Source organism: Equus quagga, chromosome 7 (genome assembly GCF_021613505.1).
Source record: "Equus quagga isolate Etosha38 chromosome 7, UCLA_HA_Equagga_1.0, whole genome shotgun sequence".
In the NCBI taxonomy this organism is placed as follows: Eukaryota; Metazoa; Chordata; class Mammalia; order Perissodactyla; family Equidae; genus Equus; species Equus quagga.
Genome location: NC_060273.1, coordinates 120,331,978 through 120,555,150, shown reverse-complemented (window position 1 = coordinate 120,555,150; position 223,173 = coordinate 120,331,978). Strand labels below are relative to the sequence as shown.

The 223,173-nt window shown below is 39.0% G+C and overlaps 1 protein-coding gene across 10 annotated transcripts; it reads right to left on the bottom strand.

The window, feature by feature from the left end:
• Window positions 1–52,538: 52,538 nt before the first annotated feature.
• Window positions 52,539–219,125, bottom strand: MEF2C (myocyte enhancer factor 2C). 10 transcript variants are annotated; one of them, XM_046666978.1, is made up of 11 exons: window positions 218,956–219,125; window positions 203,090–203,176; window positions 145,925–146,120; window positions 128,317–128,520; window positions 94,495–94,638; window positions 85,490–85,676; window positions 83,350–83,397; window positions 66,889–67,061; window positions 64,341–64,470; window positions 63,618–63,753; window positions 52,539–57,252 (listed from the first exon to the last, which is right to left on the bottom strand). In XM_046666978.1, the coding sequence occupies exons 3-11, from the start codon at window positions 145,976–145,978 to the stop codon at window positions 56,931–56,933; spliced, it is 1,398 nt and encodes a 465-aa protein (XP_046522934.1). In that variant the 5' UTR covers window positions 145,979–146,120; window positions 203,090–203,176; window positions 218,956–219,125; the 3' UTR covers window positions 52,539–56,930. The 10 variants fall into 10 exon arrangements, with proteins under 10 accessions (XP_046522934.1, XP_046522935.1, XP_046522936.1 ...); XM_046666979.1 differs by having other exon boundaries at window positions 145,925–146,117; XM_046666980.1 differs by lacking the exons at window positions 203,090–203,176; window positions 218,956–219,125 and adding exons at window positions 147,925–148,200; window positions 149,233–149,359.
• Between the last annotated feature and the right edge of the window lie 4,048 nt (window positions 219,126–223,173).

The window sequence follows — 223,173 nt, the reverse complement described above, 5'->3', positions numbered from 1 at the left end:
GGCAGCTCGGGCAGCCCGTCTCCCGGGAAACACCAATCACACGCCAGCTTTCAGGAAAGGGCCACGAGCAGCCGCAGCTGCAGGAGGACTCTGGCTGTTGGCGGTCACCGGGAGGCGTTGTACTGCCCCGGCGGCGGGCCGGCCACCTTCGCGGCCGCCACTGCCTAGCCCAGCCACTTCGGCAGCCAGTCACAGAGTCAGCTGTCTCATCTGTGCGCCGCCCACGCCAAGTAGTTTGCAATGCGGTTGCTAAGCCTGGCTATTTTTAGATCTCAAGAATACGTGGTGCTGGAGCTCAGCTAAAACCCAGTCAAACCACCGAACACAGTGATGTGTTTCTCTTTGAACAGATACGTCTCAGAACTCCATATTTCCCTGAAGAAACTCGGTTATCTTCACTTTTTAAAGTCCTACCCCATGCGGTGTAGCAGTGGGCTGCAAAGCGGAAAGCCACACGCTCCCACCTCAAAGATGGTCATCACCTCTCTAAAGAAGAGCCCTAACTCTCGCGGCCCTGATTGAGGGCAGGCAGATATTCCTTAGCAGCAGTCATAACTATATACTTTTCATTTCCGTTCACCATCTTTAGAATTAATTCCACAATAAAGTCGAACAATTCCCAGAAGGGAATTCTCTAAGAAAGCAGATGAGAATGGAGTTTTCTGCTGATTTCTGTACGTAGTAGGGTAACTTGTGCTAAGAACCCCACGAACACAAAAACAGGATAACAAAGCCATCCATTAAAATCTGGAGACACTGAAGAACTACTTTACATGCCCCGTCGCTGTAGGACCTGTTTAACTGTCTCAAAGTACTAGTGCTAAAAACAATTGACCCAGTATTACAGATGTCTTTTTACTCGGTAACTTCTGAAAGACACCTCGTCTCGCGTTGCCCACCTCACCACCTCCACCCCAGCACCTATGCAAATGCAACATCATATTATGGTGTGTTTTACTAACTCTAATAGAGAAAAGCTTAGTCATACAAAGACAGAGTGGGAAAAGGGTATCAATATTCGTAAACCACAGGGCATTTGCAGAGGTACAGATCCGTAAAAAAACAGATATAGGGATAGTTATACACCCTTTCAAACATCTTCTAGCCACAATGGAAAATAAAACCTTTACTTTCATCTCTCCATTTGTAAAAAGTCAAAATTCTTAAAATGTGAAACTGCCTTGAACTATTTATATGGAGTCTATGAGTAGGAAGAATGTTTATGAACTTGAAATGTACTTATCCTTATCTCTCATTATTTAAGTGGTTTCATAATTTTCATTAAAGATTACACAAATCAGATTAGAATTTCATATTTTTCTAAGTAAGAATCATTTTAATTTTAAAAATAAATACAGAGCACTACTGGTAGAAATGTAGTGTTTAAGAAGGCTTACAGCCACTTTGGGAAAATAGTTCATTTTGAATGTAAATAATGCATTTATCTCGTTTCTATGCACATTAATGGTAACTTCACTAGGGGGCTAATAGTGGTGAATATATCTGTTCACATCCTGCAAGAATATTGCAGAAATATTCCTATATATCCTGTTTACCTCTATCCAATTTCCATTTTTGTTGTTGCTTTGGATTTTCCTGTATGACTGTGTTTTTATGTTATATTCTGTATAATTCTATTATTGAGTGACTTTTCATTGTTAATTTTCTGGTATAAAGTAGGACACGAAAAATAAGTTAGTTATATCTTTATATTTACTTTTACAGGTGTCATTTTATTGGCCTATTTCTAAGTATTTCATGAAAAGATTTTAGATGTCAAAACCTGCAGTTAATGTTTCTGTTTAGAAATACACAAAATAATACCTTTGACGTTGGCAACTCAGATGTATTATTCAGCAAAACAGCAATTACTCATTGTTTTGCACTTACATGTTAAGAACTATTCAACACTTGGTGACACAATAACAAAATTGCGAAGTCAATTATATTTAAAATAGACATCCTAATAAAACATACACAACCAACTCCTTTTACTCTTTTTGAACTGTTTTGTTTCCTTTTTCTGACTGTTTACAGTCAAATAGATTATGTGAACGTTAAACCTAAGTATAATAACTGATTCACACACATCATGAGAAAAGAAAAGTTAGAAAATGGGAAAGGGGTGTAATATACAGGGAGGTGTATTCCTGAAGGCACCAGAACCCACCTAGGGAGGAGCCAAACCTTGTATATTTTTGGAAATGTACACTATGATGTTCTTTTGCAATGTCAATCATAGGGGCAAACTTTGAAAGAGCAGTGTCTGGCAAAATTTAAAGCAAAATTTAAGCTAGATGCACACTAATAATTCTAAGAAGAACTAAAGCAATAAAATTCAACTAGAGTCTCTTTATATTTAAGAAGAGAGAGTTTCAGGTGGGACTAGTGGTTTGCTTTATTCTATTTTAATTGCACAAGAAGCATTTTTGTAACTTGAACTTCCCAGTAATGAATTCTACTTCTCAACCCAGCCTGCAGCCTGAATTGAAGTTCCCATCAGAAAATTAAAATGTTTGTCTGGATAAAATAACTTCTAAATGAACTCTCTATTTCTTTTCGTTTCTTTTGGTATTTTCTGCAGTGTAGCCCCTCGCAATGATATTAGTTCTAGTGTGGGAAAATATTATAATTGAGATCTGGTAAGTTATTTGCAGACTTCAAGTTTTTCTTTACACTGTGCTGACATTTAGTACAGCCCTGGTGAGGAAAACAATACTACCATTCAGAGCTCTAGACGTAGATTTCAATCGACTTAAGCGGGCACAATGAAACTTGGTCATTCACTGGTTACCCATATTGTGTTCTCAAATTTTCTCTCAGCAAAAGTATAATGACTCAGTATTGTATGGTTGCATAGACAAGGGCTCGGAACAAGAGACACTAGTTTTGTCTGACGGTGTGAGAAAGTCGTGAAGGGATCTTTTCTTCCAGATGGTGTTAAATTCAGCTGCCTTTTTAACATTGGCCTTGCACAGCAATCTGCTGCTCCCCTTTCACAAAGACTGCGCTTGGTTCCCACTAGTTAACATGCATACTCACGCAACCTGCAACTTCACTCCAACTGTTTTACAATGCAGTGGTATGCTAAATAAACTTGATCCGGTTTCTGCCAATGTTAAAACTAGCTTTCAAAGAACTACTTAACTGATATTTACTCTTCTTTTGACTTAAATGTACATGCCTTTGGAATATTTCAGATTTCAAAGAAATATCACCTTATTATAAGGTCACTGTAGAGATGTCCTCAGACACCCTTCAGACCCATGCTTGGATACAGTACCTCTCTTCAACACACACAAATAAAACAAAATGTCATAAGTTTGATGTGTAATAGAAAAAAGAAAAATTGGAACATGTTGCAGCAAGAGCAGTGGAACAGCAAAAAATAAAATGAAAATAATAACATTGAAATGTATTTTTATTGATCGATAAGTCATGTAACATTAGTATGATACAAAGCAAGTTTGATATGACAATGGCAAACACGTAATTATAATATTGTTTATTTTCCTTAGATGTTATATTTAACACATTTACATAAAAGACCAAGATGTAGGCAAAAGCTTCAGTAATTTGACTCCATTGAGTGCTTTCAGTAAACAATAGGTTTCCCCAGCAAACATCTTATTGCCTTAATTGAACCTCCTTGAGAAAGAAAACCACACACTTTGTAATGTAAATGTTAATTGTAGTAGACAATGGTTCTAGGTAAATAGCACCCCTGGACATGAAGTAAATGAAAGGAATACAGGCACTTAACAATGAAAGGTTGTTTGCACAAACAGTGCTTCAAATGTAAATAAACAAGAGTCTTCTCAACGGTCACTACAGTAGTTAAAACTTTGGCACGTGTTCAGCGGCCAAATTGAGAATTTACGTTCATAAAGTCTCTCAGTTTCTAACTGAAATTAACAGTGGTTTTTCAGGCTTCTCCAGTCTGAACTCTTATAAGGAGTTGCAGCTACAAAGGAAATGTAATGCTTTTGAAGAAAAGTTGTGTATTTGGGATTTGGGATTGTCAGTAATCTAGGTCACGTGGAAGATAACAGGCCATTTTGGGCATTTTCTTATTACAGTGTTTGTGTTTGTGTTTATTTTTAAATGCCTATACAAATGTTTGCTTGGTGACACGTGGAAAAATGAAAGGACTTTCATGAAAAGATTACCATGGGGACCTCCCAAAGTTTCTGCTAAGCATAGTCATTTTAGATTAAATAAAAATGGCTGTTTAGAACACATCTAGCTGGGACTATACTAAAACAACCTTTCATCACACTGTTATTGTGGTCACCTTTCTATAGGTTGATGATTTTATAGTTTTACTTCCAGTGTATGTCTACTAGCAGAATTAGGCCAACTTCCTGGATATATCATGTTCAGAGGTAAAGAGCCTGATGAAGTGATAATAATGTCTATTACAGAAGAGATAAGTATTTTAAATAGAACCCCCTTCCCCAAAACAAAAGCCAAAAGGTGGAAGGCCAAAAGTGCAGACTGGCAATTTGACATGAGGGGCAGGCAGTCATGGGACTTGCTTGGAACTGCTTTCTACTAGCTTTCCTTAAATATTGAAAATCTCAAGCAAAGAAGAAAGCCAAACTTAATTATGGCCAGATTAAACAGCGGTTATAAAATTAACAGAATCAGACAGTATGCAGCAGCTACAGACCAGTTGGTGCTGCCATTTGGGAGGCTGCAGATGGCTGTGGGTGGGAAATGCCTCTACTTTCTTAAGCGATGGAGATGAGTATGGTGTGTGCACTTGATGTTTTTTTCATACCCCCACCCCCCAACAGGGCTGTCTGTCATAGGCTGCCGGGCCCGCTTTACCACTTGCCCCCGAGCGTGGGAATCGGAGCGTCCTGCCGTTCACATCTCCTGCATTCCGTTTAGCGGAATCAATTAGGCAAGACAGACCCTCAGATTCCCCACCCCCTTTCCATTTTTGTCAGGTCTATATACGTCCTAATTATTTCAGTTTGGGATGCCAGAGCTGTTTCCTGGATAGACCTGATCATCCTTAAACAAAAAGAGAGGAGGCGCACACGTGGGTTGTGGCGTAAATGTCACTTTCATTTCCAATGCTAGGCGCAGAGTAAGACAGAACATTTTTTTAACACTTTGACAAGAGGGGAGGCGATCTCGTCTCCATCATGTCTTTCTGCTTCAGTAGCTTCCTCAAGGAAACCCTCTTGGAACAGAGAAGCATCTGTCCTTGTATTTTGAATAGAAGAATAAAAATCAGCCTTTGCTTTTTTTTTTTTCTTTTTTTGCATTTTCCCTTCTAGCTCTATGTCCTCAGTAGATACAAATGATTAACCTTCCAGTATAAATTTTCTGAAAGTCTAATTTCATATAATTTGACATACAACCCAAATACATGTAGTTTCCAAGCATCATCTTTCAAATTTTTCAGGGGAGGGGCCTCAGAAGGGAAGAGCCTAAGTCCACATATTACCAAATCGTTTTTAAACTAGGTACCAGACATCTCTACAACAGCTGTCTAAGAAAAAAACCAACCTCATATACAAACTTTTGCCTTAAAGCAAGACAAACTGCGCAAGCCTCTTTCCTCATTAGCACCATACAATTCTCCTTTGCAGCTGTAACAACCCCTCTCCAAGTACCTGGCACCTTTATATTTTGGCATATGCGTCACTTAATTTCCTCTAACCCCACCTTTAATCAAAAGGCAAAAAAACAAAAACAAAGTTAGATTCAATAAGTATTCCTGACCTTTCTGGTTTTTACTGTCTCTCGGTTGTAGTCTCTCATTCTCACACGCTCCCCGGCGATCTTGAAGGAGTTTTTACTTTCGGTTATCTAGCTTTATGAAGACCAATACACTCATACAGCTAGATAACCAAAGATAACAACTCGCTTCCCTCACGCGCCTCTGTCTTCCTTTGATCAGACTCCAGGTCCCGATCTTTCCGACAGCACAGAAGGGTAGTCCTCCAGGATACTCGCCGCGCATAAGATTCCTCCTTGTATGTAAATATGACCTGGTTTCTGTCTGTGTGTGCGGCTAAACATCCAAACGAGATCTGTTGCTTTCAAAGTTTATTCCGAACTTTTTTTTTTCCTTTCAGCAAGTAATCTCCGGCAGCGTTAGCCAACAATTCATCTATTAATATCAGAAAATAAAACCAGCTATTAAGGTGCAGCAAGCGGTTACGAGTGAGCAGCAGCATCCGTCCCTTCACAGGCCTCTATTTGCATTGTAAATTGCTTCATTCTCACGCAAGACTCTTTAGCCTCCCTCTATAGAGACGTATAAAGCCAACGGCAATTTCCAGCGCAGGTTAAGGAGGAAGGAAAAAAACCATCCCATTCTATAGAAGAAGTGACAGCTGATTCAAGGATCTGCTCCCGATCCTTTTGGGTTAGGCACCATGAGCTTTTTACCAAGCGGTGGCAGCTTGATTGCACATATCTTGTGTGTGTGTGTTTTAGGGGGAAGATCCTCGATTTCACAGGGCTTCTAGGCTGGGGAGGAGAAGATGCCGTCTTGCTGGCGTGCTGCTGCCCCCGGTCTGAAAGAAGGAGAAAAAGGCCATCATTGGAGGGGCTTTCACGGCCAAAATGTGGACCAGCCCGGCAAGGTCAAAGGTTCGAGACCGCGGGAGACCAAGGTAATGATGATGTCATGAGAAATCTCAAGTACATGGTTATTGATATGCATCAGTGATCAGCCAACTGCCCCATGCCTGCTGCCCGAGCAGTGGCAGCGGCGGCAGCAGCAGCGGCAGCATCGCAACAAGCCCTATTTTCTCAATCAACATCTCTTCCGCTAGCATTCCCGACTGCTCCTGGAAAAGCAACCCGCGGCCTTTTACCTCCTCGGTGCTAGTGTAGATCGCTCTAATATCCAAAGACTGGAAGAAATCTCTCTCTAAGGACAGATAAAAGCATTTCAGATCTGGGAACGTCTTTGCCTGCATTTCTCTTCTGGCAGATTGCATGGGCAGACAGATGAAGGCACTTTGCTATTGCTTAAAGCAGGGCCTTGCTTTCTGGGGCTGGGAATCAGATCTGTATTACGCAGTGAGTCGATGTGTGATTACATTGACAATTTGCTCTGGTGGTGTGTTTTTAATGGCTTCACAGCTCAGGCATGTTTGGTATCTATGTACCATGGCGATAGGGTCACATATTTGGTTCTGTAAGTACAAAGTGAAGGCTCTAAGCAAGCCGAGTTCATCCTGGTTTTTAAAAAATGACTCTCTGTGTAGGGTGTGTGCCTTAAAATGTAGCACAGGTAAATACTGCAGCAATAGTTTCTAATGGTGACCACAACTCTGCTGTAATAAAAATGCCAAGCCTTTGTGTATAGTTTCAAACATCAATTTTCATATAGAAAGACAAAATGTACTAGTCTTCCTTAGGAAATTATGAAAAGAATATTGTTACCTCGTCAAAAAGACAGATAAAACACCTGGATATTAAGAGCATAACTCTACCTCCCACTCTCCCCTCCCCCACCCTCACCTCCACCTTTCTCTCTAGAGCGGAATATTGTTTTATTAATTAGCCTCATTCCTTTTCTTAGGACTTTTCAAAGTGTGAATATGATCACTTAAAAGAGGTTTTTTTCTTTCCTCACCTTCATAATGGGTAATCTATGTCTAATGCATCTATAATATGTATAGTTCTAATGCTCAAATGCTCCTCAACAGAACCTCTAAGGACAGTCCACATAAGATGCATATTCACCATGGGTGAACTTTATGGACTGTTTTCCAAAATTATGAGTTATGTTTGGTGGTGTTACCATTCTTTAAAATATATGCTACAAGCGAATGTCATAAATCTTCATATTCATTTCACACATCACTAGTTTATCACAATACTCTCATTTCTATAGGTTAACTATTCTCCCCAATGACTAAAACACTTTCAGAAATAATGCACACTCTTTCATTAATTCGGTAATTTATTTATTTAGGACGTGAGTGTGACTATGCTTACCAAATTACATACAGAGCATACATATGTAAATCCTATAGAAAAGACTGATGAGTAAAGGAAACTAGAATTGCTAAGAAAAGCTCCCAATCAAGAGTTCAAACAGTATTACACCAATTAAAGACATGATTTAGCAACACAGATGCCAACATTTCCCAAGGTTTTTTATAAATTTACTTTTTTGGTGAGCACTCTAGTCCTGATTATTTAGAAAAGACAAAGCTATGGAAATCACTCATCTATTTTTCCTATCAAATTTTGGTACAAGAAGTACAATTAGAAATGGTGGCATTGGGTTATACATAAAATGTACATGCAAACTACAAACTAGTTCAGAGAAACCCTCCCATAGGGTTACTGTTCCTTCCTGAACTACGAGGTCACAACATAAACTACTGGATAAGAATTGAACACATCACTGTGGCACAGGCCACTTTTGACATTAGGTAAAATCCTAACGAGCTTTGCTGCCTTGGAAGATTGAGAGTATTTTGGCCTTGCTTTCCAAGACCTAGAAGCAGAATCATTAGTGATCTGGCATGTACTAAATAAAACAAGCATATGATCAGATTAATTTAATTCCTTAAGTTAAAACCCCAAGAAATGCCAGATATTTTTAAAATATCTTTTTTGCTTTATATATGTCTGGATGGGGGGTGGTGGAAGAAGAGAGACGTGATACATGTACGTCTGTGTGTGTTCATCACCTCCATACTTGTGTGAATTTGCAAATTAATGTGGTTATATTTCCACATTTAACAATTAAATGCACTTTTAGAATACAAGTAACTATCATGAAAGCCAAGACATTGAACATATGAGATGCTTCTACAATTAGAAGCTACAGAAAATACTGTCTTAAAATAGCATCTTCTAAGGCAATGCCACATAGTCATATCAACTGACTCCAAGACTGGCCCCCATTCCTGTCACATATACCCTCATTCATTATGAGAGTCCCAAAAAGTGAAAATAGCCAACACAATGATTATGGGCAGTCTGTTCATTAGCCATATAGCCAATTAAATATTTTATCACTCCATCATCTTTCAAGGTATGGAGAAATAAAAGATACACAGCAAGGCTTAACACTGAGCACCTGATTGTTTTGACTATTGCCAAGGTTCATATGGTGGATTATCATGTACATTTCAAGGACTATATTATTATGTAGGCTGTCAGACAAGTTAAAGAATTGTGCTGCTCTAAAGATTCCTACCAATGTCTGCCACACATTGTTATGAGCAACTATTAACACCTACCTGTTTTTATTTCAGATATCTTTGCTTTTCAAAAAGCTATTTAGCTGAGCCACAGAATACCTCTTTTGAAATCTGCATATTGAAGGATATACTGAATTCAAATGGCTTGCCTGCTCATTCTCTAATAAATGCCCATTAATGGCCAGCAGATTAGGACGTGATTGTCATGCTTGTTTTCTAATCTTTTTATAGGTTTCCAGATGGCTGACACATGCATTGAAACATCCTGGTTTTCTTGGGAATAAACAATCTCTGCTTAAATTAAAAGTGAAAAGTTATTATTTTCCACATATTTGGATTAGAATTATGCACTCCATAAATGCAAATACATCAGGTTTGCCACTAATATTTAGAACACCTCTCTGAATCCTATGCAGACTACTGCAGAGTATATAAAGAACTGGCCTATCACCGAAATCTCTTTTTAATATTGAATTCGTATGATTCTCATGCATGCAAACCACAGTGCACTAATACAGCCAAGGCTACCATTTTCTCCCTGAAAGCTATTTAATTTACAGTGATTTGTATAGTTCAGGCAAGGTACTTGACTGGCTTACTTTCTAATAAAAGTGTCCTATTATTTCTTCTGTATCCTGAATTTCATTTTTATAGGCAGTTGCAGGTTATGTTTGCATTATTCTTGATATATAATATACAAAAGTTACCTACGGGAAAAAACCCTGCATATATGGGAACTTAGATTTTTCTGGACTCGTATCTATTGCATGAACTGGGAGATATGTAATACACTGCAGGCCTGCCACCCAGTAAATAATATTCTATTTTGATATTGTACATCACTTTGATTTTATCAAATGTAAATTTTGAAATTACCTTTGGCTGGTTGAACTGTCTATTCATTTTATGCTTCTTTGTAGTCTCATCTGAAAAACAGTGAAGAAAACAAATGTCACAGTTTAAATATATATATATATATATATATATATATATATATAAAATCATGTCTACATTTGGCTTCATTTAAAGTATTGCAATTAAAATGCCAAGAGATTCCGGAAAACCCCAGTACAATGTATCCTGGGCTTTAGCACCCACAGGGTTAAACATGCTAATTTGCATTTAAATGGAGACATGCATGATAATAGGAATGCAAAATATGCAGAATCTGGAGGGGTTTGGGAAATTAATATTTTTCTTTCTTCTTTGCTTTTCTTTTTGGCTTGGAAGGAAGAGGGACTCTTAAGAAACATTAGGGATTTGAACATTGTAACCTGCCATACAAAAGAGGAGGGAGAGTACTTCCATGTAAGAATTTTAAGACTGGAACAAAGTCGTATTTTCTAAATGTTTAAGAAACTGAATTTCCAGGCCTTTCAAACAATGGGAATCCCTGGATAAATATCTAATCCATTAGAAAGATGCAAATAGTTTACTGTAAGGCCACAGCACGGTGAGATGTGCATTCATATCTATGGCTCCTGATTGGTTATTTCCTCCAGTAAATCAATGAATAATGTAAAACCTGATTGCTGTAAAGTGGTGGATTTTTTTTATTCCCCTCCTCCCATCCCCCCACGACTCAATATTCAAGAAGTCCTGCACTCCCGAAAATTGGTTGCTTTTCTTTCATGATTTTTTTAATGCTTATTGTTATTTTGGAGTGGCAGGGTGGGGCTATCAGTTTTGCAAAATGAAAGTACTGCACTGGTTCAATTATGCTGACCATGGGAGCTCGTTTCCCCAGACAGTGCTCTAATTACTGGTGTCAAGGTGGGGAAAGAGGGTGGTGGGCAAAGGTGGGCCTGAGGAGAGGGAGGAAACTGGATCCGACCCCGCCGTTCTGGGCCTAAGGCAGCTACAGCTCCAAAAGACCCCCCCCCCCCCCTCCCCCGGCCGTGGCCGTGACTTGACAGGGCCTCCGGTCTAACTTCTGATCAATTCCACTGCGGCCCTGACCTCTCACGACAGTCCCCCATTCAAGCATCTGGGGTACATTTGCAAGAGAAAATCACACAGACACTAACGCAAATACGTTGCCTGGGTTCCCACCGCCCGGGTTCCCTCAGACAATTCCAGGCCAAGGAAGGAAGGTCTTGCCTCCCTCTGCCGGGTCTGGGCTCCAAGCAAACCGCAGAGACCGGGCTCTGCTCGCATACCAGAAGCGTCTGAAACGGAAACGCTCCAAGTCCCAATAACTAGCTGCTATGGTTGCATCTTGATCACAGTTTGAACTTGGGATAACCCTGTAAAGAGGCCTCTCGCTTTCCAGAATCCAAAAGGCAAAGAGAGAAAGGAAGTGGAAATCCACCAGGTCTACTTAGTTACTGTACGTAAGTTTCTACTGGAATCCAATCAGCCCCTCACTTCACTGACAGGTAATTGCAACTTCGAGGTGGTTAAAAGAATTATTCGAAATGCGAATCCTGAATCCAGGAACGCAAAAAACAATTGTATCTGGCTCTAGATTTACGAGAGCAAAGTCCTACCGCCACCAGCATAAAATCACATACAGAATTCCCCTTTCCAACGCGAAATTTTCTCCTGAGTTGTCTGGCCTCTCTCTGCAATTGGGGGTCAGGCAGCCGGATAATTAACAGTCTTGGTTCAGACAACTCAAGAGATCAACAGGTTTGGCATCCGAGACTCACAGTCAATTAGCTGAAGCAAAGCCCCGGCCTGGCGCTCGGAGCGGCCCGCTGCGGGGCTCTGCGGGCACCGGCAGGCTGGCGAGGCGAGGAGCGCGGCGCGGGCCGCGGCGGGCACTGCTGGCCCGCGCCGCCGGCCGCGCTGCCGCCTGCGGGCCGCCACGGTACTCACTTGCTCTCCTCCCTGCGCCAGGCACTGCTGCCCCTCAAATCCAGCTGGGCAGGAATCGAAGCGCCGGCCAGAAGACAAGATCCAGAGTCACAGGGCGGCCGCAGGACATACACAGGCTCCTTTCGGCGTCTCAAAAAAAGAAAATTGTTTTTTCAGATCATTCCTCTCCTTAGCACATTTAAAACTGCCGCTCAATTCCACACGGTGATTCTTGCTTGATTGCGTCTAAAATAGTTTAAACGGATCTTCCCCTCTGGGAAGAGAGAGAAGGGCGCAAAAGACGAAGGAGGAAAAAAAAAAGCCAACTTTTCCCCCCCACGCCAGGCACTTGCTCCGTGAGCCTCGGAGTGGAGAGTGAAGTGGTGTGTGCGAGGCTCGGCAAGTTTTTGGGGGGGCTGTCCAAGGTCTAGTCCAGCCCCCTCTGCCGAGGAGGACGTGCTCTGAAACTCAACCAATTTCCCCACTGCTTTTGTTACTGATGAACTGAAGCCCTATTGTTCATCCATTGCCACGGTCTTTTTCAGTCCCCACACTACGTTCTGCGTTGCCAGAGATAATGAATTTGCACCCAAACCTCTCATAGGCCCCTCCTGACAGACGGAACAAATTAGAAATGTCTCGTCTGAAGGAGGGCAATGGCTACATTTTCCTATTGTAGGATGCAAAGCACACATTTCTTTGGAAACTTCTTTTGCCTTTTCTACCTTTTATTTTCTTCTCCCTCTTTTTCTTTTTTCCTCCAGTTTTTTTCCCCTCTTGATTTCTTTAGACTTTTTTTTAAGAATAGCCCTGTCTTGTTTTTCCAATGCACCATTTTATGTAACTTGTGGATCTTTTCTACCTTCCTTCCTTCTTTCCTCTCCTTTCTTTTTTAAGGACTCCCTTTGCAATTTTATTTACAAACTTGGAGAACGACCTTTTGACTTGCAGACTTTTTTTTTTAAAGAAAGGTCTTTTGGTTCAAGTCCCCCTTCCTCACTCCTCCCCCTCTTTTTGTTGTGGTCGTTAAATATGTTTGGCTAAAGACAAGAAATACATTATAAGGATTTTTATTCTTTAAACTCCAGAGCTATTCAAAAGGTACCCAGGATGCGCCATAGGGGTTATCTATTTGAGGGGGAAGAAAAAGCGTGTGTGTGTGTGTGTGTGTGTGTGTGTGTGTGTTTTCCAGGGATGGAGGCAGAGAGATGTGGGAGGGTGTGGGTGGGAGTGTGCAGGGAGAGAAGGGTGGGGGCCTTGAGGGGAAGGTGGGCTTCCTGGAGCACGAGCGGGGAAGCTGTCAGGGGTGTAGGCACGAGAAGGAAGGTGCAAGAATGCGTCTGGCCGAGGGTGTCTTGCACCCCCGGGCCTGTTCGCGCGCCTGGCCCGGGCGAAGCCTGGGCGCGGGTGGCTGCGCGCGCGGGCGCTGGTTCCGAGCCTGCGCGCGTGCGACCGGGGCGGGAGGGGGCCTGTAAAAATGCAGATGAGCGGCCCGTATGTAAATACGGCCCGGGGGGAGCGCGGAGGCGGTAATGAGAGCGGCGGGCGCGCGGCCCCGCCAGCGGTCCCCAGCTTTCCCGCCAAGTGCAGCCGGAGGACAGACAGCCATGCGTGTCCTTGGCGGGAGGGCCCCGCCCGCCGCGCGCGCCCGCCCCCCGCGCACACGCACACTCTCTCTGGCAGGCGTGGGGCCCTGTGGCCACGAGCATGTCAGGAAAACAAAGCTAGGGCTGCGAGGTGGAACGAAGAAACGGCGGCCTTGGCGGCCAAGGGCAGGACTGGGAAGCCGAGACCGCGGCCTCCGGCGCTCCGTGCTGGCCAGCCCGCGGCTCTGCCCTCCGCCCCCCGCTCCGCACGGCCCCGGCCCACAGGGGGCCGAAGACCATTTCTTGGCCGCCTAGAAGAGGGTGGCGAGCAGAGGCGGGGGCGGCTGTGCACCGGGAGGTGCTGGCGGCCCCCGCCCGGTGCGCGGGCACGCACACGCCGGCGCGCCCGGCCCGAGGGGCGGTCTGGAGGCCTCCCTGCCGCCCGGCCGAGAGCCACGGCCACCGCGCCCGGACTGCGGAGCTCCGGGGGGAGAATACACCAGGCCGAATCCGGCGAGGCGCGTCCCGGGCTGCGGCCCCGCAACGCCTCGCACCCCAAGGCCCCCTCCGCAGACAATGTAATCGGAGGGCCTGGCTGTGCAGAGCCCTCGCCGCCCCCTCCCCCCCTGCCATTCAAATGCGTGAGACTCGAACTCCAGCCCAGGAGCTCTGGCCTAGATGGCCCCGCAGATAAGTCCCAGAGTGGCCGTGGGGAGCCACTGATCTCTCTCTCCTCTCGCTCACAGCGCCTGCCTCGGTGTTCACCCGCCCAAGCACCTCCCCAACACACACACACACACACAGGACACTCCCATCACATTACAACGCACGCTAATGGAACGGCTGTAATGAAGCCGACGCGCATAACAAGTGCACAGGTAAACAGGTACCGAAACGAAAAGCCCCCACCAGTCGACTGGGCGATTTACCTCTCCCTACTGGAAACACGTGTAGCTTATCGTGTTTTAGGAGTGATTTGCTGTTGTCTGAGGTCTCCCCCTCCTCTTCTTGTGGAGAGAAGCCAAAAAAAAAAAAAAAAAAAAATCATGTTCCATTGTCAGAGTCTTCTTTCTGATAAGCTACCCGAGCATTGGTCTAAAACGTTTGGGGATTTGCTTTGGTTTATCTGTTGGTTTTGGTTTGTTGTTTTGGGGTGTGTTGTTTTTCTGAGGACAGCAAGAGAACGTGTATTTGGTGGGGCTGGAGGCGCAGGACGAGAGCCTGCGCGCGCGGCCGCAAGGCTGGTGAGGCTGGCAGCCGGGCAGTGGAGAGAGAAGGCGGTGGCTCGTCCTCCCCCGGGGTCGCCACGGGCCCCCGCGGCCCCCTCGGCCTGGGCTCGGCCACCGCGCTGCCGCCGCCACACTGGCGGGCTCCGCCGGCTGCCGCTCCGTGTTTTCCCCCATCCCGGCTTCACGTTCAAGGTTTAGCTGCGAGGTCACGTCCATTGACGTCAGCTCCCTGTCTCCCTCTACGTCCGGCTACATTTACATACATCAAGGAAATTAGGGCATTAAAAAAATATGCAAATCCTGCGCGAAGAGGAGCCGGTGCATTCCTGGCGCGATCGCCTTTTATTGAAGCTTTTAATTAAAGGGGCCAGTTGGCGAGCCCCTGAAACAACCGCCAAAACCCCCAAAAGAGAAAAATAAACGCTGTAGCCTTCGGGAACGGTTGTTTCGGCTCCTGTTCTGTGGGCGGCTGAGGACCGCCGGCTGCCCGGCTCGGAGAAGAACAGGTTAGAGGAGGCAGCTCCAGCCCATGCATAATCAGGGCTCCGCGGCGCCTCCATTCTTTCCTCCTCCTCCTCCTCCTCCTCTCCTCCTCCACCTCTCCTCCTCCTCCTCCTGCTCCCGCTCCTGTTGGTTCCAGCGTGTGTTATTTTTAATACTGATGCATATGTAAAGATATATTTGCATTTTTTAATTCGCGAAAAGTTCAGGTTGTATCGTTTTGTTGATCCTCCACCCCCCTTTTTCTGCTATCTTATTATGTCTATCTGTCTCTCCTGTCCCTTTCTGTCTGTCTTTATTTTTTGGCGAGTGTCTGCTGCTGTCTCTTACTAGATAATATGCACAGTTGCCTCCCTGCTTCTGTTTATTTAAGGCTCCAAATATGCACATCTGTCATGTATGTAATGCCAGCTGTATAACCTCTTGGTTTGGTCATAAAAGAAAAGACACATTTTTTTTTTTCTTTCCTGATATACCCCCTTGATCGGCTGTAATGCCCATTGCTCAAGGCTCAAAGTTTGTCTAATTAACTTCATATTAGCAAAAACACAGTTCGGGCCAGTGCATTTGAGATAATATAGGTATAAAGGGAAGTGACTTGAAAGATTTCTAAAGAATTTCTTTGCTGATTAACAGAGAGCTGCGGCATTCACTGCCTTACTGCTCTCTAGCATTTCTTCTTGCAAAAAAAAAAAAAAATCTATTTTAAAATCTGTAGACACAGGAACGGACAGCCTTCTGCAAGGAAGACATTTTCAACCATGTTGTACCTTATCTGCTGCATTCAAAATTTATTGTTTCATTTTTATCTTAATATGGCTGGAAAAAAAGGCACATTATCTTGACCGAAAAACACCCTTAATTCCTGACTTTGAAATAAAAACAAATAAACAAAACAGTTGACTATATTAATCCAGTTGATTTGCCCTAAAATACACAGGCCTTGAGTTAGATTTCAAGCAATGTAATCTTGTTTATAAGGTCGGATTTTCCTTCTTGGCAATATATCTGTTCAGCACAATGGCTTTTGAAAAATATATATGTGCAAAGTCCACTTTTTAAATTCCCCCAAAGCTATCATTTTAAAAAGACCGAATCCATAATTGCATAGCCACAAAGAACCGCAAATATGCACACATGCAGCTTAATCAGTTAAACAAGTCCAAGTACATGCACATGTAATTAGTTTTCTTATGAATGACTTACCTGCAAAGAAAGACTCAGCCCTCCCCAATGGCTTTCATGTATAAATATTCACAGGTATTTTCCCCCATTTTAAACCTAGAGCTGTATGCCATCTTTCATGCTGGACTATCCAGCATCCATTTTTGGCACCCTTAATTCTTATGGCATTTCCAGCCTTACCTCTGGCTGTAGTTTTTCCAAGCCTACACTAAAGTGCTCATATGATATGTCACCCAATAAAAAGTGGTCAGATGGCTACACGTAAAACATTAAAAAACGGAAACACACTCATCCTTTAGGTTTGCCCTTACCTTGCCATATATAGCAAGATTACGTTTCCTAAAGTACATTTTCAGCACATTTTATGACTAGTTGCAGGATTCCACAACTGGTTGCAGAATTGCCGGTTTCTGGGGGGCACCTGGCTGAGTGAAACAATTCGGCAGGTTAAATGTCTCTCCGAGTTTGGCTGCAATTCAATCGTGCGTGGCGGTTTGTTCCTGCCTGGACTCTCGCACATACCTGCCCGCCTTTATACAGGCATCAGGACAAACACATCGGCCACATTGCAGGGCATACAGTGGCGGTGCATATATTTAGATGGTAGTAGCAAGGAATGTGTGCATGTAGGGATGTCTGTGCATGCATGTGTGTACAGACGCATGTGTGCGTGTGCGCGCGCGCGCTGTGTGACAAGAGACACAGAGAGGTACACCTCTTATCTCTGATCTCTCTGTAATCTCCTTTTCTGTTTCTAATCTCCCTTATTGGCGCATGGTAGTAACCTGAAGCATCTGAACCGGCACCGTCACTGCCGTGTGCGCACTGTGGCTTACCCCGGGGGCCGATGGCTCGGTGGCTCGCTGGTTCGGTGGGTGTTGTGGCGGAGGGTTGGTAGCGCCGCTGCCGCTGCCGCGGCGGGTCCGGGTGCTCTGTCCCAGCCCGGCAGCCGAGCGCGCGGTGCCGGAGCCCCCTCCCACCCCGCCCTCACCCCCATCCTCCCCTCCCCTCTGCGCCTCCCCCCCGCCCCCCCCACCGCCCCACATTACCATATGGAGGCCAAGTCCCTGCGAATCACAGCAGCAGCGGGCGGCATTTGAATAAGCCCTGCAACCCAGCGCAGACCCCAACTCCTCCGCAGGCAGCGTGCCCTGCACCAAGGGCCACCACTCCCGCCGGTAACCTGGCAGCGGCCGACACCTCCCCAAAGTGCCCTAGGCGCGCGGAAGAGAGGGTGCTGGGCCTCCCACTTGCTACTTTTATATTAACTTGACTGATAGGATCAGACAATAAATGGGGGGGGGACAGAGAGAGAGATAGACACACAGAGACGGGATGGGGGGCGGGGAGAGAAGAGGAGAAGAGGGGAAGAAGAGAAGGGTAAGGAAAGAGGAGAGGCGCTGTGGCGGGGGATTGTAGGGGAAGGAAAAGGCAGCCTGAGGAAGGGGGAGAAAGCGGGGGAAGGAGCCCGAAGGGGTGAGTGAAAGAGAAGAGTAAAATGGGGAGGGAGTGGGATAACGATGGGAGGGGGGGAGATACCCAAATATCTGAATTTGGACTTTCCAAGTTAAAAATACTACCTCACTGAACTTCACAACCTCCAGTTAGACACGTGTTTCTCCCCCCTCCCACGTCACCGAATGATTAATTTGCTGTCTCAATCAGAAATAATAATTTAGAATTGTATAGCAGATACAGGATTTAACGGAAAGGAGCCAATTTTGTGAAACATACCAAAAGGCGTGACATTTAAAGATGATGTTGGCCACCTCACGTTAAACAATTAAAGCTTGCCTTGAAGACTCAGGCACTTGCCCAGCCTTGTCCTCCGAGACAGGGAGACCGAGGCCCAGAGTCAACAACAAGATGTGTTCCGAAATATTTTGGACTTTTCTTTCTTCCTCTTTGATATTTGATTCTTACGTTTTTCTTCTTTAGAATTGATTACGTTTACCAAAAAATACAGGTAAAGTGTGGGTCTTTTTGTTTTTACTGCAAAATATCCCCACATTTTTACTGAAGATATAATTTTAAACGTTAGTTTAACTACATAGCCGGTTCCATTTTGCATACTAACTCTTTCAATAACTCGAGGTTCTGAATTTAGCGTTTTCAATGCAGTCTCAAAATCGGAGCAGTACGAAACAATCAGAATCAGAATGAAATCTCCAGTCACCTATACGATGTACCCATTGTAAATGTCTCTCTCGGTATTCACAAGCCAAACCACCTCCTTTTGAGACACACAAAAAGAACGCTTCTGATTAATAATCTCTTACGCGGCACACTGAGGCCGAAGGCAGGGAGCCGCAGGACGCCAGAGAAGGGCGCAGAATTCTCAGTGCCTAGAATTTCAATACCGATTCCAAAGATGTGCTAACTGCTAGGTTTCCGAAGGGGAATAAAGCTTGGCAAGCAATGCTTTCGGGGAAGACAACCACATCCAAACCCTGGCTCCTTCGTGGGCCGCGGGAGGGGGGCGGTCGCCGTTATCCGGCCTTTCCGCGTGCAGACGTGTGTACACGATGGTATGTAGCTCACGTATGTGGCTAGGCCCAGGTTGCTTTCTTTTCTTTTTCTTCTTCTTCTTTTTATTTATTTTTTTGAGGCAAGAAATTGAAACCGACCCACTCTTTCTGTTGGCTAGCTCCCAGGAAGTTGGGATTTCAACCTCTTGTTTGTTTTTAAAGCTAGTGTGGTTGAATGCCCCGGCTCGGGATTTTCCTGGGATGCTCGCAGTGCCCAGTCGCTGCCCACAGCACAGGAAAACAAGAGAAAGGAGGGCGAGTGGGTGGCTTCCAGCCGCTTCCGTCGGGGCCCCGCGCTTCGCCCCAACACACCCTTCTTGTTTTCCTCTCCCCGAAGGCGCTCCCTTAGGCCGGCCAGTGTCGCTGCGGTCGTGGCCAGGTGAGCTAGGGGACGGTCCTGGGGGGCAGCGGCCCTCTCCCCGGAGCTCTGGTGTGCTGGGAACCCGCCGGGCGTGGAAGGCTGAGTGGTGCGGGGGGCCAGCGCGGGGCTCCTGGCTCCGGCCAGCAGGGGAACAGCGACACCTACTGGCCGCGCAGGCACTGCGTCGGGGCCGTCGGGGCGGCCCTGGGCTGGGGGTGCCCAGCTGCGTGGACTTGGGAGACCCTAGGACTCTGCGCCCGGGGCTCGGCCTGCCCCTCCGGGCCTCCCCTGCCCGGGGGTAGGCAAAGCCTCCGCCTCTAGAGATCCCCTAGGGGGACGGCAGGACGCGACTGAACGCTCTCGCGGGCACACTCGCCCTACAGCCTGAGGCTCTTTCTTCTGGGGAACCAGAGGGACCCGCAGATGCAGTTGGCCACCGTCTCCTGGTTTTATGAAAGACCCAGGCGGAGGTTGGAGCCCTGACCTCTTTGGGTTCATGACCCAGGCCTCTTCTCCACCACCCCCATTTCAGCGCTGACTAAAGATGATATCTTTACAAATTAGGAACCGAGGAGAGTTCATTATCCTCCCTTAAGAGGGGAAATGTGCGAGTCAAGGACACAGCCTCACACGCAGCGGCTGACGCCAGGCACGCGGGCCGGCCGAGCCCTGCGGCTCGCCAGCCTCAGGCACCTTGAGCGCGCCCTCGCCGCCGCCCGGATCCAGATTTGGCAGCTCTCCTTTGAGAGTTATGATCTTCTTAATTACACCGGAAGTAAAGGCAAATTTGGGGCGGTGGTGGTATTTTTGAGACCTAAGGGTATATATGGATCCTGCTAATAAATGCTTCGATTGTTGGCTTCGGTTAGGAAAGATGAGAGAGGGTGCCAAGGGATGGCGAGGCCCTAGGAAAACCTAGAAAGGATGAGGATGGAAAGAATAGAATCCAATTCGTGGATTCTAGATTTACTTTCTCGTATCAATCTTTTATGTTCAAGCAAATGGACATTTCATATGAAAAGGAGATGTAGGTGGTCCCAGCAGTGGACGGAGGAAGGAGGGGTTCGAAGCCGCCTCTTGCCCCCACATGCCTCCGCTTCCTGTATTAGGTTCTGAGGTTCACCTGGGCCTAAGAAACGTGACTGAGTATGATTTGGGTGTTAACTTGCTTCGATATTAAAATATATCCCTTCTCCTAGAAAGATTGGGCTATCTGAACTAATTTGAATCCCTAAGATTTTTCCCTTTAAAATATTACTAAAAATCCCAGGATTGAAAAAAACCTTTCCACTGAAAATTCGAGTTCATCTTGAAAATTATTGTCCTTTGGATCTAGAGTCTAAAGTGTTTTGAGGAAAAGGGGAGGAGGGAGTCTTGTTAGGGCTAAATTTTTGTCTGCATTTTCTACAATTGCAAAAGTTTTGCTAATTCTGTTTGTTTAAATAAAATTGGAATCTCTTAGTGCCCCTAAAGTCAAGAGTTTTAGATCCAGTCTCTTCCTCTTTTCTTATTAAAAATATCTCTAAAATGCTCAAGAAGCCTGCTCCTCAACTCAGTTTTGCAAGTGTTTTTTCTTTTTTTCTTTTCCTGCAAGTGTATCTGAATGTGTTCTGATATTATATGAATTCACATCCCAGGGCAGGCTCATAGCAGTTTGTATGATGTATGAATAAACCTGTATTACTAATAATGAACAAAATAGAGCTATATCCTAGTGGCATTTCTCTCAATGAATCCTGCACCCCATTGCATATCAAAGCCAACTTTTTTCTTGTAAAATGGAAATTTTCATAGGAAAAGAAAATGACTACAGAAAAATTAAATGACACTGGTCACACCACAAGCACCCATCAACCAAATCCAGTTCAGAGCTATCTTGGGGTATTGAAAGCACCTTGAAAAATGCAGAGGTTGAATTTTTTTCCTTTCTTGGGTAGCATTACGTTTCTAGAATGTAGCTTTAATTTTAACTAGAAAATCTTAGCTCTAATGGGTTCTCACTGTTTCTTTATATTCTTTGGCTTTATTGAGTCTAAAAATTGTTGATTTAGCATTAAAGAAAATAGTAAAATAGAATTTAAATGTCAAAAATGGTGGAATTTCTCTGTATACTTAATCACCCCCCACCAAGCATAAGTATATTAAACCCTAATTAAAGGAATGTTTCTTGATTTAGGACAGAAAATTAGGCCAGTGAAATCGTTTCTGATTCCACAAGAAATGTGAATGTATGCATATTATTATATTATTTGTAATATTATATATATATCTTCACAGTTGTTATAGTGATGTGTGTGTGAAGTAAGGAAGGAGACAAGGTTTCTCATTCTGTTTAGGTCCTCCTTAATATATTTCTCTTTTAATTCTTCTTATTTAGCAAGAAAATTAAGGAATGAAGACAGGCTAAACCGTCATTAGACTGTGTCTGTGTTCCTTTGTCACACCTGCCCTGCCTCTGGGCTCGCCTGGGAGGGGGTGTGTGTGTGTCTGTGTGTGTATGTACTTCCTTTCCTGCTTGTTGAGGAGCATGAAGGAAGGGAGGGATGCAAGGATGGGAATATTGATCAGAAAGGCACATCACTGCATGCAAAAACGAGACGGCTACATCCAAAATCCCGTAAATCCCAGCTAGAGGGTTATCTGGGGAGGGGTAGCTGGCAGGCCGATTGCATAAATGGCTTGGGGAGAGGGGAGAGGCTCCCTGCGTCTGGAGCGGCCTCCCTTTCAGCTGCGGTGAAATCCGCAGGGGCTCCATGACGTTTGGCTTCTGGGAGTAGAGCTCCAAGGACACCTGTGTGCATCTGGTTGGAGACAGGGATGTGTGTGTGTGAGTGTGTGTGCGTGTGTGCATGTGTGTAGGGAGGAGTAGGCGCTTCATCAAAATTCATTTGAAAAAATATCGATCCTAAAATTCTGCCATGTCATCAGTTGGAGTCAGGCACCAAGGTCACTAACATATCCCAGGTTCACTCACAGACCACAGCAACATTATTGCTTTTGATGGTACGAATATGGCTCCTTTCATGTCTTCGGCTCTTTATGGTACTTCCTTAGAGCGGGGCGAGGCTCTAGCCTCTCCCTCCTCCCTTCTCGATCCCCACAAACAAAACCATTCTACCACTTGAGCCATCTGCCGCAGGTGTAATGGATGGCAGGGGGCCGACCTAACCACACTTCAGTCTCTTCTAGGTCGTCACCGCTCTGCACCAAACAAATGAGTCCTGTTTCGCCACTAGGGTGCCGAGGTGGATGGTGGATGCTGGCCCCCGCCCCTGGCAGCGTTCGGCGCTTAGAAACCAGAGCCAGCTGACAACACACGAAACACACAGGCACAGAGAAAACGCCGAGCCAACGCGCGCTCCCTCTGCCCCCTCCCGCTGCTCGCTGTACACATGGAGGACACGTACACAGCCTTTACACATTTAAAAGCCCTCGCGACTCTCTCGGAATTCTTGGTTACTTATGACGGCCTTCCCTACTGCACATAGCCCCTGGTGTGTGTGTGTGTGTGTGTGCGCGCGCGCGCGGGCGAATGTGCGTGTGTGTTTAAAATGCTTATTGGTAGGTCATCAGCAGCTGATCAGATATAGTAATCCAATAATCTTTTTGAATTCATACAATTTTTCGTTAAAGGTAATTTTCTTTTTTTAAAGAAAAACTGTCAATTTCCTGCTCAAGTCTCGGGTTCCCAGTTTCGGTTCCAGGGAACCGCAGAGCTCCGCAGACCCCGCCTTGACAAACTTTCCCTTTCCAAGGTTTGAGCGAGGCGCAAACTGTCACTTCATGACAGAACAGGGGCTTATTTGCACGCAGGTGTGTAAAAGAAGGGAGCTGTGAGAACGCGCAGCATAGGGAGGGAAATTGGGTAGCTGGGAGCCTCCCGTGGTGGCTTGGAACGCTGGCAAGACGCACAGAGTGCTCCAGGGCAAGAGCTCGGGGTCCAACCTCCCAGGCGCTCAGCATCCTCTTGGCCCCGGCCCTCTGGCTCGAGCCCTGCCCGCCGCCCCCGACCTCCGCCCGCCGCTCGCACACCACCTCCATTTTCATCAACACTTGAGCAGCCCCAGGTAACGGTGCCCATCCTTCCGGCCTGGGCTATGGGCGGAGGCTGGACCTGCCGGGAATCGAACTCCGCTCGCCCCAGAGTACTTACCTCGAGCGAGGCCCTGGCAAATGGTGGCCCAGAAGCGTCAAGTTTCCTCTCCCAGCCGTTGTGCCAGATTTCCCTTCCTGCCTGCCGCTCCCCTCGGCAGGCTCGCCTCTCTCTCTCCCTTTCTCTCTCTCTCTCTGTGTCACACACGAGGATTACTTGTGACTTTTAGAGGCAAAAGCTTGCTTATTCAGAGGAGAGAGGGAGGGGAGAGGGAGAGGGCAGGGAGGCGGGAGGGAGGAGAGAGGGGGGAGAGAGAAGTAGAAGGGGGATGGAGGATGAAGAGGAGGTGGAGAATCAGAGGTAGTGAAGGCGTAGGTAGAGGAGGAGGAGGAGGAAGAGGAGGAGGCATGGGAGGGGTAGGGTGGAGTAACCGAAGATGGGCTGGGATGGGACGGCGAGGAATAAATTGCTCCCCACCCAGCTGCAGTGCGACGCCCCCAGCGTCCCAGGGGAGCCGGTGCGTCAGATCGCGGCTGGCCAAGGCGGGGCTGTACAAAAGCGCCGCGGGACCCCCTTCGCGGGCTTCCACCCGGGCAGCCCGAGCGCCGGAGGCCGCTCCACGCTCGAGCTCGGACCGCGGAGGGCTCTTCTCCGCCCGGACAGGGGTGGCTGTCTAGGGGTTCCAAGCTCCACGGAACTTTGCTTTCATTCCCGGGCGCCTGGCCATCCTCGCCTGCGTCTCACACAAGAGCTGGAAGCCCGCGCAGCCCTCGCGCGTCCTCGCCCTGGCCGCCGGCGCCCACCTTAGCCGTAGCCCCCGGCGCGGGCGCCGCTCACTCGCGGCTCATCCACAGCCCGGGCTCAGCCTCAGCCCCGCATCTCTGTTCACATTTGGGGCACCCCCTCAGCTTGTTTTTACAGAGGCGTGTGTGTGTGTGTGTGCGCGTGTGTGTGTGTGCAGCGCGCACGCTCCAGGCTAGAAAGAAGGTGAAATCCTGGCACGAAAAAGTAGCTTCGGTCTCCTGCAGCTTGGAGCCCACGACCAAGTTCGATCATATCTAGTATTCGAGATTACAGTTCGAAGCAAGGATCAAGGCGGGAGCTCACCGGATGATTTCAACTGAATTTCTATACAGCAAGGATTGTTTATTATTATTATTATTATTATTAACTACAAAAATAGGCTAAAAAAAAATAAAGTGTAGTTGCAGAGAAAGACGCGGAGCATTTTTAGCAGTGGTCAGGAACCAAAAGTGGTTGAAATGGTTTTCTGGGACAGGAGCATCCACGAGGGATAAAGGTGGAAGCCTCAGACTGGTAGAAAACCGAATCATTACGTGACGGGATTAAAAATAGGAGCATGCTTTTCAACATAGACGACCCATTAGTTCTCTGTTAAATGCATTAAGCCAGCTCCATGGAATGATTACATGGCAGCTTTTAATGGACAAACACGGGGATACCACAGAGGGTGCGCACAAGTGTTTATAGATAACTCTCTGTGTACACACACACATTTATAAGGAGAAAAAGTTTGAACACCAACGCTCTGAACTCAAATACCCTGTGTATTTTCTCAAACAGCCATCCCTTAAATGTGGTAATTTTTCCTCCGCATTTCCTTGCTGACCTGTAGATGCGACATTATAGTTATACGTTATACAGCAGGCTACCAGGATCGACAAAATAATTCTGCTTACATTTCTCGTGGATGGCACGTCACAAAATGCCAGAGGGGGAGGGGAAAGCTTGAGGGGCGGGAAGAAGAAGGCTTTTATTAACAATTATATTCTCCCATAGCAGTTTAATTTAAATAATAGCAGTGATGTCACGGTAACCATCCTCCTTCTCCCACTCCATTGAAATCACTGCATGGTTTGGTGAACAATGCATTTGTATATTTAGTCAAGGGATTATTATTGCTATAGAGTTATAGATCTGTCCTGTGGCATAAAAAATCTCTGAACATTAAATTGTTGAACATTTGGCATGTTTTAGAACCCGTTTACTTGCCAAATCTTGTTCCAGAATAAGGATGATAAAATGTTGCTAGTTTGTGCCCACCCTAGTTTTGGAGGAAAATGAAACAAACGAAGTTGTTCTTTGAAAATTATGTTCGTTGTAGGGCAAATAAATATATTTCCCTTTAAGAAAACGAGCCAGTGCTCAGTCTATTAAATGAGGACCATGTTTTACTAATCCGAAGTGAAGTTTTAAAAATTCTTTTGGAAAGCAGTGACAGGAGAGGAAGTAGGAATCACGTGGAATCCAACCCAGCCTGCCCCGTGGGCCGCTGTATCAGGAGCACACACTCCGGGCACTTGGGCACCCCAGTCCTCGCACATCCCCGCGGTGTGAGGCTCGGTTTCTGAGGCTGACAGTACAGTCTCCGTGGATAGCCACACATTTTGAAATGGGTATTTGTATAAGGGCAACGTTCAGGCTATCGCCCAAAGGCATGGTGGAGAGGGCACTCATTTTTTCATTATTTAACAATTGCTTAATAAATTAAACTGCTCTGCTTATTTTTTAGAGAATTTGCCTCTTTCTTTGAAATTATCAGCCAGTGTTTGCTTCTAATGAGCCCTCAGGATTGGCTTCTCCAGAGAGGGGGTAGGGAGCTCAACACGGTACAGCTTTGAGGACAGAACAGTTAATGTAAAAGACAGTAATTGATTATCTGATAGGTAGAGGAGGACAAAAGAAACTTTGGATTATATTTAAATAGGGCTTTGCAGTTTGCAAAACTTTTCTTCTTTGTATTTCAAACAGTCAGCTTTATAAACTACATTCCTTTTTTTCCCCTGTTAAATCATCTACAACCTCAGAGATTTTGTCTTCCTTACTAGCAAAATGCCCCCAAAGCTTGAATTAGACACCGAGTAGCACTGATACCCCAGTGATGTTCGGTCTGCCCCTTTCTAAGGTTTGGGAACCTTTTTGAGGACTCAAGGAAAACCCCCACACGGACACTGGTTCCGTGGTGACCACACTGAGGAGTCTGCTCTAAGTTTATCAGTCTTTTAGGCACGACATGATTAGACAGGAAAGGTAACTTGAAAACACAACCTGACTCTGGGCAAAATCATTTTGTCCTTTTGGCATGAAAACGTAGTTAGATCTCCAAGTTCCACCGGGAACAGACGGCTGCATGTCAGGGCTGGTCCCTACCCAGCTCACTACAGGATCTTCAGCTGGCAGAGGAGATCCAGCAAATGGGATTCAGGAAGAAACTTATGTGTGTTTCAAAAAAGGGGGGTAGGGGTGCTGCTTCCTGACTCTTTTTGCTGAGAGCTCTTGTGGTAACCACCAGTGGCTTCCACAGCACTACGGAAAGCAATAATTCACTACTAAATAGTTTTGGCCATGACATATTTAATGGGGCTAGTTTAAACTTTGCTTAAAAAATTCCCCCTGCGTATCTTTTATAAGATTTTAAAAAATCTCATCTATAGGTAGTCATTGCTGGGGTTGTGCTACAATTAACACAGAGGTACTGGGGCACTTTGGGGTCACATAACTATCAGTGTCATGGGTCTGCTAGCTTTACCTGGCATCTTTACCTCTGTAAATGGAGCTACTCCAGAGAGAGAGAGAGACACGTTTTCATTTGTGTAGTTGTAACTCAAGTCTTTATAAGTGTGAGTTTGCCGCTGAATTCATCAGTCCAAATTAAGAAGGTAGTATCTCCGCCCAACTCTCCTGTAAATAACTACTTGGACACCCAGCCCTTGGCCACTGTCTTCACAGTTACTGTCATAACTCTCCCAGCCTTTGCTTTTACCCTTCACGTCACCTTTAATGATCTGAATTAGTCCTTTCGGGACGAAATGCAGAGATTCACATTTAGCCTCCGAGTCGTCGCTTAAACATTATCCCCTATTTTATTATTCAAATTTAAGCCCACTCCCCAAAATAGAGCTGTCGGCTTTTTAAGGCTCAAACCCTTCCTTAGATCTCTAAAGGTTCAAACCAGCCCTTGGCGTCGAATTCCAAGAAGGCAACTATTTGGTGTCCACAAGTAAACTGAAGGTTTGGAGAGACAGATGCCACTACTCCTACATTTTCTTTCGTTTCTGCCTAACAAAATGGAGGCTGACAGTATTTGAAATCCCCTTCTATTGTTTACCAAAATTGATGAAATGTTTAAAAAATTCTAATTGGGCAAGAGTCCCGTGGTCTCGCATCTTAGAAAGGGTCCCGAACTGGCTCTCGGGTTGAGGGTTAGAGACCTGCGCCCGCCGAGGCGGCTCTCAGGTAAAGCTGCCAAGATGAAGGCGGGGCTCCCTGTCTCCGGAGAAGGTACTTTACCTCGAATCTCCTGATGTTGCGTCCTAACTCACACTCAGCCACACTCGCAGGGAGATCGGTAGGTTAATAAAAGGCAAATAGTCATGGAGTGGAAGCCCACAGTTTCTACCAGAGGGACTTTGGCCAGAAAACAGAGGGTGAGCAAGGGCAACCCCCTCCGCGCCCCTCGCCACTGGACTTCAGGCCACCTGCGGCTGCGGCGGCGATCTCAGGTGAGCGGCTTGGGGAGGGGACGCTGGAGGCTCGTCCCAGGGCCCCAGGCCTGCCTCGGGCCCCTCTCCAGGAGCACTTTGACTGGGCCGCCATTCAGCTTGGTTTTTTCCTGCAAAAAACACCTGCAGCGGCGGATCAAGTACACCTGACACCAGATGTAGTCAACAGAGAAAGGAAAAGGAAAGAAAAGAGAAAACCCCACCCTCTTTAATTCCGTTTGGTAAGAGCCGGGGCTGCCAAATCCATTACATAACGCCAGCTCCAGCCGACACCTGTGCGGTGCGGGAGCGAGATCGGGTTCCGGCGGCGGCTCGGGCCTGGGACCCGGCTCCGCAGCGCCGGCCGAAGGCCAAGGGCAAGAGGAACGAATTTCGGGCTGGAGGGCGGCGCCTCGGTCTGGGGGAAGGTGGGGGCTAAATCCTCGAGGGGAGACTTCCAGGGTGCCTGCCCAGTAGCCCGAGACGGGAAAAACCAAAGCCGCGCTTTAGAGGTTCCAAAGCCCTCTCTGGGGACACCCGACGTCCCTCCCTGCTCCGGGCTGGGATGGGCTCCCTGGGGCACCCCCTCCGGCCTCCTAAGGGCGGGCTACTCACCTGCTGCGGGGCCTCCGGGAGCGCTCACTCCCCGCCAGCGCCCGCACCCTGGGTGCTACTGATGCCGACCGTGGAGGGACCCACGGCGTGGCCTGATAGGATGCCCCTTGCCCCTGAAGGCGGACAGTGGCTTCAATAATCGGTCATCGTTAAGGCAACCCACGAGAAGTCCCATCCCGCAAGGAGAGGGCGTCAGCTATCTTTTGCTTAACAACTGAGCAGTTTGGGCAAACAGTGGTTAACGCACTGCATCCCGCTCTCCCAAGGACTTGAACGTCCAGATCTTTGGGGTCTGCAGCGATGACTCCGTGAAAAAAAGGTCAGTCTTCGAACTGCTAAGACATCCACAGTCTCCCTCCCCAAAGCTCCTGCTCCCCGGCTAAGGCGAAAGACCTCGGACCGTGTAAACTCCTCTGTCAGAACCCGTATTCATGTTTCTAAGACTTTTCTCTAAAAGAATTACAATCTCCTCAGGTGACCCTTTCACCTCCCAGGACACCTGTCAAATGAACTTGTCATGGCGGTTCACAAATATGAACTTGGACAGCGCTACTGGAGGAAACCTGGACTTCGTCTCATGCAGTTCACAGGGATTGATTTGAGGCCCTGCAGACATGACTCAGTCTCCCCAGTCCATAGTGGAAAATGCTCTTGGGGCTTTGGTTCGGAAAAAAAAAAAAGCTAGACCTCAAGCTCCGTGTGGATCTTTAAAACACAAAACAAAACCACGCACACTCAGTAAAAGTCAGGGACCCTCCCTGGACCTTTGCAGGCATCCCCTTCCTCGTGTGTTAAAAATCACCAAGGACGATTTCCTGGCGTCCTTCTCCACCACCCCCACCCCCTTGCCCAGACCGCATCACTAGGCATGAGAAACGCAGTCGTTTCTTTTCTTTCCTCTACCAATTTCAAAGATGTCTGGGCATTTTTTTTTTGGGCTCCGCACCCTAAACAAATATTCTTTTACGTTTACATGTGCGCCTAGGACGGTGTGGACCTGGGCCCCGCTCCCCCAAAGCTACCGAGTTGGAGAAATCCGCCCCGAAGACCAGTGTGCTAGAGGGGCCAGAAGGCGCTGCCCGGCCTCCGAAGGCTGGAGCGCAGAGCCGGGCCCCGCGGAACCTGCGCTCGCGGAGAACGTGATCTTCACAGCGATTGAGCCAGCCCCACCGAACAAAAGTTAAAGCGTGACGGCACTATACCTTGCCCCGGGTTACTCAGGCGCCTGTCTCCCATTTTGGACATGCTGGAAGTGTTGGGTTTGGGGAGGTTTGCTTTGGCTGGGTTTGGGTTGCCTATATAAGCCCTGCTGGAGTACTGTACCGAGGAACGCGCCTTGATGGACTCGGGTGTTAATTAACGCGCGGCTAATTTGAGCTCCAGGAGCGGGAGGCGGCCGGCCGCGCGGCAAGCCGCGAGGGGCCAGTGACCTCTAGTGGACACAACGGGATATGCAGCTCGGGCGAGTCGGCAGGCAAGGCTCGGTAGCCGAGAAAAGTTCTGGTTGCGCGGATGCCTGCGTCTCCTCTGCATCTGGTGACAGGGAGGGACACCAGTCCCTAATTTAGCGGGAAAAAAGCCCTCAGCAAGAGATGTCGAGCAAGGGCCTTAGCTCTTCTGATGTATTTGAAACCTAAACCCAAGGCGTTTATTTTAAAAAACACAAATCATTATTTACCGTTCTTTTCGGCGAGGGAGGGAGAGCGAATGGAAAGCATTTGAGAAGTGAGCTTCAAGAACTTTGGTTTCTGAATCTGGAAGAAGGCAGGGTTTTCAAAGCTCAGGGGTCGCCAGCCAGTCAAGGAAAGAGTCGGAATGTGCTCCTATTAACTAAGTTCAGCAGAACTGCTATGACCTATCTTTGCTTTAAAGAATAAAAAATAAAGACGACGCTTAGTTGCCTCGAGAGGAAAGCAACAGAACAAATGATGTGTTGAATGGCTCAGATGCCTCTGAGTTCACACTCCTCAGGCAAACGAGGACAACACCACAAAAATGCTAGTAACAATAAGACAAAAGAGCCTTTTCACATAATAAAAATAAAGAAAATTTAAAAATCCAGAAGGATAAAATGACCTATACCCCCCAGCACCTCACCCCCATTTATTTCATCAGTTAGCTAAAGTAGCGCAGAAGTTGTTTTGGCAAAGATCGTCCAGGCACTTGGTGCGTCAAAAGTAAAACATGGACCGTGGTAATTCAGACCGAATGCCCCTTTTTGGAATAAACAGAATTCTGCGTTTTATCTTTCCCCATCCCACACACCGCAGCAGAACGCAGAAGCTGGCGAAAAATCCCACGACGCGGGGCCTCGGAGCTCAGGGTCCGCAGTCTGGCAGGGGCTGAGCCAACCCAGCCGAACGCGGTGCCTGCCTGGGCCCTGCCTCCCGGGTCCCGCCCTCAGGGCATCTGAGGATTTCTTAGTCTCCTTTCCTCGCACGCACTCTTCCCCGAGGGCCGAGGGCCGTATTACGAGCCGCTAACAGCGGGAACTCGGAGGGGATCTCCTCCCCAGGGGTAGCCTCCAGCCGGTCGTGGGCCCTCCTCCCGCTGTGCCACGCTGTTCAGCCGGTACACGAATCTGTCCTTAAGGGCTAGGGGGTAGATATGGGGAACCCGAGGCATTTCCTCTCCCCAAACCCTGAGTTCAACCGCTTGGGGCTGGTTTCACGCCGCTAGGGACTGAGGATACGCGCCTGGAGCGCAGTAGTCGGGTTGCGCCGGCATATACCGCAGGAAGCGCGGCTGGGGCCCCAGGTCACGGGACAGCAGCGTCAGGGAGGGACAGCAGGGTCCGAGGGACAGTCACCCCTGGTGGGCAATATAAAGTTTGGGCCGCGGGGGAAGGACGAGCAGAACTGGGCACTGGGAGAGGGAGGAGGGCAGTGTTATTTCTCCAAACTTTCCCTCTCCCCTTTGCGCCTTCGGAAATGTCCTGGAAGTAAGTCGCAGAGGCCAGGAGGCTGCGGGAGGACAAGGCCTAGCCCCGCAAGGCTGCAGCCGGTTTCCGAGTGGACTCGGCATGGGGGGGCTCAGCTCCGCCGAGAGAGGGAGCTCCCATCTCCTCCTTTCTCGGTCAGAGACGTTGAGGATCCCCTGTGAATTGGTCCCTGTGAATGGGACGGTCCAGAGTCGGAAGTCAGTCACCGGGTGCCAGTGGCTACCCTCAGACAAGAGACTGTTAGATTGCAGTGCGGGGGTGAAAAACTGTATCCCAGCAGGGCGAGGAATGCGCGATGAAAATGAACCCATGGGGACGGAAGATTCCAAAGAGCTGTGTTTCACTGCAGACCAAAGAGGAAAGATTGAGAGCTGCTTAAGCGAAATACGAGCATTTTAACTCCCAATAGAAAATACATATAACAAAAATACAATAATAGATTTTAGTAGATAAAAGCGAATTGTAATCATTTAAGAAATGATCTCTTCAGTAAAGTAACCAGACAACAAAACAGTTTTCAACTTTAAAACGCCGAGACTCAACCCACACAGCAACAATACGTTGGATGGTAGGCAGTTTCCTCGACGTCCCCTCCACCGCGCCACAGGAGTTCCCTATAACTGTGGAGTGACTAAAACCCCATCAATTTCGGAATCAAATCAGAAAAAAACTTGTAGCGCCCCAAGCAAAGACTGACTCGCGCTCCTGCCGCCCTTGCTTAACCTCGGTGTCCCCAGGAAGTGGCGCGAATCACTCCTGGCACCACTTGGGGCGCACAGAGCGGAGTCACCGCCTGTTGGCCAGGCGACCGCACGACAGGGGCCAGAGGTGGGGAGCTATAACTAATTTTGAGCAGTCTCCAAACCTGCCTGGCTTGGGCCCTCGTAAAACTGGGGACTCACCTTTGGCCACGTAGCAGCCCTTTTCGTCCTGCCATCAGAGGCGAAGTGAGCGCTCTCCTCCACGTAAGCCGGGGCTTAGCAAGGGCATACCTGAGCCCACCCAGGCCTCCAGGGATCCAGTCTCAGGCCCCAGCGTGCCAGTTTCATCTTTGTTGGTGGCGCTCACAGCAGCCTTCCTCAGCCAACTTCTAAGCGGTCGCCTATGAGGAACAGCCCCACGCTTGTCCTGGAGAGTCAAAATCGCGAGCTTTGGGCGCTCGGCGGGGCCCTGGCATCCCAGGCCGCTATCCCAGGCCCTGGCCTGACTCTGTCAGGGTAGAGGTAACCGGGCTTATTTCCCAGGTTTACAATATCCAGGAGCTCGGCACTGCTATTAAAAGGGTCACCCTCTTCTCAAATGGTTCATGTTCAGGATCTTCTCCCAAAAAGATTTAGAAAAGATTGGGCTAGAATAGCTGGCCAACTTGAAGCTGGCCCTTAGAACCTCTAAGAACCTGGCCCGCGAGTGGCCACCATCTTCCTCTTCACCCCACTACCCCCCATCCCAGCCGCTGGTGGGGATGGAACGACTCAAAGGAGGGGCAGTCCTCTCCTCCCCAACTCCCGGGCGTCCGCCGGGACTCGGAGGACAATCTCCCCCGAACAGTTTATTTGAGAAATTTGCGCGCGCGCGCACACACACACACACACACACACACGTCTAGAGTCCGGGATAATGGGTCACGTGCGGCCTTGGAGACGTGTCGCAGGCTCAGGGCGCCCAAGGCCTGGGGAGCCCCGGGGCCAAGGAGCGCGTAGGTGACCCGGACCCCGAGCCGGCAGCTGCGCGCGAGCTCTGCGCAAGGATGGTGCTGGATCTTTCTCCCGGATCCCGGCTATTACATTTCTTTCTTGGATAGGGTTATGGAGCGATTTAGAAAATAAATTTGGAGTATTTAAGCTATATTTACAAAATGTAGAACCTGAAAAGTCTCATGCTCTTTTTTCTCTTGTCTTTTTCCTATTTTCCTTTTTCCCAAATTGTAAAATTTTCGCGCCTGCGTGGAGGGGAGGGAGGAGGGCCCGGTGGGAGACTGAGGCGTGGGACCCGTGGTCTGAAAGTGAATTTTTCACTACCTGTTTTACCGTCAATCTCTCATTCCATCTCAAATGACGACGACGATGATATTCTGAGCAGTAATAGAATATTTTGCTGCTCCTCCGGGCAGTTTGGGGAAATCTTGGGAATCAAATCGCAGGAACTTAGATTCCTGAAACTTTTGAATGAGGGAGGACGATGGTGCGTGCCTCGCTCGGCACCCTCGGAACCCCCGTGAGCCGCCTCAGAAACTTCCTGAGAGCATTTCACCCCCATCCCGGCACTGCCACCCGCCACTGACCCTCCAATTTCGTCCTGTGCCATTTCCTCTCCGGGCTTTTTTCAGCCCGTCTCTGGAGTTGCCGGAGCTGCAGAATACCCGGAATGGAACTCACAGTGCTTTCAAAGACGCTTCTAGGACGCCCCGGGGGGAGGCTGAATTTTGGGCTGCGCCTTCCTGTAGACGCGGACCTTGGAGCTTGGGCGGGGCGCTGAGGACTCAGTGCTCCTCGGGACTAGGGCGCCTGGATGGAGAGAAGGGTGGGGCGGGTCTCCAGCAAAGGCGAGGCCTCGCAGAGCGCCGTTCCACCGCCGCCAGGAGTGTGGGCGAGTGCTTGTCTCCTCCTGGCCTCAGTTTCCCCATCTGCTTTAGACGAACTTTAAGGAGGCTTATTCTTTTAAAAGAGATTCTCCCACCCCAGATATCTCTTGTACCCTCCCTCCTTTCCCCCAAAACGCCGTAAGTCTTTTTTTTTTTAGGGTTAATCTAAAAAAACCACAAAACTATGCATAAGACAGAATTTACCCGCCCGTGTATTTTTGTTGATGGAAAAACTTTTTTAACTTAAGTTTTATTTCTGTTGATTTTAAAAAATATATAGATCTGGGATGTATTTGGCTTATGAGCTAGGTCGTGTAGTTACCATTTATTTAATAATTTTAAAGCACTAGGAAATGAGCTAAATGCTTTATTTATTTTTCTCGCACGAAGTCTCACAATAACCATGTGAGACAGTTTTTTTTCTTTCTCTCTCCCTCCTTTCCTCCTTTCCTTCCAATCTGAAAACTGTGGTGCAGAGACATTAAATGCCTTTCACAAACGTACGAGGGTGTAAGTGGCAGAGGCGGAGTCTGAACACATCTACTGGACCCCTAATTGGAAGCTCTTAGCAGAGGGCAGCAGGGTTTTTAGGTGGGGCCATATTCCTCCAGGATCCTCCAACCTGTGGTTCTTGGTTTCCCATTAAAAGGGAAAGCTGTGGTTAAGAAGCAGGCGTAGAAGCTGTGGGTAGCTAAGATGAGCTGACTTCCAGGACGGGAAGCTTGAAACAGGCTTGCATTTCCACTCCATTCAGTGCTCTTCACAGGCGCAGAGTCAAATCCTGTGTGATGTTAATTCTGGAGCTTTCTATCTCTTCTTGGTCATTCCCTTAGGCCTCTGCCAGAAACTCGAACTCTCCTTGGTGGTTTATTTTTAAAATCTGAGGTTAGAATTGTGGAAGACGTAATGGAATGACGTAAAGAGGGAAATCAAGTACCAGGAATAGAGACTATAAAGGAGTTAGTCCCTCGAAGGCTGTTGTTAATAATACCAACAGAGAGAAAATTAAGTAACAGTTTAGTGAAATGTCTTGGTTTTTTAATGTTATTAGTTCTGATACGGAGAATCTTTGTATTTGAAGATTTTTTGTATTTAATGTATCTTTGTATTTTATGTATCTCATTTAAACAAAATGAGATAAAATCATAAAGAGATTCACCCTCTATACATTATGACGTGATAATAAAGTAAATTTTAAAATTTTTAAATAAATGTGTCAAAATATGCCTGCAAAGTGTTCATCTGGGGAGATTATGTACTTATTTGAATAAAGTCACTTCCTACAATATATTTGGATTTTTTTCTTCTCCTCTGCTTCCTCCTTTTTCTTCTCCTTCTTTTTCCTCTCTGCTTCCTCCCTTCCTTTTTGTCCTTGGAATCTATTTCTGAGACACACAAGAAAATGAGCCTCAATAATTTATTTTTTTCTTACAATGGATTTTTGAAAAAGAAGAGAAATATGAATATCATCTTCTAATATTCCACTCTGAATACCATTTCCGACTGTTGCAGATATTCAGAACTATACATGCAATCCCAAAGAAAGTCTTCTGTGGTAGCTATTTTCAAGATGTTGCTTTACAGTTACAGTAGATTTACTATGAGGTTAACATTAAATTAAAACAGATGATACCATAATATTAAAAATTAAAATTTAAAGCTACCAATGGGATGTATTTAGCAGCGCAAACACTTTCAAAATTAAGGAAAGCACAAAGTCTTGTAAGACACAATCAACAGTGGACACAGTTACAGCACACACACAAGGACAACGCAATTTCTCATAGCACCAGGAAAAATGCTCATTTGGTTTATAGTCTCACATATTTTATTGCAGCAAGGAAACATTTATACTTTCATATAAGAATTCTCTAGAACCACTGTTTAGGATGGCTGAAATTTTGAGGGTAAAATAACTTTGTCTGCATGTTTTGAGATTTTCCTGCTTTTCTTCTTCATCAAACAGACTTAGCTCTCTTTTCTTCTAGTCTTTTAGGGTCCTGCTCTTTGCCTTTTAAGGCAATGATTAGATCACGTGATAACATGAATCCATGCTAATGTATTGATGATTATAAATGTGTTAATGTCCAAATCCTAGGCCACGGTCCCTTCGAGCTTCCCAGTTCAGATATAATTTCTAATGAACATGTTTGGAAGGAACACTCTTGTTTTCATTGTCTGACTTCAAGTGATGGGCGCATAGTTATACTACAGAGGCTCTCCTTTCTAAGGCTGGCCTGCCTTCATGCTTAAACTCATCAGTGCAATTATGGAGAGATCTCATTAGAGAAAGAACTGAAACATACATCTTAGAACATGAAACTGCTGAGTGAAAAAATGGCAAAGACAGAATTAGAATTTAGACAGTTTGGAAGACCAGTTTCTAACTCTTAGATATTAATTTTAAAAGAGCATCCAATGCCAATTTAAATTGTTGGGCTTGTGTCAGAAAGTAGACTACCCTATCCTGTATTAAAGCCACATTCACCTTTCTGTTTCCAGAACACTTTCCTCATAGCCTTTACAATTGCTGTTCCCTGTGCCAGGAAAACTTTCCCCAGAAATTAACATGGCTTCCTCCTTCTCACTGCATTCTCAGGAAGCATTCCCCGGTAATATCTACTACCCCATCAGTCTTTCTCTGCCACATTCATACTTTTTTTTTTTTTTTAAAGATTTTATTTTTTCCTTTTTCTCCCCAAAGCCCCCAGGTACATAGTTGTATATTCTTCGTTGTGGGTCCTTCTAGTTGTGGCATGTGGGACGCTGCCTCAGCGTGGTTTGATGAGCAGTGTCATGTCCGCGCCCAGGATTCGAACCAACGAAACACTGGGCCGCCTGCAGCGGAGCGCGCGAACTTAACCGCTCGGCCACGGGGCCAGCCCCCACATTCATACTTTTAAAATATATCTATAACATCCCGAAAGGGTGATGTTTCCATATTTGTTTACACTTTTTTTGGGAGTCTTTCCCTTTACTAGAATATCAACTCCAAGAGGTCAGAGACTTTACCACATGCCTTTGCCTTACTCATCACATGACAAGTACTCTGTAAATATTGAATAAATGAGTAAATATGTTTCTCTGTAATGTGGATCATCTTTTGAAAGTCTCTATCATTAGCCATCCTTCACTATAATATCCACAAAAAAGTGCCTGTTCTGGTTTGCTTTTCAAACAACACAATAAAGTTCCTCACCAGAAACTAAAATGGTGTGGGGGAGGGCAGAACCTGGTTTAGAAATTAACACAGAGGAGTAGCTAGCTAGAAAGAATACTTACTGTACGGGCTGTGTCTCTAGAGGTCAATTTCCTGATGGCGAGCGATCATGTTGCATATAGATTATACAAAATATCAAGAATATATTAGCTGTTGAATACTTGCATTCATTTATTCTTTAATTCAGCAAACATCCATAGGATGGCTTACTCTGTAGTTGGTGCTGTGCATACAAAGACCATTGACGTGGTTCCTTCCCTGACAGGGTAGAACGGTGTGGTGATAGCCTGCCACCCTTTTAGGCAAAACTACAAAGTCAGAAAAACCTAACTGCAGTGCATCCAGTTCTTTCTCCATTTGCTTTAATTTCGTCCCTTCTTTAGGGCCTTTTGGATCTGACTCCCCTCGTTCCTCCATCATTTGTAGAAGGGTATCTGATAAAATTTCATACTAAAGTGTAAAAGATTTACACTGGCTATATCCTAGAGACATTTACAGTGTATCCAATTAGGAAGTAAAGGAAGAGCTCTCCAATTATGGATTTTCCAAACCAGAAAGGAGAAAGTGGAATTATTTTTAAAGCCAGTGTCCTTGAAATTGATCTACCTAGGAAACTGCTTACTTTGCTTGTTAGCAAACTTTGAGAATCTAACACTGAACAACAGAATTTTTCTGTGAGATCTAATGAGTAAGACTCCACGGATATTTCTAACCCTAGGTAAAAGTTTCCTCGATGCTTTTCACATTTGGAGGGAGAATACTCTCATTGTGCTCCTTTCTTCCTTTTCTTCCTCCCTTCCCCCTTTCTTTCCTCCCTCTTCCTTTTCTTCTCACCATCTTCTTCCTGATCCTTCTCCTCTTTCTTCTTCATTCTAGCTCTCTCTTTCCTGGAAATCCAGAAGATACAGGAAATGTTGTAAAAATAGTTGCTTCTGCTAAAATCAACACCCCCTACCACAAAACAGACACATAAACAAAGGGAAATATTATCTGAATGTTTCTGCAACTTACCTGTAGCAAAGATGTATTATGGAGAATTAATAGTTGATTTTTACTAAGGTAATTTGTGCTCATTTAATTAAAAATGTCATACAGACCCTTCATTACGGACAATAAGAGGTGTGGAAACTTACCACTCAAATATATTTAAAACCGTAACTTTGAACCTTGTCTTAGTCATTTTGGGTTGCTATAACAATATACCATAGGCTGGGTGACTTATGAACAACATAAGTCTAAGATCAAGGCAGATTCAGTGTCTGGTGAGGCCCACTTCCTGGTCATTGACTACAGTCTTTTCACTATAACCTCACAAGGCAGAAGGGGTGAGGAAGCTCTCTGGGGTCTCTTTTATAAGAGCATTGATTTCATTCATGAGAGTTCTACCCTCACCATCTAATCACCTCCTGAAGACCCCACCTCCAAATTCCATCACATCAAAGATTAGGTTTCAACATACGAATTTTGGGTGGACAGAAATACTCAGTCTGTGGTGGGTCTGTTCCCCTCTTCTTTACATAATAACTCTTTTCCTTTGAGGGTGATATCATGATATGTCTCTTTTGGGAAGATTAGTGACAGTAACTTCTCTGTTCCATTAACACCTTTATCGGCCTTAAAATAGTATCTATAACAGCACTCCTGATGCATTCTATTTTTCAAAACACGAGTTTGGAGAGAAACAGAATGAAACATCTCTCTGAGCACTGTGGTCAATATTCAGACAATTTCTCCCTCTAATCTGCCAAGCAGACCATTCCTTTATGTTTTCTTTCAAAGTCCTACATGTTGTAAACACTAATTGTTTTAAATGTCTGGAAACTTGGGGGTTATAAGAGATTTGTTTTATTCAGACTTTGAAAATGAACAAGATGAACAAACTGGGATGGGAGGGAGGTTGGAGAAGAAGAGAGAGAAAGAGAGCTGGAGACGTTCAGGCCAGCGCGACTAGGCAGTCAGGCAATAGCTCGTGAGCTGTAGGTAATTCTGGGCGTCTGTTCAGTTACAGTTCTCTCCATTTGGCCTGACTAGGAAACTAGTTACTAACAACAGCAGGGTCTGTCCTCAGCCTAGGGACTTGAATTATTCATTAGTCAAACGTAAATTACCATTTAGAGGCAGGTGACACACATGTTTTCTCGAACAATTATTATCACTAATCATCATTTTCCACAGTAATCTGTATGCTCTCATTATTAGCCCTTGATTTCTATGTAAATCCTTTTCATAAAACTGCCACAAGATGGAAGTTGTTTTATTGGCTCTCTTTACCTCTTGATATGTTTCTTGGCATTTTTGCACTCCTCATCTGGCACTTGATGGTTGGGTTTTCAGATTAGGCTGACTGTTGACATGCCCAGATAAAACATTCTTTCATTGAGCATATTGCATTTGTAGGGCAGGCCACCTTCTTTCACCTTCTGCCATATTGTACCCATATTTTTTTTTATATCAATTGTCCAAACATTGACTCTCACATTTCCCCCTTTTTGATTTTCTTCGTGCACCATATTTGACACTTTAACTACTTTTACTAGTTGTCCATGCCTTGTCACAAAGACCGAAGCTGACACAGGCTTTGCCTAAACAGTTGCCTTGAATAAGCACATTTGCCATACGGATTTCCCCTTCAAATACTGTAGAACATCTTGGATATTTTTCTGTTTCTCTTTTATTACAGTTATATGGGTTCCAGGACTCAACTACTTGAAAAGAGCTATCATCCTTTGTAACATTTATTTCATGTCTCCTAGATTCAATTTTTAAATGAACTTCAGAAAGAGTTCTTGAAATTAGCTTGTTCATGGCAGCATGGGTGCCTGTCTAGCTCATGAGGGAATGATGGAGATTTGATCACAATTCCATTGGCTTGTAAGGCTCCATCCGCATCTAATATAATACCTAAAATTCTTACCTTTAGAATGAGCCTCGTTACACTGGTGAGGGAAGGGGCGGGTACCCTAGAAAGGGTCAGAGTCTACTTCCCAGCATTTACAGGTTAAAGTCATAGACTCAGACCAACTCATTCAAGTCCTGGTTTCCTGATTTACTGACTGACTATGTGTCAGGTTACTTAACCTCTCTGTGCCTCAATTTTTTCACCTGTGATAAAGGTTTAATGATTGTGCCTACCTCACAAGGTTGTTGTGAGGATTCAGTGAGTTAATACACATAAAGCACTTAGTGTCTGGCATACAGTAAGCACTTGAATAGTTTCAGCTGTGATTATTGTTATAATAATAATTATTATAGTGGCGTGAATTTGTTTCTTGGAACAATAGAGGGTAGCGTCTTGGTGACACGGACACAGGTAGATAGGTTTTTATCCCCAGAAGTTGGGTAAGAATGGTTTGAAGAACAGGCGTTTCCTGTAGAGAGCAGGCCTAGATAGGGACCTCTAAGAGAAATGCTGGGTGGCCCCAACAACATGACGTCATCACTGCCAAAGGCGTTGTGCCTGGCCCTTCCCAAGTGTTCAGGGCAAGTATTCTGACTAAGCTTTCCCATGAAGCATTGCCTATTAAAGACCTGGAGGAGAGGGAGGTTTAGTGACTTTTACCTAAAGACATTTTGTGGGCTTAACAGAGCTATACTTTTCATTAATCCTTTCTGGAACCAATGCTATGATTACACATTCTGTACGGACATCTCCAATTGTTTCCTACGTTAAAAAAATACTGTTTCAGTTTTGAGTTTTACCTTAGGGCTGGTTACACCAGGCTCTTGCCTGCCACATTTTTAATGCATGAAGCCTGTGTTCCATCTCGTCATTTTGGTCAGAAGACGTAACCGCAGTGCTACTACACGGTTTTGATGGTGTCTTTACATAAAACACAATTTTCTTAAACGAGGAACAGAAGCAGCTGCAAGATTAGTGACACCAAGACTGTAAAGTGAGGGTTTTAACTTCATGACCTTTCCAAACGGTTATCTGTGTCATCATACACATGCGTGTGCACACACACACAGACTTCAGAAATATAGGCAGAGGAAAACACAGGATAACATTCTACAGTGTTATGGAGCTTCCAGAAACACAAAGCCTAGGGACTCAATATTACATCAATGTAGAGTAGTGTCACAATATCCAGCCGGCCCCTCCTCCTTTTGACATTTCTAAAGAAGAAAAGGGGCTCCTGCTGTTCACCCTGGTGCTGAATGAGAGGAACACACTTATGTGTGCCCAAAGGGATTCACGTTGTAAGCTGGGTTAAAATAACTTCTCTGCTTCCACTTGGCAAATTAATTTTTTCCATGTAAAATAAACACAATGGAAAAACATGTCATTCCAGGAGTGCAGCATTTCACAGACCCTTAAATCATCACCATCGTAATCTAAAATTCAATTCTAGCTTGCTGAGTTGAAAAGAGCTGGAAATCACCAGTTAGAAGAGGTATGTAAATACAAAATCTAAACCTAAGAAACAACAATACAGCCATTGATATACAGCAGGTAAGTTTTCCTTAATCTGATTCCTTTGTTTTTGGAAAAATGTTATTCATTTAATTGGAGAAAAAGAAAACTTGTATTTTGCACACTGAGAAGTCTTGATTTTTATAGTTATCATATTTTTTCTTGCATAAATATATGGTATATATTTTATCTTCACCTAGAGATCCACTTTGATGATATTGCTTATGATATAATCAATGTGTCACTACTATTGCCACCATACAAACCACTTGGTTCGATTGGCAGAGGAAAGGAGAAAACCAGCCAAGATGTTTGCTTGGATTCCTGTCCGGTAGGGACTGGTTGGCTTGGCTGTCTGCCACAGCAACAGACGATATTTCTAACTCTTCATGACATTCTCGTTTCAAAATGCCTTGACAATGGGGGCTATACTTTAGAGAAATTATTTTATTTTCCAAAGCACCTAAAATACTGGTGTTCTGCACCCAGGATTTAATAACTGTTTGCTTAGCGAAGGCAAAAACAAAGAGAACATCACAGCCATCTCTCAGTCATGTCCTTTGATCATAAATGACTGACAAGACCATCCTCTTGCTCAGTCCTCATCTTCCTCAATAAAGGAATAATGCATGGACAAAGTCTAAATGAATTGACATACTCAGTTACCTGAGAACTTGGTAAAAGTTATGTAAAACTTTTCGTTATGTTGGCCCTATTTCCTGTATATATATATATATATATATACTTTGTAATGGAAGAAGAAGAAATTCATCAGTCCACTATTGAAAAACTCCTTAAAATTCACCATTGGAGAATACTGATGTATAGGAAAAAGTCCAAATGAACATACGATGATATGTAATTGCTTCTTCCTCTTATTTTTATTTAACCTTCACATTTATGTGTAGTAACAGTGCACAAAATTATAGGTTATCTAGATAGTTTCTGGTCTTTCAACTTAAGAAAATTGAAGATCCTAACCTGCTTTGACTAAATGTTTTTTAGCTGACTCAAAGATCTCTGGCTTCTTTCTGCTTATAAGTATGAGTTCTTGCTGATATAGCTGACTTACATTACTAAATTAGCTAGAATTCTCTTAGACAAGTCCCCTGAGGGGTCTGAGTACAATAAGATGCAACATACAGGAGACTGGATTTGTAAGTAGAATACACTCCTGATAGCTAAATGATTTGGGTTATGTGTAAAGCGTTAGTGAGGAGAAACATGTTTCTATGGAATTATTCACTATTATGAGTGGAGGGACCATCTCTCACAAAACTATGTAACCCTTAAATACCTGTGTATAATTAAGTTTATTTGGAAATTCTGCATAAATTAACTAGGAATGAGACATTATTAACCACTCAAATAGTGGATATGAGAAATGATCCTAACAATATATCTATACAATTGCAGGACTACAAATAAAACGCAAAAATGTGATAGTATTTCTCCTTGAAATATTCAACTTAACTTTACTTTATTTCTAAGCATATAAAAATAAACACTATTGGGCCAGCCTGGTGGCACAGCGGTTAAGTTCACACCTTCTGCTTCGGTGGCCCAGGGTTTGCCAGTTTGGATCCCAGATTCGCACCTACACACCACATGTCAAGCTATGCTGTGGCAGGCGTCCCACATATAAAGTAGAGGAAGATGGGCATGGATGTAGCTCAGGGCCAGTCTTCCTCAGTAAAGAAGAGGAGGATTGGCGGCAGATGTTAGCTCATGGCTAATCTTCTTCAAAAAAATGAATAAATAAACACTATTGTATTAGAAATCATTTGTTTTGAGCATAAATGAAAATATTATGTTAGTGTACTCTTGAGTCTAAGTTCTTACATAAGGAGCTTATTGAGCCAGAAAATATTATCATATTTTTTAAATTATTTTTTATTTTTGAGTATAAAATATTTCAAATGTACAGAAAAATGCAAGCAAAATGACAGAAATCTTTAAAACCACCATCCACATCTGAAAGGTCATCTTTTTTGCTTCATTTCTCTTTTCTAAGAAATAAGAAGTTTTAAATTAGCTATTCCTCCATTTTCTAATCCCTTTTCCTCTCCTTTCTTTCCAGAGGTAACCACTCTCTAGAAGTGGCGTCTACTTCTCCTGTGCGTTTTGAAAATCTTTTACTACATATTTATATATCAGGAAATTTGCTTCTTCTTCAAAAATTATGTTTTTAAGATTTTTCCAAGTTGATACATGCAAACTAACTGTACATCAGCAGAGGAAATGAAAAATTGTTGTTTATTCTTAATAGTGTTAGGAATTAAAATGAATAAACTAGATTTGAACATATCAACATATTAAGCTATTTTTAACCAATTTAAAGAACTTAAAAGTTATGGACCCAGCGGTTAAGTTTGCACGCTCCACTTTGGCAGCCCAGGGTTCGCCGGTCGGGATCCCAGTGCTGACTTACACACTCCTTGTCAATCCATGATATGGTAGGTGTCCCACATGTAAAGTAGAAGTAGATGGGCACGGATGTTAGCTCAGGGCCAGTGTTTCTCAGCAGAAAGAGGAGGATTGGCGGCAGATGTTAGCTCAGGGCTAATCTTCCTAAAAAAAAAAGTTATGGACTAATTTATATTACTCATATCATTTGTTCCCTAATACAATAAGTATTTGTTGAGAGTTGATTCTATGCCAGGTACCATTCTAGTAGCTTAGGCTACCACAGTGAACAAGACAGATGAAGGCCCATTTTGGCTAGCTTGCTACCTGGAGCATGGACCAGTTAGGCCAGTACGTGCCAGTTAGGCCAGATTATGGTTCCTGTTAGAGGAAGAAAGAAGTCTGATACCCAGTAATGGTCAGGGTGGAATCCTAAATTTTCAAGATAGGTTTATATAGCCTCTCACCTTTTTCTGATCATTACCCAAGAGTCAGCCAAAAGGAGATGAAACCTTTCTGTGGGCAGCTACATTCAGTGACCAGACTGTCTTACTAATGTGCAAGGAGGTCAAGGGGTGGAGTCAGAAATCTTTTTATGTTGATTTTTCAAAAGGCTCTACAATACCAAATGCCTGTGAATGGTTGGGTGCATGGAATATCCATTACATACCTCGACCTTTGGCCCATTGTTGAGTGACCTTTGAGACAAAAGGCATGGATTTCAGACTGTGGATAGTCTAGAAAGCTGAAAACATGACATAGTTTGATTTCAAGGGCCACAACAGTGTGCCCAAAGTGAGATGGTTAGCCTGGAACAGCAATATCACAAATTGAAAAAGTGTCGTTAGTGGTAAGGCATCAATGGCAGTCTCAAGAGTGGGTCAAAGGGCTAATATAGTCAATTTCTCAGGAACAGTCAATGACAATGCCTGTTGAAGGGTAATGGTTTCCTTTCTTGAAAGACACATGGGCCAACTTTTGGCAGCAGTCACAGTATGGCACACAGTGGTGGCATTTGCACCAGAAACGTATCATCCTTTAATTTGTACCTGGTCCATGATGGTGGATGTGTTGCCATGTGTGATATGATAATGGATCCAGGTGACAATGGCGACTATCTGGAGAGTGCAGGCTTGATCAGCAGCTTGATTCCAGTCAGTCTCATTAGAAAATGGATCCTCAGAAAGGCATCTATCCGAGTGACCCAGATTATCTGATTTATAGCCACAATTTGTTCGCACGGTCTGCTGCCCCCAAAAGGGCTATCTTTATTCTGCCAGTCTGCAGTCTTCCAAGTGCCAGACCAGATGCCTAGGCCATTGACTATAGACCAAGAATCAGGAAAAATATAACATGCCTGGTCCTTAGAAGCATTGTCTAAGGCCAGGATGATGGTTTTCAGTTCAGTTCATTGTAGTGACAGGTCCTTACCACAGTCTTCCAGAGCTGTCATTGAGGCTGGACAGAGCTGCCTCTCAGTGGATACTATCAGCTTTTAGCTCAGTCAAATCATCAGTGAGCTAGGCCCAAATATTTCGGGAAACCTCTGCGAAGAGAGCCTCACTGAGCTATTGGTTTTCCTTCATGTAGAGGTGTAGGGGAGAAGGAGGTCCCCAAAGGGGTAGCTGCCACTTTTCCATGTAACGTCAAAATGCTGCTGGGGCCAGTCTGACTGCACTTTTGAATATACCGTTTCCATTTGACTAGTGGGACCTGTTTGGCATTCCTACCTTGTTAGTCATCAAGCTAGAGTTGACTCACCCTAAAATGGGGGATGGCAGGCTGGAGAGTCACAAAGCTTCCACGAGTCAGGTATTTAGTTTCAACAAGAGCTTAGTAGCAGATTAATAGCTTCCTCTTTTCAAAAGGGATGTATTTACTGACTGTCAGGCAGGTGATGGTGTTGTCCTGGGAAATGACCTCTCTGAGTACCTGGCAGCTGTGAAGTCTTTAAGTAAACTTGTGAGTTCTTTTCTCTTACTAGGATTTTTATTGTTCTTGACCACCCTAATGGGATGGTAAACGCAGCCATCACTGTGTGGGACCTGTCTATCATTTATGGGAAGGGCAGGCATGTAACACATTGATTCCATTATATCAGCAGATGTGGAAGCCACAACAACAGTACATAGTATCAGCCTAAAGACCCTGCCCGTAAAGTCGCTTTAGCTGATCTTCTCTGTTATGAACCTTGCTCAAACTCTGTCAGTTGAATTCAGATGCAATTTTTCCCTATGGGAACACAGACCAAGTCGTCTAACACATGTATGTCAGAGGGTACAGTGACAGTCACCAGGTCAAGGGTCAAGCTATTCCCTGGCTGAGAGTGCAGCATGGCAGGGGAGGCTAGCAAATTGGCACTGGTGGGGATAGGGGAGGAAATGCAATTGTTTTTGTTCCCTACTCTGATTCTAGGATTGATAGGGTTGATGTCTTAGCACCAGTGCTGCTTCTTTCTCTGTGTATTTTCAGAATCTGCAAAGTGCCTACATCCAGGGGCTCCTTTCTTTCTACCCCTGTGTATGCCACTGCATTTTGTCCTGCAATCTTCCAGCCTCCCGGCATCTGGTGCCTCATTCCTGTGGCTGGCCAAGCCTGGCTGTGGCAGAGGTCAGGTTCACCAGCATGGCTGGCTCTGCACAATCTGGCAAAGCTTTGCATTCATTTTGCTTTTGAGAGACTTGCCTGCTCATGGCTCAACCAAACAAGCTTCTAATGTTTTCTCTTCACCCAAAGGTCTATATCTATTAGCAAAGTCCCCTTTTTTTTGACATCATTTATTTCAGCTGTAAGGATTCCCTGACTCAGTAGCCAGCACCACATTGTCTTTCATCTGGGGTCACTGAGCTTGCTGCCCTCTTGTCGTGATAATGTCCCTTTCTCCAGCCATTGAAGGAGAGTGAGCAAACAAGGAAAACACCATTTTTGTAGCTTGTTTCACTCTTACCGTTCAGTGCTTAGCCTCACTGGCCTCACTAACAGGTACAACAGTGGGTAATCCTTACCCTCTCTCCCATCTACCACTAGGGCAAGAACATTAACTACTGGTTTCCAGGGAGACTTTTCATATCATTGAATGCAAACTGTGGGGCGCTTGTCCTTTTTCTTTTAAAAGCTCATGTGTTTGCCACCATCCTATTCCCCTTGCCAAAATTTACAAGCTAATAAGTTAGCTTGTTACTATTTCATGGATGCTGGCAGAAGACCTGAGATTCTTGGGTCAGAAACAAAGGATTTTATTACTCATGGCCCAGCAAGCAGCAGGAGCATCAACATATTTGTGTTGATTACCCTTGTCCACAGTCTGATGGGAGTGGTGTGCTGGGAGTAGGGTGATATGACCCAGATGGATGGTTTGTGGGTTTGTGTTGTAGCTGACGAACACTGAGCTTGGGGAGTCCACCACTTTTATAGCAAGTAGGAAGAAGCCCACTCTGTCTCAGAGGGAGATATTACCTCATCTCTGAGTTGCTTGTTGCAAACACAACCCTGAGAAATGATTTGGGTAAAGAGTAGTCTGGTCTTACATTCCTGGCAAACCCAACAAGATGTGCATAATTGTGAGAGGTCCATGGAGGACTGTCTCCCAACAATAATTACTCATAATTATTTCATTTTCCAATATTTCTGAAAACATTTCTTAATCCAAAATAAATTACATCATATTCCTAAGGACTTAAGATATCACCTCTTACATAATAAAAATAGCATAAGCCCATGACTGGAGACTTTTTAATCTCTGTGGTGGCTCATACCAAGATGACTCTTGGTGGGTTCGTGTTTCTGCGGGCCCCTTGCTTGCTCACCTTTTTTACACATGTGCATCTTTACATTCTCTTCTTCAGTGTGAAGAAACATTGGGAGGTAATACAAGAATCACTCTCTGATGTTACCCAGGAAAACTAGAGCAGGAAGCTGGTGATCTTATAATTTAGGTCCAAACACCTTCTTTGCAGAATGAGGTTTTCTGATGCTCTTTCTGCCTGCCCTCCAAGACTGGCCGCCTGGGTGTGCATGGCCTTGTGGTGCTGCAGACCAAGGAGGGGAGCGAATAGTTTGCTCTCATAGTGCTTGTGTGCTGAGACAGATATCCACGTAGACAAAATCAAGGCCTGTTTTCTGCTGTTTCATCTATCTGATTCATGTTCATGAACTAGATATATATTGTTTATATGTGTGTAGATATGTGTGTGTAAATGCTGAATGTTAATCAGAGTTATATACTTATATACATTGTATTTGGTTAAATGCATGACAACAAATAGTCCCTAAAACTTTATGATAAATATTTTATGTTTTAATGTTTTGGGATCCTTCTTTCCTAATAATTAAGAGAGGAATGCAATGTCCCTCCACTGGTAGCTTGAGTACTGAAGCAGATAGGCTGGCACTTAATTTCACTAAGTGCACCTCAACATGCACCTGGGCCTTTCATTTTCATTCGTGTTGTCCTTTATTTAACCCTCAAGGGATGGGTAGATGGATGATCAATTTTATCAGAGAGTGGTTTAATATTACTGGTTGCATTGACTATTGCTTTTGGTTCTGCACATGTTGTAGTTCATACAGTTTCCCTGGGGGGAAAACAAATGAACTCTCTTTGTGGACAGTCTAGACACAGAAGATAAACATTCTAGTTTTCTTATTCTCTTTTCTCTTTATTATATTAAGCCTGTAAGAATATAGAATAAGAGCCTTCACAGCAAAAATGTCAAGTCATTTAATATTCCAGAATACATAATGCCTTCATCCTCAAAGTAGTCAATTTATTTGATGTGCATTGTTAAATTACATCATCAGTCTCAATGTAATCATATTAATTTACCTCTCCTACTTCAGAATTTGTAATTATTTGATCAGTATTGAACTGGAGTTTACCTCCTTTTATCTATGAATATTGTGAATATTTGTCAACATATATTGTGCGGGAGTATTTAACAGAGAAGTATTTAGCAGAATAAATAATTTTGAGCAGCTTGTCTTGATTGGAATCAAGGCTCGATGGAAGTATGAGGATCATCTGTATTGAAGTAGGTCCTTCTACGTCTCAACAGGCTGCCCATGGAGTCACAGGACTAGTATTCATTCTTATTAATATTCTGAATACGAGATTACTCTTCACATAAGTATTTTTTAAAGCAAAATTTACACAGAACTGAAATGTACAGTTAGATAATTTTGGCAAAGTATCCCAGTCAAGGTGCAGAACATTTCTCTCACCCCAGAAAATCCCTTTGTCAACTCTTCCAGTCAACACCAACTCCTGACAGCCAACCACTGTTCTGTTTCTGGCACCATAGATGGGTTTCACCTCTTCTTGGATTGCAAGAACAGTATGGAAGTCCACACTGTATAAATGAAATTACATAGTATATTCTTCTTTTGTGCTTCTTTCACTCAATGTAACCTTTGCATACATTTTAATGAGTGATGTTTTGATAATTATTATCACAATTAGAATCAACATTGGTTATATTCTAGTTTATCTAATAACTAGTCCCATATAATTTTCTAAATGCAGAAGTTCAATGCATCCTGTCTCATATTTCTTTTTTTATAAGAACAGCTTTTATTTATTTATTTTTATTTATTTTTTTTGAGGAAGATCAGCTCTGAGCTAACATCCGTGCCCATCTTCCTCTACTTTATATGTGGGACGCCTGCCACAGCATGGCTTGATGAGCCATGCCATGTCCGCACCTGGGATCCGAACCGGTGGACCCCAGGCCGCCAAAGTGGAATGTACGCACTTAGCTGCTGCACCACCGGGCCAGCCCCATCATATTTCTTGATTTTATATGTCACAGTAACATTCTCTTCTGTTCTCAGATTTTACAAAATGTATTGTTAGAGGCAGGAGGAAAACTGGGCTTTATCAAGGTAGGTGAACTCTCAAGTGCTGTTGTATATGTTCTCATTGTGTTGTCAGTATCTTTAAAGAGGGTTCTGGAGAGAATGCATTGTTTAGAAGAAGCCTTTTTTTTTTTTTATGGTGAGGAAGATTGGCCCTGAGCTAACATCTGTCCCAATATTCCCTATTTTGTATGTAGGATGCTGCCACAGCATGGCTTGACAAGCAGTGTGTAGGTGTGTGCCTGAGATGTGAACCCATGAACCTGGGGCTGCTGGAGCAAAGCATACGAACTTAACCACTATGCCACTGGGCCAGCCCCCAAATAAACCTTTTTTGTGAGTTCTTCATTAATTGAACTCGAAGGGAAAACACCATCACCAAGAGTTTAGGGGGGAAAGTGGTGGCAAGTATTATCTTTTATAGTCAGTAGAACACAGAAGTAAAGAATATGTTTTTTTGATTTGACCAAATAATTTCTTTAACATGTTTTAATGGTAGGATTTTGTGGTAGAATTCCTTGTCTATCACTTCTACTATTAACCTAACCATTTGCTGAATTTTGACAATTCCATCTCTTCTAAATCTTGCGTTTAATTGCTTAAACCCCAGACTTCTTAGCTTGCAATTATATAATCAGATCATCCCAACCAACTCTTCAGGTGTGGTCTCTTACTGCTCCCCTACTGTGGGTTTGAAGCCTCAGGGGCTGCCCTGGGTGAAATCTGAAATAGACCTCCACACACGGAGGGCAAGGGGAGACTGAAGAAAGAGGCAGATCCCTCCAGATTGGGAGGTGGCAGGTTTAATAAGCCAGGGAACTTACACACGAGGCTTGCTTTGGGCGGCTGAAGGACAAGTAGATCTCTGCACCCATCTGCCAGAATCTTAGAAGTTTACACAGAGGTCTTAACTGAGTTCAGTCACATAATGTATGGATGGTCTCAACAACACTGCTCTCTCTCAAGGCCACATCCTTGAAAATGGCTCCAACTGTGGGAATGGTGGGCAGAACGTACATTCCAAGGAGCGGGGTGGTGGGGAGGAGCCTCCCATTGTCTGGGGCCAGCTCAAGGGTCAACATCAAAGGTCATGTCCTCTCGATGACCTTCTCCAACACCTATACATGGCTATACTTTATCTAAACAGGATGGTCCACCATTCCTGCAAATCTCTCTCACTTTCCCATCTCTGTTCTTTGTACCTACTATTTCCTCCTGTGGAATGCCCTCATCCAGGACTGGAGTCATAATTTGTGGGGCTCAGTGCAAAATGAAGATGTCCTTTTTCAAAAAGCAGGGAAAAGTGCTGTTAAAGGTACTAAAATTAAAGCTTTCCACTTTTTTCTCTGTATTTCCTCTGCTCACATGCATGCTCCTATTGTCCTATTGGACTTCCCTTACGAAACACAAGCTCAGAGATAACATTGAGAATATCGAGACGGTGACAGCAGAGCACAAAACTCAATGCAGGGCCGTGTGTGACTGCAGAGTTTGAACGCCCACAAATCAGCCCTGTCCTCATCTGTCTGGGCTTTTCTTCACCCGACCCATCCTCCAAAGACAAGTCAAAGGCTGCCTCTGCTGGGCAGATGATGAAATGTGCATGCTCAGGGCCTCTGCTCTGCCCTGCCCCAAAGGCGGCCAGAGTGGTTCCCTCCTGGCCCTTCACGGAAGTCTCTGAGAACACTTCCTATTTCCTATTAGTCTTTTAATCTCCTATTAGCTTATGAGGTTCTTAAGAGCAAGGGCCACAACATTTTCATTCATTCTAGAATCCATCACATAAGTTACACGTAATGATTGCTTAATAAATGTTTACTGAAAAAGAATAAAGAGAACAAAGAAAAAAGCACCGCTATTTTGAAGCCACATGTAACCCTTCTCCAAGCTGCATTCCTTTCTTCATTAGAGCAGGATTCACCGTGAATGCAAAAGTCCAAGTTCTCCAGGTGGTTGGCCAGAGCTTTCCTGTTTTCCTTTTCAGATCCTAAATTAGTATTTACCTTGATCTTTCTAAGGATATTCCCTTTAGAAATTATAATGGTGGTAATGAATATATTTTATAGTTTCTAAAATTGTATGAATTCACTATTTTCTCAAATATTTAGATATTAAGGCCATGCTTTCAATCTTTTTTGGTTAAGGAAACTATTTTGATGAAGAAAACAGAAATAAATCTGCAAATGTGCTTTCTACACATATTAGTTCAAAAAATAATTTAACATTGCATGATAGTGCCTTCACAAAGACTTTTGGAAAATTCTGTGTATTTAAGCAAGTTATAAAGAATAAAGAAGCTGAACCACCTGACAAGAACCTTGAACTTCCCACATTGGCTGAATACACATATCACCCCAAGAACAGTGATCCTCACCCCAAAACACAAATGCCCCTCTTTGAGAATTTTGAGTTGAAAACTGAGGAAGCTCACTTGTGTTTGTGGGAGAAGCTGCTTTTACAAAACATGATAACGTGGAATAAATTTAAACAGCAAAACATTAATTAAAAAAAATGCACCACAGACACTGCATCACTAAGAAAGCCAGTAACTTTACTGAATTGTCTGCAAAATACAAATTATACCTTATTTCCAGCAGGAGAAACTTCTGAAAATTTCCCACTTTTATTCACTACAGACAGCTGAATTAAGTCCCTTGAGATACACAGATGTGGTTTAACTTAGTTATAACATCTTGTCATCTAGTGGCGACAAAGTCCAGCTTATGCCGCTGTGAGCCTCTATTTGAATATTTGTTGCGAATGCTTGTATGCCCTCATTTACAAGCTATTTTAATTACTGTCATTTCATGGAAACAAGTCCCCAGAAAAAGAAAAAGAAGAAAAATGATACAGCGAACCATCTGAAGCAATCCAAGTCCTACGCCTGCAGTGACCCAGGTCGACTTTGCTCGGAGAGAACACTGGTCCTGCCTTCAAACCACAACAGAATCCATCGCTTAGCTGACCTCTCTGAATTAAACTGAGGTATGAATCAATTTGAGGTATGAATAGGGAAGGCAAAATGCAATACCCGATTATGAAAATAAACCAAAATGGACAAATTTAATGGAGAAGATATGTGGCTTGCATTGCTCCACATCTTTGGTTAAAACATATTAAGAAAAGCCTTTAATTACATCTGTAGTCTGAAGCATTCTAACAGACACCAGTATTCCATCAATCTTCAAAAGATCTGTAGTGGCAGGAAATTAACGCCATATAAGTGACGACATCACAGCAGATGGCACAAACGGGAACAGACAAAGTATGCCACGCTTAGGCAACAGCCTTTATTGAGGGTTCAAGTGGCTGCTGCTTCTTTAAAAAAAAAATTCTTTTTTAAAGAAAGAAATATAAAGCATTTACTCTCTGGCAAAACAAACAAAAGGATCAAGGAGGCAAAAAATGCTATCTCTCTAAGTTAAAAGATGGGCATTTAAGAAAAACAAATACATCAAAGTGTGAGAGGGCAGACATTCTTTTAAGAAGTGTATTGGAATTTTTTTTTAATTTCCACTTTAGTTAACCTTAAAATGATCTGAGGATGACAGGTATTTTCATATTCATCATTATAAAACGCTAAATTCCACCTTTGGGAAAAAATAAGCCATTTTACTAAAAAACACAATTTTAAAAAAGATTGAAATGAACAGCCTTCCACGCACCAATGCATACGATATGCAGGTTGTGCAGCTTGCGTATATTGCATCAGTGTTACCAGTATTTAAGCTTAATATTACCAAAAATCTTTTAAAATAGGACTAGCTATAACAATACGTGTAGCTGTGTAAAATGCCATTTATGGTTCTTTTACTTGCAATGAAGAATGTTGCCTAAAATGTTACTCTAGGGTGAGTTACATAAAATGCTATTCCCTCAGGGCTCTGCCCTAAACTCCGGAATACAAAGGATTTACGGTGATAAAAACCCAAAACCATACTAGCTTTGTAAATACAATAAATGGTAAATTACAGATAAGGTCTAAGGGTAAAGATGGACAGCGATAGTTTACAGAAAGTGACTCATCACAATCAAAATTGTGCTTCTTCTCGTTAAATCATCTCTAAAAAATTCTCAGATTATCCCTTCGCTATCTTGCCACCACTTGATATGAATTCGGTAGTGGGAACAAGAGATGACTGGCATCCATTTTCAAGTGATTTTGTTCTTTTCATGTTCTTATAAAACTATTGTCAGAACTGCTATAAATAGCCAAGGCTTCTGCTGGTACTTTAGCTTACTTCATCTTCAGCATTAGAAATTCACTTTTTCTTTGTTGCTGAGGCAAATTGCAGGTAAAAAATTAATATGGCTATTTTTTCATATTTTCACATAATGACCCTTTCCCACCCACTAGTAAGTTTCTACTGATATTGATAAAGTGTTTTGAAATGACAAAGGACATTTGTGACATGTTTGCATATTTTACACATCTCAAGTTAAAAGGATGGGTTGTAAGGATGGGATCAAGTCTATGGTGAGAAAAATGATTTTCTTAGTTTCCCCCCACGTGTGCAAATGTGTGTGTGCGTGTGTGTATTTTCAGGGATGGTTTTCTGTTTTTCCTCTGCATAAATGTTTTCCTTTCATGTTCCATGGACACCTTGAGAAGTGGGATATATGAAATGGCTGATAGATTTTTGTTTGTTTGCTTTTAGTATATAAAACGTTAGTACAAGGCAGGCTAGCATCCTATATGGATACAACCAAAGGTGCATTGTGGTCTAATTGTGAATTTCAGATCAAGTTAAGAAAAATAAAGCCTAGTTAAGTAAGGTATCTTGGCTTTTGCCACCCAGCGGCAGCCTTTTACAATGAGAAACACAAAGCAACTATGCATAAAAGAAAAAAATAGATAAGAAATGCCCTACACATGGTATTGCAGTGTCGATCTTAACTATGTCTTCTTTGCTGTGTATGTCAATGCATATGGTTGGAGATGAATCGACAGATCTTCACATTCCAAGAGAAGGAAAATCATTCCTAGACTGAAATCTCTTTTAAACAATATATATCAACTTTTTTTTTTATGGCACTCACTTTTTTAAAGGGTCTGAAAATTAATCCCTTACAGACAAATATTAGACAAGAGTCATCATTATTTCTTGAAAAATTAAAAAAAAAAGGGACATAGAGAGGTTCTTTAATGGGATTTCTTGAAATGGCTATTAAATCTCTTTATTGAAGAAAAAAATAGATGACATACATGCTTTAGGCAGAAGTGACATTTGGGGGTCCTGACACACCAGGATTGTTCAACAGTCCTATGTTGCTGACAAGATTGTTGAGGGTCAGTTAAAATAATGAGCAACGGATGACAAAGCAACTATCCCTTTACTGCTTCCTTCTCGTCTAGCACCCCATCTTTCACATTTTTCTTCTGTGGGAATTTATAACTTATGCATCGAGTAAACTCCATATCACTTGTTTCTAGGGCCATATTTGCAGGACATGTGCCCCAATACAGCTTCTCTATTCTGGGCATAGCTCTAAAAAGCATATCAAATTCTAGGCTGAAAATCAACCAGATAATTGAGGATACGGGCAAGTCAGGGGATGCACTTACTGAATTCCAAGATGCATGGTGAAATGGTGAGATCAGAAAGGGGCCCTGCACTTGATAAGAATGCAAAAACAAAAACAAAAAGGAGCGTGAAAGAAACTAATCAGTATATACAATGGATGTCAGTTGACCCAATAGATTACGAATGTATTAAAAACAATTTAGGGTGTCGCAATGTGATATGTTCTAATCCCACAGGTTATCCTTTTGAGAGCTGACCTTGAACTTATAAAATGTATGCAGAGTAAAAGAAAACAGAAAGAAAATAGTTACTCAAATGTGCAACTGCACAAATATACCCCCCTCCCACTATTAAGATAACAAAACTTCTGCTATTACCATAATATTATATATATTAGAAAGCTATACACAAGCATGTTAATTTCACAGATTTTTTAAAAGATTCTTAATATTTTATATAATTAGAAATACACATTTCAAAAACAAAACTTCTACAAAGAGAAAACAGTTATCTTGGTTAGCAAAGCACGGAGTTCTTCATGGCTTAGGGTAGTGCTTTCTATACAAAAAGTCCTTTTTGGTTTTTTACAGGACTGTTTAAAATATTAGCGAAGCTTATCAAGGGGGAAAAAAACACATTTTGGCTTAAGTAAACTACAAAAAGCCACAAATGCTTTGCAAACTCTGTCTTACCTTTTATATGAAAATAAGCAAAATGTAATGTACATATTTTTATATTTTTATTTAATAAGAGATGCAGACCCAGATTTATTTATTTATTTAATTAAATACGTTAGCCCTCAAACTCCACATTTTTAAAAATAGGTATGGTCCTCTTTTAATGGTTGTTGATCCTTTTTAATGAGTGCCATACGCCAATGATATGCCTGCAGGTTTGTGAGCGTTCTCAGGATGTTGGTGACCTGGTGTGTTCCTAACATTTACCAATGGCCACCCTTTGCCGGGTCTGTCCAAAACATCTATACATTTTTCTATATGTTGCATAACAGCTGCTCTCTCTTTCAGTAAAGATCTGCCGCTTTTGGCAAATGTTTCCTTTTGTCTATTTACATGTAAATAACGTTGAACCTGCAACATGACACTATCTATTGTAACATACATTTTGCAAAGGAGCACAACAGTGAAAAGAAGTTAGCCTTAAAATCTATTTTGTACAAGTGTTCTGTTGTACAACTCAAGTGCTAAGCTTATCTCAGCATTTCTGTTTATCTTTATACTGTATCACTGAGGCAATTTAAAAGTACTTTTACAAAACAGAGTACCTGACTTTTTTTTTTCCACACACAGCACATATAATGCATATCGACCCCCCTTCCCCATTAAGGTATAGCACACACACACACTGCAAGAAAAAAAAACTATTAAGTAATAATCTGATCATGTTGCCCATCCTTCAGAGAGTCGCATGCGCTTGACTGAGGGGCTTTCCCTTTCGTCCGGCGAAGGTCTGGTGAGTCCAATGGGGGAGTGGAATTCGTTCCGGTGATCCTCTCGGTCGCTCCCGTCGTACGAACTGCTACAGCTGCTCAAGCTGTCAACAGGAGATCTCCCCGCCTCGTGGCGCGTGTGTTGTGGGTATCTCGAAGGGGTGGTGGTACGGTCTCTAGGAGGAGAAACAGGTTCTGACTTGATGTTGAGGCTTTGAGTAGAAGGCAGGGAGAGATTTGAACTCTGAGATAAATGAGTGCTAGTGCAAGCTCTGTAGGAGGAAAGGAAACCCAGTTACAGATGGAGGAGGCCTGGAGCCCCCAGGAACTCACAATTACATAAAACATCAGCTTAAAGACTCGCATAGACACCAGAGCATGCCCAGAGCGGGGAGAGCGTGCTGGGAAGCACCTTGGGGCATCACCCTCTCAGAGCCATTTAGGATGCCTTTCTTGGTTTGCTGGTAGCAATTACAGTATTTAACTGGTCCAGGCCTCATGAATAATACCTCTAGCCTCTAACAAGCTCCCTAAACGGATAGGTTACCGATTCAGAAAGGTTTAACAAGACATGCTGGAGAAAGCGTTTTCTGTGTCCATGGAATTTCTCCCTAGACTAGTTTCGAAATATAATCCAAGACTAAAGATACAGTGTTTAGCTTTTGAATTAGACTTCTTTGATTTACTAATGCCTGTGTTTGAAAACTATTGTAAAAAGTTTATTATGGATATAAATTTTTCCCTCAATTTAACAAACACATACACGTTAAATTGCATAGTCTTCAGAGAAAGTAAAGAGAGTTCGAATTTCAAATGAATAGGATCCATAAAGTGCTACATATAATCATATCTGATGAAAAGCTGGGGAGAGGGGAAAGAAAGGGAAGGAGGAGGGAGGTTGAAAATTATGTGCAGAAATTAAAAGTCTCGGCTTAAAAACACTTAGACTTCCTACTCCACTAAAACTGTTGAATGATTAGACTTTCTCTATCCTTTCAAGTTACACGAGATGAAAATACTGTCTATTTTCCACAATTATCTCACCTTTACTATTGCTAGTCTCTCCCTGCTGTGGCCCTCCGGATACCCTCTCCTCTTGTTTACAACTGCCATTAGTTGTTGAATCTGGATTTGCCTAAGGAAAGGTTGTTGCCAAGAAGGATCTAGTGTGATTTTACTGTGTATATAACCGCTAATCCTCATTTATTCCAGGAGAGCATAACTTGCCCTTCTTCTGAAATGTGGGAGAATTTAGATACTTGAAATTCTGGAGGGAAAAGCTTTAAGCTCTTCAGTGTAGATAAACAATCACAATGACTTTGATCAGGATAAACCATAGTAACATTGCTGATATCAATTTTAAGATGTTTGTGCCGTTCTTACATTCTGATTGCACTGACATGCATGGCTAGAGTCAGCATTACTTGCCCATATGGGTCAAGAAAGTACAGAAATCTCTTTAACTGAGGAAGAGTCACAGTAAAGAATGATCCATACAGACACACCCATTTTAAACAAAGGAGAGCAAGTCCACCTTCTCGCGTATGTGATTATGTTAGTTTCGAATGGGGAGAATTGGACGGCATTAAAAATGTCCTTATCAGCAGCGAGAAAATGGGTATATGTTTCAGAGGAAAAGGTGGAGTAACTTGGGGCTGACGTTTTGGGAGATGCAATTCAGGCTCGAGATGTATAGAGATATAAAATTAGTCAGAAATGAGCTTATCTTTGAGTGATGTTTTATGCAAAAGCACCACCTACTGGCAAAGAATTACTTTCCTTCTCTTATTAATAGATGAGCTAACGTCGAGAATAACATAGAGGAGAATTATGTCTTTCCCGGATAAGCCTTTCTTTCTCTGGCTTTTACGATCTTATAGAATGGAAGCAGTCTTAGCACTTATATTAAGATACTACATTGAGTGTATAGAATTTTCAGTCACTAGCTTAGACCTGTAGTTATTTATTTGTAGTTTTTATTTTACAGTCTACACTAGTAAACTAATTTTCTAAGACTTCTAATTAAATAATCTTTAAATCAAGAAGATGTTAAAATGGGGAGGGGACACCTGTATTTAAAAAAGATCCATAATGGTGGACTATTTTATCTTGGTTCAGAGTTACTTAATGATTCATTCTGATGTCCACGGAAGTCATCTTTTGATTTCTGGAAGGAAGAATTTTCCTGGCTCTGGATAAGAAAGACTGTTTCACTAAGATTTAATTAAATGCTTCTACTAATGAATCACACAATTGTTTACTAACCAATGTCAATTAGGAGTCTGAACATAAAGTGGCATATCAATAAATACTTTTGCCTGCCCTTAGACATTTACACTGTCTTCACAGGCAGGGTGACATGGAAAATTTGAAAAAATATTTGGTGAGTTGGAGCAGAATAAGCAGTTACTTTGGATAAGTTTAGCAAAAAGTAACAAAATCAACATTCTGTTTCTTTATTACAGCTTTGGAAGGGGCATTATCTCCTTGTTTGCGTATCTCCCAATGTCAACTGGCTGGTACAGGTCTTACTCCATCTCTTCCCCACAAAAGCTAAAACACCTACTGGTTATCCCTTCCTTTAAACAAACAGGCTGGTTGCTAAGTTTATCTTTTGGTGGCATTTCATTTGACACTGAAAGCATATATGAAGCATTTTGAGTAGTTCTGGGAACACTAAATCCACAGTAAGGAAATGTAAGTAATATTTTAGATTCAGCTTCATTATACTGTGGTATAGGATTCAAAGTAGAATGAAATTTAGTTGGCTAGTCTCTGTTATCAAAGAAATATTTTCTTGAAAAGAAAAAGGAGCACTAAAAGTCTCTTAGCTGTATATAAGCTAGATTCAGATGTAAGCATGTCGGTCTACTCGTTCTTGAGAACGAAATCTTTGTAGACACAGAGAATTGTGAAATACTTCATATGTGTGGGTGATAAAGAGGTGGGTGGGGAGACAGAAGCCAGATATGCGAGTTGCCCACAGCAAATCCTGCTGCAGGTTTTAATCTACCACAGATGTCTTCCAACTGGGAAACACCTACCCTGCTGTATAATTGTTCAGAAATGAAATGTGACTGGGTAGTTTTATTCACATTTCTTCCTGCCTCCGCCTGGAAATTAGACTATCGAACTATATTTAACCTAACCTTTTAGAAGTCATCTTTACTTAAAGTTATCTCTCTCAGTATGTACTGAACACCCACATCAACAAAAATGATGTACATAAATGCTTCCAGAAAACAGCTTGCCCTTTTTTGTGGTGGTAGGAGTAAAACATCAAAAAATTTGAGGGTCAATTCCTCAAATATTAGTATTCAAATGACTTTCACTAACTTTTGATGGCAAGTTCCTTCTGCCGGTCATCTCTGCTCCCTACATCAAATCAGTTTATGCTGTTTATCTAACTTGATTAGATAAGATCAGATACTAGATAGTGTTAAGAGGACAGCTTTGAAGACTTAAAGGTATTTCCATGAATAAAATACAAAGAGCTCTTTTATATGTTTTTAATTTTGAGAAAGAATTGTAGTGACCCTCTTGGGTTGCTGGAAATACAGTAGTCCCCCTTATCCCCCGTTTCGCTTTCCATGGTTTTAGTTACACGTGGTCAAAATCTGTCCAAAAATATTAAATGGAAAATTCCAGAAATACACAATTCATAAGTTTTAAATTGCATGCCATCTGAGTAGCATGATGAAATCTTGCACCATCTGGCTTTGTCTTGCCCCAGACGTGGATCATCCCTTTGTCCAGTGTTTCCACGCTGTATATGCTACTCGCTCTACTGGCCATTAGTCACCTAGTAGCCATCTCCGCAATCAGATCAACTGCTGTGGTATCACAGTGCTTGTGTTCAAGGAACCCTTATTTTATTTAATAATGGCCCAAAAGCTCAGGAGTAGTGATGCTGGCAATTCAGAGGTGCCAAAGAGAAGTTATTGTTGTTAGTTTCTTACTGTGCCTAATTGATAAATTACACTTTATTATAGGTATGTATGTATAGGAAAAAACATAGTATATATGGGGTTTGGTACCATCCTCAGTTTCAGGCATCCACTGGGGGTGGTGGAACATATCCCCCACGGATAAGGGGGACTACTATATCTACTTTGGTGGAACTGAAATATATTTTACTCTGCTGTTTTTCTTTTACGTGGGCCCTGAGCTAACATCTGTTGTCAATCTTCCTCTTTTTTTTTCTCCCCAAAGCCCCAGTACATAGTTGTATATCCTAGTTGTAGGTCATTCTAATTCCTTTATGTGGGATGCCCCCACAGCATGGCTTGATGAGCGGTTTGTAGGTCCATGCACAGCATCAGAACCAGCAAACCCTGGGCCAGCGAAGCAGAGGACAGAAACTTAACCACTTGGCCATGGGGCCAGGCCCTACTCTGCTTTGAACACTGCATTTCTCCAAAAGAATGTGAATCCACCACACAAGTATATGAGGCTACTTTGACTTGGAAAAATATTGATTTTAAAAATTGATTTACACTATAAGGAATTTAGGCAGCTGGTACTACTTATTTTACATAAATATTACAACTTGGGATTTTTAAAAAACGGTTTAAGATTTAATTGTGCGAACATGAGCCAATCCATTTGAGGCAACCTTTGAAAACTACTGTGTTTGTGTGAGAGAGAGAGGGAGAGAAAGAAAGAGAGAGAGGAAAGAAGGAAGGAAGGAAGGAAAGGAGGAAAGAAGGAAGGCAGGCCACAATTAGAATGACTGGAAGGGGTATCTATTTGAGGGATAAGGGAAGTGATTAAGTGCAATAAAAACTCATAGACTAAATTCAGAGTCAAATCATGCACCATGACAATCGGTGTTGAAAGAAACCGGAACTAAACAAAATGCTTCATCCCTGGCTGTTGTAATTAAGTTCCTCTCTAGTCCAGGGCTGTCACTCCTTTCTCTTTTACTGAAGCCTCTATAAAGGATGATGGAGAAATAGATTCTTCCCGTGACATAGAAGAGAATTTTAAAATAGTAATATACTTAAAATATGTAAATAAATATGTATTTTCTATGCAAAAATGCAAATTGTCAGCTGTTACTGAAAACAAAAGAAAAAAGAAAGCCACATTCAGAGAAAATAATATGGCTTTTGACATTGATAATTTCTAAGGAAATCTAGTCTTTTAATGGATGAATATTGTGAAAAATGTGACGTGAACAGCTACCTTTCTTTTTGACAAGAAGCATGTACAGTGGAGTCCCTGCTGAGCCACAGAAGTACAACGCCGCATGTGTGTATTTTAAGATTGCCTGGATGGTGTGATGTACTTAGTGATAATTAACCTGAAAAAGTTATTGCAATGAATGTCTACTTGGAGAGTTAACATTTCTGAGGAAATTTAAGTGTTATCCTAAAGAAAGAAACACTGTTGCTGATCAATATTTAATGTATTTTCGAAGTTCACCTCTCAAGAAAGCAGAGCAAGAGTGTCCAGTGAATTTATTCTATTATTTACATGAGAGGTTAGATTTTCAACAATAGTGATTAGTGAGTAGAATGTGCATAGCAATCGGTGAATGGGTGAAGACTCCATAATCAGAGCACTAATCTATGTGAAATTAAGTCCACGTGAAAGCTCACGGGGTGGGGGAGGGGTAACAGAGATGAAGTTGTGATAGCAATCAGTGATGTTTATTCTAATCAGTGTTTTATTCTCATTATCTCCTTAGAAATATGAATGCAGAACTAGTTAACCACTCTAACCAAATGGCTCAGCAGAAAAGCAAAAGTAGGGTAGGCATATAGAATGTTTCTAAAATATAAAAACCTATTATCTTTAAATATCTTATATCCTTCTAGTACTTTCTTTAGAAGATTAATTGCAGTTTTTGAGTTATTAGTTAAGCTTAAAGTCAGGTCTTCAGTTCATGTTTTAAACTTAAAAAAATTACTTGTTTTACAAGCAGTGCGAGCTGTGAATTCAGGCCTTGTAAAGTTTGAACATTTCCATTGATAAATGACACAAGTCATTTCTATGATAAAGACATATTTCAAAACTACCACAAGGGGGCAGAAATACACATCTTCTGACTTCAGAAAACAACAAAAATTACTTTTATACCCAAACTTAGGTAATTAGTATATGTATGTACATACACATATATATTTATATTCATACAATATCTATAAATATACAACTATACCATGAATACATTATAAATATATGAAATCCGTATATCAGTGGGATAGTTGATCCCATGAGTATTAGGGTAACACTAGCATGAACTATGTGGTTTATGCTGAGTGAGAAGGATTCCCAAATATCTCAAAAACTTAAGGAACATCAAACTATAAATGCCATCTTACGTCTCACATGAGCTATTTGACAATTTAACTAAATAAAAATTTATCACTGATAGAAGAGGAAACAAATGTTGCTTAAAACGATAGAGAAATCATTTATTTCATTATCCCAGAGCTCCCTCCTCTTAAAGAAAAAGGAAAGTAATATTTAAGCTACTTGAAAAGTATTGATCTGAGAATTACTTTCAGATTTTGATAAAGTAGAATTTTACATCCTCTAACGGGACGTTAGAGTGCATATTTAGAGACTGCCATTTGTCATTTAAAAATGCATTCTGAAAGCGTATTCTAAAAGAAGTAGTATTGCTTACCCCAGCTGACTGAGGGCGGACGGCGGCATGTTATGTAGGTGTTGCTGTTGCCAGCCAGTTACTGACCCAAGATGGAGCGCGCTGGCCGTGTTGAACCCAGACAGAGAAGACAGGTCTGCACTACTCAGAGAGTACTCTAGATCAAAGAATAAAGCAATAAGGGTAATTTGGAAATTATCAAATGGTGAATAGAATAAACATTTTCAGTTTTTAAATATTCTATCAGTATTATTTAATGATTGTTATAAACCTTTTTTATTTTGGTGGGGAGAGGGAGATAAAACATTAGGATCAATCTTTATTTAAAAGAGAGATACCATATACCAAAAATTCCATGAAAACTTCAAAGTAGTATAGCCTAAAATTCTAGTTTATTGGAACTTCAATCTGGTATTACAGTATATACATACTTGATGATCTAGAAATGTTTTTTAAACAATCCAAAGAAAGTGAGCTATTACATGAAAGAAATAACAGCTCATTTTCCTGCAAATTGCTCTTCTATACTGAATTCAGGTTGGGTTAATAAAATTTTCAGTCACTTAAGAAAGAAAAATGTGGATATTCATTTTGTCCTGGTAACAAATAGGTAACAGTATAGTGCTCTGGACACTACAGGTACTAAATAAAGATTTCTAACAGATGAAAAAGTAATATCTTTTTCATTTTGCTTTTTAATAAAAAGTATTTAATGTACTATTTGAACATGGCAAAGCTACTCACCGGTACCATATGTTGTTGAAATGGCTGATGGATAGCCTCCCATCCCTTGTCCTGGTAAAGTAGGAGTTGCTACGGAAACCACTGGGGTAGCCAATGACTGAGCAGACTGGGAGTTGTTTATCCTTTGATTCTTTTAAAGTAAATAAAAAGACATTACTGATGGAATTTTTTAAAAAGTTAAAAATATTAGATTTCAGTATTAGTTTTGCACATAAAGAGATAACTTGGTACAAATCTCATGAAATTAATCATTTAACATGTGTCTCTATGAACTCTGCCAACCCTATCATTTACAATCCTTCAAGAGACCAGTTGTTGCCATAGTAACCCATTACATCAGTATCTCCTAGGCAACTGAACTAGTAACAAGTACCATAGCTTTATTATGGGTAAAAACAGACTATGTTGAAAACTGATGAAATATGTATACTGTACTTCCATTGTTTCAGTTTTTATTCAAATGCAAATTTTTTTAAAAATTAAAATCAACCATGGTGCTTTTAATGCTCAGTTCTATATATACAGCAAGCACATCAGGTAGTGTTTCATGCTATATTCTGACCAGTAGGTGGTGCTCTGACCACTTTTTTCAGATTCTTCTAAACTTCCCTCCAACTAGATGGCAAAGCAGCTAACGTGCATATGTAACTCCTTACAGCAAGGACATTAAAGATTCACAGAAATTTGAGGAACATGAGAATTAAATTCTTAGAAAAATAAGTATCTTCATGCTTTTAAATAACTTAGGAAAATTTTTTGCTTGTTAGAATTTTACTATAAAGTCCTAAAATAAATGGAAAACATGGCCTTCACTTAGTGAGGTGGAGACAGAAAAATAACATGACATTCTTTTCACCTGTGAGCGATACTTGAAATTAACGGTACTTAAATATAATCGATGTTGACACACTATGGCAACTTCCAAATTCCTTCCGTTTTCCTAGAGCTACCACTCCTCCTAAAAGTCACTTGGGAGGCCCGGTTGCACGTGCCACTTAAGGGATGCAGTCTCACCACTTACCAAAAGCAGGTCGACATCCTCAGACTGAGAGCATGGGGAAGGAGTTTTATTAATTAGTGTTTGTAAATATTTATAATTGGGCAAAATCTTCTCAACCAAAGGAAAAGCATCTTCTGACAGACACAACAGTTTAAACAGTTTTAAAATTCAGCCTCTCAAGATAACTCCTTACAAAGACATTCTTTGTTTCCCTTAATGAGCTGTTTGTCTCAAATGTGAAGACAATCTATCCAGTTTTCAGCACAGGTCAGTGTCTCAACGTTCATTATTTCACCACCACATTTTGAAGAAAAAAAAAAAAAAAGATTGTGCTTGGAAACCCCGTTGCCGGAGGAGGGAGGAAGCTGCACCTGGCTGCCAGGGAGAGACCTCACCGACCAGCATCCCTGGGAAAGCACCAGTCTCAGGGACTTGGAATAAATCTGCTGAGAGAGACAGCCTGCCATGCACGGCCCACGCTGCTTGGCTGTGGCCCTGTGGGAGCTTTTATTTATTAGGCCCAGTCTTTTCCAAAGGGAACGTTGCATATTATGTGATTTTTTTTCTGGTTGATATTCAAAATTAATCTGTACTGTGCCATAATAAACTAATCAGCTTGCAGGACAGTTTTACCCTGCAGCTTGCCACAGAGCACAGAAAGAAAAAAAAAAGTGTTTGCAGAATGATCTAAATTTGTCTCCTGAATCTTGGTTTTAAACCTTCTCGCTCTTAAGCGAAGCTAATTTGGAGAGCATCGATGTAAGTCTCTTTGTTGTTGAATATGGTCCCACAATATTATCTTCATCTTAGCTCTGCAGACCCAGGAGAAAGAAAAACGATAGAGTCTGGGGATATTATTTATATTTATATTCATATTTACTTGTTTATTTTTCTTACAAGTGCCACAACTTCGTTTTTTGATGTAAAATACAATCTTGTGCTAGAAATGCCTAGGACTTTAAAACTATCTGCTTTTGAGCTATTTGCATGAAGCACATATATGGAAAGACGAATTGAGGCAGTGCACAGGGGACGTGATGCATTGAACTTTGTCACTGCAATATACCTAAGAAAAGAATTGCCAACGAACAGGAGAAAGTTCATTTAGAAATTATGGAAAAGATTTTTCACTGCCCAGCGCCTTGAGGACATAAATGGTTCAAAATTGTAAAAATCTGCTCTGAAATATCTCATTCTGTGAGTTTGATTCCACTATTGGTCAAACCCTATGCCCCATAAGCAGAGTAACAGATAACGATTTTTTTCTAATTATAAATTGGAGGCCTTAAAAGGAAATGTTTTCTTTGCCCTGGAACCCCAGTCCTAAAGTGAAGTTTCCTGGATGTTGGTACTTCTTTTACATGGAAAAGGGAAATGCAAACCAGTGACCAGAAATAATAGCTAAATTCAAACAGGGCTCCAGCAATAGCACTGACGTGTTAGTTTTCAGGGAGCACTTAGGTAATTCATAAAGTTAGACAAAGACAGAAACAGCAAAACATATACAGAACATTATCAACATTTATTTAAAATGGAGTTTTGCATTACCACTGACGGCATCGTATTCTTGCTGCCTGGTGGAATAAGAACTCGGAGATCTGGTTTACGGTTATTCATCCCTAAATTCATGGGGGGAGGAGATTTTGCTTGCATATTCTTGTTCAAGTTACCAGGTGAGACCAGCAGACCTGGTGAGTTTCGGGGATTGCCATACCCGTTCCCTGTTAACACAAAACAAGGAGAACACTCAGGAGGATATCTAGACTCAAATATGTTTCTAGAGAATACACTCCACGAGATTAAAAATAAAAGCTTAGGAGGGTAAGACACACAATAACACAGAGGGACAGTCCAGGGGCTGACTGACTGAACCTCCACGTGAAGAGCAACCCAATCAGTTAGTTACTTAATATTCCTCTGAAGGAAGATTAAAAACTTTTAATGAGAAGAGAGCTAATAGATATCAACTTGCTCAGAAGTCAGCATATACTTTTTTTTCTATTAAAAAAACTCGGGAAGAAAGTCAGACAGTCGTTCAGGGTCTAAGCAAAGTACAGAATCGGTCCTGCACTTTCATTGACTAGCTCGGCAGAGGCCTGGCTGGCGTGACTCATCTTTCAGTTCAGTGGTTTGGGTTTTATTCTGTGTCTGTATGTCCTTCAATGAAGAAAGGGCAGACCAGCAAGACTGTAACATCTAGGACAGGCTGGAAGAGTAGCCTCTTGCACGTTTTGCTGTTCAGTTCCCTTTTCTTTGAGTCATTTCTCCCTAAGGTTTTCTTCCGTCCACTTTGCCCTCCTCGCTAAGTTCAGGGTACGAACCCGAAGCCTTGTTTTCCTGCTCTTGCACAACTTCAAAGAAGCAGGACTCCTTTTCAGGAGCTGAAATGAAGGGATGATGGCTCCACTGAAATGCTGACTCACCAGGGCCTAGGAGTAGCCATCTAATGAGAATACTGGAAGGGTTTTCTTAGGTTTCTGGTGTTTAGCCCCTACTAACAGAAAAATGGACATCTGAAGGTCTCCATTTCTCATAAATACTGCTCCGTGACGGGAAGAGCTACAGAGGGAGTTGATGCAACCTGAGCTGACACAGAAAGTCATCTGCTGGCTTCCTCTGCTGCCTCTGATCAGAGAAAGAGAGAAACCAACTAGCTGATTCAACAATCCTTGCTGGAAAACTAGACAGTTGTTTTCTGAAGCTCTCTAAAGGAGACAGTCAAACCTCGTTGTTACTGTCATTATCGCAGAACACAACTATCTATTACCCCAGGACGAATGATACTGTGTGCCACCCGGTGGGGATGCAAAGACAAGGCCCCAGTCCTCAAAGGCCCTGCGATCCCTCAGTGCAACCCAAGACACACATGTGTAAAACGTACAGACCAAGACAAGGCAGCTGAGGGCGAGATGCCCTCAGTGTAACCCAGATTAAGTGTCAATGAGTTCCCAGGAGGGAAGAGATTATCCAGTAAAGATTCACGGAAGAGGAAGGAATTGATGTGGGTCTTGAAAAAAAGAGAAGAGATCGTAAGATCTCTGAGCTTGCGATGGGGCGTTGGGAAAGGGCCGACGTGGCAATTTACAGAGCACAGTCAGGGACACTTTGAGGAGCCGGGTTAGAAGGGAATCCATGAGGAGTGTCGGAGACCCTAGAGGGACATGGAGCTGGGGCCCTGGAGACCTTGAATTCCAGGCTAAAATGTCTTGGGTTTAAATGGTGGAAAAGCAACTTAAGAAGGTTGCGCAGCAGAGGTATAACACAGGCCTCTAAGTGGACAGAGAGATCTGCTGGCATGGGGACATTCTGCAATTAGGAGGGCCCGGCAGTGTGATCCAGCCTGGAGACTCCTGTGTTGGCCTGAGCTAAAGCTGACGAGGAATCGGGAAGGCAAAGCGTAGGTATATTTCGGGAGAAATTTATGGGAACATCTTTTGAATTAGAATATATTAGAGGCACGCTGTGTAGAGCACATTTGTTCTTCATATCCCATTCATTTACCTGTTGCATTTTATGCATGAATAAACAGACTGAATATATAACAAATAACTACAAAATTAAATCTGTCAACTGGATTGTGCATAAAATTCTCCACATTACTGGAGGGAAAAAACCAAAATAAAACAAATGAAACACCCCCAAAACATGTGTAAAGTACCCAGTAGTTGCTTAAGAAATGTTGGTTGAATCTGAATATATATAACTCTTCTACAATAAAACTTTAAAAAAATTAGCTAATTTTCTAAAGCCAGCTAAACATGTCAAAAGCCAAAATTTTCTTTTACAATTAGCTGGGACAGTTTTCTGTGATGAAAGCTATCACACGAAACAAATATATTTACCTTTTATCCCCAGGAGAAATAACACACAAAGCATATGTTCACTTAGAAAAATGCCTGATGAAATGGAATGCTCAAAGGAGTCTTACCAACTCATTACGGTGACTATATTAGGGCTTTCGTTTTAATTAATAGAGTCTATTGGATAAAAAGGGAATGAGAAAACCAACACAAAATTTGCACCATATACTTTCCTGTCAGCCGAAGTTCAGACTGACACACTGAATACATATGTCATTTATCTATTAAGCCTGTGTGAGATCTGGTTTAAATAAACAATCAAATGGAAAATTAGCTGTGTAATTTCAAAAGAAGGGGAAAAAAAAGTCAGTTAAGCAGTGCAATGAAGCTTGAATAGATCAGAAGAAACTAAAACCCCGGCTCGGTAGATGCAGATACTGGTTTGCATGGAGGAGTTATTTTGCTAAAAGGAAGTAAAACCGCTTCGTAAAATGTGTTGTCCTGTGATAATGGTGAGCCCTGGGCCCGTGTACGAAAATGGAAATGCTTCACAGAGGCGCTGAGAAGTTTTTTTTTTTTTTTTAAAAAACATTTTCTACAGTAAACTCTCTGAGAAATTCTAACAAAGCCTACGTCTTTTTGCCCACATTTTAAACAATGATTTGGGACAGCAGTAGGAAAAAAAAAAAGTAAACATACATTATAGTTTTTCATCCAATAAATGCCTCAAAACTAAAACTAAAAAACCTGACTTGAAAAGCATTCTATTTTCCTCTTGGAATATTTCCTGTTATTTGGAAATTATGCCATTTTAGAAGATTCAGTCACATATTTTAAGCTGTTTACATATTGAATGTAAAATATTTTGAACCATGATGACACTTCTTAAAATCATATTTTTAGAGCCTAAAGTTATTTTTAAGAACAAATAAATTCTGCCTTTTACCGGTGAATTTCTGCTGTTTTTAGCACATTGTGCCAGCTAGCATTTTGGAGCCGTATAATAACCATTTCTGTTTCCAGCCACCAAGTTGTTATTCTTTTGGCATAATATAGATTCAGGAATGCAAGACTGTGGATCCTAAACCAGTGATATAGAAACCTATCATTTGAAAATCAATGATGAATACATGCGTGTGGTTTACTGCTAAGAAGAGCCTGCACTTAAACCGGCTCGGAAACCACGGCCTCCTCCTCACTCAGAACCCCATGGCCTCGCGTTGGGGCTGATGTCCTGCCTTAAGATAAATTCCCCAAAGAGGACGGCCCCGTTCAAAGCCAGGGCCTGGGGAGGTGGGAAACACCACCTCTGAACGACCTTCTAAGACACAGATTCAATCTTTCTTCATGCTATGTTTTAAAATTACCCTCTGCCTGGACAATTACCAATTTAGATGTGACTGTATGCAGATGTCACATTCCCTTGACCACTTAAAAGCAAAAAAATTATAAAGCACGAGTGAGTGGATTTCCTGATTATAGATTATAAGAAAATGCAGAACAGACCAACTTTAAAGTCAGTTGGTTTTATAGTTTCATTCGATTAAAAATATTGTTTCACATAAAACAATTTAAGCATTCATGATATGATTTGGATAAAGGATAAGAGAATCTACTTCGGCTGGCTACAAGTTTCTAAACACTCATATTAAAACTAGTGTAAATAGAACTTGAAATGTGGTGTTATGAGAAAAAAAAATTTTTTTCTCTTCAGTTCACTTGAAAACACTTGCTGCTTTTTTTTATTGACTCCTATTTTAAGAAGTTGTAAATTCAAAGAACATATTCCTGGCTTAAGACGGTGTGAGGAGGACATTGCCTTGTCTCACAGAGCTCAACTGAGCATGTAGCGCTCTCTGAGCCCAAAGTTCTGAAACTTTCTCTTATTTGGGTGTTTAGACATTATGAGCCTTTTCACTTTTTTTCCCCCAGTACTTTCAATTATAAATCAAGCATATAAAACTAATAAGCACAAAACAGAAACCAGTCCTATGGATGAAGGCTAAGTTTTTCATTGGCACGATCTTTTTTTTAAGTCTCCCAAATTGTCATCTTGTCATCTCCTTCCAATTCTGCATCCATTCAGATACCAAATCTTGCTAATTTTTCCTCAGAAATGCCTCTCTCTGTCCCCATTGTCACCATCCTGGCTGAGGCCTCCATCACCATTTGACAGGTCTTTCAATGGCCCCCCATCTGGATCCCTGGTCTCTAGCTGAAGGCTTCTTCACCAGGCCTTAAGATGGGCTTCAAGAAGGTTGTGAGCTCCTTAAGGCTGTATGCAAACTTTTCTGCATAGGTATGACAGTAAGTGTAATTCACAGTCCCAAGATTTTCTCTAAAAATCTTTCTAAAGTGCTGCTCCCATCAAGTTCCTTTTTCAGATCATACTTAATTAACACTGTTGGGTCGGTGTCCTGCTTGGCTCTCAGAACTGCGCATAGTTTGCCCCACTCTATCTATCCAACCTAACTTCCAATGGCCACAGGCAAGCTCACCGTCCTCTGAATATGCCTGAGTCTTTGCTCCAGCAGCTCAATAACTAGCAGTGTTAGCTCGCCTGTTGAATTCAAATTCACTTTTAAGGATCAGCGAATGCCCCAACTCTTTCATGATGCCTTTCAAATAACTTCAGCCGGCCTTGCACTGACACTCGTCTAAACTCCTGCTCCAATTAGAGGCAGTGGTAACTACCCAGAATACTAGTTAAGTGTTTCAGATGCCCACAAAACAGATATGCAGACTATGCTGGAAAAATCAGGGATTATTCAGGAATGACACTAAAAGTTAAGTTACTGAGGGAATGTGAGATGAGGACTGAAGATGGAAGGTGTAACTTGCTAATTTCAAACACTGACAGTCTCTCCTCCTTACACTACTTGAGGAATGTTTATATTTTAGGTAAAAATTAGATAGTGATAACCAAGTATATACCACTGAGACAAACTGCTTATCAGCCATATAATATGAAAGTCAGGAAATCGCGCAAGTGCCCCCTACTAAATTTGCTTAGAGACGGTTAATTGAAGCTCCTTTTTCACCTGTTGCACCTGTTCCATAGCACACTACCTTAGCTGACTGCGGGTGGTAGAATCAAATAAAGTAGAAATTTTCCCTAGTGAAAAAGAAAATTCTGAGACACTGGATCTTTTCTTCTACACTGGCAAGTTACTGCCATCGGTTGTCTCTGTATTAGGATGAACCTCAACAATAATTTACTCATACGGAACTTTCCACCGAAAGATGGGCTGCACGATATTCTAAGGAAGGGAATGGCGGAAGGGTGGCAATTTAAGAGTGAATAGGATTTTATTAGATGGTTCAGAGAAAGACTTCCCAGAGAGAGGGAATGCGTGACAGAGAGATCTCGGAGTCACAAGTGTCCTGGGGCAGGACAAGCATTCCTACGAAGATGAAATACTCAGTGTTTTAGGGTATGAGGTTTTCAGAAGCTGGAAAAGAAGGCTTGGCTTACATAAGCCTCTCAGAGCATGTTAACTTTACACTGCAGACTTGACACGAAACTTTATGTTCTTGAAAATAAGCACCCAAAGTCAGTTTGTGAGAGGTAAGTGATGTCGTTAACTCTGCATGTTAGGAAAATAACAACCGTGGCAGTGGAAAGGATAGATTAAAGGGGGTTAGGCTGCCACTGGAGAACTAGTTAGGACACCCCTGCCATAGAACACATGAGGAATGGGGTCTGAATGAGGCAGTGGAGTTGGGAAGATTTACAAGGCAGATGGGAGTCGAGGACAGGGAGGATGAAGTCGATCAGTCCAGGTTCTAGTCATGACTCCGTTAGAGTTCCTTCGATCATACTGAGGCTTCTCAAAGCTAAGTAATGATTTCATTAGCATGAGAGAAGCATAAAAGTAATCTGAATCAGAGACTCCCACAAACTCGCCTGAGGCAGCCATCACCACGATGACTGGGCAATAACATTAACAATAGCAAACACTTTATATAGCATTGTTTACCAATAAATTAACAACATTAGCATGCCCATTAAGAACCCAGAACAGTACCAGGCACCTAGTAAGTGCTGTATAAGTGTTTGCTTTATACATGGGTATAAAACATCTTCAATCTTCACAACCCTGGAGGTATTAATAGCATTTTGTGTTACATACTGAAGAACAGAGAGGTCTGGTCATTTGCTCAATGTCAAACACCTATCAAACGGTGAAGCCATGATTTGAACCCAGCAGTGTGTCGACAGTCCATGCGCTGAAGTACAACACTGAGCTGATCCTTGAGAACTGGTTACACTCTGAGATTGTGAAAACCCTTCTGTGTCAAATCTCATTCTAAAACTACGGGAATATGAAGAAAAATAGAGGAAACAAATGAAGTGTGAAACCAAGGACATGAGACTCAAAGGTCCCCCTAAGCCAGAGGTGGTGTGAAAGCTTGAGGGACACATTACATGGTCAATGTGGCTGTCATAAAGAGCAGTTCTGGTTCAGAAGATGCTGAACTTATACAAAGAGCACAGAATGGTGATGTTCCAAACCATATTTCTGGTCTTCCTCTGGATAAATAAATATTTACAAATAGGAAATATTGGGTTTAGCTGCACTAAATGCCAGAGCAGCTGTTTAACTTTCAGTGTGCTATTTCGAGTGGCTGATTAAATATACTTTTAAAGGTAGATTTTGTAATATTTTAGTCAATAATCTTCTCCCCTGTAATAGAGGGTAAAGATGTTTACCGACCTACTGTCAATTTAAGAGACCAGCTTCCCTCAGAACCATTTAACACCATAGTGAAATGCCCAGTATTTTATAGTATCTGCTCTTAGTTGTTACCTGGAAAATAATTTCTAATACATAGGTGTATAAAATTTACTTTGTTTAGTAATTTCTTGACGGTATCTTATTTTTAGCAATCTGGAGCAAACTGCCACAGGAAAACATTAAGTTGAACAGATAGCTGAATCTCTCATGTAGTAGTTTTCTGCTTTTACTTCAGCAAAATGTTTTACCAACTTAGGTGTTTTTTTCCTTTCATTAGAACAATTTTGAAAACATTTACAGTACAGTCCTGCATAGCTTAACGATGGGGATATGCTCCGAGAAATGTGTTAGGAGATTTCATCATTGTGCGAACATCACAGAGTGTACTTACACAAACCTAGATGGTATAGCCTAGTACCCACCTGGGCTACACGGTACTAATCTTATGGGACCACTGTCATATATGCGGTCTGTTGTTGACCAAAACATTGTTACACGGCGCATGACTGTGTACTGTCTTGTTAAACTAGAGATGTTACAGACATAATAATGCTCACTACTATCAATTAATTTTACATTTGATTTTTAAAGGTTTTAAGATAAGTTAGTTTCCATTATCAGGACATTGTTTTGTCTCAAATAAACATGTCTTCTCACAGAAAATTACTTTAAATTGTACACAGTAGAATCGCTCATACAACCCACTACTCTACTGGAAGTAACACACTTAAAATAGTTTTCAGTGGAAAAGTACTATGACCTTCAAGCCTTCAGTCCTATGCTCACTTCGCCCTGAATGCCTAAAACCCTGTTAAAAGCGCCAGGAACTATAAGTTATTCAGCTGTTGTGAATCACAATCAGGTTTTTTTTGAGGGAAAAGAAGATCTTTTTCATGGGATGGCTGTAAGGGAAAAGGCAACCACAAAACATCTGGAGGTCAGAAATCTGGGAATGATGAAAATTTCAATATGCCGACTGTAGAATGAGGGCAAATCAGATTTCTGATTCTTATCCTGGTAAAGACTCCTGATTACAGATTCTTAAACATAAAATCAAGTCTCCACTCTATCTGGGGGTTTCTTAGGGGAATAATATAATAATGCATAATGTTAGACTATGAAGAAACTCCTGTGAAACCTCAGTGTCTTTTGTGGTGTATTCTTAGAAAAATACCCTAAGAATACACCAAAGCCAAGACTATTCTTGGCTGTACCAGTTAGAGGGCAGCAGACATTCTAAAAAGAGACTTGTCTCCTCTGCTTGACTATGTCATAGATTTCATATCTACCCCGCTTACCACTGATGTTCCTTGGATGTGATTTGCTTCATATCTTTTGTGAATTAGTCTATCTGTCAACTAGATGCCGAACTTTAAACATTCAGCACATACGATAAACTCTGGTTTGTGAGGCAGAAGGAAAGAATTGTTACTTATTGCAATGTTGTTTTTTCAAAGATGGAGAGTCCATGTCAGAAAGTAGGTTCGTGTTGGCAAGCCACTCTCTCATTTGTCTTAACAGTCACGTGGATCAGGCATTATCATCCCAATTTTTGACAGACGAGGAAACTGAGTTCAGGGAGCTTCCGTGACTTGTCAGGAAGCGGGAGAGCTTTGATTTGATTCCAAAACACAGGCTGCTTCCACTATATTATTACAAAAGCCAGATGTTTCAGATTTAGAATGCATCCTTGTATTGCTCCCTCACTCTGAATAAAGGCTCCATTTGCAAATAAGGAAGAAATTGACAATCTGATATTTCCAGTGCAAAAAGGCACTCAAAATATCAGTCTGCTTTGAGTACTGATTTACTGAAGGGATAGTTTTGAATTGCACCATAAAAATGATATTGAACCTTGCTATCTTCAAAAAATCCCACTTAACAATGAATGATAGATTTATGACTCACTTAATTGTTCACTTCTTGTGATTTTGGGGGCTGTCTCTTTGCTAAAAATGAGGGGGTGTCTTCATTATTGACACAATCGCTCATTCTTTCAGTCATTTTTATAAACAAAAATATTGAGACAGTAGAAATTAGAGAGAACGTGACAGAAGAGAAAGAATAATTACTTGTGGTTTTAACATTTACACAACTGCTGCAAACACATCAAAAGATCATAATGTTCAAAGGGAAATGTGTTGCACTGCACCGTACTGTGCTTCCATTCTGCCTCGGATTTATTAATATTTCCTTTTTTACTCCCACCCTTGAGGGCAGGGGCTGTGGCGACATCTCTGTGAAGCCTGCCAGGGCACCAGTAACTCCCTGCACGTTTAATAAATATTACTGGAATTTCATTAAACTAAGCTTTATCTTTTGCTTAGGAAATCAAGGATATAGATAATTCTAATACTAACAATAGCTCACATTTATTAGCAAGCATTTACTCTGGGGCAGAAACTGTGCTAGGTGCCTGGCATTGATCATCTCACTTAATTTTCACAACAATCTTGCAAAATGGGAACCCACAGACTTTCCAAGGGCAACAAGATCTTCCCTAAAATAATGTGTCTATCATCTATTTTCCTTCGTTATTCCATTACTCTGAATATCTGCTTCTAGAATATTTTCCCAAGTTACTGCTTGAGCAAAAGTTTTGCTCCACGATTTTCCAGTTTTCTCTAAGTTGCTTAATATTAAACTAAAGGTTCCTTTTGAATGATTGTTATGTAAATGAACATTATCATGTCTGAATACGTACATTGGCCATAGATTTAGATTTGCTATTATTACTATATTATAACATATATTCATATCTCAGGGCTTTTTTCTCCTCACACTATAAATACAGCATCATCAGTTCTTTCTCGTAACTGGAGGCTGTAAGTGGAGTCTAAGGTCAAGAAATTGTCAAAGAAGGGCATAGTGTTTAGTAAAACAATTAACAAGTAAATATTAAATTCAGTTAAAGCAACTGAAATGGAGCAATAATAATAAACCAAACGAATACTTAGCACCCTATGGACACATCTGTAGATTATAAATTGAAATTGTTTATCCAAGTTTTTGGTATAATATTGTTTACTTCAGTTTAAAGTAAACTAGAGGAATACATTTGATTTGATCTTTCCAATATGAGACTGCATCATGACTATATATTATACTCTTTGAATGGAAATTCAAATGAAACATAGTATGTAAGACTAACTGTAAAATTTAAGTGACTGGCAAAGGTTTGTCTAAAAACAGTAAATTATACTCTTGGCTGACAGCCTTGAAGTCCCAAAAAGTCCCTGGTAGGTAAAAAATTGATTTCCAAAAGAGGGGTTTTTTAACCACATCCCTCCTTCGGCATCTGCTGTCTACTGATGCACAATTTCATATCAGTGATGATTTTGAAAAGAGCTTTTCTTTCCATTATCTCCAAATAAAATCTTAGAGTGATGCCAAAAACAGGGAAGAGAGAAATCAACAGTGTATAAGGAAAAAAGACAGCTAAGAGAAAAAAGACAAATGTTGAGTAAAACTAATATTTTAGGAGGAAATATTAACTACTTGAATTAATATTAAAAATGACCAAAGTTTTATCATCAGTCATAGTCCTAGGTTAAATCAATGGGATACGAGTGAAGAGAGCAATTTTCACATTGCTTTACTGAACATAATAGAAGGATAGCGGATAAAAAGCATACAACTTGTGAAGTCAGAAATCATGATATACGAAGCGCTCTAAAATTTGCTAAAACACTCTCTAAGAAGTTATAATCCAAAATTCTGTTTTTCCCTCTGGAAATCAAACTCCTTAAGAAGTAAGTCAGACCAAAGAGGTTGACAGCAGATTTTATGATATCCTGACTTAGCCTGTAACATTAGTCTTTTTGACCTGCCTATCACTTCAACATCGCCTCTAGAGAATGGTGTCAAGGTGGTGCTTTGTCTCTGATTTTCCAGGTCTTGTCTATGGAAGGTGGACACTGATTTTCTTGGCAGTGGCTCCATATCACGTGCTGTAGATCATCTAACCAGAGGACTAAGTATTTTTTTCCTATAGTCTAGATAACCTTGGTTTGAGTTAAAAATGTCATTGCTTCTTAATTTCATAGATAATAATAAAGCAAGCCTGTTGGCTCTTTATTTATGTTTCGGGTGAACTCTCAAGATAAAACTGCAAATGAATTCAGAATATGTTTTTGCTTTTAAAGATTTTATTTTTCCTTTTTCTCCCCAAAGCCTCCTGGTACATAGCTGTGTATTTTTTAGTTGTGGGTCCTTCCAGTTGTGGCATGTGGGACGCTGCCTCAGCATGGCCTGATGAGTGGTGCTGTGTCCGCGCCCAGGATCCAAACCAGTGAAACCCTGGGCCGCCGAAGTGGAGCACGAGAACTTAACCACTCAGCCATGGAGCCGGGCCCGAATTCAGAATTTTTATTCAGAAGAATTCAAGCTAACAGAATAATACTCTCAAATCAAGAATCCAACTATTAACTTAGATATTTTTTCACATGCTACTTAATAATATTTTAAGAAGTAATACAAAATTATACTTTTATACTAACAAAGACACTATTCTTATTTGAGAGCAACTAAATGGTACCCCTCTCCCTTCCTTGAATATTGCAACCTGAATTTGTGTTTTGTTAGGCAGTGAAAATGTGAACTTGTTAAAGCCTATTGTTTTAGACTGAAGTTTTAACCACTTCACTGAAATTTTAAATCATTGAGTAAGAATTGCAGAGAAGTCTTTTTCCCTGATATGAAAGTCAGCCAAGAAATTTTGGATAAGTATTCTGAAAAACAAATACTGGCAAAACAATGGTACTGGTACAGAATAATTAAACATTGTATGACCTTTTCCTCTCTTTGCTTACTTCTCTTCTATGAGAAATTTCGCTTTTCTAAAGATAAACGAATTTCAAAAAATGTCATATAAGTAAAGTTTTATGATTATATGATAACGCCTTGTATGTAAATGGACTCTAAACCTATTCGTGTCTTATCCCCAATGTGAGCACTAAGTTCAAAGGTTCTAAGTCACGGCCTGAGGTCTTGCTGGCTGGAGTCTTTTCAGTCTGGCAGCCTGATCTCCTTATTCGCCGCTCAGTGATTTAGACACGGCCGTACCCGTACACTGCCACCATCAAGTCTCCATGTATTTAGCTGATATAAATGAAGCATTCCAGAAGTGACAATGCTTGACAACCAAATGCATAAAGTAGTAAACAATTAACAATCAAAATAAGGAAACAGCTGTTAGTTTCTTTTTATATAAAATTATATCTAATTTACAATAAATGCCAATTAAAATTATTAACCAATATACATAAATCTCCTTTGCCTTATTGTCAAATAGCTATGTGGATTGTAAAATTCTCTTAAATTTTCAGAGTCCTAAAGGCTTTTCTTCTCTCTCTCTCTTTTGTTTTTTTTTTGGTCTCAATCATGAACCAGTAAACCCTTGAACATACTGATACCTTCAACTCAATAAAAAACCACCACGTTATCAAAGTGAAAATAAAGGGTACTAATAGGATAGTGAATAACTCAACACAAGGCTTGCTGTGCTAATGGTTATTTCTATTAAATCTAATGATTACGAAACGATCTCACAATCATCAATAACCACTAAGATTAGCATGTTAAAGCTTTATTGTACAGAGATATGACAAAACGTAATTTAAAAGCAGTGACTTTTCGTTTTGGTTGTTGAGAGGAAAGGATGAATAACTGTCAACCGAAACCTAGCAATGTCACTGTTACTAATGTATTATAATGATTTGCTGTATATTTCCCTTCTACCAAGACTACAGCCTTATCCTGTTACTTCTTTACTATTCACTTGCCTTCATTTTTGAAATTACTTCAACTTAAGTGGTAAGAGGTTCGTTGTTTTAAGAGGTGATTTGTGATGGTCTAAGATACTAACCCACATTTCATTTTACTGCTATATATCAGCTCTTTAGGTTTTCCATTAAGTATGTTAGAGAAGTTAGTAAAACTTTTCTTTATTGGCCAATGGTGCTCAGCCATTTAGTCAAATAATTAATTTGTTATTCATTGTATATAGTAGCAGAAGAATATATTATTTTTGTGAATTACAGATCAAGGGCATATCTTTTTGTATTTAAAATTACATTATTTCTTTTAATGGAATTAAATATTACATTTAAAAAATTAAATATTTTTTCTGTTTTTGACATCAACACTATTAAAAATTTATGTCTACAAGATCAACTTTTCCCTTATTCAGCTAACAAACATTTACTGCGTATCTGCCCTGTGCTCTCTCTCATGCCTTGAGCTGGAAATAGAAACTGAGTAAGACACAGTTTGCCTCCAGAGGGCTGAGTGTCCAGGAGAGGGATATGTACCCAGACTTTGCAATTACAATGCAATGAGATAAGTAACGTAGGCACAGGTTGCCATGGGAGAACAGAGAAGAGGTGCAGAATTCCTTCCGGAAAAGTCAGGAAAAGATTTCCTGAATGGTTGAGCTGAATTCTGAGAGATGACAAGGAGTGCTCAGTAGCATGAAGCAGGAGAGGGAAAGGAGGGCTGGGAATGCATACATGAAGGAAGCAGCCTCCACGATGTCTGGAGAGTGGCAGCACAATGTGGTGGTTAAGAACATGGACTCTGAAGACAGACTGCCTGGGTTCCACCCTGGGCAATTACTTAACCTCTCTGTGCCTCAGGTTCCCCATCTAGGGAAGGGCATAATATGAATACCTACTTTAAAGGATGGTGGCAAGAATAATTGAGTCACTTTTTGTAAAGCACACAGTAAGAGCAATTCAAATGTCTGCCATTGTTAGAGTTGGAGTGCAGGGTTCTTGATGGCAGTCGCTGAAGGGAAGAAAGTTTACAACTGGAGAGTAGGGATGAACCAGAGATAAGAGGCTCAAGGTTAATTCTGAAAGAGTTGGGAAGCCACTGCTGGATTTTAGGCATGTGAGTGATGACCTACAATTATTTTAGGCTTTGCGAAAGACTAATCAGTCAAGAGGAGACTGGAATGGGATGCAATGTGAAGCAGGGAGATGAATTAGGGTGCTCTGGAAACAGTCCTGGGGTGCTGCTACAAGCCTGAACCAGGACAGTGGGAAAGGAGTGGAGAGAAAAGGGTAGGTTTAGGAATCACCTTGGAGGCAGAGTTGGTAAGACTTGACTCACTGGATGATGAGATGAGGGAGAGGAATAGCTCAGGGACTGGATGGGAAAGATGCTTCTTCCCTCATGAGACTATCCCTTTTTTACAAGTTGAGATGATTTGATTTTGAAAAAAACTACAAAGACTGAAAAGTATTTAACTTAATTGCAGAATCTTTACACTTAGCCTTAGAGTTTCTAACTTTTCTGAGACCTTGAATTTCAATGACAATATTCAAAATTTAGAAGATATCTTTTGGCCATTTTGCTTTAGTTTTCTTTTCTGAAAATGTAGAGACGTTCTGGCTGGCCTTGTTTCCCCCTGGTGTAATGTGATTCTCTGACATCAGCACAGATATATTCAGCTTTGACATATGATCCTGGCCGGCATGAGAAAGAAGGGGAAGACGTCTGAGCCTGTGAGCAGGACATGACAGCTAAGCTCAAGACTAAGTGGCATCTGCAACAGGTGCTCTGTGGAACCAGAGTTAGAAAGGGCTTCTTCCTCTATTTTTAACAAGTGGAGAAGTAACTCTTTCACAACTATACAGAAACTGAAAATTAGACGCTCATGGCTACAAGACACAACCATCAACATATGTTTATTGTCATCAGGGTAGAGTAATTGAATGTCTTTTTGCTTCCTTCTATTTTTGAAGTAGAAGATTCTCATGCCTATGGCAGAGGTCCTGAAGTAGGGGGATGAATTTGCTAAGCTTGTAAGATTTTTTTAGTTCAATGACGCTATAGTCTATATGCGGTTAACTTTTACGTTGACAAGATCGAGTGTCTTCTCTGTCCCTGGAGGGCCATTAAACTTAGTGGACTGTCAGGGAATTGACAATGACAGCATAATTGAACAACCAAACATTTCTTCTTTTCAATACAGAATTCTAAAGCATTCTTGCTATTAAGCGGTAACAAGAGGCCACTTCCATCAAAGCTGAGTAACCCATCCCCTTCCTCCCAATACGTTCTTTACTACTTCTAATAACTATCATCATGACTATTGGCTGTTTCCATCAGAGCAAGCAAACTGGTGCATCAAGATAGTGGAGAAAAGATAACATCTAAAGCATTTTTCCTATTTTATCTTTTTCTTGGTCTTTGTGACAATCCAATTCTTAGTCCCCACCCTTCTCTCTAACCATAGTGTTTGGCAGAGACTTGAGTCCAAGAAACACTGGTCTGGCTTTGATTTGCTTTTGTAATTTGGAGGCTACAACCACAAAGTATTTTTCAAGGGAAAAAACTGAGCACTTCATTTCAATGTCCAGCAAAAGAGTATATTGAGTTTACTCATTAATTTGACTCTACCTAATTGTGAAAAGATAGATAAAATGGGAAGCTAGCGCCATTGATTCTCTTTGTAAATTCACTGTGTAGTTCTAATACTTTTTCTTCATTACTCACTGAATTAGTGAAGAGCCAGCATCGGAAGTGAGAAACATTACCCCTAACTGGATGTATCTATAAAAATGTTTTTATATGTCGATTTTTAAAATCTTCTTTCTTATAATTAGTAGGCTATTATATTTGACCTTGGAAAAATATTTTAATTAGGCTGTCCATAGATATTTCTATAAACTTGAATTTTTTTGACATTTCAAACATAACCTTGTGTCATTCATGCCTACTTCCTACTATTTTAAATGTATGGCATGTTCCAGCTGCAGGAATTACCATGGTTACTTATTATGCCAATAGTGAACTGCAGTTAGCATTAAAAAGTATTGTGCTGTCTTACCTCTGCATTGAAAATGACACCAATATCTCAATAATCACAATAATATGAATTAATATAGAATCCTGGAGAAGTGTGACTATAAGACAACTGGACAGGGGAAGTAAGTTCTTAAGATCTGAAATATATTTAAGGGGCTTTTTTGGGTTACACTATATTTATATTCTTGAAGAGCTCATCTTAATGCCAAATGTGGTTTTATTTTATTAACAATATTGTTGAATGGTTATAATCTCACTCTCTCCTTTTCTTTATGCATTCTCCTTTAGAAATGTACAGGAGTTGGGTACTTCTTTGGGTAGAAAGTGATACACACTTAATGTGAAACGATTAACAGAGAACTCAGTGGCTAGGTTTGCTAAAGGTACTTTTGTGTCCAGAGATGGTGTCCAGGATTAAATTGATTTGATGAGAGCTCTCAATTGGGATTACGTCGACTACCTGAAGTTTTCTTAAGGAAACTTCTAGTTAATAAATAGTCTTCTTCTAAGTTACTATCCAGTCACTCCTGCTTCATGAAAGTGCTTTAGACAGATCTCTCAACTTTACTTTGCTCAAAAGACTCACTTCCTGCAAATCACCCAGTAAAGGAACCCTGAACAAAGCCACGTACTACAGAACAGAAGTCTGTACTCACCTGCACTGGTGCCTGCACCGGATGTGAGGTCTCCACCCATCAGACCACCTATGGATTAGAGAGAAGGATCAAAAGGCGAAAGGCTCACAAACAACACGCTTCTTCCTTAGCAACCTCAGTATTTTGTCCTCTTCCCAAAGTCCTAAATTTGTAAAGTATTGTCTAAGTCGGATGGCTGACATTTGTTTTATTGTGACATGCTGTGCTCAAACATTAAAAATACATTCACTCACTGACATTTGGCAGAATCTTTTTTTCCTAAGAAAGATCACATTTTAAAAATCCAGTCTTTGAATAGTTTCTGAATTTTTATTATTTCCAAGTCTAGTTTTTCCCAAGAGGATATTTTATAGAAAGTAAAAAAAAAGAATAAGGTTTACCATATGCTCAAACAACCACACATTTGATGTTTAATTCTTTGTAAATTTATTTTATGCAATTAATTTCGTGCAATCTTAATTGTCCAGAACTTTGGTCATTTCATGAATCTACTCACAGTAATGACCTTATTTACTACCCAGATTTTACTTACTGACACAATAAAACGTGTTTCATCGGCCACAAATTTAGAAACACATACTTATTTATTGCTAACTTAAGAAAGTACGTTAAAATTTGGCAATGTCTATCTATGAGAGCTGGGATGTTTCAATAAGCAATTGAAGATAATTACTTTCATATTTTAAAGAATGAAATTTAGTCAAAAGGATAAAATATCAGCTAGATTATTTTCTACTTGCTTGAAAATTGTACTCTATAGTTATTAGTTGGTTCTGGCTTTGGAATTAGAAGAAAACGTTCATTACATTTTAAGAAAATTTTTATTATTTCCAATCAAGTAACATTTTGAAAATAGAGTATGATATTTTTTAAAAAATAAATGAGCATGAGCTTATCAAATAGGAAATTCAACTGCACTTGAGAATGATCTGAAAGGAATACATATGGTTACTGAAAATTCCTCTGAAAAATTTCAACCATATTCGAAAGTAGAGAGGATGGCATAATGAAATCCTTTATACACATCTCTAAGATTCAAGATTTGTCAAGATTTTGTTATGTGTCTGATTTTGATTGTATTTTCTATATGAAGTTTCTGTAATAAAAAAGTAATACATGTGTAGTTCTAATTATGAGTCTGATATTTAAGTATTCTGAAGGAAAAACTATTCTGTGAATAAACTACTTTTAAAATAGTTATGTGTGTCTAAGACATATTAAAAATTTCCTATGGAGTGCTTTTAAAAAAATAAAATGTAAATATGTAATGGTTTGCTGCCTATGACTTAGAAATACAGTGATTTTGGGTGCTTGTTTCATTTAGTTATATTCAGTACATGTTTACTTAGGTACGACTGTGAGCCTGGCAAGTCAAGAAGACATTCTTCCCTTGAAGGTTCTTTAAATCCAGTGGGGAAACAAGACACATATTCAATACAGTACATCATATTGTGTTCTGCTTGATCTGAGTGCTAAGAAGGGTTGGTCTTTTCTTGAGCAATAACTTCTTTTCTCTGGGACACTGTGAATTGTACAACTGTAAGGATCTCCTAGAAGTGTAGAGAGCCGGTATATATATATATCCTTATGATGTGCTCTTTGAGTTTTGTTTTTATTTTATACTTCTTATAAATTATGCTATCCTATTACATTTCCTTTCTGTATTAAGTCCTTGGTGGTATAAGTAAGTTACTGTTTACATTAATAAAAACTGGTCAAAATAATAAACAAATGGGATAAATGCTATGAGAGAACACAGAGGACGGTTTCAGAGAAGAGGTGGTATCTGGCTAGGAGGAAAAGGGAAAATGGCATTTGAGGCAGAAGAGCAGAAACAAATGCAAGGAGACAGGGTATTTGATATTCTGTTTGAGAAAGTATGTGGTTAAAATATAGCCACATGAGGAGAGTGGTGACAGGCTGAACAGATAAATTGCAGATTATGAAAGATTTCGAAAGATATGCTAACGGGGTTAGGCTTTCTCATGCGTAAGACCTAGCAGAGGGTGGGTATTAAGCAACGAAGGAAAGTAACAGATGGAAAACTGGGAAACTCAACATCTTGGAGATAAAAGAGCCTTCTTGCCACGAGTGGCTCCTCCCCACGATCTGTGAACACTGCGTCCTTGTAGGGACATACCTGTGTTACCTGCACTTGGAGGTCGATGTGTTACACCAGGAGACATACTATTCCTCTGCAGAGAAGGGTGGGCCAGTGGCAAAAGGTTGGGGTTTCCCAGTGAACTGACGGGGTTGCTGTATACCAAACTGTTGTGGCTGGACACTGGGATGGAGACTGGCATCTCAAAGTTGGGAGGTGGGACAGCCTGTAGGAGCCGGAAAGAAAAAAAAACATGGGTAAAAGAAAAGAACAGAAACAGGAGCCCTCAGGTAGAGACAGCCTTTACTTTTCCAAGAAAAAGTTCAAATTCTACAGGGTTCCGTGTCTAGAAGACCATTAAGAAGAGCTCTCAAGATGTTCAGATCATAAATTGATTTCTTTAATGTGCTTAGAACTCTTTCTTTCCAACTATTAGAAAACGTTTCACTTTTGTTTAAAACAAAGCCCCATTTCATTTGACTCCATTGTCTTTGAATTCCATTCTATTAAGTAATAATTGTTCATTTGTGATATCTGAATCCGGTGCCAGAAATGACTTTGAGATCAAAGGTACATGATTGTGATGACTTCACACAGAAAAAGGAGGATTAAAATGCAAACCAGAGTCTTTGGTTTAATTGCTTATTGAAGCATATTTACGCAGAAGTTTAATGATATAAAATCATCTCCAGGCATGTGAACAGCATATATACTTTAATTATTATTTTTGAAAGTCTGTCTTTTGAAAGTAACTCTAAAGATAACAGACATTTTAAGATAGAGAATTCGACAGAGCAGGTATCATTCAATAATCCACATTTTTAAATGATAGTTCAGAATATATGTTACGCTTCATATTTTGCGATACCCTGACACTGACAAATGCAAGACCTACATATCTCAAATGAGAGAGCTGGTAAATATTTAGTGAACTGAAGCTCTGTCTAATTAAAATAATTCAGGTCCCAATTATTGATTTTTATTTGTATTTTACTGTATTTGTGTTTTATTGGTATTACTTTGGCAATTTAAGCCAAAGCATGCTTATTTTTCTGTTTGCACTAACTAGATCATCATAGTTGTAACTCCCTCCCTCATTTTTTTTCACTTTTAACATTATAAATGACAATACTATTTGAATATATTGCCAGAAGACTCATGGTATCAGAGCATACAGCATTCTTAATAGAAAATGGATATGTGTGTGTATGTGTGTATCTAATATACACATATTAGAGACAGGGTTTATATAGAACATTCTCTCAGGGATTCTCAAATAAGCCACTGTGCAAATTTAAATGCATATATGCATGTGGCTCAAAGTTTTCTTTTTTCCATTTTTTTTCTGTAATCCTAACATCAACTTCCTTTTACCGGTTGACTGGCTGGCCTGCATCACACCCCGTGCTCTGCAGTAGCTTGACATTTATCCCAGTGATGATTACAGGACTCTTCTGTATTTATGCTCATCCTCCCTTATTCTTTATTTTTCCTGTTTTTATTTTCTTCCATGATCTGGACACATCAATATTGACAAGAGCAAATGTTTCATAACACTTTCTATTCACATGTCTTCGATTCCTCACTGTTTTACAGGGAAATCAAAATGTTCAAGCGCTATATTAACACAGTCATTCTTCATTAGGCTTTATCTCTTGTCAGTGGGGTGACAAAGAATAATTTTGGATAAACACTATGATATAATGGAATATGTTTGATAAGACATCAGAGAATGAATATATCTCACAATTTCCAGAGACTTTTTAAACAACAAAAAATATTAGTGTATACTGTAAAATGAATGTCTATAAAGTCAATAAAATATTGCATTCCTTTATGAAAAGGCCAAGTAAGAATTACTCTAGCACACTCAAGAAAAAGTAAAGGAACTAGGCTAGCTCTTCTCCATTGGGCCCTCTGGATCTACTCTCCCCGTCTTCACTGCTCTGGGCCCCCGACGGCATCCACCAGGCTCCCCTTGCCCTCTGGCTTCAGCTGGGCCTGTGCAGGCGCTGGCAGAAGTACAGACTGTAGGAGAGAGGTTAGGGTATTTTTCTACTGCAGCATTGTCCTTGCTGGGCCATAGGTTGGCAGAGGCTGCATTCCCCTAGTGAAGGCCAAGCTTCATTCTGGGTCCTGTCTCCCACAGACAGAGATCTTGCTGGGCTCTGGTAAATCCTCCCTCTTGTTCTTTCAGGCCTAGAGGTGCTAACAGCTTCTAGGTTGCAATTCCTAATGTACTGCACTACTCCTTCAGGTCTCCCTGAACTCCACAAATCTGTAAACAGTCCTTTTACCAAACTCTCTTCAATTACCCCTTTGAGTTTGCCGTCTGTTTCCCCCTGGATCCATAATAGTAACTCTATAAATCTAGGATAGTGCTACTCCACAGCGGTGGACTAGCTCCTTAGGGAGCATTGTGGAAATCTGTGGGAGTGTTTTTGGGTGTCACAATGATTGGAATTTTCTGGGTGGGTAGGCAGGTATGCTGTATATCCTATTACGTGTAGGACAGTTCTATACAACAAAGAATGGTCTCTTGCCCCACCCAACTTTCAAACGCCCCACTGGACATTCATGTGTGTGAAAAACTCTGTTTATAATGATATGAGTCAGAACTAACTTTGTTCTGCAAACACCAGGTAAGTTTTATACACTGAAACATAGATTTTATTATATACTGAAATTTCCAGAAATGTAATTACTGTGTACATTAAGGGGATATTCTACTTTGTTTTGTATGGAACTTTATTAAGAACTGTTCACCATCTTGGGAAATCATGCCACCATTGGCAATTCTGCTTTTGTGACTTGGGCTGTAAACGTAGCACACTGTTTCCTCTCAATTCACTCCATTAAAAAGTTTTCCTTCACCACTTCACTAAAAATGCTCTTGTTATAGTCATTAACAACCTTTGAGTTGCTAAGTCCAACCGTAACTTCTAGGGCCTCAATTTGGACACAGCTGATCACTCCTTCTTGATAAACTTCCTTTCTTTCCAGGACTCCCAACTTTTTCTCCTACCTCGAAAGCTGCTCCTTCTCAGCCTTTGTCGCTGGTTCTTCCACTTCTCCTTGCTCCCTGAATGTAAGTATACCACTGTCCTTTTCCCTCAGCTCAGATCTCTCCTTCCAGCCTTGTATATCCAAGTACACCCTCAATATTTCTACTTGAAGGTCTAACAGACATCCCCCAACTAACTCCAATCTAGCTCCGCTCACACCTTTCCCATCTCCAGCTGAGGACAGCTCACTGCTTTCAACCACACAGAATAAAATCCTTGGAGCCACCACTGAATCCTCTCTTCTCCCACACCCCATGTCCAATCTGCTAGGAAATCCTGTTGGCTTAACTTCCAAATATATCTAGTCTCCAGCCACCTGTCACCTTCTAATGGCTACCACCCTGATGCTAGCACCATTAGCTCTTGCCTTGATCACTGAAGTCACCTCCTAACAGATTCACCTGTTTCTATCGTTGGGCTCCTTTTTATTTTCAACCTACCAATCAGACTGATCCTTTAAAAGCATAAGTCAGGTAATGGCACTGCTCTACTCCAAACCGTGTGACAGCTCCCACCTTACTTGGAGTAAAGTCCAACTTCTTCCCATGGTCCACAAGGCCCTATAAATTCTAGCTTTTATCATGCTCCATTATCTGATTTCCTATCACTCTCTTCCTCCCTCCCTCATTCTTGTCTCATTTCCATGGCTAATTCCATTGCCTTTTTAAGTTTCTTCTCAAAATCTGGCCTTCTCAAGGAAACCCATCCTGATCACCCTGTTTAATCCTGTATCTTGCCCTGCCCCCACCCATCTCCTGACCTCTTTCCCTTGCTCTCCTTTCCCTTCTGTTATAAAATCAATTATGATGTTGACCAAACAATGTCCCCTTTCATCAAGATGCTAAAGCTTTTTTGCTATAAAGTAATGCAGAGCCTAGCCAACTTTTTATTATATGAATTGAATATTTCTCTTCAAAGGAGAATTTTTAGGAAGGCATCGTACTAACATAAAAATACAAGCTTCCAATTTACTGTGTGTTATTTACTCAGCAGGCACTGTACTATATAATTTGCATACATGAGATGATTTAACCCTTTCAACATCCCTTCGCTGTAGATATAATTCTTCCCCACTTCAATTGGATGAGATTATGTAAGTGGCCCAAGGTCACCTAACTAGTAAGTGAGGAAGCCTGTTGCTTTTGCTACCAAATCACCATGCAACAGTGTACATTTTTGGATAAAAACAAAAACTTGCAGTCAAAAATCATACTGTGAAGTGAGCATGGGCTGCAAGTTAGTAGCTGATTATTTGTGAACCACAAAAATAATGAACTGAATGGGTTCTCATGGAATGGGGGTGAGCATTCACAATGGAGTGTGCTCTATGCTGCCAGGGTGTGACTGAGGGCTTGGGGAAAAAATAAACCATAAAGACGCCCCTCTTCCGTATTTACTCAGATTTGGTATTTTAAAGCTATCTTTTGGTTAAAAATATTTTAATTTGTATTCATTACTACTACTTATAAATGTTTATTACTGGGTACTTAAGGATCTGCTATAAAACTACTTCTCTCCTGAATATTCTATAGAATATTGATTATGTCTCAGTAGAGAGCAAAGCCTATTTTCCCCTCTGGATAATTCTATGTACATCCAAAATAAAGAGGATTATTAATTATTTAATAAATTCCGAACCACTCTAATACACAATTCAGACAAAGTCTCTCTACTCCTCCCTTCCTCTGACTATCTATCATCCCCAAGAATTATTCAGTTTCCAGCATTCTGGACTGTAAACAATTTGATGATGATTATTATAAAACTCTCTTGTAATTGGCTAAACAGCAGTAAGATATAATCCTGATATCAGAGCATACTTCAAAAATTCACCATTCATAAAATATGTTTCCATCCTTTGCATTCTATCTTTTGCTTTGTTTCCTTATCCGTATCAGGAATAGGCTAAATAATTTTGAAATCAAATTAGAAGCTTAAAAATGACCATACTGAGAAGATATCTCAGAGAAGCAGAAAGAACATCAGCCTTTATATCAGAAATCTCAGCTGCAGTCCAGGTTGTGTAATAAACTGCCATTTAACTGGGCAAGTCACTTAATCTCCCTCGATCTTATCTCAGGAATGAAGTAGTTGCCATTATAAAGAGACCAACCAGTTCTAAGCATTTTAGGAAATGCAAAGGCTATAATAATGTATAAATGTTTAAAAGAAATTGGCATTATTCTTTTCCTTCTTGAGTTTTCAAAATTAGAGAACTTAAAACATCTACATTTTTAAAAATTTTTGCCTAAAAAATGGAAGCCAAAAAGTAGTTAAAAACTCCAAACTTACAAAGATTTCAGGGGCAGGCTCCAAATTCTAGAACACTCAAGACAGGAAGGAAGAGGGAATTTGGGGTGGTTAAATAAAATACTGTAGGCAGCACTGGCTATATAATTTGCAGGGCCCAGGGCAAAATGAAAATGTGGGGCCCCTAGTCAAAAAGTTATTAAGAATTTCAAGATGGCGACAGCAAGCATTTAACCAAGCGTGGCCCTATAAGAGCAGGACCCTGTGTAACTCCACAGGTCTCACGCCCACGATGCTGGCCTTGGCTTTCAGAGATATAGGTGTGATAGCTAAAGAGATTTTAGTTTCTATCCCTAAATTGATCATGGTTACTAAAGTGAGTCATCGTGGTCAGAAAGGTATCTGAACTCTTATCCAAAACCACCATTTTCTCAAAATTACCACAAGAAGTCCAATAAAAAGTCAAACAAAATATTTTTAATAACATACTTTTAGTTAATAGGCTTTCTTTTATATAATGTGAATGACTGAACTGAATCCAGTTTTGGGGCCACTAAGGCACCCTTAACTTTTGATCAACTATTCCCAGGCTGCTGAGCACTAGTAGAGAAAAAAAAAATCACACAACGCTGATGACTGGTGACTACTAATTGCTAATATTTCCTCAAGGCTGCTGGACAACTCTGGCCTTTACTTGCTCATTCCATCCCTTTCCTCAATTCCTCATAACATCTGCAGCTTCATCCTTCTCAGTTCTCTTTCAAGCACCTGCTTCCCCACCTCGCTATCTATAGGAGCTAAAACCAATATAAAAAAGAGAGGTCATTAGGTGGTCATCCACTCAACTTTACTCTACCCACCTACCACCTTAACTACCCCCGGGTCCATCTGCGACTCCGTCGTGTTCAGATCCCGCCCTTGAGAAGCTTTGCCATTTTATCGCTGGTGGACCTACAGATTCAATTTTTTCCTTCCTTCAAGCATTCCTCCTCTGCATATAAATAATCTCAAGTGCTTTTCCTTTTAACTCCTTCCTTGATACTAGATATAATATTATTTCTCTCTTCAGTCTGTTCTTTGAAGAAAATACATACTCTCTCTTTCCACTTCCTCCCTTCCTGTTCATTCTCAGCCAATCTTGCACCCGCCCCCTCCTTTCTTCAGCCCATTTCCTAATTCCTGGTTCCTCAAATGGAGCTGTTTTTTCTTGCTGTGAAACGAAGCATGAACCATGGCAAACCCCGCATGAGGAAATGCTGGTCAACAAGATTCCAAATCATCCATGAACTATTTCATGTAATTGAGGAATATGGGCATAAATTATATTGTACCAACAGGTGATTGCAATACTAAATTTTCTATTTTAGAAGGGAAACTCTTCAAACTGGGTCTTTGAAATAGAAAAACAGTCTTATAATGTTTTTAAAGAGGTGGAGACACTGCTACATACAAAGGGCAGAGTGTCCTTGCACTGCTGGAAATGTTTTAGCAGCTGTGGAAACTTTCAGCAAAATTTACTTCCAGCAACTGAAAGCGATGTGCGAAAACTGGGCTTTTCATCGTGGAGACTGAAGCACTTACTAAAGAAATGAAGATGTGGAGGCACAGCTAGGAGCTGTGTGGCTCCTTCTCACGGCTCTGCCTGGAAACTCTAATGTGGTTTGTCATCCCCTGCCACACACCACTGCCCCTCTTAAGAAATCATGTATCTTGATTTTGAACTCTTTGCATGACAGGATGAAATACTGTGAGGGAATCCAGGTATGTATCACACCTCTTTCCCCCAAAGCATGAGAAAAATGACCCAATGTGCAAATATGGGCATTCTCCCAGAACTTCAGGGGCTAAAGCTCACACACTTTTAGCCGCTGACCTGGAGAGCGATTGGTAGTGTTACATTGCCCTTTTCCTAACTGTGTGGGGGCTTCCTCCCACCTGAGACACCTAACAATTTAAAATCTTCCATTCACAAATCTTTGTACCCAGCAGCTCTAAATCAGTGTATTACGATAGCAAGAGAAACTCAGGCTATAAGAACTAAAAATTGGCCCAAAGGAGCTGTCTGTTTCCTTCTTCTGGGCAAGATAAAGTCCCAATAGCTATTTTATCATTTAAGAATTCTGGGTATAACAAGGATGCATTGCTGCCTCTGATAGGAAATAAGTCACTTGATTAAGTGCCTGCTGTGGGTGTGCTGTATGCAGTGCTCGGTTTCATGAAACCTTTAAGAACTTACAGCATTTAGCTTTCCTTCATGATACAGTGTATTAATAATTCTAATTCAACAAAAGCTCTACTGTTGACATTATTTCATTTAACAAAAGAAGCGGACATGTACTTATGAGGATAGAAGGTTTAATATGCATACATTTTATAAATAAGTTTTAAAGTGTTCCATTGAATTTAATACAGGTTGACTGTGCACCGACTATGCGTAAAGCGTGAATTTATTTTGTGAGCGTAGCTGTGGATCTGGCCTAGAGCTTTTGTCCCCAGATATCTACACTTGTAATTGCTGAAGAAGCATATTTTCTCTACAGAGTCTCTCTCAGTCCTCAGGTTTAGGCTGTTTTGCTAAGTTCCAAAAAATGTACTTTTTGAGAAAGTAATTAATTACCTATTGAAGAGCGTGGATACAATGAGGGTTCAGATACTAACATTAGTTATTCAGAAAGTGTGTGAGCCTTGAGTTGCATCACTTTATGTCACAAAATTAACATCACTTGATTGATGACAAGATATAGTCAAAGGTATATACTTTCCCCCTTTCTATATGGGCAAAACCAAAAATAATACATGCAGAGTTATTTCTCTTAAATATCTGGCAGGGCACATGATTGATTGTTAGAAATGTTCTGACTTGGTTAAGACAAAATTGAGCCAAATGTTAAAGCGTGGAAAATGTTGGTGTAGGCAAAGCGAGCATTCTGAGAAGCTCCACAATCAGCCGGCACACAAACATGCCGAGATCTGACCCTCAGGTCTCATGCAGTCTGTTTCCCTGCAGCCAGCGGTAGCTTTAACCCTTCAGTGCTGTGGTGGCATCTCATGTTGAGGGAGAGGAGTGGAACTCTTATTCAGAAATTAGCTTTTACTTGGTGGATGACCATCAGTTTACATGACAGAACTGCACTTCCACTCAGGTATCTGGTCTCAGGACAAATCTATATATATTTTATAGTAAATCCTCAAACTCCTTCAGAAGGAAATTCTAAGGTTTCACTAGTGCGTTGTGGTTTGTGTGGACTGTGTGTTTAAGAGACTGCGTAACTGCTGGGTGTGTCGCATAGATCCTTCTCTTCCTCCTGTGAGTTTTCCACCTCTGAATGAACTTCTGGACGGCAATTCTTTTAGATTACGTAATGTCAGCATCCCTCAGGGTTTGCTTTCTAAATGAAGTGCCCGTGGGATGAGATGGCTCGTTTCTTGGGTTGACTTTCCAATGCGTCTTGGATAAAGCCATCACTGAAAGGGTTAAGGTATGTTACTGCAGCAGCTATCAGCAGACCAGTCATCTACCTTTGGTACTTACAGGAATTTTATGACTCTTGATCATATTATCAAATTCTTCATTAATTTTTTTGTATTTTTCTTCAGTGCGTGGGGTGAGTGCATAAGAGGAGTCAGGATCGGGGCTTTCACAGCCTTTGTTTTCTTTCTTGTTCAAGGCCTGCCAGGTTCAGAGAAATATCAAGAGTAAAAAAAATGAAGGGTGTTCCGAGTACTTACACACAATCTTTGCCTGCTGATCATTAGATCAATATCTTCGTTAATTTTCCTGTACTTGTCCTCAGACTCAGGGCTGTGACCTACTGAATCGTCTGCATCAGGATCTGGGCTGTCACAGCCATTAAGGCCCTTCTTTCTCAACGTCTGAAATACATAATGTGGAAAGTTCAAACCTAGACAAAAGCTGTATGAAACAATCATGGGCGTTCTAGAAGTTCAAGCTGTCCAGTATTTCAGGTTGTTATTACATATGCTTCGTACACTACAGTAAAGAAACCATGGAGAGAAACCGTGAATCATTTCAATAGTGCACTCATTACTAGTTAATAATAAATAAAAGGGAAATATTCCTTTTGCAACTAAATTCAGTCAATGAACAAAGATGGTATGAGGGCTGAAGTTTCATGGTATGGAATTCATACATGCTTCATGTATCTAGTGAGAGACAATTACAGAAGAATTCAAGTAAGGTAGCAAATTGCAACATTATCTTCCCACAGAAAAATCAGAAGTCAGGACATTACACAATGCTTTCAGAATCTGTGATCGTGACAAAAGCAGAAATGTGGGAAACAGATCCCGAGTTTGAGTCGAACACTCATTGTGTCCTCCCACCCCTTGGGCTGTGCCCTTAACAGCCAAAGGCAGTAGAGAACCCAGCCCACATGTTCACAAAACGCCCGTTCAGAAGGTTTAGATGCTGTGATTATAAGGAGAATCACCTTTGTTTAGTCTGGGTGGAGTTCTCTACATGGGAAAATCTGTATTGAAATTGATAATACTGAGAGGTTATCTGCCTAAACACAGGCTGAAAGAAAAGTCCACACCGCTGCATCTACGGCTTCATTATCGTGAGCCGAGTAAGGAAGCCCGAGAACTCTGAAAATGGGTAACCAAGTCAATAACTATCAAACCGGCGAAAGTTCCTCCTGGTTCCGGCTGAGCAGGATCGCCCTGAGACTGTCTCCTGACACATGAAAGTGAGAAGTCAGTGCCTTATCTCCAACCTCCTGTCTCCTGAACAGAGGTCTGCTCTAGTCTCAGCTGTCACCGAAGGAGAAATACTAATGTAACACTCCAACAGAAAGAGTATGAGTCAGGAGGCCTGGGTTTTACTTTCTTTTTTTAACTGATGGTTGTCAACCTTAATTGGACATGATCCGATTTACAGAGATAATGCTATGTTTTTAGAGATCATAAAACCGATTAATCACACAGCGTGCCATGTTAATTATTAATAGACTAGCAACATTTCTGAATTTTCCTGGTATGACCAAAATCGTTTATAAAGAGCTGTGTACCTGTGTCTCTCATTAATGTAAAGTTCAGCAGAGCTCATCTTTATTAAAGACAGAATCACATACAAATAAAACAAAAGCTGCGACAACAAGCTAAGGAATTCAAAGCTGAGATAACGCTCCATCTTTAATTCATGCAATTGGGAAAATAAATAAAACAACATGAGTTAAAAAGGGGGTGTCAGTCTCAAAAATTTAAACTCCTTGGCTCTTATCAACGTGTAACAAATGTAACATTATTTAAAATTAGTTTCTGAGGCACTGAAGATTTTCACTTAAAATCAAACGAAGAGAGCTACCATTTCTAATACATCTATGATACACTGCGGCTCTGTAAATATTTATTAATGTTATAGTGGTATAATATAACAAATAAACATATGGTTATAGCTTATTATGTGGTAAAACGTCTGAATATTAAAATGAATATTTTGACACAAGATGATAAAATATACATTTACAATCTTGGGGAATTTATAATTGGTGGGGCCACCTGTCCTCCTCTCCGGCATAAGTCTTCCTGGAGGGTTCCTATAGTATATAAAGGACGTCACAATACTTCAGCATAATAATTTTATTTGCTAACTTAATTCCTTATGTTTTAAACTCTTTTGTTAGCATTATCTCAACCACAAGAGGCTTCTTCCGGGTGATAACTATTTGTTGTACTATGAAGTGTTTCTGCTTTGATCTCTATATATCCTTGAGCTTTTAAGAATAATTTCTGGGGGTCTTGCATCATACTCCACATATGGTTCAGAAAAATTTAACTTATGTGGAGAAAAATATGTAAGAGCAAGAAAATACTATACTTTTACAAATTTATCTGCCTATATTTCTATAAGGTATGTTAAGAATATCCTTTTTTAATTTTTAAAAAAGTTTTATTTGTGTAGTGTTTACATTTTTTAGATTATTGAGGTAAAAAATTCTTATGTAAACCTTTAAAGTCTTATCTCATATAACATGAATTTATAGTCTTTATCTAGACAGATTTTTCAATGTGCATGCGAATCTTTTATCCAATAAATCTTAATGTAAAAATTATAGTTGTTTTGATGTGCAGATTTTTGACAACAGAACGCAAGGGTTAGGAGAGGCCTATCAACTGTCATTACAATCCATCTGGCACGTACATGTGTGCTAAATATTCTTATGAAGCTTTTGGGGGTAGATATTGTGTTTGGTTTATAAAAATTCAAACATCAATTACACTTTATTGAAAGACCTCCATAAATATTAACTCATTATCTCTCACAAGTCTTCCACGAAGATATTAGGGAAACCTCATGCCAGTTCTCCAACTAGCACGGCCAAACATGATGGCCAAGCCTCTGCTTCCTTTTGGGGGCAATGTGGAGCCCCTTTCCCCTGCCCAGGCTTTCCCATGCTCCGGACGTGAGGGATGCAGGACACATCTCTCCCACTCAGATGCAACCACAGCAGGAGATTGAACATTGAAATAAATTAGTAGAAATTAAACAAAACTAGGCTGTGGGAAAATTTTAAGTATAAAAATGTGGCTAAAATATTGACACTTCTTAAACATCAAATTTTAGACAGAGTAGGATGCTTATTAGTCAATAAAACACTTAGTAGTTTATATATTAAAAAATCAACTAGATCAACAGCTTGCTTTGTACCTGAAGAATTATAAGGACTATTAGGCAAACAAAGCAGATGGCAGGAAGCCACAAAGGAAACATCAGTGATGGGGACAAGGGAAAAACAGTGGCTCATTTTCTACCAATAAATTCTTCTTATATCTGACTATGTTATCTTACAGTGAATATCACCAGTACTTTAATGAAATATTTCTACCACTTAAAGCTACACGATAGTCTTACTTCAAGTTAAACTGTGTTATTTAAAAAAGGAGCATTTTGAGATACACAAACACAAAATCCAATAGCAAATTAATATTGAGTTCCAAATTCCCATAATCACATAACCAGAACACTAAAAAAATTGTTCAAAAAATATTATCCTCAGCTGAGAGCCTGTAGGACACATTGCTGCCAAGAACAAATGATTACAGTGAAATTATAAAGCTCTGAAAATGGAAGTGATAGCACAAACTTGAATACCATAGTGTGAATGTGGAACGAGAAGAGCAGTCTTATCTTTATTATAACAATCTACAGCCGTTCAATGATGACAAAGGAAATTACTGTTAGATTCAGCCAAGTCTGTCTTTATCACAGTAATAAATAGTTGGTATAAACTAAGGGGATTACTGAATGGATAAATAGGCATTATTCCTTCAGGCCTTTTTCTAGTAAAATAGAAATCTCTGCTGCTGACCTTGGAAAGCTTCTCTGATCTTTTACAAATGTAATTGGCCAGGTAGTGCAGGCACTTAAATCATTATTCTTTTACAGGGGCTAGAAGTCCTGCATGTATCTGTACATTGTAAGTGTCTCTCAGCTGACTGTGTTTTGAAAAGATTTATTCTGTATGTCAAGATAAGGCAAGAGATATAGCAAACCCACCAGCTTCTCTTGCTACGTATCTAAAGAACTCTTCCGTCCAAGAACTCTGTAAATCTTGAGTGAGTCTGTACACTGGAGTCAGGTTTCCATCTGAGATTGACACTTTTAGGGGAGATCAATTGACTGCAGAGGCTTCTGGGATGTTTGCACAAGGCAGCGACTGTCATGCAGTGAGCTGAGAAAAGCCGTTTCTTAGAGAAGTAATTAGATTGACAGAAGGTGACATACTCCAAACAATAAATGGGAAAAGGAGTCCAGACAGGTGATCCAAAAACCACGTGGACTCTCCTCCCAGACATGTGGACATATGGACCCTGCATTCCTACATTTGTTCTTCGGGAACACTTGAACCACATATAAACTGACGCTGATAGGTGACAGGTGCTTCAACAATTCTAATGAAATCGATGTGGGGAACAGATTCTACTTCATTACTGAAAGGAATATAAATGAAAAAGAATACCACATGGAGCTCTCATTTCTTGTCTTAGGCATTATGTTGTCAACTAGAAAACCCATTCTGTATACAGTGGTAAAACTGGTTTCTCCTTCTTAATTATTTCTCGCTAGTAAAAAAAGAAATAACTAAATTATTGGTCTTTTTCAATTATGTGAAACTACATATTTTATATTACTTCTATTTAAGTAAAATTCAGCCTCTTTCAGGGGGCCAGCATCACAGATTAAAAACTTGCAACCATTCAATTTCTTTCCATGTCTGCAATCTTAGTCCTTAAAAATGTCTAATTTCAGCATCTTTCTTTTTCTGGGGCTACCCATTGTACAGCAGAAATTTCCAATCCTTTCGTGAGAAACCCCAAAATATTCATTAATTTTTCTTAAAAGCCAAGTAATCACCCTTTCTTGCATGGCACCATGACCCTCACTTCAGAGGGCTGATGTGTTGAGAACACACGCAGGAATTATTTCTGTTAGTTGCGTGAATGTCATGTTCACACAAAAGCCAAGGAAAAAAAGACAACTTAGAAAAGGAAGTTCTTTTCCTCTGACATTACATCATTTTTGTGCTTGTCTTTCACAGCTTTACAAAGATAAGCATCTGCTCTTAACAAGCTGAATAATCTTTAGAAAGCAGAAAATCCACATAGGAATAGGAGGCGCAGTTGAAATGGATACCACCTTTAAATGAAGTTTCTATGAGTATTTTTCTAAGCATCCTCCCATAGTGGTGTGCCTATACTGATGACGCTGCTGCTTCCAGTGCCTTCCGTCTCCGGGGAGTGGCTGTCCTAAGGACTATACCCTATGACTTATTTCATTTAAAACATATTCAGCAATTACTGAAAACCTACTATGCACCAGTACTGTTTTGTGCTCTTGTTTTTTAGAGAAGCAGGTGCCACAAATTTAAACTAAAAACCTCCGAGCTGACCTATATACAACACCGTATTTTTTTTTGTGATTTCTAGCACAGATTACTTTAGGCTGGGGGAAGATCAGCTGCCAAGAAATTTCTCCATAGGTTTTAATAATCAAAACTAGGCATTGTCTGTACTCGCTCTCTTTATTCCATAGTTCTTCTTTGTTCTTAATATAGAAATGAAAAGACACATTAAAATACTGTGAATTTAGTACAATTAATAGGTAGACTTTAATTAGACAAGCAAATCATATCTAGTACAAAAGCATGAAAAAATTAAATTTCACCAAAAATTATTCATTCGTGGTGAAAATTTTAGTAAAAAATTGAAAATACAAACCTTAACAATGCTACATGTCTCTAGGTTATTGAAGCTCATTCTAACCAGATATTAACTCCTGCTGGGGAAAGGCTGGGAAGAGCTGGAGAGTTTCATTGGTTTTGTTTTTATTCATTTCTTCAAAAGATGATCTTAATATTGGACTTACAATTTTTTTCACTGAATAATTTTTCATCTTCAAGCAATGGAAACAAAAGATACTAATTAAAGATCTGAAGACTTTTAAAGTATGGAACATAAAGAAACATCCACCCTCTGCCTCCTATGGCCATGAATTATTTCATATGAACGTTCAGATGGTGACAGCACTGCTGGGACTCTAATTCTGGACAAGACCACCAGGGATCATCCGGCCCTTCCTCATGCCTTCCAGAAGGGGAGGAATAATAGTGCATAAGCAACTGGCTTTTCACACCTTGTGTCCTTGCTCAAGTTGGGCTTCTGGAATGAGCCCACCAGTACCTGTTGCCCGGATGTGGACAGTCCCCTTTCAAGGTTGAGCTGACACATACGTCATCTCCTCTCTGTAGATTTTTCTGACCCCAGGGCTGAATTAATTTCTCCCTTATTCATGTACTCAGTTACAGCATACATTTTTCTGTTAGAGCCTTTATCGCACTTTCTTGATTATTTGTCTCCTTTGCTAGATCATGAGTTAATTAACAAAGCACTTTCTTTTCTTCTCTTTTGGAGTTTCAACACAGAGCAGGGCCTGAAACACTGCAGGTGCTTAGTAAATGCTTGCTGAACGAACAGAACACACATTTCCACTTCAGTGCTAATGTATGCAGAAGTTTCTCAGCTGTATGGAGGTTTCCGGCTGGTTGGAGGCAGAGATGGTAGTGGGATTTAGACCTCTCGATATACATTTACTAAGTGCTACTATGCATCAGGGGTTGTCTGTGGTCCTCTGGATGCAAAGATGCTTTTTCTGAATATATGATTAAGATAATTTGTTTACATGTTTTTCTTCCCACGAGTGAGCTCCTGGAGGTTAGGGACTGTTTACTAGTCGTCTTCTATCACCACGACTTAGCAAAGGGCCTGGCACACGGTAGAAGCTTAATAAATGCTTGTAGCATTAGTGATAGACTGAATGGATGGATGAACACAACAGGAAAGAACGTTCACATGCTAGAGGAGAAAGAGTAGTCTCCATGTAGTATTTTTGAAATTGTAACTTCTTTTTTCACCGTTTCACACTATGTTAAAACTCAGTTATTATTTTACTCTAAGTAACTGTTATAAGATGACCATGTTTTGAAATGTACATTTTTTAAGTTAGAAAGCAATGCAGCACAGGCATAATTTGGACGATGTATGAAACTGATTATAACTCAAGAGATTTATATCATTGAAAACTTAAAAATTGGGGTAATGGTCTAAATATGGAATGTGAGAAAAACTGAGGATTCACGAGCCAGCCCTGATTGCCTAGTGGTTAAAGTTTGGCATTCTCACTGCTTCGGTGGCCCAGGTTCGCTTCCCGGTCTTGGAACCACACCACTCCTCTGTCAGTTGCCATGTGGTGGCAGCAGCTCACATGGAAGAACCAGAAGGACTTACAAACTAGGATATACACCCATGCACTGGAGCTTTGGGGAGGGAAAAAATGGAGCATTCCTGAAATCTTTAAGGGAAAAAAACCATAAGTATATAATCTCTGTGATGAAATGAGTAGCATGAAAGGGCATGGAATCCAGCATGGAAGGGGAAAAAAGGGAGTGGTATTTTAGGCTGAATGTATAAGGTTAGGAAAGGAAAAACAGAAACTTTTTAGGAACGAGCATGGGGAAACTTTTGTGAATGTGAGTCAGATACTATAAATCTGAAATAAGCATGTTTTAAAATTCTTGGGCAAAGTTCATCTTTTTTCCCAATTCTTGGATGCTGGTCTACTGCTCCACTATTCTCCTGGGCTTTGCCATTGGTCTTATTCTGGGCCGACCTTAGCCTGGAGGATTCATGGAAAATCAGGGTGATTTTAGGGCCAATCAGATGATTCAGGCCTCCCCAGGATAGGTCAGTGGTTTCGTGTTTTTATGAAGGATTCTTCCACCACACCTCTTCTGGAACCTGGACAAGGCACGCATCATGAGGCTGGCCTAGAATGGGACCGACACAGGGAAATTTGGCACACTTAGCCATGAAACACTCCCTGACATTCTGAATCCAGGAGAGATCTGAAGTGAAATATTAAACAGTGGACATTTTAATGTATAATGGTTGAAATGCATGTTAATATATGCAGTTAATCCTAATAATCTCTATTAAGCAAGCTAAGAAAATAAAGGCTGGGATACAAAATAAAAAGCTGAAATACAAAGGATCAAATTGTAAGTAGACTTGAAAAAGGGACAATGTCAGTGATTTCTTAAATAAGGAAGGAAAAGCTAAGCCAGAACTATAAACGAAACAAAGGTTGAGAAAGAGAGGAGAGGAGTAAATTAACAAAGATCAGGAAGCAGGATTTTTGAAAGTATAAAATATGAAAGCAACTTCATCTACTAACCCTTTTAGACTCTGGCATTTTACTTGCAAATAGGTTACAGGGACAAAAAAGCAGAATCTTGGGGACACTGATTCTTTAAAAATAACACATTGAAGGATCTTTTAGAAACCATTAATGACTTATTTTTACAAAAGAAGATGTATATGTTATCTTGGGTAATCCGAGTAAGGTCAAATCATTATTTTTGTTTCCACGTAGGCTCTTTTCTAGTTGTTAATGCCTTTTTATTGAAGTTGGGTCAATGCCTGATTAGTCATTTGAAGTGGGAGTAGTTTGCACTGCCTGGATTTATCCGTCAGCTCGGGACTACAGTTCTGTCACCATGCTTCCTCATTTCTATAGGATTCCCATGACCTCTTCTACCACAGCATTTAGTTTCTCATTTTTTTGATTCCAACCTACCCCTCTATCCATTCCCTCCCATCTTTTCTTTCCCTAGCAAACATCACAACCCAGTTGTTCAAGCTGGAAACCCAGAAAACACCCTTGACTCCATCATCTCTTGACTCAACTGTCACTGTTTTTTTTATTTGGTCTCCCATCCTTAGTCTGTTTGTCCTCTGGCCCTCACGTTCCAGTCAATCATCCTTCCTACTTTTGGCAGGGTCTCATTAAAATGCAAATCTAACTGTATCACTGTTTTCCTTATAAACCATGGCGGTTCCCGACAGCCACACTTGTTAGTTTGCCCAGGAAGCCCTCCACCTGCCCCTCCAGCCTTGTTTCCTCCCTTCTCCCCCAGTGTTCTGGGTTCTGTCAAGGTGGAACTTCTTACTATTTCTCAGGTCAGGTAGGTCCCTTGATAATACTGTTTCAATATATGTCATTCATTCCTGTCTGGAATATCCTACTTTACTCCTCCTCTCTACCACACAAACCTTAGTCATCCTAGGATATCTATTACCTGATGCCAATGGCACTTGCTCCATGAAGCTTCTTCCTCTCTCTCCAAGGCACTTAGGGACTCCCTTCTCTGTACCCCTACAGTCTTTGGCTTTTTCTGTGTTTTTTAAAAATTCTATGTGGTCTATTATATTCTAATTTATATTTTAACATGTCTGCTTCATCATTAGATAGGGAGTTCTATGAGGATTGTGTATCTCTGTCCCTAACGGAGGGTCTGACAAATATATGTGGGCTCACTATAGGCTCACAGTAATGGTTGTTCACTGGATAAATGAATAAGCAAACAAACTTGACAGTCATACTTTCTAACAGTCACAGACTAATTGAAATGAGTTGGATAGTTTCCTAAGATGACAGCGTTATTTGTTTTAATAAGATTATTAAGTCAAAATGCAAGGAGCACAACTTCTGGTTAAAGAAATCTCTATGCTCACTTCCTGACTGTGGCACAGGATATCCCTGTGGGGGGAGAGGGAACAGAGGAGGTGACACAGACTATTGTAAATGGGGCGCAGAGATCTGCTCAGCTCCTGGGCCTTTTGCGGCTACTGGTGCTCTAAGCTACCACCAGGTGAACAACATACTGAGAGCCGAGAGTACTACAGGAGGTGCTTTCTCTCATTCTCTTCTCTATTCCTAGGTTTTCCCTCTGAACAAGGGCATTACCTTTGATGTAATATGCAGAATCTCTGTGAGTTGGGATCTATAGTTTATCACTAGCTTATCTGGAAAGCAGAGGATATACAGAGCATATGAAAAGGCAACACAGATGAAAAGATGTGAGGCGGGCCACTGACTGACTTCCGTCATGACAATTTTGATCATACCTGAGGATGGTACTTGAGATACCCAAATCCTCACTTCTGAGATAGCCAGGGACTCCCAGAGGAAGGTTAAGTTGTTTCCCCTCCTCACACCTCTCTCCCACCCTGGGCCTCCTCAGGCTGAAGAGAGGTCAAGAGCTCCAGTGGGCTGGACCCTGGCCCACTCTCTCCTGGGCTGGCCCTTGGCCTGACGGGGAAACCCTCTCTTGGCTGTTCACCCTTAATACTGTAGTTTCCATGTGTTACATCACAGGACCAACATATATCACTAACAGATTTCAGTCTGGGACATCACTGAAAATACTTCACCAAGTTCTTGTCTGTTCCTCAATGTATTAAGTGACAAAGAGAGAGCTTTTCGAGGACCAGTTCTGGATCGTGAACATAGACTTTATTTATGGTATCTTCAACATCTTCCCCCAAAATACCTGACATTCAAACCTTTTTTCTGATTGATTTATCTCTCTTTTCAACAGACCAGCGTGCTCTCCAAGTCATTATAAGCTATTCTATATTGAAACTTTTTAATAGAAAAGTTTTGGTTTTGGTTATTCCATAGTGATTTGACAGCAATGATGGGAGAGGGCCTCCTATACTCTCCAGCTGGTGTACCCCGTGAGGATGCCCTGTAAAGACAGCCTAGATACTAATCCTGAACCTGTGGTAAATCATCCGAAAGACAGGTATTGACAACTGTGTTCGCACATGCTGCTCAATACCCATATTGCTCTGACACATTAAAAGCATGCTGAGGTACCAGGACTGCAGAGCATTGCTGGGACTGCGTGAGAACAATATACAAGTTACAGCTTCCATGGCTGTCGGGGAGGGAGGGGTCTCACTGTGTTAGAACCAACCTCCGTGAGAGCAGAAACTTTTGTCTTTTTCACCTCTGTATCTATAGCAATTTGAGTGTGCCCAGCACACGGATGACATTCAATAAATGTTGTTGTTGTTAACAAAAGAAGAATGGAAACTGGGGCTGCAGCGACAGACATTCTTATTAAAAATGGAATCACCATGGGAGCTGAAAACACACAGGGAGCAGTCGCTGGATTTGTACTCAGACTATGTGCTGCTTTCATCCCTAACCAACCACTTTTCCTCACCCGACCATCTCCCATCCTCATACATTAATTTAAATTATAAAAGGAAAGCATCATGCAGACTAGAGAGTTAATGGAATTAATGTGTCTCTCTTTCGTACTTCCCCAGAACTTTGTAATTAACATTTATTTCATAATGTCGTTCTCTGTATTGTTGTTTTTATCTCATTTTATAGATTATAAGATCCTTGTAGACAGGAAGTGTCTCTTGAGAGCCTTCTATCTTTGGCAACAAGTGCAGTACCTGGCAGTAGAAACGCTGTAACAAATTGGTTAACTCTTCTGGACAGGTGTGCTGTGGGAGAACACAGCTAAGGAGAGCCTGATGACATATCCTAAGGAGGCTCAGAAAGATTCAGCAAAAGTGACTGGGGATCCAAGCTTTCCCCTTCCTCTAATGCTGAGCCTTCTCTCTCTCCCTTCAGCACCAGGAATGTTTGCTAGGTCTGTCAAAGGCCAGCAGCCTTGGTCTCCAGCCTTACTCTGATTACTTGTCTCCTTTGATGTAATATCCTCCTGGGACTTGATTCATGCAGTATTAACATTTTCATTTTCTTGGCTGATATAGTGGAAAACTTTCTGCATAACAGAGAGTGCTCAAAATGTTAAGGGTGGGATGGTCACTGGTCAGGGCTGAGCCAGTTCAGCCAGTAAATGGAAGAACCCATGGGGCTCCGTCAGACCTGGTGTACGGACAGGAAACCAGCATGTGCTCCCAAGTGAACAAGAGGCCAGCAAGTTTGGCCGGAAGTCAAGATCTGGGCAAGAAGGCTCCTTCTAGGGTCAAAGGGTTGTCCTGGAAGAAGAGGTGGTTGTACTGGGTGTTAGGTTTATAGGGTATTGTCCATTGATCAGGGAACAAACCCCCACCCACACTCATACAGGCATTAAGAAAGTCCCTCAGCCCAAATCTCCAAAACGCACAGCAGTACACTTATGATGCCCCTGCCTTTCTCTTCTGCAAATAAGTTTATATTGGTTTATACCCCTTAATCTCTCCCACCACTTTAACAACTACTCATGGGGAGGGACAGAGTCTAATCTATTTATCCTACATAGTTGTTACGTCATGACCACAAACCTAATACGTGGATTGGTAATAAGTGGTGGATTTCACGGTCAACTGCCTTGGGTAGGTGTCCAGCCAAGAAAGTTCGTTAGAACTGTACTTGTTAATATCAAGGCGCTTCAGATAAATAAAATGTGCTTCAAAATAAAAGTGCTTCAGAATCCTCAGGAAGTTGCTCAGTCTCAGCCCTCCTTTGGGGGCAGTTTGCTGTTTTTATAAGGCACAATGATGTCCTTCTTGTCACTGTCTTTATTTAAACTAGGCTGACCTGCAGTCCCATTCCAGCCACCCACTCCGCAGGGCCTCTGTGCCTGCCTCAGGCTCCACGCGGACTGAGCTCCCTGAGGGCAGGAGCCATGCCTTCTAGCTGGTAACCCCAGGACTAAGCGGAGCACCTGGCCCTTAGAATTTCATCAATGAATGTGAATTCTGAGTGCATTAATCAAAAGGCCTCTCTTTGCTTTCCTAACAATCTTATTATTTCCAGCTGGTACCAGGAAAAATAAGCAAACTACGTATCTGTAGGGCAGACATCAGAAGTGCCAGGAGCGTTTCAGAGTTAGGACCCTTCACTCAACTTTCCACAGGGACTTGTCCTCTAGTTTCCTGTCTCATTTGTTATTGGGGCCGCTGTCTCCTGGACTCACAGTGTAGTTCCTGCTACTTCAAAGTATTGATATGAAGGGTCCTTTCTCATTAGTGTAGGCAATTATGAGTTGAGTGTAATGATTAGAAATAAATAGTACACAAGCCATCTGCAAAACAGATTCTGAAACTACCTAATATACACTCCGTTATGGCAAACTGAGATCCTTCCTTCTAGATTAAATACTTACAAATAAAATGTAGTTCATGAGAAATGTTTTGGAAAGCCTAGTATTATTAATGTCAAGTGCTGATCAAGGCCTACGTACGCTGTTACCTTACTGTTTTATGTGCAGGTTTAATTTTTCTAAATTTGTTTCCCAATTAAATTAACTATTAAAATAAAATTCAATTCAATTTATTTTCCTTATGTTATGAATGCCATCCATATATGAATCCATGGTCCAGAATCTTAGACCAACTTGTAGTTCACAAAATCACATTTCCCACGACTTAATGTATTACACAGGTAAGTAACATTCTCAGGTTTTGCACTCAGTCACCTTGAATCATGTATGATGCTACAAACGCTGGAGAGAGCATTGAGAAAGGAAAAACAAAGGTACAGAGAGTCAATATTTAAGAAAAGGAATGACAAGAATGGGAGAGAGAGGATAAACAGATGATAGATAGAAAATAGATGTTGGGAGGGAGGGAGGGAGGAAGGGAGGGAGCCTGAGCAAGAGAGAGAAGTTGAGAGGGTTGTGAAAGAGAGAGGGAAAAAATAATCAAGTGAGCACATCCAGTGATCCCTCAGTATGTGAGCTGGCCTCTCCTCGTGTCCGGGCTGAGCACTTTATGATCTAACATAAAGCTTTATCACGGGCCATCAGCACTTTTGCTCAGCCTGATACCCACCCCTGGCAGCGGCTCGGCACCTGTTGTCCAACTCAGCGAGGCCCCGTGGCGGCTGCCAGCCCCACAGACTGCTCTGTCCTCTGGCCCCAGATGGCCTTCTCTGGCAAGTCTCTGTGGCCTTGGGCTCCTGGCCCCCACGGCGTTAGCTGCCTGCTTCTGTAGTCATGACGGCTTTAATAATTTCAGGCAATATCACTGGAAATGTACTGCAACCTGATTTTTAAGCTTGGTATTTCAATTTCTATAACTTATGAATTCTCAGTGATTTTGTTAGTTCAGTGGTGAACTTAGATTTTTCATTTGCACAATAATTTCTTCCATATTATCCATTAGGTAATTATAAAAACAACATTTCCTGTTCTCTGGCATGAAAAGGAAATTAAACCAGTCTTCCCGCACTCTCAAAATATTAATTTTCCCCTTAATTGAACCTGTTCCTCAGTAATAACACCTAGTATTTATCAAGCAGTTACTATGGGCCAGGGGCTGAGCCGGCGGCTTCGCATGGGTCTTTTTTGAATCTTCACAACCACTCTTCCAGTATGACTGGCGTTCTACAGATGAAGAAAAAGAAGTGCCAAGTGGTTCGAGAACTTGCTGAAGCCCACCCAATTAGTGAGCGGCAGAACCAATTTAACGAACTCGTGGACAAGTTGCAGCGTTCACGCTTTTAGCTCTTCGGCTATTCTGCCTCTGCACGTTTGTACAATTATAAAGATCACTTAAATTACTGCTGTTTTCTTCGAATACTTACTCTCAGCTGAAATCGGTGAAACGTTTGACAAATATTTTTTTATAAGGGATATATTGTAATAGAATTCATTTTCTGATGAATAATCTTATCTAAAATGTTTTCCCTACTGTTTTATTGTAATATCCACTGAAGAGATGGGGAGCCCCCTTCAATAATATTCAGGTTGCAGCTACCCAGTTAAAATGAAGGGTAGGTCTTTGAAAACCTAAGGCAAAGAAAAGGTTGCTTAACTTTTTTGCCTCCTGCATTTTTAAAACTAGGAAGGAGGTCCTTTGCAATAACACCGAGGCTGTACCCGTCTGGGTAAAATGAAGTGTAGGGTTGTTGCCATCATTAAAATAAACCCAGCAAGAACTTTAAGTCTCTGTTACTAAAAAAAAAGTTTGCTTTATATTTTTCAGTGCCTATATTCTTCAGATTCACAAGCTAACTGCTCAGCTCTTCACCTCAATTTGCTTGAGCAGAAAAAGGATGCCAAGGCTGATGGCTGTGAGATGACATTTTCGTGGGCATTGAGAGGTAGGTTAGGGCAAAGAGAAAAAAACGTATGCTTTTATGGAGAAACTATTGTTTCTCTCTGAGCAAAGCTATGGGATCCTGGAGAGATCTTGTATGTATTATAAAAATTCTTTTTTTAAAACATAGGGACACAGCTCTTTGATTTCTTTTGTTTTCAAAATGGTATGGATAACACTGAGTTACTTTATAGGCCAACTGGGAGGAAAAGTAAAAGAAATGACTGTAGAAGTGCCCATTTTTTTTCAACAGTTACGAGGAAGACATAGCAAAATGTGATTCTTAAGTGAAAATTTCCCAAAGTCCCAAGGAAAAGGAGAAAACTGCAGGGAGAGCTTCAAGAACCGCAAGACTTGGGTTTTTGCATTTTGTCAGAAAATCCGCTCTGTTAGTCAAAGTTTGGGGAAGGTCTGGCACGGCCCTAACTCTGCAGAGCAGTGCCACCCACAGTCACCGACTCGGCTTCCGCAGTGGCTGAACTGGCCTGTTTTCTCTGGAGGTCTCCCCAGCCAGGCCAACACATGAGTCTCTCAGATGGGAAACTGGATTTTTTGAAAACTGAAATTAAACAAAGTTGTCTAACATTGAAAAGAAGTTTACAATTATGATACTTGGCTTTTTACACGGGTTTAAAGTCAATTTTCTGCTGCATAAATAATATTAACCACATATTAACCACCTAATAGTTTAAAAATGCCTCAGCCAGCCATCACCATCATTCTGAATAGAATCCCACTTCTTTTTAAAGACCACGGTTAAAAGATGAGGAGAAAGAGTTCCATTAAAAGAGGAAGCAAAACATGGTTCAAAGTCTGTTTCCATGAGGTAATACACGCTATTGACTAATGGTCAGAAGACTCCAATCTACACGGAGATGAAGTCTGAAGTTAAAGCAGGTGGCTGGGAGAAGTCAGCAACCTCCCCCGACCCCCACTTTATTGCATTCCTTTATTGCTGAAGCCAAAGGGCCAGGGAGAAATCAATGAAAGTTGTTTGACCAACTTGTACACAGTGAGGTGGAAGTTATATATCTAAGTTCATCTGCTGGAAACTGTCAGGCTCATGTTAACTGCATGTGTATGCGTATGAATCTGTGTGTATGTATATGCGTGTGTGCACACGCAGCATGAAGCTAAAAATTTCGGAAGGATCTTCAGAATTATTTCTGGGTAGATGTATTTCTGCATAGCTATTTTTATCCTCTTTCCTCCAGAAGGAAATATTTCAATTTCACAATTTAGACCCCAGAAAAGTTAGGTTGCTTTATTGGAGTATGTCTGCAAACTGAATGGTGTTATCTAACGGAAAACAAATTTCTTCCCCTAATCATAATATTACAAATAATTTGCTATCAGAGAATTTATTACATTTTTCTCTAATATAAAAACCTCTCATACTTGTAGGAACTCAGTTGTGGAAAGCACTAAAATGTTTCCCTATTTCTTCCAATGTTGATCAGCAAGTGCTCTAATTGCAGTAGCCAGACATCAGGTGCAGAGTTCAGAACCATACATTTTTGCACCTTGTATCAGTCAGAGAAGGGCTCTGATGGTCGTCTTTCCTCAAATCACAGTTCATCTTGCTAAATCTTCAGACGGCAAAATAGATGTGGCTCAAAACAGTGTCAAACAAACATCAGTGGTTCAGACAAGATCTCGTTCCGCCAGTAGCGATATACGTTGCGGGTATGTGCCTGGAATATTTAAAACACCTGTTCACTTGGAACTAAGCCAAATGTGTAATAACCTTAGAGAGTGCTTGGCTCATTTCCAAGAGCATGTATCGTTACCGCCATCAAAATAGAGAGGGAGCTGGGTCAAAGATACACGCTACAAGCAATGTAAGATAGATATATTTTATTGCTAACAATATCATCACACTAAACACTGTTCGCTGGCTAGTATTTTAATGAAATCAATTAGTTCTTGTGTGTCAGAAAAGAAACTGGCAATGTAGGGACACTCTTGTCTTAGCTTTGCTAATTACATTTAGGGCCTCAAAAATCTCACTAAACCTCCCCCTCTTCCCTCCCTCTTCCTAACCCCCCCTTTTCATCAACTAACTGGGCTCTTCCCTGGATACACAGTAGTTCAAAGGGAACACCAGGGGATAAATGATATTGCAACTTTGTCTACCAGAATTCACCGACAGAACTTGGGCAAGCCCCTTTATCCCACAGGGTTCTACCTATTTTTTTTTCAATTCTGTTTTGACTTTACTTAATAGAGTTATTTTGTGACTCCTAGTTTTTACCTTTCTCTATCTTTTCCCTAGTTTTAAAAATCTGTATAGTGAAAGTCATATCTCTCAAACATTTCGTAACTTTACTACACAAGAAATAGTTATACATGTATTACATATAACAATTTACAAAATGTGACATTTTGTCTGAATGTAACCACAAAATATACTGAAGATTTCAATGTCCAAGGTGTATGGATATGTGTGTGTATGAAAGAGTAAAAAGTTAAAAGTTGTGCCCAAAGTTACACATGCAGGAAAGGAAATAATACGTCTATGAGTCTCATGTGCCCAACATGTGCTAAAGGCTATATATGTACATTACATAAATAAATTCTTACAAAATACAAAAAGTGAGATTTATTATTCCTATTTTACTGTTTAGCAAGCTGAAATTTGGTGGAAATTTAGAAACCTGTCCAAGAACATGGAATTTATGAAAGTGGTAGGACCCAGGTTTGTCTGACTTTAAAATTTGCATCTGCCCCTTTCCTCTGTCATGCTGTCTTACGATGAAAAGGCTGGCTGTTAGATTATTGACATGAAAGTGTGACGGTAGAGTTTTTATATTTGGCAGTATTGTATCCAGAATCCTGACTTATGTGTTCACTGCCAGTGCACACACTTCATTAGGAACTTCTAAATTTTTAGATTTTGATTTCTTCTCCAATTTAATCTAGAGAAGCTTACATAGTTTAAACACATCTCCTGAGGCCTCTATAATGTGCTCCTATAATGCACTATATATGACAAATAGTCCTCAGTCAGAAAAATGCATGTGCATATTATCGGTGCAAACTGAAATTAGATGCATATTTCAAAAACAAGTTGTTTTATATTACACTCATAGATGTTTATAAGATGTGGAAATGGCTTAAATATATAAGTATAATGAAAGATTTTAGGCTTTTTAGCATACACACATACACAGAGGTTACTTACACAAATTAAAATATTTTGGCACTTCCACTTTTTACAACTAAATTGCTTCTGTCTAGAGAGAGTTACATTTTTCAGTAGAATCTTCCTGAAGAATTGGTTGTCATTAAGCTATCTTACTTCTTGACACACACAGTGTCTTTCTCATACCTACTGTACCACATCTAATTCCACACCAAATGAGTGCTTGATTTACCTGCATCCTCTTCCCCATTTACTTTTCCATCTTTCTTACAGCTCCTTCGGTAGGTGAACATTCTATTCATAGCAAGCTAATATTTTTCATGCCGTTGCTCATTTCTTCTTGTGGATCCTTGCATAATTGGTCTCTTGAAAGGTTTGCCCACATCCTCTTCATCAATTCATAACCATCTTTTTGAACTTGACTTGTTTGAACCAAAAAGTGACTACCTATCATGGCGACCCTTCCTGGCTCTTCAAATATTCTACTTCCTAGTAGTTATTACTTGATTACAAGGTATCACCATCATCTTCATCACCATAAGTCTCACTACGTGCCAGACTCTGTTCCAAGCATTTTATAAATGTTCAATCATTTAATTCTCATAATAACTATGTACTAGGTATTATTATCAACCCCCATTTACAAATGAGGAAACTAAGACACAGAGAACCTAAGTAAGTTGCCTGGGAACATACAACTAGTAAGCAGTGGAGATGGGGTAAGAGCTCAGACAGTCTACCTCCAGAAGTGATGCTCCCAACACTATGCTAAGCTGCCTCCCCCAAATAGCTCAGTGCCGTTATGTTGCTTTGTCCAGTTGATTCACAGGTGTATTTTCTACCTTAACTTGACTGCAAGTTTTGTGAAGTTAAAACGTCTTCCAAACTTACATCTCTCCTAGCATCACTATGAAGCTACGTACGTCCTAGGAATCTAATAACCGTTGCTTGAATAAAAATATCTACAGAGAAAAGTGAAGTAAATTTCTAAAATATACATACTAGAAGATCACTTTTAAAGTTGAAGGTAAAAACGGAATTCAGATCTTGCATGCTTTAATTAATAATTCAGAAAATGAATCTGTCATTGGTTATCACTAATGAAATGGCCATATTAATTTCTTTGCTATCATATTTAATAGTTTTTAACTGTCATTATAAGCATTGATGCATAGAATAAACATATCTTCTCTTGTTTAAACCAAGCTGTTTGGGTTATTTTGGCTTCTGTTACAGATAAATAATACTGTAGACATTTCAAATCCCCAGTGACTAGGGGGAAGTCAAATCAATATTGGCTACATAATACATAAAGCATGGATGCAAATTTTATAGCAAAGAAATTAATTATTAATTTATATCTGTTTACTGTAACAAAAATTTGTTGTCAGCTTTTCTTGAAGTTTAACAATGCTTGAGTCAAGAGCAATAAAGCATATATGAAAATATCACTGTTTAATGTAAAAATGCTACTAAAACAATTATATTATTTAATGTTATACTATTTACTATATGGAGTAATTCGTGCACTATTCTCTTTAAATGATAGTCTAACAGTTACTATAGCTCATACCACTATATAGCTAGCAATATTAAAATACTTTAGCAATTAACAAAAGCAAATATTTTCCATATTACAAAGGTTTTGCTGAAGAGTCAGAAATGAATATAATATCAAAGGTAATTATTTCCAAAATTGAACTTATCCTACATAGTACAAATGACTCAACAATGAAAATTTTGTTCAAAAAGCGTGCATATAAAAGGCTTTGTCCCTGGTATGTCGCTCTAAGTGGCTCTCTATCTAGGTTGAAAACGGCTATGCAGGGTTGTATGTCCTATTTTTCCATGCCTGCAGTAAAGATACAATATGGGAATTCAGCTTGGTAATTACTAATACACCACACAGACACAATTACACCCTGTATGCTGCATGAAGGAATCACTTGTGGTCTGCATCCATTATAAAGAGCAGTAGGGGGCCACCACGCAAGACGGCAGAATGCTTTACAAGACGGAAGGAGACCAGAAAAGTCGATGTACACAGATGCAAGGACCTTGATTCTTCCAGCAATGATTTAAGTCTCTTTCCATCAATTATCGTCCTTTGTCTCAAGAGTCTTATCACCAGCAGCATTACAGGAACTGAACACAACAATGCGCAGACCCGTATAACCCCATGAACTGTGCTGACATTTCCACACCCTGTTGCTATGTTTGACCTGGTTATTCAGATTACTTAGGCAAAACAAAACGGAAAAAAAAAAGGCATTACCATTGCAAAACTGGCCCATGTATTTTTTTTTTACGGCCTACTCAGAATTCCATTTCTCTAAACTGAAAGCCATCCGCCTCTCAAAGTGCTTTCTTTCAAAGTAGTTTCGACTCCATTAAAAAAATTAAAAATGAAAATCTGCCAGGGTGAAAATCATAATTGTAAGACAGAGATTAAATATTGGTGTATCAAGGGGATTTATACTTAACAAGGGGATTTTCTATCTAAGGGAGCTAAAACTAAAATAAGTCAGCTGCTCTCTTCAACTACGATGAGTCACAGGAATAACTTTCTGTGAATCCTTTAAAGTTCCGAGTTTTATTGCAAGTGGTGAGCAGTTTTTATCGTAACAGTTTCCTCTTAATTATTACATGATGTACATTACGCTACAATACTTTCATTTAAGATGCTCTTTTAAAATACATCTTACAATTATGAATTTTTAAGACCCTAGGAAAGTTAGTTATGGCAATTTGTCAGGTTCTGTGAAACAAAGGCTTGTCTTTCAGAAAATGTTTACAACCTATGAGGAAAAAAAATGTGTCCTGGGGCTAAAATGTTTATTGGCACCTAGAAGTCTGAAAAGAGAGTCAGGCCTGTGGTTTTTTGAGGGCACTTTATCATTGCCCGCATTCTCAAAGGTTTCTCTGAATGAATAGAACGGGATTACTCAGCCTTCTATTCCACGCCTATTCCTCTCCATTTTCCTTGGCACGATGAGAGCCAGGCTATTTTTAGTTAGGCAGTTTTCTATTTTTAGACAACTACCAGTTAGAAGACATTTGTTAGGAAAAAATTTAAACACACACACACACACACAAAGGGAGGAGGGAAAGGAGCTTCCTTCACATATTGTAAAGCAGCCTTCAACCTGTAACTCCAGGCATTTCAGCTGCTTTCAATCTTGGAAAAATAAAGAAAAATTCAGAGTTCAGGGTTTTAAAAATAAACCTACCCTCTGGCAAACAGACCAAAATACAACAAGCTGTTACTATGTGAAACAGTGACTACAAAAACAAAGAACATTCTCCAATGATTAAACTGCAAGAAAAGTTGTTGAATGATTAGGTTATAAGAATGTTACCCAGGCATGTAACAATTTTCCACCCTCTCAGCCAGATGTATCATGTTGTAGAATTTAGAGGGGCGGGGGAGAAAACCTCATCTGTAGGTTAAAACAAGGATGAGGGATGTAACTTTAACATCTTTAACCTTCCCATTCTCAGAACAAGAGAATCTTTTATGGAACTTAAAGGCAATTATATTCACTGCATTTTTCTAACATTTGTATTCTATAGAATTTCTCTAAAAATTAAAAACACATATTTACAGAGAAAGCATACATTAAAAAATCCAGTGTCAATGGGAAACCAAAATAAAGGCTGCTGCATATATATGTACATACTACACATAAGTGTGTGTATCTATGTGCATGCATTTATATGTCCATAGATCATTACCTTTATTAGTCTCGCTTTTACTTTAAATGGGAATAAATGGCTTGCAGACTAACCTAGATTATCAACTTCTACTTATCATTCAAAGTCATGCTTTCATCTATAATCCACTGTGAGATGTTTTCAGGCGCTCACAGTTCTAATGACTTGTGCCTCAGCCATCCCATTGCACTCTGTTTACGTCTTGTGGTTCAGACCACTAGGTAGGATAGTCACAGATGCATCATCAGTAACCAGCCCAAGGTCTGGCACATGGTCTTCATGTTCATCAACATATGCTGACCAAAAGAAAAAATCCTGTGTACGTTTTGTCCACATTGGACTACAGGCTCTGGAGGGCAGTGGACGTGTCATCATCATTGTCGCATTGCCCACACTCTCAGAACAATGCCTTGCACATAGAGAACATTCAAAAATGCTTGTGGAAAAGAAAATCAATCCACTGGCCTTTGTTAGATTTTCTTAATTTATATAAAATGCTATAGTTATTTATAGAAGAATGCTATATTTATTTACGAAATGATATATTTATTGATATAAAATGGTATATACTTATTCCCAAATTAAGAATTTGCTCCTGCTCTCTCCTTTGGTTAAACAGCTTTTATTACTGCAGTTTTTTTCCTTGATGTTGAAAATAAAAACTCGTTATACAACTTCACAGTTTACGATTGGCTCTGACACCTTTTACAGCCTGCAATCATCACGACAGCCCTGTGACGTCGGGGGACAGTACTAACTCAGAGGAGGAACCTGAAGCACAAGAAGGTTAAATAACTTGCCCCGGGTTAGGGGACTAGTGTGTGATGTTGCTCTAACTAGAACTTAATTTCTCTCCAAATATGTGGGGCTCTTAAAGTTCTATTTCCTACACGTAAAATTTAGAAGGTTGCTTCTCATGATAATGCTTCAATAACATTCTTTAGGAAAATCACTCTGCAGCTTTCTTTTTCCCCACATGAAGTTCATTCAGAACCACCGCATTGAGGGAGAGTCCCGTCCTGAAGCCTGGATGAAGACAAAATTCCTCACATACCTAAACTGGGACAATCAGGAGAAACTGTGTGCATGTATCCTCTTTGCCTTCCTGTTGGAAAGTTCAGAATCGACCTAGCTTGTTTCTGCTTCCCTATGACTCTTCTCTCCTGCCCCTTCCTCCATTTTCTCTTCTTCCTCAGGGTAATTCCAGCTTCAGTGCTCCCTCCATCCTCTTGTCTCTCTCCACAGAATCACATTTACTTTAGCAGATTTCTTGTTCCCGGGAGTAAACGCTAATGGAGAGACTCAGCTTTCCTGATGGGTTTCTCTGCCCTGGCACAGACCTGACACACAGTGGGCACGCCATAAACGCCTGCTGTAGGAGTGAACAATGAAATGGCCGCGTGCATCCTCTCCGGTTTACATGCCCTTTACTCTGTTGTCTCCATCAACCAGGATGCTTGTTACCTCTGTGAACAGGAGCACTGGATTCCGCAGTTTCACCCCTACATCAGCGCTGTCCAATAGGAGGTTTCTGCAGGGCTGACGTTTCTACACCTATCCTGAACAACATGGGAGCCACCAGTCACATATGGCTACTGAGCACTTGAAATATGGCTAGTGAGACTAAGGAACTAAACTTTTAATTTTATTTAATTTTGATTAATTTCAATTTAAATAGCCACACGTAGCTAGTGGCTACCTCTCTGATTAGTGATCTGTATCATTTGATCTGAAATCTGGTTATATCATCCAAAGAGAATTCCCCTGAGAGATATGACTGGGTTTGTAATTGTCAGACCACAGGTGCTAAACATATCATTTATTTACAAATGTGGACAGTAACCTTGAAAGGAGTTCGGTTTCTGGAACTAAAAAGTTACCCAGTGGGATTGATTTTGGTTTAGTAGCCGGTTTTCAGGGTAACTCTGCCCTTCATTCTTCTCTCTGAAATGGTTTTCCTGAGGCTGCAGTGGTGGCATTTGTTTACGTCTAAGGAGTGATTTGCATGCTATTTTGAACAATAAATTATCTAATTCAGAAATTCTGGAATAAGAGTTACTGTTATTCATTCATATATCACTTTTTTTGTAACAATGTTTTCTTAGATACGAGAAAAAACCCCAAAACCCACTGTACAGTTTACTGTTTACAGTGTTTCTTATCCTAAAACAGTAGCTCTAAATAGTTACTGAGTTTATTTACTAAAACATAAAGATAAGAGATTTAATTGATATGAAGAGGCTTTCAGAATCTAATTAACCTCCCAGCTAGTCATTAACTCTGTGACCTTTAGAAATAATTGACAGGGAATTTTTTTCCTTATTCAGAACTTCCATCAGGTGGCTGAATTTCAGGGTAACACAGAATACACTAAATGCCGTTGAGACATGACTGGATAATATGCCAGATTGCTATTAGTAAAATGAGATCGATTTCCAATACTATAGTCAATCTAGCCAATCTGTTGTATACATATGCAGCATTTGCCTCATTATAGTCCTTTTAATGATGGAGTCTTACGTCTTTTCCCAGAATGTTCCATGAATTACTTTGACCATGAGGATAAGGAGGAAGGCACAGCTGCCACTACTCTCTGCACCATGGCACACCCCTAACCAATCACCTCACATTTGCCCACCGAGTCTGGTCTCGGACTCAGAATCTACCTTAATGAGCGCTCCAGGCAGCCACTTCCAGCTGCTGGGCACTCACAAGGGAGAGGACCAGGCCAGGAGATGCAGTGCTCACAAAAGAGTCACTCATCTCACTGAGTAATGGCAGGCCTTTTATACTGTACTTCCAAAGAAATAAAAAGCACTTGCTTTCAAGAATTAGTTTCACCAAATATCAGTTTTAAAAATCTATTTTATGGTATGATTCTAACCCACAGTAAAACCACAAAGACGAAATGTTCAACAAACGTACTTTCAAAATGGACGCTGAAGAAAATAGATGTTTAGAAAGGGAAATCTAGATCCTTGCTACTCGGAAGTCTTGGCTCACACACTAGCAGCAACAGCATCACCTGGGAGCTCATCAGAACTACAGGGTCCCGGGCCCCGCCCCAGACCCACTGAATCAGAATCAGCACATCAGCGAGACCCCCAGGGATTCAGGCCGGGCCAGAGGCACTTCGTCTGAGACCCAATGATCCTTCTTGTCAGATCCCGGCCAAAGTACCAACAAGTTGCTTCTCTCTTCCCCAGGAATCAGCGTACATGGTCTCACAGTCTTTTAATTTCCACCAGCACTACAAGCAATATTTCAAGTGGTCTCCTGTGCCTATTTGTTTTTTTCTTACCAGCAACAAACTTCATTCATCTCCGGTTCACTTGAAAGATTCTCACTTTTAATATTACTAGAATACATCTGGCTTCAATGAAGAAAACTTGGTAAATTTAAATTTATTTATGTTGTAAATGATCATCAGTAAATTGTTTTGTATATATACGTATGTTATAAACGTGTGTGTTTATAATATACGTATATAGACACACATATATGTGTATATATACACACATGTGTGTAAATATATACATAATATTTATTGAAAGTGTACAATGTGTCATACATTGAACCGGCTGGAGTCACAGAGATAAATAAAACATTATTATGTCCTTGGGGAAAGAGATACAGATTATAATAATAACTTAAAAAAAATGCAGTGAGGCAATTGAAATAATAAACATTCCTTTGACTAAAAGACTCATCATCTTTTATTCTGACTCTAGGCAGGGCTCTGGAATTATTCCTAAAACTTCACTTCTGAATATTTCATGATGATACATTCAGTAACCACTCCTGAGGAGGTAGGAACGGTCTGCACTTGGACATCTTATTTGATACCTGTTAAAGCTAAACAGTGTTCCTTTTACTTAGGTTCTATCAATGGCTGGAATGCAACCTTTGGTTCAAATATCTTGTCAAGCACCAAGTTCCACATACCATGAAATCTGCAAATATCATTGAAAATTGATGATTATGGATTATGGTACAGGCTAAATATTCTTTCACTTTCAGATATTGGGGGAAAAAACAAACAGGCTCTAGTTCAAGAAGGTTCATGTAAAACAATGATGATAAAATGGTGATGATTCATAATGATAAAGAAGTTACAGTACTGAGACAAAGGCTGCATTTTGAAACCTATCGTCTTTTCTGCTCCTACTACTATTAAATAATTTTCTGTTGACTCTGTGTTAATACTAATGCCTATAAGCCATTAGAGCTGCGCTATAACAGAGATGAGAGGAAATTCAGTTTTACTGCCTCGTGCATGTAACTTACGTAATCTAACATGCACTTTGTTTGTTCAACAATGATTATTTTCTTAATAAAGGAGATGTGAAACAGCTTTTCATGTTTACAAAACATATGCAAATTAAGCAAGAGCATTATTTTAAAAAAGGAATAGGTCTTCAAATTTGATTTATAAAAATCCATTGTGGTAGTTATGAGAAACATGAATACACTTTTAGACTCATTTCCTTCTTTAGACTTTGGGGAACAAATATAAATATGATTTACAGGGAGTAGTAAAAGTCTTTTAAAGACATATTAAACAAAAATGAACATTACAATTTATAAAAAACATGGAAAAATCTTTGTTTTTTCCAAAATCACTTTTTCCCCCTCTTCCTTGAAAGCCTCACCATTGGAGGTTTAAATCTTTATGGTATATACTAACCCTTTCTTCCTTTTTCAATACTATCTATTGAAAAGCAATCATATTCTTGGTTTAACAGAGGTCAGAGCAGAGTTACTGAGCTACTTGCAATAAGAACTATTTCAATTATATTTTATAGTAATCTAAGAAAGATTCTTCTTCTTTCTCTCTTTTTTTTTGATGGGGAAGATTGGCCCTGAGCTAACATCTGTTGCCAGTCTTCCTCTTTTTGCTTGAGGAAGATTGTCCATGAGCTAATATCTGTGCCAATCTTCCTCTATTTTGTATGTGGGATGCCACCACAGTATGGCTTGATGAGTGGTGTAGGTCCACATCTGGGATCCTAACCTGCAAACCCCAGTGCACTGAAGTGGCGCACACAAACAGAACCACTACACTACCAGGTTGGCTCCAAGAAGGATTTTTAAAAAATATTTATTTTATTTTATTTTATTTTTTTGAGGAAGATTAGCCCTGAGCTAACATCTGTGGCCAATCCTCTTCTTTTTGCTGAGGAAGACTGGCCCTGAGCTAACATCCGTGCCCATCTTCCTCTGCTTTATACGTGGGAAGCCTGCCACAGCATGGCTTGACAAGTGGTGCCATGTCTGCACTCGGGATCCGAACCGGCAAACCCCGGGCCACCAAAGTCGAACGTGCGAACTTAACTGCTGTGCCACTGGGCTGGCCCAAGAAGGATTTTTAATGTGCCTGAGAAATATTATTTCTCTAAGTTCCTTCATAAAGAAAAAGACTGCTTTTTTGAGGACATTAATTTACTAATTATAAAGTTAAACACTGGCCCATGTTGTTTCAAGTAAATTTAAAATAGTAACAAGAGAGACCTACCATCTTTCCGTTCACAAGCTTTAAATTAAAAAAAAACACACACATCACCTACCTCGTGTGGGTAGTCCTCCCTGTCAGCCTGAACGACTTGCAAGTGCTTTCTGACCAGGTAGTAAGTTTATTGATTTACTCTGTGGTTATTGGTTTAGGGGCAAAATGTGCTTTTAGTTTAATGGTGAGTGTTTACTTCCAGAGCGGTGTCTCTCAGAAGAAATATTTATGCTCAGGATTTTAAAATCTGAAGGCTACACAGTTCTTCAGTTCCAAACTGCACTCCTCAAATTTTCTAGTGAAGAATTCATCTCGGTGTTAAGTTGAGAGCACCATTAGTTTAAACACCTCCCTTTTCACATTTCAGTCTAGATCAGCACTGTCCCCTAGAACTTTCTGTGATGATCAACGCATTCTGCATCTTCTTTGTCCCATCATGTAGCCACAAGCCACACGACGTGGCTCCTGCAACTGACGAAATGCACTGGACATTTTATCTAATTTTAACTCATTTAAATGTGAATAGCCAGGTTTGGCTACTGCTTACTGTACTGGACAGCACAGAGCTGGATTACTTTAGTTTTTTGACAGTGCTTTGATGAAATTTACCAAATTTTAATGAAATGTTTCATTGGAGTAATAAAAACATTTTTCATACTTTGAGTAACTTTATGCTATGTGATGATCACTTGGATACAGGCTGTTATAACTCTCTCCCCCTGTTTATTTATTCTGCAAATATATTTTGAGGCCCTAATACTCTCTAGGGCACACATTAAGCCCTGGAGAGATGATGGTAAACAAAGTGTGCACACTCGCTGCCCTCTGGGAGTTTGAAGCCTGGGGTGGAACAGGCAATTGGACAGCAGCTTCTACAGTACTTTGATGGGGGAAACAGAACATGTTATGACCGTAACATAAGAAAAGCACCTAACACAAGTTTCGGGGCAGTTCAAGAATGGCTTTCCGAAAGTATAAATTGGAACCTGATTTGAATGAAGAATAAGTAAAAGTCAAGCAAAGACCTAGTAAGGAATGTTGAAGACAAAACAAACAGGGTTCGGAGACACTGAGCGATATAAATGTGTCTAGGTGGCTTGAGTAGAGGACAGGAGTGGTGGGGGGAGGTTGAGTGGAGGGGAACAGCAAAAGGTGAGGCTGGAGAGAAAGAGAAACACAAGGGCCAGATCATGCATGGCCTTGTGAGCAATCTGAAGAACCAACAGTCCTTGAGGGGCCGTGTTTATGTTCCTATCTCCAGGCATTCCATGGCCTGGAGCACATGGTAGGAATTCAGCCAGTCCTGGGTCAGTGAATGCATGAAAGAATGGAAATTCAACAAATGACCAAACAAATATGTGAAGCTACTTGTCCTTTTAGGAAAAGTATCTGTGCGTAATATACATCTATAGAGCATGCATAAAAATAATTTTATATATTTTTATAAATATAACATTGGAACCTATTTAACTGGTTTGGATAGAATGAAAGCTCAAGTAAAACAGACACATTTTCATATCTTAAATCTATTCCCAAATTTTGTGATACTGTGTATATAAGGAAGTCTGATACCACTATTTGCTGCATTTGCTTTTCAACAAAAATTGAACTTGTCAATTTTCACCAAAAGATGTAAAGGTAGTTAGCGTATTGATAACCTCCAGCAGCACTGTGAAGAAATAAAGTTTATCAGCATTTTAATGCCTTTCCAGTCCCAATTCAGGGCTTGTTATTACTGTGCAAGGAAACATTTTGCTGGAACAACTGTTTTTAGAATTCTTTAAATCCAAATGGGATTCAGGTGACAGAAAATAAAATTTCATGTAAATATCACCTCTCACTCCCCACTTCCTCTCTCTTTCCTCTCCCTCTCTCCCTTTCTCTGTCTCTCTCTCTATCTCACACACACACACACACACACACACACACACTCACTCTTCTTGCTCATTCTTGCATCTGAAAAAAAACGCCAGTAATCCTCCTCTGAGACAGTTGTGAGTCAAAGGTTTCTTCTGCAGGAGTTACAGCCATCTTTGACTTCCAAGGCAGCAGCAGAGGGTCTTGGGTTTTACTCCCCCCCACACTTAGTCACTCGACACCTGGCCCAGACTGGATGAGCAGCTCAATAGAATCACTGAGTCACTGAGCAGTGAGAGGTTCCCTCCTGGCAGGATGCTAAGTGACACTCCCATATGGGTGTTGTGGTTAGAAAACATGTACTGGTTGGGGAGGTAACCTGTCTGGACTTCTGTCACTCCAGGGATCACCTGGAATGATCTGGTGATCAACGACCTGTCTGAATGAAAGTTTCGTTAAACTGTTTCGCTTCTGCCTTCCTTTCACTGGCTTGTACTACATTAATGAGGTTATTGTTCCTTTGCCCTCCCATTGCTCCCAAGCTGATTTTTATATATGTTTTACAATCTTAATAGGAATACCTGCCTTCTGCTCTTTCAGAACCCCTTGCACAGTGCAGAGCATCAGCCAGTGCTTGCTCAATCATTGCTAAGTGAAGGAATGGCCTGGAAGCATGGCCTGTGGGACCTGCGTTCTGCAGGTCATCCTGAAGTGCTCAACACCACATCTTATTCCAGGATGGAGCTGAGCATCGACAGTGAGGGTAGGAAGGCAGCTAAGAGAACCAGGAGTGGACCTAGACAGTTGGAATGGATGAAGGGGGTTGTTCCTTAATACCATCAGAATCCCTATTGATTTTCAACAGCCTCGCAAGCTAGCATTTTGGATAAATATCAAGCATACTAGTCACAGAGTTAAATAAAATGGACTTTCTTCAAAGGAAATGCCTTTAATACAGTAACTGTTTTTGTTTTTTTAAAAATATCAATGGATTAAAAATTTAACACATTTACTAAATCTGGCATATTTATATATTGTATCTAAACAGATATTCAAGCTGCATTACAATATAATAATAAAAAAACCTCTCTCCGTCTGTCTGTTAAGTCTTTGTAAGTCTTTGTGCCAACTGTAACAGTAGTGCTAATTATCAAGCAAAGACATGATAATTACGCGGCGCTTTTTTTCTAAAAGAAGGAATCTTTTTCAACACCCACGCGCTACACAATTTCCTATGACCCTGTAATACTACTCTGGTATGACCCAGAAATTTGTATTTCAGTCTAAATGCTCGGAATCATATTATGTCTCTCCCCACCCATTTTTTTTTTCTTGTGAGTAAACCATTTGCAGAGGGTTAAGGGAGAGGGGTAATGGTCCAAATGGGAAATATAAAACTAATGACCCTTCATGAAACATATTATGCTCCTCATTAAACTTGCTCAGTTAAATGTATTCCATTAAATTAAAATAAATAGGATCTAAAATTTTACCCAAGGGTAGTAAACTACCTTAACTCTCAACTTTGTGCCATATCCGGATATTCTGAGAAGGGATTCCTCAAGTCTCTGATCTAGCACGGGTTCTTAGCCTTTAACACACTTTATGTCTTAGTGCTACAGAGGTTTTCAAACTTAGTGGGTATAGGAATTATTGGGACGGTTGTTATAAATGCAGCATCCCAGTCAGATGCCCTCTTCTCCACCAAGAATCTCAAGCATACTGACAGCGATGAACGGCACTTTGAAGAAGACTCCATGTGGGGGTGCTATAAATTTTATCAAGCTTAGGGATCCCATTTTACTTCTTTCTCCATCATGTCTGTTATTACTAAAGTGTGGAAAAGCCAAGTAGGTGAAGAACGTGTGATTTAGGTAATTGAGCAGGGCAGACCCACAATGTGGTAGACTTACAATATGTTATTTTCATCCAAAGAATCAAGCCACGGAATCTTTAGATTCGGCCCAGGAACCTCTGAATGCTTTTTTGAGAGTCAGAGCTTTAATCTCTTGACGTTAAATGCAAGATAATGGAGCTGCTGCTTCACTCTCTTTTGAAAGGATTGCTTTTTAAAAAATTATGTTGTGAAGGACTTTCAAATTTAATGCCTTTATTTTTGAGATGGGAAAACTTCAGCCAGAGAAGTAGCTAACTTGTCACATCGTAAGATCGTACAAGACAAGGGTCCAAATCAAGCCCTCTGACTTTCAACCCAGTGCTCGTCTCATGGCCTGTACTGAAGTCTCGCTCCGATACCCACTGGTCCAAGAATATGAAGGTCTTTACAGGACGTGAAGTTTTAAGTTGCCTTTAAGTTGCATAGGATATCCCTGAGCAAAGCCCTCAGTAGATGAATTTTCTAGATTTTAAACCTCCTTTCAGAAAGCAGATTTTAAAAGCCAACAAATTTTCAATTAGTTTAATATGGTTCTACTGCATTTCACGTTGTGTTAAGGACCGGAGCAGTTCAAGCCTAATGACAAATTCCAACTCAAATCCTTTTGTTAGCGTGAAATGTTTGTTGTAATGCTTTCGGTAATGAGATAGCGTTTTGAGTAAAGAGCTGCTTTGTGTTTGGAACGTATGTTAAATGTGTATGAGTGTGCACAAACACACACACAGACACATACACACACACGGAAGCACCTATGAGATTTGACAACCAACTAGTTCTGCCCATATACATGTTTCTATACGTATTTTCACATTCGTATGTGTCCATGACTAAAGTACTATCCTAAATACACAGTAGTAAGTTTTATAAATGATTTTAAATTTTAAGATCAAGGCAAGCACATAATTAAAATCATCAGTCAATGAAACACTGAAATGATGCACAATAATGCAAATCTGAAAGTATTTTAAACATACCACGTTAGGTCTACTTATCATTCATTTTGTTTCTCTGCCTTGTTAGGCAAAGAAAAAAAAAGATTTCTCAGATCAATACTTTTGAAAAACTTCCAAATAAAAGCAAAGAAATGAGAAGTAGTCTTAGACAATTATAACAGGTAAAAGGAAGATCGACATGAGAGGCAGATTAATTTAATCAGGTTTACCACTAGATTTTTTTCATAATATGGATCAGTCTAAGAAATGGCAAGAACCACTTGTACTCTGACAAACGGACTCTGAATACATACTTTTCAAATATTTATTAACTTTCTCTTAATTCTGGGGAAGCAGTCACAATCTAGGAAACCATGAGTCGATAGACAGGTGTGGAAAATCATAGATGGGGACAGTCCTCATTACATCTCTTCCTTTTTGGTTTAGTATTCATTCATTATGAAGGATACTATAAGGCAATAGCATTAAAATGGGATACATGTGGGAAGAATTTAAATTGTATGGTAATGTTACTTACGCTAATGAATCTAAAACGTTTTTGAGTTTTAACATGATGCTTATTTATTTTTTGCATAATAAAACCATGTTTTAAATCTGACTTTGATATAACACCAAGTTAACATTTAGAAAATCATTTTCATCAGATTTCTGATTTCATGTATATTAACAGTTTTTGCTGCTATATTAAGTGATATAATTTGGAGGAAAAACATTTCTAGGAGAATAATTGTCTTTACCTGTTCAGTAAGAATGCATTAGGAAGAATGAGTTAGAAAGAAGACACATAAAGTGAAGAACTGAAATGTAAGGTTGGGATGAGCTCATTTTTAAATACAATCATGTGCTGGATAATGATGTTTCAGTCAATGATGGACCACATACATGATGGTGGTCCTGTGGGATTGGTACCATATAGCCTAGTGTGCAAGGCTATACCATCTAGGTTTGTGTAAGCACTGTAGGGGAGGAGGAAATTCTCCTCTAGGTTCTTCTGGCTTATCTAAGAATTAAATTGATACGAGACAGATTAACAGGAGAAAAACAAACAAAAGTTTAATAACATGTACACACTGGAGAAACCCAGGAAAAGTGAGTAACTCATCAAAATGGCTGAAGCCCTCACCTTAGATACCACCCTCAGCTAAAGACAAAAGAGATGATGGGGGTGGCCAGAGTCAGAGACTTCAAAGGAAGGAAGGCAGTTCAAAGGTAGGTGAAAAGGAGAAAATGTTTGAAAAACAAGTGTTTGGCCACACAGAAACAGAATAACACGGAGGAGAGCCCAACAAAGAGGTTCCTCCTTGTCTCCCACCTAGTTCATGTTATGCTAAGGTAATAGCTTGCTTCCTGAGACAGGTTTTTTAACCTGAATTCTTTTAGGCAGTTAAGAGGGAAAGTAACAAGAAAAACCTTCATTGTTTTGTTTCTTACAAATAATCAGCCTAAAATAATCCTCATGCTAAAGAGACAGATTTTGGGATGGCAAATTTTGTTCCCCTTCAATTCACTCTACGATGTTCGCACAACGATGAAATTGCCTAACCACACATTTCTCAGAAGGTCTCCCTGTCGTTAAGAGATGCTTGACTGTATATATCTTTTTCTTTGACTATGCTCGGAAACTAGGTCTATACTTACAAGAAAACATCAGAAGTCATCTAAAACATGTGTGAGCCATCCCCTGGTCACAGTTCCCAGTTGTGATGTCTTGACGTGGCAGTGGACAATGACAACTCATGAAGGATGAGGCCAATGATTTGACCCTGGTGCCTGATTTCTAGTGAGGATGAGATTTACAGAGTCCCTATCATCATACCACTCTAACTTGCATTTTGAGGCAGAGAGGGTAGAGTAATAGCTGGGGTGATAACCCTGGATGCACTTATGGGAATATGAACATCTTACGAAAAGGAAGGTTGTGTTGTGCTCGTGTGTGAGGTGTGTGCGTGTGTGTGTGAGGTGTGTGCGTGTGTGTGTGTGTGGAAGTCAAATGTCCAAACACCCTGGGGCTCTGCTGTTTGAGGCTCACCAACCACGCATGCGCTCTCACCTCCACGATGTCTGAGTTCGTCCGGCTCTCGTGCGGCTCGTTGTACTCCGTGTACTTGAGCAGCACCTTGTCCATGTCAGTGCTGGCGTACTGGAACAGCTTGTTGGTGCTGTTGAAGATGATCAGCGCGATCTCACAGTCACACAGCACGCTCAGCTCATAAGCCTTCTTCATCAACCCAAATTTCCTCTTCGTAAATGTCACCTGGAAAAAAGACAGCAGGCAGGTTTTTTAAAGAGAAAAAAAATTCATGCATTTCTTTTTTTTAACAGTCTTCTTTTTCCTTTGTAAAACAAAGTGTGTGGTTGTCAGAGCCCTTGGGCACTAACACATTTGGAAAGAAAGCAAATAAATCTAAAACTAATTTCTGCTTAGAATTTGAAAATGTGTGATTTCTAGCTTGTTGTTCAATGTGAAACTGTAAATGCCAGATTTAACACAGGGCATTTTAATGAAGGTGACCGGAGATCTGTTCATGTTTCCGTGAGCAATTTAAGATTTAAGAAAACTTAATTTCAACATGGTTAACATCTTTCTCAATTATAAGTTTGGAGCTTATTTTTTGACCACTCGAAAACTGGACATGACATTATGAACGTAGCATTTTAGATCTGTGTTCAAAAATTCTTAAAATTGTTTAGTCTCATGCCATTTAATTGAAAACACTTGACGGGATATGACTGTGCTTTCAGACCGTGTTGTCTTCTGTTTTCTAGAAATCCAGCAGGGAATTGGGAAGTACTTTAGCCATAATACCGTTAGGGTTTTGGTTTCATTCTTCTGCGTAAACTTCTTCCTCTTCCAAGGCCAGAAACTGTTATCTTTGCCTTTTTCTTCTTTTAATCTAATCTATTACCAAGTCCCATAATTCCTTCCCTCAAAATGGTTCTCAGGTTCACACTTTCTTGTCTGTTTCCCGGGCAGCGCTATCACTCATGTCCTTATCAGCTTCCTGCCCTAGATCATCTGGCTGTCTGGAGTCATTCCCTCTTCAATTCGTCCGAATCTTCAGAACCTCACTCTCGCACTGCCTTTCTGCTACACGCCGTCCAGGACAGCTCTCTTTCTCTGGTTTTGAATTCTTCCTACCTGCCAATGCTACCAAATGCAAATATATATTTCATGATTCCCAATTTCAGTCCTCTCTTGATTAAACTCCTGTCGGCCTAGCCCAAACCATGAACATTCTTAATTATATACCCTTATTTGGTCCTGTTATCCCAGCAGATCTTCTGTAGAGTATCATTTCCGTAAAATAGTCCTTAAGGGAAAAAGTTCAAGGGCTCAATACATTTGGGAAATGAGGCACATTGGTATATTAAAGGCTGAGAAACCTTTTAAACTTTGCTTAACCCACTTCCCAAACCTATTGCTGACAGAACGTTTGCTTCTTTGTTTATTTATTTATTTTGAGGAGCACTATCATTCTTTAGAACTAGATTTTTGAGGCATTGACTCTGGGAAATGCTGACTAACTTGATTTAGTTATTATTTTCAAAGGGGACTATTTACATTTTTCTTCCCTCACCTTCAAATCCCACCCATCTTGCAGAGGGCAGCTCAGTTTTATCTACTACCTATTGGTGTGTAATTCCTAAATCTAGCTTCCCACTCCTGTCTTCCTCTTCGTCTCCAGACACCCAATGGATGCCTTCCAGTCCTCTGTCCACCTGACAGTCCTAGGCATCGCAGACCCCCAAAGCTCAAACTCATCTTCGTCCTCGAACCTGCTCCCCATCCTGGATTCCCCATCTCATCATAAACTCAGTGGCCCAAACTAGATGCCTCAGAGTGAACTCTGAATGCCCCTGTCCTACACATCTAAATAAATGTGTTGACAGGGACTGCGGACTGGAAGACAGAAAACTTGGCTTCTCAGTCTCCTCGCTCCTCCACACTTCTGTTAATACTGACTGCTTTACCTATCACTCTTTATTTTTCCTTAACAGCACTTATCGCATTTTATAATTTCTATGTTTTTGTGTGGTCGTTTGTTTAACGTCTGTCTCTTCCACTACCGTGCACATCGCACAAGGGCGTGTGCCATTGCTCTTTTGCTCGCTGTTGTAGCCCTAGTGCCTAGAACAGCAGACGCATATGGGCTCACGGGAAAGATTTCCAGTAGAAAAAGCTAAATAGGGCAAACCATTACGCGAAGTTTTAAAAGGTATCGAATTGATGCATGTTAAATAAAATTATGTGAGAGCTCCTCCCATGATTTTTTTAGCAATTCATAAATAGAATTTTTAAGAGAGAACTTTCCACTTAATAATAATCATATAGTTTGGTCACATTTGCAGTGAAGGCAGCATGGTAGAAAGGGAAGAATATGGCGCTGGGATTCAGAGGACCCTGGGTTTGAATGCCGAATCTGCTATTCACCAGGCATGAGAAATTCACTTAAGTTCTTCAGGTGTTATTTTTCTCCGAGTTTGATGTTGCATCTATAAAATGGAGAAATCACCTTCTCTTAGGGTTGCCATGAGGATTATATAAAGTAATGTATTACAGGATCAAGCATTATGCTGATAGTAAAAGCTTCATAAATCAATAAATCCTAATTCCTATCCCTTTCTGAGTTGATTTACAGGAAAAGAAGAGCTTACAAGATATGTCTGTCTTGGTGGCTTGAAGAGTCTACTGATTAAGGCTATTTGAGGATCTTACTGATAGAAAGAAAAAGCTAAACTATGGAATCTCCACTGATCACTCTTTGGAAAATATAGCATTTAGGTATTTACTAGTCCACATCAGCTAGTCAATATCTACTCAGCTATGTTATTTACATTTCAACTTGGACAATTTTTCTTTATAATAATTGCCAACGTCTCACTATCTGTTTCACGTTTATTGATTGTCTTACTAAGGTGTTTCTAATAAAATATAGCTAGTGTTTTATTTTCATATCTGATTATCATACTAGTTTAGAATATTTTTTATTCTGGTTCATTCAGATGAGTCATGAAGGGTACTAAGGATGAGCTAAATAAAGACTATTCTTTTGGAATGGATAAAGAAGCATGATCATTAATTACATAGATTTATACAAAATCTCATTTAATATTTCTTTTAGATGCAATTTCAAATATACCTGCACATTGGTATTTTATTTAGAGAAACAGACTACCGAGTATGTTCAATACAGAAGGCACTGACCCAAAATACTTTCATACATCTAAAACCACTTTTAATCAGACTTTCATGACCACAAACTGTAGGTGGAATGTCTCAATACAGTATGGTTTCTGTTGTACTCAAACCTCAGAATTTAGCACGTTACAACACTCACCATCAAAGAACACATTAGCACAGAAATATCATTAAAACCACTATTTGTGTTTACTTTTAGCTACTCCTCAACTTTTGTGTCACCGAATAGGCTGCTGGATAATGCATACTTATTTAATAATACCTGTCAAAAAAGTCAGTGCATATAGCTTCTTTTCATTAAAACCGCAAACTGAAATGGTGATGACTATATTAAAGCATTTAAGAAAATATCCTCAAAATCTACTCTTAATTGCTCTAAATTTAATTCTGTATTATGTTCATATTCTTCATCGCATATTCAAAATGTATTTTATAGTGCTTTTTCTCATTGTTCATAGTTAGATAAAATTGTTTTTAAGCATTAAGCTTTCTAAAGAGACCTGGGATATTACTCTTCATTTAAAATATGCCACTCAATGACAAAGATTGCAATTCAGAGCTTTTATACTTAAATATAATAATGTAATGATTACATTTTTCCTAACTTGACAATAGTTTGTAATGGGGACAAGTCCATATTTCTATTTCAATAATATATTTTGAACCTTAGGTGAGATGGCAAACTGTTTTCATGGTAGTTAGGCAAAGAGATGCTCTTTTCCAGTGTTTACATCAATCAGGATGCACCGAGAAGAGAATAAAGCCCATATTATTTAAGTGGGCACCATCATTTGACGTTTCGTTTTCAGAATTAAAGAGACTAATATGTGATTTATGCATGGAAAACAAAATTACTTTGTCAACATTGACCATTTTATGTTCTTTTCTTTACCTCTTGAATCTTTAAATAGCCCAAAATGTAATGATGATGTTGTATTAAGATGTTTCAGTTTTACAGTAACCCTGAGTTTTAAATCCTAGCATAAAGGCAGGCATCACATATTTTAGGCTGACAATTATGTTAGAACTTATTAGGTATGAATCGGAAATTGAAATTATAATTTGAAATTGAGAAAAGGAACATTCATTAAATACAGCTCCATACAATTCAGTTACAAAGAAATTAGGAAAATCTATTCACAGAAACATAAAAATAGTTCAAGCAATTTTTACTGAGAATTTTCTACATGCCAAACATCACGCTAAGCAATATTTATTGAGCATTCTACAAGTCAGTCATTTGTGCTAGGTCCTGCAGCTTCTGCTACATATATATCTCCCTTGTTCATCTCTCTTCCTCATGGCTGGAGAAAAAATAATCATTTAATTCTTTAATGCTTAAAAGGAATTTTCTTTATGTGAAACAAAATGCATTACTTGGCTAATAGCATTGTATTTTTAGTCATGTGTAATGATCTGAAATTGTACTTTTATTTAGACTTGGGTGAACTCAGTTTTTGTTTCTTGACCAACTTTTTCTCTAGACTGAGCAAGAAAAATAACAGTAGATGTTAACCCAATCAAGATGAGGATGGAATGAAACCTATCATACTGGTTATTTCTTATCTAGTACTCAGTGAAAGCTGACTGTGGCATTACGTCCCTCCCCCCTTTCCATCTGGCCGCTGGCAGGCTCCCATCGTGCTGCAAGGCTTAGTTAAAATGCCAACTTCTTCTATGAAGCTTTCATTGTCACATTCAGATAAAACTCATTCCTCCCTCGTTGTCGTCCTCTAGAACTTTTACAAGTCTTTATTATGAGACTTATTCTAATATTACAAAGTTGGCTGTTTATAAGTCTGCCTCTCCTGCTGGCTTTGAGTTCCCAGAAGACCCCACCTCAGGCCTCACACAGACTCAGACCAGTGGACACTGAATGAACATTTGCTGAACGAGTCAATTATGAAATGGAAATACTCTATTTTAAAGTCTGAATGTCTCAATATAATTTCCTGCTAAAAGTAGATACTATTTTTTCCTTGCTTTTTGACAATTTAATCTCTCAAAAATAAGAGATTTTTTGAAATATATATATACATTTAACATGTTAGTGACAGGAATCTTGAGAGAAAGTAATGATACGTCTTGAAATCTGTAAGAGAAAAGCTAGAGAGCTAGAGACTATGTGGAGATCAATGTATGTGCACATATGCTTTAGTCTTCAAGAAAAAAATATTTTGTGAAGTTCAGAGAAAAGTCTTTATTCCTTACCCGGATGACTCATCATGAAGGATGGAAAAGTCTAAAGATAAAATTTAATTTTACAATCACAGGATACAGAGATAAAGGCAGAAAAGCTAAGAGTCCAAGATGAGTGCATTCGTTGAGCAAAAATTTATGGAACTTTCTAAGGAGTTCAGATTTTCAAAGAACACGTATTTGGCAAAGTACTTGATGAAATCCTCATCACGGTATTATAGATTTGAGACTGGCTGGTAGTAATTTAGATGATTTCAATATGAATTAATTGATCAGTGTTAAGTTTAAGGGAAGGTCTCTAGTAAGGGACCACAGAATTCAGTAACTTTCCTGTCCCAGGGAACATTTTTATCATTGGTTTAGATGAAGATGTATAAAGCATGCTTCTCAGATCTGCATATAACATAACTCTGAGTGATAACCCAAAAGATGGCAGATTCTCTTTGCACAGCTCCCTCTACAGACTAGAAAGCTGGGTCACAAACAACAAGATGAAGCAGAGGTAATTTTAAAGTCTTTGTTAGTATTTTTTAAAAGTTACACAAGCTCAGGTTGGAGGAAAATTAATGTGATAGCTGATTTTGGAAAAAGAATCTAAAGTTATAGTGTTCCATGGAGGGAATTAACTATCCTAATGATCTTTTTGTTAGTCAGCACTAACTATCTTTGGTACCGTATTCAGTTCTGAGAATTACATCTTAAGAAGCCACTGACAAAATTAGAGCATCTATAGGATGGCAAACAGGTTGAGGTAGGATCTAAGAACAACTTTGCATGAGAAAGCATTGAGGGAATCTGGAATGTTTAACCCAGAGAGTAGAGTTAAAAGTGAAATACCAAACACTTGCCAAGATCTGGCCTTGTGACGAGGCAGATGAGTTACTGTATTTTGTTCTGTAGAGCAGAATTAGAAAGGCTTGTTGAGAATCACAGGTTCAAAATAGGAGGAAACCTAGTGATGAGAAGTGTCCAAGAGTGGACCTAGTCTTATGAAGTAGGAAGCAGTTCATTCTGAACAAGTTCGAAGAGAGCTGTGCATCAAGGGAGGTGTAGAAGGTATTCCTGAATTAAGCAGGAAGTTGGATAGAGGCCTTTAAGACATTTATTCCAGATTTTAGATGTTCGGATTCTATGTCTAGGTAGCACACACTTTTAGGTGAAGGAGAAGATTAAATGGTAATACAGTCAAAAGAACCCACTTCTGCAGTGTCATTCTATAGAATATCTTCTATAGAATGTTTTGGTTACTCAATTTCATCAATATAGTATCGTAATCACCTCTAATTTCCATATTCCAAGAAATAAAATGGGTCACTTTCTTTTTGTAGTTAGAAGAGATACAAAAGACTGTAAAGAATGTAAGTAGACAATATTAAATTATGTTCAGTGCTGGAAATGCACAGAAAAATAATTATCCTGATTGATAAAATAGGAAATTCACATTATTAAAATATTTTTAAAGAAGCAGTATATACATCATTACTAGGGCAGTGTGGCATAGAAGCAAAAACATGGGACTTGAAAATCGAGTCTGAGTTCTGTCATTGATGAGCTGTGTGCCCCTGGGTAAATTATTTTAACTTTCCTGAACCCTAGTTTCTTCACTTATAAAATGGAAGTAATAATAGGCATCTTATAGAATTGTATGAGAGTTAAACTAAGGGACATAATAAAATGTAAGTGACTTGTTGACTGTGAAACACTACTCGAGGGAGACAGTATCTTTTCTCTGATGCGACAGGCTCAGTCACTCCTTGTTACATACCGTAAAATACTGCTCTCCCATGACCTGCCAACTTGTGTTACCATTATTATGTCTAGATTAGAGTTTCTCTCTCAACTAGACCTCAAGCTTTCCTTGAGAGCCCAGAACATCTCCTATCCATCCCTGCAATCTAAAATCCCAGAACAATACTTGGCTAAATATTTGCTGGATGAATGAATGGATAGATGGATGGAGAAACTGTGCATTTTTTGGCAATCCAAAATGAATAGCTAAAAATAAATTTCCATGCATACTCAAATGATGTTAATAACAAGTTTACCATTGAGAGAAGAAAATTTCACATAGTTATTTTTCTTTTTATTCATGTTAACTTACAGTAAAAACAGACATTTGGTAAAACTGAATTGGAGAAAAATTGGACAGTGTCAAATTTTTTGTGTTGGGTTGTTGGTGAAACTGGAGCATATTTCTCATAATTGTTTTTAGATAAGAGTGTTGACTTTATTTGATAACTTTTTTCTTAGAAGTTCAAGGACTTTACAATAAGTTATCTCACTATATTTGACAGTATCTCTTTGAAGTTTATTATTTGGCACACTTTATCATCCCCATTTCTCAGACGACACTGTAAACAAAGATATTAACTGCCCTATCCAAGGTTACAAAACTAGTCCCTGGATGAACTGGAAATAGTTCATCCTCTTCACGCAAAATTCATCCTTCTTTCCATTAGTCAGTGTTCCTTCCCTTTTTGGATAACTGTGCACTTCAGGGACTGCTGTCCGCACAGCACAGACCCGTCAAGCATTGAATGAGCAGTATACAGGTACAGCAGGGTCTGTCAGCAACTCTGATGAGTACAAGCAGAGTAGTGGATAACACATTAATTAACGTAAGGACAGTTTTCTAGGTTAAAGTAAAAAAATAATTCTAATGATACAAAGCTGAGAAGAAGTCGGTTTCTAGGTTCTGACAATAAACCAAAGCTCCTTTTGTGTGGCCTCTGTAGCCAACTCTCTCCTCAGACCTCCAGCCATTCCCACTAAGGCCGGTGAGAACCACATGCATGCACTATTGGGCACACATCAGTTCTATATTTATGGATGTTTGTTTAAATTTCACAAAATGAGAAGCACTTCGGTTGGTAGCAAATACAGGTCTGTTTACAGCCAGGATAAAAAGGTGGGCCTCTGATTTACACACCGGCCATGTAAATAACAAGTTCTAAAAACAGAGGACAAGCCCTGTATCATTTCCTACAGGGTGGGGAATGAGGCTGACTACTGTGTATCGGAAAGGACATTAATATGAGTCTCCACGCCACATGCAGGCCTCCTCTACTCGCCCTCCCCATTCCGGCTCCATTCATAAAGTCACCTCAGGAGAACTTTCCTGCCATATTAACTGTGGGAGTCCTCGTACCTTACAGGAAAGAGTTCTGAATAAATGAAACAACGAGACCTTTGGGAACAGCAGCTACTCACATCTATGGGAATAACTGGGGCCTAACTCGGAACGACTTCAGACGCGTTACCAAGGGAAGCAACAATAATTTTATCTATGGGTCCACAATACTACTTCTTTCCACGTTCCAGAAGACTTTCAGCCTGATCTTAATTGAACTACTTAATGAGTCTGCTCAACGAGTGGAGAAATTTTTACCCTTTTCTTTAACGTATTAAGTAATATTAGTTTCTTTGTTTTAGAATGTATTTGGAACTAAGATACCAGCCAATTCGATTTTCACAGTTTTGAGGTTTTATCATTTTTTTGGTCCAAAGAAAGTCATGATTAATACAACCATCATCCTATGAAAATATTTTAGATCCACTCCTCCTCGCCCCCAGCCTAGATAATCTCTCAGTTTCCTCCCGGTTAAGGTAACGGAGTCACTCATGAGTGACAAGATGGACAGTTCACAGACACAATGCACTCTCTAATCCAGAGCCACTAGGTCTTCCTATGTGTTTAAAGGGTTAGGGATGGAGTCAAGAGTCTGCAACGACAATCTCTAATTGAAAAAAAGGGAAATGCCCTCTTAAACGCTCTTTTTCTCCCCCTGGCTTGTTCCTGACAGTAAGTAATGGTACAACTGTTCTAAAGTATTCCTCTTCAATTTTATTTTGTTTAATTCAGTCTGTCATTAGGAAGGCTTGCAAGCTTCAGGCTTGGTGATTACTCTCGGTGGGAGGAAGTCATGCCACTGCAGACTTGTGTTCTAGACAAGCGCTCCTTTATACAATGACGGGGCCTGCCATGGTAAATGAAAGGCTCTTTAAAGAGCAGTGAGGGACTCTTTCAAGCAGACTGCTACCATGTGCTTGTAACCCTCCAGCATAACTTGCGAGGATGAGACAGCAGTGTGTTCTGCTGCAAAGAGGACTATTGTCCTCGTTAGCCTCAAGCAAATTGAGCCGCGTTTCGCTGCAGTGTAGCAGGACTTCCAAAGGGTTTTCAAGCAGTAGTTCCTAAAATTCTGAACACATAAAAGGATTAAAATAGGGGCTTAGAGTCTGGAATTTAAACTCTATCCTCATCCTAAGTCAACACCCTGAGCCCTAAAATAAAACTTTAAATCTTCCGCATTGCACACTATTTTAAGGAAAAACAATAAACAATGAGTTAGATAACAACTACATAATTGAATGTATATTGATAAATTTGATTGTTTATTAACAAACTCAGAGTCTGTGCTTTAAAACTTAGGGTAGCTGATTTCTGATATATTTGTCCACATAAGGAAAAGGAAGAAGCATGACCTACAATTATTAAACTTATGAGGATTTAAAAGACTTCATTGCGGTCCATTTTTAAGCCTAAGAAAGCTTTGGATTTTAAAGAGAAGACTACAGCACAATACATCTCTAATTTTTTATATGTGCTGTTGAGGGCTGCTTGATTTGTTAAACGGCTGATTTACATTCTAAATCCAGTCTGTAGATGCAGTCACAAAAGAAATACCTCTGTTTCTCTACGCTTCCTATATACAAAATACATAATTTGAATCTGAAAAGAATCAAACAAACGAGATTAATATTTGGGGGGCAAAAACATGTTTACTAGCTTAACAAAGCCCAAATGTACCTAAGGTAAAGGTCAAAGACGACTTCATTCCCTGCTGAGCAAATGCTCAGGAAGCACATTTGTCTACGTTTCCTGTCATAACAGGAAGAGTGTAACTTCTTCCTTTCCACAATGGCTTCAGTTTTACCTCCTAACTCCAATATTTTCTCCCTCAGGGCCTTCCAAATCAATCCTTGCAAGACAGAAGGCAGGAGGCTGTCTCCGTTGTAGTTTCCAAACAGTTACATTTGTTGAAATGTTATTTAAATGTTAGTGATTTTTTAAGCTAAACTGTTCCAACTTAAAATTAAAAGTCAAATTTCCAAACGTTTAGAGTGGTTCTCTTATTCCTATTAGTGGTCCAACATATTCCAAAAGAAACACAAATACATATTCCATATTATGGAATTTCATTGACTTCAATTTAATCATGTTATTTATTTATTTTTAACCAAAGCCATTATTCTCGGGGTGGGAGGGGAGTTTCCAAATGGTCTTCAATAAGAGCATGTTGGGATGTAAACTTTAAAAATATTTTCACCATAATAATTTTTGAAGGAGCTCATTTTGAATGAACAAAATTACAATGTTAAAGGAAGTCTAGCTGCAAAGAACATGGCTTTTGAAACAATTAGCAACATGTTCTTTAATTTACAGTTTGGAAAAAAACGTCTTGGTTTATGTGGTCTAAATAATGTTAATATTTTTAGTGTTGGTTTCTCAGTAATACACTGTCACATATAATTTGTGCATCTGCAAAGCAAAAGGTAACTTGTAGCAAACAGTATGGTGCATGTACCCATTCAGAGGTGGAAGGTGCCACCCAACGTTAACTTTCTACACAAAATGATCATGATACAATAAACACAAACATTGGCATTTTTCTAAAACACAGTTTTAAGTGGAAATGTTCTGAGATACACAAATTAGAACTGAAAAGACAAAAAATCTTGAAGCCCTCAGGTTCAAGAAGGAGCTTATTTCTTAATCTAGTGATAGAATTCTAGAGGAGAATAGTTATCTTTTTCCCTATGAAAATTTTGGTTTCTCTTGGATTTCCTATCAAAGGAAAGTTAATGAATGAGTTCGAGCAGTTGAGACACTATCTCTCTGGCATAAAGGAATAGATTTAGCTGATACAAATATAAAATGTCCCACACCATATGAGATGTATAGTAACCATGCGGAACACTGTCGCTATGATTCAACTGTCTAGTGGAGACATCATTTGTGAATTGTTTTCAAATTTCTAGGAATAGAATAGAAATGAATGGCCTGACGTCACATTGTTAAACTACATCTGAGAGCTCTGGCTACTGCTTTCTTTGATTTGGTAAGTCACGAAAGTACACTTTGTGTACTTTCTTTTCTGTTCTATCTTTTTGAGTCTCTTCAATCATCAGTAATTCTACTCTTTGAACAAAAACTTTTCCCCTTGGTGATTTTAAGATTAATCAAAGAAAGATTTAACTTATATTCATGAGGAGCCTTTAAGCAGGCATCCACAGGATACATCAATACATCCTATAATTCAATTCTGAGATGTACTACTGTGTCCTAATATGTTACTATGATACACCCTAATTTTATTTATATAAAGTGAGTTAAATAAAAATTTTAATACAAGTTTAGGGGAGGCAGTCAGCTGTCAAGAAATGATACTGAGGGAAAAAAGGCATAATCATCATCGTTACGAGGTATCTGCAGGTTTATTTTGGATTAGGGTAGAAAAACCAATACTTTTGCACGGATGTAACTTTTTATTCACTTGATTTGAAACAAGGTTCCAGATACTCATTGACTAACATGGATAACTCTTCCATCGTATTTAAAGTACAATTTCCTCTCAAGTAATACATACTTGCTCGATATGCATACAGGCAACTGCCAAGTCTGGAAGTTCTGTGTGTGATGACAAAAGAAAATGGTCTCCTTGGACTACTCTGTTCTTTAACTCACGGTTCAGAATTCGTTACAAAGTTACTGTCTTGAAGCAATTTATTTGTATTTGTAAATTATCCAGTTCCTCCCATTTAAAGCGTGGATCTATCTCAATTTCAACAAATCTGGTATGAGGTTAGTAGGTTGTGACCCTCAAGTTTAAAACTCTACGGTAATTAGCCCTTTTACGTACTGATATTCTGAGCATCAACTTGAAGGAACGTTACAGTAAAAATTCCATTGAAATTTTAGCTAAAATTCCAAGAAGAATGTAAAATAGTGGAAACAGCAGAAAGTAAGGAGTAAAATTGGTTTCTTTTTAAGAGAGTCATTTGAGGAAATCAATACATCTCTTTTTTGGTTCAGTTTAGAAAATATCAGATTTAGTTTAAAAACATCAGTATGTAGAAACTGTCAGAGGCTGCATCTACACTCAACTTATTTCTCCAGTGTTTTTTTCCTAAGCCCATTTAAAATAATTTATAAATCATATGCAGAAACTGAGATAAGAACATAAGAGAAAATTCAGAAAATTTAACAGCTATGAACTCTGAATTCTTTTTATTCATAAGGGGATTCTCCTGTTCTATTAACAGGAGAATGTTGCTAATTGTTTTTAATTTGTGCTCCAGTTATTGCACTGATAATTACATGAAATTTTGTTTGCTGGCAAAAACTATTAGTGTGCCAGATCTGATGGAAGGAAAGAACTTAAAACATTTAAAAATCTTTTTCCCTTAACTGACTATATTAGACCCCAACTGTGTTATTCGGCAAATATTTTCCCCTTATAGTTATTCAAATATTCAAATGTCTTTTAATAACAAGTCACACAAATAAATTTGGGTTTACTTCTATCATTTCAAAGTGGGAGAGCTGAAAATTTTAAATACAAACGTACAAGTAAACAGGTTTAGGTTAAGCATGCCTAATTTTTATATATCTTTCTTCTTGATACAACAGATGTAACAGATTTCTAAGTATATTCTGTTTGTAAAAAAGAGTCATACAAAGGCAAAACTCAGTTAAAAATCTGGCTGTTTCAGGAACAAAGTAAATGTAGGAGGGTAAGACGATTGCCTAATTGCTGAAGGCACTTAACGGGTGAAAACAAAAAATGCAGATGAGAGATTCAAGTTGTAGTGTTAGAATAAGCCGGAAGCTGGAAGTGAGAAAAATGGTAATAAGTAGTTCAAAATAATTTGGTCAATAACACACATTTGAAAATAAGTCTCCCAACAGAGAACTTAGGAAAGTACTTTTCCCATCCTTGCCACAGCCCTGCAAATGTGTGATTTTCCTTCCTGTCCACAAGCCATCCTCTGCCATCAGCTGGCTCTTGCTCTGACACGATTCTCTCACCCTCTTGTTAGCTTTCGAAGGCTCCTTTGTGCTCCTGCCCTACTCGGTTCCACTTTTCCTTCCATCTCCCTGATACTCTTAAGGCAAACTCTCTTGAAATGAAGGTTCAGGTACCATTCTTTACTCTGCTACACAGCGCAGGAGTTGCTTTGATGGAAATCCCATTAATATTATAGCAAATGGTTCAAAGAGCGCGAGTCTTAATAGGTAGAGTTAACAGTACATTTATTGAGCACTCATTATATGGTAGGTGCTTCACATTTATCCCCTGATTTAATTATTTCGATGACCTAATGAGGTGGGTACTATTTTTCAATTCTCACTCTACTGATGAGGGAACTGGAGAGGCTCAAACAGGTGAAGTCACTTGCTGGAGGGTCATAGGTAGCAGACCTGGGACCAGGACTAGGTTTGTGTGTCTTTAAAAACCATGCTCTTCATCACTAGATTATTCTGGATGCAGTATGATGTAATTGGGAAAAGCAATGACATAAAACCATACTCTTAGCCATTGTATTATACAGGAAACAGCATGACATAATTGAGAAAAGCGTGTTTTGTTTTGTTTTTTAATGGGAAAGATTGGGTTTCAAATCTTGGCCACCTCCTACTATTAACTATCTGACTTCAAGGCTTTGCATTGTCCAGGCCCTCCCAGCATCTAATCTTTTCTTTCATCTCTCTAAGGTCATACACACCAGACTCAAGTTCCACAGCTTTCCTGTGGCTCCTTAGCAAGCTCCTTCCTTTCTAAAGCCACTTTGCAAATACTGTTCCCTCTGGAATGTTGTCACCTGCCAAAGTCTGACTCTTCTTTTAGCTCCCATCGTTTAGCATTTCCTCAGAGAGGCCTTTCTTCAATCCCTAAGCTAAATAAAGCCCCTCCTGTTACTCTTTCCTAGCACTTTGATAGTTTCATTCATAGCACATATGAACAAAATTTTTATTATATATTTGCGTGTCTGATTCATCCCACTAGGCCAGGGGTCCACAAACTATGCCCACAGGCCAAATCCAGCCTGTCCCCTATTTTTGTCAGTAAAGTTTTATTCAAACACAGACACGTTCATTCATTTACTCATTGCCCATAGCTGCTTTCACCACTAGGGCAGAGTCAAGTAGTTGAGAAAAAGCCCGTATGGTTCACAAGGCCAAAAATATTTGCTGTCTGGCCCTTTACAGAAGAAGTTTGCTGACTTCTGTGGCAGACAATAAGCTGGATGAGATTCTTCTTGTTTACCACTGAGTACTTAATATTAGGCACACTGCAATCTAATGATATTTGTTGATTTAACAAATAAATAAATAAATAAATATTCGGTTGTAAATGGGTTTAATAATGATTAAACGGAATAACATATATGGAATTCTTGGTACATGCAGCCAATTTTATTAAGCTATCTGAAAATTTCTGTAAGACAAATGACAATTCACGATTTTATCCATTTTTACATATTAGCTTAAGAAATCCATCTTGCTTATGTTAGACATTGAGAAACAAGTAGTTTTCATATACTTGGAAACTCTGGAAAATTTTAAAAAATAAAACTAGCTGTTACCTTTTGTCCTCCTCTAAACTATTTTATGTATCCAACTGCAGTTTCTGAATTTTAGCTGTTCCCTATTTCCATTATGAAAGATCAAGCAAGGGCAAAATTCAATTTAAACAGTTAGCTGCTCTGTTTTCCAACAGTTTTATTTCTTAATGATATACAACTTATCACATCAGCTCTGTAATATTTCATTTCACACTTTCAGTCACTCTTTCTTATTCTGTAAAAACACACCTTGTTCTCTGTATAGCCAAATAAACACCTGCCCTAGCAGAGCAGGCTTTTACTACTTTTAAGAAAAGATGACGGTGAACCATTGTGTGAGGTTCTGTTAGGGAGTCTACAGTAGGGGAAGCTTCAAAACAGGCAAAGGAGTTAAGATTTCCTTTGTGACATGTGAACACACAGTTTAAAGGAAGCCCAGGTAAGGGGAGTCTCCGCACTTGGTGTGATATGCTGGTGTATATTTGCTGGTGTGGACTATCAGAAGTGACTTACATCTTTTAGGTTCTCTCCGAATGGCTCTTATGACCACTCTCCTAGTAGGCGAGAGGCACGCATGACAACCATTTATAAGTAAGATGGCTGTTTAAGATTGTCAATAGCCATCTAAAATAATCACTGAAATATATAGCAAAACATGGCAGTTTTCAATTTCATTAATTCCATGTAGGAGTATTGAATTAAAGGGCCTACTCTACCTAAAGACTGAGAAAAAACTAAATAGATCCTAAATCCTATAAGATAAAAAAAATCAAGGAATTCATCTTTAGGATTAAAATAATAAGATAAATTGAGCTAAATTTAATCATTTTTCTTCTCGTAAAGTTATTATGACTTCTAACATGGGTGAGAGTAACAGCAATTGTAGATGCAACTCTATTTAGATTAAGAAAAGATATTCAATTATTAGCTCAAAAGTATGGTGTTAAAATTCTTGTATCCCTGTGTGAGTTTTATGTTCCTTTATAAAGCATAACGAAAACTCATGACTTCAACCTGCAAAAATTTTCTTCTCTCTTTATAAGGAAAAGGAAGATACAATGAATTTCATGAACCTAAAAGTTACCTGGTATCATTAATGAAGTGTAGATGCTAATTCATATAATTTTTGACTGCACCCAAAATAGATTCTAGTCCAAATCACAGGGTCTAAACAGTCAATGGTACATGACGTTCAATATTTCAGTCTTAATTTCAATTTCAAGCTATAAACCAATTAAAAAATACTGTGGTTTTATCTTGACAGAATTATTGCTTTTTGGCTTGACCCATAGCAATAAACAATGTGTAGGAAAACACTGAAGGAATCCATCATAAATCTCAGCATTATTCATCCTTTAGCTCAGTTTTCAGACAAAAATAGTTCAAGTCATATGTACCTTAAATATAACAATTTAAGGGAGTATAAACATGAAAATCTAAAAAGTTTCTTTACTTCCTAATGGTATATTGGCTTTGACTGCATAAACAATTACTTCTATTCGTTACAGTTTACACCCGTAGCAACATAAAATTTTAAACCACGAATCAGTTGTAGTCTCACTTGCAGGTCCAAGAAGATAGAAAAGACAATAGAGGAGGGAGGGTGTCTTTATTTGGGGGATATTACAGTCTAGGGGCATCTCCAAGGATGTCCTCTTAGCTGTCCCCACTATAAATGGGCAATAGGCAAAACGCTCTTCTTTCCCACGGTCCAGGAATGCCTGTTTTGTAGGTTCCACTATCCATTTGCAATGGTTGGGATCTGGCAGTACTGTAAATTCTCCCAGGAACCGTTATTGGATACTTAACATTAGAATGCATACAAACCACCCAGCTATCCTTACATGGTCTAACTAAATCTCCTCCAAGAGTGAAGAAAAATACAGTCAAATCACAGACATTGATGATATGCAGGTCTTTGTTGAATAGAGCATTTGGACGTATAACGTCTTTAGAATAGATTAAATGTATCAAACAGATACTATCATTGGTGTTCTAGAAAAAACATTATAACATCATCTGCCTCAATATTTAGAAAATTCAGGGTTTAAAGAAAACGGTGTGAATTAACTAATAGTTCTTTCCTATAAGTTTTAAGTTACTAATATTTTGTGTGAATGTTTTCTTTGTTGTTGTTTAGCACAATGTTAAATATTTTGGATGTATTTCAAAGTCTCTGATTATGAACAGAATGAAAGCCATTTTTATACAGGATATTTAGCCTACATTATAAACCTTTCAATGGATGACCACAAAAGGTCTCGTTCCCATGAATATAAGAATATCTTTGTTTGATGATGCGTGCAATGTAGCAATGTTATGCTTATTAACTCTTAATTATTAAGCTATTCATGTTACACAAGCACAGCTCCCATTTAAAATTCATGTTCAAGTAAAAAGTGAATAATCATGAATGTATGAACGCTATTTCTAACAGACAAGGTGATTTTTTTCCCCTTTACATATAAGAGACTATTAACACTTAAATTGGCCACATTTAATTCACTCAAACTTCTCTTAATGAATGTTTGTACATTCAAAACGTTTTCAGTACCCTTAATATATCTGGTGAGAATGTCATAAATAGCCCATGCAAATAATGATACCAAAAAAAGTTTACCCCACTCACCTGTCTGTTACGTTCATCCATAATCCTTGTAATCTGAATCTTTTTTCTCCCCATAGTCCCCGTTTTTCTTCTCTCTCTCGTCCCTGAAATTATGTATTTTTTCCTTCCTTTTCTTTCTCTTTCCTGTTTCCTCCAAACAAATCTCCTTCTTCAGCACTTGCGCGGCTCAGTTCCCAAATTCCTGCATTCGTTCCTGCTGAAAAGAAAGAAAAATTAAATACCACTTCAACAGCAAGCCAGTTTCATAAGAACTGCCATATTCTAATTTTTAAAAAATAAAACCATATGGAAGCAAGCCAATCAAATGAATGAAAGTAAGCATTTATTAAAAGTACACATCCCACGCAGGAGCATATCAAGTTGGAATGGTTTGTTTTTACAATTAAAATAATCTCATAAGTAACTCAACAGTCATTTAAATGAAGAAAACTACGCTTTAAAGTCCAACACTTGAAATGTGTCTTTTGCAAAGAGTTTCTGAATATTTTTTAATGAAATTAGGTGACTATTTTCACCCTTCTGTTATGAAAAATTACCTAAATCAGAGAGTTAATGAACCTTTATGTACCTGTGTATGCTAAGTAGGGCAGCTAATTCATTTCTGAAGGAAAACAATCTCATGTTTTGACAGCAGAGGTGATAATGTCCCTCGTTATGCAAATAGGATGGACTATTTGGAAAGTGCTATTTGATAGATGTAAATGACAACTAATTTAAATCTAAATCCTTTAATCTTATTTTTCAAAAGTCACTGCTATGAGAACACTATAAAAATAATATGGGATATTTAATCTTACATAACAAGGAGCTATCAGGAGTGAGGTTGTCTTTTCCTTTTGAAAGCCTTTTAGCGCTCTCTCGAATACAAGAAATCAAAAAAGATAATCATTCATAGAAAAGAAAGAAATGGTGCTAAAATTGAAGGATTATTCCATTTATAACTACACTTTTGATAATAAGCCATCAGTCCTCTAAATTTAAATATTTTAAAAAGACATCTCTCTTTGGGCAGTAAGATACAAAATTATAGAAGCTTGCTATTATATACTGGAAATCTTTAGGTGATGAATTAAAACTAAAGAAATGATCATCAATAATATAAGATCAACCCAGAGAACCTAGAGTATTAAGAGTATATGTTTTACTTTGTTTAAAACTATATCTGAAAATATTTGAACGTAATCAAAGTGAAGTGCTGTGAAATGTGGAAGTTAACAAAAAGCATCCTACAACGGCTTCTTGATTTGCAAGCAACAGCTTCAATTATTCTATTCTGTCTTATGTCAAAGAATGCAACCACTTTACACACTGCTCAGAATTTCCCTGTTTATTTTAGTTGGTGTCTGACAACCAACCTGATAAATTCCCACATGCATTATGTAACGCTAAGCCAATGTCCTGGCTATTTAATAGATTGTTTGGCTCCAAGTCAAAGTTATTGGAACAGGAAAGCTGTTATACACTTGGTCTGATCATCAGCTGTCTTCTGATTTCTTTAATTTAATTTCTAAATTCTTTATCACCTTGAGTACATTTTTTTTAAATTTAAGTGTTCTGTGATTATCTAATTGCAGAAGCTATTATGATATAATTAGTTCCGGTGGATTAAGCGCTGCTTAAATACTAAGACCATCCATTCTCTTATGCCCAATGCCTTTCTGTTAAACTGCAGCTCAGTTCTGCCTCTGAGAATAAATAGGTTGAGTAACATCACCACCACACAGTGCTCATCAAGAACTATTACTCCCGCGGTAATTTTAAATGTTGGAAGTAGTTCAAAAGTTTTAAAGAGTTACAGAGATAACACACATTTGACAAAGACATAGGAAAAAATTAGCTATCATAAGATATATTAAAATCACATTAAAATATGAAAAACCCACAAAGCACAACTGCATCATGTATTCACTATTGCCAAACACTGTCCATCTATCTATTTTTAGAAATGGTCTTAAATATCACTCGACTGGGCAACTTTCCTGTGTTTCCTATAGTCTTACCTTAGAAGCAAGCAGCACGCTGGAACGGTATTTCCCATGAATGTGCAAGACCCCAAAGAGACAAACAGGCTTCCTCTATCGCAGAAAAGCCAACCCAGGAATCCACAGCAAATGCATATGGGACAATTTCCTTTCTTTCATTTAGCTGAGGCCAGTGGCACTATCGGCTTACAGGACTGTGCCTGCCTAAGCGCTTACTCACTTCAAGGTGGAAGGTCAGGGTGAACAGATTAGAGTGTGGTGACAAGGCGGAGAAGACGAGAACTTCTACAGATCCTGATTTCAAAATACAAACAACCAAACATGTAGAGAAACATCCCTGGAGAAAAGTCTCAGAAAGACAGAGAGAGTTCCTGATGACCCAAACTTAGCAGAGTTCCTTCGTATCACCACCCCGTATTTCACAACTGAGAAAGGAGAGACACTTTTTTAAAAAAGCAAAGATTTTTAAAATTCTTAAACATGAATTTAAAAGGAATTTATATGTATATATCAAATATACATATAAAACAGTTGATTAAAAAGCCACTGAATATATTTTCCTTTTTGAAATATGCAAGGTAATGTTGAGAGAAGTAAGTTTAAACTTCAACAAAATGGAAATATTTTCTTGTTTTCCATAAAAATGAATATTTCTTGAAGTGTTGCCTTTTGTACATCTCTAAAACGCAAAATTTGATACTGTTAAGTATATATGCAGAGTAGTATGTCGCGGTGATGTGACTGTTTTCATGAAGTAAAATGTCATGAAACATGTGGCTTAGAATATTTGATTATGGGCCACCACATTTCAAGGCTGTCAGTAAAAATTCAGAGTTAGGAAGGTCAACAGTAGCTCAGTAGTTGTTTTCTTAGCACAAGTGTTTCTCTAACCTGATTTTTATGCAAAAATTATATTGTAATGTCAGTTTCAAGTATTAATTTGTAGGAGGCCTAGTGAGGCTGAAAAAGAGACTATATAACTTTAGTAATCTGGCAAATTGTCTTGTACGTATATGAAGAAAAGAATATAATAGCTAAACTACACGTAGTAGAATTTCAAGTTACGCAGAGAACTTGCATTATGTACCATCCACCATAAGCTTAAAATAATTCCCGCAGCCTCGCTGCGACTTCTTTCCACATGAGAGAAGCGTTCTTGGAAAATGACAGACTTACACAGAAACAATCAGCAATTAAAAAAATAAAAAAAGAAAGAAAGAAAAAGAAATGCTCTCCGATAGTTACACTCTATAGAGTTACCGACTCCTGCACTGTTTTTCCTTTTTGCCAAGCTAAATAGAAGAAAAATAAAATCAGGCTGCTTACTAAAAAGGGGAACTTCATTATGGCAGGCTTCTGTTCACTGTGAGTTTGGCATAAGCAGACAGATGAAGGCAAAGTGGTTTGAGACCCAAGCAGAGAAGAATGCCTTGTGGACAGATGCTAAAGTGCCTGCTCCCACCCCGGCTCTCTCATCTACAAACTAGGTCTCTTGAGTGACACACACCTCCCCCCTCCCGTCCCCCTCTTCCCTCCCTCACTCTTTCTTGCTCTCTTTCCTCCCTCTCTCCCTCCTCCAAATCCCTCCCAGTAACACAGAAGAATCTTGACAGAATGGCAGGAAACACGCACAGACTGGTCAGGGAAGGATATGATGTCAGCAACCACGAACAATAAAAGGTGTAAAGGTGCTTCCTTCCCTAAACTGTTCCAGAAGTGTAAAATGGGAACCAAAACTCTTCACTTCCTTCTCTGGGCAGAACTGTCTGAGTGTGCTGTGCCGTACGCCCCACACAGAGAGGCCTTTGGGAGGTTCAGATAAGGGACAATGAGAGAAATCCAGACGTGGGGACAAAATTTTTCATTTCTATTTTTAAAACACCTGAGAAAAATCCGCTTCAGCTCGAGGTTACTGTTTTGCATGATTGTTTTAAGAAACAAAAATAAGTAAACAAGTTCACTTTGGCGAAGGAGGAGATACAGTGCAATTACCATTTACCATGCCTCACAGAAATCATCTGACGTGGTCAATGCAGCCATATCATTTTCATTTACCCTTCAAGGCAAATGAATTCTACACAGGCAATGAGCCAAACGGATAAATTAAAATTTTGGTAAAAAAAGAATTACAGATCTGTCCAAAAAAATCAATGGTGGTTGGTAAAACACACTGATTATTTCTTTGCCCCTCGTAGTTTAAAAAAAGATATACTGGATCGAGGGGGAATAGATTCCTATGTTATTGAAGCTCTCAAAGTTCTTTAAAAAAGTTAAGACTAAGAACCAAAGTAACTAACATAAACTTTCAGTATATAGTGAAACTATTTATTTTAATCTCATCACTATTAGGTTCTTTCTAACATGGAAATGGCAGTCTACCATGAGGTTTCTGTAGGAAGAAAACCACTTATCAAGTGGATCTGAGTCATCTTCAGATTTCAATCATCTTCCCACAACACTTTGATTTAGAAATTAAACATAACCTTCAGTTACGTGTTTTGATCTCAGAGTGAGACTGCCATGCCACATTAAAAGATGTGGGAAGAAATTAATTCTCTTCTGCTAAACTGATCTTTGCAAAGCACGTATTTTGCTACAATCAGCACAACGCAGTTGCTTAAATAAAAACAGCTTATGAATAATGATAAAACATTAAAATATGTGATGTCAATTTGCAAAGAAAGAATTCTGGTTTTCTTTTACCCATAGTAGCAAATAACTTCTTCGTTGACTCACATTTTCACTAACACCAGCATCTTCATATGAGGTTCTGTAAAAACTCAAGACTGAAAACCAAGCATACTATATCACATAAGAAATTATACTGTTAAATAAACACACGCTGGATACTCAGTAAGGGACAAAAATGATCAAAAGCCCAGTTGCTGCATGCCTGGTTTTAATAATTCAAACAATTAAGCGATTCATTATTATTTTAAGTGGAAAACTTTGCTCATTATTGTGCATCTAGATACATTTAACTTTCTACTTTATGATATATTTGAAAGATATATGAGGCATGTAATTATATTTTGGTTAAAAGGAACAAGTAGAACTTTTATTTTTTTCTCCCCTAAGAGGTGTTCCGAACTTCAAAAGATATAATAATTATTATTATTCTTATTGTTACGTGACTATGTGATGTCTAAGAGCTGGAGAATATTTCCTTGGTCCTGAAAGTCACTCCATTTCTAAGCTTATCATGTATTCTACGGAATGCTATCTTGCCCTAGCTATGCATGCAAGCTGCGTTCATTTTAAAGGCAAATGGCCAACATTCATCCTCATAAGAGTAATAAAGGCCATTCTTTCCCACTGGATAAATAGCATCATGACAAACACAAAGTTATCTTCTCAATTTATTCCAATTTTGTGTCAATATGATGCATTTTGTGTCGTCTTCAAGTCTCGGTCACATAATATCACTCATACAAATAATAAAGAATGTCGACTGTCTTTCAGTTCCTCACACTTGCCATGCTCCTTCCTACCACAGGGCCTTTGCGTACGCAATTCCTTCTGCTTGGAATGCACCTCCTTTGCCTCTGTGCCTCCTTGACTTCTTCCCTTCCTTCTGTCTCAGCTCCAGTTTCACCTCCTCAGGAAGTACTCCATGTTTTCCTGATCACATCAAATTCCCCTAGGAGGGTCACAGCACCGTGCCCTCCCTGTAGCACTTGTCAAAACTGAAATTGCGAGTCCACCTGCCTTCCTCGACATCTGTGTGCCAAGTCTGTTGTGTCTCACTTTTGTATTCCCAGTATCTACCCCAGTGCCAGGCATACGGTAGGAGCCAATAACTCTTAGCTGATTAATCATTTATTAAATTTTTCTTTCTCAGGTGAGTATTTTCTTCAGTTGCTATTTTTAATGACTACTACTAAGAACATTTTCACATTTTTATTTATACAGAAGCAGACTGATAGCCTCACTTAATCCTTAATTATATTTATTAGCATCTCATACATGGAACAAGGATAATTTATACTGAGAAATGGAAGCTGAATGAATTTTGGAGTCAGGAAGCTCAGGGTCTGAGCTCTAGTTTGGTACCCAGAAGCTGAGTGACTACAGATTGATGATTTAATGCCTTGCCCTACAAAAAGTTGGGAACATACTTCTCATTTGCAGGATGGTTATGATCATTGAAAGTGGTACTATACGTGAAGTGCTGGGTACACAGTGGTATTGGGAACATGGCCTACTACCTGTCAGACGGCTTCAGTTTTGAGGGATAAACTGAAAGTCACATCACACAGTAAGACTATCAAGTGAATTGTAGTCCTCACATAAACCAGGAAGACCTGAATTTGCAAAGCCGAAGACGAGCAACTTCTAACAGGTGATGCTTCATTTATCCTTTAACAATAATCATTATAAAAAGAAAAAATTTACAGTGTTATAAAAATTAAGAAGCTTTCCTTAAGTATCAGTCACGGAACAGCTTCAGGCTGCGAAAGTAGAAATAACTAGGGAAATACATCAATTTTCCCAATGACCACGGCTGCTGAAAACTCTAGCTAATGCTTCTAGTCCTACTTTAATATCTTTCCCCAAGGACAAAAGGAGATGAAATGTATGTCAGAAATATAATAAGGCTAAGAAGGAACTCGTTTTGAAAACCCCTGCAATTAATTTAATAAGTGGGCCTAACCTGCCATTATCACTGACACAAATCATTTTATTTACACAGCTCTAGAATTTAGGAGACACATACCTTTAAACAACTGTACTGCATTGTAAACAATTTAATAACATGAGGGACGCACAGCTTCCCTGTCTTGGTGGTCCATGGTACATTTTGCTTGGGCCTTTTTTTCACACTGCCGCTTAAACAGCATTCTCTATTCTCCATGCCAAAATACACTCCAAGTGGTCTAAATATGTCAAGAGCCTCATGCTAGTCAATCAAACCACTGTTTATAGTCTTTCTGCATCATATTCAATAATTAATTCAGGGTTCTATCATGTCTCCGTTTTCCTAACTTTTCACAACAGTGCAGCCACCACGTTTTCTTCCAAAGGTCACTTAGTGACGTGGCAGGACTTACCACAAAGGTAAATCCTGCTCTGTCTTCCTCACAAAGCAACAGCTACTATTTAGCATCACCGAGCGGGCTCTGTTCCCCAGCTGTAACCTCTCAATAAGCACATGCAGCTGGATTTTTGTTGCTGTTATTGAACAAAGCAAGTTAAGCACTATACAACAGCAATGTCAGGGCAACAGAACCGTCAGCCTTCAAAGCAAGTGAGGCTTGAAGTGGGAGATGCTGCTACTATATGTTTTCATCTTATTATGACAAAAATATAAATTCCCAGGCATCTCATGGTCCTATCAGGAAAAAAACTATGTTCACTATTTTCTTAATCTTTTATATATCATGTTTCACTGTTAAAATGGAAATTTCTACAATTTTTTTTTTCAAAAGCCGTATGTAATGGACACAGTTTTCAGCCTTACTAATACCTGTTGCGGGCGGGGGTGTGTGCAGAGAGAACATTTTCCACAAAACTGCAGCAAATGGAAAAAACACACTTTAATCTTTCATAATGTGTAGATAAAGCAATAAAAGTACACTTTAAGATGCCTAAGTAGTCCTGAGTATTATCACCTGTAAATAATCACAATATTATTAAGATTGTGATAGGAATGATTAAAAGGACATTCTAAGTAAAAGCTTTGTTTTATTCTGTATTCAAATATGATGTTAAATGACTGAAAATTATGTCCTTGAAAATAACTTGCCTCTGTTGCTATTTACTCTCCCAATTTATTTAACATTTAAAGATGACCTTGAAATGGGAAGAAATACTATTGTCCTTCTGCCAACATTTTTGTTGTACATTAGGAGAATATGCTTGATAAATCATCTGCTATTTATATTGAATGTCATTTATTTTTGTCTCTAAACATTAGAAATTTTACATAAAAATTTCCATGATGGTATACATAATATTCAAAATATCATAATAATATCTCTCAAAATCCAGATATTTGATATTGCTATTACATGCAGCTCACCATGGAACCCAGTGATTCATCAATTTTTCTATTTCTCTTCATCTCTTTTACAGCATCCTAATCAACCTAATTAAGGCTTTGTTCATCTGAAACCTCTGATGACAATTTGTTTAACTCTATCCCACTGTGGTCTTCTTATACGGAGAATTAAATCTGATCTTCTGACAGCAATCATTAAACGATCCCAACTGGCCCCAATTAAGCCACATGGCTCACGGGCTTCCATACAGTCAAGTGCCAAGTTCTCTGTTTCATTTACACATCATTCTTTACCTTGGTTTATTTTCTTAAAGCCAATTAAGTGTGTGTCTTATCGAGTGGAACTAAACTTCCTTGTGTACAGTCACTGAAGACACACTGCATCAACGGACTTCGCAGTCACCTGAAATATCACGCAGGACTGCTGAAGCCGTTCTCTCTAGCGGTAGTGCGATTGACGAAAAAACAACTGTATATTTGTTTACTCATGCTGAAATTGACCCCCATGCACCTTCCCAAAATAACAGACACGTTAAACAGTTCTGGTTAACATCAATCAATAATAACTTTTCATTTGGCTCATTTATAATGATCATTTAATAGAATAGTATCTGTATGTAGTTAGGTTTAATATTCCTTTTTATTTACTATTTGAAATGGTCTCTTTAAGACCCTCTAAAAGAGCAATACTAAAGTAAGACTTCTGAAGTTAACCTTTCTTACCCTTAATTTCTGCTCTAATTTTTTCACATACGCTCAATTGTAAGTTCTGTAATGATGTTCCCAGGCCTTCCTAGCAGCACAGGTAGCCTCAGGATTTAAGCTCATTGATTGTGTGCCCCTCCAGGGAAATGGCTGATTAAAAACAGCCTCACGAGGAGGAGTCGCTCCTATTCACAGCTGGCTCATCTTATTCTAAACTCTAATACCTGTACGGAAACGTGACCCCTCGCTTTGGCTTTAGAGAACCGCAGTTACAGAGCCCCTTACCTTAGATATCAAGGCAGAAAGAGTTAAATTAGTCCCAATATGACTGGTATTTGACACAGCTTCTGAAGGCCTTAATCAATTACCCTGACTACTTTCCTGTGAATATAAACAAATGTACTGTATTTTTATATCTATTCTAATTATAGCGATCACTGATCATCTGTTGGTATGTGATGCAGGCTATCTGTCACAGTTCTCGGAGCAGATGGATTAGAACATATCTGCTCATCCTACTCATACATTAAAAACTGACATGAGGATAGAGAACTGGAATGGATGCTATGCATCTTATAGGACATTAACCTTGATGGAACATGTACTTCTTTTTAATACTTGACCAACAGATGTAAGTGCAAAGAAAAAAGAAAATACAATGGAATCTTTAACGTTCTGACGTGTGGCAACACCCAGAAAAAAATGGTCTGTGCGTTTTCTGTATGATAGCTAAATAGATAGTCACCTACTCAATAAATAACTGCTCTTCTCCCCAAAAGCGGAAATGCGAAATGTTTATTACAAAATGCTGATGATTTAGAAAATACTTACCAACTGCACAACTGACTTTTGAAAAATGTATAATAAATGTACTAAAATTTCAGTAAAGCAAAACAGACGCTGGGGTGTTGTATTATGAAATATTTCTCACTGTATTATAGTAATCTCCAATAAGATTTGATGTTAATTTTAGAGCATGCTTCTGCTAAAAAGGGCAAACCCTGCAACAGATTTAGTACAAAGAAGCTGAAAATATCCTGTGGAAAAAAAAAAAACTCTGTAGCGAAATCAGCCAGCCCAAATCCTGCCATTACTCAGCACAGCAGTGACGTGAGGATGTTTGTAGTGGTTTGAGGAGCCAGCAGGGGTGGAAACTCTATGTACTCGACTCCAACATGATTGCAATTGAACCTCATCAAAGTAAGAGCTCATAATTTGTCACAGAAAACAGCCAATTAACATATGTTAGAAAAAGGCTTCATAAAGATAATATATGATTAGAGACCCAGTGCAGCTGTTGAAAATCAAAACTATGCGTTTAAAAAAGAAATCTCAGCCTGAGCTTCCGTACGGTTAAACTGATAATGGCTACTATGATTTTTTTTTTTAAAGTCGAAAAATATAATTACAGTGCTTCTCATAAGTTTGGGGTTATGGCGAGGGAGGCCTGGGTACTGTGGCACTATTTACTATGGCTTCCCTAGTTCTATAAATAGTTGCAGCCCTTGCCAAAACTCTGTAGTTACTTTGTTATAGTGCTATTTTAAAACACAGACCTTCATTGTGAGCTAAATGGCCTTCAGGATGCACTTTGTAGTTAATAGCATTCCTCTCTAAACTATATCCTCCCTGTATCTGTGCAAAACTCCAGGACAAGAGGACTCTACATGACTGTACAACACGCTAGGGCTGTGTAACACACAGTTGGAATACTTGAGAACTTTCGTCAGGGTTGGTGGTCAGGAAGGGTGACAGTTACAAAGGAGTGATATAAGGTTGATCCTTTATTCCATCATTTTCTTTGTATTTCCTAGTTGGTGGACATAATTCATCAGCTGTAAATGAGATGAAGATGCGTGGAAACAGTGCAGACCCTCTATCCGGATGCTATGCAGGCAACTTGCCCCAGCTTTGGAGCAGATGACCTACATGGAACTCTATTTGTGTATTCTCATCACAGATTTTAAACTAAACTTTAGCTTGGACCACGTGGGCAATCAAATCCTGGCTAAACTGACATCATCGGAGACCATGAGCCAAAATCTTGATGCTTAATATTACAGCTATCAGTGAAAAAGTTTGATCATTAGTCACAGAGACATAAATGTGTCAAGCAGGATGCTGGGTGCCAGAGACACCACTGTTAACAAAACAAAGAAGGTCCTGGTCTTCACGACACGTATGTTTTAAAGGGAGAAAGAGACGATAAATAAGTGCACTAATATGATGATTTTAGAGGGAGAGTGCTATAAAGAAAATATCACAGTAGAACAGGCTAGGAGGTAATGGACAGGAAAGGGCAGACGTGGACAATGCCAGGGAAGGGCTATTTGAGAAGACAGCCTCTGAGGAGATTCTAAACCACGGATGGAGCCAGGCAGTATTTGGAGGACGATGCCTGTCACTCTGCCTGTCACGGGTGGTACAAACTTGGCCAACTCATGGCTTCCTAAATCTCAGTTTCCTCATCTACCGAATGGGAATAATAACACATATATTCTATGATGAGGCTGTGAGGCTCAAATAAAAAGCAGAACCACATTCATTTGCAAAAATTCATTTGGATGCAATTCACATTTCAAAAATTCAATGTGTAAACTTGTCTTCACTTCGATATTATATAATTTTATAACAATTATAAATACTTTGAAGCACTGAGAATATAATATAAGGCAAACGGTTTCTAAATTGATTTTAACTGAATCCAAAGGTGTATCTTCTCTTGACATGTGGATATTTCATTAAAGCAATGCCCACTGTTTGAAATAGTTCTTGGGGATATAAGTTCATTTTGCAATGCTAAATATGGAGAGAACCATGAACAATCTGACAAACACAATGCAAAATTTCTGCAAATGTAAAATATAGAACTATATTTTTAAAATCATACTTTTTATCTTTTAGAAATAAACAATCTTACAACCTTACTAATATAACTGAGTCATTGGGTTAGGTTGATTTATTTCCTCTCTCATAGGGCCCAACTCCCAAGCAATCAGTACAGTTTTGATTAAGATCTCAGCAATATATGAAAGTCCCAGGGTCTCTCTGTATGGGAAATATTCACATATCTTTGGACATACCCATCTAATGAGAGTAAGCTAGGTAGCCTCAAGCCAAACGGATTAATTTCCAACTTAAAATGAATAGAGAAATTGAGTCATCCAGCATTTTTTAAATTGAAGCATTTTTAAGAGGAAAAATATAAAATTTAAGGATTATGGATTTTAATAAATAGGAAATTAGAGTACAGGACAAGAGACACACTTTAATTTTAAAAGCTGTAAAACAGAAGTGTCCAATGAAAAACTATAGTATTTTAAGTAAGGAGAGAGGTCAAAATTTCCCATGCAACAAAACTTTATTTAAGGAATAACGTGTAAACATTTTCAATTCTTCCTCCTCAGCCATTTTTGGGAGAGTGATATAAATTTGATCCTCTATTGCATCATTTTCTTTTTATTTCCTATTTGGTGAACATAGTTTATCAGTTTTAAAATAGGGTAAATTGTATAATTTACCAGAAAGCCTAAATAACACTAATCAATTTTCATTTAAAATTGATCAAATGCCCTGAAAAAGAATAATAAATTTGAAAAGATTCTTTTTAAAATCAAACCTGTCTTCTTTCCTTTCCTGAGTGAATCACAGTACAGATATTTACTCTAACAGAAACCAGCACGGTGTGTTGGTTTATTCTCAGTGCTGACCACTACTGCCCATCCCACACTCACCTCCCTCCCTATCTTGTCCACTGCCCTCTGGAGGACACTCACTTCCCCATCCAAAACCCAGTCCTCACCGCATACAGAGCAGGCACGTAAATACGAGTTTCTTTTCTCTATTTGTAGATTCCCCACTCCATTTTTTCATTTCATCACCTTTCTTTATCTCTTTCTCCACATGTTTAGTACTGAGGGGATATGGAAAGTGAAACTGTCAAAGAGCTAGGAATAGAGGTGTGCTCAGACGAGCAGAATGTGTCCCCCAGAGGATCCAGGCAGGGCGGGCAAGCGCCTGGGCCCGGGTCAGCTGAGGCGGTTCCGAGGCAAAGGCCTGGCAGGAGGCTCCTTATCTTAGCATGTCTACACATTCTGTCCCAGGCTGTTTTCAAGGATAGCCCAAGTCATCCTTGGCAGATAATACTGCATGGAAAGTATTACTGTACTTCCCCTGTAAAAAAGACCGTGCACTATGGATCAGAAGTGACTGAAACGGACAGCCTTTGATCCTGAGTCTCTAAAACCTAGGATCTAAAAGAAAGCACCCATCGGTGGAAGCAAGCTCATGACTCCTTAGAAATCCCAAACCCAAAGTGGATTCCAAAGATCACTGGCTCCTAAGGATGCTAACAAGCTATTCCTCCAAAAAAGAAAAAAGAAGACAAAAAAGGGAAAAAAGAAAAGAAAAAACCTCAGGAAGTCAAAGAAATTAGGAAAACAGATTTCCTTGCTGCAGGACTTTTCCTAGTCTTCAATATGCTGGATGCCACAATCTGCAGTATTTCCACATTTATCTGGAATATCCTTTGGGAAATGCTAGCTTTAAAGAAGCGAGCAAGCTTCTTCTCTCTGACTACTGCATACACCGCATTGCTGAGACAGATGCTCCAAACCAAGCCTCACCTCAGTGCCCGGCTCAAGGAAAACACAACAGTATGGCTGAATAATTGATATAACAACGGAAAACTATTCTTTTAGCTTTACAAAGAAACACAAACACGATGTCAGGTACAGAAAATTGCTGTTCTTTTAAAGTAAAAACATTAATAAAATATTTAACTATCAGTGCAATTCGTTTCCAGAGCCCAAAGCATCAAGAAGGGGCAGAGGGCAGTGGGAAGAAAGTTCTACTGGGAATCAGACTCTGGGGTGGGTTCTGCCACCAGGCCAGTCAATTCCTTTGAGTCTCATTTTCCTCAGACACAAAAAACAAGCTGGGTTCAATTTCTAAAGACCCCTCTCAAGTTCCTAAATGGTATAAATTCAACAAAGGTGTAAGACAAAATGAGGTCGGACTGCTTCTCCAAAGGATACAGTCCCAGAGAAACAATAAGCTGACAAAGATGTTTAATTGCCTGGATAAATATAACTGTTTTTTCCATGTTTTGCATTGAAAAGTTGGTTCACCTCAGCCTCAAGTAGTACCAGCAGTTAAGACCAACGTTACTTTACGCACTTTGGACCAGCAATCATATTTAGAAATTTAATAAATAATAGCTACAAATTATAAAATACTTACTATGGCACTAAAAGCTTTACATACATTAACTCTAATCCAAAAGCCTATGAGGAAGGCACTATTATCACTTCCATTTTACAGAAAAGGAGGCTAGAGGACAGAGAGGTTAAGTTACCTGCCCAGGGTCACACAGCTAGTGTTAGAGCTATATCTGAACCCCTAGAAGTCCAGTCCCAGACTTAGTACTCGAAGCACATATTCTATTATTTCTCCACGCTGCTGGGTAATATTCAAAAGAGTACTTTAAAGTTAAAAATCTATGTGGAAAATGTGATGTTCAGAGGGATTTAGTGGAATCTCAGAAGGACTTTTAAAATCAGTGTTCTTTAATTCATCTAACATTCTCTCATTCCTCATGGCAAAAAAGAGTTTACTTCACTGCGCCAGGAGGAGAACAGAACGAAACTTGAGTTAGATATTTGTCATTAGAATATCAGAACTTACTGGTTGATCAGCACGAGTGGTCCCCCTCCCCCTTCTACAAATGAATGTAGTTGCTCACAAGGAAAATCAGGTGAGTGTAAATGAATCAGTATATATTTATCACGACTCCTGGAAAAAACCATCAAAACAGGTGTCTTTCCGAGGATGGGTCAGGAGAGTCAACTTCATTTATGGAGACGAGAATTACTCAGAGTACTACAGATGTCTTGTCTCCAGTTGAGAGAGCCATCTTGCTTTCCTTCAAAGCACCTTGGGTAGGTTTCTAACCTGGACCTAATCAACTCTGGTATGACCCTGGTCATTATCTCCCTCCCATCCCCCCACCTGCTCCTCCTCTGGTTCTTCTCTTTATGCTCTTTCCCTTCCTTAGCCTTCATCTCCTCAAGTTATGGTGCACTACAATATTCTTCTATCTGTAGTGGAGTTTCCACTTTAGAATTTTATACATTTACCCTCTTCTTTAGAATTCTTTGTGTTTGAGACCTCTGGGTATAACTGTGCAATTCAAGCTCTTTAAATAAATTATTTTAGAAGTAACTTTATGGCAGCCAGTTTTTTAAGACACGCCTAATAAAATATACTAGTCAATTACATAATAATAGTTGACATAATTGGCAATATATTTATAATTGTTGAAGAAAAATCACATACTTTGATGTATTATGGGAATTCCCATCAGTTTTTTCCCACTGTATCATGTAGCCTTGTTCTTTCAGAGCCTACAGAGAATGAGGAAGTACTAGTTTGTATATTTTCAGCATGTATCAGACATTTCTCCTACTTTCATAAGCAGAACACTGTGGTACAGATATAGGTACATATATATTCATTTACGTATTTACATGTTATTGTACCAGTTGAGGAGCACAGTGGCTCAGAGTCATTCAAAAACTCCACCAACAATGACACATTATATCCAAGCCTGAACTCCATTTAAGATGCTGGGCAGTTGACTGTGCAGTGAAAGCTCAAAATGGCTGCTTCTATAGTCCATGGACTTCAAGAGGGCATCTGGTAAACAGGAAATCTCTGAGATTTCTAACTCAGTAAGAAAGGATCTGTTGGCAAATACTGCCTTTCACCCTGAAGAAGCTTCTGGAATAATTTTTATATCAGTGTCATTCATGCCTGTTGATGGGTCTGGTAATAAAAGTGTTCTGAGAAGTGTAGGGGGTGACATTACTTTTAAATGCTAGGAAAGTCATCATTACCACCAAATTACTAGCTAACACACCAAATCATTATTTGGCCACATTCCTGAGGATTCTAAAATTCAAAATTATATAAAAATGTTCATCTTTTATATTTTATGAGCTGGAAAATAATGATTATAGCATAATCTGTTCAGTTCTGTTGAAAAAATTAGTTAAGATGAATATTTAATAAATGTTTCTCCAAACTTATGGAGAATTTCAGGATGGGCTTGGCAATTTCACTTGCCTTAAACTGGATCTTTATGAAATCCATTTAATAAAATTTATCTAAATTTTGCCATGTTAGAAAAGAGCAAAAAAACTCTCTCTTTTTTTCTGGTTGAAATATGTATCTATATTTCCCTTCAGCCAAGGTAAGAGTAGAAAATGCTGGACATTAACAGTGGCAGGGCCATGCAAGGTCATATCATTTTTCCCTCCTTCACATAATACCATACCCAAATTATTTCACCAAGATTCCACCTCTCTATTTTTAAGGCCTTCCGGAAAAGGAGCAACATAACCTTCCTCAGTAACCTAGTTTGATATTTCACAACTCTCACTCTCAGGAAGTTCTTACTTATAGCTAATCCCTCACAGTATATTTCTTGTCCAGTCCTCTTGTTCCAGCCTCTGTGCAGAGAGCAACACTTGGCGATGTTGTCCTCATTTCATACACTTGAAGGCTGTGTATTGAATTATACCTATTTTTGATATCCTTTCCTTGCTTCCCTTTGTATTTTTTTCCCCATCTTTGTGGCTCTTCATTTCAAGCATATCTACCTTCAGCTTGGGAGTCCCAAAATATACACGGTACTCAAAAAAGGCTCTTGTATACTCCTATCAAATACATAATTTTAATTATCCAAACACTGCATGAATTTTAAAGTACATGTTTGCCTTTTTATTTATTCCAATTTTGCATTTTTCCCCTTGCCAGATTTGTTTCTAGCCTATTCTTCTCTAGTTTGTATTTAAAGAGTTTATTTGTTTCTCCTTGGCCTCATGACTCTGACCACTTCTCCAGTCTACCAAGGTCACACCGAGTTCTGATCCGATCTCTCCAGGGCCAGGCTTCACACACACTCTTTACACACGATTTGTTAGTGTTTTTAAATTTAATGAATAAATTACTTATTTCACTATTCCTTCAGCTACCATTCAAAATCTGTGTGGTTTAGAGGATATTTTCCCAATTTACGGATAAGGATGTCATACAGAACAAAATCAAAAGCCTTGGAAAATTGAGATTATACTCTCCTTCACCCTCTACAGTGAAGGTTAACACATTCTCATAGAACCAGTTTTTTACGATGCTGTGTCGGTTCACACTCATACCCAGGGTGTTATAGGATGTATGCAAATGTATAACATGTATAACAAACCATTGGGATTTTTCCTGGTATATTTTTAAGTCTGCAAATAAGAGAGGTACTAATCGTGGTTCCCTGGTCATCCTTCATTTTCTTGTAAAAATTTTATCACTGATAGTTACCTTCTAGTCTTTATTCAAAAATTCTTAAGAACAGTAGCTTGTGGCCCTGCCCTGGCATTGTGCTATAAGAGTTCCTGCTACTAAAACTATTTTAGGCTTTAGATCTGCCCAGTAGTTCCAGGAAATTTGTTTGTTCCTTAGTATCACTTGATTCCACAGGTCACACACACGTTACCTTTCATGTATGTGGCCACAAGCATGAGTTCATTTCACTGCTTAATAAAGGCAAAAAACAAAGCGAAGAAGCATTTCATTCATTCCTTCATTCAACAAAGAATTTTTTGTTTTTGAGTCACTACTATGTTCTAGGCACTGTTCTATAGGAGGTATCAAAGAATAAAACAGAAAAACAGTCATGCCCTCATGGAACTTACAATATTCCTGGTATTACCTACACTTACTTTCCCCACTACATGAAAAATGGGCTACACTTTATTTTATCCTTTGTTGTTGTTCTCATTTTTTTGGTTAAACTGAATACATTGGTAAATATCATATCTTAATTTTGATTCTCCTCATCAAACTTTCAGCCTTCACTATTAGAACTTTCGCTTCCATAGTATTTTCAATTTCTTTTTTTCTCATACTACTTTTTTATTTCCATTCCTCATACAGGTGTTTTCTTAGCCAATCAGATACTCTCCTCTCTTTTTAATGTTTGTGATACAGGACAAAGTGGTCTTTGATCGCTTGTGCAATCCTCCATCCCATATACCAAATTTTCTAAGAACACATTTTAAATATGTCCAAGTCCTTTGAAATCCGCTCCATTAAAATTCATCTTTTTCTATCATGGAGTTCTTCAGATCTTTAATTCTTGCCTGTGACTGGATTCTAAAATTTTGTGAATCTTCGGTCAATCACCAGGTTTGACAAAGAACTAAACTAATTAATGAATAATATTGTCTTAGCTTTACTTAAAGAGAAAACAATTCTAATAAATCAAGAAAGCCAACTCACTTTCATGTTTCCTGACCATATGTCCGGGTAATTTGTGACTCTAATATTTAGATATTTCTATTATAGTATGATGAAAGCAAGTGATCAATGACTCCCTATTGCATAATAAAAGATAACATTAGAAACAAAGTACAATTACAGACATCAACTGTATGGGAAAAAATACAATAAAAGATACACAGTGAGAAAAATCCTTTTCTGAGAATTTATGAACATAGCATCAGCCATCAAGATTACAGTAAATAAATAAATAGGAGATACTGTGATGATTTCTTTGTCACAATTTTGGTTTTCATTAAATACGTCGAAAAGACTCTCAGAGGGAGAAAACAGGGAGACGAAGAACACTCTGATACGTCGCCAGAAGTATGCTGATATGCCAGCTTCCCAGGTAAATTGTTCATGTATTTATGAGAACCTAAATAATAATTTTTTTAAAGGTGACATTCTAGATTCGGATCTCAGTGACTGAAGTAAAGCAACTGTCCTTTACAGAAACCTGGAAACGAAGGATGGGTGCCATCCTACAGTGAAGTGTCTGACCTGGAGAGGGCATATGATGATACTCAACCACCTCCATCCCCCCACAGAAACTTAAGGCCCCTCCTCCAATCCCGCCCTAAAAGGAGGAGGGTATGGTGCTGAGAGAGGCATGTCCCTGGCAACTGATGGGAGATAGAACAGACGGAGGTATTTTGGAAGATCCCAATATATGGGGTGGAGATGCCTTGTCTACCTTAGCGTTTTCCCTAGCTCATTTGTTTCGGATGCAGGGCTTTGTAAAATGTCTCTTTATAGTTTTTTGCTATAATTTTATAGTTTTTTGTTTGTTTAGTTTTTTTTTTTATCATGGCATGAAAAGCATTTCTATTTGAGTGTTTGTTCATTAGCCATTGCCTTTTCCCAAAACTTTAACTGTACTCTAAGCTTACACACCCAAACATAGATATGTTCCATCACTTAAAATATTGTGTGTGTTATTTAAATTCTATGTAAAACAATCAACGGTGAACCAATAAATTGTTGAAATTAGGTTAAAAAAACCCCAAGTCTATTTTTAGAGTTCTATTGAGATATTGTGCAAAAATGCGACAGACCAATTACTAGGCAGACAGTGTATGCTACACAATCACATTTAAACTATTTTTAATATTTATGAAATTCAATTTTGTATTTCATTCAATTTTTTCTAAGACTCAAGTTTTTGCACTACAAAGTGAGTGGTATTAACTAGATAATATACGTTTCTTCTATTTCTAATGAAAGATTTATGATCTATTGAAACTAATATCTATCTGATATCCATCAAATTATCACGTTAAGAGATTCTATTTCAGGTTGGGAACGTGGAGAAAAAAGATTTGAAGAATAAAATTAGAAATTTTGGCAACAGAGTCTTAATTTGTGTTTGATATTTTATTGTTGTGAATTAATTTTTAATCATCCTAGTGATAGTGATAACACTGAATGAACATGTCCCAGAGATAATATTTATATTATTTCAGTTGGACCTCCTATCTGGATAAGGTTGTACTACCATGATCATGCTTAATATATTTCTGTGCAGAAAAAAATCGAGGCACAGGAAAAATACGGTTCTTGCTCAACTTTCATTGGAAGTAAGTAGCAAAAGTAGGTTTTGCGATAAGAAAGCCTGACCCCAGATTCCAAGCTCTTATTTCTCTTCTATACTGCTATAACTATATGTGTTACGTAGCCTTACAAAATTCTAAGGAAATGTTTTCATCATCTAGTTTTTAAATTTTATATGTCAAAGTCCTAAATCAGCTGACGGTGAAATAAATCAAATTTAATACATCATGATCTGAGCTTTTATCTAAAAATAAACCTCATCAAAAATTCTCACTAGATTAGAAAAGGGTGTTTCATTTTGTTTCTGTTTGGCTTTTCCACTTCACCCTTTGAAAACTAGCTTAAAATATATTGCTATTTGTAGCTTACATATAATACACTAAAAATACTAAGTAACTTTTTCTCTGATTTAAATTATATTTCTTAATGTACTTTTATTTAGTTAGTTCAAGGACAACTCTTTACCCCATGGTTAAGGTTTTAAATAGTGTTATAGGCTACCAGCAATCATTTACTTATAATTTATAGCCAGGGAGGAGATACCTCTAATTTTCCATTTGGTGTACACCTTAGTAATGTAAACATAATAAGGAATTCTGATTACATAGATCAACTTGACAATGAATTGGAAATAGGAGCTGCTAAAGGTTAAATTTATAGGTGAATTGATGAGAAATGCAGTATGCTGTAATTTACTGAACATGCCTTGCCTAATAAATTTCTATGTCCTTCCTATCAAATGATTCTTAAGGGTTCTATGTATGAAAATAATTCATCTTGTGCGCTTAAAGTGACCCATGAATTGGAAGCAGCTTTCTAATAATCTACATACATGTGATACTCAAAAATGTTAATGATCATTGAATTTGCTTTAATTCCTGAAATTAACTAACTTGGATTGCTTGTAAAAGTTTAAACTAGAATGAACATTACAAATAATGAACCTGAAACTGTCATATCCTCCAGTGTCAATGGCTCCTATAAATGCAGCTGTCAACACTTGGTTCAAATTGCCAAAAGACCCCAGAAACAATTCAGGAAGGGATAGTTTTGAAAAAGGGATCCACATTATGGAAAAGATATGCTCCTCCTTTATAGTCATTGCTCATTTCCTGTGCTGAAATGTGATGCAGAAGCAAGTGTCAGTAGGAAATTATGACCTGCCTCTAAGGACTTTTTACTAAGCCCAACCTCCATCAGGTGAAACTTCCGTATTATAGGCATTTCAGTCCAGATTATTACTATATATGAAATTATAATGGTAGTAGAATGTTCTAATCAGATTACAACTATACTATTTGTCATGTTCTTTCCCATGAACCTGAATCTTCTAGGCACCACAGTTCCCTTCTTGAGGGACAAACTCCTCTGAAGTAGGAAATAAGCAATGATGTATTTGAATCATCTATTGCAAAATCTAAGAAGTTGTGATAAAAATTCATGTTTTATCTTATATAATCTAAATAATTCCAAAGGGTAATAATAATAATTATGGTGCTGAGAGTTTTTATAAAATATATAATCAAGAATTTTCTTCAACACCGAGTTTTCAACCTATGTCTTCTCTACGTATGCTTTCTGCTTTTTAGAACTTTGGTTATGAGTGGTATAATAAAACTTGACTACAGATTTATACCTATAATAAAAATAAAATCGACTTCAACCCTTTATGAAAGTGCTACCAAGTATATAGCAGTCCCCCATAAGGACAGAAAGTGACAGCAGCAACGTCTTGGAGTAAACTGTCATTTAAGAGAGCAGAGGGAAAAGAAAATCATTCAGGGGTCATTTAAAAAATATTTTTGTTAGGATAAAAAAATTAAGCGGTAAAGTTCCAAAGAGAACTCTCTTTGTGCTTAACATGGTAGAAATATCATTCACATAGTTTATCCCTGCAAGGAGATTACCTGTAACGCTGCCAAGGTCACTGCCAAGTTGTATTAATGGCCATGTTCAGTATATGTCAGTCACATGAGTTAGAGCTGCCTTCCCCTTCTTTTTCTACTGCATAATGACCTACCTCTTAATGCACACTGACAAACTGAGGTGAGTGAATGTTTTTCCAAAATATAGATGGAAGAGTTCCATTCCACCACCCTTCTATTTTAATTGTACCAAACATGTGGAACATAAAGTCTGGCAGGAAAAAGGTTTTAAATATTCTATTCTGAAAATTGAACCATTTTTGAAAACGGCACTTTGAGTCTTAAAGAGAATTATTTGTGGCTGCATTGTGAGTTTTCTTTCAAATGCACACTTGCTTACATTGCTGCAAAAGCACAAAATATTTTTTAAATGTAGAATGACATTTTTTTAATCTAGAAAATGTCATTGGAACGCAGAGTGAGTAACAGAATGATTTAGTATTCAATAGTTAAGCTCTATTGCAGATTTGTAATTTTCATTTATCAATATTATTCATCATTTACAGAAGAAATGTGAGAGTGTAGGCATATTGGCTTCTGAATACATCTACTGACTAAAGTGTAGCAGACATATTTATGTACTTAGAGTAAAAATAGATGAACACATCTCCTTTACAGGGCTTATATTTAAATAGAATAAATCACACACTCAAAGAATAAATGATATTCTAGTATGTTATAATAAGACTTGCTCGTAAGAGACATTTCTATTAAAAATTTACCACTTTAGTCCTGGAATACCAATTTAGTCCTGGTCTTCAGATTAGCAATATATTAAAAATATCTGGGGAATTAGCAATTCCAATTCTCAATTTGATATTAGAACTTGGCATTGATTTCTTTGTTTCACTTACATACTTTAATTCATCAAAACATTACTGAAATGATTGGGAAAGAAAGAAGACATGAAGAAGCACTCCACTGCTTACATCAGCTGACCTGAACAATATTTTAAAACTATATTTAGAAAAAGATAAAAAGAGCTAAGTACAGCGACAATTCTCCATGCCAACTTCCTCTATGACCACTTTTCCTTTTTTCATTTAGTAACTCATCTATAAAACAATGACCTTAAAAAAAGGGAGAATAATTCCAGGACCTCTAGATAGAATTTTAACAGGCTGATTAGATGCATAATTAGGAGATCAGACATCAATCTATAACTTTCACAGAAGATCACTATTTCTATTTTCTTTATCTCATTTATATTTACACAATTTTTGGTAATGATTTGGATCACAAATGCATTACAAAGGAGTTTCTCAAATTTGACGCTGAATATAAACAACTATTATCTAAATTACAAAAATTAGATTCAAATATATTGCATTTATAAACTACACGAGTGAAAACTGGCAATACACAGAGTGCAAATAAACTCTGTTCTGCAAACTTACAATTATCGCCAGTAATTTGGCACAAAGTGATGTGAATAACGAAAATTAATATATAATATTGTAGCTGAGATTTATAATCTTATTATTAAAACTTTTACAAAGATGATGGAGAATAGTTTGCTATTTTTAAAAATATTCCCAAAAGGTAAGCAGCAGAAGGATGTGGTGAAGAGAATGTGATTTAAAAGCCTAATAATGATCTGTATTTGAAAGTCCAGAGCTGTAGTGACTGAAAACAGTTTAGTAGCAAATAGCAAACCTACTTCCAGAAGTTTGGTTGAATGAATACAACTTTTTGTTTCATGATCTCTCTTACTTTGTGGAATATTGGGAACCACCTCTTTAAGATAAAAATTCACATTTTCCCATACTTACATCTTTCTACATAGTAATAATAATAGGCAATATGCTACGTGCTTTACATATATTATTTAGTTCTTGTAATTATTTTAGTCACAATAGGGTAAACTGAGGTATATTTTGAAAATGTTAGCATTGGAACTTCTCACTCCATGCTATTAACTAGTGATTTGCAACTTGGATAAGCAGAAAAAAGAAAGAACTCATGAATTCATCCCCACCTACACTGATGAATGGGGCACACTAATGTGATGAAATTAAAATCAGATTTTGGTCAAAAGTTGACATACTTGGGGATAAAAATCCTGTTTACGAATGTCACCGTTCTCTATGAAAGCATAAAAGATGCCCTATGTCAATGGACCAGTTATTCAGAGTTCCAGGTGGGCCACATGGGAGCATTTTGCTTTCTTAGATAGATACAAATATTCTTCAATGTTGTAAAATATTTCTTAAAAGAACAGGATTACTCCAAGCACTTTCAAGTACTTGTAATTTACTTGTTTCTAAATCAGTTAATTTGAAAATGTAAGGCATCCATGAACTCACATGCTCCATTTGTCTAAATATCAGGGTGCACGTATCTATGAGCCAGCCATGATTTTGGTGACTCTATTGAATTCTCTTGGCAATCTCTCGTTTTCTCTACAAGGGTTGTGAGAATTATTTGTTAAAAAAAAAAAAGAAAGCCCATACAGACATGATAAAATACACTGACAATGAGTGTGATATTTGGCTAGAGCAACATGTTGTCTAAGGCTTAATTTAAAAATCCACAATGAAAGTTGAACACATTTACCCCTTTGACTTGTGTCCAAATGTTTAACTTTATATCAATGAATTAATGGTTGACCATTATTAAGGTTCACTTTTCTCTGATGTTTCAGGGAGATGAATCAGCAAATTCCTTCAGGAAATTATCTATTGTTAATCAACATTTCCAAACTCAGAAACTTCCAGAAATTGGTAAATCTGGTATTCCCTAGTTCTATTTTTAATTTGATAACATGAATTGAAACTATTAAAATTTCACTGCAAGAATTTTTTTTTAAAAAAACTTTGAAAAGATAAAATCAAATGTTTGTAGGACAATGTATGTAATTATAAAATCTATTTCCAAGACCTTCTCCCCAAAGGCAAAAACCAAAAACCTCTCAATGCAACAGTTCTTTTTTTTCTTTTTGAAGAAGATTAGCCCTGAGCTAACATCTGCTGCCCATCCTCCTCTTTTTGCTGAGGAAGACTGGCCCTGAGCTAACATTCGTGCCCATCTTCCTCTACTTTTTATATGTAGGACGCCTGCCACAGCGTGGCTTGCCAAGTGGTGCCAGGTCCGCACCCGGGATCCGAACCAATGAACCCCAGGCCGCCAAAGAGGAACGTGTGCACTTAACTGCTATGCCACTGGGCCAGTCCCTTAATACAAAATTTCTTGATTGTAAAGTTAAAAAAGGATAATGATTGTTAATCCTTGTTTTGTGTCACACACTGTTGTATTTATTTTACAACTATTAATACTCATGACAACCTTATTGTATCATTATGATATCCCTTTTACATATGAGGAAATTGAGGCAGAGAGGACTTCTCTTGTTCAAAGTAAGTGGTGGCTCTGGGATGGAACCTACGCAATCTGACTCCAGCGTCTGCCCTTTATGTCATGCTAAAAAGAATGCAAAATTTTAATGAAAAATCATGGTATTTTGTTTGTTTTAAGAACACAACATATGAATGGTAACTGCCAAAGTAGATGAAAGAATGGAGGAACTTAGAGTTGGGGCAGACCTTAGAAGGTCATTGCTCTTCAGGTCCACCATGATGTCCAGAATGCCCTTCATTTTAACACAGAGCAGCAAGTAAAACCTCCAGGCCTCGTGCTCTTGCTCTGCCTTTGGTGATCCCTTTGACATACATACATACATAGATACATACACACATACCTATATATGTGTGTGTGTGTGTATAACTTATACATCATTAAGAACTTATATATAATGATTTTTTTAATGAAGAACTTTGATTTATTTCATTTTTAGAATAATGCCAAAACTTGGCATTGTCTTCCAGTAAATAACACATATTTTGGTATCAATCAACCTGTCTTAAGTATTGGATATAGATTTAGTGAATTCACTCAGTGTGAACATCTATCTGCCAAAATTTGGTTAATTTTTCTACTAACTTTTAGCTTCTACATGCTAACATTCTATAAACCACCAATGTTAATAATTTCACTTTCTAGTTGACTAGCTAGCTAACTTAAGGTGTAAAAATTCCATATTTCTTCCTTTCTTTCTTTTTTGAGGAAGATTAGCCCTGAGCTAACTACTGCCAATTCTCCTCTTTTTGCTGAGGAATACTGGCCCTGAGGTAACATCCGTGCTCATCTTCCTCTACTTTTACGTGGGATGCCTATCACAGCATGGCTTTTGCCAAGCAGTGCCATGTCCGAACCCGGGATCCGAACCGGTGAAGCCTGGTCCGCCGAAGCGGAACGTGGGCACTTAACCGCTGTGCCACCGGGCTGGCCCCCAAAATTCAATATTTAATAATGTATTCTTCTCTATTTTATATTTTTAAATTAAAATAATAATTTATGCATTTACAGTTATGTGAATAGACTGTGATTTATATCTTAGGTACTTGAAATTACAGAATCTATTTTCAGCATCTCAAAAAGGATAAAGCATTCTAATTGTACTAAAATGTACTGGGATGATTATTACTTGAAGCTTTACAACGCAACAATACAGTCAGACTTACTCCATACGTGCTTTAGATAGCTAGAATATAAGCAAACTATCAAACTGGATTTGTATTTTAGGTTGCAACATCTCTATAATGACAAATGGAAATTTAAATGACTAAAAGTGACTGTATGTGGAAGTAATTTGTGCAGAATTCTCTACATTCCTTAGTACTTACATAAGGTTATTAGTGTCTTCTTAGATATGCTAACATGATTAAAATTTTAGAACTGTATATTGAAGTGTGTTCAATATTTGTTAGCAACAGAGTCAAAATCTGTATTTAAAAAACACACCCTTTTATTACATACTTTAAATCTCTTCTATACATTAAAAAGTTAATTTTACAGCTATTTCTACTTCTTTTAATAAATATAAGGAAAAATACATATCTAAAAGTACCAGTGGTTGAGATGAAGAAAGTACATGAAACATAATGAGAGAGGGTAGTCAGAATCATATTCTAAAGTCAATTCCTGTAAAAGAACATTCAAGGCAATGTTCAATTTATTTAAGCACTGGCTTCTGGTTATATTAACCACCATTTGAAATAAGTGTACTATTCAATAAGAAAAATTTTCAACAAGGATTTTTATCATAATTATTATATTTTCCAAGTGATAATTGAAATGGTACATATGCTGCTCTTAAGAATATAGTGTTAAAATGTAGCTCTAGCTGAGGCAAGTATCTAATGGATAATGAGGTCTTCTAGGTTGGATTTCTATACCCTTGAACAAGAGTCAATTATCAAACAGCTGTGTACACTTGGTAGCCAAATATCTTCCAATAGGACCACTGAGAAGAAATGTTCCGTTAACTACATGATGCCTAGACAATTAAATAAACTGAAAACAGTAATAAGTCACCTACTTAAATGGATACAAGTAATTAGAAATTGACTGAATAAATTAAATCTATGAAAAATAAAAATGACTATCATTTTCCATAACAATATTATTAAGACAGCAATATTATGAAGATTGCTAGTGAAGAATAAAACTTCATGATTTGACCAGCATTTTGTTTTTCTTATTCCCACCATATACTGATGCGAACTAGCAGTGGAATAGATGAAAGGTTTGAGTTAGCTTTTGTTAGATGTCTCCATATGGATTTACAAAAGCTACAAAACCTTTCCAATGTACTTAGTTATTCATACATTTACACGAATAAGCGATCAACCTAGTCAATGCTTATTACAAAACCAAAAAACCCAACATAACATGAATCAATTGGATAAAACTTAAACTCTGACCTGGGCCAAGAAGATACACTACATCTTTTAATAAATCATAAAGGTAACTTTCATCATTGTTTTATCAGTTATTACGGTATTATCTCGTGACTTTCACTCATAACATAAACAAGAACCACAAAAATCCATAGTTTTTACATGGGGCAAAATCTGAGAAAGAAAGATAATATTATAATTTAAGAAAGATGGAGTATCATTATTCATCTATTACCTGCATACAAAATGAAATAAAGGCCACTGACAGCAGTTTTTTGTAGCTATATAAGAACAGTGCTTTCTAATCAGAGACCGAAGTTTTAATCTATGTGACTTCTAAGCTTCAGTTTCCCTAGCTGTAAAACGTATATTAGTAGACAATAAATAGATATTATTACCATAGGTTCATAGAGTAGGAAACAGTAGCATTTCACAACAGGAATGGGATGCCTACCCAAAGGAAGGATCTTTGTTCAGCCAGTCAGGTAGTAAACAGATCTGGTGCAAAAAGTAATTTGTTAATTGAGAGGTTATAAATCCATCAGAGAGTATATCCCGAATACAAAGACGAATAAAACTTAATCTCTGCCCCCCGAAGAACTGCAATTTTACCAAATTGAGAAGTAGTTTACATATTAACTTTAGCACAAGAGAGAAATTAATAAATACCATAAAATATGTACACATAAAGTTCTCCAAAAGTCACATGTGGAAAGATAACTCCAAGGGGAAAGGCCTCACGGTGGAAGTACCTCACTAAGTGGTTTTCCTAGGTTCTCTCATTTGAATTAGGAGCCATTATTACCCTTCGTTCACTTGCTTCAATTTAACTCAACAAACATTTGTGGGACATCTTTTATGTGTAACAGACTCATTTAGATGAGAGAGAAAACGAAGATGTTTGAACACGGTGCATTCCCCAAGCTCAAGGAGTTTCCCATTGAATGAGAGTTAGGAATAACTTACATTTGTAGAGTATTTCCATTTTACGATGCTATTGTACATATTTCATTTCATAAAGCCTTGAGAAACATGGCGACCGAAGACAAAAAAGTTGACATTTTTTTCTATTGTGGGAGAAAAAAGGACTGCAATGTATCATAAGTGTCTTCTTTAGAGTCTGTAGGGTTTTACTTCTGTGTTTCTAAGGGCACATTCTAATTTTAGCACTTATGTGAATGGATTGGCCCATTCTAGAATAATTTATGCGTGGTTTACTCTCCAAAGTGGCTCTAGGTGCAGGCAGGGAGAAGAGCAAGGAGAGAGGGAGCACTCTGGAAAAGTGTCAGTCCCAGTGCTGTCCTTGCTGAAGAAAACTGAAGAACAGAAACAGATTTACAAAGGAGCTTTGGAATTCTTCCTCAGATTTATATTTTATTTTCTAACGTGTCATTATTAAATTTGGGGATTTGCAAGAGTCTTGATAAATGCTATAAAGAATAACCTGAGAAGCATTTAAAAAATATATCCCATATTCAAGTTTTTCTTAAATAATCTGAAAATATTTTTGTCTCCAAAACAAATTACTTCACTTCTTAGAAAAGGACTATTGAAGTTTTAAGGACAGTACTACATAGAGTAATAAGATGATGCATTTCTTTTTTTTTTTTTTTTTTTTTAAAGATTTTATTTTTTTTCCTTTTTCTCCCCAAAGCCCCCCGGTACATATATTCTTCGTTGTGGGTCCATCTAGTTGTGGCATGTGGGACGCTGCCTCAGCGTGGTTTGATGAGTAGTGCCATGTCCACGCCCAGGATTCGAACCAACGAAACACTGGGCCGCCTGCAGCGGAGCGCGCGAACTTAACCACTCGGCCACGGGGCCAGCCCCAAGATGATGCATTTCTTTTTAATAATTTTGGATATTTTTTCCTTAACTCTTCGCAGATTCTTTTTCTAATACAGAAGGATCAAATACTTAGTTAAGTGGATAAGTAATTTGAAAAGCAGTGAACAAAAGAATGCGGTTCATGTTGCACGAATTTTAGTTGAATGTGTGCACAAATTATAGTCCAAGTCTAGATGGCGTAGAGAACAATCGCAAAGGAGGATTTAAAAAACAACACAGTTCATAAAGCACCACCAACAAAAACTCTCTGAGTAAATACGTGGAATACTAGATTCATAAAACCATTCAGCAAAGTACTCTCTTCCTACTAACTCAATCTCAACAAATTTAGGCATTTCCTGAAAATGAATTCCATCTTGTGAATGTCTAATTCAAATAAACTCAGAGCATACATATCCACTTCCCTAAATATGCAAATCACTTCATGACTGGGGCTTAGAAGAGGTTCTAAATTCAAGTCTCACCAATTATTTTTTCTCAGTTCAAGTAGTATCCACTTACAAGTTCGAGGCACTTTCCCAGTCATACCAGAGGGTCCCAAATTGAACAAGACTCCACAGAGATTATAATTTAGAAGGAAAGGAATGGCAGAATTCATTTGCTCATTCATTTAACAAGTGTCTATTAACCATGTACCTGGCTGAGTCTAGATTTTGGCCACATGGACAATAAAACTCAAAGTCATCCTGGGACATTCCTGGAGGTAGCCTGGTACGAGTTTATTCGGGGCTGTGGAAGGCAGCACAGTGCAGCGGATAGAGCATGGAGTCTGGAGCCCAACAGCCTGAGTCCTAATGCTAGTTTAGTCAAATCCTTCTCAGGCTCTCTCATCCATGCACACATCCTTGTTAATCCCCTTCTGTCCTCTTCTTTAGTTCTTGTTCAGTTATCCCTCGGGGAATTCTCTTTCTCATACCTTCTACATGTTAGCTAACAATAACTAATAAACATTTAGAGTGATGTTTATTATACATCTGCACTAAGGAACAGAAAAAGCTATTTTTAAAAGAAATTATAAACTAAGAATACTTGCAATCTTTAAGCAGAAATTCTCCAATTCTAATAAACATTCTAATTATCTAAATATCATGTTGAAAAGTCTCCCCAGGAAGGTGGTGGTGGGAAATCCGCCCTTTCAAGGAACATCACATATGACTGTGAGGTCTGGACGTGGTAGACTACATTTTGGGAAACCTAGAAACTTTCATTATTTCCACAAAAATTCCACCTGCCTCAGCAAAGATTGCTTTGGCGAAGCATTACTGGTTAAGAAAAATTTGAACAATCTAATTCAGTTATTTGTATTACAACACCTGTATGGCTTCCTACTATTTTTAAAATTTTACTGTAACTGTAAAATGGGTTTTTGTGGGCTCAGGGGAGACGCTAACAACCATTTAAAAACCTGTTTCCATGAAAAATAAATTCTGGGTTTTCTAATTTTAAAACACATTTTTGGGACACAAATTATTTGTCAGTTGGGGATGTGACTATATCATTGAGTACACAGGGGTATGCTAGAGTCTATATTCAAAAGGCAAGACATGTACGACAAGACACGAGACATTCAAGCTCTTTCTTTAAGATCCAGCTCCAGTGTTTCTCCTCTGTGAAGTATTTCCAGAATCCTCATGCAGTACTGACTGGGGCTTTTATTTCCTGTGTTATCAGAGAATGCAGAACCAGCACGCAAGAAAAATCAAGGAGAACGTCGTTTAACACATGAGAATTTCTATATTAAGTAACTGAAGAATGCAGACTTCTATAATAGAAAGAAAGGATTTATTTTTTCAATCTCCTGCATAATATCCCGGTTCAGTTCATAGGGGATGGAATATTATACATCCACTGCTACCTCATCCTAAGAGATGCCAATGATCTGAAAACTAGACTGATATAATTAATTGTACACATTGGAAAGTTGTTCTGGAAGAGAAAAACTTCTTTTTGCAGATATGACATCGATATAAAGCTAATGGCTACAAAGCCCTCAGCCGAACACACATGGGCTCATTTAGGAACAAGTCCAAAAACTTGAGAATGTTTTTGGGTGCGAATGAATTCAGTAATGTTCAATAAAAGATATACTTTAGTTTTTTTCTTTAAGAACAGAACAAACACATAAGATACTATAACAGACATTAATACCTGCCTTACACAACTTGATAAAGTTCTCTAGTGCATTCCACAAAGAAGTTTTTTAAACCTTACAGGCCTCATCATTTTATTAAATACTTTCTGCAAGTAGGAAAGAGGATAAATTTCCTTTATGTAATGGAAATAAGTTACATTTTAATGGCCAGTTCAATACTCAAATAATGAATAGAAACACCAAAGAAATGCTATGCTCTGCAGGTAGGAAAAAAGCAGGAGTTTCTCGTACATAATGGAAATATATTGCATTTTATAGTAGATTCAACGTTCTAATAATGACAAGTGCCAATGAAATGAATGCAGTGCCTTCTAATTTTCTTCCACATCCCTCAAGGCTGGAAAAAGAACAAATCCACCACTTCTACTGTGAACAGGTGAGTAAATGAATGAAACTATGACTTTGTGGTTTCTTTCTTTCTTTTTTGAATGGTAAGGTAGTTCTTTGGCAACCTCCTCCTAATTACCAGGAAGCCGTGCCTGCTGGCCACTAGGCTGGATTTATCCATTCCCTATTTCTTTAGCATTTTCCTCTTCTAGAATCATAAAATAAATGAACTGTTTTGTTGCATTTTTTAAGAAGTTGCAAATTTATTTTACCTTAAAAAATGTTATATTCCAGAGCATATCTTTCAGACACAATCTTAGGTTATGACTGTGCACCAACTGCAGCCCAACTGTGGCGGTCACACTCAGTCAGCAGAAGAGGCCTGCTCAGCAGAGCCCCGCAGCCACGGTCTGGAAGCATCGGCCCCACCACGTGCATGACATTAAGATGATCCACAGCAATCCTGCAAGACTACATTATAAGTAGAGCTTCCAATTTGCTGTGGTTGGCATGACCTAATTTTGGCTCGAAAGGTACATTTTTTTTCCCCTCTGGGTTTTACTGACTACACATTGGAGAAGAAGAAAATTATGTTCTTAAAGGGATTCCTACTCTTCCCTTTCTTAAGGAAATTTAGGGAATTCAACAACTGTTGGCCTCTGGCTAATACATGAACTAAAGTCTTTTTCCAGCTTCGCCTACATCTTGACCCCTCATGCCAAATATTCCAGGCAGTCTATTTATAAAGCTCATCACTTCCCTTGTTACTTCATCTTTAGAAATGCCAATAATTTAGCAACTGGAATGATGCAGCTGGTCTCATAAAGTGGGAAGGGGAAGATTAGATGGAAGACATCATTTCCCCTGCTATAACTTAAGAAATCAATTCATTTTCTTCTCAATTTTATAGTTAGAAGGGAAGTAATGCCAATATTCTTTACTTACTTCACGTTAGCGTTCAAACTGATCTGATTCAAAGTTCTCAAGATTTTGAATGTTAACAGTAGTTCTTAACCCTGGCTGCACATTTGAATCACTTGGGACACTTTTAAAAAATTACTGATACGTAGACCCATCCGAGACCAATGAGATTGGAATCGTTGGAGCTGGTTCCCCAGCACTGTTATTTTCTCAAAGTTCTCCAAGAATTCAAATGTGAAGGCAGATCTGAAATCTCCTGTATTAAATTCTCTTAGAAATAGAACACTCCAACATAGGTGTGTTGTAGCATTATCTTCTTTGGATGTAATATGTTCTTGAAATTTACTAGTCTATCCACTTATAAGCTGATTGCCGTGAAAGAGCTTCTCAGCTATTGCAAGAAATACAAGAAAAATTCATCTGGGATTACCTCACTGACTCTCAATAGATTTATAAGTTGCAATCACAGAAAGCTCTGCCTTTCTGAGATAAAAAGGTGCTGATAAATATGCCCCTTTTCTGCAAAACCAGCATTGGGGGCTTTCAAGGGTTTAGAGGCACTCATTTTCACCTGGATCATATTGAATCTCTGGAGGGTTTCCAGTTGCATTTAAAAAAAATAAATCTCATCTTATGATATTTAATGACTTGTAAATTTCTAATAACACGCTAATTGAATTCAATGCTGTATACTTAATTTACTCAAGTGAAAATTTTCTAATTGCATGTGTGATGTTAACGTATTATCTATTTGAGATCAAATTCAGTACATTTTATGACTTCCAAAAAACTCAGGCCATTAGATCAAAGTTCTCAACCTTTTGGAACTAATTTAATTCTCTACTCTAGTCACTGGGAAATGACATAATCAAGGAGCGCAGCCCAGTTCTCTCTCCTCTGTCCCAATATGAAACGGGGCTTATTTCATGAAGGATCTGGTTTGAGGAGGTAATGTGCCTAGTAGCTGGAATGAAAAGTTTGTTTCCAGACTTGGAATTTTATTCTATTATATAACTAAGATCACCATCTAACCCCCCTCACATAAAATTGGACATGGCTCATTTTTGTGGTAAGGATTCCTATAAAATAATGCAACGTTTTTCTACGTAAGTTGTGGAACCAGTATATTTATTTTCTCCTCACGTCTTTCCCTTTTCTGTTTTCTGATAGACACAGCAAAGCTGATACGTGTGTGTGTGTGTGTGTGTGTGTGTGTGTTGTATGTTTGCTTGGCAACACAGAAGGAACAGGTTCAGTTTCTTGATTCTATGTTCTTATAAGGCCATGGTTTGCTATGTCTTACAGATTTATTCCTTTCTAGTAGAATACCTTTAATACAGTGCTTTTAAAGTACACAAGATTTTTTCCTAAGGGTATGGCATCCCTAAAGTATTTTTATTTACCTATTTTTGCTTTTTTAGAACAAGGAAAAAAAGGAGAAATACTACTTGAAGTTTTTTGTTAAATTGCTTTTTGTATGAGATAAAAGTTGAGTCTCCGCTCTAGAAAGTATTCTTGTGGTGGTATCTTACTGTTGCCGCTCTTCTCCCTCATTCCTAACTTGTTCCACATCCCCTGTCAAAAGAGTGAATTGCAGGGGAGGACCTGGATCAGGCCACCCTTCCTTTCAGCTGTGTCTAGGAAATAGGGCATGAGTGGGAGTGGAGGAGGAGCAAGTCCTCCAAGTTACCTCAAGATCTGTAACAGTGACTCTTCTGTCACACCAGAGAATGCAAAGGGATTAGCTAGGCTCTGCCTACTTCTTGCACCATCCTCACAGCTTCATTAGCTGCCTCCAATTTCAACAGAACCTAAAGGCCTGGACAAGGCCTAGGCAACTTCTCCAGATGGGGAAGCAAAGCTGAGAATACGGCAGCCCATATAAAGCAACTCATGAAAGTCTGTTGTCCTTTCAAAGAGGAGATGAATCAAAAAAATTCCCTTTTCCAGAAGACTGCCAGGACTTGATCCATCATGGACTCACCTTAGGTGTCCTTTCTTCTACTGAAGACTGATCTGACCAGTCATCACCGAAAAAAGGTGAATATTTCGTCACTTAAGCATCCACTTTACCTTCAACATACCTGTAGCATATCGTTGTTTATCACATTACATTCATAACTGCATCTGGCATGTTCATCTCCCTCATCAGACTGAATTCCTCAGGGGCAGAGACTACATCTTTCACTTTTGTATCCCTAACACCTAAGCCAGCCATCTCCTATTAAACAGTTATTGAATGAACTGACTGATTAATTAATAAATTCATAGTCCATATCCACGGGGAAGGGCTGGGAAATAGCAGTAGACGTTTTATGGGCAGAGCACAGGACAGTTTTCAAGTTATATGTTTATTTGCTTCTTTAACTTTCAGAATGCATGGAATTATATGGCCTAGTCCAAGATTCACATTTATCTTCTTCTAAATAGTGGTTCTCACCCAGGCTTCACATTGAAATCACCCAGGCAGCTTTGAGAAACAGCAATGCTCACATGGCAGGCCAATTTAATCCAAATCCAGAGGTGGGACCTGGGAATCGGTATTTTGAAAAAGCTCCCCATGTAGCCAGGATTGAAAACCACTGCTCTCAACTAAGTGTCTGAAGGACACCCAATGTCTTCTATGACCCTGTCAATTAACCTATAACCAAGATCAATTCTAGCTCATAGTTTTTAAATGGATTCTATTTATGAGAAATTGTTAATTGATTTCAGTCCTTGGATGATCAAAATTTTTGAAAAAGCTTTCGAAATATAATATTAGTTACATCACAATCTTCTTTCAGAAATGTTACTAATAACTTTAGGCAATTATCTTTTACAGAATTAGCCAACAGTTATGACTTCCTCCTCAGACTCTGGCTAATCCAGGCCTTTATAGTGAATACTTGTTTCCTGTATATTTAGAACTCAAATGGATACTAAATATAAATCTAGTGTTTTATGGAGTCTTAAGAGTGTCCTTTACAGTAGGAAGGTTCCAAAGAGGGAATTCAAGCAACTGTAGTCAGAATCACATTAGCAAGTAGCCATAACGAGCCTCGGTGGTTTCCTTACCAAGAGCGGAATGAACGCTGAGCATTACCAGCGGCACTTAGTATTGCATAGCACACAAAATGCCCCATGCCAGTGGGCACGAAAAGTGACACGGAAGTCACTTATCACTGTAACCAATTAATTCCAAATTACACATCTACTTCCCAAATCTTCAAGCCACATTTTTAATAAAAGCATTTTTAAATACAGAGAACAAAGACTATTTTGGTGTTTGCACGGTAATCCAAATAAGCATTTGATTCTCTTCAACAGCGAAATGAAGCGGAACCAAATGTAGTTACTAAAATTCACTGTGGAAATTTGGCAAGGAATCCATGACTTTAAAGACATAGTAGCTATTAATTTTGAAGTCCAAAGTGTGTACATTTGGTAATTCAGAAATATCTAAGTCCTGCTTGACCTCTGACCAGTCTGTCTTCACTTCTAATTCAGAGCACGGCAATGCTTTTACAAAAAAACAAGAAAACTTTATTAGAGGAAATAAACTTCATATTATCTCAGTAAAAATTCTAAAAGTGATCCTTTTCCTTTTTTAAAAGGCCTTTTACCAAACACAGAAATCTTCAGTTAAAAACGAAAAGCCACGCATCTGATGGATAAACTTGATATAACATTTCCTAGTTTTCAAATATAATGCAAGTTGCCCTAACTTGTTAGTATTTACTTCACATCTCCCTCTGGTTTGAAGGTTTTGTTGTTTGTTTTCCTTTTTAACTACAAAGAGAAAGTTAGAAGGTGGGCTTGAATTCAAATTCTCCAGAATATCCATCTGCTCTAATCAAATTAACTCAATAACTCCTGAAATTCATTTAATATCCACTTATAGATTATGTCAAACAGTTCACATCTTAAATTAAAACTACGTAAATTACTCTGATTCCTGCAAGTAAAGGTTAAAAATTAAAACAGCTCAAAAAGTGAGAAGCAAACTGGAGGTGACTAGATGGAAATGACCTAAAACTAGATTTCACAGTTCAATTAAAGCTAATATCGTCAATGGAAAAATATATTTTCACAAATAGTAAGACGACTATCAAATAGTTCATAAGATATACATATTTTTGGGGGCTGGCTCCGTGGCTGAGTGGTTAAGTTAGCATGCTCCGCTGCGGCGGCCCAGGGTTCGGATCCTGGGCGCAGACATGGCACTGCTCGTCAGGCCACGTTGAGGCGGCGTCCCACATCCCACAACTAGAAGGGCCTGCAACTAAGATATACAACTGTGTACAGGGGGTTGGGGAAGATAAAGCAGAAAAAAAACAAAAGATATATATATTTTTTTCCCTCCAAGTTAACAATATGGAACTGCATCATAGACCAAGAATTAATCCACTTGTCTTTAAAAACTGTACTAACGTCTCATACAATCATAGCTATAAATATGTCATTCTGGGGTTACTGAATACTTTTCCCCAAGATGCCATGAGAAATTAAGTTTCTAAAGTTGAGTCATTTCCTTTTTCTTATCTAATTGCTGAGATAATGTATGTGAGATTTTGGCTTAGTGTGTGACACAGTGGACTCCAGAGATTGAGTATCGGGTTAAGGTTCTAGCTCTGCCATTAACAACGTGGGATGCCTTTAGGCAAATTTCCTAAATTTTTTGCCTCAGTTTATTTATCTGTAAAACGTGAATCGTAACAATGCCTATCTCATTGGGTTTTGAGGAACAAATAAGTTAATGAGTGTGACACCTCAAGCCCTTAGAACGGTGCCCCAATATATAGTAAGCTCTCAAAATATGTTAGCTGTGATTGTTATTACCTACAAATGGTTGTAATCAATAATGCTTTCAAATTAATAATACAAGTTTTTTACACATATCATAAAAGGTATTAGAATTATTAGTGATATCTTGAGTAGTGATGCTGGATAAAAGTAGAAGTGGAATTCCTAAGTCATAGTTGAAAGTATCAATTATATTTATAGAAGCTCAGCCTTACTTCCAACCACGAAGCCAGCAAGAATTGAAAACCAACTGGTCAACATATGTTGATGCAGATGGAAAAAAGGATACGACTGTCTTTGAATTCCCTGAAGAAAGCTGAGTGGCGAGCCTTCTGGTCACTGCAGTCCAACCTATCATTACCCGCGCAGCGAGACTCTCTGATGGGTTTCTTAGTCTATGAATAATACATATTTTGGGGACAGCTTCACAAAAATAATCTGTCTTTGCTCCAAAAAGACCTATGACTAAGCAAATGCAAAGAGAGAATTACCTCCCAACCACAAAGGAGGGTGGTACCCATGTCGGAAATTGAAGCAACTGGCAAAACTCAAAAAAAGTATTTTTGAGATAAACTGGTCCCAAGTTCACATCCTAGAGAACCAGGAAACTATCAAGTTTCAAAATGACTCTTCCTTTAACTTTTAAAAATAAAATTAGGAAAAAAAATTCTGATTATTTCTTTATAAGGTATTTTTAAATAAAAGAGCTTACCTTTTTAGAAGATCTGGTGTTGAAAAGTATTTCACCAGGCAAGCCTCATTTGCAAATACTCTTTATGTTCTGTGAATCTCACTAAGATGAGTAAGCTTTTTTCCCCCCAATGAAATTTAAGACTGTATTTACACTTTGAGCAATAGAGAATTTTAAAAATTAGTCATTCAGGATAAGTACAATTAAGTTTCCCTATAAAGTTTTCTCTCGAAATGATCTTACATATATTCAAACTACAGCAAAAGAAAAGATTCTAGTTGTTCTTCAGTCCCTGTGAGTTCCCCCCCAGTACTGGCTGCAGGCAGTTAGCAACGCTATCTACCATCTTGTAACATATGAGGGTAATTCTCCCCCAGCCCCACTTCTGATGGCTTGGAGGGGAAGAGTAAGAGGCTCTGACGTCCCATGGGATTCAACTGAACATTCTTTTCAGTTCACCCCCTGTGATTCTTGGTGTAGAGTAGCCTTTTTACCCCAAAAGCAAACATTCAGGATTACCAAAAACTAAATAATTCAAGACTAGTTAAAAAGTAAAGTTATGCGACACTAAAGTCATGGATAAATTAAAACATTGGCAGAAAAAAGTGAACTCCAGGACTGCCCTTTACCACTCATCTTAAATATATGTCCCTGTTCACATCATCAAAAACATTACAGAATCAACTTAGGACAGACATGCATACATGGCTATATTTGAAATATAATGGACAAGGATTCCTCTTTCTGGAGGGATTAAGAAAACTTACTATAACAATCATTTGATACAACTCTAGAAAGTTAATTTAGGAATTAAGCTATATAATGTGACAACAGAGCCAATGGGTTCCCAGTAAATTATTTTCTTTTTAAAATGTGCAAAGTTGTTTCAAAAAGGTCTCAATGTATATTGTTGAGTTGTCTATATGACAATATACCAGTTTCATAACCAGAAAATTTTCTGACAGAAATTATGCTTTAAAATGTATTTCATAAATTTTCTTTATGTCGAAATCTAATAACTAGTTTTCCTATATAAATATACACAATTAATGCATAATTTGTATAAGTCATTATTCATTAATACAGCTTCTGAATCTTCATTTTTAGCTCTTGTGAATTATAACTTTGATAAAAAATGTTTAATTTTCTTGAACTTTGAGTTGCTCTTCATATCAAAAATTATTCTAAAAACCTAAAATTAGCTCTTAAGTACGTTTTAAAATCTTGAGTTCTGGGAGATATTTAAATGCCAGGATCTGTATACAAAATGTAAACGTGTCCATTATCTGTCTCATGTTCAGATAGATGGAGTAGGTACTTACTGCACATACTTAAAACTCCAAATTCTGCTGAATTCTTAAGCTCATTATTTCAGGAGTGAATGCGGGTTTCCATTGTTCAAAATTTCTTTATTATATAAAACCAGAGAAATTGTTTTCTATGAAGAAGACAACAAAAAACTGAATTTTTACTTAGCATAGTTGATAGGAATCGAGACACCCTAATAAATAAAAATTAAGTTCACAAATTGTTTTAAAATGTGAGCATCTACAAGAGAAAAACGTCACAGGTTTTTGAGAGAGTTCAGTTTATCAAGTGTCTCTCTATACATGGCAAGGATGTATTTGATAGTTTTACAGCTTTTGGTTTAATTTAATGATATCAAAGACCTAAAGGAACCAATATTATCTATCAAGTCAAATATTAGAATTTATAACCATGCCTTAAAGAGTATATCACAATATTTTTAAAATAAAGCCTGACTGGAATAGAAAAGTAGATGTTTTTTAGTATGAGATACGTATTAACTGATTATGAATTTCGTAATTGAAAATTTGATTTTTCATAAAAATCTTTGGTCTATGTTAAACATTCCTATGAAAATCTACTCTTAAATTTAAATACAATACATTTTGCTCATCATTAAAGACGTTTGTGAACTTTTAAAATTTTATTTCTAACAGAAAGTAAATATTTGGTCAGAAATATGGAAGAAAGCTTTTGGTCTATGAATATTATAAAAGTTTCTTAGAAATCTCTTAAAGACTGAGCACAATAAAACTAGGGCAATGCATATATTCTCAGTTACTCTTTAAAAAAAACCTGTAAAAGTGACTATAGTGGCATGTTCTGACACATTCTTTTCATAAACCGAACCCTGTTAGTGACAGCAGAACAGATTGTGTGCATCTGCTGGGCAGGAGCCAGCTGACAGTGGAAAAACGCACATGGATACCTTGGCACAGCAAATAAAAAAGGGAGAAAAAAAGACCTGGAAGAGAAAGTGCTCAACTTTAATTGAAACATTCTTTCCAACATGATGAACTTCATCCAACCCCCTCGTGGAGCCTGTCAATTTTACATATAAGAATGTGTTTTAAAAGGGTCCTTTGTACATTAGAGCTGTTTTGTCTTCTCTTAGCACTCAATATTGACTCAGGCTTTGGATTATTTCTTCAAATTATGGCAGATATAATAAGCACTAAGGTAGAAAAAGAGGCCAAACCACTCTACCACGGTCTGGTACAAGAATGCTAAACTTCTAAAAACTCTTTCAGGTTCAAGTCAAATTTTAAATATCTGGGTTAACTTTTGAATTATGTGGGTATTATATTGTCAAGTGCTAGAGATGCCACAATTCAAATATTCTGCAAATGTGACTATTGTAAATGCTGCTTGCACTCAATACGGCTACAATATTTTATTTTATGCTGATCAACCACAGTATTGTTTAGACAGTTGGCTCAATAGCACTAGAGAGGTCCATACATAAAAACAAATGTGCTTCTATAAATCATATCAGGAAGTTCTCTCGGATGCTCTGATTACAATGAAAATTTATTCTATACAGTATACAATGCAAATTTTAAACTGGAGATGAAGTTGTTTAATAGATTAGTAGTCTGACTGAAGCAGCTGCAGTCAAAAAAAAAAAAAATCTGGTGATTAACAGCCATTTTCCAGTAATCATAACCCTGGAAAGGGCTACTAAGCGGGGGGAGGGGGTTGCAGATGGGAATAATTCTCTAAGCCCATGTGCCTTAGAGGGCTCCACCATCTTCATGCAGACTTATTATTATTATTATTATTTTTAAATTAAAGCTTTTAGAGGCATCCTTGATTGCAATGTTGGGAGCTGTCCATGCTGTTTTACCATAGGGAAGTCCACTCTGCAAGTATTCCTTGCACTGAACACTCTTTAGCCAGGCATTAAAACAGGGCTAGAAAAGAAAGCAGAAATGCAAGATGCACACTGGAGGGGTATTATTCAAGAACACAAGAATAATTTGAAGTAGTTGCAACTCCACAGGCTGTCTACACTGGGCAGGCCTCACCGACACTACCTGTCATCCAAAATATGAATTTCTTTGAGAAATTAAGTAAATATAAAAGCTGAACAAAAACGTGGTAAACAGACTCTGAGACCAGAAATATTCCCATTTTCATCCACATCCTACCTAAATCTGTTTATTTGCGTTCTCAAAAGGTGTAATCCTCAGGTAAAATTCTGCATTTTCTGTACTACTTTCATACGAAGAAAAATATCCAAATTAAGTTCACTTGTTCATCATTTCAAAGTTGATAAACTATAATTAAAATGAACAGTCCTTCATATCTGGGGAAAAAAGGACAATCGAGTTTCATTTACTTATTTTTTAACTATTCAAATAAAAAACGTGTTTTCATGAGTAAATACAATTCATTAATTTATTCAACAAATATATAAAGAATAACTATTATATGCAAGAGTGATTGTGAAGGAATAGAAAGATGTGTAAAATGACACTCATTCTTCATAAATTAATTCTATCTCCACATATAATTAAAATTGCGTGATAAGAAAAATCAAGAATACTAACGAATCTTTCAAAAGCGGATAATCTTTTTTTAGCAATCATACTGATGCTAAGGAAAAAAAAAATCCTTTAGAATTCTTGTAAGGCTGTTTTCACCATTAAAACTACCTAACAACTCTATGTACATCAAATACTTCCTCCAAACTGAATTTTTATTAAAACTAAGCAATAATCTATCTGGAATTCAGAACTTTCAATAAATGGCTTTTAAAACACATAGGTGAAACTATTTTTTTCTTTGGTTCCACTTCTGATTCTAAAAATAATATGATATTTATTTAGTAACATCTAATCTGTGAAAGGTTTTGATTTTCTTGGAGAAAGAAGTATATTGTACTTAGTGATCATTAACATTGACCTAACATAGCATCAGAATTAGAGACTCGCCCTGAAAGTGATCCAATTTTAATGGTATGAAAGTATTATTTAAAGAAAAAGTTCATAATAATTATCCCACCAAGCATTTCTAAGTGATCATCACTGGCAGGAAGATAAAATGATTAAAATATAGATCGGTGCTATGATAATAATTTACTAATTACTGATCACTTACATTGTGCTTTTGTCTGTATTACTCTAATGCTCATAACAACTCTTAGGTGATGGGTTATATTTTTATCCCCATTTTACAGATGCTGAAACTGAGGTTTCTGGTGGTTAAATAACTTGTCTAAAGCCCACTAACCAGTAAATGGGAGGCTGAACTTTGAGTCCAGTTTGATTTTTGCTCTTAACCAGTACTGTCTATTGCCTATCGGCCCATTTGTCTACTAGCACACATATTTATGATTAAAGAAACATTAAGTATGGCAATGGGGTCTTCAAACTCTATGCTTGCAAATCAAGAGAATTGATTTTCTCTTTCTTTTGCATTCATCCTCGTCCTCTCATGCTTTTTGTCTCTCACTCTCTCTGCTTTCCTCCACCTCTCTCTCCCTCTATACACACACACACACACACCCTCCTCTTGGAGTTTTGGCCCAATACTTCACAGAACATCATGAAAGCCACAATTTGACTCAACTAGTTCAGTAACTGTACTACCTCCTGAGCCTTCATGAGGCTGTGCATTTTTGCCGCGGATGTACCTAAAAGCTGTCGGCGGTTCCTTAGAAAGACACCATCCTGTAGCCTTCGCTGTTTCAAGATCAGGGTCTGGAGCTCTTTCATGACACGGTATTGGGCTGTGATGGACCACATCAATCTCCCAAGTGTAAGAAGGTAGGTTAACACCTGAAACAAGTCTATGATCTCATATGTGTAGTCAAAACAAGTTAAAAGCGTGCTCACTTTCTCACAATTCCAACTATTTTGAAGCAAGAAGGGAACTCGGGAGAAAAATCCCAAAACAATTTGAGGAAAAAAAGGGTGAAGTCAAGAATTCTTTGATTTTTGAAGCCATAAAATGAGAGGCAGGAAAAAAATCACATAGCACTCACTCTAACTCAAGCAAGATCCAACAGTGCTAGAAGGGACCTTGTCCATCCGTGTCAACCAAAGGGCCGCAGGGAAACAAGCAGCGGAGGACCTCCCGGGCCCTCTGCAAATCTATTAATGTCATCGTGGGAATTTCTTTTTGGTTTATGCAAGGAGAGAAAAACTCAAAAGTGAAAAAAAAGAAAAGTGTAGTCAAAATTATTTCCATAACCTATAACCTATACAGACTCTAAGTGGTCTTTCGATAAATACTAGAAATGAACAAATGGATAGAGTTTTTTTTAATAGCCAAGTTTGTTAGTCTTCATTTAGCTACTAAAAAAATCCTGATGGAATTAGGTCTGGATTTATACCTTTTTAACATATTAATATTAACTGTTACAGAAGAAGGGTGAAAAGATCTACTTTGTGGACCACAAAACCTTTACTTAAAGACCACCCAACAACTTAATGAACCTCCTCAAATGTGAATGGAAATCAGGCACCTTAAAAAAGTACTTAGCAATTTATTGGTTAACAGTTTAAAAGTTTTAAAATTCTTGCCTGGAGAATTACCTACTACCTCCAAGAGGGAACCTCCAAGAGATTCATGTTTTAATCATATTTTATAATAGTAAGATAATCCATCTCTTATTTAAAAAATTTTATCTACATATTAAACAATTGAAACTTTACAATACATCTAAATAACAATATTTATTGATGATTCACATTATCCTACGGTTCGAGAGAATTCCAAGAAGTCTCATACTACATCCTAAATAAAAGCATAGTTTTAAAGGTTGAATCTGAATTTTTCAATAGAATGTCTAATTTTGTAGGAAACAAATGTCAAAAAATTATAGACTCCTATGTATATTACATGCAAAAAAAGTTTGACATTTTTTTCCTTTTGCTAAAGGGCCTTGACAGTGTGCCAGGTGTAGGGTGTCTGCTCCTAACAGTTATGGCAAGAATAGGTCATTGTGATCATATTCTTATGAGCTCCCTTCTACATTTTAAGATCTATGTTGTATTAATTTCTTGACACTTTATTAGGAAACACTTGCATCCACAGAAAAATAGTTGCTTGATCTTTAAACATAATTAAAATTATCTTTCTTATCTATTTTAGTTTAAAGAGAAATAAAATTAAATTACATTTAACTGTAGATCTGATTGGTAAATTTTATACAGGCAATTAATAATTGGTTTAGTGGGTTAATGACTAAACTCACATTTATATACCATTTGTATACTGTTAAATCAATAATTTAGTTTAAAAATAAAGTTGAAACAAATATGTATTATATAGTAATGCTTTCTACGTAAGGCTCCCCACTTAATACATTTGTACAAGAGAAAGCTAGTTTTTGAAAGGTGTGCTGGCAATAATTTGACTACATTTCACACAAATGAGAATTCTGTTACCGACTGAAAGGAGCCATGGCAGCTAGAAATTATTTTTTAATAGGATTTTTAAAAATCACATTGGTAACAGCTGAAAATGTAACTGGTAATTAAAGAGCAGTTTTAGCAATTTTTTACTTTATTTTACAAGGAGAAGTACGAGTTTTCAGACTGCAGTTTTAAATGCAAAGAATATTAATGCAGATATTTATAAGTTGATTTATTTTGCATGGTAATAAGCACATTCCTTACACTGTACCTTTCAAATGAAGAGCATAAAGCAAATCTGAAAACTAAAGCCCATATTTTCTCTCTTTGTATTCTGTATTTTGACCTAGTAAATCATTAAAAGTGTGAGTGTTTATCAATAAAAATTACTGTAGAGACACAGATTGTGGTGGAACATTGCTATTTCCCGAGATAAATACAAAAAACACTCAATGTTAATTTGCATCAGAAAATGACCTAACATATCTGGAATATAATGCACAGTCTTCATTGAAAAGAAACTATTATATATTTTTCTCTGCAAAACAAAAAAAACAGACATCTGATTGGCCCTGCATGTGCTGGCGGAGGGGGGTGGGGAGAGGTCTCCTGTCCTATCCCACACCTATTGTTTTATGCGTTCTAAACTGATACACGGGAAGAAAAGGGAAGCATATTGAATCCACTTCGCAGTTAATGTCTTAGTGATTTAAGAGGCAGAATTTTCAAGTTAAAGAAGAGAAACATTATGCTTTTCCTTTCCCAAAGCGATTGCCCAGGAAGAAGGCCCTCTGCTCCTTAGCCTACGCAAGGGGAAAAAAGGACATTACTTCGGGCTGAAATCACTCCGAGACAGAAGAGGGGAAGTTTATGATGTGGCACTGTGCACTGGATCTGGTCTGCAGCCAGGAAGTTTTCATTTTGTAGCTCTGCTGCCAGTACCTGCCCTGCATATTCAGAAATAAAAATACACTGAGCTCTACCTCAGAAACTGTGGACGCTACAAAGAATTAAAAGAGTTTATTTTTCTTTCTTTATCCTGAGTGTAATTACTGTTTTTAAAAAGAAAGAGCTGAAACTATAGTAACTGGAGGCTTTTGTTTTCCTTTTTAAACTCCTCAAACTACCTTCCCACAAAGCCATTTAAGTTAAATGGTACATTTACAGACTCACCTACATGAAGGACATAACTTAAAACATCTGCTTAGACACGTATGTTCCATTCAGATATAAAGAACAGGGCAAAAAATGTGAAAAATAGAGGGCCATTACATTCTTAAAACGTGTGTTCTTCTGTATGTGCGTGTTCATTCATTAAAGGGATCTTTGACTGCAATTAGGTAGTCGGTCCTATAAAGGCTTCCTTGTGTGACCATGATTTCTAAAAATAAAATGCTCCAGTGAATATTTCTGCTAAATAATCACATCTTCAAAATTACTTTAAAGAAATCCCAATCCCTCATTTTACATTAAGCAATAATACCAGCTTTCCATAATCAGTCTTGGTTAGACACCTTATGCATGGCCAACAATTAATTGGAAGGTTAAAAAAAAGTCATGTTTACTCTATTAAGTAGTAGACTAATTTCCTTGTCTGTCCTTGTCTGTCCCCTCTTATTTACATTAATGAATCTATTCTATAATTTTGCAAATAAATAAGTTTATCTAAGCCAAAGCTGCCCATCTTCGGGTTTCAGGGAAAGGCGCATTCTCTTGCTATCATTTTTACTTGCTGAAAGAATCGCAAACATGTGAAAAAAAGAGAGAGGCAGTTGTTAGCTACTTAAAAAAACACTTCACATTCTATCAAAGGACCATATCCACTGCTTTTTTAATCCAATACGCTAGCGAGCCATAGCATCTGAGAACAATTTATATGAATTCTTCGTGTGCATCTTATCTATGACAACAAGATACAAGAGGAAAACCAGACCACACTCAGGATGCTATTTGGAAAAAGCAGGTTCTCACCAGGGACTGCTTCGGAGATCAGTTTCTCCAGCCTCTGAAAACAAGTTTAAAGTACTTCATTTAAATCATTACTAGGAGATTTGCATTGTCATTCTACATGAGTCACAACCACTTGCAGGATGAACAACATTGCTCCATTCATTTCAAACTTACAGCATTAAGAATTAATAAAGTCTCTATAATGTCTGCATTATTAAAGAGTAATGACTCCTGCAGAAATCTGCCCGGAATAGGTTTACTGTTTTGATGGCTTGTAACAGCACCAATTTTCTTCATAATCTCCTCAAAAGATTCTCTTCATGTGTAATTGAACTTTGTTTACACTGGCTATATCTTAAAAATAAATACAGAGATTCAACTTGGGTGATACAATGACAATGTACAACAAATGCATTTTGGTGATGACAAATGAATGTTAATCATATTATCACCTGGTTTGGTTTGCAGTTAACATTAAAGTACTATCATAGAAAATGTGAGACAAAGATTGGATAATCCTTTTTATAACCTTATTATTTACAATGGTATTCTTTGTTATAGGATTTCTTCATTTTTCTTGCACAGACAAAAACTGACACAAGAACACTGATGCCTTCTACTTATTCTTAAAAGAGAGAGGTGGGGAATGGGTGCTCCTAGCTCCCTTTATTTCTTTATGCCTCAAAACATCCGTAAAACGGTTACTATTGAATTCTTGTTTTGAGCAAAATTAATTCTAGAGCACTTTATAGAAGTTTAATAATATTAAAATTACAAAACTTTCACAGACTTTATCCAGCATTCATTGTGAGAAAGGTTGTCAATAAGAAGCGCTTTTAAGAAAACCTGACAGTTTCTGCTGCACACTAACTATAGCAGACCATTAGAAATTATTTTCTTTCTCATGCTGTTATTCACTTACATACTGCATATTTGCTTCAATTCTCCAAGGGAAGAAATGTGGCTCTTGTGGGAAAGGTCCGCCCCTTTCTACATGTTTGCTTCCTTGAACGAAAGGAACACACCCCCTTACATTCTTTGAAATGTGTCCAACATGCACAGAATTGTAATACCCCTTTATTATTGACCAAATTAGAAAATCTTAAATGAGAGTCAAATATTGTTAAAATGCTGTGTGTTTTGAATCAGGAGAACTAAATGACACACACACGGGCAACAGAAACGAACAACGTTCAGTCTAGTGTCTACGTTTGGATGCTCAGAGCACTTGTGTCAGTGGAAGAAATTTGCGGATGTTTTTGCACACGTGTGTCTTGTATGACAACTCAAGAAGAGGCCCATAAATGTGACAGGTTTTTGAGCGCATCCTTTGAATTTCAGACCTATTAGAGGAATGCCTCCTCCCTTTCATAAATAGTTTAAAGAAAAAAATGTTCAGAAACTGAAGTCTCCATCTTCATAAGTAGAATCAGAAAGCTGTTTGAAATCACAGAAGGGCAAGAATATCGGGAATCCACGCTCATCATCCTAATGACAGAAAACTTACACCAAAGTTGGTATCCACTAACTTCTACCTCATTAAGACAATCTGCTGGTCACGGGAACTTATGTTCTAACGAGTCTTCCCTCTATTATGCAGAATAATATACTCCCAAGGCAAGTGTTTTTATTGTTATTTTCTAATAAAGTGATACACTCCATATTTGTGGGAATCTATGCACTTTAATTTTTTTCTAAACCCTCTTTCTCTTTCTTCCACTTTTACATAGAAATTTGCAAGTGCAAAGACACAGAGTCGGCAAAATTTTATCCCTCTCTTAAGATATCTTAGTGTTTAAATGAAATGGTTAGGCCCTTTGCAATTTGTTCATCAGGCATTCCCGGATGAGCTCAGCTTCATAATTTCCGGGCCTACAAAATGGAAGCTCTGCTATTCTGCCTATGTTTTTCACTTGGAATAAGAAGGAATATAAACAGTGAACACATAAACTGGAACTGAAGGCAACAAACTTATTAAAAGTTTGTAAGATACTGTTATGGTCAAAGAAAACCTGCAAGGGTGTGCCACAAATCCACTCAGATGAAACATCTCATTCACGAGAATTTCCTATCTTCTTAGAATAATGCACAGAAAATTAAACACATAAATATTAATTTTATGTATCACAAAAGATGTAGGCAATGAAAACACAATGTTTACATTTATGGGTGACTCATTAGTGTTTTATTGTGTGAAACACTAGGAGGCATCAGTTGGGTAAAAAAGGACTTCAATTTGTAAAGAAGCAAGAAATTACCGCAGGGTTGGACATGTAAGAAGTTGGAGTTTTCAAAATGTTATTATGTAAACCAAAACTTTATTCTCTGAAATAAACTCTCAAAACATCATATTTTGTTGTAAAGAATGATCTTTATATAACATGCATAAAATATATATAATTTGACCAATAAATATCTATCAAGATATATTTCAAATGTATGGATTCTTAACTACGTAATTACACATTTTTATGAAGAATATATTTGGTAACAGAATAACATAATGGCTATTGACTACTATGCATTTTCTGCTCAGTTACTCAATACCATGGGTGTATGTTTTATTTCTGGCAAATTCTGTTTTGTGCTCTCTACAACGCCTCTGAAAATGTCTACTGCAATTTAGCCTTATAATAACTGCTTCCCAGAAGCAGCCAGAACTTGATGCCTGTTCCTAAAGAAGTGATGGAACTTAAAATTTAAGCAATGAAGACAAATAGATAAAGGACATGTTTGCTCTTATTTCACTATTGAAAGCCTGTCATTTGAAAACTGAGTTTTCCACTGTTTGAATGGCTCTGCATTACGATGAAGCAACAGGGTTGTGGTATCCTTATCTACAATCATTTGAAATTGGAGTGTCTTGCCATTCCTCGACAATCAGCTTTTATCTTTGACCTATCAAAATAACATGTGAACTGCGTAATCCGCCTTTTGTAAGGTGCACAGACTCTCTTGTCGCTCCTGGTTTTGTGAATCGCCTCTGTAATCTGGTTTGATTTCCTAAAGATGACAGATCTCGGTGAACAGTCAGGCTTTGCAGAGTGCAGGGCAGTCCACGCGCCCATGAGATTAAGGTACAGTGCTGAGGTTGGGGATCTTAATCACCCATCCTTCCACACAGCACACGGACTGCACCTCAGTGATTAAATCTTTTCATTGTGTCCAGGCAATCACTATCTTTACAAAATGAATATGTGCATTTTTACAAGTTTTAGATATTAATTTGTGCGGTGTTTTCTCAGAGGATGTGCTTTAGAGAAAAAAGTAGAACTTTATTAATAATCTCTTTAAAGTCCACTCTGTGACCTTTAATTGAACATGAAATTCTTCCATGTTGTTTTGAATCATGTCCCTGAAGCCAAGGTTCTCTGTTTAATAACTATTTTTGCTGTTGTTATGTAGCACAAGTGTTGCTGCACAGATATTTCCCCATTTTTGTCACTTTCTGAGATTTCATAGACTCAAAATATACCGCATGTAGAGTTGGGAAATAAAACCACAAAATATACTACAATAAACAGAAGAAAGTTTTGAAATATCATGTTATCTTATGCCAAGGAGTTACTCAGCTCGGTTTTTTATAAAACAAATTTAAATACAAGAAATCATTTATTAGAAAGATGTGGCTGAAGTGGTATGCAATTTATTGATTTGGTAATGTGAGGGCCAAGGAGGGAATTCATAGAAATCTGAAAAATCTAAAACATGATGCTTTTTCAGGATTCAATTTTGAATCATCAGATAGCTCTCTGCCCTACTGGAATGAACCATTTCCCCCAAATTTTGAAAAATATATTTGCAAAGAAGAAAAGAGACAAGGTACAGTAAAGTCCTAGTTAGTGAAACTTCGTGGATTTAATGTTAACGTACTTCCATTCTGAAAAGTTCACATATGTGACTGCATACTTTTAAAGTATGAACAGCTCAGGAAAGGTGGAAAATTAACTTTTTATTATAAAGTGCTCATTAAACCTAAGAGACACATAATATTTAATAAAAGTTACATGTTTCATATTGTCTTTCATTCTATTCCACATACATGCACAACAATTAGAATATAAATAGCATAATTAATGACTGAAGTAAAATACTGTCTTCAGTAAGAAGTCTGGAAAATATGCCACAAACACTCCAAAGCTGTATGAATTACATTAGTAAAAAAACAGGAGATTTTTATAAAGTTTCATAAAACTTGAAGTAAAATGACTGCCAACTATTATCTTCTTAATGTGACTGAGGAACTATATTTTAAACAATTACTGAGTTTAAAGTGTGTTTTGAGAAGAACTTTTAGAATTGAATTAGTAGTCTAATGTATAGCCATATGTACTTTCCTACAAAGAGAACGAGAGATGTGATTTTAGAGATTTTTGTCCTCTTGCGATAGAATATGAGATAGGTACATCTCATTTTACCTGTCAAGCTCTGAACCCACTTGCTTTAGAACTGCTTCTTTTAACTTAATAAATCATTTCAGGCATACACTAGAAGATAATAATATGGTTTATCAGTTGCATTATATTTAACCGAAACTGATAGAGAAACAAAGATATTGCTTGTGACATACTGGTACATACTGAACGTTTTCAAAGACTAGCCAAAACTGACATTTTTAAAAAATTAAATAAGATGTTTTATTTTCAAATTGGAGATTGTTAACCTATTTAAAGCTAAAATTAGTGCGCAATACAGAGGTGAAATGGAGTTCACAGGTGGTCACATTGCCATGCCCTACCAAGTCTCTAGGGGTTGGAGTTATTATACTCTACATCAACATCTTTACTCTGCAACCACAATTCCATTGCAAGGTGCCAGTGAAAAAGAGGCTGGTCACTCTTTTTGACGGTATAATGAAGTGGCTGGAGTTCCCTTTATAGAACTTAGAAAATATATGCAGTCGCTAACCATTTCATAAGACAGTTACTATTAGAGTTAGTATCAGATTCACAATAGTACAATGCACTTTGTGTCAAAGCAATTCTCCACTGAGGACCCGGTAAAGAACTGGCAGAGAGCCGGATTCTACTTATTATCCTGTCAGCATTTACATATAAAGGTATTTTGTACAAAAGACACACATTCCTGAAACATGAAGATAAAGAGCTTTTCCCCAAAAATAATAACTACTGGATCTAAAATAGTCAGAAATGTTTCAGATATAAAATTTCTTTTAAGACTCCGTAGCCATATTCTGGGAAGGAGATAACATTAGTGTTAAATTTAAATACTTGCATAATATTTAATAATACAATAAACAATGTGCCATGTCTATCTATGTTTCCTTGGTGCCAAACTTTATCACTGAGTTTGGTAACTTTCATCCAAACAGAAAGCAATTTAAGTGACTTAGCCTTGTTTGTTTTTAAACAGCTAAGTATTTGACTTGACCTGAACAGCACTGCAGATACCGAAATCCCAATACAAACTGTGAAATGTACAGACTACCACGGCCAGGGTATTACTTTTTGCCCACACCAATTAAGAAGCCCTCTATCAAGCCAGCTCTTTGGTAAGGGAAGGAGATGCACAAAGGTGGACTCTGACAGACAGCCATGCTTTAGCTCAAACTAATCCAAGAATTAGTGGCTCAGAAGCACAACCCAAAGCAAATCAGAGTCTTTGGGGGAACTCATAGGAGCATCTTTACACAGTGAACTAACGGCTACATCTTAAGGCATGTACTTCAAGGTCACAGACTATTCTGTGAAATATTAAAATCCACCGGGCTCCACACGCTCCACCATATCAAAGATGCTAACGACGTGAACTAACTTCATGAAACTTTAAACACACTGGTATGACAAGAACGAGGCAGGAGAGATTTCAATAACTGATGACAAATGGATAAGACTATCTAAAAAGTTACTTCTAGCAACAGACAAGGAAATCATGGAATCTAACGAAAAGAACGCACAACAAACCTCAACTTCAGCCTTCAAAAAGGCACAGGGAGAGACCTCGTGCCGTGGAATATCTGGATGCAGATTTCAGAAACAATACCCAAGCTATTTCTATTTCCTCGAGAAATGTCAGAGGTACTTACATGAAGGAAGACCCGATCAGATTAGTCCTTGGGATATTTTCCTTTCTTAAGAGAGAGAAAGAGAAAAAAAATAATAATCTTTACTTCATCCAGCCTTGAAGCGCTTCTCCACCTGATTCAAACATGCAGTCACGGCGACCCACAGAGAACCTTCAAAGTCAATCCAATAGCAGCCCGAAGATGTCTGGGTGTACGCGTGTGCTCAAGTGTCTGTGACTGCGAGCACAGCGAGCAGAGAGCTGGAGACGATGTGTGTGTGCGCGCGCGCGACGGGAGCGCGCGCGGGGGAGGCGCGCTCGGGGCCGCGCATTCGCGTGCGCCGAGGCCGCTCGGAGGAGGAGGAGGAAGAGGAGGAGGAGGAAGAGGAGGAGGAGGAGGAGAAAGTGGCTCTCAGCGGCCGGCCGGATTAAAAGTAACCAGACTCGTACAGAAAACTGCGTCCAGGAAGGAAGTGACAGAAGACGAATGGGAAAAGGAGAGCCGCTCACAGCCTTTGAAACATCGCGTAAAAAAGGCGGGGGGCGGGGGGAGTGGTGGAAAGGATATTGGGAGGGGAGGCGGGGGTGGCAGGGAAAACGGAGCACACGGGCTTGGGGTTCTAAGCAGCACGCCCGATGAAGTGCCTCTTGCCTTCTTTTTTCCCCTTAATTTTATTTTGTCCTTGCCTTTGCCTCGCGCTGCCTCTTCCTCTCCGTCTCCCTCTCCCTCACAATCCCAAACCGTTGACTCTCTCCTCCCGAGCTGGAGAAATCATCAGTTTCACTCTTGCAAAAGGGGGGCGGGACTAGACCTTGGAGCATTTTAATAAAACAAACATACAGCAGTTCCCTCCTCACCCCTCCAGTCTCAACTAGATTGATAAATTACTCCACTACACTACTTTAATTATGTATATGGTATGCAGAATAAATCACTGAACATCAGTACCTCAATCAAGGACTTTTAAATGATAATTGCATCTTGGTGAATCAATCTTTCCATTCCTGACATTTTGCTAATTTTAGTTTTACGGTGGGGTAATGGCACATGCCATACGCAAACCTAATGACAATTCTTTACTGCACGAAATGAAGACAACACCGCGAGCGGCGGCTCGCTGCTTTCTCCCGGCGCCGCCGCCGAGGACGCTCGGAGAACCGAGTCTCCGGCTGCCGCGCGCTCGATCCCCGGGGACGCTGCGAGCCAGCCAGCAGGAAAGTCCTTCTAAAGTCGGGATCTTTCCTCTGACCAATCGGAGCGCGACCCTAATAGTTGCTCTTGTGACTTTTCCCCCGTTTGGAGACGCGTTAACCACTTCATTCTTCCACCGGTCGGAGCGCTCCTCTGTTACTCACGCATAAAAGCCACCGTCCAGGATGTCTGCAGCACGCGATTCCAGCGCGCTTTTCCTGCACGCCCAGAATTCGGCTCTGAGAGGCTGGGGGGCTAGAAAGCGAGCCGAAATGCATCTCAAGTGGTAGTCCGTAATGTACAAAATAATAAAACAATTACCAGTATTTGAAATCTTGACTTCCTCGTGGGGCCGTGAACTTTCTAATCAGTTTGGAAATATTTACCGAGGCAGCAGCTTCCTCGGAGATTTCCCCCTCCACCCTCCCACTCTCTCTCTTCCACACCTTACTGGATTTTATCCAGGGCATTAACATGTAAACCAAACCAACTTCCCAAATGCATTAGGCTTCCCTATCCGATAGCTGATGACTTCACTTATCCTGAAGAGTTTCAGCTGCACAGGAAGCAGAACTAGAGACTGATAAGGAAGATACTTATGTTAAGGTTAAGCATCGTAAACACTTTTCCTTACCAAAAAAATAGGTTAATATTCAAGATTTAGGAAAGGCTACTAGAGATTGGGCACCTCCCCTCCCTAGCCAATTTACACCACTCCCAATAAAGCCAAAGATAAAATATACCAACTAGTACACAAACCATGGAAAGACAAGATTGCACGCCAGTAGGACTACAGATTATATAAAAATGTCTAAACCAAACTTAACAATTTTAATATTGTGAAAGGAAAAAGAGAAAATACATTGGGGAAATAATAACTGAATGTACAAGAGGAGACAATGGGAGTATACTGAAATATCTAGCTAATTAAAGGTATTTCCTCACTTTAAAAAATTCCTTTCAGCACTGTGTGTTTAACCCAATGACTAGTTGCATTTCCTGTCAAGTTCTGCGCTCTGCCTGAAGACTATTTTAACGGTGAGGACAGGGTGATTGGAAAAGCCTCCTGCTTCATTGTAGGGGCTATCTGATGTGAGGAGCTTTTCTCAGAAGAGTGGGTTCAACATTTAGGTGTCTGCCCCAAGGCTTCCCTTGAAAGGAGAAGGTTGATTTTACAGGCAAGTACAAGTAGATCTGAGCAACCTCCAGGCTTCTGGCTCATCACCATCGTGACTATCAGCACAGCTCAGAAAATTCTCTTGCTTTATTATAGGAAAGCATGGCAAACTGTCCCAAAGCAAAAACCATCTGAAAGAGTGATATTTCTTGCAGCTTAGTATCTACAATATATTTGTTTGCTTGATGTTTTTCATCCGGTGAGTTTGCTACTATCATGAATTCATTTTAAAAATATGGCAGAGGTAATCTATATCAGGTTTTCATTTAAGGTACAATTTCTTAAAAAAATCCAAAAATTTAAAGGTCACAGACATTTTGATTACTAAGATATGTCTATATATGGTGGTAAAAGTGAAATGAATTTACTTTTTTCCAGTCACAAAGTCCTGACAAAGCAAGCCATTTTGCAGAAACATCTAAGTTTTTTGCTATAATGCCTGAAATTAATGTATTGAATTATAACAGCCTATTTTACATGAGCCAAGTAGACACAGGCAATACATGACTTTGGGCCAGACTATTTTTGATGGATTATAGAGAATATTTCTATCTACCACAGTACACTTCAGTTTTAGATTGTTTTCCTTCAAAAAGAAACTATTTTACCTTTTAACATTTTTAAGATTTATTTAATACTAAACATCATAACAAACCCATAATTGTCAATGATAGTACAAGCATTCAAAAATATGTATAACCCCGCACTGTGGATAATTTGAAAATAATTCAGATCTGGAATATATCACAGTTGGCCTCTTAAAATATAAGATATTCCCCTTAGCAGATTTAGCTTCTTAATTATGTGTGATCTAAGTTAATATTAGTATTAGTTTCTTTCCCATGGGCCTCTATAGTTGTTCCAGAACAGAAGAGATTATGCAGAAATATACAGTAGAAAGTCACCTGAGATTTAAAATTATTTATTGGTCATCTATAAAGTGGTTAATCCAAAATGTGCTTTGTATTATTCTTTAAAGACTTCTGGACACTTTTTTTTTTTTAACCAAAATTAACTTGATCCTTGCTGCCTACTGGTCCTTGGCTAGGGTCAGAAGATGTTCTGGTGTAGGGAGGAGCTTGTATCAAGTGTTAGGAGGCCTGGACTCTCTGGTTCAAGATTGGTGCCTGACTAATGAGTGTGTCCTTTCTGGGCTTCAGTTTGCTTATGCGTTAAATGAATTCTCCAATCTATTCCAGTTCTATGACTGGAAAATAGAAAGTTCTTATATCATTTAAGCCAGTTGGAAGCTAGTGGCTTTTCTGTTCCTCTTTTCTTTAAGAGAAAATGATATTTGGAATTGATGTACTATTTAAACTAGCTTTTTTTTTTTTCCCAATCACCAAATATTCCCTTCATTAAATAGTTATCCTAAGTGCTTTATTAAACATGTAAATATATATTGACTTGCTTTTCCCCCAAAAGAATTGTTTAGCAATATATTTAATTAAAGAGCCACAGAAGTCACAGACAGCATGATCCTCAGGATTTTAACTCTAGGGAAAGCTGATTGCCAATTTCTCTTCAGGGTTGCACGCCATCTTACTCCACCCTCCTCTCTTTACGACATCCCTACATTAAATCAGCAGTCTGCTAACACCCCGTGCGCTGGTCTGCCTGCTTTTAAGCTTGGCCCATGCTGGGTGTAGCTCTTGAAGTGAGCTTTAAAAGATTATTTTAAAGTTAGCTGGGGTGGTTGCCACAGCAACCCACCCTAAGATGAAGAAAGGCTGTAGGTTAATCTACCCCTCAAGATTATTCAACTGTATAGTATTTGCTCTTCAGCCAGAATACTTTCAACACAAACAGGATCATTGAACATACTAGTTCGGAAAAGTATAAAAAGTAGTAAGATACAAATTCCAGTAGCATTAAAAAGGTTGTATCTTTTTATAGTTACAGTAGAGATGACATACATAACCTCCCCTGAAATGGAGTAACTGTAAAAGAGACTTGCAAAGGTAGGCCCGGAAAGGTGATGTGAGCTTGAAGCAAAATGGTATGGTATTGCTTATAATATAAAGCATACACTGGTTCTATAACTCTATCACTCTCATACATGTCTCCACTATAAATATCTAAGGACAAAGAGTTGGCAGTTTTATGAATGAACTTTGTGGTGGATGATGTGACAGATGTTAGGCACTCACCACTTACACGTACGGTCATTTGCCTTCCATTCTTTACTTCATCTCTTCATAGAAGTTACTTCACAGTTTGCAACTCTTCTTTGGCACCTTAAAATGTGTGAGTTCAACAAGGTATATAGTTAAAAAAAAGTTTTTAAGAATGCTGATACTAAAGTAGATTCAAATAAATTTATTTCTAAAACTTCTAATCTGAAGTAACATTAATGTTAATTCTAATTTTAAACCAAATGAATGTGTATTGAATATAAAATAATTCACATTATCATTAACTGTGATAATAATTATAATCTTTAATATAAATAGTGCCAAATATCTAAATTTCAAAAATTCTTTAGTTACAGCGTTAGCCCATGCACAAACACCATAAGGACTGCTTGTGATTGCAAATCTGTAATACACAGAGGATTTCTTATTCCAAGCCAAGGTTTTATCATATCCTTTATCTCATATCTAAAGATCCTATATTGATCTTTATTTTTGTATCTTTAATTTTATATCTGATGAAGAATTACAAGGAAGAAAGTCAAATCCATCATATCCCAAACTAACAAAATTTATCAAGTTGGGATACTGAGGTTGCTGAAAGGGCTTACTTTATGTGTTGCCTAAAGGCCCATTTTAAATACTTTTGAGATTAGTGATATGGATTCAGTACCCTTTACGAATTCTATTACAATAATACCCTATCCTTTGAAGCAGTATTGAACTGTATCAAGCACAGACGAAGTCTCCTGTGTTCTCATCTCTGTTTGAAACTAGCTTTCTACGACTTTGAGCCACAGATGAACTTTTCCTTGGCTTCAGAATGGGTCTGGTCCTCCCAACCTTGAAAGGTATCAGACCATGATGGTCAATATCCATTTTCCCATTTGTATTAGCAAGAAGACGTTTCATAGTAAAGACTCATTAAGATGTATAAAGCCTCTATATTTGGGTTGACATCTCTTAAGATTTATTTTTATTTTTAAGTTGCTTCAGAGTCAAGGCGAAAGGAAGGATTTGGGCCACTTTTATTTTAGGAGTCTTAGCCGAGTTCAGTCTTTTAAGCTCAGGCTCACGCTGAGTTAGTCTAAACTTGGTGACCGGTAGTCAGTATCAGGTGACCTAGTGAATTCCCTTTCTCCCAGCTCTGCGTGGCTTTCCAGTCTACGTGGGAATCATGATACACATCTCCCAGGGCCTTTTCACCTTACAGAAGAGCAATCTTCGTGAAATAATGTCTGAAAGATATGTTAAGGCTTTTAAAAATGCCACTACAAATTATGATACATTTCTTCCTTTTCCTGGATCAGTATGCCCAAATAAGGCTTGAGCAGTAATTTGCTTGCGAATGTATGGCTGACTTAAAAGTATCCATATGCACGGCTAAATTTAATGGACTTTACCTTTACTTAAAAAATTGTTAAATGTTCATTGGAACATTGATTCTATCCCATTTCTTAAAATATCACAGAAACCTTCAATTCAAAGAATGGATTTTCACACTTCCCCTTTTAACTATTTCTTCTAGATACCTCTCTACGTGTGTGCCCTTTAATTTTTAAAAATCTTTACCGGGGATCGGGGTGGGGGTGGGGGTTAAAAATCTCGTCCTCCGTTTGGGTGCCCACTTCTTTGTCTGCGAAGCAAAGGGCTGGGATTCAGTCCGGACAGCCCCTTAAAGACCCAGACAGGGGACGCCTCTGGTTTCAGCAGCTCACTCCGCTGAGTTATTGATTGCAGGCAGCAACAATCCCTCCAGATGATTTGTGTGGAAAGTGAATCCGCGCCGGCTAGGCGTTCAGCAGAGGCGCAACAGCCGCAACGCCATCCAGTTAATTGCCGGGCCTCCCCTGCAACACCGCTCTCACCACCTATGTGCTCCTTTTTCTGCCCGTCTCCACTTCCCCCCACCCACTTTTCTTCGGGCGGACGGTGCTGAGGGGGCGGGGGCTCCCTCCCGGGAGTGTTTCTAGAGCTCCGAGGCAGCTAGTAGGGGGTGAGTGCGCCACGTGCGTGCGCCACGGGCGAGGAGGAGGCGGCTCGGGGCCTTGCTGGGGGCCTGCTGGGCCTGGGGGCGCGGAGGGAGGGCCGGGCTGTCTGGCCGCGGGGAGGGGCGGGGGCGCGGTGCCGGGTTGTGTCTAGAAAGGTCGTGTCACGGTTTGGGGGAAAGCGGCCGGTGGCTTTGCGAAGAGGCCGCGTGGTGGTCTCTTGGGGAAGGGAGGAGGGCGCAGCGGTGGTGGGTGGGCTTTGGAAACGGGCGGTGGCTGTGTCAGGGGAGTTGCCGTGCTGGTCGGGTTTGGGGATCTTGGGGATGTTTCCCCTAGGGTGGCGAAAGACCATCCCAAAGAGCAGGGCATGAGCTCGGAGCGAGGCACATAATGAACCCACCCCCGCACAGTGCACAAAGCGCTGGCACGCGCTCCGCCTCCGGCGGCACAGGCTGCCCGCAGTGCTGCGAGCGTTTTGCGAGCCTAGGAGAACGAGAGTGGCTCGCGCAGGTCCGGCCGCCGCCCCTGTCCCGCGCCAGCCTGCCTGATGTTTCACCTGACAGGCCTAGAGGAAAGGACGGGTCCCGGGTGGCTGGATTTGATAGCCCAAGCGCTCAGGGTCTACAGGATTATTTTAAAAACTAACAGCCAATCGCTGGCTCTAGTAGTTCAGCTCCCTCTGTGGATATGTGCGCGTCTTGGCTGGGGAAAGGCCACAAACTACAAGGAGAATTGGGATACTAGGGAGAAAACCCACAAAACCCCCCAAAACTTCCTTTCCCTTTCCACCCCCCTTTATTTGTTAGCACGCGAGAGCAGTGCCTGGCTCTCTTGCCGAAATGCCATCACTAAATGCAAATGCCTGTGCTGTTCTGTGATCTGTCTGTGGAGCTGTACCAAGGGTGGGCGAAAGATCTGTGCTCCAAAGGCATCGTAGAGTGCTCGGGTTTGTATTGTCATGTTCTTGAAGCTCTAAGCTGCTACTGATATGGCAGCGGCTAGCTGCAAGTGGCTCTTTAAGTTAATCAAAATTAAATAAAACTTAAAGTTCAGTTCTTTAATTACACTAGCCGCATTTGAAGTGCTCAGTAGCCACGGCCGGCTAGTGGCCACCTTATTCGACTTGAGATGTTGAACATTTCCATCATCGCATAAAGTTCTACTGGACTGTGCTGCTATAGAGTTTAAGTGAATGCTGGTTAGAAAAAAAGAAAGAAGCACCCTTATGATACCAGCCAAATTTTAGGACACTCGCTGCATTTGCATTGCTTGGCACTGGTGTGGAAGGACTTAAAGTCAGAATTTCAGTATTTTCCTGCTGAAAGAGGTCTTAGGGAAGACACACAAGCACCTACTTTTCTTTTACAGAGAAAGGAAGTCAGGCCCAGAGAAGTTGAGATGCATCCCAAAATCATGCCATAAATTTGGAAAGAAGCTAAGGTCACCTGACAGGGTCTGCCACACTTTGTGCCAGCCCGGGGCACCTTGTGTGGGATCGGCTAGGCAAATTACAGAAAGGTAACCTGACAGAAGATTTTAGACAAAAAAGTGCTCTTTTGCAAGAGGAAATATATCTAAGCATTCCTCCAGGAAGAAATCCCATTTAATAAAGAAGAAGGTGCGTGGGGGATAACACTCTCTCCCAAACTAAAGATGTCTTATTGGTAGTGTCACAGATTCACATAATGCCTTTTGAAAGTGACTAATTGGGATGACATTGTGCTTACTTAAAAGATTCTGAGGAAATGGAATTATCCTTTTAAAGTAAGAACTAAACACTCTTAAGGTCAGGGAGGAAAGGTGTTCCACGAGGTGAGAATTGTTAGCAAAGCATAATCTTCCTCAAATTCGATGAAGATATTATCAGATCCATTCATTATGTCTTAGACTGATATCACTCAGGCGGCATTTGACCAGAAATGTTAAAAACTTGAACAAAACTTCATTACAGATTACACTGTCTGAGACATATAAGGCGACAGAACACATCATAAAGACTTAGAGACAAAGCATAAACTTTCTAACTTCAGTGTTTTATTTGTTTGGTTGGTTTTTGCCATGGTTATCCCTTATATTTCTTATTGTTATCTGGGGGTGAAATGTCAGTATTAATTCTGGCCATTTATGGTAATTAGTTTTTAAGTTAACCCTTAGTAAGGACCCTTAAGTGTTCAGATAAGAATACTCATGAATGATAAATAATTTTAAAACAATAACAGTAAAATGCTTTTTAAATCTTGGATTTCTCCTGAGCCAATGCATATTTGAGTTATTGTCTTTCTCCTAGTTACGATTTGCATGTGGTTCGTGATAGAAAGTGTTCTCATTCTGTCTGAAATCTAATAACCTAAGAGAAAATTTTTTAATTCTTCAAGTGCTTACAGATGAGGTAGAAGCCCTCAACCTATCCATGGCTGCCTAGTGAAAAGGTTGGTCTCATAGGAAGAAGCCGTGTGGCTGAGCCAGTTGGCTCTATCATGTGGTGGCTGTAGGATTATACAGAAGTTACTGAACTTCCCTTTGCCTCAGTTCCTTCATCTGTAAACTGTGGAACATACTCTCGAAACTTTGTTACGAGGATTAAAAGAGCTATTTAACATAGCGCACAGGGCTGGAAAAGTGGAAAACTGCAGCGAAAGTTAGCCATGCTTATTCTCCTGAAGAATTTCTACTCCTATACCGATAAGTTCCATATTCACCCATCCTGGGGCTGTCACAGCAGAAAATCTTGGAGAAGTAGGTTGTCAGAGCAGTAGGAATTGGTTCAGGATGAGAACTGTTGGTGAGTTTTACCTTGACAAAGTAGAGATGTCGTCAATCCTAAAATTCTCTGACTTCATGGGAATAGCTTGCCTTATTTTCCTTTCATAGCCATGGCACCTTTAGGATACTTTCAGGCTTCTTTTGTCTTTATTTATTTTTTCCTTCAGGGAAGCTTCCTTATACTTCCTAGCTGCTTGGTTGTTGAAAAGGCACTGGAAGCTCCAAGTCCATCCTCTTTTCACCCTGGTTGACCTTTGGAATGCTGTTGTCAGCCAAGAAGACATCCATATCTTCAGTCTCCTGCTAGCTTGAATTCTTTAGGGCAGAGCCTGCTCAGATTATCTCCTGATGTCATTCCAAGTGTCTGACGGCCATCTATGGCAACTGGGCTGGGCAGAGGCCTGCTGGGAAGGGGGAGCCCGTGGAATGCCTAATGGAGCATTCTGTTCAAGAGGGACCTAGAAGTCGTTCTCTGTGGCATGCGTGCTCAACATTACAGCTATATCTAGGGGACTCTTTACCAATTCTTGACAAACAGAAGCCATAGACATTTTGCATTTTTGGTTTTACATTTTTTTAGTAAAGTCCCCAGTTAGGATGTGCATGATTCCTATTGATTTCATGATTGCTACAAGTACGTGTTACAGGAAAAAACAGACTCAGAGAATGTTAAACAATTTGTATCTGATATTCGTGCTAACTCTCCTTGTTAAGAACACCAAGTTAAGACAAAGTCTAGAAAAGAGAGAATAAAGCTACCACACAGCAAAATGTACCTCTTTTCCTCTCTTTAGGTAATTTTTCCAAATGATGGTATTTTACTTAGCTGAGAACTTACAAAATTATTTCTAAAATATTTTATTTATAATTTGAAATTTCACACCAAGCAAAATAATATAAAATTTTCATGTTTTCAAGAAGGCAAGATCATGCATAGATTTATATACTTCCAGTACATACTAGAATTAAAAATAAGGAGATACATAATTATATGCATATTTTAACTTACTAGGGAAAGATAGAATTACTTTTCATTGTTTAAGATGAAGTCTCTCCAGATCATTTGAAATATGGGGAGAATTAAAAGTAAAATGCAATAAAACTTTAAATTTAAGTCGGTGATTAAAACCAGTTTGTTTTATCTGTGTAATACTAGTTCATTGAGTCGAAGACACAAACCAAAAAGGTCGGATTGCCTATAAATAGTAATGTTTTTAACTAAATTTGTAGTTAAATATTTCTATATCAATATTCATATTTGCAATACAATGATATTTGTAGTATACGTGCAAAAATAGTTCTATCTTATTAGAATATGGGTTGAAAGAAATGAGTTCAAAGTGCCTAACATTTAATGGCCACTCACTATTTGTCAGTGTCCTATTAACTGCGTTAGTTCATTTAATTGTATTAACTGCCTTACAAACTTTATTTCTTTTTATCCAAACAACAACCTTTAGACAGGTACTACTAGTCTCCCCATTTTACAGATTTTAAAGACCAAGCTTAGAGAGGTGACATTGTCTGCCCAGAATCACATAGCTCATTAAGTGCCAGACAAAGGACAAGAAACTTTGTTTCCAGTATTGCCCTTAACTATGACGTTACACTGCTTCCTTATACTCGTAACCTGTGCTCATTTGTAATCGACATTTTTTTCCCACCAGAAAGTATTTCCTAAATACATGTCGAAACACGTGTCATCCTCTTCAAGGTGGACACTTTAGGAGTGAAGTGAAAACACTTCTCAGTAATGTTGTCTGCGGGAGTGTCTATAGAAATCTCCTTAGGAATTTGCTATGCAGTCTTAACAGTCTCATTGTTGGCAAATCATTATCATTAGGGATGAATTGGTTGCTGAAACAAAAATCCAAACCAAATGTAGTGAAAAAGGTGCTTGATGGAAGCTGTGATGTGGTTATGGAGCAGCAGATTATTTGATACTGGCTCATAAACTGACACTAATGGAAGATACAAAAGAGGCATTTCACAGGTGTTCCTGATGGGAATTTGTAGCCTTTAATGAGATATTTTGGCGAGTAACACTCAAAAGTTCTGATAATTTTTTAAAAAGTCGTTTTCACTAATTAAAAGTTACACATCATGTGGGAACATCGTGGGAAATACCTTTTCAAAGAATTCACAGCAGGGAGGAAAGGGTCAATCAGAGACCCTGGGTTAGATTCCAGGCTCAGACGCTTAATAACCACGTGAGTTTAATTTTGTAAATATCCTTGTAGTAAAATGGGGAAAGTGGCAGGACCTCCCCAGGATGATGATTTTGCTGAGAGGAGGACATGAAATTGTATTCCTATAGCTGTTTAGTGCCTGGCAAGTGGAAAATGCTTAATAAATGTTAGCTATCATTGTACTGTTTCACTTTCAAGGCTATCCCATATTCCTGAAAAACCTCTCAATAGCTCAGTTATCTAACAATATTTTAGCAGATGTCTTCTTCTCTATCAGCTTTCACGCTTCAAAGCAGTTTTATTTCATAATAGAGCATTTTATATTTGAAATAAATATAAAATATATTTATGATAATATGTTGATTAAACCAATATATATTATACCAAGAAGTCTTACATTGTGGAGTTGCCAATGTATATTATCCTTGTCAGTGTTCATATAATATTCTTTGCAGAGAAACTTTCTTTTTGTATTCATATTTGATTTTATCAGACTTATGAAAATAATTGTATATCCATTTGTCCAGAATAGGGCTCCAAGATTTTATTTTTTAGTTACATCAGACATCTTCTAAGTTGCTTATTGATTACATAATCTTACACTCAAATTTAAGGAAGCTTAGCATAAATATATAGAATTAGTGGCTTCCTAGTTAAGTCTGAGATTTTAAGTCCTTCTACATTGATCTTATCTGTGTGGTGTGGGCAACAGTGTCAGGCTGCTGAAGTTTGCCTTTGTATCATCAACTTCCCTATCCTCACCTTCAACTTGTCCTTCCTTCCCTCTGGCATGCTCCACTCACCCAGCAGCAATTTGTAAAATCAATAACAGCTCTTTATTGAGTGCCTCTGTCTCCTCATGGCCTTTCACTGATGTGACTCTCAAGGTCCTTTTCTTCCTCAGCAGCCTCTTCATGTCCCACAATTCTCCTGGACTATGTTCTGTCAGAGGAGCCAGCCACTCCAACAACTCACTTCACTATCATCGTGTTACTCCTTTAGATGAACTTCTCTTCCAAAGTTTTCTGAAAAGAGTTCATAATCCAAAGGAGTATCCATGGTTCCATAAATTCCACAGATTCCCTGCTGTGTTGGGCAGGCGAGGTTTAGGGAGGAGATTGTCAGCCTGTCTCAGGTCCCTCCCACCGGCCACCACTTCATCTGCAGACACATAGGGAAGCCCTGGGTACACGTCAATGGGAAGCCTGGCTCTTACTTGAGGAAGACATTTTGTTGTTTTTGAAAAGGTTGGGATTGGATGATGAGCTCTCTATCAGCAAAATATCATGATGTTTCTTGAAAATTTGTCTACTTATTATTTTTTAAAAAATATAGTGCGCTTTAGTCCCTGTTGTTCCTGTCTCTTTTTCTGTTCCCTCTTTGCAGAGGAGGCACATAGTTGCTCCTTGTCCCTTGCGCCATAGCTACCATGTTGTCACTTGGTCTCACCCTGTGTGCACTCTGTTCTCACCCCCAAAAGCCACCAGAGGTATAAGTAGTGATTATTTCTCCAGAAATGTCTTGAAGGTGGTATAAGAACTCTATGACAAGAAAGGTGTTGCTTCCTGGATGAAGGGAAGAATTTGGAAGGGTTGGGGAGGGGTTCAGGGTTGGAGGGCAAAATTCATTCTGCCTTTTATCTCTTCTATGAAATCACTGATGAAGCATCTTCTTATGTGCGAAGAATGGAGCATGTAAATTAAATATTTCCCAACTTTGTATGGCGTTAGACCTCTAAATATGGAGCATCCATATCAAAGGGAATGCACTTTATTTTAAAAATCATCACTCTGAGGAGATTCAGAAATGAAGAGAGATGATTCTAAGTAAAAGATTTTGAATATTACTTAAAGAGGGGAAGTAAGAAAGATTTTACAATTTTCTTGGTTCTGTGGACCCCTTTGGCAATAGCTAAATAGCTAATCAATAGATTTACTCTCAACTTTTCCATTTCCTTCCTTCTTTCCTTCTTTCTTTCCTTTCTTCCCTCCTTCATCTTTTTTCTGTTCCATCTCTTTATTTTCAGTTGTAAATTTTTAATTTTCAGTTGTAAACTCAGTAAAGCCATAAGCATGCACACACACAGACAACCGGTTATTGACAGTTATTCAGGTTATTCAGGTTTTTTTCATTGCTTTGGAAAGTTACATTTTCTGTTTGAGAACCATGTCGGAACCATAGGATATTATTAATGATATTTTTCTACTTATCTGAAACACTTCAAAATAAAATACTGCTAACAAAGGAGCTTATTTCTTACCGATCAATGATGTATACTATAGACAATATGGTCGTGGAGGAGTTTCAATGATTATTTTTGTTATTAATCACTATAATTACTCTCTGATTACAATGATTAACTCAACACAAATAAGGTGTGTGCTTGTGTTGTTTATGTAGTATTTACGAAGGATTTATGTTCATCCATACACAGAGTCTCACCTCGCCCTTATGTAGCTAAGAGACTCTAGTCTCTGTAGCCTATGGCCACAAAATCACTTGCACACTGGAGAATAAAGCCTGTGGTTTCCCTTACATTATCGCTAAGCTATAACCTCTTAAATTCCCGAGGTCAGTGATGATTAATTGAGTATTCTAAAACTTGAATGTGTATGCATACATCCTTCTTATAATAAGCACTGTCTGTGCTGTTTTTTATGACTTTCCTGAAGAGTCAGTTCAAGCCATTTTTCGTATCTTAAGCTGTATCATTTAGTGCTTGAAACTCAAGTACAACTTGAGAATGATTTTTGGCTTCTCACCAGTACTGGGTGAACCGTATCATTTCCCAATTCACATAAAAATAATTAAAATAAATGAACTACTTAAGTGCAATTGTATCAGACAACAAATAAAAATAGACATATAGCATCTGTAGCTGCATCCATATGCTCCCTTTGAGCTCTCAGCACCTGAGATTGCTAAGTGCTAGTTTCTTGCTGCTGTAGCGCAGGAGAACTGGCCCGCTTGAAGAGGAGAAGGCTCCCGTGAGGACTGAACAGTCTAGCACAGAGGACAGTTTATCAGAGTGCCTCAGATCCACCCAGATTCCTGGGCCCCACCGCCGGCCCCTTGAGACACAACCTCAGGGCTCTGCATTTAACGAGCTCCTTGCGTTTCTTCTGTACATTTTGTTTGCAAGCCACTGCCTTAGGGTAAGAGTCAGCCTGAGATCTGCAAAGTCCTTCTAGTTCCCTAACTTTACATTTTCTCCATTATTTGTTCCTGTTCTTTCAACTAATCTTAACAAGTTTTATGGATTAAATTAGTGAACACCTTTCGGAAAACTAAGATTGAGATTTCAAAATGATATGAATATTTCCACTGCCTGTCTTAGTTCCTATTATAAACAAGCAAAACAGACACCACATATATTCTGCCCATTGTAATTAGAAAATGGATTCAGTGGTATGGGGACCTAATTGTCTCACATTTCTGTACAACTCTTATCTTTACTTATCTGAGGGGTAGCGCTTATCTTTTCTTGGATGGAATATGTTCCTTGTATTCTGGTATCTCAGCAAGACCTGTAAAATGGGCCTCAGATCCAGGGACCTTTACCATTAGTGACAACTGACCCACAAGCACGTGTGTGCCTCAGTGACTGCCAGCTCCTTGGAGCCTAGATCCTGCAAGCAGGACTAGCACTGTTCACGATCACTTAAGAAATGTGGCTTTTCACTAAAGACACTTTCAGTCAACACAAATGTTCCTTATGACCTCAGTAATTACCTCTGTCTGCAGAGCAGTTGTAAGAGGCCTTCACAACGTTGCCATCCCAGGCAACACGGTGATCCATATTTCCAACCTTTTAACCTCTCTCCATACCCAGCTGCTGCCGTTAACCTCTCTTGGATCCAGATATTTTTAACACTTCAGATTAGAGATTCTCTGATGTGCCTGTTTCTTGTTCCAAAGTTTTTCTGACATGAACAAACATTCTCAGGCTGGCTTATGGCAGTGAGTGTGGTGAATATTTTTTTCACTTAAAAATTTTTTCTCCCATTTTATAAAACAGAAAACATTAAATGACCATTAAGTCCTTTGTGTCAACTCAGCCTTACAGAGCATACTGAAAAGTTCAAAGCTATGTGTGATAATATAATTTTGAGGGGGAGACATTTCATGTTTTGTTACCAGGGTACCCAAGTGGCAAAAATATGGCCAGCTGGTCAGTTGTGTATTAAAAAGTGATTTTGTTTTACCCACTGATTTCACAGGCTAAATACTGGTGTTAGTTTTAATTATTTGGAATGTCGACATGGCAGGCTACTTGTAGCAGTAGCGAGAGCGCAGGGCATGCCATTGCAGGCAGAAACCCGCCAATATGGTCCAGAATCCTTTTGAGACTTCACAGGAAGCAGAGGGCACAGCTTCTATTGGATAACTAAAACTTCCTTCCCTATGGTTTACACATGGCCCAGCAGAGTCTCATCCCTTTAGTAGCTTCCCAGAGGTTACATGACTTGTTTCCAGTCACAAAATTACTAAGCAGTGAAACAGAGTCTACGACTCAGAGCTGCCTACTCCTGCTCTGGTTCTCTTTGGACAGCACCCTTCAACTCTAAAGAGAAGACGTTTATGATCCTTCAAAGGCACACGAGGGATAAGTCATTCACTTTCAACAACATCCCTTTGAGATGCAGCCAGATGACTGAATTTATTTGACTCTTGTGATTTTTGCATATTCTGCTTGGACACCTCTGTCTTTCACAATTGTTAGAAATGGATATTATTTACTGATTATTTTGCTTGCAATTGATTTGCATACTGTTATTGCCTATTGTTAAATGGTTTGCTGATTAATGACTAATGTTGATTTGGACTAAATGTAATAGAATAAGCAAATACATTTGTCAATTTAGATATACAATTTAGTTCCTAAATGGTATCATAGAGCTGTTGGAGATTATTTTAGGTGGATCCCTTGTAGGGAAACCCTTGTCCACAATTTTCTCCTGTATCCTAAATCAAGGTTTTAAGCTCCCCACCCTCTTTTCTTTTATTCATTTGCTTCTTACAGCAAATATAGCTCCAAAGTCCAGGGTTAAGATAAACATTTTAAAATTCAGAATGTGATAGATATCTTCTAAACAATTTCTTTTCTGGAGGGTCAGAAAAGAATTAAGTATTTTGTTTGAATGGATTTTCATGACTTTGACCGAATCAGTATGTTGTGCAGCATTGTCAACAAATTATATTATAGCAAGATAAAATATTCCTATAATTAATAATTATTTGAATAAATATCAGATATTTATATTAATACAGGTTTATTGAGTCATAGAATTTCAGAGCTCTTAGGAATCACTTGCTGATGAGGCCTCTGGGGTCCAGAGAGGTTTGGTAATTAACACACACACAGAAGCTAGCTAGTTGTTGAGTCGGTTATACGACTGTTCTATGAACAGTTATATGAACTGTTTAATGTATTCTGCACTTGAGTACTACACTTCTACGCTTGTGCTTATGCTTCGGTATGTTTGGTATTTTTAATTATCACCTAATAATTAAAAAAAATTTTCAATCTGAACTTTTGATTGCTGTGTGCATCTTCCAAACATATATCACTGCCATTGATTATTTTTTATTTCTACTATTTCATGTACAATAGAAATTTTTTCAGTTTGGAAATTAGTTTGAGTGGTAAAGAGAATCTAAAAAAGAATTTATACAATAGATATTTTAATGTGTTTATGCTCTTGTTTTTAAGCTACATTTTAATATGCTTTCATAAAACTGCGCATTTCTCTAATAAAGTGTTTAAGTTTGGTAACTGAAAATGGTTCTCCAGAGGAATGTAAGTCACATTAATTTTCCGTGTGCTCCTTTTTTTACTTATCGTTTGACAATCCGCGTGTTTAAAGTCTAACAGAGAGAAAAAAATCACTGGATGTGAAGTTGGGAGCCAGAGCCGAGTCTGCATCTTTGTCCTCGTGTTGGTGACCTTGGGTAAATTTCATTTTTGTGCTTCTGTTTCAATTTCTTTAAAATGAGGAATTGAAAGCTTCAAAGACTGTTTCCCACAAAGAAAAGACTCCATGAGCTCAAAAGAAGATTTGGTTGAAAGAAATGTGTGGGCATCGTTACCTGGCTGCTCAGTATTTTCATGGACACACACTTGTTACATGCATCTGAAGTTCCTTTAAGGAAATTAACTCTTTGTAGGTGTGAGATATGGACATGGACAGAAGTGGATAAATAAGAAAAGGAAGGGGAAATAAGTTGATGACAAAGGAGAAATTGTAGGCGGTCAAAATGATTCCCCTTTTACTTCTTTATATCTACAGTCTAGTTATTCCTATTTGCAAACCTACTGGCACCAGGTATCATCAACAGGGATGAGTAATATGTAATTTTTATCTTTACTGGGTTACATTTGGCCCACAGACAGTTGACAGCTGTCAGTCATGTGGCTGGTCAATGAGGAGATATGTATAAAGCTGCCAAAATATTTTGTTTCTTTAAATACTTACAAGTAAACCATTTTAACTGGAAACTTCTTTGTCCTGATATTAAGTAGGTTGATATTCACAATATTGTTTATTGAAGTTAGTTACAGGGGGAATCAAGATTTTCCCAATGAATGTGTAAGGTAAACAAAATGTTTATCAAATGTCTTTCTGAAACAGGAGAAAACTCAATTTTTCTCCGCTATAAATAGCCTGTACTTAAGATACGAAGATGTATTGCAAATGATGCTTAAAATGCGTATGTTTTAAGATTAAACTGTTAGGGCCCGTATGAGTCATTGCAACTTTAAGCCATAATTTCTGTAGAATTAGTAAAAGAAACCATTCCCATACAATGAAGGAGGTATTTTTGTGGCACAGAAGTTGAAGTTTTATCAGAAAGGACAAATGTAGCTGCATGTCAAACTAAGTATTCAAGCTTTTCATAATTAAAAGAAAAAAATCATAGAGTTTTAGATTAAGCCCACAATGCAGGGCATAGTTGAAATGATAAATTTTAGTTATTTAGAAGTATTTGGGTTGTAACTAACATTGTTTCGAATGGGTTCAGTCACACTGAACTCATTCACGAGTCATAAAAAATAGTTTGGAAGAAGCTTTTGTATTGCTTATACTTAGTGTTAATGACAAACTATGTAATAATTAAAGTCAAGAGTAACGCACATAAAAACTTAAAAGTATAATTCTGAAGTTGACTTGAGTGTGCGTTCAGTTTCGCAGTAGTTAGTCATTTTGAAAAGCAAGTGCTCTGATTCTTTAGGGTTATAGTATTTAACACACTAGATAAATAAAAAATTATCAAGTGCATGGAATACAAACTCAGTCTTTAAGAGACAAGTTATCTAAAAATTCAGTGACCCTGGTTACTCGGGTGCGAGAATCAATGTAATGAAGATGACGAAATATCACACAAAAATAGCAGTTTAAAACTACAATATATTCCTTTTTAATAAATACAATATACTTTCATTTTCTGAGCCGTATTCTACATGTCATAATTTCTAATGAAAATCAGATTTGGGTTTTAATTTTTTAAAATATGAGTCCGTTAAAATGTAGATAAGATTGTGTTTTAAAAATATTAGTTTTTTTGGTTGGGTGGATCATTTCTGGTAATTTTTAAATCAGAAATATTTCATAATTTTAAACAACAATTAAGTCAGTCTAAAAGAATATGATACTTATAAATGTGTAGCATATCTATGTCATCACTGATTTGAAAATTGTTTTAGATGAGGTGGTCATTAAAAAAAGTCAGATCTTATTATTTTCCCACTAAACAATTATGTATTAATCATGTAGATTGAAAATTATTTATGGGATCATCAGACTAAAACAATTGCCTCGTAGTATTAGTAATTTATATTGGTAGGAGCCTTTCTCTTCTTAAGTACCAGTGCTACCCCCCACAGCCCAGAAAATTGATTTTATGCATAATAATTTATAGCATTCTTGATCAATGTATGCTGTGTGTCTTTTACATTCATTAGCCCGTGTTGCTTGTGAATATGGTATTTGGTTATTAAAATGGTTTCATATGTTTACTATGTATGGTTCCTAGCTTTGAGCTCCTTACTTGTTTAAATAAATGTTTTCAATTTGTTATAATACAACAATTTGTAGAGAAATGCTGTGAAGTATAGTTAAAAGAATGAGTCCTTGAAATAGAATCACTTTTTAAAAATATGTCCTAGCATGTGGTCTCACTTTTCCATGTTATGCATTAATTAAAATCCTATTCTGAACAAAATATTTTTGCCTAAACTTTTGAATTCACAAAATAAAAATACCAAATATATAAATGTACTAATTTTGGAAATCAATGACGTAAAAACATACTTAGTACTATCTTGGTTGTTTATCCCAAAGATTTTTCTCTAAAGAAACTCTTTGCAAAGTTATGAGAAAATTTCACCACTTTTAGTTATTAAATATTCTGTGCAATACGTTTTAAAAAATATATTAAAAATAAAATTAATTTCATATTCTCTCTAAACATGTTCCTGTCCCATGCACACATAAAAAATAATAGCATATGAAACATTTGAAAAGAGCATGTACCATTTCACATTTTTATTTGGAGATTTATTGAAAAATAACATTTTGTTCATAATAGATTATGACAATTAGATAAAAAGAGGCAAAATGATATTTATGTGTTTATTTAAATAGTCTAGTATAATATATGTGATTAATTCTTCATCCTTCAGAGATTGAAGATAGTAATGAAAGAGATCAACATTAAAAATATAACATATTTCCTTTAAGAAACTTTTTTTAATAAATCTAAAAAATTGTCAAATGGTACCAGCTCTGCTTCTACAGAAGGCAAACCCACTGTTAGGTTAGTTGGCTCTGATTCCAATGGTCTCATCAGCTTTCTGAATGCAGGTACCTCAGCAGTGCCTCTTCCAAGATAACAAAACCAACTTTTAGAAATTAAAAAATTTATTTTGGCAATTGAAACTCACCAGTGCCTTTCTGCTTCTCCAGGAAGTTGTACCCGTCAGCACCTGCTGAGGGCTTTGTTGTCCAAACTCTGACAGGTAAAAAAATTCCTGTAGAATAAAGCCAGACCAGCTGGCTTTGAAGAGAAACCCCCCAGTTTGGGCTGCGTTTGCCTCCTCTCCTTTTCTATGAAGACCCAGGCTTTCCCCCCTTGATCGTCAAGCCGTAAGATGCGTGATCCCTGTGCACAAGTGTCTGGCAGGCCGAGGTGCACCTGTTCCTGTCACTCTGGAGTAAATTTAGCTGTAAAGGTATCACTGACAACCAGACCTTTGTCAGTGCTGGCAAAAGAACACAGAATTGCTCCCCTCCCCTACCCCCTTCCAAGCCCCTACGCTGCTAGTTCATATGGAAAATCTCAAATCGGAAGTCTATCCAAAAATCGTTCCCCAAAAATGAGATTGCTTTCATATGGTAAAAAAGTAAGTTTCCTCATTTCACACAGACTTTAAAATTATATTTCCAAGAATAATCTTGGAACAAGACAAGTTTTTGTTCAATTAATGGTGACTGGAAACTTCTTAATGGAAACATAGCACACACTTACTTCATTTCAGGTTATTAAATTGTGTTAAGCGTTAGAGTTGGTTGCCATTCTTTGCTGTAGCTCATTTGTTCTTTTTGATCCAAAGAAATATTAGAAGCTTAAAACTTATCACATAGGAGGGATTAATCACGCTACCAAAATTAGAAAGCATGTAGTTCTGAGAGACTGAATGTCCAAATTGGATGCTCATAGCACTTAAACTCTTGAGAATCTAGAATCCACTACAACATTTAAAATGGCAGCTGATGTCTATGGGAACCCTGGATGTTTAGGAGCTGGCTAAAGCTAGAGTTCTCATACTCTTTGATTAAGGTAAGGGCATTTGTCATTTATGTGACTATTTCAGATTAATTTCTTTATTGATGGTTTGAGAACAATTCCTTTTGAAAGAAAATAGAGAGGCAGGCAGCATTCATTGATATGTCTGACATCAATCTGGTCGTCAAGATACGTAAAGCAGTCCAGGGAGTAATGTGCTTAGCCAAAACATTCTGAGCTTCTGCTTAGTAATTATAATTTCTTAAGTGGTGTTAAAAGGAGTTGTGCACAGTACCTGATCTACCATATTATTGCTGTTTACAAGGGTTGGGTATGATGAGAAAAAGAAATCTGGATCAAAATCAAAAATGCTTTGTAAAATAAACAAAGTTCCTATTTACTTACTATGTATAAACAGCCACTCACCAAGCCTCATTTCTCCACAGGGCACCACTTTCAGATAAAAACATAGACCTGAATGGCATCATCCAGTATCCAAGGAAACCATGTAAGTACCTCTCTCACTGTGTACTTCTCTTATTCAGAGTTTAAAAGCTAGCTGAGTACTGAATAAGTGAGTGTTTTTATTTAATAATTATGCAGGAGGTACTTTTTAGGAGCTTGCTAAAAAGAAACAGGTTCTTGATTGTAACATGCGTCATAACAAAGCCCTTATGTTTTCATCATATTTCATAAAATTATGTTTAGTCCCAACCTTTCGATCAATTTTCGTTCTTAGGTACAAAGCAACTACTCAAAGTCCTAATGAATTGAGAATTTCCAACTTTTCCAAGACCCATTAGTGTCTGAGAAACAATGTTTCAGAGGCCTTACGCCAGGAGTAGTTACCTAATTGTAATAAAACTCTTCAAATTTTAAAAATTTAGAAAAAATTGCTTGGAAAATAATATTTTATTGATAAATATTTATAGCAATTTATTTGATGGTAGACTTGCTGGGGGAGTGAGCCAGTGAGCAAAGAGATGAGGTTACGTATTTAAACAATGCAAAGAATCTTGAAAGCAAGTGCAATTTCCAAGATGCAAAAATCTGCAGAAGGTTTGGGAGATGGGCATACTCTTTTCTTTCTTTCTTTTTTTTTTGCCCCCAAACTAGTGTACGTTTCTGTAGCTAATTTCAAGGTTTTAGCTAATTTTTAGGAACTATGGAATCTAATGTAGAAATTTAGTATCTAAACAACATGCTATTCTGGAGAAATATCCATTTCTAAAATATTTGGAATATTCCGTTAATTATTTCTTTACCTAGACTTTATTATTTTTTTCATATTTGCACCATCTACTCTTAACATCACATTATTTTCAATACTAAATGATTATTCATTATTGTTTACTTTTTCATGAAAATACTTAGAACCTTCTGTATACTCTTGTAATTATAGACCTCTTTTTTTACCATCTGGATCAACTATATGATTTATCTAGTCTTTAGATACAGACATAGTACTTTTCATCAAGGTTTTCAGGAGTTGCATTTAAATGCAACTGGCTTAGTTAGCCCTGTGGCTTGGAGTTCTTTATATTTTTTCATTTACTTTTGTTACTCTTATATTTCTGTCTTTCCTCTGCAGCGTGGTTCCTTGCTAAGCATAAAAGGTAAAGACATCTCTCTTTCATTTTCTCTGCTGAGTTAGAACCTTCATAGTCAATGTCTAACCGCAGGCAATTTTGTTTTCTCACATGACAAGTCAACTTGTACTGTTTATGCGTTTCCATGTTTCTGTCTTTTTATATATGTTACAAAATGCATCTTTCTGAATTGAGAGATGAGAAGTTTGTGTTAGACTAAGGAATTTGCTGGAATTTTAGAAGGGTGTAAGAGTAACGGCCTCTTCACCTGGTAGAAGGGCCTGGCTAGGAAGTGATTTTTTTAATGGTTGTTAACAGACTTCACAACTGTGGCGTTTGAGGCCTGAAGTACTGCCCTCTAAAATAGGAATTCCTTGCCACAAAATAAAGGTTGGGCCATTGCTGGGTAAACTTGTCAGCAGAGCAGAGTTAGGATAGATCTTTATAAAGGAAGAAAATGCAAATCAAAGGGAAAGACTGGCTAATGTTCTAATTCCCTATCTTGAGGAAATAGAATCTTTTTTTTTTTTTTTAAAGATTTTATTTTTTTCCTTTTTTCTCCCCAAAGCCCCCCGGTACATAGTTGTATATTCTTGGTTGTGGGTCCTTCTAGTTGTGGCATGTGGGATGCTGCCTCAGCGTGGTTTGATGAGCAGTGCCATGTCCGCGCCCAGGATTCGAACCAACGAAACACTGGGCCGCCTGCAGCGGAGCGCGCGAACTTAACCACTTGGCCACAGGGCCAGCCCCGAGGAAATAGAATCTTTTGAAATTTCATTCTTCCTGTAGCGAGAGGAAAAAGAAAATCTATGCTACAATGCTTCTGGCAACATTTTAACTATTTACATTAGAATATAGATTTTCCAGAAAAGTCATTTAATTTTAATTCAACCTCTTAGAGAAATGAAAAATGGCTTGATAGAAATAGATTGATATATGCATATCCATTCGTCAGTAGTGGTCTCTCTAACAAAGACCATCATTATTGAGTCGAACTTTCTGTGATGATGGTCATGTTCTATATCTGCCCTGTCCAATGTGGTAACTGGTAGCCACATGTGGCTACTGAGCACTTGAAATATGGCTACTGCAATGGAGAAACTCAATTTTGAATTTTGTTTAAATTTAATTAATTTAAATTTACATAGACAACTTGTGACTAGTGGCTACTGTGCTAGTATTTTTCTTTCCTGAGAAATTAAAATACCCTTTTGCAAAGTGTTTCTAATCCTTTGGTGTTCCACCATATAATATGATTTTTTATATTTACGTTAATATTTGAATTATCATTGGAGTGGAATTTCTTTATAACATTTTCCCAGAGATGAATGTTTTTAATACTGTTGATGGGAAGACTTTATAACATTGTTTTATAAGCCTGGGGTAGTAACTTTGAAAATGGCCGTTATAAACAAGGCTGTGTCTAAAAAGAAAAACACTCTAATGAAAGTTCTAAGTATGGTGATAAATATTTTGGAAAGTTCAGTTGCAATTTCTGCAATACATCCTTGCAGATAATTCCCAAAATGTAACCAGCCTACCAAAACGCTCACTAGCCTTAATTCCCCCAAGCTGATTCTGCTCCTGAAGCACACATCAGATTTGAAAACTGCTCCCATGGCCTTTATAGGCATGTAGTGAAAATTAACATTAGGATGCGTAATGATATTTTAATAATATTACTAGTGCAGTAATATTGTAGCCAGACTAATTACCTAAATAAAACCTGAGAATTAAAAATTTACATTGATTTTTTAAAAGTCAGTAAATCAACTTTTTTTTTTTTT

Bases quoted from the DNA above. Each gene is read 5' to 3' on its own strand.
- MEF2C (XM_046666978.1), bottom strand. From the start codon at position 145,978: ATGGGGAGAAAAAAGATTCAGATTACAAGGATTATGGATGAACGTAAC. The intron at 83,398-85,489 runs GTATGTCCCTAC...TCTAATCCATAG, and splicing joins TCCAAGTGCAGGTAACACAG to GTGGTCTGATGGGTGGAGAC. The intron at 63,754-64,340 runs GTGAGTAGCTTT...TCTTTGATCTAG, and splicing joins TTCAACAACATATGGTACCG to AGTACTCTCTGAGTAGTGCA.